The sequence below is a fragment of the Staurois parvus genome, unplaced genomic scaffold, assembly GCF_062004578.1.
Source record: "Staurois parvus isolate SC_StPar_1 unplaced genomic scaffold, SC_StPar_1.0 ptg000276l, whole genome shotgun sequence".
Lineage (NCBI taxonomy): Eukaryota > Metazoa > Chordata > Amphibia > Anura > Ranidae > Staurois > Staurois parvus.
In genome coordinates, this window is record NW_028318072.1 from 9185106 (window position 1) to 9473463 (window position 288358).

The 288358-nt window shown below is 42.1% G+C and overlaps 2 protein-coding genes across 3 annotated transcripts; both read right to left on the reverse strand.

The window, feature by feature from the left end:
* Window positions 1-15378: 15378 nt before the first annotated feature.
* On the reverse strand, window positions 15379-238743 carry SLC23A2 (solute carrier family 23 member 2). 2 transcript variants are annotated; one of them, XM_089681738.1, is made up of 17 exons: window positions 238613-238743; window positions 207436-207501; window positions 141670-141937; window positions 107125-107223; window positions 85255-85371; window positions 75527-75684; window positions 67528-67616; window positions 62102-62169; window positions 58276-58457; window positions 53095-53215; window positions 51816-51972; window positions 41064-41211; window positions 40559-40664; window positions 34963-35092; window positions 33982-34119; window positions 32091-32186; window positions 15379-26148 (listed from the first exon to the last, which is right to left on the reverse strand). In XM_089681738.1, exons 3-17 carry the CDS (start codon window positions 141772-141774, stop codon window positions 25916-25918), a joined length of 1947 nt encoding a protein of 648 aa, XP_089537864.1. In that variant the 5' UTR covers window positions 141775-141937; window positions 207436-207501; window positions 238613-238743; the 3' UTR covers window positions 15379-25915. The 2 variants fall into 2 exon arrangements, with proteins under 2 accessions (XP_089537864.1, XP_089537865.1); XM_089681739.1 differs by lacking the exons at window positions 207436-207501; window positions 238613-238743 and adding an exon at window positions 163517-163648.
* A 30319-nt stretch (window positions 238744-269062) lies between these two features.
* Window positions 269063-280284, reverse strand: TMEM230 (transmembrane protein 230). The gene is made up of 4 exons (XM_089681740.1): window positions 280206-280284; window positions 279096-279231; window positions 271404-271526; window positions 269063-270549 (listed from the first exon to the last, which is right to left on the reverse strand). The coding sequence occupies exons 2-4, from the start codon at window positions 279189-279191 to the stop codon at window positions 270409-270411; spliced, it is 360 nt and encodes a 119-aa protein (XP_089537866.1). The 5' UTR covers window positions 279192-279231; window positions 280206-280284; the 3' UTR covers window positions 269063-270408.
* Window positions 280285-288358: the final 8074 nt, after the last annotated feature.

The window sequence follows — 288358 nt, forward strand, 5'->3', positions numbered from 1 at the left end:
ATGGTTGGTAGCTCAGAGGAGAGGAAGAAGGGAAGCCAGGCAGCGAAGTCATCCAGGAAGCGGGGTATGGATCCGGGCGGCCTGTAGATCACTGCGATCCTTAGGGGGGTGGGGGTGAAGAGCCGGATACAGTGAGCCTCAAAGGAGGAGAAGGTTAGGGAGGGAGGATTAGGGAGGACCTGGAAGGTGCTCAGTGGTGATAGGAGCAGGCCGACCCCACCACCTTTGTGACCGCTCAGTCTTGGTGAATGGGACCAGACGAGACCTCCATAGGAGAGTGCCGCAGGGGAGGTGGAGTCAGTGGCCTGTACCCAGGTTTTGGTGATGGCTAGGAGGTTAAGGGAGCGGGAGATAAAGAGGTCATGGATGGCAGTAAGTTTGTTGCAGACCGAGCGGGCGTTCAGGAGTGCAACCGAGAGAGGGGGGATGGATGCGGGGAGAAGGGGCACAGATATGAGGTTGAGGGGGTTACGGCAGCTGGCGGGAGCAGGGGGGTCCCTAGAGGAGGGGTGAGCTGGCGAGGGGCCAGGGTTCGGGGAGATGTCCCCAGCAGATAGGAGAAGGAGAAGGGTGAGGAAGGTGGCATGGGGATGGGTAGTGTAGGAGCGTGTGGGTCTGATAGTGGTGGCACGTGGGTCGACGGGGGAGTGGAGTAGCAGGAGGAGGTGGTGAGTGCCGTAGTGGGGAGAGGGGAGAAGCGAAGGGGCAATGTAGAGCTGTTTTGGGGGGGGTAGGCGGGTAGAGGGAGGTGATTTTTGGGATGGTGGAGAGGAAAATGAGGAGGAGGAGTGCAGGAGGCATGTTGGGGTGGGTGGGGTGACAGTTGGGTCAGGGGAGGTGAAGGGATACAGGTCAGGGCAAGGTGGTGTGGGGAATCTGTATTCCCGTGGGAGAGTCATTTGAGTCCTTCTGTAGGGGTAGAGTGAGGGTGGAGGGCGGCAGCTGGTTGGCAGCAGTCTGTGGGTGCAGTAAGCTGGCGACCATGGGTGCTGTGGCATGTCTTCAGTGGGTACGGTGGTTCGGCTAGTGGAGGGGTCGTAGGGTGCGATGGCTGAGGGCGATGGTAGGCACGGCGACTGGTGATGCTGGCGGCTCGGTGACTGGGGTTGTTGAGGCCAGGTGTCGGGGTGCTGAGGGCTCGGCGTCGTGAGGCGCTGAAGGTGTTGAAGGATCGTCATCAGGGTCGAGCGGGGCGTTGCGGTAGCGATCGTTGGCCCTGCGTGGTTTGTGCTCAACCGTGATCTGTTGCGGCCGGCCGCCGGGGCATCGCCAGAGGGAATAGCGTGCCGGAAAGCAGGGTGATGGGCGAGCGGTCCCTGGTGTGGTGGCTGGCTGGTAGTCCCATGTGGGGTGGTGGGCAGGGGATCCCCGGTGGGATGGTGGCCGTGCTATCCCTGGTGGGGTAGTAGCGATCCCTGGAGGGATAGTGGCTTAGGGTCCCTGGTGGTTTGGGGTTTCAGGTGGATGGTGGGATCCCTGAGTGAGTCCCTGGAGGCTGGCGGTGTGATGGTGGTTGGGCTCCCTGGTGGGTAGTGGGCGCCCCTGGTGAAGTACCTGGTGTCCTGGAGCGTCGGGGTGGATCCCTCCTGGGTTAGCAGGACCGTTGGTGGTGGTGGTAGCTTCCCGGAGGAGCGGAGGCGTCCCGCCGCGATTCCAGCCACGGCTGGCAGGAAACACCGCGGCTTCGGGTGCCGTGGTAGGCCTCAAGCTGCTGCGAACCGCCGGAGCTCCGCTGGAGGGACGGAGTGACTGTGGGTGTTGGTGGGGTTCTTGGCAGCAGGCACAGGGGCCCGGATGGGCCCTGATGGCAGCGGTAGGGGAGCAGGGGTGCTTAAGCTGACCATCCAGTGGCTGCTCCGGGCGATCTGGTACCCGGTGGTCGGGGATGGACCCAGAGTCGGTGAGGGGGGCCCTGGGGAGGCTGGCTGATCGGCGGGGACCGAGGAGCAGAGCGGCAGTAGTCCGGGCTGATGTCCGGCGATCCTGGTCGGCCGCGCCAAAAATCGAGGCCACGGCTTCAGGTGCCAGGTAGGCCGCAAGTCCCGGAGCTCCGGGAGAAAGGTCCAGTGGCCTTCCCTGGCTGGCGAACAGGGACCGGAGGGTCGTGGGGCCCCCCGTCAGGGTCCGCTGCCGCCCAGATGGCAGCGGATTGGGGCCGGGGGAGCAGGAGCATTACCACCCCTTTCACCTGCTACATCTGACTCTGCTCTCCAATCTTCATTTTTGATGCACATCCTGGACTCTACTTCCTGATCCTATAGACATAGCTTGCTGCTGGACGGCTGGATGTCCCAACTGGATCCAATTAATTCCTCCCAATAACTCGGTTCCTCCCACTGACTAAAACAATGGGTTGCCAGTCTCCCCACTGACACCAAAAATGGGGCACGATCCCTCCCACTGATACCAAAGACGGGGCATTGTCTATTCTCACTGAGGTCGGGACGTTTTCTACTCCCAATGGCTACAGTTCTGCCTAAAGTCTGAAGGACAGTAAACTGGCACTTTGTTTAGAAAGTTTGGAGACCCCTGCACTAAAGCATTGCACCAGCGATCAGCAGATCGCCGGAGCCATACAGATCTCCTGCAGACCTGTCAGTATATCTGCTTGCCTGTATGGGATGTACAAGCAAGCAGATATACTGCCAGGAAAATTCAATGAACTACCACGGGGCTGCACAGCACCATAGTAGTTTATGGAAAACTATAAGCCCACAACCGCTAAGGCTATAGGGACTTGTAGTTTCTTATTCACAGAACACAGTGAATGAGTGACGGGCCGGGCAGGATTGCGGACCCCTGCTCGGCCGCGTTTTTTAAAAATTTGACAGCTAGCGAGGGGGAAAAGATCTGTCAAAGCGGGGGAGCAGGGGCTGGTGCATTCATAACATGTAACATGTTCCACCTTGAATATGGGTGTAACATGTAACATGTTATGAAAGTTGAACTTATCCTTTAAGGCCTGGTTCACACCTATGCGGTTTGCTTTTGATCTGTTTCTACAGTGCTTTTTGCGGTGTGTTTTGCGTTTTTGCACACATACAGTATTTTTCACGTGCTTTTTGATGAGTTATGTATTTTCTTTTTTTTTTTGTTTTTGTTGTTATGCAGGTTAATAACGCAGAAAGCATAAAAAATACACTACATGTGTTTCTGCCGCGTATCACCACCATCTTGGTAATAAATGAAGCAAAAGAAGATCTACCCAAAGGTAGCAGTGTCCAGCTTCTGATGTTTGTCTGCTCCCAGCACATGTGCAACCCACAGACACCTCTCCTCTCTACTCCTACATTACCACCAAGGTAATGCACCCCATATTATGTTATTGTTATATTGTGAAATCTTAGCCGTTATGTAAAGTGTCAGTATAAAATGGCATTTCAGACAAAAACACTATTTCCAGAAGAAGTATTTTTGTTGCCCATAGCAACCAGATGCATTCTTTTCAGAGCATTAGGAGAGAATGAAAAAGAGAACCTGATTGGTTGTCACACATTATAACAGCCTGATAAATTAGGGGATGATTTTTCTGATTCCTACACAATATCATTCATTATAATATGACTGGTGTCATTGTTTTTCCATGTCAAAAACTGTGTAAAACTCCTGCACGACGTACCTTTCCATCCAAATCTTTGTATTCTCTGTCTGCACCTATTGTATAAAAATTCAATAACTAAACTAAATTAAATTAAAGAATGGTAATAATGAAACAAACAAAATTAGACATTTGCGCAGCTTGTCCTGCTGAGCTGAACTGTGCATCTGACAAGACTGTATTGCCATCATTAAATCAGAGATTACATCTGACAAGCATGCTCACTTCACAATCATTTGTGCATGTGGTACTCCATGTTAGTGCCTGACTTGCTGTATAGAGCTTCTTCAGATTGGATTTCCTGCCACCTGTCTTGATCTCTTCTGCAGCCCCTCGCCCCCCTAAACATCAGTCTACTTCAACAGTATTTTAAATTCAGTGAACTGTATATGTGTCTGCAGCTGTTGGGAAATCCTGAAACATGGCCAGATGTTGGTATTTGAGAAACGGTGTATTAAAACTGAACTGTACAGATTGTCAGAGTTTGTCATGATGAACTGGGCCTGTGCAGTTTTCTGCATATTCAGTTATTATTGACCACTTCAAGTCTGGACACTTTTATCCCCTTCTAGCCCAGGCCAATTTTCAGCTTTCAGCGCTGTCCCACTTTGAGTGACAATTACTCAGTCATGCAACACTGTACCCATATGAAGTGATGTTTTTAGCATTTTGTTTGCGAAAGATAGAGATGTCTTTTGGTGGTATTTGATCACCACTGGGTTTTTTATTTATTTTTTTTATATAAATTAAAAAAACATCGGAAATTTTGCGGAAAAATAACTTTTGCGAAAAAAAAACTTTTGCTTTGTTTTTGTTCTACATTTTTGCAAATAAATACTTTTTCTTCTTAAATTTAGGCCAAAATGGTTTCTGCTACATTTTTAAGGTTTAAATAAACCCAAACCGTGTATATTATTTAGTCTGTGTGAAAGTTATTCAAACTTTGTGTCTACAAACTATGGGATATATATTTGAAAATTGATCAGTTGAGACCCTAAAATGCTGGACACTGGTATGACGTATGGCAGTGATCAGGATGCTGGTATGGCAGTGAGCAGCACTCTGGTATGGGGTATGGTAGTGATCAGGACGTTGGCATGAGGTATGACAGTGATCGGGACACTAGTATGGGGTATGGTGGTGATAAGGAAATTGGCATGAGGTATGACAGTGATCAGGACGCTGGTTTGGCGGTGAGCAGGACTCTGGTATGGGGTATGGTGGTGATCAGGACGTTGGCATGAGGTATGATGGTGATCAGGACGTTGGCATGAGGTATGATGGTGATCAGGACGTTGGTATGAGGTATGACAGTGATCAGGATGCTGGTATGGCGGTGAGCAGAACTCTATTATGTGGTATGGTGATATTTTGCTTCGTTTTTGTTATACATTTTTGCAAATAAATACTTTTTCTTCTTAAATTTAGGCCAAAATGGTTTCTGCTACATTTTTAACCCCTTGACGCCGAGGTAACACAAATATGCGGCCTCACGGACCTGGGCTTTTTTCCGTGGGGCCGCATATTTGCGTACCTATCTTTGTGTTGGGAGCGCACCCCTCAGCGCGCTCCCAGCACCAAGACCGCGGTGTCACTGAGAGCACCGGGTCCCGTTCTAACGATCGGGACCCGGGACTCCCGGTCCCGGGTCACATGATCGCTGTGATACCCTCTGATTGGCTATCACAGTGATCAGTCACTGTGCAGCCCGGCCCCCTTGTTTTTTTTTCTCTCTCTCTCTATGAATGGAGAAGAGAGATACATTGTATCTCTCGAACTCCTGTCAGAGAGAAGAAAAAAAAAGTTTGTAAAAAAAAAAAAAAAAGATAAATAAATAAATAAATATTAAAAAAATAAAAGAAAAAATAAAAAAAAATACCTAGATCAAGGTTTGATCTAGTTCAGTGCCAGGGTTAGTCTTTAGGTCAGGGTCAAGGTCAAAGGTCAGGGTCAAAGGTCAAGGTCAGGATTTAAAAAAAAATTGGTATCAGTGTCAGTTAGTGTTAATGTCAGTGTCAGTTAGTGTTAGTGTGTTTTAGGTAAAAAAAAAAAGACAAAAACAAAATGCGCACTATGGTTTCTGGGCTGTACTATGGGTACAAACAACAAATAACATACACATATATGGTATCGCTGCGATCGTCAAGAGCTGGAGAATTTATTTTGGGTTGCTCTTTGGTGGTAGGTTATGGTCATAACAAAAAACACATAGCTAAATAAAAAAAAAAGGATTTTTTTTACTATTTTTGGCCAGTTTTCCTTTGATAATAAAAAAAAATCAGGAGATATCCATTACCATTTACCACCAAATGAAAGCCCAATTTGTCCTGAAAAAATCAATGTATAATCCACCTGGATGTGCAAAGTAGTTGTGATGATATGTACGGTTTTGCTATCACATGTCAACGGTGCAGAATTGTGCTTAGGCCTTTAGATTTGTTTTACCCTTAGGCGTGAAGGGGTTAAGGTTTAAATAAACCCAAACCGTGTATATTATTTAGTCTGTGTGAAAGTTATTCAAACTTTGTGTCTACAAACTATGGGATATATATTTGAAAATTGATCAGTTGAGACCCTAAAATGCTGGACACTGGTATGACGTATGACAGTGATCAGGACGCTGGTTTGGCGGTGAGCAGGACTCTGGTATGGGGTATGGTGGTGATCAGGACGTTGGCATGAGGTATGATGGTGATCAGGACGTTGGCATGAGGTATGATGGTGATCAGGACGTTGGCATGAGGTATGACAGTGATCAGGATGCTGGTATGGCGGTGAGCAGAACTCTATTATGTGGTATGGTGATATTTTGCTTCGTTTTTGTTATACATTTTTGCAAATAAATACTTTTTCTTCTTAAATTTAGGCCAAAATAATTTCTGCTACATTTTTAAGGTTTAAATAAACCCAAACCGTGTATATGATTTAGTCTGTGTGAAAGTTATACAAACTATGTGTCTACAAACTATGGGATATATATTTGAAAATTGATCAGTTGAGACCCTAAAATGCTGGACACTGGTATGACGTATGGCAGTGATCAGGATGCTGGTATGTGGTATGGTGGTGATCAGGACGTTGGCATGAGGTATGACAGTGATCAGGACGCTGGTATGGCGGTGAGCAGGACTCTATTATGTGGTATGGTGGTGATCAGGATGTTGGCATGAGGTATGACAGTGATTAGGATGCTGGTATGGCGGTGAGCAGGACTCTGGTATGGGGTATGTTGGTTATCAAGACGCTGGTATGGTGTATGACTGTGATCAGGGTGTTGGTTTGGGGTATGGAGGGTGATCAGGACACTGGTATGGCGGTGTTTTTGTGCACACTAGGACAGGTGACAGGGGCTGGCTGCATGTTTTTGTGTCCATACACTGGGGCAGTGATCAGGAACACTGGGGCAGTGATCGGGGACACTGTGGCTGGCTGGCACTGCAGTCTGTGAGTGTACAAGCAGCCTGACAGGCTGCTGTACACTCACAGGCTGCAGGATCGCTCCTCTCTGCTTTCACACTGACCTGTTACCCGCCTACTCAGCTCAGCAGGGGATCACCGGACAGATCCTTTGCTAAGAACAGATCCAGCCCATGTGAAAGGGACCTAAGGCAGAGCTCAGAAGTCATTAGTATGTAATGCAGAGTTCAGGGGTTAGTAGTGTGTAACACAGAGTACGGGGAGCAATAGTCATCAATGCAGAGTGCAGGGGTCAGTAGTAAGTATAACAGAGTTTGGGGGTCAGGAATAGGTAGGACAGAGTTCAGAGGTTGGGAGTAATGCAGAGTTCAGGGGTCAGTAGTAACAGAGTTCAGTAGTATGTGATTCAAAGTGCAAGGGATCAGTAGTAGGTAGTGCAGAGTTCAGAGGTCAGGAATAAGTAAGGCAAGTGAGTTGACTGTTGGTGGCACTTGGCCACTTGAAACTGGAATCAGAGGAGGCCTAAACAATAAATGTGTAAACCTAAGATCAGGTGGCAACCTTGCATATCTGAGAAGATGCCCAATGCTGAAAAGCCCATGAAGCACTAAGGGATGTAGCAGTATGCTCCTTAAGAGAGAAGGGAGGAACCCTATCCTTTAGACTATAGGCTTGAATGAAGACGTGTCTAATTCACCTACCGATGGTGGAGTGAGGAGCAGAGAACCCCTGCAGGGTTCAGAACCTTCCTAAAGGACAAAAGAAATCAGAATGTTGAAAAGAGACTGTAGCCAAAAGGTAGACTCTCACAGAACGCACTACATAAACACAATGGAGAAAAATTTCCTTTGAATGTTTCAGAACAGGATTTAGTATATGGGAAGGCAATGCCCTAGGGGGTTGAGGCAGAAAGTTAAGGTCCCATAGAGTAATGAGGGAACATATAATGGGGAGGAAAGTGTATGTTGTGGAGCAGGATATAGGGGAGGGCAGTGCCCTGGTTGAGGTAGAAGTAGGAAACCACCTTAGTGAGTCTAAATTATAACTAAAGCCAAAACTTTTTTTTAGTTTTGGATAGAGTAGAGATGGATTAGAACACCTGTCAGGTTTTATTGATGTCTGTGCTCCCGTTAAGTAGATTCATCCTCTATATTTGACCTGTTTACCATTATCATCAAGAAGTGAAAGTTTAAAAAAAAAATCCCTAATTTTGGGTTGTCCCCAGAAGGGAAATCTTTCAATGGGGACACTAGTTATGGGGACTTCATTTGCAAGGATTTCCTCTCACTTCCTGTTTGGCTATAAGGCAGGAAGTGAAGGGAAATCTCCACAATGGCGAAAAAAAAAATCTAGCAGGGGTTATAACCCTCTCTTATTCTATCCAAAAAAGTTTTGCCTTTAGTTCTATTTTAGGCCTCAGGACAATCTTATTCTTTTGTAACACAAGGAAAGACTCAACAAAGGATCAGGCCATTAACTCAGACACCTCCCTGACAGAAGTGATAGCCATGAGAAGGGCTACCTTGTAAAAGTAGGCAAACAAAGGAATATCCATAATAAGTTTGAAGGGTGGCTTTTGAAGTGCCAAAAGAACAAGGTTAAGGTCCCACAGAGTCATGGGGGAATATAAAAGGGGAGAAATGTGTGATACCCTGCACAAAGGCATTAAAGCAGTATTAAACACAAAAGCAAAGATGTATTATATTACCAATTCTAACTAATTATTAAATGTGGCATCTCCCCACACAGCTACATTGATTTTTTTTTCCTAAGCTTTCTTTTCTTTATTTTCATCTGGCGATCCAGCCAGTAAGTCTGTTGTTTTTCAAAAGAACAAGCTCCCTGGGAGATTGTAAATTACAGGGATGAGACAAACCATTTAACAGTGACAGGGGTGCTTACAATGACCAGCTTTTAGTTATCTATTTAAAAATTTTATCCCAAAAGAAAAAAGTTTGCTCAGACTTCCTATAAGGTGTTATCCAGAGTTTGTCTTCAATTTGTTAGTGTATTTAAATATGCTAATTGACAGAGGTACGTGATGATGTCATGCCACTTCTGGGGGCCATCTTCGTTAGTGCACTTTCAAGCTCTATGCAGTTTAATGCTGGGTTATGGTTTTTTTTTTATGGTGTTAAATGCTTAATCCCATGTGTTTTTAACCTTCTTGTAATGAAGATATATCGTTTTTAATAAAATAGTACACTATATCCAAAGTATATTCTAGCTCCATGTGGTGAGCATTTCCCCCCACATAGCTACATTGGTGTGGTGAGTGCTCCCTGGTGATGAGGAATGGTATGGCTCTGTAATACCAGAAGATTAACAGAGTTTGGTGGTTCATCGATGTACATGCGATGTTTGCTGCTTTACATTTGCAGCTTGGTAGCTGGAGAGTGCATAGTGGTGGAAGCACACGTGGTGCATCCTATTCACGGTTGGTGGAAGAATAGCACACAGTTTTCTGGAATACACAAGTGGACTTTTTTTGTCTTTATGTCATTTTTATATAATTTGTATTAAAGTCATATTTGATTTATACCTTTCGTTCTTAAAAGGACCTTATGTTCTCTCTTTTTCTCACTAATATATATATATTACACACAGTGCCTTGAAAAAGTATTCATACTGCATTCATGTTACAACCAAAAACGTAAATGTATTTTATTGGGATTTTATGTGATAGACCAACACAAAGTGGCACATAATTGTGAAGTGGAAGGAAAATGATAAATGGTTTTCAACATTTTTTACAAATAAATATCTGAAAAGTCGGTGTGCATTTATATTCACCCTCTCTGAGTCAATACTTTGTAGAACCACCTTTCACTGCAATTACAGTTGCAAGTCTTTTTGGGGATGTCTCTACCAGCTTTGCACATCAAGTGACATTTTTGTCTATTCTTTGCAAAATAGCTCAAGCTCTGTCAGATTGGATGGAGAGAGTCTGTGAACAGCAATTTTCAAGTCTTGCCACAGATTCTCAATTGGATTTATGTCTGGACTTTGACTGGGCCATTCTAACACATGAATATATGGAAAAAGGAGTATAACGAGCGCTGGACAGTTTTTAGAGCGAAATAGAGAAGCAGCTGGCATGAAAGGCAAGCCTCCAAAACGCCTCGTGGTGGACAATCATATACAAAAACATGCAGCGCTAGAGTGAATAGATCTCTCATAATACGGAGTGACCACTTAATAAGATATAAACGCAGCTATCATAATAGTCTTATGCAACTAATATTATAACATTCTCATGGTTAAGAAGGTATAAATGGTGATAAAGGTGTCAAAGTCAATCTATCATCGGAGTGACGTAAATCTGTGACATCTGTGGTAGGAAATATGGCTGTGGAATGCACTAACCAGATAGCGCAAATAAAAGCGCATTGGAGTAAAATGACCTACTCCTGGTCACTGGATCAGGGAACCTGCCGGAATGGTGGTCGTCTCTACTATGGTCACCAGAGTCATCCGTGTCCTCTCCAGTAATGGAATTCCCAGGTATCCGGTGGAGTAAACGTTCATCCGGTATGCAGTAGAATCCTTGTGTCAGCGACCTCCCGGGGTGCGATGTGCGCTCAAGGACCAGGAATCACCTTCAGGGCTCAGAAATAACCCAAAAGAGAGGCTCCTGAAGTCAAAGGGCATGGTGGACCGCCTCCCACCGACACTCAGCTCTGATTTAAAGGGGCCGCCGCTGGAGCTCAGTCAGCTTGTGTCAGAGTTGTTCTTAAGAACAACTCTGACACAAGCTGACTGAGCTCCAGCGGCGGCCCCTTTAAATCAGAGCTGAGTGTCGGTGGGAGGCGGTCCACCATGCCCTTTGACTTCAGGAGCCTCTCTTTTGGGTTATTTCTGAGCCCTGAAGGTGATTCCTGGTCCTTGAGCGCACATCGCACCCCGGGAGGTCGCTGACACAAGGATTCTACTGCATACCGGATGAACGTTTACTCCACCGGATACCTGGGAATTCCATTACTGGAGAGGACACGGATGACTCTGGTGACCATAGTAGAGACGACCACCATTCCGGCAGGTTCCCTGATCCAGTGACCAGGAGTAGGTCATTTTACTCCAATGCGCTTTTATTTGCGCTATCTGGTTAGTGCATTCCACAGCCATATTTCCTACCACAGATGTCACAGATTTACGTCACTCCGATGATAGATTGACTTTGACACCTTTATCACCATTTATACCTTCTTAACCATGAGAATGTTATAATATTAGTTGCATAAGACTATTATGATAGCTGCGTTTATATCTTATTAAGTGGTCACTCCGTATTATGAGATAGATCTATTCACTCTAGCGCTGCATGTTTTTGTATATGATTGTAACACATGAATATGCTTTGATCTAAACCATTCCATTGTAGCTCTGGTTGTATGTTTAGGGTCATTGCCCTGCTGGAAGGTAAACCTCTGCCCGTCTCAAGTCTTTTGCAGACTCGAACAGGTTTTCTTCTAAGATTGCCCTGTATTTGGCTCCATCCATCTTCTCATCAACTCTGACCAGCTTCCCTGTCCCTGCTAAAGAAAAGCATCCCCAAAACATGATGCTTCCACCACCATGTTTCACGGTGGGGATGGTGTGTTCAGGGTGATGGGCAATGTTAGTTTTCCACCACACATAGCGTTTTGCTTTTAGGCCAAAAAGTAAAAATTTTGGTCTCATCCAACCAGAGCACCTTCTTCCACGTTTGCGGTGTCCCCCACATGGTTTCTCGCAAACTGCAAACAGGACTTCTTATGGCTTTCTTTCAACAATGGCTTTCTTCTTGCCACTCTTCCATAAAGGCCAGATTTGTGGAGTGCACAACTAATAGCGGTCGTGTGGACAGATTCTCCCACCTGAGCTGTGGATCTCTGCAGCTCCTCCAGAGTTAGCATGGACCTCTTGGCTGCTTCTCTGATTAATGCTCTCCTTGCCCGGCCTGTCAGTTTAGGAGGATGACCATGTCTTGGTAGGTTTGCACTAGCGCCATACTTTATCCATTTTCGGATGATGGATTGAACAGTGCTCCATAAAATGTTAAAAGCTTAGGATATTTTTTTTTTATAACCTAACCCTGCTTTAAACGTATCCACAACTTTATCACTTGCTTGTCTGGTGTGTTTCTTGGCCTTCACAATGCTGTTTGTTCACTAATGTTCTCTAACAAACCTCTGAGGGCTTCACAAAACAGCTGTATTTATACTAATTACAGATTAAATTACACACAGGTGGACTCTATTTACTAATTAGGCAACTTCTGAAGGCAACTAGACTTTAGTTATCGGTATTAGAGTAAAGGGGGCTGAATACAAATGCATGCCACACTTTCAGATATTGATTTGTAAATAATGTTGAAAACCATATATCATTTTCCTTCCACTTCACAATTATGTGCCACTTTGTGTTGGTCTATCACATAAAATCCCAATAAAATACATTTACGATTTTGGTTGTAACATGACAAAATGTGGAAAATTTCAAGGGGTTTGAATACTATATATATATATATATATATATATATATATATATATATATATATATATATATACACACACACACATATATACATATATACAGAGAGAGAGAGAGAGAGAGAGAGAGATCTAGGCACTGCATGTTTATATTAACATTAAAAAGGCTAGGTCCACCACAGGTACTGTACATTTCTGCAGGAAACCATTTTTAAATAGGACATTGCTGGACAAAAACATTAGGAGCAGCTTTTCTGGGTCAATCACTATGCAAGACAGGCTGCCACACCACTAAACATGGGCAACTTACAAGTAGAAATGGTATCCTTTAGCTAGATGAAATCTCAGCTGAGGTAGTCTTATAATGATCCAGTTCCGTAGAAGAAGGAATGATTTTCCTCATCCACCTCCTCCTCAGGCAGCATACCAGTCAGAGACTGGAGTCTGATCTAGAAAGGCCATCTGACCCCTTGCACCTGCACTTGTAATCGTCCTTGCAAAATGTCCACAAGGGGTACTCACAACCTTTGTTGCTGTGGAGAGGGAGAGGAGAGGTGAAGCCTTCTGTACCAGGCACTATAGGCTGCTGAACCCAGGAAAAGGTCTAAGGATAGCTATGCTGCACTGAGGGAGTCAGGAGACTTTGGGTGCTAACCGTGGCAGCATGCGAAGAGGAAGAAGATGGTACAAGCATGCACAGTGAAACCACTAATGTTTTATTCAGGTTTGTATGGCGCTCTGCAATTGTTATAAAGAAAATTATAATGTATTACGGTTATGAATTTACATTGTTGTTTGGTTTGGTATTATTATTGTGTATTTTTTAGATTAACCGCTTCCCGACCGCCCTATAGCAGAAATACTGCTACAGGGCAGCACGGGTGCGCAAAATCACATATATACAGGTGAAACTCGATAAATTAGCATATCGTGCAAAAGTTCATTTATTTATTTCAGTAATGCAACTTAAAAGGTGAAACTAATATATGAGATAGACTCATTACATGCAAAGCAAGATAGTTCAAGCCGTGATTTGTCATAATTGTGATGATTATCGCTTACAGCTCATGAAAACCCCAAATCCACAATCTCAGAAAATTAGAACATTACATGCAATCAATAAAACAAAGATTGTACATAGAACAATATCGGACCTCTGAAAAGTATAAGCATGCATACGTACTCAGTACTTGGTTTGGGCCCCTTTTGCAGCAATTACTGCCTCAATGCGGCGTGGCATGGAAGCTATCAGCCTGTGGCACTGCTGAGGTGTTATGGAAGACCAGGATGCTTCAATAGCGGCCTTCAGCTCTTCTGCATTGTTCGGTCTCATGTCTCTCATTTTTTTCTTGGCAATGCCTCATAGATTCTCTATGGGGTTCAGGTCAGGCGAGTTTGCTGGCCAATCAAGCACAGTCATCCCACGGTCATTGAACCAGGTTTTGGTGCTTTTGGCAGTGTGGGCAGGTGCCAAGTCCTGCTAGAAAATGAAGTCAGCATCCCCATAAAGCTCGTCTGTCATAAAGCTGCATCTACCAAAATCTCCTGGTAGATGGCTGCGTTGACCCTGGACTTAATGAAGCACAGTGGGCCAACACCAGCAGATGACATGGCTCCCCAAATCAACACAGACTGTGGAAACTTCACACTGGACTTCAAGCATCTTGCAGTGTGTGCCTCTCCATTCTTCCTCCATACTCGGGGTCCTTGGTTTCCAAATGAGATGCAAAAGTTGCTCTCATCAGAAAAGAGGACTTTGGACCACTGAGCAACAGACCAGGTCTGTTTTTCTTTAGCCCAGGTAAGACGCTTCTGACGTTGTTTGTTGTTCAGGAGCGGCTTGACAAGAGGAATACGACATTTGAAGCCCATGTCCAGGATCCGTCTGTGTGTGGTGGCTCTTGATGCACTAACTCCAGTCTCTGTCCACTACTTGTGAAAGTCCCCAACACTTTTGAATGGCCTTTTCCTGACAATCCTCTCCAGGCTGCGGTCATCCCTGCTACTTGTGCACCTTTTTCTTCCACACTTTTCCCTTCCACATAACTTTCTATTAATGTGCTTTGATACAGCACTTTGGGAACATCCAACTTCTTTTGCAATTACCTTTTGAGGCTTTCCCTCCTTATGGAGGGTGTCAATGATGGTTTTCTGCACAACTGTCAGGTCAGCAGTCTTTCCCATGATTGTGATTCCTACTGAACCAGACTGAGAGACCATTTAAAGGCTCAGGAACCCTTTGCAGGTGTTATGGCTTAATTAGCTGATTAGAGTGGGACACTTTGAGCCTAGAATATTGCACCTTTTCACAATATTCTCATTTTCTGAGATTGTGGATTTGGGGTTTTCTTGAGCTCTAAGCCATAATCATCACAATTATGACAAATCACGGCTTGAACTACCTTGCTTTGCATGTAATGAGTCTATCTCATATATTAGTTTCACCTTTTAAGCTGCATTACTGAAATAAATTAACTTTTGCACGATATTCTAATATATTGAGTTTCACCTGTATATACCTGATTTTGCTGTTCCAGGTAGGGGGTGCACGCTCCGTGTGCGCACCGCCATTCGTGGCCGCGGCTGTCAATCACCGGGTCCCAGCTGGTGATTACGGACAATCACCAACGGGGAGGAGGACTGCTTTGTTTACCAACAACCCTCCTCCCTGTCAGCTTGGGCACACTGCTCTTTCTGTACTTTACACCAACAAACACTAAGACAAAAATCCTGTTTTTAAGTTTAACTGAAGCCAATTTTTTTTTTAGTTTGGGGTATAAATGGAGATATGGGGGTTACATGTAACCCATAGATTAAAACCAAAGATCTTTTGCAGTGTACAATTAGGAAATCTTATTTTCCACAGCATTTTTGAAGAAACACTCCACGCTGTTTTTGGCAGGTATATCAATTTTTATTTATATTTAACAAGCTTTAAAAATACAGAATAAAATAGCTTTTTTTCTACTATTATTCACAACATCTGGTCCAATATTACATATTTCTTAAATATATTTCAATGATAAATGAAAGCCATGTTAGAAAAAAAACACTAAATATGAAATTTCTTTAAAAAATGTAACAAATTACATCTTGTGGAAAAAGTATGTTACAGTCAAAAACAAAAAATATCCAGCAATTAACCCATGAACTACTGAAAGACTATCAAAGAGCAGGATATTCTTCTCGGCAGTCTATGAGTTGAAAAATATGGATCACCTTCAACTAAAGAAAAATATTTTTCAACATAATAGATATAATTTATGTATTTTTTTTTTCAAATAACGCTAGATACATCAGCAGAATGCAGAACAAATATTAGTGCATGTACTCCGTCAGTTGTACTTAAAGTTGTCAACTGTGAAAAAAAGGAATGTCACTGATATGGTTATAATGGCACAGTTTCTTCAAGCTTTATTGATATCCCTTGCCAGAGGCACCAGCTGCATCACAAACTCGTATTATGTCTCATTACGTAAACTAATCCGTAATATCTGTGAACCATTAATAAATCTATCATACACGGGACCTGTGACTTGTTAAAGGAGTTTTTATAATTTGATCACCAGACCAAGAATTAAATAATATAGAACTGACCCAACTTCTCCACACTGTCCCTAGCAGGACTACTCTAATGAAATTGTTTAGCACTGTCCCCAACAGTGACTGTCTGGCAGGGCTGTGTGAACATCAAAATACAAATCCTTTAGCAGGAAAAACAGTTTAAATGCATGTATTTTACCTGTATATTTAGAGTTCAGTTTTAAAGCAGCGCTATGGCCAAACGTCCAGCCAAGCCTGCTCCCTTAACATTACAGATGACAAGAGACATGAAATAGCTTTGCTATAGAAACTCTGTTCCATGATCTCCCACTGGTTGCTTATGATACCAATAGCCTAGACTTTAGTCATTTGATCTCTGCTAAAAGGGAAGTGTCTGCCAACATGAAGGAATTCTCCTTGTTAGAAGAGCCTAGGCATTTCGTCAGGTGGCTGGTCACTGTAGGATTGCAAAGCAGCAATTTCTACAGCAAAGGAATTCATGGCATCATTCATCCTAAATGGATATGTGGCCATGGCTTAGGGAAAGACTGAGGGGTACCTATTTGATTACAGTTGCACTTCAAGATAATAGAATGCCTTAGTTATTGTATGGAACACTGGAAAAAAAAATCTAGTTGGAATATGACAGGTAAGGGGCAGTGTGGAGAAGACCAATTCAAGAAGAAATTGATAATTCTTTAACCCTGATGAGTAATTAAACTTAGGCAGAGCTCTACGCCCAAGAATAATTGCACACCCCATATTTCAGTCAATCCTGGATCAAAATAAAGCAAATTATTTTGTGTGAAGTTCTCAACTAAATGAGAAGATCCCATTCACACTTGCGTTAGTGATTACATGCAGGAGACCCAGCAGGGGTACCCAGAAATTAGCTGCAGGAGTAAACCCAATTGAAAGCAATGGAAGGCCGACAGCTCCCACAGCTAAACATTTAATTGATCAGGCAGCGATTACCTGCAAATGCTCAGCATCCAGGGCCAATCATTTTCAGGTAATCACTCCATGAGCATCTACATGCAAGCGGCCACAATTAGCTGCAGGAACTGTCAGCCTACCATTGCTTTCAATGGGGCATCCAGCTGCAGCATCTGCTGCATGTAATCACTAATGGTGCCTAAAAGTCCCAACAGGTCTGCATAATAAACTTCTGATCTGTAGAGGTTTTTACAAAGAAAAATGTCAATTTCCGCTGAAAACCAAAATACTGCGATTCTGCTCTAAGCTTTGCAGGTTAATACTGCATAGTGAGTTTGTTTTCCAGAAAGGTGAGGTTCACAAACTATAACAATACACTGGTGCTGGCTGAGAAAGGAGACATGTACTGAACCATGACCTGAATGAAGACAAGGATACGTCTCAGACCCACTTGTGCGTATAACATTATAATCTCAAAAGGTCAGGCCGTATCCGTTTTCTGACAGAGCTTGGCTCAGCAAATGAAAGTTTAATCAATGTGATTTTCAGGTTGATTAGGTAGTTACGTCTACATGATTCCTAAGGGCTGTCTTGGTTATATCCCCAAAGGAAAATCCAATTTGCCCAACTTGCGATTTAGTGAAAGAACTAGATAAACAATGGCGCCCGCTACTTAAAAGGAAATAAATCTATAGAGCTGTGGATGCAAAAAAAAAAAAAAGTGATGGCATAGTTTAAAAGGCAACAAATGTTGATATGGCAATGATGGATAGAGTAATTAATGGGGATTTAAAGGGGGCACATCACTTTCTGAACCAGAAATCGAAATGAGGCCAGTGCTAGGTTTTCTTTCAGGCACTGCGATTTTTGAATGCAATATTCCTAAAGTTGGGTCAGCAACCAGCACAAGCAACCCAGCTGCATACTCCTAATAAGCCCCCCGAAATCGTGGCTAGAGCCGATCACTACCAAAAAAAAATTTAGCAAGATTTATTACAGAGGTGGGTTAAGTGACTTAGTGACCCTATGCTGGTGGCTTCTGGGGTTTCAACCCGTAACCATGGGTGCAATTTAACTTTTTTTTTTAATAATCAAAAAATATGATGGTATGTGGACAAGTCGGGAACACAGAACTGTAAGTGAGCAGAAAACAATGCCTGGAAAGATAGTGCAGGCGTGTGTGCTTTGTTTCATGTGATGAGATCCCATTCAAAATGAATAAACTGCCTCAAAATAGAACTATCCAAACCAAAAAGAAAAAAGTTTTGCCTTTAGAGTGCAGATGTATTAAAACCTCTGTCAGGTGTTATTGCTGTCTGTGCCCCCGTTAAGGAGATTCACCCTCTCTATTTGTCCTGTTTACCATTATCATTGAAAGTGAAAGTTAAAGAAAATCCAAAATGTTGGGTTGTCCCCAGAAAATTAATAGAGGGGAAATTTTCCAAGAGGGACACTAGCTATGATGGCCTGGGTGTCCCCAAGGAATTCCCTTAACGTGCAGGGATTTCTTCTCACGTCCTGTTTAGCTTTGGGACAGGAAGTGAAGGTAAATCTCCCCAATGGGACACAGATGGCAAAAAAAAAAAATCTAACAGGGGTTATAACTCTCCTTTTCTATATACAAAATGAAAAAAAAAAAAAAGGTTTGCCTATAGTTCTACTTAAACAAAATGTACTTCAACGAACAAAAATGCAAGCAGGGCCTCATTAGATGCTTTGTCAAAGAAAGGCATGTGGTTCCTCAACTTGGACCTTTACACTGGTGATCATTTCTGAACTAAAGGTTTTTGCTTTTTTTTTCTTATTTGAAAATGATACATTTTTAGAGGTGTCCTACATTACGGACCATAAGAGTTACTGATTACAAAATGTTAGTTGTGGTAATATACAAGAATATAGGAGTGGCTCTTGATATGTTTAATACTACATTTCCAGCTGCTGTGTACTGCTCTTCAAACTACAGCTTGCTTTATACAGAAAACATCTGCTATAAGACCGATTTATTGATACGATCCCATCCACCTGTATATAGGAAAGAAAACCTAGTTCTTACAAACTAACAAAACATTTATGTATACTGTATATCGGATTACTAGTAATCCACTTATAATTTACAATTATTGCTTCCTTCACTAAAAGTGTATCTGGATATCGAAGTGTCATGAAAGAAGGCAATAATAAAAACAAAAAAATTAAATAAAAAGGTAGTGTACTAAAAGAAGCAAGCTTGACACCAGGCCAGTTAGATATGCTTCTCTCCAAAATGGGGACACAAAATCAGCTCAATGCAGTTTAGGTCAGATGCAGTAGCATCTTAAACTCATGTCAAATGCAGGTATAATACACCTCAAAGCGTGGGTATTTGCCCACGGACACAAACCCAAAGGCCCTTAAACTCAAAAGTAAAACAAAACCTTTCCATGTAAAGTAGACTTAATATAACTACATGTCCTGACATTGGTCTTGGTCTCTTCAAAAGCTATAGAATACTATTTACTTGACACTTCTGGGAGTGTCAGATACCAGGACCCCACTAAGCACTGTGTTTCTATCCACTGTGACCTGTAGTGACCTAGGGCTGGCAGAAAGAACCACAGTGCTCAGCAGAAGACTGGGCACTCATCACTCCCGGACATATGTTGGATAAAGAGGATTTTTCTGCTGTTGTAGCTCTTAAAGGTCATGGCACAAGTAAGTATATTATGCCTTCTTTACAGGGGGAACATTTGTTTTACTTTTCAGTTCAACAACAGTGTTTCCTTCTTTACTTGGCTGACATGACCATCAAAAAGCACAAAATTGGAAAAACTGCCGAAATCAATGTTTCGGATTCTGGCATTAATTGGCTTTGATCTTAAAGTGTTACTAAACCCAGGGCCCAGCATTCACTATATCCCACAGTACACACAACATGGAAATGCAAATAGTTTAGTAAATTTAAACTGCTAAATACCTTTTCTCATAAGCAGTTACAACAGTCTTGTGACTTCTTATCAGTGTCCAGCAGAGCACTGGTTAAAGCTCGTAGAAGGAGTTTTCATTCTTCTCTCACTGTCCTATGAAACTGCAGGACCCCTGACCCTGTCTGGACAGTGCTGATTGGCTCTGTGCTCTCTCAAGGATAAAAAAAAACTGCTCTAGCAATACACACCAAACTGAGCATGTGCAGCTCGCCCTCAAGGCTCTGTTCTATCAGGAGACGAGTCGGGGACAGTGAAAAAAAAAAGGCAGGATCAAACATCCTTACACAATGCAGAGGATTAACCCCTTATGCTCCACAGTGAGTAAAACAAGCATGCTTTACTGCATATACAGACTGATTTTACTGTTGTGGGGTAGTAACACTTTAAAGCTAACCTTGTCACAAGTGGACATAAGGCCTTCCATTATTGACCTCTTTCTGAAAAAGCTAGTTGGCTCACAGTCATGTTGCCCCTTTGGTTTCAGTTCTTTGAGATACTGCAAATAAGATCATTCTGATTTTTTTTGTTGTTTCCTGATCTACTTAAGGGAAAGCAATGACTACCAGGGTCAGCAATGGCAGCCAGAAGTTTAAGGCCAGTGTCAACAAGCTTTGGGCTGCAGATGCAGAGTGCTTCAGACATCAGATCAAGACACTTCTGAGATCATTCAGAATTCAATGCAGTGACCTATTTAGGCTGATTTTGCATTGTGATAGACTTGTTTGGGGGGGGGGGGGGGGGGAGTCGTTTTGTCATGAAAAGAAGCCGGTCAACATAAACCGTAATGGTGTAACCAAGACATCCATCAGTTGGGTGAGATGAGGGTTATGTTTGGAGACCCACAACTCTAGAGAGGGGATTTTCTGTTTTAAGAACTCCTTAACCACACTGGGTGTGAAAATTAGCCGTACACTGGACTGGCACATAAGGGACGACTTCTATTAAACCGTCCAGTCTGAATGGAGAGGTAATAAGTGGGCTATGTACACATTGCTCAAGGTGTGATGGTTAGATGTAATCTACAAACAAGGACATCATTACATTATCAGATTAACATTAATAGCGCCGTCTGAGTTGGGCTGGGCAGCCATAAAAAGGGACTGTACATTTTCATCCAACTACTGCTAGTAAACCTCCCACCTGTTCAGTTATGAGATTGTCCCTAAATTTACTGCCGAAAGTCAAAATCACCAATTAGATCTGTAAACATAAAGCTAGGCATACACATATAGATTACCTTTGTTCAGCCTACATGATGAACAAAAGATATCCAACAGATTCCTCCAGCCATGCTAAACAGCACAGAGGAATCTTGCCTGTCGGCTATTGTATTCTGACAGCTGGCACCCATAGCTAACTGGATCCTGATTTGACAAACGTCAACTGAACAATCAAGGTTTGTCAAGCCAGGTAGTGCTGGCAGGGGCTCCCACAGCTCAAATGGTGGCTGATTTAGCAGGAATTGGTAAACACTTTAGCTGTGCATGGCAGCCTCTAGGCTGAATTAAGGATAAGGACATCTGAGTGTCAGCAGGGATACGTTCCCAAGTTGCCCATAGTAGCCATATTCTTCCTTTCATCCTCCCAAGGAAGGATAAACAGAAGCTATGGACAACACAGACCACTCTCTCACATCCGACATAGAGACCAACACATAGCAGGTGGGCCTAACTAGCATCCCTAGTACAAGGGTGTACATTCCCCATATAGGGTGGTGCAGACTATTCTGCTCCAATTATTCCACAATAAAGGAATTTCATTTACATCTTTACACAAAGACTGTACACTCACACAGATATATGTATATGTGTTTATACATACATACGCAGGAGCGCCCTAGTCTAGTCACATGACATTGTCATGACATGATTATATCTCCCCCATCCTCTAAGTTAACTAGAGCGGGGGAGAGAAACACAAGTTCAGATTTCGATGAAGATACGCAGAAATGTAATAAACCGAAAAAAGGAAATGTACGCTTTTACTGCTGTTTCTGTGTCCAATCCTGTCACTGCTATGGGGTTGCATCACAGTGCCAGTTAACTGTACGCTGGGGACAAATCAATATGTAAAACGGTGCAAAGGACTGTGGATATCGCCAAGCCTCAATGATGTCACGTCTAGTGAGCATATAGATTTTAGGGAAAGTCCACATTAAATGGTCTACAATTCTGTATGCTAATAAAGTATACATATTTCTACAGCAGAGCATACAAATACATGAACTGAAATATATCTACAGGGTCCTCTCATAGCCCTCCAAATGGCATCCCTGACGTATTTTTTAATCTGGCATCCCAAATGTAGTACCGCTCATTTTCCTTTGCTTCTTTTCCCTCAAAACTCTATTGTGTTGAGATGATTTAACGCTTTCTAAACCGAATGTGTAGCACAACATAAAATTCTATGGGGTGTATTTATGAAAAATTTTCTGTTATTTGTCCTTTGAAACTGCGTATACTTTTGCTCTGTGCAAATACGGGCATGTTGTTAGGTTAAGGTCTCACCTGGTTTAATGTTAAGAGTCAATCAGGAAAATACCACATTATAGCCACTAGATGGAGCTGCTGATCACCGTAAATAAGTATTTTATTCTGTATGAATGCAGAACATTCGGCCTGGAGAGAGAATAGCCTAGTAACATTCAATATTGCCCCCATTTACAGAGAACAAAATGTATATGCAGTTTCAAAGAGAAAACGGTTTTTTTTTATAAACATACCGATAAGTGCCTTTCTGAGCAAAAACAAGATCTCATTTCTGAAAACTGACAGAACGAGTCTATGTTACTTGTGGTAAACAGATCACAACATATTAGAGAAACAAAGCGAATGGCTGCTTGAGTGATGAACACCATTCCCTCCAGTCTTCAGAAATGAGGCCTAGAGATTGGAGAATCTCTGATGTACACAATTTTTAAAGGTTAACACACTGATACATAAATGCACAGCTACTCAATGCAGAGAAATAATGAATTCAGGAACATTATTTTACATTATTTTGGAAATACAATTATTTTTTGGCATGTGGTAATGTCACAATCCAATCCGGTGTCTAACCTTCTTATAACAATGTAAAGCATATCAGATTTTTTTTCTCTTACAAGACAGGTTTCCATACACCAGGGTAGAAGCCTCTAGCAGTAGTACACCTTCACCTTTAATGTGGACTTCTAGTGTCTCTGCACTCAGTGAATGAAGCCATTTTGTTTTGTCAACTATAATTGGTTAATGTTTGCCTAACACTACCCAGGAATAAAACCAGCCAAATATGGTTCAAATCTCGGCTGGTTCAGTAGGGAACAGGCACGATTCTATGGGCAGGTGGATTAAACCCAATTCGATTGCTGTGCGACTTGGGTACAACCAGCCTGTTGGATTTTTCATGCAATTATTGCCAGCGGCTAGAGCTGCTAGCAATAATCACTGTGTTGTCACAGGAAGGACGGCTCCCCCCTGCCGGGGGAATACAATAGCTCCATGGGAGGGATTCCCCCATCAACACTGGATGTGTTGATGGGGGAATCGCGCAACCACGGGTTGCAGGAAATTGCATTGTCTATGACCTGCCTAAGGATTTTGGAGCTCTTATAGTTACACAAGAAGCAGCAGTGAAGATGGTGACTCCTATCTGGTTGTCAGGAATTTCAGAATACTGCTGCATCTATGGTTGAAGAACTACTCTACTTAACCTGTATAGTATGTAAATAATGCTAAAACCACCCTACTACAGAGCTGCCGGAACCACTATTTATAAATGTTTCTCGGTTTATTTGTAAAAGGAGTACAGATTAGCTGTCAGTCCAACACTTTCTGCTGTCTCAAATGATATGCTTAGACTGGCCAATATCAAGCTGAAAGTACAGCTCATGCAGCAGAAGAGCACAGAGAAAGCTCTAATTGAATCACAGAATCGGAGAAGGAAAATATGTCATACGAAAAAACCGCTGCTGATATAAAATGTACCATTTAGATGTGTACACGTACCTGCAGCAGCCTTCAAAATTTGAGGCTTAAGGCCAAAAGAGAAGTCATCCTAACAGGCAAATCTCCGGCAATACCTGATGGCTCCCAAACTTCCACCCCTTCCTGCCTTTTGCTTATTCCTATGGGGGAGTTAGGCAGCCTCATCATAGTGATTGGTTAATAGTTATAAGTGGGATGTCTGCACTTTATACCTGCAGCATTCGTTTTTCCAGACAGCTTCTATTTAAAGTAGTTGTAAAGGTATTTTTTTAATTATATAACAAACGTGTTCTACTTACCTGCCCTGTGCTGTGATTTTTCACACAGCGGTCCTGAACCTTTTCTTCTGGGGTCCCCCGCTGGAGCTCCAGGCTCCTCCTCTTCTCAGTGTGCCACCAAAGGAAGCCGCTTCCTATGGAAGGACAACCCGTGAGCTTGATCTAAATCCAGTCTTTGTGCATCTATTGACACACACAGCGTAGCTTAGCTCTGCCCTCCCCTCACAAGATTTAAGTGACAGAAGCAGGAGCCAATGGCTCGCGCTGCTGCCTCTGTAAGCAAAGAGAGAGAGGGGAGAGAGATGCTGCAGACAGGCACAGCACTGGATCAAGATAGGACTCAGGTAAGTATAAAGGAGGAGGGGGAGGGGTTGATACAAACACTGGGACATTTTATACTTTAATGGAGGTATTGCATCTAGGTAAAAAATGCCCAAGCTTTAGAACCATTCCAAAATTCTTCTACATGCACTTGACTGTTACAGGCTTGGAAACAAGGTAGGAAAAAAAAAAATCACTGGGTGTTTTGAGGAATTTATAAAAGGAGTGATTTAATTTGGCATCTATGGACATAAATTGTGGTGCTAGCTCAATTTACTTGATCAAACCTAGGTTCTATGTTGTTATTAACCACTGTCTTCTACTGAAGTACTGGGATGAATACTGGCTTATGAAACAAAATGGCTACCTTCACGGAGAGTAGTCCACTAGCACCTTACCTTCTGTCTGTACAGGACACATTCATATTTTTTCTTGTGGCTATCAAACAGTTTGACCTGGGGCCTCTAGTTGCCAGATGTGTGTTAAATATAATGACTATAGATTGAAAAGAAATGAGTTTGCCTAAAAAAAACATGTTAGAGAAAAAATATGGAAGGGTATATAAGTTGATCTTCTAAGCTGATGATCCATGACATGCATCAGTAAAACATCATTAAGGCAAAAGGGATATCCAATAAATACCAATGAAAACAAAAAATAAATATTAAATGTAAAGAATCGGTTGCATCGGTAAACCATAAAAATCTTATGTTAGGGATAATGGCTGTGCAAACAACAACATAAATAAATGTACATGTACTTTAGAAATCATCTCCATCGTTATGGCGGATGGTCAGAAGTGAGCACCACCTAGTGGATATACTGGCCTCCACACTTAGAAGGAAAACAAACCAGTCCCCCTCCCCTCCAGCTTCAATCTCCTTGTACAACTACAGGATGGAAAGAACAGGAGAATAGCTGATGGGCTACAAAGACACCACTGTACACTAGAAATCTCAAGGGGATTGGTGGAAACCAAGGGCCAAAACAATCACGTACGGCAGAGCTGAGACAGAGGGTGACAACCAGAATGTGCCTGCTAGTAGGCACTGTACCCGTTTAATCAGTCAGTGCTGAGTTCATTGCTACTGTGTGGGAAGAACCAGTCATGCAGTTTCCAAGAGCAAGAGGTTGTGACAGAGAGGATTATGGGAATCAGGCAGGACATATATTGCTTGTAAGAGTAGCAGTAGTAAAAGGAAAAAGGTGAAGGGGCAACACTGCATCAGAGGCACAATATTAACAAGGAGGTGACAAGGGTAAGTGAATAAGCCCACAGTACATCCTGTGTCTCAGCCCTGGAATCATTCCATGTAAGTCTACAGAAAATACTTAACAAAATGTCTGATTCAAGGCTTGGCAAACCTGGCAAGAGTTAGCAAAGACGTATTACAAGACGGGAGTTGAAATAGAGAGGCTGGTGCTATACTGTAGGCTCTGATTCTTCCTCTCCTGGCCGACTTTTGCCGTTCTTCCGTAGAGCCTTCCAATGATATCCCGCAAATGTGGGACTAATAGGAAGGTAACTGAAACACTTGTACTTGCGCAGAAAGTTCATACCAATAGGAAAGTCATACGACTCCATTCCTTCAATAGCAGCTCCACCTTTACCCACCCCACGCTTCCACTTCTTGATACCCCTTTCTTCTGGTGTACCTGGATGAATACAATGATCTGGTTATACAGGGGACTCAACAACAAGCAAGTTTACAGTTAAACTCTTTCCAATGATTCAAGAGGCGTAAAAAGTCTGCTCAGTGACTTAAAGAGAAGTATGGGATTTTTTTTCTTAAATCATACTTACCTATGATTGATGCTGCTTCTGTCCCCCACAGACTCAAAGACTGAGAACTGAGTGATGAGTGATCAGACATCGCTGATCACTCAGTTCTCTCCACCGCTCTGAGCAGAGAGCGGTGACTGGTCAGTTACCGCTGTCTGCTCTGCTCTCCCCCAAGGACTCACTAAAAGCACTGGGCTGTGGAGGGGGCAGGAGTGGCTGGCTCAGGCGAGCCAGATGCCAGTCCAGGCTCCTGGGTGGATCCTGACCATATGGTTGCAATCTTTCCCCAGCCTTAACCAGCTGTGTGACATTGAAAACAGATCACAGGAGTGCAGAACAAACTGCACTCCTGTGATCCACAGAAGAAGTACAGCTAATTGTGCTTTGTCCGTACTCTTCCTTTATACCAGTCAGCTCATTCATTTCTACAAGAGACCAACAGGGGAATTCAGTAAAGTAGTACAGACATATTTTTGCCAGTACTTTCCTTTAGAACTACCTGCGTCTTATTCAGGCATGATTTTTGCCACTTTCGGTAACATTACCATCAAGGGTGACAAGTTCTAAAATATTATACTCTCTGCGTACAATTCCCATAGAGCTGAATGTGTCTACAGGTAGATGTGTAGTCATCTCAGGGGTGAGCAGGAAAAGGTTGGCTACATTCACATACACAAGGGGAACATGGGGACTGAATGTATCCACCCTAGAACATGAAGTCTAACAGCAGAAAGAAGCTTGCATTCGAGAGATGAAACAAAGGAAAAGAGAGATAGAAGGTAGAATCTACTTATTTTTAAATATAGTTCTACTTATTTTTAAATATAGTGCATTTGATTTATAAAAATGTCAGATTGTCACTTTACAAAAGAACCACATTCCTAAAGAATTATCAACAGGTTACAGATTAGGAAACTGGCCATAATTAAGACCAGCTCTGATCTGACATACAGAGGTATTCCGGTGCTCAGAGTGGGGCAGGTCAGTTGGAAAGTTGTCATGATTGTGACAGTTTCCCGCACAACGTTCTATATCCGGCACCATTCAGCTGTCAGCCAGAAGATTTATTCTCTGAACAACATAGTCTGTCAGATAACAAGGCTTGTATGATATACCATATTTTCCGGCGTATAAGACGACCCCCTACTTTTCCTGTTAAAATATAGGGTTTGAGCTATACTCGCCGTATATTCCAATGATGGGGTGCTATTCCTCCCACTGACACCAATGATGAGGCACTATTCCTCCCACTGACACCAATGATGAGGCACTATTCCTCCCACTGATACCAATGATGGTGCCCCATCATTAGAGTCAGTGGGAGGAATAGCGCCCCATCGTTGGTGTCAGTGGGAGGAATAGCGCCCCATCGTTGGTGTCAGTGGGAGGAATAGCACCCCATCGTTGGTGTCAGTGGGAGGAATAGCACCCCATCGTTGGTGTCAGTGGGAGGAATAGCGCCCCATCGTTGGTGTCAGTGGGAGGAATAGCGCCCCATCGTTGGTGTCAGTGGGAGGAATAGCGCCCCATCGTTGGTGTCAGTGGGAGGAATAGCGCCCCATCGTTGGTGTCAGTGGGAGGAATAGCGCCCCATCGTTGGTGTCAGTGGGAGGAATAGCGCCCCATCGTTGGTGTCAGTGGGAGGAATAGCGCCCCATCGTTGGTGTCAGTGGGAGGAATAGCGCCCCATCGTTGGTGTCAGTGGGAGGAATAGCGCCCCATCGTTGGTGTCAGTGGGAGGAATAGCGCCCCATCGTTGGTGTCAGTGGGAGGAATAGCGCCCCATCGTTGGTGTCAGTGGGAGGAATAGCGCCCCATCGTTGGTGTCAGTGGGAGGAATAGCGCCCCATCGTTGGTGTCAGTGGGAGGAATAGCGCCCCATCGTTGGTGTCAGTGGGAGGAATAGCGCCCCATCGTTGGTGTCAGTGGGAGGAATAGCGCCCCATCGTTGGTGTCAGTGGGAGGAATAGCGCCCCATCGTTGGTGTCAGTGGGAGGAATAGCGCCCCATCGTTGGTGTCAGTGGGAGGAATAGCGCCCCATCGTTGGTGTCAGTGGGAGGAATTGCGCCCCATCGTTGGTGTCAGTGGGAGGAATTGCGCCCCATCGTTGGTGTCAGTGGGAGGAATTGCGCCCCATCGTTGGTGTCAGTGGGAGGAATTGCGCCCCATCGTTGGTGTCAGTGGGAGGAATTGCGCCCCATCGTTGGTGTCAGTGGGAGGAATTGCGCCCCATCGTTGGTGTCAGTGGGAGGAATTGCGCCCCATCGTTGGTGTCAGTGGGAGGAATTGCGCCCCATCGTTGGTGTCAGTGGGAGGAATTGCGCCCCATCGTTGGTGTCAGTGGGAGGAATTGCGCCCCATCGTTGGTGTCAGTGGGGAGAATAGTGCCCCATCGTTGGTGTCAGTGGGGAGAATAGTGCCCCATCGTTGGTATCAGTGGGGAGAATAGTGCCCCATCGTTGGTATCAGTGGGAGGAATAGTGCTCCATCATTGGTGTCAGTGGGAGGAATAGTGCCCCATCGTTGGTTTCAGTGGGAGGAATAGTGCCCCATCGTTGGTATCAGTGGGTGGAATAGTGCCCCATCGTTGGTGTCAATGGGGGATGAATAGTGCCCCATTATTGGTATCAGTGGGGAGAATAATGCCCCATAATTGGTGTCAGTGGTGAGGAGGAATAGTGCCCCATCATTGGTGTCAGTGGGGAGGAGGAATAGTGCCCCATCATTGGTGTCAGTGGGGAGGAGGAATAGTGCCCCATCATTGGTGTCAGTGGGGAGGAGGAATAGTGCCCCATCATTGGTATCAGTGGGGAGAATAGTGCCCCATCATTGGTGTCAGTGGGGAGGAGGAATAGTGCCCCATCATTGGTGTCAGTGGGGAGGAGGAATAGGGCCCCATCATTGGTATCAGTGGGGAGAACAGTGCCTCATCGTTGGTGTCAGTGGGGGAGGAACAGTGCCTCATCGTTGGTGTCAGTGGGGGAGGAACAGTGCCTCATCGTTGGTGTCAGTGGGGGAGGAACAGTGCCTCATCGTTGGTGTCAGTGGGGGAGGAACAGTGCCTCATCGTTGGTGTCAGTGGGGGAGGAACAGTGCCTCATCGTTGGTGTCAGTGGGGGAGGAACAGTGCCTCATCGTTGGTGTCAGTGGGGGAGGAACAGTGCCTCATCGTTGGTGTCAGTGTGGAGGAGGAATAGTGCCCCATCGTTAGTATCAGTGGGGGAGAGGAGCGGCTGCTCCTCCTTCCAGTGCGGCTGCTCGATTTTCGCGGGGCCGCTCGGCTCCGCCTCCTCGCCGGTGATTGGTCGCCTGTGTGCCTTTCCAGTGCTGGCGCCCAATCACCGGTGAGGAGGCGGAGCCGAGCGGCCGCGTGACCATCAAGCGGCCGAACTGAAAGAAGGAGCAGCCGCGCTTCCTGGACCAGATCGTCGTGGGACCGGAGCCAGGTAAGGTACAGCAGCCCCTCTGCCCACCCCTGTACTTAGTGTCTGTTGGAGGAGGAGGAGGGGGGGCGGCGCCGCCCCTCGAAAAAGTGCCGCCCTGACACCGGCTCGCACCGGCGTATAAGACGACCCCCGACTTTTCAGAAGATTTTCAGGGGTTGAAAAGTCGTCTTATACGCCGGAAAATACGGTATATTAACTCAGATGAGGGGTATAGACTGGACATCCCTGACCATAATAGCACATTTCCACTTTGCTCTCCCATATGCTGATTAGTTTAAAACTTTGCAGAAGAGCTTTAAAGCTGCTTTTACCACAATTATAGAAGAAGGCGTTGTAAAGAAAATGTAAAGAAAACACAATTGTAAAGTACAGTTCGAGATTATTTACCACCTTCTTTTTTGCAGAACTAGAGCTACCACTAGGATCTTCAACATCCAACACTTTCAAGTATTTCAGATTGCTGCAAATCATCTACCATGCTATGCCAGCGACATATCCATGCTGATCTGTACCTTACTGGTGCAGCCACAGCACACAATGTCCAGAAGTGTTGGATGCTAACGATCAAAATCATTGGATGGAGATGCTGGTATTATAATTGTAAATACTTATACTGTACCGCGCTCCAATGTTATCAACCTTTTGTGATTGACCTTTTTTGATTGTGTGAATTTCTTAATATACCACCTATAATCCAATCATTACTTACTTCTATGGTGCTTAAATATACAATTAACATAAATTAATTTATAAATGTGAATTAAAAAATTATATGTGATTATAACAAATATTAAAAAAATTAATGAAAAAATTGGAATGTCAATTCTATGTGAATAAAATTAATAAAAGAAAAAAAAATTAATAAAACATTAATAAAAAATGGGAATGTCAATTATTTTCTTTGAATTTGAGATGGTGTTGTTATTCAATTTAGTTTATGTGATAAGTCTGTGTGGGCAGCTTGAACCTCTCCCTCTTGTCTCCTCTCCTCTCTCCTCAGCTCAGCCTTCTCAATTGTGCTTTCTTCACTGGCTGCTTTGTTTATTCCTCCATATACGGAACATGCAGAGAAGGGAAAAGAAACATAGTGTCTTATCCGGGATATAAGTGATTTATTGCTCTTTGATCTCCCACTCGCATTGTGTAAATGTAAATAACGCTTTGCATACAATGTATCCAGATCATGCTTCAGACAGCCTGGCTGATGTGTTTGTTTTCAGTAAATATACTCGCCATTCCTCTGTGGATGCGTGATAACGTCATCGCCCCTCCCCTACGCGTTACGCTACAGGGACTCGTAGCTTCCTCTGGGGGATGTGGATTTTTGTAGCGTAACGCGTAGGGGAGGGGCGGTGACGTTATCACGCATCCACAGAGGAATGGCGAGTATATTTACTGAAAACAAACACATCAGCCAGGCTGTCTGAAGCATGATCTGGATACATTGTATGCAAAGCGTTATTTACATTTACACAATGCGAGTGGGAGATCAAAGAGCAATAAATCACTTATATCCCGGATAAGACACTATGTTTCTTTTCCCTTCTCTGCATGTTCCGTATATGGAGGAATAAACAAAGCAGCCAGTGAAGAAAGCACAATTGAGAAGGCTGAGCTGAGGAGAGAGGAGAGGAGACAAGAGGGAGAGGTTCAAGCTGCCCACACAGACTTATCACATAAACTAAATTGAATAACAACACCATCTCAAATTCAAAGAAAATAATTGACATTCCCATTTTTTATTAATGTTTTATTAATTTTTTTTTCTTTTATTAATTTTATTCACATAGAATTGACATTCCAATTTTTTCATTAATTTTTTTAATATTTGTTATAATCACATATCATTTTTTAATTCACATTTATAAATTAATTTATGTTAATTGTATATTTAAGCACCATAGAAGTAAGTAATGATTGGATTATAGGTGGTATATTAAGAAATTCACACAATCAAAAAAGGTCAATCACAAAAGGTTGATAACATTGGAGCGCGGTACAGTATAAGTATTTATAGTTTATATTTATACACCTAGAGAGGGTGTAATTAGTGCCTAGCAATCTAATATTTAATAAATATTCACTTAAGCACACAATTAACACTAATAATAGCGTAAGTTAACTCCTGGTGGCTCACAAAAAACTATTTTATTAAAATGGTATTATAATTGTACTTTACTACCTAGCATTGGCCCTATTAACAGGCTCTCTATCTAGTAGAACTGAATGTTGGGGAACCTGCCAATGTTCCTGATTTTTGTACTGAACCAGCCCTCGCAGGTCTTCCTTTTGCAACTTAAAAAATGACTGATAACTTTCTCTGCAGGTCACATTACTTTTTATTGATCTGGTCTCAGAATATACTTACCAGGAATAGTGTTATCTAAAATGAAAGCTGTACAGCCTCCCACAAACATGGCTGTTGTAAGCAGGACATTTAATACTTGATCAATGCCGGCAATGCCTAAAAGAAAGAAACTTGTCAAAAAAAAATTTTTTAATTACTGTAAACTTTAAATATATTGTTTGTGGACAGAAAACACATTTTTGCAACTGACAAAAAAGATGCCCTTTAAAGTTCCACCAATCATCTGCACCTTTCAGGGTAGTATCATGCAGATCCTTTCATTTTCTTTGGTACCCAAGGTAAAATGCAGGGCTTTGCCAACAGCACCACCTGCTGAATTATCTGATATTGTGGTATCTCTAGTCAGATACAACATTCTATAAACATACAGTATATTGTATTGCATATTGAAGGACTTTATTATTCTGGATGAAGACCCCTTTGTGGTATTACACACAGTTTTAAAAAAGGCAGACCAGGGATTTATATTTCAATTTGAAAATTGAAAAAAACGACTGTGGGTAATTGCATGCTTTCTTGTAGCCACATAAAAAATGCACAGCTGTTAGCAGATGCATGGGGAGTGCCAGTAAGAATTAATGGCACCACCACGCATTGGAAATGCAGTGTCCCTACTGCGATTATGAAAAAGGTGCAGGGATCTTTCCCGTGCATTTTCCGCAGGTACAGCAGCCCATTCAGTCGTAGTGAAACCGACACAGTGGGAACCCAGCTTAGGGTAGTAAGAGCATACACAGTAGGTTGTTTCCAGAACAGTTAAAAGGGAAAAACTGCTTAGTTTAATCAGTTTCCAACCAGCTTATTGTCAAATGATGGGCGGGTAGGACACTCGACGTTCTGGGTGGATGTCATATGACATCCTCTCCACAACGCACCAAGGGCCACACCGTAGCACGATCTGTGGATCCAGTGGATGACCAATCAGTGTACTGGATGCTGCCGGTACCACGTGATCGCTGTGACCAATCATAGCAGAACACAAGACAATTGTACACAATGGATGGTGATCATTCATGCCATCCATTGTGTACTATTGAACTTTGCGATTGGTCACATGGCATAGCCAGGGCCAGTCACAGCCTATCTGTACCATGTGATTAGCTATGGCCAATAACAGTTAACAACAGTCAATAATGAATGAATCGATTCAGTTCAGTAAAAATGATGGTTTAAAAGTGAAATTCATTGGAATAAGCAATCATATTGTGTAAAAAAAACAATCCTTATCACTTCCCCAGAATAGTGCTGTATTACTATGGTAACACTGTATTGCTCTGGTCACAGTATGTTGAAAAAAAAATGTAATAGACATATTAAAAAGTGAAAAAAAATTATTAAACATATTGCATATTGTTACCAGTCAGTGTCCCTGCACACCACCACATGAGTTATATGATGATGCTGCACTGCACCGATGACAAAAATATGTGACAAAAAATTACAACTTCAAAACTCGCCATGCCTCCTACTAATACCATGGACTGTCTACTTTCCAAAAAATTGTAACCTGGGGCATATTTGTACTGTCCTGGCTTTTTCAGGCCTCAAGAAATGAGATAGACCATCAGTACATCAGGATTAATAAATTTTCAGATATATATCCCATAGTTTGTGGACTCCATAACTTTCCTACAGACTAAATATTATACACTGATTTTTGTTATTTTCACCAATTAAATGTAGCAGTATACAATATGGCCTAAGTGTATGAAGAAAGATTATTTATTTGCAAAATTTTACAACAGAAACAAGGAAAAATTTGTTTTTTTCCGCAAAATGTTCAGTCTTTTTTCATTTATTTAGCAATAAATAAAAAACTCAGAGGTGATTATATACTAAGAAAGCTCTATTTGTGTGAAAAAAAAAATGATAATTTCATGTGAGTACATACCTGTGACCAATGGGTTTTGCTTCAAATAACTGGGCAGCATCAACCCAAAAAATATTGAAAATCCAAGGACAAAGAGATTGCGGGAAGAATTCAGGTCTACAAACTGAAGATTGGAAAGACCCACTGCAGTGATCATACCTGAAGAAACACAATTATATTAATTGAAACAGCAGGTGTCCATGAAGACAGCTTAGTAATCAGAAAGTTGGGATTTTTGAAGCAGATTTCTAGGCACAAAGAAAAAACAATGCAGAATAGTGCTCACCTTGCAGACTTTCATGCTTGTTACTATACTACTTAATTTTTGGGCTATGCGCTCTTTATATTAAGTAGCCCTGATGCCACTGAAGAGGCCCCTACATCCTTTCTAAAAGATCGGTCACCACTACCTGTAAGTAAAGTGACCTGCCACTTCACCACCCTTCTCTTCTATTCTCAAGCAGCACCAATGTCATCATGTCAGCACTGCCTGTAGGAAGAATGGTGGCTCAGTCTGCTCTGCATTTCCACATCAAGCACCACCCATCTTGTTCAACATTACCCCGACCTCCAGTTTCTCTACCCTGCCATTCACTTGCACATGGTTGCCATTGCAGTATGGTTGGGCACATCTGTGTGCAAAGGATGCCATGTAGGACACCCAGCCAACCACTGTTATTGGCTGGGGAAGACAAGAGATATTTTTCAGCCCTATGATGACATCACAGGGCTGAAAAAAGGCAAAACAAAAAAAATCAAGGGGCCACGTAAGTAGAAAGAAACTTTATTGCTCTCTTAAGGGGAAGATGAGTGGTTTGTGCTCTGTGATCTGCATGGATATATATAATCTTCCAAAAAGCAAGAGTGTGCAATAGTTCACAGCAACCAAAGATCAATTTTATTTTTTAACTATTCTAATCTACAACTAGCTGATGTCTAATGCTAGCAGATCATAGACCTTTTTATTAGGCATTAGTCTTTCGAAGAGAAACAATGACTTACCAAACAAGGTACAAAACAGAGCTCCAAGGACAGGATCTGGCAGAGAAGCAAACAATGCACTGAACTTTCCAATCATGCCTAGCAGCAGCATGAAGGCAGCACCATACTGGATGACCCTGCGACTGGCAACCTGGGAACAAAGGGGAATGATTGCACACAAACATCACATGTAGTTTATTTTATAAATATACAGCAGATATACAAACTACAGCATATGTCACTTGTATCTAAAGCTGCATACACTATATTGCCAAAAATAATGGGCCAGCCCTCCAAACCATTGGATTCAAGTGTTCCAATCACCTCCATGGCCACAGGTGTATAATATCAAGTACCTAGGCATGCAGACTGCTTCTACAAACATTTGTGAAAGAATGGGTCGCTCTCAGGAGCTCAGTGAATTCAAGTGTGATACTGTGATAGGTTGCCACCTGTACAATAAGTCCATCCATGAAATTTCCTTGCTACTAAATATTCCACGCTCAACTGTTAGTGGTATTATAACAAAGTGGAAGCAACTGGGAACAACAGCAGCTTGGCCACGAAGTGGTAGGCCACGTAAAATGACAGAGAGGGGTCAGCGCACAGTGCGCAGAAGTCGCCAACTATCTTCAGAGTCAGTAGCTATAGACCTCCAAACTTCATGTGGCCTTCAGATTAGCACAACAGTTTGTAGTGAGCATCATGAATGGGTTTCCATGGCCGAGCAGCTGAATCCAAGCCTTACATCACCAAGTGCAATAAAAAGCATCTGATGCAGTGGTGTAAAGCTCGCCGCCACTAGACTCTAGAGTAGTGGAGAAGTATTCTCTGGAGTGACGAATCACGCTTCTCTGTCTGGCAATCCAATGGATGTGTCTGGGTTTGGTGGTTGCCAGGAGACCGGTACTTGCCTGACTGCATTGTGCCAAGTGTAAAGTTTGGTGGAGGGGGGATTATGGTGGGGGGTTGTTTTTCAGGGGTTGGGCTTGGCCCCTTAGATCCATGGAAGGGAATTGTTAAGGTGTCAGAATACCAAAAAATTTTGGACAATTTCATACTCCCAACTTTGTGGAACAGTCTGGGAATGGCCCCTTCTTGTTCCAACATGATTGCGCATCGGTGCACAAAGCAAGGTCCATAAAGGCATGGATGAGCGAGTTTGGGGTGGAGGAACTTGACTGGCCTGCACAGAGTCCTGACCTCAACCCGATGAATTAGAGCAGAGATTGTGAGTCAGGCCTTCTTGTCTGACATCAGTGCCTGACCTCACAAATGCTCTTCTGGAAGAATGGTCAAATATTCCCATAGACACACTCCTAAACCTTGTGGACAGCCTTCCCAGAAGAGATGAAGCTGTTATAGCTGCAGAAGGTAGGCCAACTCAATATTGAACCCTACAGACTGTGTATACTTATAGGTGGCACTTGCAGTGCCTGGTTTTGCAGTAGCAGTTCTTTGTGCTTTCAGTAGATGGGGCCATTATCAGTAAAAAGCACATAAAATGAGCGACAGAAGTTCAACAACTGCCATCTGTTCCAATATCGATGCCCAGAATTTGCAGCACCAGAAAAGCTGTGAATATAGGGCAGGCCATGAAACTATATTTAACAACATTTGGGAGAAAGCTAACGTTATATAACTGCTGCTTCTAATGCAATCTGGACAGCAGCAAATGAAAAGTATAATGATATCTGGTCATTTTTATTTTAATCAAGTGATGTGTCACTTTTTTCATTTGCATAATTTGTTATGTCACAAATAACATTAAATAGAGTTTACAGCCATGGCACTCAGTTTGCAAAGTATGTATGGTTTAAATAAGAGAGCCCAGCACTGCTTGCTTACTTCTTGGTCGCTATGTCTAGCAAGTCTTTTCAGATAATCTTCCACCTCTGCTAGAGGGAGACATTCAGCTGTGTGTGGAATCTAATCTCTGCTATTCAGGTCACAATACAAGTACTTTATAACTGCTGTAAACCAACCAACATGAAGGCTGAAGCTCTACTAGAGCTTGCCCCTGCAGGCTGCAAGTTGTATATATTATTTGTTTATATGCAATGTTTAACCGCTTCCCCGCTGCCCTATAGCAGATATACTGCTACAGGGTGGTCGGGGTGCGCAAAATCAAGTATATATACATGATTTTGCATTTCTGGTGGTCTCACCTGTTGATCACCAGGTCCCGACCAGTGATTCCCCACCAGCACCCGGCGATCGCCATGGATCACTGATGAGGGAGAGACCTGTATGTAAACAACACAGATCTCTCCCCTGTCAGCTTCTGCACATTGCTTTGTATTGCTCTGCATAGCAGAGCAATACAAAGCAATGTGCTTACAAAGTAAAACACACACACAGCACAGTAAATTGCAATACAGCACACAGTTAACCCTTTGATCGCCCCAGATGTTAACCTCTTCCTGCTCAGTGTTATTAGTACAGTGTCAGTGCTTTTTATTAGCACTTATCACTGTATTGGTGTCACTGGGGATGTCAGTGACAGTCAGTTCCCCCCAGTGTCAGGATGCCCGCAGCAACCCCGCTATAAGTCACTACAATGCCATTACTAATATATATATATATATATATATATATATATATATATATATATATATATATATATACACACAAAAAATCCAGTATTTATACAGCCATTTGTAGATGCTATAAATTTCATGTAAACCAATTAATTTACACGTATTGGGATTATTGTTTTAGCAAGGACATCTAGCAGAATACATTTTGGCCTAAATTTATGACAAAATTTGATTTTTAAATTTTTTTTTTTACAGGACATGTTTAACCACTTGGCAACCGCGCTATAGCTGAATAACGGCTACAGTGTGGCTGTCCAGTCCTGGGAGGGCGTCATATGGCATCCTTTCAGAACGCACCATCCCGTGCGTCCCCAGCGGCGCGCACCCGGCAATCTCCGTGATCGATGTGTTCTTTGGACACAGCTGATCATGAGATGTGGTAAAAGGCCAATCACAGTGGCCTTTTACCACGTGATCAGCTGTGCCCAAGGACACAGCAGATCACCGGGTAAATACAATTACCGGTTATCGGCTGCACTTTCCTCACGCTGCCACAGTGTGAGGAAAGTACCGCTGATAACCAGCAATTGTCAGAGAACAGATAAGCACTGATGATCAGTGCCCAAGCAGTGCCATCCACCTGTGCCCATCAGTGCCTAGCAGTGCCCCCATCAGTGCTGCCTATCAGTGCCTATCAGTGCTGCCTTTCAGTGCAGCCTCATCAATGCACATCAGTGAATGAGAAAAAAAACTTGTTTGCAAAATGTTATAATAGAAACAAAGAAAACCTTTTTTTTTTTAATAGCGCAAAAAGAAAACACCCAGCGAGGATTAAATACCACCAAAAGAAAGCTCTATTGTGTGAAAAAAATTATATTAAAATTTTCATAAAATTTCATATGAGTACAATGTTGCATGACCATGCAATTGTCATTCAAAGTACGACAGTGCTGAAAGCTGAAAATTGGCCTGGGCAGGAAGGGGTATAAGAGCCCGGCAGGCAAGTGATTAATAGCAAAAAGTCAAAAATATTGTATTTTTTTCCCCCTCAAACTTGTATGTCTTTTTTTTTTGTATAGAACAAAAAATAAAAATGCAAAGGTGATCAAATATCACTGAAAGAACGCTCTATTTGTAGGCAAAAAAAGGACATAAATTTCATTTGGGTGCAGCATTGCATGACTGCACAACTGTCAGTTAAAGTAACACAGCACCGTATTGCAAAAAATGACCTGGTCAGGCAGGGAGGTAAATCCTCTGGAGGGCAAGTGGTTAATATTTAGTTTAGAGATAAAGAAAAATATTAAAAAAAGAAAATATTTGTTTTTTTTACTCCAGAACATAAAAACAAATATTAAACATTATTCATTTTTTTTAAACCTTTCGCTGCCAGAGCCGGTTTTGCATTTTTGACTCTTTTCATTTTAGGCCTGACAATTCATTTCATTTTAGGCCCAAAGATCAGTTAAAACCCCCAAATGTTACATATTTTCTGAAAGCAGACACACTGGAGATTAAAATGGTGGTAGTTCCAATTTTTTACATCACACAATATTTGCACAACGGTTTACCAAGCTCAAAATTTTAGCAAAAAATACACTTAAAAACCAAAAGGTAATGCAATATATCACACAATTTTTGGCAAAATATAAAAGATGAGGTAGCACCGAGTAAACAGATACCCAACATGTTAAGCTTTAAATTTGTGCTCACCCACAAAACAATGACCAATTCAGCACCCTATATTTTCCATAGGCGATGCTTAAAAACCCTTATAGGTCATCAGTTTAGTTAGAGTTAACCATGAATAATGAACCAAGAATTGTTGCACTCATTCTAGCAGGGGGCCTACTCTGGGGATCACAGAATGCAATCAGGCGACTGTATAGCTGACTGATCGCTTTCTTTCGAAAGCTGTCAGTTAGCTTGTGGAGTATACACACAAAGCCACCAGGAAATGTGTAAAAGAGGGGTGGGCTCCCTCCAGGCATACCTGCCCCTAACCTATCCATTACTATATACGTGCTCCAACTTGGGAGACCCCAAATCTATAGAGTTAGGACTGCAGTACACTGTGGTACTGTGACGTGGCCACAGAAGCTTACACATATATTTGCAAATGTGTGCAAACTAAACCCCTTGTTTTTTTTAGAGTGAACTGTTAGGGTCAAAAAGATTTGTTGCAGGCTGGCTGATAAGCGAGCTGGAAATTTTATTTTTTTGACATGCGCTGCCCTTCCCATATGCTCCTTGCTGCAAAGGCTAGTTATAAATTGGGGTGGTTCCCATTTGTTTGTGCAGTTGATGAATTGGTGTGGGGACACACTGGACACCTTTAGCTGCCACTGTGTTCTTGCTGGGTGTCCAGTGCATCCCTGTACCTTTAAGGAGGGGTGGGCTCTCTCCAGGCATACCTGTTCTTAATCTATCCATTACTATATATGTGCTCCAACTTGAGAGACTCTCAAAATTAGAGTTACCCCTGGTTTTTAGCATGAACTGTTAGACAGGGTCAATTTGTTTGTTGCAAACTGGCTGGTAAGTGAGCTGGGAATTTTTGTTTCAGTTTCTCTAATTTGCTTCATCAGAAACATACAGGAATACATATGTGCGATCATGTCTCAGCCACACATATGTCCCAATGAAGACTACAGGGAACAAATATTCATACCAATGAGGACTGCAGCCACATCGTATCTTGATAGGCTGAAGAGGTGTAGAGAGATGCCATGCTTAGCTAACTATTATAATCCAGTCAGTGACATAGTCCTCAGATTACAGAGATGTCATGACCAGGAGTCCTCATATTATAAAGATATCTTGACTGTGAGCCAGGCCACCTCCACCTCAGCCCAAAATGCCAAACCTGTATAAGCAAAGGTATATAAAAAACAAGTCCCACTGTTTATAGCCTGACTTACATTTGCTGACAAATCTCACATCTCTGCAGGAGTACAACTAGGACTTGGTCAAGATGATGTACTATAGACCTCAAATGTGCAGCAAACAAAAGGTGAGCCTACACAGCCACCCACACCCATGATGTCATGTGAAGTCTGGTCTAATTTAACACTTACCTTGGTTATCCCCAAAACTCCTATATTAGGGCTGGATGATGTGGAACCATTTCCAGTGCCAAACACCCCATCCAGGACACAAGAGAGGCCTTCAATGAAAATCCCCCTGTACACAGACAAAAGAATACATCAGTAACCAAAATCTACATGGGAAATATTCTGGAAGATTAATCTAGACTGAACATTTAAATTTGACCAATCACTAAAATGTGTAAACTAAAAAAAATATCAGTTTTTAATGCGTGTTGAACTGGTAAGGTAGCTCTCTTCGATATAAGACTGTGGCCTTCTGGTCATGTGATGTTAGCAATATCCCCTCCATAGGAAGGGCAGGGATACTCTGCAGCCCAGATTTTAGACAGTGGAAAACCACATTCTCTCCCTGATATCTGGGCAAGGGTGGAAAAACACTATGGCTAAAAATAACAAATATGAAAAGATGATAAAGACGTTTTTCCTACATTCTTGCAATATAAAAAGAATTCCAAGAAATAACCAAACTCACCTATTAATAGCATGAATAGGAGGAGGTGGGGCACACGAAAGGCGGGCACAAGCATAGTAATCTCCAATAGACTCAATGATGCTTGCTACTACAGCGCTTAGCATCCCGATGACCCCAGCAGCGGACACAGTGGGCAGACCCCACTGAACTGAAAGAGGAGAAACATCATAAGTCAACATCAGCACAAACCCTGTACTAAAACAGTCTAAAATGTTCAGTTTAAAGCGTATCTATAGCCACATTTTTTTAGGTTTGGAAAGAGTAGAGAAGGGTTAGAACAGAATGTTATTGCTGCCTGTGTACCCATTGGAGGTTCACCCTGTTCACCTGTCCCACTGTCACAGAACAGAAATGGATAGGAAATTCAAGATCTGAGTCGTAAAAAAAAAAAAAAAAGTCAGAGCTTCTAAACTTTCCACACTCTGCTCAAAACTATAAAAAAATGTTGCCTTAAGATACACCCATTAGGATCTTATGATCAAAAAAACAAAATACTTTTAATGGCATCACATTACTGCTACCAGAACACAATAACATGACATAATTAATGACACACTGCCTTCTGACTACAATAATTTTATAGTGATTCCAAAATATTCACTGCGACACCTTGTAATGATGACCAAGTCATACTCAAGACCTTAGATCTGCAGATGAATAAAGGGAATTTCCAATAGCATTCTCCATAATCAGTACAAATCAATGTCCATGGACTTGACAGACAAAGCATGATGCAGATATCATTTACAACTTTTAAGTGAAAGGCTTGCCTAATTTTCATTTGCAATTACTGTTACATTGTTGTCACCAGCTGTCTCAGGTCTGTTTGTGCCACCAATGCCAATTTCTATTACACAATGAAGTAGAAACTGATGCGGGTTCTGAAAAGAGGGAAATACATCAGTTTTAAATAGACGCAGCCCCAGCTCTCCATGCTGGGTCTGGTGCAGAGATGGCATAGAAGATGGAGCACATTGCTACTAATTAACAAAGGGGCCTGCCCCCCCCCCCTTTGTTAATTAGAAGTAGGATGTGCTTTATTCTTCCCTCTTAGATTGTAAGCTCCAAGGAGCAGGGCCCTCCTGACCCTCTTGTATTGAACTGTATTGTTGCTGTATTGTCTCCCTTTATATTGTAAAGCGCTGAGCAAACTGTTGGCGCTATATAAATCCTGTATAATAATAATGATATTCTCTCATTTTACAGGAGTGGTGCAGGCTTGGTTTATTGCCTGTGCCACTTTTTATTAACCCACCCAATAGCATTATCCTGTCTTAGCCAAGTTAAAGCAAACCTGTACTGAGAGAAATAAAGGTGCTACCAGTATACCCTCCTTCCATGAAAAACAGTTAACCTGGCTGTATTTATCTTCAATACTAATTGAGTCACTGGCCTACAACAAACTTGTAAATGATATCTAAGCGAAGTCATAACTATTGTTTTTCATACTTGTTCCTGGTCTGTGCCAGGCAAATAGAATTTGTCATAGAAACATATTTACAACAGGCATTTAAATAAGCCAGATTTTTAGTAGTTTTCTTCAAGCTCTTAAAGCATCCCTAGTGCTAGCAGTGCTGAATGCGAATTGTAATTGAAAATATCTGCAGCTGTAAGCAAGCTATTACACGGCTTCAATAGGCTCTCAGCCAGCTTTAAACACAACTTGAAGCTTGTTGCAGCCTTTTACCAGCTTGATTAAAAGCTATAGCCAACATTCAATATAGCGGCTAAATGCTTTGTAAATGTACACTCTTCCTCTTTACATGAGTGTGGAAGCCGTTGTGAACTACACAAAGGAAAAAAGTAGAGGTGCTGCCATATCATTCATCAGGATTATATGGGTTTACTGCAGTGCTTGTTAGAAAAATCACAAGTAAAAAATGACTGGTATGACAATAGCTCAGTGACTGGACTGGATCATTGCAAAAATACATGGCTTTAGTGATGGGCACTGTATGATGCATTATCTTTTATAGGTTATATTAAATAATAGTACAGTAAGGAACAGTAAATTTCTTTACATCTCGTATTGCTAATTTAAAAAAAATAATCTGTGCCACTATGTCAGTAAAATAGACAGGAGAAAGTCAGCCTCATAGTAGCATTAAAGTCTGCTGTAAGATCAAACAAAGATCAACCATTTTTCAGTACGGCTAACTTAAAAGAGAATTTCTAAGGATGGCAGGCTTAAAAAAAAAAAAAAAAAGTCATGCAAAGCATGAACTGTATGCATAGTCAAGGTGTATATAAGAGAGAAACACTGTGCAAATAGACATGTAAATTTAGTACAACTGCCACATAAAGAAAAAAACATGTCAGTAGCGTAAACAAACCCTGCAGGACACGCTGACAGGGCCCTGACCAGGCACAATGGCTGCCTGCACTTTTGCTTGGCTTAAAGAAAATGAAACAAGCTTAAAGCTTTTAGGTGTCAAGAACAAGGCAACAATTTCCTTCAGGCAGTGCGAAAAGAGTTAGTTGTAAATTATATAGCCAATCCTTAGTATAGGCCCACTTTGTTATCCATTTAGCAACACTGTAGCTGAAAGAATGCTGTCATATTAATGGAAGTGCATACTATCAGCAGCTGGGCTCCCTAGTGACATCATCGGTTTATTTCAGTAATCAGGAGTAGGTAGGGTATGCCTATCAAACTCCAGACAGGTGCTTGTGTGTGCCTAGATACTGCCACAGGTACACAGGTCCTCGATTGCTTCTAACTGGGAATTAAAGAAGAATTCCATGTATGAATATCGTATACATAGCTACAATCCAGCTTGGATCAAACAATGCGCATACCATACCTGACTGATGCCACTGCAAATCACTGAAAGAGACACTACTCCAGTGATCTCCACTTGCTTCCACATCCCACGCTGAGTGGCTGGCCTGCTGCTTATGCCAGCCATACATGGGTCGAAATTCTACCGATTTTTTGTCCGAAAATCGGACCTAAGAATAATCGGCCAACTTTCGCTCCGTTAGTGGGTCAGTGGCACTGGCCGATTTTAGTGGTTCCTCCCCTTTACGGTGATCGGGCATGTTGGAAAATTCTTGAAAACGACAGATTTTTGACTCAATGGTCAAATCGTACGATCTAAAGGAATAAAAAGTCAAAAAAATGTGGCGCTACTCATAAAACTTAAAATAAAAATACTAATCAAAAAAACTTCTAAATATATATAACACATATAATACACCCCGTGAGATGAATATAAATATAATAATCAAGTGGTCATAGTGATCAAAAAATATATATTAAAGCTAATATCATAAAAAACATAGTGTATAAACACAGTGTATTAACAATCTTGTTTTTCATGTGCAAGAATTTTTCACAAGATTGTTAATACACTGTGTTTATACACTATGTTTTTTATGATATTAGCTTTAATATATATTTTCTGATCACTATGACCACTTGATTATTATATTTATATTCATCTCACGGGGTGTATTATATGTGTTAAAATAAAAATACTAATCAAAAAAACTTCTAAATATATATAACACATATAATACACCCCGTGAGATGAATATAAATATAATAATCAAGTGGTCATAGTGATCAGAAAATATATATTAAAGCTAATATCATAAAAAACATAGTGTATAAACACAGTGTATTAACAATCTTGTGAAAAATTCTTGCACATGAAAAACAAGATTGTTAATACACTGTGTTTATACACTATGTTTTTTATGATATTAGCTTTAATATATATTTTCTGATCACTATGACCACTTGATTATTATATTTATATTCATCTCACGGGGTGTATTATATGTGTTATATATATTTAGAAATTTTTTTGATTAGTATTTTTATTTTAAGTTTTATGAGTAGCGCCACATTTTTTGACTTTTTATTTCTTTAGATCATGGGTATATGATGTAGTGTTGGCGGCTTCTCTCTTTAGTTCATTGAATACAATTTTTGGTGTATAGTAGTGTGAGAGGTTCACACCATCCCTGTTAGTTCATATTATTTTTTATATTTTATATTATTTTTTGGTTATTCAGTAGCGCAGGAGGTTCACACCATCCTTATTCAAATCGTACGATCGTTTTCCCGAAAAGAATGTGCGCATGAGCCGTGACCTGGAAGGAACAGAAGTTTCGCCTTTTATATGGGGTGAACTTTATGACTTGGTCGACCGATTTTCTAAATCATTGATGGCACCATCGGATTACTGAGCGAACGTTTTTGATTATCGGACGAAAAATCGTTCAGAATTTGACCCATGTATGGCTTGCATTACTGAACACAGGAAGCCGGCTCCTCAGCACGGGCACCATTCAGAGAATGCTTTGTAAGTGGAGATCACTGGAGTGGCAGTGTTTATTTCAGTGATTTCCAGTTTCTTTGGCTAAGTATGGCATATGCAGAGTTACATTGGCCCATGCTGGACCAATATAACTATGCATAAAATATACATACCTGAAATTCTTCTTTAAAAGGCTAAAAAGGTACTTTTTGTTTACTGACAGATATGTTAAATTAAACTGTACAATGAATCCCTGTTGGATGGCCACACTTTAGGAAAGTTCACACTGCTGATTGGACCAAGCCTGCTTTACAAATGTAAAGGGACATGCTTTCTGTATGTCATTTCATGATGCAAACACACCTCAGCATTTTCGCCAGATGTGTTTTAGATTTACAGCACCAGAAATGCAAAATACATGTGAACATAAATCGATGTGAAGTGCAAAGCACGTTCCTTTCTCACTTATTTCAATGGAAAGGGCAGGGGAGATATAAACTTACATGAACAGGTTTATTGGGCCCTTAGAGAAAATTCCTTTTCGTGTGAATACAGAACAGCAAATTGTTGCGCCTGCATTCACAGTGAAGATGAATCCTCTCCAAGACAACTGTAGCTTGCCCAGTGTGATACAATACAGTCCATTGTGCATGAACCTTAATGTTCCAATATTATAACACAATAGGAGATATGGAGAAAAGTTCTATTTCTATTCTGGACCTGCGTGGTTACAGTGCTGAAAAGTGCAAGCCTTAACACATTTCAGTAGGCGGTGAGCCACTTTGAAACAAGGCAAGCAGTAATCATTGCTTCCCTTCATTTTCAAAACCACAACGTTATAACCAGCCTTGCACACTTGTCAATCATTAAAGTAACTGCATCTATTTCTGGTGACCAAAAAAAGACAACATATCAAGTGAATGCACAATATTACCTTGGTCTCTACAAGAATCCTTTTCCTAGAACGATGCATCCTGAGACCAGCGTTCGATAAAACACAAGATATGCAAGTCCCTGTGTACACTGCTCTAATGGAGGGAAAGCCACAAGCGGGGGAATATTAGCACTGCAACGGCAAAAGTACAAGATGATTTCTATAGGGCCAAGCCTATCAGTTCTGCTCTTTAGCACAATCCCTGACCAGACAGAAGAGGGCAGCAACACACCATCATCATTCCATTTATTGCTGCCCCTTCTGGCATCAAGTGGTTTAAGCACACAGGTGAGTCAGAGCAGTGTACACAGAGAATGCAGCCCAATAGAGAGCCACATGTCTAGTAACTAGGGCTCAGCCAACAGGCTGGGCTAATTGTTCTAACCTCCATAATGTGTTTATATGCACTTATAGCTAGATTACACAAGTATGAATGGTATAAAAAGAACAGTGTCTTAAGCAAGGCAAGAAGAACGTGTAGGGTTAAAAGCAGAATGAAGAATGAAAATGTGTACAAGAAATGGGAACAAGGGTAAAGGAAGAACAAAGGAAATGAACAGCACAGCATGTCCATCTTGTTATGTGAGCTAAATAAGACATGCATAATTATTTCATGATGAAAGAAGGTAGAGGAGGTAAGCACTCCTCTTGGTTCTTCTAATTATAAATGGTTTTAGTGTATATAGGCTGTATTAGTTCAAGACTTACTCCAATCCTGCGTAATACTCCATAGCAGCACCAAGGTGATGTGCTATAAGAGTTACATTTGACAGACACGGCTGTTATTCTGCATCCCAAAGGATCATTTTGATCTAGTGACAAGCTCTCCTAACCTGCTTAAAGTCTAAAGCCCATCTTTTGAAAACAAAAAAATTTATAAAAAAAACCAAATAAATAAAAAATATATATATTAATATTACACCCATAACAATAACAAAGGATTTATTTTTTATTTTTTGTATAGGAGCCTGGGAGACATTGCAGCCACATTCAATGGTTTACAGGTGCAATGCTCTGGCTCCTGCAGACTATTCTTGCAGCTGTTGGTCCACCAAGGTAGAGACCTTCACCTACAGGGCTGAGGGTAGTGCCAAAATAGACTGCAAGTGCAGTGAGGTCACCATACTTATTATCCACTGAGAACGAAGAGTCCCTCTGGGTGGCAGGTCTCCTAGTTTTTTATTCGCAGCTGTGAAAGAGTGACACAGATGTGCGGTCAGAGCCACACACAGCTGTACTGATTTCATATTTGACAGGATCTGATGGGGAGAAGGACCCTAGCTTCTGGAAGCGGGGGGGGTGCTGTGCTCACTGACTATATTCCTAGAGTTCTGGTTTGCAGTGACTGTATTGCATTAGGTTGAGACTTGGATGTGCTCTTGGAGTAGCTTAGATTTGTCATTTGGTCCTTAGATTCGGGCCTCCACCAAAATCTACAAAAATATTCCTAACTGGAAATCCCATTGGCAATAACTTTCCTTCTCTCAGGTTCACAATGTTTTATTAGATACAAGGTGAAAAATGCATCGTTTTGGTAACATCTTTATTTCACCTCATTTCCTTTGCAATCTTTTAAAACTAAGATTAATACATCACCTCTTCTTTTTAGGTTTCTTTCTACAACGTTTGGACAAGTATTTACGTGTCCAAGCTGAGTAGTATATGGGTAATGGACAGAACACAAAACTGCACGCAATAGACACCATACACACCGTACAGGCAAGCTGCGCTGTATGTGCTGATGGCAGATTAGAACAGTCTGCTTGGACATACTCACTTGCAGTTAAATATGAAAGCTTAAAAAAACCTAGCAATGTAATCAGTAAAAGCAGCAGGAGGGGGCGTACGAGCGAAAAGATTAAAAAAAGATTAAAGTCATGTAGGGATGGAAAATTTCTATAAAAACAAGGGAAGACGCAAATAAGAAAAATAAAACAAAAGTGAAACATTAAAGGTGGTTCTAAAACCTACACATTTTTACCTCAATTCCCTACATTAAGGCAAAAATGTTTAGTTAAAAGTATTGCCCTCTCACCCTCCCCCTCAATCGATCAAGTGCTGTGCCTATCTGTAGCGTCTCTCTTCTCTACTCCCCGCTCTCACAGGCTTGGCTGAGGCAGTGGTTCTGCTGCTGTCAGTCAAATCCTGTGACGAGGAAGTGGGGGCGGGGCAGAGCTGCACTGCGTGTGTCTAAAGACGCAGGCAGTGCAGCTTGGGATCAAGCCCACAGGTGCGTCACAATAGGATGAGGCTTCAAATAGTGGCACATCAATAAGAGGAGAAACCAGAAGTACCAGCGGGGGAACCAAGAAGAGGAGGTTCAGGGCCACTCTGTGCAATTCCATTGCACAGTGCAGGTAAGTATAAATCTGCTTCTTATGTAAAAAAAATTGAATTTACAATCACTTTACAAGGAGCTTTGGTTCTAATGGGACTATTTGTAAGGGGGAAGTTGGGAAGAGTAAAAATGCAGATTTTTGTTTTAATCCTTCCTTTTCATCCTTCCTTTTTCCTGCTATTTCAGTGTTTATATTATTATGATCTCAACAAAGTTCATTTTTCTAATATTTTCAGCTATTAGTAACTACAGTTAAATCAAAACTCTAGATAAGCTGCTAAGTACACAGCAAAAGGGCTCATTGACATGGACACAGGGATCCATATAATCGTGCAGAGGGCCATGTTTATCCACATGGGGAGCACAGGTAGTCCTTGCAGCCAACCTGGTAAAAATCAATAACATGCTGCAATGATCCTCGAGCATATTCGCGCGGGACCGATGCACAGCTTTGAATGCGGTTTGTCTGTGTTCAGATCCGTGCATCAGTCCTGCACAGATGTACAATCAGAGGTGTGCGTTAAGATCAGTGTCAGCCTGTCAATGATTTTAATAGGCTGTCAAGATGTGGCTGTATGGACCACCTGTGTGTCCCGGGCAGATGAATATGGCAGTCTGCGAAGGTCTGAGTCTGCGTGTCCACATGAATGAGCCCTAAAAATGTTTAATAAAGTCCACCAGAGTTGGTAATGCTCCAGATGATTTAGAAATCACTGATTAGCCTTTGCTGCCCAGACTGTGGGCACACAGGAAGTGAGGAGATATAGCTCCAATTAGGATGCAGCCAGTATTAAATACCTAACCGGTTTTCTATCCTTTCCCTTCTCTCTACAAACCAAAAATAAAAGTTTTGGCTGAAGATACCACAGAGCCAAGTCGAGTGCTCTGTGGCCCTGTCAGGCCGAGTGTGGGCTGTATCATAGTGAATTAAAGATAAATCCAGACTAATGTCTTTAAACAAAAAGGAAATACTCTTTAAAATCAGGTGAACCAATAAGAAAAAGAAAATATGCTTTTCAGAAAAAAAGCATAGCTTGGTGAAATAATATTGCAGAAAGTGTTAAGTATGCTCAAGGAAGGAATGGTTATGTTTACTCTGCAGTGTGGAAAGCTGGATTTACATAAACAGCAAGCCAAAAATAAAGATGGGAGATGGGTTATGAATGTTCTTTTTTTTTTTTTTTACAGAAGGATATGAGTGTTTACTTTAGTGTAACTGGTGTAGTACATATAAAACACTTGGATAAAACAGGAAATATATAATATGACAGTTTTGGACACTTTGCTACAGATTTCACCTTTTTAAGAGTACCTGTCATCCCCACACAAACCACAGAGCAATGCTGTGAGATGGACCAGCATCATGCTCATGGTGCTTCATGCCACCAGTTCCTAATGAAGATGATGAACCAAAGCATAACTGCTTCCATCCTCTATGGGGGACAGGTAAACATTAATGCAATAAAGATTAAAAACTTAACACAGCACAAACAATAAAACCAGAGAAAAATTACAAACAATGAGAATTAATGAAAAAAAGCTGCAAAGACCATATCTAAGGACATGGGTTTGAGAAAGCTGCAGTGTGTTATCATTAACAGTCTACAGCATCAATATTGGATATGAAAGCAGCAATATAACAATCAAGGAATGGGTCTCATATGGCTAGATACAAATACTGTACCTTAGTCAAAGTGCATGAGGAAGACCAGTTCTTGCTGCATGTAACAACCAATCAAATTTTACTTTGCTATGCCAGGGAGAAAAGAGAAACAATTTGATTGGTGGCTAAAGGCAACCACAATGACTTCCTTCATAGGAAAAAAAAAAAAAATTGGTTAGCTGCACAACTAAAAACACCTTATGTAAAATCACTATCCACAAAGTAAAGGGCATAGGTAGAAAACAGCTAACACGTTTCATGCTGACTCTTAGCACTTAATTATAAATTTGCCAATTTACTCATAAGCACTGAGTAAGGGTGAAACACGTTAGTTGTTTTCTAATGATGCCCTCTACTTTGTTTGCGGATATGTGATTTTACTCATGCTCATTTCAATAAAGGAGCCTTTAGTTGTGTGGCCAACCGGATTTGTTTCTTTTTCCTATGAAGGAAGTCATTGTTACCTTTAGCCACCAATCAGATTGTTTCTCTTTCCTCTCCAGCATAGCAATCTGATTGGTAGCTAGAGGTGACAACAATGACTTCCTTCTTAGGAAAAAAAAAAAAAACAAATCCAGTTGTCCGCACAACTAAAAACTCCTTTAATGAAACTGCTTGAGCAAAATTACTTATCCACAACAAAGTAGAGGGCATCAGTAGAAAACAACAAACGTGTTTCGTCCTTACTTACTAGTGCTTATTTATAAATTTGTCAAATTTTACTCATTAAAGCGGAGTTACTGTGAAACGCGTTAGTAGTTTTCTACTGATGCCCTCTATTTTGTTTGTGGATAAATGTGAATTTATTCAAGCGGTTTCATTAAAGGAGTTTTTAGTTGTGCAGACAACTGGATTTGTTTCTTTTTCTTATGAAAACAGCCATGAGCTAGGCCAGCACCTATCAATGTGTGTGAGGTGTATCAGCAGACTGACTTGGAGCGGTGCTTGTTTTCTCAATGACTTCCTTCAGGTAGGTTTATGCAAAAGGCCTAGGAAGACTTATCATGCGCTAAAATATTTTAGCAATTTGCAACTTCCCGTGTAAAAATAACAGAAATGACTAAAGTAAACAATTCTTATATTCAAGTACCAGATCATGGAAGCTACTTTCATTATACCATATCTTTGCAGACTTTGTTTACTAAATCCCATGTTTGAGGGCAAACCTGTCATCAACTAAATCACCCATCTCAGAAGCCTCTAACGGAAGCAGTCATTATCTGATTTGCAGGCCCCTCGATACATCCTGGGCAGTGAGGCTGAACTTATTGAGCCTTACTGAAAGCCCCTGGTATGTTACCCATAAGGAAAATGGCTGCTTTCATCCAAGGTTTCACACTTGGGTATTTGCATTGTGACAGAATCTGGTAACAGAGCATAAAAGTAATGATGCCCAACACCATGCAACCATTCAGAAACCATCTTTTAACTAAACTGTGAAAAAAAGTGGCCTGTGATTGGTTGCTGGGGATTGCTGATCACCATTGAAATTCTACTACATAAGCTTTCAGAGCAATATTAGGCTTAATATTTATAGAATACTACTCACATGGGTAGGGAACTTTAAACCAAGGAGCTACAGCCAGAACTCCTTTCCTGGCATCAGTACGGGCATAAAACCCATATTTGGTATTGTCTGGTGGAAAAACATCCGTCACAGTAAAGATAAAGCACAGCAACCAGGACACAAGGATTGCCATAATAATCTAAAAAAAAATACAAATGTATGCAAATAATAAGTAATTAACAGCGATAAAGTAACAAGACAAAGCTATGGGCGCACTGTACAACGATTCAGCAGCCACTTATATTCTCCAGAAACAACAAAGTACATAATTATAGGTGGTAGCTGATCTTTCATAAAATACAATATACAAAAGTCCCACTTGATAAAAATAAAAGTTGATATATAGCCCTAAAAATTCCCGTGTCTTTGCCTTTAACCACTTCAATATCGGACACTCTTACCGCCCTTCCTGACCAGGCCAATTTTCAGCTTTCAGACTTTGAACAACAATCAAACTTTGAACAACAATTGCGCAGTCATGCAACACTGTACCCACAATGTTGCATGACTGTGCACAGCTGATCACATGGTAAAGGGCCGCTGTGATTGGTCCTTTACTGCAATCTGTGATCAGCTGTGTCCAAAGGACACAGCTGTCACAGAGTGCATCGATGCATGCCCCAGGTGGCGCGTTGGAGGCAGGGTTCTGGTAAGATGTCCAAGGACGCCCTCCCAGAACTGGAGAACCAAAATACGGCTACAGTTTGGTCAGCAAGTAGTTATTCTGTGAAATATTTCTTCCCATTCTCTTAATTCACCTTACAATGTGCAATCCCGCCATCATTATTTCAATGCTCTCACCCACGCTAATGACCTAACAAAGATATTAAGTCTTATGTGCTTTTCCCCTTTAAATTGAGTTTTTAATGTTAGGAGTTTTTAAAATAAAAAAATACTGGTGGATATACAGAAAGCACTATGTGAACTGCCTGGAGACCATTGAGGGAAACATCATTCCTGGTATAGGCATCCTGCCTTAAAGTAAAATAACAGTGGTGGGATAGCACAGAGTATGGTGAATTAACAAAACGGGGCAGAAAAATTTCACAGAATAGATATATAAATTAAAGGCACAGAGACAGGAATTTTGAGGACAACAGATGAACTTTTATTTTCATCAACTGGGACCTTGATATATTTTGTTAATAAGGAGCACATACAGTATATATCTATAAAATATATATATACATATAATTTTTTTTTATTGTTAAAGGATCCTTCCTATTAGGAGATGACATTGCTAGGTGACCTCTGAACTTACCGGGAACATTTTAAAGAGCTGAAACTTGTACGCAGTCCATCCTTTCTTGGACTTGTAGATGGGAAGGGGTAGTTTGACATTCCTGGCATATTGGGAGAAAAGCAGGACCAGAAAGATGGTGCTAATGGAGGAGAAAAACAAAGACATAAGTGATCCTCAACTTGTGTATAATAGACAGAGAAAGGAAGAGTCTGAAAGAGCTATACTGTATAGAATAAAGTGACAGTAAGTTAACAATATTGAATTAAACAAAAGTTCTTAAAACTTAGACAACAAAGGATTTAGAGTGTTGTTATACAGAAAGCTGAGATAATAAAAAAAAGAATCTGTATTTCTAGCCTACAAAGCGGCAAGACAAGGTGTGTGTAAGCCTGTGTATGTGTCTCTGTGTGTATCCCTGTGTGTATGTATGCCTGCGTGTATGCGCCAGTGTGTGTGTGCTTTCGGTGGGTGAGCTCTGAAATGAAATCTGTTAAGAAGAGAGCTTTGTACTTGTAAGGGGGGACTTCGATGTACACAGCACACCCCTGAACCCTGCACTCCGTACATAGGGCACCCCTCAACCCTGCACTCCGTACACAATGCACCCCTCAATCCTGCACTCTGTACATAGGGCACCCCTCAACCCTGCACTCCGTACACAGTGCAGCTCTCAATCCTGAACTCTGTACACAGCGCACCCCTTTATCCTGCACTCTGTACACAGCAAAACCTTCAATCCTGCACTCCGTGTGCACTGAGCCGTAAGGTGTGCTGTAACCTCTAGGAACCAGTCAGTGGGCAGTAATAATATGCTGTTACCTCTGGCAACCCAATGCTGCCTGATCGGCTGCACTAAACTGATTTTGAGTCTAGCTGCTATTTATGTATGTCTCGGAGTGGGAAGCTGGGGGGGATGGCTGCTAGGGGGGCCCAAGAAAATGTTTGCCCAGGGTCCAATCAGTATTAAAGACGGCCCTGGATCTGGGCTTTGATTAAAGTTTTAATTTACCATTCTATATATCCAAATGAGTTCAACAGTAAAAGAATTGAGTGGAGGGAGAAGGATGTGGTATTAATAAAAAAAAAACAAAAAAAACAAAAACAAAACAACAACATCAACTAGATAGGATGCTATGTCAAAAAAGTAACAGAACCCATCAAATATCTACCACTAGAAAGACACAACAGCATTGCTCTGGGCAGTTATAATAAAGAAGAATAAAGACAAAACAGGTCAGCAGTAATACAGTTTAACTGTTTTTCCTCTTTAAAAATTTGGAGGTCTGATCTTGTTTGTTGTAGAAGAGTTCTGACCCCTACAATCCCTTCACTAGAACAGTGGGTGCAATATGTGTCCTTTTTGTCACCTTCATAGATAAACATACATGCCTGCAAATAACATGACACTTTTCAATTAAAAAAAACCCTCAAGAAGAGCATGCATGAAGCTGATATCTATGATGTCTATCATTTATAACAAAAATTTAAGATTAAAAACAAGAAACTCAGGACAATGCCAAAATCTCCGTATCAGTCCCATACAAATGTTCTGAAATGTATGCTTATAGATGCAGCCCTACTCTGTGCTCATAGTTCAACACCCTCCCTCATGGTAATGGAACTTGTCCATCTGCTTCCTTAATCCACACAGCCTGTTCTCAAACCTGTGCTCATCCCTCCAATAATTTCAGTGCTCTGTCAAGCAACAGACCCCTGATTGGCTGAAAGCCTTAGCCCTCCCTCTCCCAATCTGAGCTCTGGCGTTTACACGTGTCAAAACACAAACATATCCATATACAAGTTGTAGGTAAAAATACATGTAATGACTTTCTAAAACACAGAATGCTCGTCTGTCAAATATTTGTTCAAGGTTCTGTTTTAATTAATCCGTTAATATTTGCATAGTGTTACCTGACATTCTGCTGAACTTCCCAGACAAATGACATTTACGTGGGATTAGGGAGATCTAATGGTCACAATGCCATATTTTTCAGGAAACGGTTATATGGTATATACACACACACACACACACACACACACACACACATTAACACAGTCAACGCATTTATCCAAAAAGCATACAGATCAGGACTAACACAGTTACGGTCAGGTCCAAAATATTGGGACATCGACACAATTCTAACATTTTTGGCTCTATACACCACCACAATGGATTTGAAATGAAACAAACAAGATGTGCTTTAACTGCAGACTGTCAGCTTTAATTTGAGGGTATTTACATCCAAATCAGGTGAACGGTGTAGGAATTACAACAGTTTGTATATGTGCCTCCCACTTGTTAAGGGACCAAAAGTAATGGGACAATTGGCTTCTCAGCTGTTCCATGGCCAGGGGTGTGTTATTCCCTCATTATCCCAATTACAATGAGCAGATAAAAGGTCCAGAGTTCATTTCAAGTGTGCTATTTGCATTTGGAATCTGTTGCGGTCAACTCTCAAGATGAGATCCAAAGAGCTGTCACTATCAGTGAAGCAAGCCATCATTAGGCTGAAAAAACAAAACAAACCCATCAGAGAGATAGCAAAAACATTAGGCGTGGCCAAAACAACTGTTTGGAACATTCTTAAAAAGAAGGAACGCACCGGTGAGCTCAGCAACACCAAAAGACCCGAAAGACCATGGAAAACAACTGTGGTGGATGACCGAAGAATTCTTTCCCTGGTGAAGAAAACACCCTTCACAACAGTTGGCCAGATCAAGAACACTCTCCAGGGAGGTAGGTGTATGTGTGTCAAAATCAACAATCAAGAGAAGACTTCACCAGAGTAAATACAGAGGGTTCACCACAAGATGTAAACCATTGGTGAGCCTCAAAAACAGGAAGGCCAGATTAGAGTTTGCCAAACGATATCTAAAAAAGCCTTCACAGTTCTGGAACAACATCCTATGGACAGATGAGACCAAGATCAACTTGTACCAGAGTGATGGGAAGAGAAGAGTATGGAGAAGGAAAGGAACTGCTCATGATCCTAAGCATACCACCTCATCAGTGAAGCATGGTGGTTGTAGTGTCATGGCATGGGCATGTATGGCTGCCAGTGGAACTGGTTCTCTTGTATTTATTGATGATGTGACTGCTGACAAAAGCAGCAGGATGAATTCTGAAGTGTTTCGGGCAATATCATCTGCTCATATTCAGCCAAATGCTTCAGAACTCATTGGACGCCGCTTCACAGTGCAGATGGACAATGACCCAAAACATACTGCAAAAGCAAGCAAAGAGTTTTTTAAGGGAAAGAAGTGGAATGTTATGCAATGGCCAAGTCAATCACCTGACCTCAATCCGATTGAGCATGCATTTCACTTGCTGAAGACAAAACTGAAGGGAAAATGCCCCAACAACAAGCAGGAACGGAAGACAGTTGCAGTAGAGGCCTGGCAGAGCATCACCAGGGATGAAACCCAGCGTCTGGTGATGTCTATGCGTTCCAGACTTCAGGCTGTAATTGACTGCAAAGGATCTGCAACCAAGTATTAAAAAGTGAAAGTTTGATTTATGATTATTATTCTGTCCCATTACTTTTGGTTCCTTAACAAGTGGGAGGCACATATGCAAACTGTTGTAATTCCTACACCGTTCACCTGATTTGGATGTAAATACCCTCAAATTAAAGCTGACAGTCTGTAGTTAAAGCACATCTTGTTCGTTTCATTTCAAATTCATTGTGGTGGTGTATAGAGCCAAAAATTTTAGAATTGTGTCAATGTCCCAATATTTATGGACCTGACTGTATTTAACTTCCTGATGATGGAGAGCAATATGTGTACATTTATCATACTCTGAAGCTTCCAAGAAGCCTATCTACTCTGCAAACTTAGCTGCATCATTTTAATTTGTTTTTGTAGTTAAAAATGAGGACCGATCAGGATACACGGACAGTTTGGGGCACACGTGACCAGGGCACTAATGCAAATTAGAGGGGGCACATCACACACAAATAAATCATTTCATTTTTATAAACAGCCACTAACCAGCCAAATACCTATATCTATTTTTCCCAGATGTGAGACTTTTTTGAGGCCTAAGATACCTCTAAAAATTTTAAGTCCACTTTGCTGAAAATGATTTTGTGTGAGAACATTGAAGCCACATCAGCATCCCAACCTGTTACCATGGAAGGAAATCAGGACACTATTCTTTCTGCTTTTTTCAGATTTCAGCAGCTAGGGCTAGCACTCATGTCTGCCTGATGACAATTCCAGCTTAAGTATTCTCTCATTTATCATAAATGTGAACAAATCTTTGTTACAGAGGAAGTAAACTCCCACTGGACACTTGTACCTACATATAATAATATTTATAATAAAGCTTACCTGTAGGTACAAGGAAGGTCTCCAAAAAATGCACCATTTAGGAGATATTCAGTGCCTCTGTAGCCAAAGACGTCACCAGCACGTGCTCTGAAGGAACAGAATACCTGTGCCATCGTTCAGAGCTCTGTGCTGCGGCTGGGAGTGACATCATCACATCTCGGCCAATCAAGCGGCCATAGCCCGCGGACCTGGAAGGAAGACCAAGTGAAGATGGAAGCCCTGTCAGCAGTGTCAGCGTGGCGCTGGAGGGCTTCATTCTATGGTAAGTCTTTTATAATGTGCTAGTATGCGTTGCATACTAGCACGTTATGACATTATATAGTAGGGGAATTTTTTTTTTTTGTGCCCTTGCAGGACACGTGCAGAAAAAACTCATGTCTCTACACATGATGTGAATAAGGCCTAAGTGGATTAAAGGCTGCCCCCATAAGATGAAATTTTAATTATATTCCTTTATCTCCATAATTACTTGCTCTCCTATAAACCTCAATCATTTTGAAATACCTTAACTTTCAGGCTACCCACAGAGAGGAAGATTGTTGGAAGCCATTGTATTGCTTGTGGGCTTGGCCCCAACACTTCCATCTACCTACTGGTCAACCTAAAGTAAAAAAGTAAGAGCTTTATATAATTTCATAATGGTCTGCACCATTTGGATTGTCAAGGTTTCTGATACGTTTATGCTAATAAATCACATTAACACTCCCACGCCAAGAAAATAAATGCAGCACATCAACACTTTTATGTCTGATCTACAAAGAGGGAAAAACAACTTTACAGTTCCACATGCCCATTACATCATTACATTGCACATTTCCCAGTTCAGTCACAACTATTGTTAAGGCAGAAAGCATTACTACTTACAGCATTGCAATACCCCAGTGTTTGCCCGCTCTTTCCCCAGCAGCCTGGAAACCAGACAGACCGATAAGAGACACTGTGGGGGTGATCGTTAGTGGTCCAATATATCTCAGGAGAGCTCCAGGTAAGCCGAGAAATCCAATAACCACTTCTATAAGTGAGGACATGATGATGGCTCCTTGGATCTATATTGAATTAAAAAATAATTAGGTCACCAAAATACTGTATCTGTTGAGTGTGCTCCAGTTAGTACATGTGCACTTCTGGTTAAATTAAATGCATATAGAAAGACACAAAATGTAAGATGAGACCATTCTATAGTATATAGCAGCCATTCCCAACTAGGGTTTCTCCAGAAGTAGCTACAGGTTCCTTGAGCTGTGGCTGATTGACCTCCCATTTGTGGGTGGCTGTGTAGTTCCAGGACCAAGGTCTCTTGGCAAAGCCAGCAGCATGACATCAATTATCTGTTTTGCTGTCTGGAAGGGTGGTATTGTGACCACCACTGTAATGATGGCATTTTTCTACAGACCACTAAAGTAAGGAGCATTTTTGCCATTTACCCCCAATGAACTGGCTTTGGTTAGGATTCCCTGAGACCTGAAAATTATTTTTGAGATCCCACTGGTTTAAAAGGTTATTTAACGTGGAAGAAGAGTCTACTTTTTAACTTGTACCTACAGGTAAGCCTATAATGAGGCTTACCTGTAGCTACAGTGAATATCTCTTAAACTTGCACGGGCAGCACAGTGGCTAAATGGTTAGCAGTTCTGCCTGGCAGTACTAGAGTCATTGGTTCGGATCCCAACCACAGCACCACCTGCCTGGAGTTTGCATGCTCTCCCTGTGCCTGCGTGGGTTTCCTCCAGGTACTCTGGTCTCCTCCCACACTCCAAAGACATGCTAGCAGGTTAATTGGATCCGGTCTAAATTGGTCAATGTACGTGTGAATCTAAGTTAGGGACCTTTGAGGGTTAGGGACTGATGTGAATGCAAAATATATATATGTAAAGCGATGCATAAATTGATGGCGCTATATAAGTACCTCAAATAAATAATATATATAAATAAAATATTCATACAGCAAGCAGCGGGTGACGTCATTGGTGCATGTGCTCTGAAGGGATGGCATACCTGTGCCGTACCTTCAAAGCTCCATGCTCCCGTACGTATGCATGGGAGTGACGTCATTGTGGCCTCGGCCATTCATACAGCCAGAGTCTGCAAACCCAGAAAGAAGACTGGGTGAAGATGGATGCGCCCAGGAACCATGACCGCACTATGCTGGAAGGCTCCATTTCCAAGTAAGTCTGTCATAATGTGCTTATGACTTAAACCTGCAGGGGCTGATTTCTTTTTTCTATTTTTTTTCCTTTTTTTTTGTGGTGATTTACTACAGCTTTAAGGCTGGTGTATAGCCATATATGAAAATGGAACTGCAAATAAAATGTAGGGTGCATGCATTACAATACATGAGGTACCCCACTCTCCCTGGAAACATGAATGCAAAAACACATAAAAGTAATGCTGCAAAGCATGTCAAAAACATTTGAAAAAATGGCATGCACTCTGAAACATGACAGCATAAATCAGCACATAGAAAGATGACAAATTACATAGGTGTGTCTGAAAAAATTTACACAGACTCTGCCTTCAAGCTCACAAAACTAGTTATATTCAGGGCAACATAAATCAAAATCTAAGTGGGAATGTCCATCATAATTTGTTGATAATCTAATTAGAACAGCTTGCAACTAAAAAATTTTAGGAAATGGGTGATTTGAAGCCAACAAGCAGCCTACTCTGCCAGCATAGTTAATCATTTTGCCATTACAATGGGAGAGAGTGCACAAGCCAAATGACTCCAATTGTGATTGAAATGGTCATATGACCACAAACTCTTTAATCCTTCTTAAAGCTAGCCTTTAGAAATGTGGGAGATGTCACAGATATTGAAACATTGATTGCTACATAGTTACATTCACAAAAGTGCTCTGGTTCCTAATGGGTAAAAAAAACAAGAGTGGTTAAAAAACAAGTGATCAATGGTAGGTATTCCCTTTAAAGAGAACAGTTTGCTGAAATAGACCCCTGGTCCATTTCTGCCACCATGCTCCAAATACTGAGTCCTTTATTGTTTAAATCGAATATATGTTTTTGATTATTATTGTTAAGCTGTCCTATTATTAAGATTTTATTATTGCTAATCTATTAAGAATGAAAGTAAAACAAATCTTGATGCCTGGATACTTTGGCATGTGTTAGTAAAACTGTACTTATAATCACAACTACTTAGTAAGTCCAGATGAAGTATAGCTTGTTCTTTTCAGGGAAAATTGGGCTTCCATCTGGAGGTAAATAATGGATATTCTCCTTCTCCTGACAATCTCAGTGATACTACATGTGTATATTTGCTGTTTTTACCCATAGTAGGGCCCAGAAACAATAGTGTGCATTTTGCTTTTTTTTTTTATCCTGACGCTAAAAAAGGTTTTTTTTTTTTTGTTTTTTTTTTTTGTAATTTTACCTAAAGAACACAGACCCTGCCCTTTGACCCTGACCTAGCTAGTCCCAGCTGAGAGCGTACACACAGAGGCAGCTCCATGGAATTCTACAAAGGAATGGAGCCTCCAGGGGCGTACTCACCACGAAGCGAACAAGGCCTTGGGTGGCATTATTCAGAAGGTGGCGCTGCCCCCGGAAAAAGGGACTCACGTGGCAGGTGACAGAAAAAGGGGACCAGGTGAGGCATTGCCTGAGCTCTGCCATGGGATATGAGAGAGGCTGCGGCTCTCTGGAGGGTGCAGGTAGAGGCCAAATCTCTTTCCCACACAAGGGCAACACTGGGGAAGGCTGGCTGCTTTAATTCCGGAGAGGTGCAGGAGACTGCTGGAAGAACGCATCTCTCTGTCTGTGGCTTCGGGGATGGCCGACTGCTTTTTCCCTCTCTCCCCCTTTTTTTGTTTTTTATTGGGGGGAGAGGGGCCTAATTTTTTGGTGTTGCCTAGGGTGGCAAAAAAACAGAATATACCACTGGAGCTCCCCAAAACAATGGGTAGAGAGTACACATTCCCAGATGAAATGCAAAGCAACTACAAGTTTTGCAAGAAAAATCCACAGCAAATCTGGTAGGTGTTGAGACCTGCAGCACTATAAGCTTTTTCAATATTAGAGTTTAATAACACATTAAGCAGTATTAAATCTTAAAGCAAATATTTATTATATTGCAGCTTACCAATTCTTGTATGTGATGGCTGTATTAGTTTCCTTTTTTAGGCTGTCTTTCTTTTTATTTTCATCTGGTGATCCAACCAGTAAGTCTGTTGTTTTTGAATAGAACAAGCTGTTTTGTAGTTACAGGGATGATTCAAATCATTTAACACTGGTAGGGGTGCTTAAAATGATCACCTTAAATTTATTTATATAAACCCTTTATCCCAAAAGGAAAACAAAAAAATGTTGTAACTGATTATAAAGTGTTAGCTGGAGTTATGCTTCAATCTTTTGGTATATGTAAATCTGTTAGTATATCTAACACACTCCCCTCCTCCCGCAGATTGATAATGCTGCTGTCCAAATTTGCCCCCTGTGCTCCTTTATGCAGCACTGTGTCTCTAATACAGGAGATGTGTTACTGGCCAGATCACCATGGGAAAACAGAGGGGCAAAAAATCCTAAAAAAAGAAAACTAATGCATCTACCACATCTAATGATTGTAAAGCTGCAAAATATTCCTTTTGTGGCTTTGGGTTTAATGCCCCTTTCAAATTCCATGACTCTGAACACCTATTAAAAAGCACTGCCATGTGAGTCAATTTGGATACTGTACCTCCCGTATCCTCGGGTACCATATGTGTTCTGTGTGAAGCAGCTCTGTTCCGTTAGAAATAAATATATCTGCAACAGAAGCAAAGCAAAGGTTAGCCCCTTTCCTAATTAGGAATGACCTTTAATCCTCCTACTGGATAATAAAAACTTCATTGGCCTAGTTTGAGAATACCCTTCCATCTATTGAATTAAATGCCTCGTTGACAAATGCAAAAGAGATTGTCAAAAGGAAACATAAAAGTCTTTTATTAACAAACTCCCATCAGATGGAATTGATTTTAGACGGAGAATTGTTCCAGCATAACCTTGTGAAAAGTGACCTTATAAATGTGCTGCTGCTCCTTGACAGTCCAGTCAGCAGAAGGGGGCCCAAAGGGTTAGAATCCCTGTCAGTGTCTTTTCTTTTATACGGTTATTGGGTCTCCATTATTAAGATTTAGCCCAACTTCCTGTTATGCTGATAATGTTTTACCAGACAGGAAGTGAGGAAAAACTCTTTAACAGTAACCCAGACCTATTTTTATTTATTTACTTTTTATTAGACTAGGGAAAGGCTAGAACTCATCAGGTTTCCATTTCTGAGTCCCTGTTTCATAATTTACCTGTTTGGTGGAACCATTGTCGGCAAGATGGGAAGTGAGGGTAAATCTCTCTAAAGTAGCCAAGATTGCAGCAAAAACCCAAAAGGGGTTCTAATCCTTTCCAATTCTAATCAAAACTAGAAAAAAATACTTTGGCATACACTTTAACTGCAGTGATGCTTGCAGGAAAGTTGAGGACCTGGCTTTGCTGTCTGGCAGGGCTGGCTGAATAACAGAATTGGCTGGTGAAAAATATATATATATTTAAGAGAACAAACAGCCAAGAATTGTGAAGAAAAAGTGAAATGAATGCATACGAGTCTGTACCAGTCCAACAATAATCTGCTTCTGTTATATACTGGTTCAGGAAGGTCAGTCCAGCTAATAGTGGATTACATTTCTATGGGTCTCAGAGCTGTTGCTTGTACTAACTTACTACCATGTTTTCATTCTACAGCTCACAAAAAGAATGAGTGGAATGAAGGAAATGAAAGCTAATGTATATACATTTGCTGATTCTATATTTAGCCCATCCTAGGGAGTATTGTGTAAGAGACCTCCAACTACGTGAGCATCCAAACAAAAAAATGAAAAATTAATTACTGGAATTTCCCACTGAAATGATTCCCAGGGTGGGTTCATAATAAGTCGTCCTGACCTCTGACCAGTTTCCATGAGCACATTATTTCCCCATTTCCATCCACAGGCCATAGTGAGAGAATATGTAGAATACACAAATAAAAGATAAAAGTCACACTGATTTATAAGTCCACACGGACATTAAAGACAATAATACTCAAGACGTTATGCTCAGTACTATTCATTGTTTAGTGATCTGGCCATAGCAAACTCAAATCTGTTCCCCAAGAATATCCGAAAAAACATTTAAAAGTCTAAACACTGTGAAAAACATCCAAGTTGTATGACCTGATGAAGTTATTAACCACTTCCAGTCCGGACAATTTTACCTCCTTCCTGTCCAGGCCAATTTTCAGCTTTCAGTGCTATCACACTTTGAATGACAATTGCGCGGTCATGCAACATTGTACCCATATGAATTTTTCAGCATTTTTTTAGACATATAAAGCTTTATTTTGGTGGTATTTATTCACCACTGGGATTTTTTTTTTTGCTATCTAAATTAAAAAGTCCAAAAATTTTGAAAACAAGTGTTTTTCTTATAACATTTTGCAAATAAATAGTATTTCATCATAAATCTTGGCTAAAATTTATTCCGTTATATTTTTAGTAAAAAAAATATCCCAAATTAGTTCATAACCAAAAATTATAATTTTTAAACTTTTTTTTTACTTTTCTTTTTATTATTTTTAATTTATTTTATTTTTTTTACATACTGTCACTCTAGCAGTTCACATGATCGGGACCTCGTACAGAGGTCCCGTCCGACGATCGGTGTTCCACTGTGTCCGGAGGACACAGCGGGCACCAGATCACGGTGCTGCGCGCTCCCAGGAAGCGCGCACAAGCAGGGTGTGGGGAGGCAGTTTATAAATGGCCACCCGACCCTGCACTGCCACCGTCTGGCTGTTTATATACAACGGCCGGACGGGAGGTGGTTAAAGTCAGGCCTGACTTTTGCAGGGACCATACTTCAGAACAAGCAGGCTAGAAGACAAAAAGGGCAATATTATGTTTACACCTACATCTACTTCATTCAATATATGGACATCATGTATCAATCTTACCACTAAGAACTATTAGAATTGCAACTCTTCAAAGCATGAACATGAAACACGTGCATTCATAAGATGCTTCAGTGAAAAAGAGTCCCTAAAGTAAATCTGGGTAACGCCCGTTATGATCAAAAAATGCACAAACAGAAAAAAAACACATTATAAATACTGACAGACCAAAAATATAAAGAGTTGTAGTTAAGTGCAAACCTCTAGAATTCCTGTAAATCCTCATGCCCACTGGACGTTTTCACAGCTGCTGTTTTTGGCTTTTGTTTTTTTTTTTGTTTTTCTTTACAGCCAGTAAACTCCCCAGCATTTTATCCTATGTGTCCATGCTCATGTAGGCTTTAATCAGCGTTTTTTGTCAGAGGTGTTTTTTTGGATGGAAAAAAACCCAGAACTAGTGGGTTTCTAGAGTTTTTTAGCTGTAAAAACGCTCTAACGCTGGAAAACATGGAAAAACGTAGTAAAACATGGAAAAACGTAGTAAAACACGGCAACCCGGCGTTTTTTTTCTAGTAAAAATTTTATTTGTGTTTTTTTGTGTAAATAACTCTAAAAACCACAAACGTGGAAAAAAGTGCCTAAACACTAATGCAAAAATGCTAAAAAATGCAGAAAAACATTTTTAATGTGACTTTATACAGCTAAGGCTACTGGCATTTTTAAAACACCCAGTGTGCATGAGGGCTAAAAGTCAAACTTGGCTTCTTTAAAGCAAAGGGTGGGCTCAATGACCATTTGTGAGGTTGGAGTTGTATACAGGGCAGTGTCAGGCTTTAAATACTGTATAAAGAAAAAGGTAAAGCCTAAGTACAAAAAAAAATAAAAAAATCAGCACTAGGGACATAATTTACAGTCAGTAGGACGTGTCCCTTGTGCTTATTCAACTTGAGTTCAAATCCTCCTCTGCCTGTGACCCACCCCACCGGAATCTGTGTGGCAGGGGTTATAACAACTAAGGGGCTGTCAACAAGACAGTCAAACTGTGCCTGTGCTTTTCATTCAGCTCTTCCATTCATAGAAGCCGTACTACAGCTTCTATTAATGAAATGTGGTCTATGAATGGAGGGAACCGACCTATCAATCATCCACCTGTTCCCCACCTCAAAGTTGTGGATGGGGAAATCGGTTCAGTATTTTCTTTTTTTTCAGCCTGCTGACTGAATGAAAAAACTGAACCATGTGTGACCAGCTTTACTCCAAGGTTTTAATCAGACAAACAGAGCCTTCAAAGTAAGCGGGGTCTTCCATACAGTATCTTTAATTAATATTCAGTGATCTGAGACTACACAGGTATATATTTATTATAAAAAGTGTTTAAAAACTTGAAAAAAATTAAAAAAGAATAAATCAAAAAGTAATCAAGTTTCTTTTTAAACCTCACGACCGTCTGGTAGACATACCATCTCCAAAATATGTGTATTAACCTGTATTGCTTGAGTGCAGCTATAGGCAGTGATGCCGACACTTCATGTTCTGCAAGTCAGATTGTGAACTTGTACGGAGTCAAGATCATTTACTGTAACTTTAATTCTTCTCTACTATCAAAATAGTGGTTAATAAAAAGTGCAAATGGACAGCTCTCTAGGGATAATTACCCTGCAGCACACAGCTAAAGCTGGCCATAGATGGAAGAATTTTAAACAATAATTTTTAGGAAAAATCATACATAAATTCTCAGAACTTTCACTTGTTTAAAAGATTTCCTTTGCTTTTGGAATGAAAGGACTTTACTGAATGAAAACCCCATACACTGTTTGAAATTCGTTCATTTGAGAAAAATTTTCTATCCTGCTCCTTCAAATTTTCTCATCACTGCGGTTGAGAATGAATGTCAGTTTGACCCCACTAATGATTAGGAAAAACTTCTAGAACATTCTTTCCCAAGACTTTCTACCAGTTTATGGCCAGCTCAACTCAACTTGTTTTGTGAGTCATAGTACTGCATAAACGTCTTGGGTGAGTTCTTGATGGCCCTACATGAATTGAAATTAGGCCGGTTAAGCAGGGACTGGCCGAATTTCAATACATGTATGGGCACCCTGGTTGTACAGAAAGTCGATCAGTATGCACAGACCATAAGTGGGTGGAAGGAAGAAAAATGCTGAAGTCCCTCCTGCAGAGTTATTGTGTTCTTCCAAGAGGAGCCTTCCCTGCTGACAGAACACAATCATTAGTGTTGCTGGCTATAGCTGGCAGCGCTAATTGCTCTGGAAAAAAAAATGACAGGTCGGTGATACACAAGTCGATCGATAAATCAACTTGTGTACAACCAGCTTGCCCATAAATGGATGAAAATTTCAATCCATGTATGGCCAGCTGAAGTCTTGTGATTCCTCCACCTGTCATGCACACACAGGATGCCTATAACTGATATGCTTACTATTAAAACCATGAAAAGAAAATAGCAATATATCTACAACACTGCAATCAGGGGCAACTAAATAGCCTAGTCAATGGGAACCCACATCTCCCTCAGCCTGACAGAGGGAAGTCTGTCTGCTAGTGGGACCCTGGGCCCATCCAGAAGATGTAGGTACACACATCCCTTACACATGAACAAACCTGTTCATCAGCTTTTACAACTCTACCAAACATCTTGCTGTGAAAAAGCTTAATCAAGATACATACATATGCAACTGTGTGGATGAGAAATCTCTAGTGTATGTCATCTAGACATTAAAAACAAATTTTAAAAAATCCAAAAGCTTCCAAACATGGGATATTGGTATTAAAACAACTAAGGTTATGGCCTTCTGCACCCATAACTTGAGCATTCAGGCCATGAAGCCACCTCTCCTTTGTAAATAATTGTACTTTTCCAAGCTTAAATCTTGAGAACCTGACCTCCTGCACTTCATTTCCCTGACACTGCGGTTTACAGTACAAATTCCTTTCCCCATCTGAATAAACCCAGCGGCTCCAGTGTTGGAGATTATATGCATTCTTCATTTCACAAAAGTGCCCCCACTTGCTGGGGAAAATGGATTAACTAGCTGCCAGCAAGGAAAATAATGCCAGGAGTATCACACGCCAGTACTTTCCCAGCTGGGTGCTGGTCTGCAAACATACAAAGCATGGTAGGAAGAACTCCGGTGTCACATGCCCCTGCTGTTTCCCATTCCTAAAATCACTGCCATACTTACCTGTAGTATTACATTTCCACTTCTCAAGAGATAAGATGGCACGAGCTGGGGCAAGGAAAGCAAAAGCACTTGCCTGGAACAAGGGTAACCTGGAGCAATGGCAGAACAAAGAAAGACAAGTGAAGTTCATTTCTGTTACTCAACATCACAAAAGCGACACTTCATTCTTAAAAGCCAACAAATAAAGAAGCGACAAAGGCTTTTTTAATGATTTCTCCACTTCCTATAAAGTTCACATACTACATAAATCTTAATTGACTTTCAGGCTTGAAAAAACAAAACATCGGTCTGGTATAGCCCCAACTCCATCCTACAGTACTTGCGCCACACACTTATAAAGCATGTTCTTTTAATAATGGGAAATGGGGGAGGGGGGGCGCAAAGGAGTGTCAGCGCTCGGACTAGAGTCACCATTTAAATAATACGCTCTCTGGGTTTTGGAGCTCTGTGGTCGATAGGATGAATAAAGAGGGATCTATACAAGCTCTAGGTGCCTGCTTTTAACTTTTCAAGACTTTGACTAGATGACAAATTTACTTTATAAACATATTTACACAATGTTATAAATTTTTCTCTAACGTTACCCGTATTTCTGAAGTCCTACATCAAAGTGAAATCAAACACACAGCAGTTCACTGCCATTGATTGGAATAAAACCATCAATGGCAGTGAACCGCTGCAAAAAAAAAAAAAACCCATGTAAATACTTTTTTCCTGTGTATTCTGCAGAGGTCACATGATCTTTCCCTGCTCATTTCTATCACCAATGTGAAAATGATGACGTAAGTAGATAATGCAGTATTTAATGTAACAGCATTTTTATACATCATGGGTTTCATGACACTTGAATGCACAAACTACCACTGCTGCAACCAGAAAGTACTGAGAAGAATAAAGTATGCTGGGGGTAGGGAGGAAAAGTGATGTCTATACTGCAATGATGCCCCCCACACTGGAAATTATGTCTAGTACACACGATGAGAAATTCTGCCAAAAAAAAAAAAAGTTTATGGAGTGATTATACGATAATGTGATTGTTAATACACAGCTCTCGAGGGCTGGTTACAACAGTTCATGTGAAATTATTAGAAAGGACAAGCATGAAAATGTTTCTCGAAGATAACAGAATGAACAATTTTCATGAAATTAGTATAGTATTTGTAGAAAAAAAAAAATGGAGTGGCCAAGACCTCAAAGGCTTGGAAACAAAAGTTACAAGAATTTTCGTAACTTTAGTAACCTATTAATTTTCGATATGAAACTAGCATGTGAAAAAAAAAAAATGACAACCATTTGTCCGATATTCTCATTGTGTGTCCTAGGCTTTAGGTTACACAGATGCCCCATAACTGCCATCCATGGTTCTTCTGACTCAAATAAATAGCTCTGTGGTTCTTCCAAGTACAGTTCCTGATTCCTGTGAATCCTAAGCCTAGTGAATAAATATTGGGAGTAAACAAAAAAGTGTCTGTGCTATTCATCACAAGACTCTAAATTCGTATCATCTAGATTCTACCAGAATACACAAGTTATAAAATTCAGAATATATCCTGGGACTTTACTGCATTAGAGGAATGTTTTTTCTATGCATCAACATCAACACTAAAACATTTTGGACTAAACAAATCTCCCTTAAAGGCTCTTGACCAAGGCTAGTGATAGGCTAGTGTTGTTCCTTAAGATGGACTTGTGCTTTACCCATTTAATGCAAAGCAACAGCTTCACTTTAATGCACCCCTTCCAAGTTGAACATATTCACGTTTCCTATCCACTGCTCTATTCAGCTGATAGGTGCAAAGGAAAAGCAAACCTTGTGCAAGCTCCAAGTCCCTCCATTTGAAGCTTACACAGAGCAAAGGACTCATTCCCCACCACCCACATGACAGTGCTGGACCATTCACCAGTGATGTGTAGCAAGTCACATGCTTGTCTATACATGGAAGTACCAATACTTGAACAGAAAGGCAGGGGGGCCAAAAGTGCCTGCACCCATGAAAAGGCAACAGACTTCGATGCCCCAAATTGTCCATGGGCGACGCTTCAAAAGCCTTTTGCAAGTCATAATTTTAGAGTTAACTTTGAACGATGGCCCTGGGATTATTGCTTTTACTCCAGAAAGCACAGCAATACTTAATATGTGAAACACATTTGTTATCCTGGATAGAGGCACTCAACTTGCATATTTCCGTTCATGTATTTATGTGGGGCATAGGACTTTTGGAATTTTTATTTAATTGATTATGCGCTACTTTAATTTTTTTAAAGTTTTTTTTCTTCTCAACTTTATTGTTATCACATAAGGGGCTGACGGGCACCCTGTGTTATGTGATAGCTCAATGGAAGTGAGTCTCCTTAAAGTGGTTGTAAAGGCAGAAGGTAAAAATCCTTTTGCATGCAGCTCCCCCCACAGCCCCCCCCCCCCCAAGTAGATACCTGAGTCCAGTCTTTATTCAGCAATGTGCATGAGTGCGGAGGCTCTCTCGCTTCTCTTTGGTTCAGATACAGCAGCGGGAGCCATTGGCTACCCCTGCTGTCAATTAGAGCCAGTGACGACGGAGTGGGGGTCAGGGCTGAGCCCCACTCTGTGTGGGGAGCAGGGCTCGGGAGCGAACCCACACGAGTGACCACCATAGGAAAAGGCTTCCTATAGTGGGTACTCTGAGGGGGGAGGAGCCAGGTGCAGGAGCGGGGGACCCGAAAAGAGGAGAATCGAGGCTGCAAAACCATTGCACAGAACAGGTAAATATACCATGGCCTAGCCAGTCTCCAGACCTAAATCCAATAGAACATCTTTGGAGGGAGCTGAAACTCCGTGTTGCTCAGCGACAGTCCCGAAACCTGACAGATCTAGAGGAGATCTGTGTGGAGGAGTGGGCCAAAATCCCTGTTGCAGTGTGTGCAAACCTGGTCAAGAACTACAGGAAACGTTTGACCTCTGTAATTGCAAACAAAGGCTTCTGTACCAAATATTAACACTGATTTTCTCAGGTGTTCAAATACTTATGTTCAGCAGTGCAAGACAAATAAATTCTTTAAAAATCATACAATGTGATTTCCTGAATTTTTTTTTTTATTCTGTATCTCAGAGTGGGAATGCACCTACAATGTGAATTTCAGACCACTCCATGATTTCTAAGTGGGAGAACTTGCAAAATCGCAGGGTGTTCAAATACTTCTGTTCCTCACTTTATATATACAGTTGTGTTCAAAATAATAGCAGTCAGACATCACTAACCTGATCAATCACTGTTTTTGGTAGAAATGATATTTCTACATGGCAAATAATTTACTAGCAGGTGTAGTAGAGTAATAGAAATCCAACAGACCCAACAGTCATGACATGCATGCTGCTGATTCTGTGTAATTGAATCACTAATTGAAAGGGGCATGTTCAAAATAATAGCAGTGTGGAGTTCTATTAGTGAGGTCATTTATTCTTTGAAAAACAGGTGGCAATTATTGCCCTTATTTAAGGAAGGAGGGCAGCAAATGTTGTACATGCTGGTTACAGTGCATTTCTCTCTGAAATTCTGAGGAAAATGGGTTGTTCCAGACACTGTTCAGAAGAACAGCATACCTTGATTAAAAAGTTGATTGGAGAGGGGAAAACATATAAAGAAGTGCAGAAAATGATAGGCTGCTCAGCTAAAATGATCACAAATGCTTTAAAATGGCAACCAAAACCTGAAAGACGTGGAAGAAAGCAAAAAACTACCATTGGAATGGATAGAAGAATAGCCAAAATGGCAAGGACTCAGCCAACAATCAACTCCAGGAAGATCAAAGAAGGTCTAAAGTTACCCGTGAGTACTGTTACAATTAGAAGACGCCTATGTGAAGCCAAGCTATCTGCAAGAAGCCCCCGCAAAGTCCCACTGTTGGAAAAAAAAAGACGTGCTGAAGATGTTACAATTTGCCAAAAAGCACATTGACTGGTCTAAAGAGAAATGGCGCAACATTTTGTGGACTGATGAAAGTAAGATTGTTCTTTTTGGGTCTAGTCGCCGGAGACAGTTTGTCAGACGACCCCCAAACACTGAATTCAAGCCACAGTACACTGGGAAGACAGTGAAGCATGGTTGCGCAAGCATCATGATATGGGGATGTTTCTCATACTACGGTGTTGGGCCTATTTATCGCATACCAGGGATCATGGATCAGTATGAATACATCAGAATACTTGAAGAGGTCATGCTGCCTTATGCTGAAGAGGAAATGCCCTTGAAATGGGTGTTCCAACAAGACGACCCCAAACACACCAGTAAACGTGCAACATCTTGGTTCCAGACCAACAAGATTGACGTTATGGAGTGGCCAGCCTAATCCCCGGATCTTAATCCAATAGAAAACTTGTGGGGTGACATCAAAAATGCAGTTTCTGAGGCAAAACCAAGAAATAGAGAAGAACTGTGGAATGTAGTCCAATCATCCTGGGCTGGAATACCTGTTCACAGGTGCCAGAAGTTGGTTGACTCCATGCAACACAGATGTACAGCAGTTCTCAGAAACAGTGCTTATACAACTAAATATTAATTAAGTGATTCAAAGGAAAGCAAAATCTTCAAACATTTTTCAGTTGATATAGTGAATGTTTGAGTTTGTAAAGAAGAATACAAACACTGCTATTTTTTTGAACAGTCTAATATTCACTTTTCTTAAATTTTTTTAGAGGAACGACACAAATTTGATATATTTTTCTTCATGTTTTGATTTGGAATAGAATGTGTAGTGTTCCCAATGCATTTGTGTGTATGGAAATAAAAGCTATTAAAAGGATTTTGAGCTTTATTCACTTTTTTCAACACACTGCTATTATTTTGAACACAACTGTATATATATATATATCTATATACACACACATACAGTATATTACATTCAAATCAGTCCCTAACCTTCAAGGAGCGTACAATCTAAGGTCCCTAAATCACATTCATACATACTAGGGCCAATTTAGACAGGAACCAATTAACCTACCAGCATGTCTTTGGAGTGTGGGAGGAAACCAGAGTACCCGAAGGAAACCCACGCAGGCACAGGGAGAACATGCAAACTCCAGGCAGGTGGTGCCATGGTTGGGATACGAACCAACGACCCTAGTGCTGTCAAGCAAAAGTGCTAACCATTCAGCCACTGTGCTGCCCATATATTGTGTTTGTGTGCATTAACTCATTAACTTTAGTGTATTTTTTACTGAAAATATGGGTTTGATGAACAGTTGTGCTAATATCATGTAACACTAAAAATGGTAACAGCATTATATTCTCCTGGACAATTTTATTCTCCATGGTTTCTGCTTTCAAAAAATATATAATGTTTTGGGGGTTTTACGTAATCTTCAGGCCTAAAATGTGCATTTAAACATGTGGAAACAAATGCAAAAACAACTATGGCAAAAGGTTTGCTTTAATGATGCCAAAATACAGGAGACACTGTAGAACAGTAAAGTTTCAGGACACATTCTATATTGCAATATGTTTATGCATTCTGGTTCCTGCACTGCCAAGTAAGCACCTGCAGAATGCTGACCATTAACGCTTTGACCCACGGTGATACAAGCTGTTACAAAAACATTTTCTGATTGAGCACTCAACTACACTACATATAGGAATAATAAAATACACAGTTAATATAGTGGCGGCATTAGCGATAACAACAATCATAACAATGTTTCTTGTCTCCTTGAACATTCAAGCCAAAAAATACTGACCCATAATTATTACTTGGCTATCAGTATTCCTTTTTTCATAGATAAGACAGAATTTCTTCACTACTCCTCTCATGTGCAATGACCTTGCTGTGTTTGCGGGGAAGAAACAGTCTAACATAATGGAGAACATCACTATTTGCCAAAGCCAACTCCCTGAAACAGTCCCAGGTCTGCACCTGGGTCTGCTATATTGCTATGCAATTTGTTTGGACTGCAGAACCAGCAAAGTCTGAGCTTTACTAAAGGGTAGTAAAGGTGAAAGCATTGTGGAGGTGTTCCATTCTAATATTTGTGACTGAAGTTTCCCTAAGTTTAACCTGTGAAAACAGAGATACGGAGTTGCCATTGTTAAATATTTTTTTCAAATGTCAGGGGCTATCGTGCTGAGCCACCGATTCAGAACATGAGTGCAGAAAAGGGGTTCAGACTTCACTGGCATGGCATGTTTGACTCCATGTCACAGGCTCCCTGGCTTAGTTTACATCCATATACCTCAGCTGCAATTTTATCAAATCTGACGTGTGGGAAGAAAAATCAGGTAATTGGAAAGTGCACCCAGACAAAAAGGAATAGAATTAATTAAAGTGGGTGTTAACATGGGGAGCCAGAGACTTAACCAGGTAAAAGCTGTAATTGGCTCTCCCAGCAGTTACAAAATTGGCAGCCTGCCCCACTAGCTCGGTGACAGCATGCTGGGAACATGCAGATCTTCAGATCCCCCACAGACACATGTGCAGTGGCTGGGCATCAAGGCTCACATGCCCTGTAGCCACATACATGCATTTCCATGTTTTTATGATCTTTTAGGCAGTTCATAGATAATTCCATTTCTTTCCTTTCCTCAGTCAATGTTGATGGGGGAATGCCTCCTGCAGTGCTATTGTGTACTGCTGGGGGGGGGGCTTTGCACGGGGAGCCTTCCCGGCTTGCAGAACACAATTATTACTGCTAGCGGCTATAGCCACTGGCAACAATCACATGTAAAAAAATCTGACAGGCTGGTTGCACCCAAGTCGATCCATCAGCCTGCCCATACATCGAAATTCGGCTGGTCCCTGCTGAATTGGCAGAATTTCGATCCATGTATGGCTATCTTTACACGGATCATGAAACTCTTGCTGACAATGCCTTTATCTTTTTCATTCCAGAAGGACAGAGCCTATTTTGTCAAGGCATCATATAAGGTCAGGATCTACTTTTTAGAAATAAAAAAATCATTATGGTATCAATATGGTACCTTTGCAGTTCTTGGCTGTGTTCACACATTTATGTTACAATATTATAGTCTGATCAGTGGAAGAGAGGAACCTGAGGAAATGCTTACTCCTGCCTGCAGCAGACTGATGACCGCACTTAAAGAAAAACTAGTCTACATTGCTGGCAGGCTGACTAGTTTTTTTATTTCTTCCATGAGTGCACATAGAAAGTGGCATATCCTCCAAGACTGGCCAATTAAGATGGCAAACAGAAAAAAAATGAGGGAAGAAGTCAGTAACGAGGAAAACTGCGGCGAGTTGCAGAGTCGGGGGGGGGAGGGGTCTGTGGCAGTTAAATGCTAAGTTCAGTTTTTTTTTTTTTTTAAATAATGAGATTTTTTTTCAGGTAAAAAAAAAAATGCCTTTATTATTATTATTTTTTTTTTTTCTTAGGTGTCTGAACAGCATTGAACATTCGATACGCAGATCGCAGATGCAAGGTCAGGCTCCTTCTGACACTCAGTACAGCTGTCTATCTGAACCTCCCATACAGGCAGGCAGATACTGCAGTGCAGGAAGAGTAACTATGAAGGCACTCATCAGCACCCTCACAGTTCATTGAGAACTACAAGCCATCTGCTGTGATGACAGATGTACTTGTGGTCCATTCATTCACATATCTGTGTGAATGAATGACAGCTGTGTGGGCAGTGTCCAACACAGCAGCGCTGTTTGTAAATTTTGACAAAGGTTGTGGGGAGAGGATCCCCTGCCCATTGTTACAATAGGGGATCGGGCGCTGAGCGGGGCTGCTGCGTTAGTAGCATGTTACATCCTAAATACAGGTGTAACATTTAACAAGTTACTAAAGGTGAACTTATCCTTTAAGTCTACTATAATGTGCATACTTGCCCACTATGGCAAAGCTCAGCAGCAGAGTTTAATTCCACTTTAATTAAGGGGCTGCCTTCTAATCAGATTAAACCATTTTTTGAAAACACAATACTTTTTCTGTATACAGTGACATGTCGTGTATTCATACAAACTTTTATGAGATTAAACACCAAAAAATATCAGCAAAAGCTTGTAGACTCACCGGCACCCAAATGTTGTCTGAAGTAAAGTAGTGATTCCTACACAGAAGAAAATGGTCCCAATGAGTTGACTAGTTGCCCACTGGTCAAAGCCAACACACATGGCTTCTGCGAGCAGGAACGGCACAGCCACCGTCCCACTGAAGCATGTCAGGTAGTGCTGCAAGAAATGAGAATTCTCCATTGGTTTACAGTTTGATTTTGTGCTTAGCAATACATTCAATAAAAGTGAGAAATAAAAAAATGATAGGTGTGTATGTGAAAAAACACTTGTAAGTCTGTAATATAATATTACATTCACAATTATAATAATAAGTACCTGTAATAAATAAATTATAATAATACAATTTATATTATGTAAAATTAAAGCCCAACTCCAGCAACATTTCTTATGTTTTGTACATGGAAGTAAGGGTTAGAAATGGTGTCAAATTTGTCTCTCTCTTTTGGGGAGATTTACTCTCGCCTGCTGTCCCAGTGACATAAATAGATATAGGATATCTTTCTGAAGTGAATGAAGACAGCTGCAAAAGTACATTTATTTAGCAGGGAGGGGCTAAAAAAAATCTGTCAGGTTTCAATTGCTCCATGACACCCGCACAATCATTTCTTGTCCTGGTGTCACCAGAACAGAAAGAAGGGAGAAAGCTCCCCAAGACACCTGACAGAAGTTTGGAATCTTAACTACTGAAAAGGTTTGGCTAGAGTGGGGATTCAATTTACCATACAAACTGGAGCTAGACCATCAGAACAGACATATATATTTGAAGCTGTGAAAGGAAGTACAAGCAATATAGCTCTAGAAGGGTCCACCTTTAAAATTGTATCTAGGCCACATACATCTAGGCCATGTCATTTTATGTAACATCAAAAACATGTTAATCTTATTAAGATTTATTATTGTAACTAAAAAAAAGTAACATTCTCTGAATGTTTTGCACAACTTCTGATCATCTGTCTGTTAAAAAGTAGTAAACTGCTTGGTAGTCTAAACATTAGAGTCCAGTAATGATAACATTAACTGGAAAGGATTGCCTGGCACATTATTTAGACAAATATCCCCTATTCTTACTTTTTATTTGTAATTTTTGAAAACTAAAAATCACATGGACGTATATAAGTGTACATCTGTGCGAAGAGCTGTGTTTGCCCATGATGTATAGGTATAGGAATGTATAGGTGTTCCGTGCATCCATGCGCAGGCAGTCCCATTCATTTATATTAGGAGGTAGCAGCTGCACAGACAGTCGTTTGACATCCATGAGGATGTGGGTGTATGTCCCCCAATTTGCATTGTTTGCATTTGGAGACACGCATCCACACCCAAACGGATGTCAAATTGGGAACCTCGGCTGCGTCTGTGCAGTCACTGTGCTCCAATAGACCATGTGAATGAGGCCAGAGAGGAACTTCCACATTCCAAAAAAATGACAGTCTTTATACTGTAATAATATACTTACAAGCCCAACAGGTCCAGCGTTGTACACAAAGTTGATTTTCCAGCGCATATACCAGTTGCATAACATTTGCATATATATGTGAATGCTGTACTGTCTCTTCAAGGCCCCACTGTACAGTGTGGTTGTAACTCTAGTGCAGGGTCTCCAAATTGTCTAAACAAAGGGTCAGTTTTTCCTTCCACTTCACAATTATGTGCCTTTGTGCTGGTCTATCACACAAAATCCCAATAAAATACATTTACGTTTTTGGATGTAACATTACAAAATGTGGAAAATTTCAAGGGGTATGCATACCTTTTCAAGGCACTGTAGCACCTGTGGTCAGATGGAATAGGAATAATACCCCATCATCTGTGTCAATTGGAGGAATAGCACCGCACCTTTGCTGTCAGTAGGAGGAGTGTTCTATTGTTATATCAGTGGGAGGAATTATGCCTTACTGTTGGTGTTGGTGTAAGGCATAGAGCTCCGCCATTGTTGTCAATGGAAGGAAATGCCCCATCACTGGTGTCAATAGGGTGAATAGTGCCCCAAGGCCAGATAAAACCAAGCAAAGGGCTGCAGTTTGGAGACCTTTGCTCTAGTCTATGAGAGTCTCTATGCTGGAGAACAAAGAGCAATTGATAAATTAAGGGCAGATATGCCTGGAGGAATCCTATTCCTCCTTAAAACTCCCCACTTTTGAAGTTGATGCTCCAATTGTCCAGTAACCAACAAGAGAAAACTAGCATCAATGTATCTAAATCTCTGATGGCTTGTTCACACCATCTGCAGTGAGTTGTGTGGATCTATATAGAGCAGTGGTTCTCAACCTGGGGGTCGAACGACCCTTTCACAGGGGTCCCCTAAGACCATCAGAAAACACATATTTCCGATGTGTAAAGAGCAGCTACTGTGTAGAAAGCAGCTGCTGTGTTGAAAGCAGCTACTCTGTTAAAAGCAGCTGCTGTGTTGAAAGCAGCTGCTGTGTTGAAAGCAGCTACTGTGTTGAAAGCAGCAGTATTGGAGGTAAAACGACACTTCATGAATTATAATTACTGGGTAAATAATTTTATGGTTGGGGGTCACCACAACATGAGGAACTGTATTAAAGGGTCACGGCATTAGGAAGGTTGAGAACCACTGATATAGAGGGATGTAGGCTCAGTGCTAAGATGCCCTGCCCAGTTCACACCACAATGTTGTGCATTTTTACGCAGCACAAGTCACTGTGTTTACCACATGGCGTAGCAACATGCTGCAATTAATCACTAAAAAAACCTGAATGAAATTTAATATTGTAACACTTCAATAAAGTTTTTAATAATGCAATGTATGACCCCTTAATAATGAACACCAGACTGTAGCATTTTAACATACAGGCTGGTGTGAAGGAGTCTCAACTTTGAGCTACTGACATCACTGCTGGTACCTGAAGATAACTTAGTGGAGTTCCACCCAAAACTGGAAGCTCTGCTTGTTTGCCTCCCCCCCACTGCTATATTTGGCACTTTTTTTTGGGGAGGGAGCGGATACCAAGTTTTGACAGGTACCCGCTCCCACTTCCAGCTCAGTTTGGGCCCCTTCCTCCTCCCGCAGTCTTCCGAGACACTTCACAGGTCCAAGGAGACTGCCAGACCAATCAGGATACGCATGCATAGTGGGCACCCGGATGTCACAGCCTGGTGCCCACAGTTGAGATGCTGGCCCCGGGGAGAGAAAAAAGGAGAGAACGGACAGCGCGGGTGAGCACATTGTTGGACCCTGGGACAGGTGAGTGTTTGTTTTTTTTTACAGTTTTTGTAGCTGCTGACTTTTAATAAATATAAAAATGAATGGAACTCTACTTTAACTTGTCTACTGGGCACTTATACCTCCTTCGTGCCCAGGCCAATTTTCAGCGCTGTCGCACTTTGAATGAAAATTGCGCGGTCATGTAACACCGTAACCATATGAAATTTTTATCATTTTTTCACACAAATAGAGCTTTCTTTTTGTGGTATTTAATCGCCACTGGGTGTTTTATTTTTTATGCTCTAAACAAAAAAAAAGAGCAAAAAATTTTAAGAAAAAAAAAAAGTTTTTCTTTGTTTCGATAAAAAATTTTGCAAACAGGTAATTTTTCTCCTTCACTGATGTGCGTTGATGAGGCTGCACTGGGAGGCAGCACTGATGGGCAGCACTGATGAAGTGACATGGATAGGCAGCACTGATGGGTACTGATAGGTGGCACTGATAATGCTGCACTGATATGCAGTAATGATGGGCACTAATGGGTGGCAATAACTGGCAGCACTGCTTGGAACTGATGGGTGGCACTGCTGGGCACTGATGATCAGTGCCAGTCTGCTTTCTGATAATTGCCGGTTATCGGCAGTACTTTCCTCACACTGTGACAGCGTGACGAAAGTGCAGCCGATAACCAGCAACTGCATTTACCTGGTGATCTGCTGTTTCATTGGACACAGCTGATCAAGTGGTAAAAGACCGCTGTGATTGGCCTTTTACGACATCACGTGATCAGCTGTGTCCGTAGGACAAAGCGATCATGGAGATCGCCGGGTGCGCACCGCTGGGGGCGCGCGGGAGGGCGCATTCTGGGAGGACTTCATATGATGCCCTCCCAGAACTGGACAACTGGACAACCACGCTGTAGCCATCACTCGGCTATAGTGCGGTCGCCAAGTGGTTAATGGTTGCTCTAAAGCTGTAAATTGAGCATCAAGAAAGTTTGATGAAGGTTACATTACTTAAAGTGGAACTACACTGCATCTGATCACCACAAACCAAAAATACTATATAATTCATTTTTAATATTAAGAGAAAAATCCCCCATCCATCCATATCTCCATGCTTTATTTTGCTGAGGAATCTCTTTGAAAAACACCCACTAGCATTTATATCCATGGTCATCTTGAATAAGGGCAAATGATTCATGTAGCATTTACTTCCTGGAATCCATCTGCCCTTAGCTGTGGAATGAGGGTGTGCTTAACTGAAACAGCCTCTTCTCCCCACCTGAAGGCTTCTGGAACGTATGACATGATTTGCCTAGGCTTGAAAACCAGAAAGAACATACAGAAATATAAAAAAAAAAAAGTTAACATTTTAAAATGTATTATTTTACACTTTCCTATTTACGAATACTAGCTACATAAGGATGAAAAATAGTCAAAATTGATTGAAAGAGCGAAGTTGCGCTTTAAATTTGAACTCTTGGCAACCAGGTAGACCTCTCTGGCAGTTGCTGCAGTTCAGTAATACTTTCAGGTCTTGTCCCTCCCCCCAGCCTGTGACTGGACAATGAAGGAGAAGCTGCAGCCTGATGAGCTCATCTCTCCATCACTCTTCTGTCTCCTCCTGTCAGCATGTACCTGGAACTGCAACACAGCAAATTGGTTTCTTGAGCTTCTCTCACCAACCCGACTGGTTACTTGTTGTGCTTCTCCTCCACCCCCCTGCACTTTGATGTACAGGGGGTTGAAGGGAGACGTAGGGAGGATTAGAACACCTGTCAAGTGCTGTCTCTTTAGAAAGATTCAGCCTCTCTATTTGTCCTCATGACCGCTATACCCAAAAGTGAAAGAGAAAAAAAAAGATAATCTAAAGTTTTGAGTGATCACCAGAAAAGGAATGGAGGCAGAAATCTTCTGGTTCAGGTGACCCTGATGACTACCAAAGATGTTCTTTATTTTGGAGGAATCATCACTTACTCTGTTGTGGCTATGAGACAGGAATTGAAATCTCCTCAATTCAGTTCAAGTAAATCAGTTGCTTACACTGCTTGCATTACAAATACATATAATACTGTATTAATGAATACAAAGTTGCACTCATTTGCACCTTTTATATCTGGAGTTAAGTTTCAATTGCTGGACTGCAGCATGTTTAGGTGTTCGTTGTAGGGAGGAAGTTTTAACCACAACCAGATCTGCATTTCCCATGCTGGAAATATTTCAATGAAATGTGAAGCAAACTATAAAATGAGAGCAGCTTGGTTGGTTCAGTGCAGTCAATTCAGGTAATAAATGATCATTGATTGTCTGCAATGAGTTACAAGTCCATATGAGATAAAGGCTGAGCGGGATAATTTTATGAGAAGATGTAGATGTAGTCATAACTGACATTCCGGGCTAAACAGTGATTACATTGTATGAAAGGACAGCGGAAAAGAACAGCGAAGCACAAATGCCACCTCCTATGAATGAAAGGACATCCAGTTCTCGCTCGTTATCAGCATTCTAACACACAGCAGTAAAGTTCAATATAACGTCATTCTTCACATTACTCTTACCCAACTCCACCCAGAAAAAAAAACAACAAAAAAAAAAACAAAAAAGAAACCGGACTTTAATGGCATCAATCTGATGAACAGGTTTCATTTGGGGCGGAAGTTGAAGCATTGAATATAGTGTGCTTTTAGGACCAGAGGATCTCTGGGTGTAGAGAAGCGGACTTCACTTCTACTAAAGGTTGTTGTAGGCATTTCATGGTCCACCTGTGGGAGGACCTGTCAGGTTTATAGAAGTAAATCTAACACCAAACATGGTTTCTTAGCAGTGTATAGAGCAGGGAATGCTTAGAACCTCCAGCAGGATTTTTCTTTTGGCTGTCTTTTTCCTGGAGATTTCCCTTGACCTCTTGTCCCAGCAACACAACAGGAAGAGAGAAAAAAAAATCTCTGCAAAGTGAAGGAATTCCTCACATTTGTAAATGTTTTGATGTGTTCATGTGCCATCAGATCAGTAGTTTCAGTCTTAAATGCTGTTAAAGGGAAAGGTCAGAATTGTATTGGGAACAGCTTCTTTGTCATCAGAATAAGTAAGCTGGGCATAGACTGGTTTTTTTTTTGTTCAGCTCGAAAAAAAAACTAACAGATTCCGTCATCCACAAAAGCAAGAAGGATGACGGAATTTCCCCCATCCTCAACCCCCCGCCCCCCACCAGGACATTGTATTCTGACAGCGACTCTCACTGCTGTCAAAATACACTGGTCAGTGGCTGCAGCCATTGATGGACAACGTTTTCCAGCTTAAAAGACCTGCTGTACAAGACAAATTTCAAAACATCTATGCCCAGCTGTAAAGTGTTACTAAACCTAGGAACCCACATTCACTATATCTGGTCTCTTACAGTGCACACAACATGGAAGTGCAATTATTTTAGTAAATATAAAACTGCTAACCTTCTCTCATCAGCAATATATAGCAGTCTTGTAACTTCTATCACTGTCTGATCGAGAACTGGTTAAAGCTTGTGCGAGGAGTTTCCATTCTCCTCTGACTGTCCTGCAAGACTGCATGACCCCTGAACCTCTGCCTGGACAGTGCTGATTGGCCCTGTGCTGATCACATGTACCCTCTCAGAGCATGTGTAGAGTGACTCCTAGAGCTCAGAAGATGGATTGGGGACAGTAAAGAAAGAGAGGATCAGAGAAGACAGAGTCAAACAGCCTATTTACACAATGCAGATGATTAACCCCTTAGATTCCACAGTGAGTATAACAAGCATGCTTTATTACATATACAAACTGATTTTACTATTGTGGGTAGTAACACTCTAAGGATTACTCTATCTGTAACAGAAAATCAAAATAGGTGGTTTCAGGGTTCATTCGCACCACAAAGCTGTATGCTGTAATGCAAGTAAAAACATGGCAGTCTGTACTTTATCTGACAGCTATGCAATGTGGGACACCATGCAATGTGCTGAGTGACGCTGCAGCACATATGCAAAAAAAACACACAAAATGCTGCGTTATGGTATTCAAACTACTGATACTTACAATATGAAATTTTCTAAAAGTTCAGTGCTTGAGTGGCCAAGTGAATGAGCACAGAACACTTAAAAATGAAGCCCCTTATATTTGTTACAAATATATTCCAAATACAAGCAATGATGACTATGCTACTGAAACAAACTTACAGGTAAAAGATGATGACGTGCTGAGTAAACAGAGTGCCAGGCAAGGTCTGAGGCACATTAATAGCTGTAAGGCCTCATTTGAAATGTTGCTTGAGAAAGCATGATTATACAGGGATAGATACAGACTAAACCCTGATATAATCTAAGCTGACTGGCTCACTTCTCCTAAGGGTGTATGACCACAGCAACAGACATTGAGATTTATCTCAGTCCTCATTCATCCTAAGAGACAGCCCTGTCACTAATGATTCCTTTGATAGCTTAGCTTAAATTGTTTCAGTTGGGAAGTTGGCACTGTCAGTTTCTGAAGAACTTGCCATAAATCCCAACACTTCCTAATGTTCTCCTGAGTCCATTGCATATATCTTCACAGCACTCAAGGAAAGCGTCAGTCCAACTAAAGTAGGCTAGTATATTATCTAGTAGTAATTGGACTGGCATATATACATTTTCATTTCTCAGGCTCATTTTTTTTCTCTCTTCCCCCCTTTCCTGACCTGCCGGGCTGCATACAATCCGTTGACATCTGTTCCGGGTTTTCTTCTGTTAAAAAAAAACAGATGTTAACGGATGCGGACATTACCGGATGTAAATGGATGATCATCCGTTTACATCCGCTAGTCCATAGAAATACATAGATGTCTGTTTTTCATCCGTAAACGGACAGATGAAAGACGGACGTACGGAACGCGAGTGTGAAAGAGGCCTTACAATACAGTTCGATACAGAAGGAATTGGAGGGCCCTGCTCATGGAGCTTACAATCTAAATTAACTAAATAGAAGGCGAGGGTAGTCCTATAAAAAGTTGATGTAAATTAAATCGAAAAGATGACCCTCCTATTTTAGGACTATCAATCTGACAATATGGACCAGTTACTGTATTGCTATATTATGTTTCAGATTAAAATAAATCCAAGGTTACTTTCACACTGCTCCTTGTTAAAACGCAGTAAAAAATGTGTTTTTACCACATTACAAAGGTAAACTGTATCCTATGATAAAACTCCAGTTGTTTATGATACACAGTATCAAATTAAGGGTTTAGAACAGCTTCTCACTAGAGGAACTCTTGAAAAAATGTTCTGGTCTTGGGAAACCTCTGCCAAAATTACTGAATTGGGATCAAACGAAGGAATGTCCCTTACAATGGTGATCAGTGGGAAAAATGCTCCCCTACATTCAGTGATGATCAGAAAGCAACCCGTACAGTCAGCTAAAAAAAGCAGTGGAGTCAACCTGCTGGCTGTGATAAGTGGCGTTGGACCTGGAATTTTCAGGCACCATCAGGTAAAAGATCAATTAGCCACATCTTGAGAAACCTCTGAGGGAACCATGAAGTTCCACGGACCCCTGGTTGAGAAGGTCTGGTTTAGATAAACCAAGTAAAAGAATTTTAATTGTGTAGTATAGTTTCCATTTTATTTGGCATTCCTGACATTTAAAGCTGGCTATACAGCTTGAATTTCAGCATTTTCCTGCTAAACAAGCTGAAATTCAAACCATAGGTGACTGTCATTACCAACTTACTCAGCAAAAGTCAACTTAAAAATCAGTTGAGCCAGGAGGAAAATTATTGAACAGTGACCTTGTTCTATCAGATGCAGTCATGGTTCAAATATTCAGGCAGCTCCAGCTGTCATGGCTGTGTGAATACAATAGCTGGCACTGGACGTTCTTCCATCCATGGTGTTTATTTTGGATGGGGGATTGACTATTTTTCTCTTGTTCAGCCAGCAAATCTGTGCATTAATGGCTAACCTAAGGCTGGTCAAAGATCCATGTAGGCAAGCAATACAAACCAGTTCATACATGGCCAAGTTACCCACAAGGCAAACTATAAATCACTACGTATATACCTGAAGCAAGTTTTTACTCTTAGGAGGTTAAGACGCAGTTTTACATGTTCACTGACCATATCAATTATGTGAATGCAGCCAAAGGACCCCGTAATGACACATGTGAGACTTGTGCCAGGGATATTATGCTGTCTCTGCTGCAGAGTTGTCTGGTGTTAGTTTGTTTCAAGGTCTGTGACAGTCTGCCTTCTCTCCAGCCTCTCAATGCCTCTGAAACTTGCAGCCTAATGCCTTCAGCAACTGTATCACGCATAATGATTGTCCTTATCTGACCATCATGCTGAACTTTGAGCTAACTGGAAAATTTACGACCCAGCTGATTCTCTGTTCTGTTTGGATCTTGTAAATACTGCCCAGCATGGAGAAGAAGTCAGGCTATTTTCAGCTATAAGAGGCCCACTTCGGGGGAAAATAATGAGCAAATGGAATACAGTTACATTATAGCGTTTATAAGAATTACAGCCATAAAGGTGGACAGTCTTGTTTATCAAATCTCAAAACCAACATACCTGTAAGCCCAGGAAGATGCAGAGATACCAAGGAGGTACATCCTCTACTGTATATATCATGTCCATCCGCTGCCGGTCTAAGCTGCTTGTGCTGTCCAGTGTCTCTGCCAGCGAGCTCTATATTAAATAAGGAGACAGTTTATTATTATTATACAGGGTTTATAAAGAGGCAACAATTTTCGCTGCACTTTAATAAATAAACCTTTTATGTCTTTATAGTTCAAAAGCTATTTCAGTTGATCAGATTCTTTTTTCCGAAAAAAGTCAAGAACATTTCAAGAGAAATATTGTTCTAAATTGTTACTAACAACATGCAGTACCCAATTATAACCCATAGGTGTCACCTACAGCAACACAGCCAAAGTGCTGGTAGGTTTCGAAAGTAAATGAGCATTATGGCAATTAAAGCAAGTGCTTCAAAAGGTTTGATGAGCAAAACAAAGCAAAAGCACCCAAATACATTTTCCTATGTTGAATTCTTTTTTAAAAATTCTAGAACCAATCTACACAAAGAAAAAAAGGTCACATACTGTGCTTATGCTTTTTTTTTTTAATAAACCAGATTTAAGTTTCTCTGGAGTTTACTAGGAAGTCCAAATAAATTAAAAAACAAGGGGTAATGTGGTGAAATACAAATAGGGAGTCCTATATTCCCAAGAATCATTCTCGGGTAATAATGAAGATCTAGAGCCAAAATGTTTTCTTCATTTTGGATAGAGTATGGATCTAAAACCTCTGATTGACCACTTATGTCCCACTGGAACGATTTCCCTATATTTCCAGTCCTGTAGAAACAAGAGAAAATGTTCCAAAGTGTCCCCAATGGACGATTTTCAAGCTCATCTGGTGACAGCTCAGAGATATGGCTTCTTATGTCTGTTCAGTCTTGATAATAGAACTCACTAGGACAAATAGATTAAATCTCCCCACAGACTGCAAAAAAACAAAAACCTGACATAGGTTTTAACCCTTTACCACTTTATCCAAACATTTTAAACTGGCTTTAAATCCACTGTTGCCACCTACATCAGTGTTTCTCAACCTTTTTCCAGTCAAGGCACACTTTAAAATTCTGCACAATCCCAAGGCACCCCATTCTAAAAAACTAAGCAAATAGTTTCACATAAAGCAGCAAAATACACACACATAAGACACCCAACGGTAGAGGTGATTTATTTTTCCAAAGCAAATACACCTTATACACTGGTACTGACTAGTATTCCAATGTTTCTCTTCCCCCTCAGTTTCTCCCTCAATCAGCTAATGTGCTGATGGAGAGGGGCAGTGGAGGGGAAAACAAGGATGCTGTGCAGGCACCTAACATCATCAACCAACCAATGATGTCATTGTTGGTTAGGACGCTGGCTACTGGAAGGTTGTAATGGTGCACGATAAAAACCTGTGGCTTTGTGTAACTGAAAAGCAGGCTTGATCCACCCACTGGCTTGTATACAATTTTTAGGCATTTTGACACTTGAAGGCACCCCTGGATTCCAGGGTACCCTGGTTGAAAAAGGATAACCTAGATTATGGTCTACTATGACTAATCTGTAAAATAAAATTACATTCTTCAAAGGTACCTCAATTGAATACCAGATACTAGCGGCACTGACTGGTGCAGAAAATATCTTAAATGTTTCTCCGCAGAGGAGTGTATTCTGGAACTGCCATAAAGGGTTAGCGCAGACTATATAGATAACAAACTCCTGATTGCTCATTCACTCACAGCTTCAGAAGTCTCTATAGACTTAGCAAGGTTTAATGCAGCATTGGGGGAATAAAGAAACATCCCATGCCCAGCACACCACACCAGAAGCTCTTAGCATGGCTCAAATCATGCTGCAAACAGCAATATGCAGCGAGCAGGGTCAAAAGCTTCTTTTCTAAACTTCCCTCCACTGGCTTCCGATTGCCCAACGGATCAAATTCAAAATGCTTACACTGGCGTACAAAGCTGTCCATAATACTACGCACTAACCAGAAGCGTATTGATAATACGTATGTATATAAATATCCTGAAGATTCCCTGGTTATTGCGCATTTCTATCATTTGCACTAGAAAAACAGCGAGCACCATTACAGGACTGCATTTCATTTGTGACTTTTTACTTCCAGTTTGTAACCATCATCCATATTTGCTAATATCATACAGCGCTGCATTTACATATCTGTATTTATATTAGGATTTTATATGCATTTACCTTGAATGTTCAGCTGCTGACACTTTTGGAGCGCTCACTGTAGCATTTCTTTCTATGTCCATAATACTGCCCCAAATTACATCACCGACCTGATATCCAAATACCACCCAACACGTACTCTTCGCTCCTCACAAGACCTCCTACTCTCCAGTTCCCTGGTCTCCTCCTCCCATGCCCGCCTCCAGGACTTCTCCAGGGCATCGCTCATCCTCTGGAACTCCCTACCCCAATCCATCAGACTATCACCCACTCTCCTCTCCTTTAGGCGCACCCTAAAAACCCACTTCTTCAGGGAAGCCTACCCCACCCTCTGCTAACTGCCGATCTCTTCCACTCTTCCTACCACTCCATCCCCCACAGCTTTTCCTCCCGTACCACTATCCCCTCCCTCCTAGATTGTAAGCTCCAAGGAGCAGGGCCCTCGAACCCCTCATGTATCGCACTGTATTGTTATTGTACTGTCTCATGTATTGTCTCCCATTGTAATGTACAGCGCTGAGCGAACTATTGGCACTTTATAAATACTGTATAATAATAATAAACCTTTTTCTTTACATCTTATTGACCTCAAACATGAAGGAGCCATGTTAATAACTTAATGCAAAGTCTGCTTTAACTCACTCCCTTCACTTTAGTGTGGCCTTTACAAAGCTGTGATTCATATTTTGTAGTATTCCATATCCAACCTAGTACAGAGGTGAGAAAGCAGATCACAGGTCAAAGTGTGGGTGAAATTACCCTGCCCTATGTTCTACACTAATCACCACAGGATGCAGGAGTATGACCCACTAAACAAACAAGTACAATGATTTTACAATCCCCACGTAATAGTGGCATTTAAACATACAGTTGTATTGCCTTGCTCAGTCTGACTGCTGATGCCCTTGACATTGGCACTTTCCAAATAACCTTGTCTGACAAGATTAAGACATTCTGTTCCGATAACATGATTTTCAGACTTTTTTTGGACTGTACATCTCCAATCAATTTATGAGAACTAAGAACAGAGGTCTAGATTCATCATACTAGACATATCAGGTCCTTCTCCATTTTCTGTTCACAAGTGCTCATTTAGGAAAAGAACAATTCTTTAACAAAGTTCATAATACAGCCTTCACACTGCAGAACTGGCCCAAATGAATTCACAAAGAGCAGCCAGAAACAAGACATAGAGGTTAACCCTAGGTTCACATCTGTGCGGGTGGTACTGCTACGGATCCGCACGAAAATCCGTGCAGCCGCACCACCTGCACAGAGAAATGTGGACCTGCGGGCAGGTGCCACTAGTTCTAATAGCACGCCGCCCGAACTGGAAATCACAACCGTACTGGGAACCGAGGTTCCCGAGCGGGCTGCGTTTTCGGAAGAAGTGCAGTGACTTCTTCCCTGCGTGTCACTGGCACAGGAGTCCATTCAAATGGGGGTTAAAGATCTGACCTCCAAAAGACTTTTCCTATGAAAAATCTTTCCATAAATTGGTTTGATCATTTCCCCTGGCCAATAGATCTTGAATGATTGAACGACCGCTACTGTTTAGGGCCCTTTTACACTCATCAGTTTTTTTGCACTTTTGATATTTAAAAAATGGAAACAAAATGCATGAAAAAGGTATCCCTTTAAATCATATGGAACTTTTCACACCAATGCACGGTGAGTGCGGTCCGTTTTTAAAAGTACTGCATGCTGAGCAAGCCGGCCGGAGCAGCGTCCACAATGTGAAGAGTCGTTTAATCTCCGCAAAGCATTCTCACCCCCCTGGTGACCCCGATCGTTCTGCCCGGCATTGTCTGACATATATTCCCAGTTCACGGGGATGAGCACTGACATTTTGGATATTTTGTTTCTTTTGCCCCCCAAAAAATCTACTTTTGGCCAAAGTGTGAATATATATATATATTATATTTTTTTCTTGATCTCTTGTAAATACCATTCTTCTAAATTGCGACTTTAAAAAAAAAAAAAAAAAAAAAAAAAGGACTGCATGCTGCATTTTTGGTGCATCTTTAACCGCTTGCCTACAGGGCGCTTATACACCCTTACTGCCCAGGCCAATTTCCAGCTCTCAGCGCTGTCACACTTTGAATGACAATTGCGCGGTCATGCAACACTGTACCCATATGAAATTTTTATCATTTTTTTGTGACAGATAGAGCTTTATTTTGGTGGTATTTTTTTTTCTCTTAAACCAAAAACCACTGAAAATTTTGAAAAAAAAAAAAGATTTTTCTTAGTTTTTGTTGTAAAATTTTGTAAATAAGTGATTTTTCTCCTTCACTGATGTGCACTAATGAGGCTGCAGTGATGGACACTGATGAGGAGGCACTGGTAGGTGGCACTGATGGGCATTGACAGGCATCACTGATGAGCACTGAAAGGCAGCACTGATATATGGCACTGATAGGCGGCATTGACTGGCACTGATAGGCGGCACTGATAGGTGGCACTTATTGGCATTGATAGGTGGCACTGACTGGCAATAATGGGTGACACTGAAAGGCAGCTCAGATGGGCACTGATATGTGGCATTGATGTGCACTGGTATGCACTGATATGTGGCACTGGCAAGTGGCACTGTTCAGCACTGGCAGCTGGCACTGATGGACACTGACAGGTGGCACTTCTGGGGCCAACCTGATGATCAGTGTACATGTCCCCTCCGCGGAATGGCGATTACTGGCTCTCCTCTCGAGCTGTCAGCGTGAGGAGAGAAATGCCGATAACCGGCATTTCCCTGTTTACATGCGGTCAGCTGTGATTGGACACAGCTGATCACATGACCGAGCCGACATCTTTGGCTCTTTCCGTAGATCAGTGATCCGCTGTGTCCGAGGGACACAGTGCACCGCCGATCGCCGCGCGCTCCCTGAGCCGCGCATGCACGGTGAGAATGGGAGGACATCATATGACGTCCTCCCAGAACAAGAGAACCACCTTGCGCCCGTCATTGGACTATATGGCGAGCGGGAGGTGGTTAAAGAGTGCACCAAAAACACACCTCCCCGTTGAAACAAATGGAAAATACATCAAAAACTTACACTGTATGTGTTTTTGTTGCACTTTTGCAGTCACACTGTCCATGTTTCACAGGTGCATGACTGCAGTCAGGCATCCAGAAAACACATTAAAAATGCACCAGTAATCTATATGTGTTTTTTCAACACCGCAGTGTGAAAGGGCCCTTGAGATAAGACTTAAAGAGGTTGTAAACCTCAACCATGAAATATGATAGTGTGTATAGTATAGAGTGTGTCATTTCTGTCTACTGCTTCATTCTTCTGCTATCTGTATGAATTACTTCTGACAAGTTTTATTTACGCCAAGTAAAAAATATATGGAGAAATTCTACACCTGGACTTTTGAGGTGCCCCAAGGAGTAACGCACAAGACACTGATATTAAAATTATAAGAGGGAGATTACCTCCCCAATAGCCTTTATTAATACAAAATTTATAGATTTTGAATATGTTTATATATATATATTTTTTTATCCTAGATCTATTTTGTTAAGTTTATGAATGTGGGGGTCCCACATTCAGCACCACCAAGGATTTATAACCAAGTAAAAAATGTGACAGAAGAGGGACCTCCAGCAGATTGACAGCCTCAGCTCTGTTCCTGTGAGCTGTGTGGAGGGGGGTAGGTCTCTTCCCTTCAATCAGCTCTCAGAGATCTCCACACTGAGCTCTGCAGAGTAACTTCAGCTCCCTGCCGTCTGTTTTTCTGAACTTTCAAACAAGCTTTAAAATTCAGCACTTTGAATGGATGTACTATATATAAAAGAAGACTGCAGATAGACAGGTACATGTTTTGTAGGAGGATTTGTTTCATCTCTGTTTATCACTTGAGGCCAGTCACTTCACTGGGTATATGTAGAGGTTTACAACCGTTTTAATTCAAGGTGTATGGTCTTGTCCATAAATTCATACAAATCATGTCAAAATGTGGATATCTATTGGTGGACTAAGAGTGGCCAGACATTGGCAGATTACAATGGATGGTGAGCGTTTAGCCTGTCTGATGCTGCAACGCTCAGATACATTGCGATCATCGACCCATAAATGTGTGCTGTTCATCCAGTAGGTTAAAGTGCATTTTGATTTCTCCAATGAAAATAAGAAAACTAGCAATAGGAAATATTAGGACGTTATTGAGAAATATACTCGGAAATACAAATTACAAACCTCAGGTTAAGGCTAGCCATAGACTATTGTTTGTTCGTTTATTTTTTAATCAGTCAGCGGGCTGATAAAGAAAAACAAAAACAACAACCGATTCCCTCATCCACACATGCAAGGTGGATGGGGGAATCCTCCCTGTTGTGCTATTGTATTCTGACAGCGGGGACTCCTCTAATTTCAGAATACAATGATCAGCACCTGCAACCAGCTGATCAAGAAAAAGTTTCCCGCATTCCCATTAGACCAACTTCTCTCGAACAGGAACAGCCATAGATGATCAAAATTCAGTTGGTCCTTGCTGAACCAGTCGAATTTTGAGCCATCTATGACCAGCCTTGTTCACAGCAGACACACAGAGAAACTGATGGAAACTGATGTGCAGATTTCACTTGCAGAGATATCAGTTTCCAATAGTTTTCATGTGCACTTCAATGAGTTTTATACATGTTGCAGATTCCTGCGCAGAAAAAACCTGAAGATGATACTAGTGTTGTGAACAAGGCAGATAGAGAACGGATTTTGTTGCGTCCTTGCACAACACATACAGAAAAACTGACGTCTCTGCACCATGGTGTGAACAAGGCTTAACTGTCACATGACATAATTATTAGTGATGCAGGAATAGGTCACACTTCTTTTATTTCATTGTGTGACAACAACCCAATATGTAGTTTAGCAGAACTTGAAAGAGAACTATGAAACTAGTGTGAAACTGACTGGATTACCACCCATCATGTGTGCCTGTTTAAAATGTATGATTTCTTTGTAGAAAGAACTTTCCCCATAACTGTATTGACGTTTGCTACCAGACACTTCAGTTTTTGGTACGTACTAGAGAGAGAGGCTAGCCATACACACATAAGATTTCTCTTGTTCAGCCTGTAGGTTAAACAAGAGAAATCGAATAGATTTCTTAATCCACGCTAAATGCAACACCCCATGGCTACTTGAATACCAGAACACTGGCTACATCTGACTGGATGCAGTCACTGCTCGGCCAACAATTTTCCACCAGCTCCTTAGATTTTTCAACTGAAGTTTGTTGAGCTGGGCGGCCCTGATAGCTTTGGCAGGAATTTCCTGAACTTTGCGCTGTGTATGGCCAGCTTTAAAGAGGTACCTTCCAATTTTTTTTCTGTTTCTTGGAGAATCTACTGATGAGATCTCTGCCCACCTGTTGTGGAAAGGCGCAGCATGTTCCCTGTAGACATGTGAAAAGTAACTTCGCTCAGAAGTGGTCTTTCAGTTGTGCGTGTCAGTGGATAGAAGAACACAACTTTTCCTAATAGACAAAACCAAGAGTTCTGCGCCATCACATTAAAGCACATGTCAAGGCAAAAAAGAAAAATAAATAAACACGTGTATTTAGTACACTCTGCAATACATCCACTGATTACAAGAAACACAGACCTCCCCTTATATCCATAACCCCTCCTTGTGTACAGAAAGAGAACACGAAGTTATCCGCTCACAAGATTTCTTGCAAAATCAACAGGTGCTTTTTACACTTATCTAAAAGATAGCACAGAACACTATGAATGGTATATTTAGCAGAGCAAAGGGACGCAAATAAAAGAAGTTCAAGGATGGGGTTTACATACACTATAAGTCTCCATGCACACTGAGGGTCTTGATAATGCTGGTAACGTTAGCTGTGTAATGTCACGTTAAAGCGGAGTTCCACTCACCTGTCAAAAAATAAAAGTCAGCAGCTAGAAAAACTTAGCTGTCCCTCGGTCCCGTGGTGTGTCCCCCGCAGCCAGTTTCACTGGCCGTCCTGTATTCCAGGAGATTGGCATCTTCAGTGTGGGCACCCGCTGTGCATGAATGGTCCTCTAGTCTTCTGGGACCTGTTACGTGTCCCAAAAAACTACAGGGAGGGAGGACACCTTCCGCTTTCAATCGCCTAGGGGATCAGACCGGAAGTGGGAGCGGGTACTTGTCAAATTCAGGTACCCATTCCTCACCCGCCACCCTAAGGTGCCAATCCTTAATGGGGAGCGGGGGAGCAGTCCTTAAAGCGGAACTTCCCCTTTTTGGGTGGAGCTCCGCTTTAAAACCATGGGTTTTTCAGCTTTTTGTGTTTTTGCATTAGCATTTAGCAGCGTTTTCCTGCATTTGCTTGGTCAAAAAAAAGTCTAAAAACACCGGTTTATTGTGCTTTTCAGCGTTAGAGTGTTTTTACAACTAAAAAACACCTCTAGAAACCCACTAGTCCTGGGTTATTTTCCAGCAAAAAAACGCTGATTACAGTCATGGACACATAGGGTAACATGCTGGGGGGTTTACTAGCTGTAGAAAAAGAAAATCAAAAGCCAAAACAGCCGCTGTAAAAACATCCAGTGTGCATGAGGGCTAACTCTAGATCCCATAACTATCCCTCTTGGCAGACACGCTATATAATGAATTCTGTTACAGGCAATAAACATACATGTACCAACAGTGTGCATTCCTATTTCTCAGTACACGATTACTGATGCCTGGTCCAGAAAGCCTCAATACACAGAAGAGCTCAGCACTGAGCTGCTTTCCTTGGTCACAAGGAATTGAACATATGCTGCAACGTCTGTCAGCATTGACCTTGCAGCCCTCACTCTATCGAATGACAGGTCTCTTATGAAAGAATATGACCTACGTATATTACAATTATTTAAACTACTAAAAATATGAGTTTGTTTTATTAGGGCACATACTGCTTTTTTTTTTTTTTAAACTGTTTTTAGTTAGTAAATAAAAAATTTTCAAGACATTCCTACCATATCTTTAATAGTACACATACCCACCCCACCCCACCCCACCAAAACACCCACCAAATTCTCGAGAGGGACTTTAGAACTATGTACATAAGCATTAGCAGTGGCTTTTCTATCTTGCACATGTCATTTATTAATCTACAAAGGTGTTTGGATACCTGCCCACCAAAGACAGTGACCTTAAACTTTGCAATCTGGCCAAAGTTTGTATGGCAGAAAACAACACACTGTCAAATTGACCACACTGCTGCCAGAAACAAAATGTGCACTGATTGGTATTAGGAGGATTGAATGAACCTAGGCATGGCATTAAAGTTTATAAACCTTTTGTATATATTGTATAATATACTATGCAACTCTATACCTCGGGGCCAGAAAAATAGAAATTGAGCCAGCTTTTTTTGATTTACGTATGTGGATCTACATGCAACAGCATCACTATTCTAGGTTTGCCTAAAGCAATGTTTCTCAACCTTTTTTCAGTCAAGGCACCCTATAAAGTTATGAACAATCTTTGGGCACACTTTAAAATGATCAGTCTCAAGGTACCCCATTCTAAAATGTAAAAAACTATTCTAACTGTTTTACCTAATACAGCAACACTCACACATGTAGGACACTCAGTGTTAGGGTGGATTTATTCTTTTAAGTACACTTTTGCACATTGATACTGGATAGTATTCCATTGTTTCTCTTCGTCCTCAGTTTCTCAAAGTAGGTTTGAACATTGGCCAGACCATACAATTGTTTAAGATAATTTATTTAAAAAAAACAAAAAAAACCCAAAAAGGTGTAAAATAAATGGATCAGAACACTAGATGTCATCAAAACATGTTTAAGTGGGAGAAAGGCCTTGTTGGGCACATGTGAGAGGCATCAAGTGGCTTAACGCACAAAGATAAATCCCCAGTCCATAATACAACAACTAACAAATAAAACAGTGATGTAAATGATCAATATCAGCACTCTTGGCTGTATGGAGAATAGCAGGATAAATCAACCAAAAGCCTGAAGGTTTGAATCTCTGCCAGTTCAGCAGGGACAGCCGAGATGTGAACCATGCATGGGTAGGCTGAATGTACCCAAGTAGACCGATTGATCAACTAGGGTACAACCAGCCTGTCAGATTTTACATGTGACACTGAGACACTTGTAACACTGAGAACACAGGAAGCTGTGACACCGAGAGCACAAACAAAGCCTATATTCAGACACATGGAAGTACCTGCACAGCAATCATGCTGTAAAATTAAGGGAAAGGTTCAATTTAAATAACCTTAGTTCATTATAAGTCAGGGAAACTCTCCAACCCAAGAAGATTTATCTTAGTTAACCAATTGCAGAAGAAACAGGTTTTGCAGGTTTTCCTAGACCAGTGTTTCTCAACCTTTTTTTAGTCACGGCACCCTTTAAAATTATGGACAATGTCAAGGCACCCTCTAAAATTATGGACAGTCCCAAGGCACCCTTTATGGACGGGTCTTGAGGAACCCCATTCTAAAAAACTATAATAATTATATTTATATTATAATATAAATTATATTAATTTATATTATAATAGTTTTATATAACACAGCAACATCCACACATGTAGGACACCCAACGTTAGAGGTAATTTATTCTTCCAAAGCAAATACACTTTTGCATGCTGGTGCTGACTAGCATCTCATTGTTTCTCTTCTCCCTCAGTTTTTCTCCATTACTGAGCTAATGTGACCCCAGTACTGATGGAGAGGGGTAGGGGAGAGTCAAACAAGGATGCTGTGCAGGTAATCAACATCCTCCTTAACTGATGTCATTGGTTGTCAGGATGCCAGTGGCTAGAAGGTTGTAATGGTGCACAATGAAAACATGTGGCTTTGTGTAACTAAAAGGCAGGCTTGTTTCACCTGCTGGTTTGTATACAAGTTTTGGGCAATTTGTAGATATTTTGCCAAGGCACCCCTGAAGAAACCTCAAGGCACCCTGGTTGAGAAAGGCTGTCCTAGACACTCATGATTGTTATACCTAGGTAAAGCTGGCTACCAGTGATGTGATATGAGCAGGCAAGTGTGTGCACTGCTCATCTGGGAGGTTAGACCTTGATCTCTCGGAACCTTAAGAAAATGGATGTTTGGAAAATACTGAAGTATGTAGACAGCTTCTGGTTTCTGCACACATTCCTTGCTGATCAATATCAGTGAAAAATTTAACGAAATTAACTTTACTCCACTAATAGGTAGTGCAGCTGTCAGACAGCCGAGACATTAATGCACTGAAACACTCACCAATGTGTGATGTCCAGCTTCAGGATGAGACTGTCATCCATAAACATTGGAGTCACCCATACTGTGAGGTTAGCCAATTTACAGCCTATCCATTCACAAAGCACTTCCACAGATATGAGTGATGTGCTCACTGAATTGGGCCTCCACTTTTCCCTGTACTTTTGGTGGTTAGCACATACCTTTCCATACTCTTCCAAAGCACAGGAATGCAAGTGAAATAATTCCAGGGGTGCAGCTTAAGTAGGTTCAATTCACCATGTCTCCTGTTATCTAACCAACAGGAAGCATTGTTTGAAATACAACAAATAACAATAAAGAGTTTACGGTTTGTGTGTGACTTGTGTACATCAGAGTTGTCTCTGAAAAAGGCCCTCAAACATTTTTCTTACCATTATAACTGTCAGAGACTAACAAAGATAAAAGACTGGAGTGTAAATTCTACATGACACTTATGCAAGTGACATTTTTAACCCCTTCACGCCTAACGGTAAAACAAATCTAAATGCCTAAGCACAATTTTGCAACATTGACGTGTTAGTAAAACTGTACATATCACAACTACTTTGTAAATCCAGGTGAATTATACCTTGGTTTTTTTTTCAGGACAAATTGGGCTTTCATTTGGTGGTAAATGGTAATGGATATCTACTGATTTTTTTTTTTAATTATCAAAGGAAACCTGGCCCAAAATAGTAAAAAAAAAAAAAATCATTTTTTTAAATTTAGCTCTGTATTTCTTGTTACTACCATAACCTACCACCAAAGAACAACCCAAAATAAATTCTCCAGCTCTTGATGATTGCAACGATACCATATATGTGTATGTTATTTGTTGTTTGTACCCGTAGTACAGCCCAGAAACAATAGTGCACTTTTTTTTTTTTTTTACCTAAAACACATGTACAACAATTTTTTTTTTAAAATCCTGACCTTTGACCTTGACTCAAACACTTACCCTGGCACTGAACTAGATCCACTTACCCTGGCACTGAACTAGATCCACTTACCCTGACACTGAACTAGATCACACCTTGATCTAGGTATTTTTTTCTTTATTTTTTCTTTTATTTTTTAATATTTATTTTAATTTTTTTTACAAACCTTTTTTTTCCCCTCTCTATGCCAGGAGTTAGAGAGATACAATGTATCTCTCTCCTCCATTCATAGAGAGAAAAAAAAACAAAAAAAACAGGGGGCCGAGCTGTACAGTGACTGATCACTGTCATAGCCAATCAGAGGCTATCACAGCGATCATGTGACCCGGAATCGGGAGACCCAGGTTCTGATCGTTAGAATGGGACCCGGTGCTCTCAATGACACTGCGGTCTTTGTGCTGGGAGCACGCCATGCTCCCAGCAGAAAGACAGCTATGCAAATATGCGGTCCCACGGAAAAAAGCCCAGTTCTGTGAGGCCGCATATTTGTGTTACATTGGTGTCAAGGGGTTAAACATCCCAATGAACATACATCTCAAGTTAACTATCAGTTTATGCAGTCTTCTCTTAAATCTCTTAACGATAGGGTACCGATCCCTTCCGGTAATCGAATCCAATCATCCTGGAATGTGTCAATGCAAATGCTAATGGTCAAAAAACATGATGGGGATGTGAAAAGATGTGAAACTACCTTGTTATAATTACATATTCCAATCCCCATGGTGTCATTAAGTGTGGGACAGGCAAGCTTTTGAGTTACATGGCTGAAGGGTTCAAACTGCTATTAAAATGCTGAGGTAAAGATGTTAAAAGGCAATTATAAGTAGATGAGAGATGGCCGGTGTCAAATGCTCCTTTATGTATTTGTATACAGTTATTCAGTTTGACATAGATGGCCTCTTTCACATCTCTTGCAAAACATTTGTATTCTTTATGTAAAATTCTTGTTTCCCTTTTCCTTAAAAAGTGTTAATAAACCCAGGGCCCGGCATTCACTGGTCTCCACAGTACACAGAACATGGAAATGCAATTATTTTAGTAAATATAAACTACCGTTTCTCATCAACAGTATATAGCAGTCTTGTGACTATCGGTGTCTGGCCAAAAATTTTTTAAAGTGTGTAGGAGGAGTTTTTATTCTCCTATAGCTGTCCTATGAGGCTGCATGACCCCTGACCCTCTGTCTGGACAGTGCCGATCACAGGTACTACAGCGAGAATAATAATCATGCTTTACTGCAATGGGTTTAGTAACACTTTAAAAGTGTAGGGCTGGCAATAGATGCCTTATTTTGTTTTTGATCAGCTCTCTACAGATTCCCCCCATCCACAAATGCGAGAACGATGGCAGAATCTTCCACATTGTGCCATTGTGTTCTGACACCGGGATTCCTCCACTGTCAGAATACACTGATTATGTGATCAATCGGCTGTAGCTGGCTGATTGAAAAAAAATTTCCAACAGTCCCATTTGACAGATTAGAATAAACTGTCAAGCAGGAACAGCCATAGATGCCACAAAATATGGCCAGCTCCAGCTGAACTGGATGAGTTTTGATGCATCTACAGAGCTGGTTCTCAACCTGTGGGTCGGGACCCCTTTGGGGGTCAAACAACCCTTTCACAGTGGTCACCTAAGACCATCGGAAAACACATTTCCAATGTGTAAAGAGCAGCTACTGTGTAGAAAGCAGCTACTGTGTAGAAAGCAGCTACTGTGTAGAAAGCAGCTACTGTGTAGAAAGCAGCTACTGTGTTGAAAGCAGCTACTGTGTTGAAAGCAGCTACTGTGTTGAAAGCAGCTACTGTGTTGAAAGCAGCAGTATTGGAGGTAAAATGACACTTCATGAATTATAATTACTGGGTAAATAATTTTATGGTTGGGGAACACCACAACATGAGGAACTGTATTAAAGGGTCGCGGCATTATGAAGGTTGAGAACCATTGATCTACAGGCAGCCTAATAGTATTTACCTTCAGATTTCACCCACCTATGGTGGGCCATCCATTCCGAATACTGCCTACTATACTTTCAGAAAACAAACACAGCATTCGGGCGTGGTCTCTTACAGGCCAGTAATTAATCAGTGGGGTGGCTACCTACTGCAATGTCTATATTCATGATAGAACTACAGTCTGGTGGCTGTTGCAGCCTGAAATCCATCACCAATTCTATTACTCTCAGAGACAAAATGGGGGCGATTTATTAAAGCTGGTTCACTCAGAATGTGGTGCACCTGTACATGGTAGCCAATCAGCTTCTAACCTCACCTTGTTCAATGAAGCTTTGGCAATAAAACCTGGAAGCTAATTGGTTTCTATGCGAAGTGCACCTGATTTTGCACTCTCCAGATTTAGTAAATAAACGCCAATATGTCTGGCTGACTCGCTCTCAAGAGTCTGCATTGATCACAGTTACATCAACCGTAAGCCATGCCAAATAAGTTTTTCAATTTGCATATTTTGTAAAACAATTCTCATCTTCCCATATTCATTTGGTATAAAGAATCAGAATCTATTACTACATCTGTACTATAATTATGGCTTGTATACATTTTTATTGCCTCCAGACAGCATATATTTTAATGGCTCACATGAAAACTGGTTAAACAAGCTTGCTTTAGAACATTTAATCATAAAGAAAATGAATGTGTACCCTTGGTATCCCAAACCACCACAAACTGTTACCTGGACTGTACATTTAGTACCCCCATGTTCCTGCACATTTACATTTAATTCTACAGTCCCAGGAGATTCCGAACCCAGGGCAAACAAGTTGCCAATTTTGAACAGAGACTGCGAGGCCTTGCTGTGGCACAATTTTGCCCGTCATGTTTCCATAAAAGCAATTTAAATTTATTAGCCAACAGGGATGTGCAGGGGAAACGCAAACAGGCCACACAACCATGCAAGTTAAAATCTGTGTAACAGAGTTCCACCTGTTTTGGGCCTTAATGGGGTCCTATGGAAATCCATTTTTACGATGTTTAAGAATACCATTTATATGAAAAATATGGCCAAAGCTTTTTAGGCCTTACTTCTCCTATGGATCACAAAATTGCAGGTTGTTCTGCACTCCTGTGGCCCACGTTCAATAACAGCGGGCTAAAGTCAACTGTTGGTTGACGTCACTCAGCTGGTCCAGGCTCTGGAAAGATCCTGACTTTACAATCAGGATCCACCCAGATGCCTGGACCAGCAGCTGCCTCAGCCTCTTAATGAGCTGAGAAGCTGACCCATCAGCTCCCGACCCTCCACTGCCTTGTGCTCCAATAAGCGCTTTCTGCTCACTAAAGGCTGAGAACCAATCAGTGGTCTTTCATCGCTCAGTTCTTAGTCTTAGAAGTGATGGGGGACTGGTGCAATGACCAATGACATAATTTTTTTTTTCAGAAACCCATACTTCTCTTAAGTTTTGCATATGCTTCCAGAGACAACTAATCTTTTTACAGTTACTAAAACCAACAATAAAAATTACAAAAACGAAAAGAAAAATTTAGGCATTTTTGGTGGAAGGCACTGAGCTATAAGGGATTTAGTTAAATTCTTGTGAGTTTGTTTTAGCTTCCTTAGAGGATAACAATGGGTTTGCACTGGAGTTTTATGAAGTATACAAGACAACAGATGGTTCAGTGCTGACCGACATGAGCTTTCCCAGCCTTGCCTCAGGCGTCCTGAGAGCCGAAATTGTATTTCATGCTGAGAGACCAAGAAGCACAGAATGGTCAAAGATTTAATATCTAACACTGGAAGAAATGTAATCACAGCAGCGTAAGGAGAAACCTCACAAACCAAAAAGAAGTGTTAGCAATAATGGATTAATGAGGAAGGATTCAAAACTGCCAGATATCTATGTCGGCCGGAGGCAGGAATGATGAAGTTCAGGTAAGAATGCTGACCCCCCCACACCCACCAAACCAATTTAACGCTTGCCGGGAGGACACAATCATATGCTGTGGCACTATGACCTCTAAACCAGAAGAGCTCAGCTACCTTGAAAGCTAATGTCACTGAGCTCGGGCAATAAAGATACATGAATGGTTCCAGCATGTTAGATCATGTAAAGCTGAGCATACAAGAGCAGATTTTTGAACGAACGTTCATGCGAATATTTGTGTGAAAATTCTCAGTACATTAGCTTGATGGATGTCATTCAAAAGTAGCTCCAAATTTCATTTGTACAAGGTAAATAATCCAGCGCAGGAGAGCCGTTCTGTTGCCGTATATGTAGGTTATACAGTCAGCAAGTGGTTAATGCTCAATTTCAGAATGAATGGACTTTACCAAATGACTTCTATATTCACTGTTAGAAATATGTTCATTAAAGAAAAAAAATATCTATCCTGCTCCTTTAAGTTCTTGTCATTGCAAAAGAAAAAAAATATCTATCCTGCTCCTTTAAGTTCTTGTCATTGCAATTGAAAAGCAAACATCAATTTGACTCCATTAACAACTAGAAAATTGAACAAATCTTCTCAAAACAAAAAATTCAAACAAAAGTCTACTAGTGTATACAGTGGTGTATTTTGGTTTTGTGCTGCCCTGGCAAGACTAAAACTGGGCACCCCCCACATCTAAATTTGTACCACCCTTTCATCTGCAAACTCCACCCCTTCATCTTCTTCCTCTTTAGGCTCCACCTCTTCCTATTAGAGCTCCACCCACAGACGATGGGGTGCTATTCCTCCCACTGACACCAATGATGGGGCGCTATTCCTCACACACTGACACCAATGATGGGGCACTATTGCTCACACACTGACACCAATGATGAGGCGCTATTCCTCCCACTGACACCAATGATGGGGCACTATTCCTCACACACTGACACCAATGATGGGGCGCTATTCCTCACACACTGACAATAATGATGGGGCGCTATTCCTCACACACTGACACCAATGATGGGACGCTATTCCTCCCACTGACACCAATGATGGGGCGCTATTCCTCCCACTGACACCAATGATGGGACGCTATTCCTCCCACTGACACCAATGATGGGGCACTATTCCTCCCACTGACGGGGTACTATTCCTCCCACTGACACCAATGATGGGGCACTATTCCTCCCACTGACACCAATGATGGGGTGCCCCATCATTGGTGTCAGTGGGAGGAATCCTGCCCCATCATTGGTGTCAGTGGGAGGAATCCTGCCCCATCATTGGTGTCAGTGGGAGGAATCCTGCCCCATCATTGGTGTCAGTGGGAGGAATCCTGCCCCATCATTGGTGTCAGTGGGAGGAATCCTGCCCCATCATTGGTGTCAGTGGGAGGAATCCTGCCCCATCATTGGTGTCAGTGGGAGGAATCCTGCCCCATCATTGGTGTCAGTGGGAGGAATCCTGCCCCATCATTGGTGTCAGTGGGAGGAATCCTGCCCCATCATTGGTGTCAGTGGGAGGAATCCTGCCCCATCATTGGTGTCAGTGGGAGGAATCCTGCCCCATCATTGGTGTCAGTGGGAGGAATCCTGCCCCATCATTGGTGTCAATGGGAGGAATCCTGCCCCATCATTGGTGTCAATGGGAGGAATCCTGCCCCATCATTGGTGTCAGTGGGAGGAATCCTGCCCCATCATTGGTGTCAGTGGGAGGAATCCTGCCCCATCATTGGTGTCAGTGGGAGGAATCCTGCCCCATCATTGGTGTCAGTGGGAGGAATCCTGCCCCATCATTGGTGTCAGTGGGAGGAATCCTGCCCCATCATTGGTGTCAGTGGGAGGAATCCTGCCCCATCATTGGTGTCAGTGGGAGGAATCCTGCCCCATCATTGGTGTCAGTGGGAGGAATCCTGCCCCATCATTGGTGTCAGTGGGAGGAATCCTGCCCCATCATTGGTGTCAGTGGGAGGAATCCTGCCCCATCATTGGTGTCAGTGGGAGGAATCCTGCCCCATCATTGGTGTCAGTGGGAGGAATCCTGCCCCATCATTGGTGTCAGTGGGAGGAATCCTGCCCCATCATTGGTGTCAGTGGGAGGAATCGTGCCCCATCTTTAGTGTCAGTGGGAGGAATAGTACCCCATCATTGGTGTCAGTGGGAGGAATCCTGCCCCATCATTGGTGTCAGTGGGAGGAATCCTGCCCTATCATTGGTGTCAGTGGGAGGAATCCTGCCCCATCATTGGTGTCAGTGGGAGGAATCGTGCCCCATCAATGGTATCAGTGGGAGGAATCGTGCCCCATCATTGGTGTCAGTGGGAGGAATCGTGCCCCATCATTGGTGTCAGTGGGAGGAATCGTGCCTCATCATTGGTATCAGTGGGAGGAATAGTGCCCCATCATTGGTGTCAGTGGGAGGAATAGTGCCCCATCTTTAGTGTCAGTGGGAGGAATAGTGCCCCATCTTTAGTGTCAGTGGGAGGAATAGTGCCCCATCTTTAGTGTCAGTGGGAGGAATAGTGCCCCATCATTGGTGTCAGATGGAGGAATAGTGCCCCATCATTGGTGTCAGAGGGAGGCATAGTGCCCCATCATTGGTGTCAGAGGGAGGCATAGTGCCCCATCATTGGTGTCAGAGGGAGGCATAGTGCCCCATCATTGGTGTCAGAGGGAGGCATAGTGCCCCATCATTGGTGTCAGAGGGAGGCATAGTGCCCCATCATTGGTGTCAGAGGGAGGCATAGTGCCCCATCATTGGTGTCAGAGGGAGGCATAGTGCCCCATCATTGGTGTCAGAGGGAGGCATAGTGCCCCATCATTGGTGTCAGAGGGAGGCATAGTGCCCCATCATTGGTGTCAGAGGGAGGCATAGTGCCCCATCATTGGTGTCAGAGGGAGGCATAGTGCCCCATCATTGGTGTCAGAGGGAGGCATAGTGCCCCATCATTGGTGTCAGAGGGAGGCATAGTGCCCCATCATTGGTGTCAGAGGGAGGCATAGTGCCCCATCATTGGTGTCAGAGGGAGGCATAGTGCCCCATCATTGGTGTCAGAGGGAGGCATAGTGCCCCATCATTGGTGTCAGAGGGAGGCATAGTGCCCCATCATTGGTGTCAGAGGGAGGCATAGTGCCCCATCATTGGTGTCAGAGGGAGGCATAGTGCCCCATCATTGGTGTCAGAGGGAGGCATAGTGCCCCATCATTGGTGTCAGAGGGAGGCATAGTGCCCCATCATTGGTGTCAGAGGGAGGAATAGTGCCCCATCATTGGTGTAAGAGGGAGGAATAGTGCCCCATCATTGGTGTCAGTGGGAGGAATAGTGCCCCATCATTGGTGTCAGTGGGAGGAAGTGCCCCATCATTGGTGTCAGTAGGAGGCATAGTGCCCCATCATTGGTGTCAGTAGGAGGCATAGTGCCCCATCATTGGTGTCAGTAGGAGGAATAGTGCCCCATCATTGGTGTCAGTAGGAGGAATAGTGCCCAATCATTGGTGTCAGAGGAGTGATTCCTCCCACACTGACACTAATGATGGGGCACTATTACTCCCACTGATACAATTATACTTACATCACGTGCTGACCCCTGCTCCAGCCCGAGCTTCCACCTTCAGGCCCATCAGCTGTCTTCCTCCAGCCGCTCTCCTCCTCTTCACCGGCTCCAGCTGCTCCCTCACTCGATCTTTAATCTTCGCGCTGCCACTCAGCAACTCCTTTCCAAGCTCCGCCTCCTCACCTGTGATTGGCCGCCTGTGTGCCTTTTCTGAGCTACAGATCTGGTGGCCAATCGCGATCAAGATCCAGGAAGATGAAGACACCGGACGGACACCCTCTGCACCCCTCCTCCAGCAACGCCTTGTGGACCAGATCGACGTGGGACACGGAGTCGCAGACCAGGTAAGACACAGCAGCCCCTGTCCCTTTCCCACGGAAGTGTCCCTTCCGTGAGAAGGGGGAGGGGGCGCTGCCGTCGTGCCGCCCCCCCCCTGAAAAGTGCCGCCCCCCTGAAAAGTGCCGCCCTAGGCAAATGCCTTGTTTGCCTCGCAGCAAATACGCCCCTGAGTGTATACCTAGCTTGACTTACACATTCCCCTGCCTAGGAAGTCTAAAGAGTGCGCCTGTGTTGGTATCAATAATAGACAATCAAATCAACATAGTATTGGCAGCCTCCCTCATTTGTATACAAAAAGCAGGACGAGCCGGCAACTCCAAAATGCTGTGATCAGTGCTACTTGCCGAAACCTGCTTTTATGCCACTCCTGTATCACTAATAAAGCTTCCATGTGGATTTTGGAGTTGCTGTCTCTTCCTGCTTTTTGTATCCTGTATCCAGTGTTTGGAGGACACTTTGGAGTCCCACTGCTGAATCAGGTGTGTTTCCTGTTCGAGCGCTGATTTTCTGCTATCATACGCCCTCATTTGTATATCTGGCACATACCAGTTTTAGAAGGGAAGCACAGAGAGGTTTTCCTTGGATTCTACACTACCTTTCACTGCTGTTACTGGAGCTTACAGGGTTACACTTCTGTTCTCATTTAGAACTGACCTTTTTCAGTAAAAAATATTTGATCAATGAATGCAAAACATTACCTGTGATATCTCTAAAATCCTGAAAAATGCTCCTTAAAACAATGCAAAAACGAATGATGTGCAACAAACTGTAGCAAACGTATTTCAACTTTTGCCATGTTCATTTTATTTGTTGCATTCACTGCCATCAGACTTGTGTGGTCAAAGCATGCGTCTTAAGTCAATTCTGCCTTCCATTACCATATGTTTCATTTCAAGAGAAATAAGGGAAGGTGAAGGCCCACTAATCTCAATAACCAAAATCTGTCACCAGCACACATGTACCAGACGTGCTTTCATGCACACAGTGGTATGCACCTATGCCAAGATCAAAATATATTATTCTACCAAACAACATTTCAAAATGTTTACTTGCAAACCAAAACTGCCAACGGAAGGGGAGATGATCTTCAAGGACAAGAAAGCGGTCAACTTACTAAAAACTAAACACTTCTGCCTCTGGAATGGCAGATGACTCGCTGTACCAGAACTCTAATGGGGAGGGCTTGCTGTCTCCTCCTCAGTGTGGGTGCTAAGCAAATACTAATTATCTGAGGCACTTTAGAGATGTAGTGCCAGCGCCCAGAAAAAATGTGGTAACTTCACTGTTTTAATAAAAATAAAGGGTAATGCCAAGGTGAGAAAAACTTTACACAGTCAGCAAAAAGCATTTGGGGTGGATAATAGAACAACTGAATACAGGTAATTAAGTCCACTCAAGCCTTGGCAGAAAGCAACGTCCACATGCCTCATGTTTTGGAAAGGTTAGCATCTGTGCTTTACACCAACCTGCTAGGTTAATATAACTGACATCTAAATATTTGGGTTTGGGGAGTAAAAGAGGAAAAAAATATGGAACAGCAGCAAAGTGATTTTCTTTCAGCATCAATTATTTTCCTGGTGACCATTGTCAAGGGGCTAGAAAATCCAAAATGTTACAGTTGTCCCCAGAACTGGAATAGAAGGGAAACGATACCCCTGTACACTTTGTGTAGTATTTTTCAATAGGAAGTGAATGGAAATCTCTCCAAAAGGAAAGACAGACATAAAAAAAACAAACAAAAAAAAAGGCATCACACACCAACCTTTTCTGCAATTCCACTTTCAGTTGTATAAATAGCCATTAATTCTGTGTCTTCCGTATCCTGGTCAACAGTGGACGCGGCACCTCCATTTATAACCACCTACACATTAAGAGAGGGATCAAAGAGGAATCAGTCAGAAAATATGTTTCATCATCACCAAAATTAGAATAAGTAAATAATTTCACTACAAAAATGTCCAGGTATATCAAAAAAGTTGCTAATTTTCTAAATGGATGAAGCACACACAAATTAAGCTTCACACACTAAACTTCTAAATGGACAAGACTTGCATACCCTCAAAGCAAGTAGATCCTTTATTAGACCTGGACTAGGAAGATGGTATTTTTTCTGTGGCTTGTTTCTACAGGCAGTGCAGACAAATGAAACTTAAAACCCTAATGTCAAACCAGAACTTTTTTTTTTATAGTTTTGGATAGAGTACAGAAGGAGTAGAACTTCTGTTTTTACTGCTATCCAGAGCTCTGTCAGGGAGATTTCCTCTGACTATGCATGAGCATGATCTTCAAACTGTTCAGACTAGGATCTGGACGCATGATCAAGAAGCATGTAAACCTGTAGCTGTGGGGTAGGGAACGCCCCGGTTTCAGATGACTGGACTGTACAAGCATCAGCCTCCATCTGGGTTCGCAAACTTGGGTTCAGATCCTAGTCTGAACATGGCCGAATTCTTCACTACTGCTGAATAAAGGTTTCACCAGAAACAAGTGAGGAAAAACCTTCAAAAGAGGTACCCAGAAACAGAAATATGAGAGAGGTTTTAAGTATCTCCAACTTTTAACAATAAATAAATAAATAAAAGCAGTAAAAGTCAGCAGGACGAGAAGAAGAAATCTCTCCAACAGAGCCCCAGATCGCAGTAAAAACAAACAGTGTGAACAAATTTACAGAAGAAGGAATGCGGGAAATACCTCATACCTGCTTGCGGTTCCTTCCGTTCAATCACAGACTGGTGGGAGAACAGATTTAGGTTGATGTCATACTTGTGACCCCACCACTGGTGAAAACCTTCTAGTAGCAGGACACTATGGAGGACACAGCTGGGGTGTGAAATACTCACCTGCTTGCATGTGTAGTTCTTGCTTGCTGGATGATCGAGGTAATGCTCTCTTGCCAGTGACTTGATTGTTAAAGTTTTCAACAATGAGGGAGCAACCTCTCACTGATCCAGCTGGAGATGAAGCAACACATACAAGCAAGAAGTGTTCTCACCAGCTACAGGATTGCTAAAAAATGATGGAAGCAGTGACCAGCAAATGGATTACTAAACTATGAAGAAAGGATCACAAGTATGACATTAATATTATACAGGTCTTATATAGTGCCATAAATGTGTGCAGCGCTGTACAACATAGCATGAACCCAAGAAAGTGGAACCATTTTCTTCCTATTGTCACCCATCCAATGATCTCACTATAGGAAGGGTGCTGAGGTATGGATATTATGTAATATTTGACTTTTAACTGGACCTGAGTAAGATTTTTGCCTGAAGTATAATTTCATTATTCAGTTTATTAGTTTCCAACTATATTTATTTAATCCACAGAAAGAAATGGCCCAAAACATGGAAAACATTTTCAGTATTACAGTGCACTTTAACACACTGTGTTGTACTGGAAGGTCTTATCATACTGGTAAACACTGCTGCACATAGATAACGCTTACTACAAGTAGAATTGTCTTTTTTTTTTAATGATTTTCAGCACGCTACAACTACAAATATTTCAATTTTCCTTGTACCGAAGGTTAAATGACAATGGCTGGCTGTAAACAGCTCAATAAAAGCAAGTCATTTTCAGTATCATTTGCTATTATCAGACCATACTGCAAGACGAGACAGTGAACACCTCAGCCAGTTGGAGCCTTTCATTACTGCATATGAGCAACATTCAATTCGGCAAAGTATTGACTATGCCACTTTAACTCTTGGATAACCGCGTGCCCCACTAAAGTCATGCAAACGGTTGCATACCTTTGGAGAAATGGTTATATCATATTTCCATAATTGATTAGTCAGCCTGCTTACAGAATCCATTATTTGTTTAAATATCAGGAAATACAGTGCAATACATACAGATCAGTACACCATAATACATACATGTCAGTAAATGCCTGAGAACTTGTGAATGTGTGAGGAGCAATGCCTTGTGGGACATGTAGTCCTGGGCAGGAGAAGGAATTGAGTGTTTTTAGAGGCAGAAGTTTTTTTTACCTTGCTATAGGGGAACTCTATACTTTGTGGCTTGTTATAGGGGTACTCTGAAGCAGGAGAAGGCCAGAGGTACTGGTGGGGGACCCCAAAAGAGGAGAATCAGGGCTCAACAAATCCCAGGTGCTAGGTTGCCATGGCAACTAGAAATTGCAACCTGATGCCTGAGTTCACACATTGCTTCCTATTGACTTCAATGCAAAAATCGCCTCCCATTGACTGCAATGCAAAATCGCCTACCATTGACTTCAATGCAAAATTGGAACAGTAAACTAAACTCGTATTAACCCACTAAAATCCATGTCAAACCATTGAAAACATTTTTATATAATTAGGCCACTGAGAATTGCTAAAAATTCAAAAAAGAACAATTAACATCCACTTCTATGTTGAGTCCTTTGGGGGCCATAGTTCCTAGCTGGTAAATCCATTGAGCTTCATTTTGGGATATGGCCTTTTTCATGTTGGTACTTTGCCAGTGTTTATCCACCTGATCTATTCCACAAAATTTTAATTGTATGGGGTACCTATTGTGATGAATTCTGACATGGTTGAATAGGCTTTGGTTGCAAAATCCCTTTTTTACATTATTAATATGCTCCCTTAGCCTAATCCTCAGTTCTCTGGTAGTTCTATCTACATATTGTAGGCCACACATACATTCTAATAAACAGGTAACGCATGTGCTACTATATGTGATGAACTTTCTTATTTGATGAGATTTTCCTGCAACATTAGATGGAAAGTGTGTAAATTTCTTGCCATCTTTCATACAAGTCTTACACGTTAAGCATTTGCCACAATTAAAAAAAAAAAAAAAAAAAAAAAAAAAACACTTGATCTGAAATGTCACCTTTTTTTTAGGTGTGTCTGGGACACTAATCTGTCCTTCAATATTGGAGGATGCCTGTAGACAAATTTTAGTCTCTAAGGGAGTACATTAATCAATGATCTCTTTATAGAATGGGCCAGTATTTATTAACAGCTTTTTCTACTTGTTTGTATTGCCTACTGAATTCTAAACTAAAGACAATATCATATTCATCATTTTTCTTTTGTTTTAGACGTTCGTCCCTGTTCATAGTCTTAACCTGATTCTTGATATGTTGTAAGCTCTGTCTTTTGAAGCCCTTTTCTACAAACCTCCTAACAACCTTTTCAGATTATTGGTCAAAGTCTTTATGATCACAATTCTGCCTAATCCACATTATTTGTCCCTTGGGTATTGCTCCCAATCATCTAGGGTGGTGGCCACTTCTGACCGGAATGTAACCATTCCGGTCCGTTTCTTTAAAATGAGTATGTGTACAGAGCCTGTTTTCTTCTAAATTTGTAGATTTCTAGGTCCAAATAATTAACCACTTCAGTGCTATAATTGGCTGTGTGATATCATACTTGTTTATATTAATTTCCCTCAAAAAGTTCTTTTAAGGAAGTTTCAGATCCCTCTCAGACTAGGAATACATTGTCTATATATCTTTTGTATGCCTCGAGCTCTTTTTTAGGTCTATGATATATGTCTTCCTATTTGATCACGAATATGTTAGCTGCCGTGGAGGCAAACTTAGCCCCAAGGCAACTCCCTTCTTTTGGATGTAAAATTGTTTGTCATAACAAGAATTAATTTTCATGGCTAATTCCAAAATATCTAGCATGAATTCAATCTGCTGGTCTTTTAACTTCGTTTTATTCTTCAAGGCCCATTTCTCTGCCTCTAGGGCATCTTTTTGATTAATATTGGTATACAGAGTGTTCACATCAATAATTGCTAGTATGCATTTATTACTAATTGGTATGGTTTTTAATATACTTATCAATTCCTTACTGTCTTTAACATACGAAGGATAATCTTGAAATTGCTTGAAGGCAGTGGTCTAGATCAGTGGTCGGCAAGCCGCGGCTCGCGAGCCACATGCGGCTCGTTACACAGTTTAATGCGGCTCTTCTGTGTGCCGGGTGCCCGCTCCCCTCCCTCCTCTCGGGCGGCCGCCCCAAAAGTCAGGCAAACTACGGCCCGCATACGGCCCGGCGGAACTTTTAATCCGGCCCGCGGAGCGTGGCAAACATTGGCTGTCAGGATGTAGGCGGGGCAGCGTGACGAACTCCTCTCCTCTCACAGTCCGCCCTGAAGACCGGAACGGCGCGGGAACACGGCGAGAGGAACGCGCGGAGCAAAGGTAAGTGAATTGACACAATATGGGGGATGAATTACTATGGGGGATGAATTACTATATGGGGGATGAATTACTATAGGGGGGATGAATTACTATATGGGGGATGAATTACTATATGGGGGGTGTATTTTCAGTTTTAAAAATGTGGCTCTCAAAATAAATTTCAATCGTGGTTTTGGCGAGATTTGGCTCAGTTGAAAAAAAAGGTTGCCCACCACTGGTCTAGATAATCTCCTACTTGAAGAAGTGAATCCACCCCATTTATATTGGGTCTGCCAAAAAGGTTTCTTGTATCTTTATGGATCTTGGGGACTTGGTAAATTATACGCATTTTTGGTGCTTCTCTTATTAGATATTTAGCTTCTCTGTTATTCAATATAACATCCTTTTGAACTTTTTTTTTTTTTTTTTACCAACCTTGTCAGTTTAGCTTTCAACTTGTTCTTTGGGTCCCCTTTAACCTCTCTAGCGGTCTGATAATGTCCATAGTTCGGTGCTCAAAGCGGTACTTTTTTTGCATGGAAATATGTATTCTTTTTATTGTAGGCCTGTAATTTTTAGGAATAACTCACTGAAATCTGTACAAGAGTCTAGTAAACATCCCGGGTATGTTACAATTTGAAACACAAAATCATAAATTATAATTTAAATAATCATAAAACATTATAATATAATAATTAGAGATGAGCGAATTATTCAAAAATTCGGTTCGGCTGATTCGCCGAATTCGCCGGAAAAATTCGATTCGATCCGAATATATTCGCCGCGAATTTAACTTATAAAAAGGGTGTTTCTAGGCTTCAGAGAGCCTTTATATTAGTGCAGAACACTGTACCTTTAATTTAAATGCCCTTGGAGTCTGCTGGGGAAGAGAAATAATACTGTCAGTCAGTATGACATGCAGATGAGTGCCGTCGATCTTAGAATCACCGCACACTTCACTCATTTGGGCAGTCACGGGGCCAAAACCAGAGTGTGGAGCCACAGTGTGGCGGTGGAGGCAGCAGCAATGGGAGGCCATACAGCACCCTATGACAAAATGGAACCCACCAGCAGTGTGAGGAGACCTGAAAGTGGCACATGGCAGAGTGTGGCGATGGAGACAGCAGCAATGGGAGGCCGTACAGGGACCCATGACACACTCTGGACCTGGCAGCAGCATGAGGAGGCGGTACAGGGGCCCATGACAGATTACGGGCCTGGCAGCAGCATGGGGAGTCGGTACGGGGGCCCATGGCAGATTACGGGCCTGGCAGCAGCATGAGGAGGCGGTACAGGGGCCTGTGGCAGAGCGTAAGCAGCTAAAATTGAAGGCCATACAGAGGCCTATGTTAAAAAGTCCCCCCAGCAGCAGCGTGGGGAGACGACTATCAAGAGTCCAATGGCAGAGTGGCGGAGCAGAAGCAGCTTCAATTGAAGGCCATACACAGGCCTAGGTTAAAAAGCGGAAGCCGTCAGCAGCGTGAGCAGACGACAGAGGCACATGGCGCAGGGTGGCGGTGGATGCAGCAGTATTCGGAAGCCATACACAGGCCTAGGTTAAAAAGCGGAAGCCGTCAGCAGCGTGAGCAGACGACAGAGACACATGGCGCAGGGTGGCGGTGGATGCAGCAGTATTCGGAAGCCAAACACAGGCCTCGGTTAAAAAGCGGAAGCCGTCAGCAGCGTGAGCAGACGACAGAGTCACATGGCGCAGGGTGGCGGTGGAGGCAGCAGCAATGGAAGGCCATACAGCACCCTATCACAAAATGGAACCCACCAACAGTGTAAGGAGACCTGAAAGTGGCACATGGCGCAGGGTGGCGGTGGAGGCAGCAGTATTCGGAAGACATACACAGGACTAGTTTAAAAAGCGGAAGCCGTCAGCAGCGTGAGCAGACGACAGAGGCACATGGCGCAGGGTGGCGGTGGAGGCAGCAGTATTCGGAAGCCATACACAGGCCTAGGTTAAAAAGCGGAAGCCGTCAACAGCGTGAGCAGACGACAGAGACACATGGCGCAGGGTGGCGGTGGAGGCAGCAGTATTCGGAAGCCATACACAGGCCTAGGTTTAAAACTGGAACCCAGCAGCGTGAGCAGACGACAGAGGCACATGGCGCAGGGTGGCGGTGGAGGCAGCAGCAATGGAAGGCCATACAGCACCCTATCACAAAATGGAACCCACCAACAGTGTAAGGAGACCTGAAAGTGGCACATGGCGCAGGGTGGCGGTGGAGGCAGCAGTATTCGGAAGCCAAACACAGGCCTCGGTTAAAAAGCGGAAGCCGTCAGCAGCGTGAGCAGACGACAGAGGCACATGGCGCAGGGTGGCGGTGGAGGCAGCAGCAATGGAAGGCCATACAGCACCCTATCACAAAATGGAACCCACCAACAGTGTAAGGAGACCTGAAAGTGGCACATGGCGCAGGGTGGCGGTGGAGGCAACAGTATTCGGAAGACATACACAGGACTAGTTTAAAAAGCGGAAGCCGTCAGCAGCGTGAGCAGACGACAGAGGCACATGGCGCAGGGTGGCGGTGGAGGCAGCAGTATTCGGAAGCCATACACAGGCCTAGGTTAAAAAGCGGAAGCCGTCAGCAGCGTGAGCAGACGACAGAGGCACATGGCGCAGGGTGGCGGTGGAGGCAGCAGTATTCGGAAGCCATACACAGGCCTAGGTTTAAAACTGGAACCCAGCAGCGTGAGCAGACGACAGAGGCACATGGCGCAGGGTGGCGGTGGAGGCAGCAGCAATGAAAGGCCATACAGCACCCTATCACAAAATGGAACCCACCAACAGTGTAAGGAGACCTGAAAGTGGCACATGGCGCAGGGTGGCGGTGGAGGCAGCAGTATTCGGAAGACATACACAGGACTAGTTTAAAAAGCGGAAGCCGTCAGCAGCGTGAGCAGACGACAGAGGCACATGGCGCAGGGTGGCGGTGGAGGCAGCAGCAATGGAAGGCCATACAGCACCCTATCACAAAATGGAACCCACCAACAGTGTAAGGAGACCTGAAAGTGGCACATTGCGCAGGGTGGCGGTGGAGGCAGCAGTATTTGGAAGACATACACAGGACTAGTTTAAAAAGCGGAAGCCGTCAGCAGCGTGAGCAGACGACAGAGGCACATGGCGCAGGGTGGCGGTGGAGGCAGCAGTATTCGGAAGCCATACACAGGCCTAGGTTAAAAAGCGGAAGCCGTCAGCAGCGTGAGCAGACGACAGAGGCACATGGCGCAGGGTGGCGGTGGAGGCAGCAGTATTCGGAAGCCATACACAGGCCTAGGTTTAAAACTGGAACCCAGCAGCGTGAGCAGACGACAGAGGTACATGGCGCAGGGTGGCGGTGGAGGCAGCAGCAATGGAAGGCCATACAGCACCCTATCACAAAATGGAACCCACCAACAGTGTAAGGAGACCTGAAAGTGGCACATGGCGCAGGGTGGCGGTGGAGGCAGCAGTATTCGGAAGACATACACAGGACTAGTTTAAAAAGCGGAAGCCGTCAGCAGCGTGAGCAGACGACAGAGGCACATGGCGCAGGGTGGCGGTGGAGGCAGCAGTATTCGGAAGCCATACACAGGCCTAGGTTAAAAAGCGGAAGCCGTCAGCAGCGTGAGCAGACGACAGAGACACATGGCGCAGGGTGGCGGTGGATGCAGCAGTATTCGGAAGCCAAACACAGGCCTCGGTTAAAAAGCGGAAGCCGTCAGCAGCGTGAGCAGACGACAGAGGCACATGGCGCAGGGTGGCGGTGGAGGCAGCAGTATTCGGAAGCCATACACAGGCCTAGGTTTAAAACTGTAACCCAGCAGCGTGAGCAGACGACACAGGCACATGGCGCAGGGTGGCGGTGGAGGCAGCAGCAATGGAAGGCCATACAGCACCCTATCACAAAATGGAACCCAACAACAGTGTAAGGAGACCTGAAAGTGGCACATGGCGCAGGGTGGCGGTGGAGGCAGCAGTATTCGGAAGACATACACAGGACTAGTTTAAAAAGCGGAAGCCGTCAGCAGCGTGAGCAGACGACAGAGACACATGGCGCAGGGTGGCGGTGGGTGGCGGTGGATGCAGCAGTATTCGGAAGCCAAACACAGGCCTCGGTTAAAAAGCGGAAGCCGTCAGCAGCGTGAGCAGACGACAGAGGCACATGGCGCAGGGTGGCGGTGGAGGCAGCAGCAATGGAAGGCCATACAGCACCCTATCACAAAATGGAACCCACCAACAGTGTAAGGAGACCTGAAAGTGGCACATGGCGCAGGGTGGCGGTGGAGGCAGCAGTATTCGGAAGACATACACGGGACTAGTTTAAAAAGCGGAAGCCGTCAGCAGCGTGAGCAGACGACAGAGGCACATGGCGCAGGGTGGCGGTGGAGGCAGCAGTATTCGGAAGCCATACAGAGGCCTAGGTTAAAAAGCGGAAGCCGTCAGCAGCGTGAGCAGACGACAGAGGCACATGGCGCAGGGTGGCGGTGGAGGCAGCAGTATTCGGAAGCCATACACAGGCCTAGGTTAAAAAGCGGAAGCCGTCAGCAGCGTGAGCAGACGACAGAGACACATGGCGCAGGGTGGCGGTGGATGCAGCAGTATTCGGAAGCCAAACACAGGCCTCGGTTAAAAAGCGGAAGCCGTCAGCAGCGTGAGCAGACGACAGAGGCACATGGCGCAGGGTGGCGGTGGAGGCAGCAGCAATGGAAGGCCATACAGCACCCTATCACAAAATGGAACCCACCAACAGTGTAAGGAGACCTGAACGTGGCACATGGCAGAGTCTGGCGATGAAGTCAGCAGCAATGGGAGGCCGTACAGGGACCCATGACACACTCTGGACCTGGCAGCAGCAAGAGGAGGCGGTACAGGGGCCCATGGCAGAGTGGCGAAGCGTAAGCAGCTTAAATTGAAGGCCATACAGAGGCCTATGTTAAAAATAATAACATGTTTGGGGCATGATTCATGGCGGATTTAGTCAGTTGTGTCAGGAACTGGTGGTCTGAAATCCAGACTAATCCACGCCCGATTTATTTTCACAAACGTGAGTCTCTCCACACTTTGGGTGGACAGTCGTGTCCTCCGCGGAGTTACAATACCTCTTGCCGCACTAAACACGCGCTCCGATGCCACGCTACTGGCCGGGCATGACAGCCTTTCAAGGTCAAATTCAGCTAGTTGGGGCCAAAGGTCAAGTTTCGTTGCCCAGTAGTCAAGGGGATTGTCTACCTCGGTTGGCAGGGTGCTGTCCAAGTAGGCCCAAGCCTGTTTGAGGTCCTGCTCCAGGTCCACCTGATGCTGCTGCTGCTGCGGCTGGTTAGTAGTTTCCTCACTGCGCTGGTGAAGAAAGCTACTCATCATCGACTGCAGACTGAGGCAGCCGCTGCTGGTGGAGCTGCCACTGCTCCTACCACCCCACCCCTCCCCTGCTGCCATGGCAGCGGAACGCGAGCGCACAGGGCCCACAGTGTATGAGGATGGACGTTGGCGCAGAAAGGCAGAGACCAACTGACTACATAGGTGGTTTTTATAGTACGTTATTTTGGCCTCCCTCTCAGCAGGTGTGAAAAAGGCCACCATTTTTGAACGGTAGCGAGGGTCCAACAAGGTGGACAGCCAAAAGTCATCCCTCTGTCTGATGGTTATTATTCGGCTGTCGCTACGCAAGCAACCGAGCATGCTATGGGCCATTTGTGCCAAGGAATGCGAGGGACTCCCTGCCTCCATCTCCACAGCATACTGCCACGGTGCGTCTGGGTCCTCTGTCTCCTCCTCCTCCTCTACCAGATGCTCCTGCTCCTCCACTCCTGTCCGCTGAGTGGAAAAACCACCCATTTCACTCAATAATTCCTGAGCACCAATGTCCTCCTCTACCTCCTCCTCTTCTTCCTGTCCTGCCCCCACAGGGGTCATGTGGCGTTGAGATCTGTGCGCCACGTCTACCGCACCCTGACCAGCCATTGTTAACAGCATTTGTTCCAGGACGTGCAACAGAGGAATGACGTCATTCATCCCATAGTCCTGCCGACTCACGAATAGCGTGGCCTCCTCAAAGGGCCTGAGCAAGCGGCAGGTGTCACGCATGAGCTGCCAATGGCTGACATCTAAGTTACACAGGGGAGTACCTTTATCCGCTTGTAACATCAGGAAATCGGTGATGGCCTTTCGCTGTTCGTAAAGGCGGTCTAACATATGTAGGGTTGAATTCCACCTTGTTGCAACGTCGCAGATCAGGCGATGCTGTGGAATTCCGTTCTGCCGCTGCAGCTCAAGGAGGGTGTGCTTTGCGGTGTAGGAATGGCTGAAATGCATGCAAAGTTTACGTGACATTTTAAGGATGTCTTGCAGTGGGATGGTGGATTTTAGGAACCGCTTGACAACCAGATTGAACACGTGAGCCATGCATGGCGCATGGCACAACCTTCTTTGACGCAGAGCAGACACCATGTTCTTTCCGTTGTCGGTCAACATGGTTCCGATTTTCAGTTTGCGCGGAGACAGCCATCTGTCGATTTCTCTGTTCATTACACTGAGAAGTTCCTCCCCTGTGTGACTACGTTCGCCAAGGCATACCAGGTGCAGCACAGCGTGACACCGTTGCGCCCTGCACATGTGATATGCCGGTCGGGTAATGGGACTTGGCACGGGGGTGGCGGCTGAGGACACGGCGGAAGAAGAGGTGGTAGAGGTGGACATCTTTGCTGGACCAAGGACGTGCAAACGTGGAGGCAAAAGCGGCGTGACCTGTCCAAGTTGCTGGTGCGGCTGTGCCGGCACCACGTTCACCCAGTGGGCCATAAATGACATGTACTGTCCCTGACCGTAGTTACAGCTCCACACGTCGGCGCTGCCGTGCACTTTGGCAGAGACCGACACGCTCAAAGACTGGCCCACCATCTCTTCTACATGTGAATGCAGGGCTGGCACTGCCTTTTTGGCGAAGAAATGCCGGCTTGGCACTCTCCACCGCGGCTCGGCACAAGCCATCATTTCTCGGAAAGGTGCTGAGTCCACCACTTGGAAAGGGAGGGACTGCAGCACCAGCAACTTGGACAGGAGGACGTTCAGCTTCTGCACCGTCGGGTGCGTGCTCGCAAACTGTTTTCTCTTGGAAACGGATTCCAAGAAAGACTGCACGGAATCCGTGAAGAGGAGTAGCAGGAGAAGGAGCATCTGAACGAGCGGAAGATGCCAACGAGCGACAACGCCCCTCAGCAGAGGTGTTGGAGCCTTGACTGGCTGATAGAGGGCGATTGACGTCGGGTGACGGAGCAAGTAACGGAGCGGGTGATGGAGCGAGGGCTGGGGCGGGCAGAACCGCCGTATCTTTATCACGGTTTTCCCAGGCCACCGAATGGCGACGCTGCATATGCTGACGCAACGCTGTAGTCCCAACATTGGCCCCCTGGCCACGCTTGACTTTCTGGCCACATAGTCGACATACGGCTACGTTTACTTCCTCTGGCGGCGTGACGAAAAATTGCCACACCGCCGAGTAGGAAACTTTGCCCCCGCTACTCCTCACTGGCTGACTGCTACTTCCTCCGTGCACACCGGCACCACTACTGGCCGTGGTGGTAGGCTGCAGTGGAGCTGGTGCTCTACTCCGTGGCCGTTTGGCTCCACTGACACTGCTGCGACCCTGCTGCCTCCTGGGCAACCCACCGACTGTTTTGCTCGCTGGCAAGCTGGCACCCTCTTCTCCTGATGATGCGGAAGCAATAGCCTGATGACGACGAGGCTGCCAAGTGCGATCAGCCTCATCATCATCAATTAGGGTCTCCGCGTCACTACTAGCCCCCTCGGCTGCGTGTGGGTCAGGAGACAGACCTGTCTCTAGATCGGCTACTGAGCCACTCTCCTCGCCAGTACTTCTTCGCCTGGCTGCTGAAGAGGCGGATGTCTCCCCCCGTTCCTGACCGCCCTCTGTTAGCTCTTCCTCACTGTACAGTGGGGCTGAGCCCACAGCATGCGATACTTCGCTTGGTGAGGGAACACCAAAGGACAGGGGCAGGTCGAGGACACGTGATTTCAGTGGGCTTGCTCCCGGGCCATGCCAACTAACGGTTGTGTCTGACGTACCCACCGACCGTTGGCTGTAGGTGTCAGAGGTGACCTGGGAAGAGGAAGACGACCGAGTCAACCAATCGATGACGGCAGGGTTGTCGGTGGAGACACGACCGCTGGATGACACCGGGAGCACTGGCCTCTGGCTGCGACTAGTGCTGCCTCGACCCCTTCCTCTGCTGCCACGTCTGCTCGCTCCTGAAACATTGCCTCCTCTGCCACTCCTCTGCGTGTTGTCTGACATACTCTTTAATTCAATAAGCACCCCAAAAATAAAAACGGATTTAACTCTTTGAACGTACAATAGTGGTTGTGAAGCAGAAAGTCAGTTTATTTAGCACAATCGGTCAATTGCAGCTTGCCGTTGGCTGGAAACTGTACGTTTATGTCACTGGAATGCACTAATCACCCAAAAAATATTACCGCCACCCGGCGTGTAAATGGATCTAACTCTTTGAACGTACAATAGTGGTTGTGAAGCAGAAAGTCAGTTTATTTAGCACAATCGGTCAATTGCAGCTTGCCGTTGGCTGTAAACTGTACGTTTCTGTCACTGGAATGCACTAATCACCCAAAAAATATTACCGCCACCCGGCGTGTATATGGATTTAACTCTTTGAACGTACAATAGTGGTTGTGAAGCAGAAAGTCAGTTTATTTAGCACAATCGGTCAATTGCAGCTTGCCGTTGGCTGGAAACTGTACGTTTATGTCACTGGAATGAACTAATCACCCAAAAAATATTACCGCCACCCGGCGTGTAAATGGATCTAACTCTTTGAACGTACAATAGTGGTTGTGAAGCAGAAAGTCAGTTTATTGTACACAACCGGTCAATTGCAGCTTGCCGTTGGCTGGAAACTGTACGTTTCTGTCACTGGAATGCACTAATCACCCAAAAAATATTACCGCCACCCGGCGTGTAAATGGATCTAACTCTTTGAACGTACAATAGTGGTTGTGAAGCAGAAAGTCAGTTTATTGTACACAACCGGTCAATTGCAGCTTGCCGTTGGCTGGAAACTGTACGTTTCTGTCACTGGAATGCACTAATCACCCAAAAAATATTACCGCCAGCCGGCGTGTAAATGGATCTAACTCTTTGAACGTACAATAGTGGTTGTGAAGCAGAAAGTCAGTTTATTTTGCACAATCGGCAAACTGCAGCACCAACTGTGCACGACAGCCACCAAAAAAAAAAAAGGGTGTATGTCACTTTAAATTTTCGATTCTTTGATAGCTGTGGCCCTAAGTAACGATTCTGTGGCCCTGAGTAGCGATTCTGTGGCCCTGAGTAACGATTCTGTGGCCCTGAGTAACGATTCTGTGGCCCTGAGTAACGATTCTGTGGCCCTGAGTAACGATTCTGTGGCCCTTAAGTCTCTGTGGCCCTAACTCTGTCCCTTCATACACACAGGTCTGTCTCTCTTGAATGACCGGAGGCTAATGGAGAATTCTAAGATGGCCGCGATTTATAGCTCCACCATTACACAGTGCTGGCTGGCTGGCTGCTGATTGGCTAATGCGATCACATGTCATGAATGAATGCATTATGGGTCAGCGCGCCTTGTCTGCGCGCCTTCCCAGAGATCCCCGCTCCGTCGCCACACATGTCGCCGCCATTTTTTGGAAAATTCGATTCGTGCATCCGAAGTGTTGCTAATCTTCGGATTCGGCGCGAATCGAATTTTTCCAAATCTTCGGAACGAATTCCACTTCGTCATGTTCGATTCGCTCATCTCTAATAATAATAAATTTAATTCCATAATATAATCAAACCAAAAACACTGAAATTTGAAATAGAGCGCCAAGTTCGCACATCACTGAGCAAAGTCGCAAAATCGTTTTCAGTGTCTGATGATGAATTTCCCCACAAATCATTATCCCTCAATCCTGCAAGTGGTTTACTAATCGCTGTTCTCTAGCTGGTCTAAAACCACTTTTGAGCTAAAGGGACGCTTTTTGGACGCCATGGACATTTCTCAGTATCCAGGCAGAAAGAACAGTAAAAATGCAGGCAGGGCGCAGGACAAAGCACTCGGGACAAAATGTATGTGAAATGGTTTGATACAGTAATATTTTACTATGTGATTTTAGTGTATTTAGTGAATGTCACTTTTTGTCGTTTCCAAATTTCCCGCTGTTCCGTCCTCCGTACGTCCCAACATCGCAGGGAACGGAACCCAGATGACAGATGCCGGCATCCGTCGGAGGAAATTACAGGGGACACTGCAGGAGGCACATCACTGGAGCGCAGGACAAGGTAAGTGAAGAACAGATTCCGGAGCAGCGCCGCATGGTAAGCCCGAGTGTAGCTCGGGGTTACCGCTTGTGGTACTGAAACTTTACCCCGAGCTACACTCGGGAATACCGCCAGGGAGGTTAAGTTTGTCATATTTTTCTTTGTCTGATATTAAGCGATTTAGTTCCCTCAAACAATCATCTTGATTAATAATTACAATTATTTTCAATGGCGCCTAAAAATTGGTGTGGTGAACTGCATTGAGTGAAGCTTGTTGCCCAAAAGTTTGCCTTGCTCCAGGTGCTGACAATCACGCTACGCTTAAAAAAAAAAAACAAAAAAAAAAACTGGCTCCAAACTTTTTTAGCTGGCTCCTAGCTTCAAAGAAAATTTTTTAAGCCCTAGTATAAGTTACATATTGTATATACAGTGGGGATCGAAAGTTTGGGCACCCCAGCTAAAAATTTGTATTAATGTGCATAAAGAAGCCAAGGAAAGATGGAAAAATCTCCAAAAGGCATCAAATTACAGATTAGACATTCTCATAATATATCAACAAATTAGATTTTATTTCCATCATTTACACTTTCAAAATAACAGAAAACAAAAAAATGGCGTCTGCAAAAGTTTGGGCACCCTGCAGAGTTAATATCTTGTACTGCCCCCTTTGGCAAGTATCACAGCTTGTAAACGCTTTTTGTAGCCAGCCAAGAGTCTTTCAATTCTTGTTTGAGGTATCTTTGCCCATTCTTCCTTACAAAAGTCTTCCAGTTCTTTGAGATTTCTGGGCTGTCTGTCACGCACTGCTCTTTTAAGGTCTATCCATAGATTTTCAATTATGTTGAGTTCAGGAGATTGTGAAGGCCATGGCAAAACCTTCAGTTTACGCCTCTTGATGTAATCCCCCGTGGATTTTGAGGTGTGTTTAGGATCATTATCCATTTGTAGAAGCCATCCTCTCTTTAACTTCAGCTTTTTCACAGATGGCATCAAGTTACCATCCAAAATTTGCTGAAATTTTATTTAATCCATTTTTCCTTCTACTCGTGAGATGTTCCCTGTGCCACTGGCTGCAACACAACCCCAAAGCATGATTGATAAAACCCCATGCTTAACAGTTGGACAGAGGTTCTTTTCATTAAATTCTGTGCCCCTTCTTCTCCAAACGTACCTTTGCTCATTCCAGCCAAAAAGTTCAATTTTAACCTCATTGGTCCACAGAACTTGTTTCCAAAATGCATCAGGCTTGTCTATATGTTCATTTGCAAAGTTCAAACGATGATTTTTGTGGTGAGGACGTAGAAGAGGTTTTCTTCTGATGACTCTTCCATGAAGACCATATTTGTACAAGTATCTCTTTATAGTGGAATAGTGTACCACAACTCCAGTGTCTGCCAGATCTTTCTGGAGGGATCGTGCAGTCAAACGTGGGTTTTGAATAGTTTTTCTCACAATCCTGCGAGCTGTTCTGTCTGATATGTTTCTTGGTCTTCCAGATCTTGCTTTAACTTCCACTGTTCCTGATGACTGCCATTTCTTAATTACATTCCGAACAGAGGATATTGACATCTGAAAACGCTTTGCTATCTTCTTATAGCCTTCTCCAGCTTTGTGAGCGTCAACTATTTTCAGTTTCAGTTTTCTAGGCAACTGCTTAGAAGAACCCATGGTGCTGATTGTTGGGGCAAGGTCAGATGAGTCTGGGCATTTAAAACCTTTGAGATTGACATCACCTGGTCTTCCCAGACGATGATTGAGAACAATCCATGACACTGGCAGCTCTCAGCTTGGCAAAGGGGGCAGTGCATGCTATAAATTCTGCAGGGTGCCCAAACTTTTGCAGACGCCATTTTTTTGTTTTCTGTTATCTTGAAAGTGTAAATGATGGAAATAAAATCTAACTTTTGTTGACATATTATAAGAATGTCTAATCTGTAATTTGATGCCTTTTGGAGATTTTTCCATCTTTCCATGGCTTCTTTATGCACATTAATACAAATTTTTAGCTGGGGTGCCCAAACGTTCGATCCCCACTGTATATATTACTTTCATAGTTTAACGGTATAAACCCCTTATGGTAGTGATTATCTGCTGCTTTTGTACTATAAAGGGCTAATTTTTTAACCTCACGACAGGTGATAAAAAAAAAAAAAAGCATGCTGCTGCCACTAAATGTCTTATGCTAGCCATAGATATACTGATTTTCAGACGTAAATATTAATACAAATATTCGTATGAAACGCAATTGTGCATTCAATGAATGAACGAATGTCGTTTGCAAAATTTCACTTATTTTTAACATTCAATTTTAAAATGGATGTAATTTCTGAACGAAAACCACAGACACTGTCCAAAAATGAGTTTGCTTGAGAAAAGGTTTCTATTCTTCTCCTTCAAATTTTCCTGTCAATGTGGTTGAAAACAAACATCGATTTGACCCCACTTACAATTAGAAAATCATACAAAAAACTTTAAAAAAAAATTTTTTTTTGAATGAAAAACGTGTTTGTGTATGGCCAGCATAAAGCTGGGTACACAAGGTCCGAATATCAGCCGGTTTAGCAGGAATCGGATGAAATTTGGACCATGTGTACATCTATCCTTCCAACAGAAGCCAGTCTAGAGACTGGCTTTTGTCAAAGGGACTAGTGGAAAAACAGCATCCAATCAGCGTTGTATCAGATTCAGCCTCTAAGGCCTGGATTACACTAGTGCAGGTCATGCGGCATGCGTGCAGCCACAGCCGCCTGTTCATTTGGCCATGTTTCATGCAACAAAAACGTGCACACACCTTTTAAAAAAGGTATCCGCAGGGAAAGCACATGGTATTACTGACTGTGCAGTTTCCTTGTGGTTCCCTCATCCGTGGTCATGCTGTGGGCTGAGATTTGTGAGCGTGCCATTCAGAATGAATGGCAGCCCCGCGTGCATGAGCAGTGCGATTCGGCTGCGGGATCAGATGCGATTGCCGCACCCACAACCAGCCCGCAGCTTGCAGGCTAGTGTGAACCTAGCCTAATAGCATTTACATCTCTTCTCTCTGTTATTCTCAGAGTGGATTAGATATTTTGTTCCCTAACCATATAGCTATTACTTATATTTACCACTGCATATAGATACTCAAATATATATAAATTACCTTTTTTTAAACTTTACATATTGACTAAATTATACATCACACTTTTTTGAGGGTTTAACCTGATTTTAAAAAAAATAATCGGCCAACTAATCGATTATGAAAATAATCATTAGTTGCAGCCCTAGTACCATTTTTAAAGAAAACATAAGCAAGCAGGCAAAACACATTTCTTATGGGATTTATATTCAACTGTAGGTCATAACAGAATGGCCAAATCATAAAACAAAACACTGTGCCACATAAACAAATGACATGATCTCTGTTCAAAAGTCTGCATACCCTTAGTTCTTAATATTATGTATTGCCCCCTTTAGAATCAATGACAGCAAGCCGTCTTTTGTAATAGTTGTCTATGAGGCCTGAATTCTTGCAGGTAGTATAGCTGCCCATTAGTCTTGGCAAAATGCCTACAGGTCATGCAAAGTCTTTGGTTGTCTTGCATGAACCACATGTTTGAAATCTCCCCAGAGTGGATTGATGATATTAAGGGCAGGAGACTGTGATGGCCACTCCAGAACCTTCACCTTTTTCTGCTGTAATCGCTGGATTGTTTGCTTGGCCTTGTGCTTAGGGTCATTGTCATGCTGGAAAGTCCAAGAGCATCCCATGCACCGCTTTTGTGAAGAAGAATGCAAATTGTCTGCCAATATTTTTTGACAACATGCTGCATTCATCTTGTCATCAATTTTCACAAGATTCTCCATGCTTTTAGAGCTCACACACTCCCAAAACATCAGTGAACCATCACCATGCTTCACAGTGGGTAAAGTATTCTTGTTACTATAGGCCTTGTTGACCCCTCTCCAAACATAGCGCTTATGGTTGCAACCATAGAGTTCTATATTGGTTTCATTTCTCCAGATTATAGGGTGCCAGAAGCTTTTTTTGTGCCATTGGCACAGTAAAGGCTTCTTTCTGGCAACCCGATCATGCAGGTCATTTTTGTTCAAGTATCATCGAACTGTGCTTTTTGAAACAACCACAATGTCTGTTTCCAGAGCAGCCTGTATTTGTCCTGAGGTTACCTGTGGGGTTTTCTTTGTATCCCGAACAATACTGGCAGGTGTGGCTGCAATCTTTTTTTGGTTTACTTGACCTTGGCTTGGTATCAAGAGATCCCAAAATTTCCCACTTATTAAAAAGTGATTTTACTGTGCTGACTGACATATTCAAGGCTTTGGATATCTTTTTATATCCTTTTCCATCTTTAAAAAGTTCCATTACCTCATTACACAGGTCTTTTGCCAGTTTTTCACTGCTCCCCATGGCTCAGTATCTAGTGTGCTCAGTGCATCCACGTGAGAAATAAAACCCATTGACTATTTATACACAGACACTAATTGCAATTTAAAAATCCACGGATGCGGGGAAAGTAACCTTTAATTGCCATTTTAACCTGTCTGTGTCACCTCGTGTGTTTGTACCAAGGCCAAACATTCCAGAGTAAAAGATCAGGGCCATTTGGGTCATTTCTGTTATTATGGATTAAAAAGGAGCCAAAACAACTATGTGATAATAAATGGCTTCATATGATCACTATCCCTAAATAAAAGACTTTTTTGGGCATGATCAGTCATATTTTCAAAATCAATGCCAAAATTTCAGAATTTCTGTCAGGGTATGCAAACTTTTGAGTACAACTGTATCTGTCCTTCTAATGTTGTGCCATAGAAGCAAAAAGACTGGACAGCTGTAGGGCATTTATTAAAATCTGGACTGACTTGACATAATCAATGCCCTGAATGATAAACTATGTCAGGTCCATAGAAACCGTAAGAGGTTTAAGATATCCACCTTTAGATTTCTCTTATTCAGCCTCCCAGACTGAGAGATATCATTTGATTCCCCCAGTCATGCTAAAAAGTGTGCATGATAGCATCTTCCCAGCCAACTATTGTATATGGACAGTTGCAGCACCAGCGGCTGTCTAAATAAACTGACAGTGACTGAACCTGATTGAGTATATAGTCCGTCACCATTTGGCTGAGAACTTTCCACACAGTTTCTGCGATTTCAAAGTTTATTGAGCTGGGTGGTACAGAAAGGGCCACCCACAGCTCGAATTTTGGCGGATTTGAGTTGTGTATGGACAGCTATAGAAAATCTGACTATTGCAAAGCCTCTACCACTTAGAAAGGATGCTGCTGCATCACATTTTCATATGACAGCTGGCAAACCGACAACCCTCATATCCCTATTGCCAGTGATACATTACATGTACTCAGAGACCCCAGTTTTAGGTCATCCATTTGGATTTTACTAAAAACAAGGAAATTAATCTTTGGAGATATACATATAACCACATATAATGAACACCACCTTCAAGACATGAAACAGTGGAAAAAGTCTTTCATTCTCACTCAAATGATCCTCCCAGCTGCGTAACAGTTAATCTATTTTTTTTTTCCTGCACTATCCTTTTTCGAAATGTAACATTTACATGGAACAGCTAATATTTGTACAGGAACAATATAAAAGTTCAGGACTTTCACATTACAAATTATTGCATTTTTACAGTTTTGTTTAGTCTTATCAGACACAAGGGAGAAGCTCAGAAGGGAGCAACTGATAAGCTAAAGAATGTCAGATGCACAAGAGAGATGGTGAGAATAAGTATTTTAATACACGGCACCCTTTTCTTTTGATAAAAAAGGACTTTTATTAAGGTCCATAATGAAGATCAGCCCACAGGCCCATGTATTGATATATAGGCCATAAAACCAACCTGATCTTTTTTGCCCATTTTATTTACATCCAGGTTCACCAACCTGTAGGTCCTACAGAGGTGGAGCAATGAATGAGGAGTTAATTCAGTAGTTAGACCAATCCACAAGCCAGCAAGTGTTTTATTTTTAAGGAGGTAAAGGAATGGTCTTTCCACTTAAGAACAAGGTAGGTGCCATCATAATTTGTGAGGCATGTTGGTGACTTGACAGCCTTATAACTTCCATAACAGGATTCCAATAGTCTCTGTTTCTACTGAAAGGCCCCTTGAGGGTAACCTCTTGTTTCTAGGACACTCTAATCAGTAAGCCTACATTCACACCTGATCAGAGCATATTCCTGGTGATTTTGGAGTTTTTCAAGAGTTTTTCAGGCCTTTTACAATTGATTTTGCACATGTATTAAAGAGGATCTCTAGCCTCCTGTACAAAAACTGTAGCTGTTGACTTTTAATAACTAGCCACTCACTGGTCCCATGATCCAGCGCTGTGCTCACCCCAGCAGTTTTCACCGCCTTACGTCTGTCACGGCATCTTAACTGTGGGCACCTGGCTGTGACAGTGTTCAGCTTTACAGATGGGTGCCCACTGCACATTTTGAAGGGTCCAACAGTCTCCTAGGGCTTGTCATATGTCCCAGAAGACTGCAGGAAGCGGGGGGGGGGGGGGGGTTGTGTAGGGGAGAACTTCTGCTCTGATTGTCTAGGTGGCTGGAACAGAAGCGGGTACCTATCAAAGTTAGGTACCCACCCTCTCCCAAAAGTCCCATTTCACAAACAGGAGTGGGGGAGGAGGCCTTAAAGCGGAATATCTCCTTCTGTGTGAAGCTCTGCTCTAAGTTTGTTTCCTGGGCTGGGCAATGAAAGGAGAGCAGTACTAAAGGAAGGGAATAGTTTTTCAGGTGCAAAACCATTTAGGTCGTGTATACAGGCTCTCTCCTACTAAAATCTATGGGACCAAAAGCCCTTAAAGACAACTGAGCATACAAGTATGAACAGGCAATCATTTGGTGTAGAGAAAGTCTAAGGGACATTACAGGTGTTTTACAAGTGTTTTGACACGTGTGTGAAGTTTGGGGAGTTTGTTTCCTGGACTGGCTATAGGAGGAGGAGTTCTTTAGACATGAAAATGCACATATTGTGAATTTACAGTTACAACCTGTGACAAACCCAACCGGGACAGGTGCTTTTGGGGGGGGGAACTAGGAGCTAGCCTTCTACCCACTGATTATGGCCCATGGAGGAGACCAGGGATTTTGTCTGCTTCTCCCAGATCAGAGCATAGAAAAGAGCTCAGTTCAGCCTCTGATCTCATGGAGACAGCAGATCATTCTCTAATGATGGACAACAACGTGATGACCACTGAGAGCGAGGCCTGGATTAATTCTCTGAATAAAGACAATAAAGCTTCCCTTCTTGAGTGGATGGAAAGCAAATATGGTGGCCCTCCTGCATATTTAGTTGGAGAAGCTCCTCCACTTGAAACAGAAATATGTATCAACAATCTCCATGAAGAAATCTCTTTGACGAGAAATGAATTCCACTTTTTTCAGACTGCTGGAATATTGTATAGGTTTTGTCTTATGATTACTTTTCTAGTGGACAGATTTCACAATTGAAAGGCAAACACCTGAAAGACAGCATGTGTAATGTACTTGGTGTATCCAGGGTCATGGATTTGTTGCCAGACTGCCTGGGGTGGGCTCCCTGACTAATCAAAGCTGGTCTGGGTGCCTGGCTATTGATTAGCCTACTGTTAATTAGGTTACTGTTAGCTGCTGGCTGTTTATTAGCTGTACTAATGATATTACTGTTTAAAGATTGCATTGTTTAGGATAATGTGACTAAGCTCCTATCCGGTTTTGTGTGGTAAAAATCTTTGTGAATTTCCTGTTTGAACTTAAGCTGGTGTTGTCTCATTCTTGGGTGCAATTCCCAGCTATAATACTTTGTTCCTGTGTGAAGCAGCGCTCTGACAGAGGCACCCAGGCAAGGTGCCTCCGTGGTCCATCACAACCAATGTAATCAATGGGCCAAAAAACATCTAGCTGACTGAAAAAACTCATACTTTTTTCACTGTAGGGCATACAGAGTGTAGGGTGACTGAGTGTAGACAAGCAGAGGGAATCTAGCAGAAAAATGCTCGGGTGTGAATGGGAGCTAAATCCCTGCACTGGCAAAAAGATAAATGATCTTTAACTATACTGGCTATAATCCCAAGCTTTAGTAATCTATTGAACAGAAACCCCTTCATTTTCCTTAGTATTATATTTGCAGCAGATAAGAGGTTTTAGATACTGACTGTATACTGAACTGTATTTCTGAGAAAATCTTACACAACCTTGAATCCTGCAGTATAGAATAGTCTACTTTTGTTCAGCAAACCCATCAAATTTAGAGTAAAGGGCCTGAATAAAAATCTGCAGTTATCTAATGTAAACCTATCTGGGTCACAGCGTCTTTCATTACTGTGTGATGACTAAAAGTGACTCAGCACCTTTTAGCTTGTTTCACAGTACAATACTGTCACTAATGCCTTGGGCAGCATGACAATGAGGAACAGCAAACATTCACATAAGTCCTTTAAATAAACACTCTCCTGTGATGTTGTTCCTAGGTATTGAAAAACGTCATATTTGCCCTATGTATTGCTGGAGGGGTGGATAAAGAATACGGTGACATAACCAAGCTTGCCCAGACCGCGCACTCCTATATTTAGCAACCCACAAGCTGAGAGTGTGTGTGCTCAATAAAGATACAATGCTTCTCTATGTTAAGCAGTGTTGGAACTGGTCATTGATCATTTTCTGACATCTGGATACACCTAAAAGACACTGCCCACGATCATGCAGACCCATCAAGATATCATGTCAGAGTTCTTAAATTTTACTATGAGAGTGCTGCTGCCCAAAGGATTTCAAAGGATGGCTCTAACCATCCATTTATTTGCATAAATACCATTACGCATCCAGAACTCCTGCAGACCTGGGTTATGATGAACTGCTTTGTGCCCTATAATAAACTTCTGTGACCTATTACTCAACCAGCTACAGTCAATGTGCTGAGATCACCACTGACCCTGATAGTAGCCAGTTCTGTACATTCCTACTTACTGGGCACAGTGCAGCTCATTAACCCTCTGCAGGGAAGCCACCGAGACCCACGGCTCATTTTCTAGACCATAGGTACGGTTTATTTCCTTCCTATTATATTATACCACACTGAACATGTGGGGCAACAATAAAGATTTAAAGAGCCTATAAAGGATGAATTTGTGTGAAAAAGGTCTAGACAGATTTTACACTTGGTAGCACATTACAATCTTTTGGTCAATTTGTCGTACATTTACACTGTAACATACCTTATTTCAGTCTTTCAATTTACACTCCGATTCTACAGTTTACTAAAAATCATGCATAGCCAGCATTAAAGGATATAAGCTGGTCATACACTATACAATCTCCTTTAGATTGATCACAACTATGTATAAAAAGGCAAACCTTAACCCCTGGTTCACATATATGCGGCTGTGCGGGCCGCATTTTGCACGGGCACGAGAGCCCATTCATTTGAATGGACTCCCATGCCCGTGATACGCAGGGAAGAAGTCACTGCACTTCTTTGGAAAACGCAGCCAGTACAGGAACCTCGGTTCCCAGTACGGTTGCTTTTTCCAGTGCGGGCAGCGTGCCATTTGGACTGCATTTCTCTGTGCGGATCGTGCAGATCCGCAGCGGCACCACCTGCACAGATGTGAACCTAGGGTAAAGAATAATTCCAGGCATCCGTATGTTATACATAGTGGTCCAGTTTGAACCACTGTAACTTTGTATATTGTATACCATACTTGGCCAATCGCCCTGGAAGCTGGAAATCATTGAAATAGTCACCACTACTCCAGTGATCTCCATTTGCTTCCAGGTCCCATGCTCTCCTGCATTGTGAACACAGATGCGAAGCACAGGACACAGAAGAAATTGGGGATCACTGGAGTAACAGTGTATACTCCAATGATTTCCATCAGAATCAGTCCGGAATGGTATTATAGTTACATTAGTTCAGCTTAGACTAATGTAAATATGTACAGTTGTGTTCAAAATAATAGCAGTGTGTTGAAAAAAGTGAATAAAGCTCAAAATCCTTCCAATAGCTTTTATTCCCATACACACAAATGCATTGGGAACACTACATATTCTATTTCAAATCAAAACATGAAGAAAAATATATCAAATTTGCATTGTTCCTCTAAAAGAAATTGAAGAAAAGTGAATATTAGACTGTTCAAAAAAATAGCATTGTTTGTATTCTTCTTTACAAACTCAAACATTCACTATATCAACTGAAAAATGTTTGAAGATTTTGCTTTCCTTTGAATCACTTAATTAATATTTAGTTGTATAAGCACTGTTTCTGAGAACTGCTGTACATCTGTGTTGCATGGAGTCAACCAACTTCTGGCACCTGTGAACAGGTATTCCAGCCCAGGACGATTGGACTACATTCCACAGTTCTTCTCTATTTCTTGGTTTTGCCTCAGAAACTGCATTTTTGATGTCACCCCACAAGTTTTCTATTGGATTAAGATCCGGAGATTGGGCTGGCCACTCCAGAACATCAATCTTGTTGGTCTGGAACCAAGATGTTGCACGTTTACTGGTGTGTTTGGGGTCGTTGTCTTGTTGGAACACCCATTTCAAGGGCATTTCCTCTTCAGCATAAGGCAGCATGACCTCTTCAAGTATTCTGATTTATTCAAACTGATCCATGATCCCTGGTATGCGATAAATAGGCCCAACACCGTAGTATGAGAAACATCCCCATATCATGATGCTTGCGCAACCATGCTTCACTGTCTTCACAGTGTACTGTGGCTTGAATTCAGTGTTTGGGGGGGTCGTCTGACAAACTGTCTCCGGCCACTAGACCCAAAAAGAACAATCTTACTTTCATCAGTCCACAAAATGTTGCGCCATTTCTCTTTAGGCCAGTCAATGTGCTCTTTGGCAAATTGTAACCTCTTCAGCACGTCTTTTTTTTTCCAACAGTGGGACTTTGCGGGGGCTTCTTGCAGATAGCTTGGCTTCACATAGGCGTCTTCTAATTGTAACAGTACTCACAGGTAACTTTAGACCTTTTTTGATCTTCCTGGAGCTGATTGTTGGCTGAGTCCTTGCCATTTATGCTATTCTTCTATCCATTCGAATGGTAGTTTTTCACTTTCTTCCACGTCTTTCAGGTTTTGGTTGCCATTTTAAAACATTTGCGATCAATTTTAGCTGAGAAGCCTATCATTTTCTGCACTTCTTTATATGTTTTCCACTCTCCAATCAACTTTTTAATCAAGGTACGCTTTTCTTCTGAACAATGTCTGGAACGACCCATTTTCCTCAGAATTTCAGAGAGAGATGCACTGTAACCAGCATGTACAACATTTGCTGCCCTCCTTCCTTAAATAAGGGCAATAATTGCCACCTGTTTTTCAAAGAATGAATGACCTCACTAATAGAACTCCACACTGCTATTATTTTGAACATGCCCCTTTCAATTAGTGATTTAATTACACAGAATCAGCAGCATGCATGTCATGACTGTTGGATTTCTATTACTCTACTACACCTGCTAGTAAATTATTTGCCATGTAGAAATATCATTTCTACCAAAAACAGTGATTGATCAGGTTAGTGATGTCTGACTGCTATTATTTTGAACACAACTGTATATACCTGACCGATGCCGCTAGAAATCAGCGATCTCCAAATGCTTCTGGGTCCTGTTCTGAGTAATGCAGAAGAGCCGACGCTTGGTGCAGGACCTGGAAGCATGAAGAGATCTCTAAAGTAGTTGTGTCTATTTCAGTGTTTTCCAGCTTTCAAGGGGATCGGCCAGGTAGGGTATATACAAAGTTACAGTTCAACTTGATCCAATGTAACTATGCATAACATGCTGATGTTGGAATTATTCTTTAAAAACGCATTCAGTTTGTATCAAATCAGACAGGTCCTTGCAATCTACAGTTGCCATAAATTTCACAGAAATGATCCGGGTGCAGTGCGATTTACCCCAATCATTTGAATGCGCTGAAATTAGGGATGCACTGATACCGGTATCAGTATCCGTGACAATACAGAGTACTCTCACTCGTGAAAATGCACCAGATACCCAAAACCGATTCTTTGCGGTGCGAGTTACAAAATGTATGGATGCAAACTGCACCGTAAAGAATAGCATGCAATTTGAACAGGAATGCTATTCCTGTCCAAATCGCATGGGGTTTGGGCACTGCTCCTGTGTGAACCCAGGCTTGTCATAGCCACAGGAAACCTCCCTGCATTGATCCCATGCTGAGTGGGAGAGAAGGATGTGTAGGGATGTATACACTGGTGTCGGCTATCAGGCGGAGGATGGAGGTAGATGCTCCGGATGCTCAGTTGTAGGAAAGGAGGTTCAGGATAGGAATGTTTTGATTGACAGCTGTGGAAAAATGCAAAATACGTTTAAACACGGTACTGCGAGTTTTTGCTGCATTGCAAATGACCACACAAGGCAGGGGAACAAAGCATGGTCAGTTTTGTGAGCTAATCCAATGATCAGGCTTATGCTGACATGCATTTTCCCCCCTACCCCCACCATTCACTGGGAAGATCAGTGTGATGGTGTTTCTCCTCCTCTAGCTCCTTATGCAGCTGTGAACAAAGAGTTTGTAATAACCTATGAAAAAGGGGGAAAAAGTATTTATAGTGTTTTAAAGAAGTATGAATACACAACTGTATTGCCTTTCATTTTGATTTTAAATAGTTTGTTTTACAGGGTGAGGGTTTACATATACTTTAAACACAGGAAAAAGTGATCTGGGAAGCATAAAGAGTTTGTGTCTACAAACTGATTTTGTACATTAATTTCTTGCTCCCTAAAACTGCAGTTTGTGCATGGTGACAACAGCTGTATAATGTAACAATTTGGTATATAAGTAGGTGGGACAGGGGCTGAGCTCGGAGTGGAGGAGTAAAGAATGTTCTCCTCAAACCATAAAGAATCTACTTTAATGAGCGGCAAGGAAGATGTTACCATGGCAACCAGACAGTTGGATAAAAGCGGCAGATCTAGGGCAAGTTGCAGATAATTAAGAGTTCTATTAAAATAGTTTTTCAGATATCAATATCTGCGTGTAATGAGCAGGCTTAGATAACCTTCTATCAGACGAAGGAAAAGGCCATGTACACAGTACAACGCGAGCTCATACACGGCCAGGAAAGGTTCCCTGCACGAATCAAAGCATTTCAGATTGAGAGACGAGTTCTGTACGCAGCAGTATACCTTGTAATAATGACTGATACTGGCCTGACACCGAGGTCTTCTCACTAATTTAAAACAAGCTACTTTTATTCATGTGAATGGTTGTCATCATTAGCAAGGCTTGAGGTACTGGCCAGGGACTAGACCTCCATGAAATGATAAGCAATTACAAGTGCAGGAGAAGTAACACTGGATAAGCGGCTTCCTATCGGCCTGCTGAGAGAACTCGCCTGAATGGAGTGTATTCTAGACAGGGCCATGCCAGATGTTGTATTTTTCCTATACATACAAAAGCTCTGCGCTGCCCACTCTATAGTATATAGATATGAAAACACAGAGGAAAGGGCAAAGGAGCTGGACCAGCACAGACAATTTTTAAATACTCTCAGAAGAGGAGAGGGCTATGATGTGCAAGGAGAGAAGAGGCTCTGCTGGGGAACTTCTTACAGAATTCAAATTTGCTAGTAAATGCAAGAGGCACACTGTAAGTGGTTCTAAAAGCTGAAGGAGCAGCCCCCATCCCCAACAATGCTTACCTGAGCCCAGTCTCGATCCAGCAATGTGCACAAGAGCAGTGGTTCTCCCTCCTCATTGGCTGAGACAGAGCAGCAAGGGCCATTGCTTCCACTGTTGTCAAGCATAGGACGCTCGGGGCAGGGTCAAACCTCGTTCTGTGTCTCTTATATACACAAAGAGGCAGCTTGGAAGTGAGCATGCTTGAGCGCCCCCAGAGAAAACCGCTTGCTCTGGGGGCACTCAGTGGGGGGGGGGGGGGGAGCCAGGAGGAGCGCTGGCGGGAAGAGGAGGATCGGGGCTACTCTATGCAAAACCATTAAACAGAGCAGGTAAGGATAGCATGTTTGTTATTAAAACTAAAAAGTTGGTGACATTGGCTCTTTAAACCAATACTTAAAGTGGAACTTCGCTATCTCAGACAACACTATTTTTAATCCTTATGCTGCTAGCATTAGTAAATAGATAGGAAAGTATATTATATTTACTTGTTTTAAATCTTTTTTTTTTTTTCTCATTTCTTCAGTTACTTCCTGGTTTCCAGGCCTTGGCAAACGATGTCATACAACCCAGAAATCTTCAGGAGGGGAAAAGGAGTTTTCTCAGCTAAGCACACCCTCCTGCCGGCATGCTTGAGCCAAGGGCAGATGGATTCCAGGAAGTAAATGCTACATGAATCATCTCCCCTTACTCAAAATGGCCACACCCATGAATTGTATGGTGGTGTTTTTAAAGTGATTTCTCATCAAAATAAAGCATGGAGACATGGATGGATAGGGGAGTTTGCTTTAACTATTAAAAATGAATTAAATTAAAAGCGTTTTTGTTTTGTGTTGCTCAGATACAGTTTAGTTCCACTTTAGCCAAGGTCATGTTATTTAATGATGGTTTTACTAGTAATAAGGAAGACACAATTCTAAGAATATGGCCTGATTAGGCTGTGGCTAACAAAAGGAAAGTGTGCGCAATACATTAGGAAATAGTGATAAAAAGGATAAACAGCAACAAATAAGAGCTTTCGTCTATTGTCACTTTTACATTTTGAGATAGACAACCACTGGCTCCTTAAAGCGGCCATGTTCCCTACAAACATATTCTGGGAAATAAACTAGACTTCCTGCTGTCAGTAGTGGCAGTTGCCACATTAACAGAGCAGATAGATCTGTTTCAGGATGGCAGAGGGATCAGAGCATGCAGCTCCAGCTCCCATGTTCACTGTGCTGCCTGTCACAAACACAGCAGAACAGATAATTTATCGCTCCCAATTAAAGCCCTGTACACACGGGCTGAATATTGGCCACAAATCAGCCGTTACAGTAGAAATCAGATGACTTTTGGGCTGTGTATAAAGCTGCTTCTCCAACAGAAGCCTATCTCACGACCAGCTTCTGTGCGAAAACATGGAGTAGACCGAATGGCTGCGATCACTGACCAGTGTGTTCTGGTGGGAAGGTGGTCCCCCTGTCAGAACACAATAGCACAGTGAGCAAGATAGCTGCACTAACATTGTGTTAATACAGCGATCTGTCAGGTTTTTTTTTTGTTCAGCCTGCTGGGTGGAACGAAAGAAAAAACTTTCTGTGTGTGCCAGGCTTAACAAAGGGGCTTACCTCTCTTTTTTTAATTAGGATCAACAAGAACTGTTTTTTCATGTTTTAGGGCTAGTTCACACTAGATGCAGTTCAGTGCACTTTTTTCTGCATTAAAAATGCATGCACAGTGTTTTCCATGTATTCCAATGGCCCTGGTTCACACTAGTGCAGTCAGTTTCCAATGCAGAAAAGAAAGTAGAGCATGCTGCATTTTTTTCTGCACACAGAACCATACTGGAACATAGCAAACTGCATCAAAACTGCACCAGAACTGTATGTGGTGTGAACTGTAAGCAAAAACATATCCGGAATGTATTCAGAGTGCGTTTTGGTAGTGTGAACTGGCTCTAAAAGAGTGGTGCAAGCTTGTCCTTCCATGGCTCTTTGTTAAATCCCCCTATTGATTGCTGATCTGTTATACAACATATTTCTGCTGAAACTGATCATGTCACAAAACGCACCTGTGTTTTTATGTACACAACAGGAAGGATTGTATTACATATTATTATATGTCCCAACAGTACTGATTGTGTAACATGCTGACATATCCTACCAACAGTATTGATGGTTTAACTTAAAGTGCAATGAAACATTACTAATGGGATCACACATTTGATATAGTGACGTCAGCTGACAGGGTGCATTACAGCAAACTGCACGCTAATCCTACGAAATTCCAGCTGGTGCTTACGTTCCTAAGCCTTTCCTACTGTCAACAGAAGCACATGCTCTGGTTTCTAGAGGACATATTAACACATGTCTGCATATAAACTGTAAAAAAATGTTTTATTGACATTCTGGATGAGAACAGGATATGATTGTAATAAATATATAGTAAAAAAAGAAAAAAAAAAAAAAAAAACACTTTCAAAACACAGCTGACTTCCAGCCCAGGCAAATAGTGGAAGCCCATCATAATGGACACTCTCTCACCCCGGGTTCACATCTCTGAGGCAGTGAGGGCCACGTTTTTCACGGGCACGAGAGCCCATTCATTTGAATAGACGCCTGTGACACGCAGGGAAGAAGTCCTTGCACTTCTTCCGAAAACTCAGCCCGCACGGGAACCTCGGTTCCCAGTACGGTTGCATTTTCCAGTGCGTGCGGCGTGCCATTAGAATTAATGGCACCCGGCCGCGGGTTCGCAATTCTCTGTGCGGGTGGTGCGGCTGCACAGATTTTCGTGGGGATCCGCAGCGGCACCACCCGCATAGATGTGAACCTAGGATACAACAGGGTTCAAAGCAAATTTACACACATGAAATGTTTCAATTTTAAAACATTTGTTGTTTTACATACAGAGGGAAGATTGTTAGTAGGTCTTTTACATAATGCAACACTATTTGCGGTAAGTTAATTCATCCTTTAACCCCTTCCTACCCGGCAGTCATGTGACCGCTGTGACTGGCTGTCACACTAGTAACATGGTCAGGAGTCGGTCCCACCAGCTAGTCATTACTAGTTCTGACAAAGAGCTGTCTTTAACAGCTTGATCTCTCTGCTGGGAGCGCGATCTCAGCACAGAAACATTTGCCAATCAGCAACACATATGTGCAGCATGTACGCATTAAAGACCATCCTTTTGCCATTGCCATGTTAGGATGGCAGCAAAAGGTTAGGGGTGCACTCACACTGGTAGTTATTACTGAGCCTGGGCATACCCTCCTTCCCACCATACACTAGTTGGTTTGTCTAGTATGAGTGCTCTGAACTGTGGGCACGACCACTTGGAAGAGGTTGTCCTGGGAGCGGTTCACTTGTGGTCTGATGCAGTTCGCCTCAGTGTGAGTGAGAACCATGCCTGAAAACAGAATTCTCCATAGAAAAAGGGATGATTGTGGTCAGATTGGCAGAGGTAATGACATAAGTGTGCCTGGGAACACTTGCCTATAGCCCAGGGTGAGTGCAGACTAGCAGGGAATTGGAGAGGAGGGAAAGTTGAACACTGTTAAACTGAACAGTGTTCGCACTCTTCTTCTCCTACTTCATCATCTGTCAGCACTCTCCGGTGTGTACCCAGAGGCACTGTGGGATTTGACTTCAATGACTTGCATGCATTCATTTAAAGTGATTCCTGGTTCACACCAATGTGTTTATGAGGTGCATTTTGCACAAACATTCACATCTATCCTTTTTTGAGCAGCTGCATTTTTTGAATGGGTCAGGAACTTTTTTTAAACGCAAAAAGCAATGTTTCTCTACAATAGAGTTCAATGGAGGCGCTGCAGAAAGTAGTGTGTTTTTGCCATGTCTTGTCTTGTGTTTTTATTTGGCAGAGCAACAAAAAAACTGAAAATACCCCACAAAACACAGTAAAAACGTGTGTACAAATGCAAAGCGAAATGCAAACAGCATTGCAAAAACTACATTGGTGTGAACCAGGCCTTAAGGTTTATTTTTTCTTTCTAAAATAACAAGTATTTCATACTTACCTGCTCTGTGCAATGGCTTTGCACAGAGTAACCCTGATCCTAATCTTCTGGGGTACCCCAATGGTGGTCTTGGTTCCTCCTACTCTCCGAGTACCCCCATTGCAAGCTGCTTGCTATAGGGGCACTTGTTCAGGCTCGATCCTGAGCTGCACTATGTATGTCTATTGACATACACATTGTGGTTCAGCCCTATCCCCCACTCTCTGCTCACAGCATTGACAGCAGCAGAAGCCAATTGCTCCCATTTCTGCCGAGCCTCCTATGAGAGGGAGGAAAGAAGATCGAGCACAGCACTAGATTGAGATCAAGCTCAGGGAAGGAATTCAGGGTGGGCTGGGGGGAGTTGACATGGAAAGGTTTTTTACCTTAATGCAGAGAATGCATAAAGGTAAAAACCTTTTTCTTTTACAACCACTTTAAATACAACAATGCACAAAGAGAAGGAAATTCCTCCATGCCCCAATGTGTATTTGGATCTTTACACTCTTTGGGGCACAAAGTCAGATGGGGCCCGATTCTGAGAACTGTGTGTATGGGAGAGAAATTTTTGCTGCCTCCTAGAATGGACTTTTTACATTTAACACTATAAGGCCTCATTCACATGGGTAAGAGAATACTCCTATGGATTCCTGCGACAAGTATACTCCGAATACCTGCGGCCGGGTTTGTAGATGTTTCTATCATTAGTAGTCACTAGGTCTATACAACTAAATGACAGGCTGAAAGGAGCTACAGTTACAGACAGATGCCTAACCCTGGAAGCATACTGATTGCATGAGGGACTCAGATGCCTGGGGGTAGTCATCAAATCACGCCCACACCTCCAAACTATTTATAGGTAGATTCATTAACCACTCTGTCAACTTCAAAAGCAAAACCAGTAACCTTTAACTCAATTGTACAGTAATAAAGGTCCTTATCAGTCAAGAATAATTCCTGGAGATAAGTCACAACGAACCTACAACTTGCAATATAGTAACTCTTTGTGTGGTGTTTAGAGGCCTCATTGCCTATAAAGAGTGATAATGGCTAGATAAATTAGTTATTTCCTGTGTCCTGATTAAGAAATCATTCCATGACCAGAAAGGGGGTGTGATCCTATACAATCCACCTGCCTGAACCAAACACAACACCATTCACTGGTTATATTTAGCAATATACAATTATAATCCCATTCAACATCCACATATAGATATGTCCAGACTGTGCAAAACTGATCAAGCACCCTCAGATCTTGCTTCAGATTTGATTATTTAGGACAACAAAACAAATTTAAAACAAAATCTAAAGCAAATCTATACTGTGTTTGGCTAACATAATGGTTATATTCTGGGACTCTTTTTACAAGTCAAGCTGAGTGACTACAGACAGTCCAATATCTCTAAATACAGAGGATGCTGGTCTGGTTGTACGTGTGCAGATGGTCCATACTAAATTTGTCAGTGCAGCACGTACGTTCAACCTCTTGGCGCCAGCCGCACGCAAATGTGCGGCCTCCCAGTGTCTGGGCCTTGACGCCAAGCGGCTAAACATTTGTGTGCAATTAAGAAAAAAATTATGTGCTGAGAGCAGGCGCCCTGCGCACTCCCAGCACACGTCAGGTACTCACAGAAAGGTCCCGATCTCCTCTTTCGATCGGGACCTTTTCCGATCATGTGACAGCCACGACAGCGAATCACGGCAGTCACGTGACCCTAAAACCCGCCCCGCCTCCCAGCTTCTGAAACCCTTAAAGGGCCGGGAGGCGCCGGTGCCAAGGGGTTAAATGTAATCATCACACCACAGACCTTTCTGCAAAATTGTGTTTTTTATAATTAAATTACAGTTTTGTTTGTGGTCTATAGCCTGCGCACTTTTTTTTATTAGCCTAAACAACTAGAATGTGTAACATCAGTATTACAAATATACAATGTCTAACGTACCACTTCAAATAAAATGTTTAGCCCAGGAAGGGCAATAGTTATATAAATCAGGCATAGGAGGAGACTTAATAAAACTGGGGCACCCAGAATCTGGTGCAGCTCTGCATGGTGCCAATCTGCTTCTAACTTCAACTTGTTCAATTAAGCTTTGACAATAAAACCTGGTAGTGGATTAATTTTTCTGCAGAGCTGCACCAGATTTTGCACCATGCAGTTTTAGTAAATAGCCGCCATAGTGGTTTTTGACTTACTGGTAGGGTGAAAAAGGTTGTATGCTTCGTCTCCTCCTCATACTTTCCATCGGATGAGTTTGTGGATTCCATAGCCTTAGATGAGGGGTTTCGACCAATGCCCATTGCTGGAAAACTGTCCACTTCTATTTAGCCTTGGCTGAGCCCAGCTGGAGGGATGAACACGGAACCTGGGTTAGGGAGATGAGGTTTCAGGGGTCAAAGAGGTGGGTCTGCCACCGTGAACATCCAGACTGACGAGTTTTGCACGGACGGCCTTCAAGGGTACCTGGAAGCATAATAAAGATGAAGGTAAATTACTTTCCCTCTGTGTAGTGTAGTATATCTTTAATGAGCCCATATGCTGAACTTGCATTGCAGTGTTTTTCTTAGATTTGCTATTGTGGGAGCATTCAATCGCTTTCATTTTCTCTCTCTCTCTCAACTATCAAGATATCAGCCACGTAGGGAGTGCATTGTTTTCAATGAGTTACTGGAATAATAGGCTAGAATTGTGAGAAAAACAACCACTATATAGCAAAGCAGAATCGACACTGACTAAATAGCAAATATTACTGGCATACATGATTAGAAAAATACTGAAGTGTATCTATAGTCAAAACTTTTTTGTTTTTGTAATTCTGGATAAAGTAGGAAATAGTTGGAACGTTCATTTTTTTACCTGCTGTCTAAATCATGTTGGACACATTTCTATTAACCTTCTCTTGTTCTGAAAGCAACTGTAACATTTTAGAAAATAAAGAAAGTGAATCTACCCAGAGGAAATATTAACACCAATAAAAACCTGACAGGGTTCTAACTGTTTCTGAGTCTATCCACAACCCAAGTAAATAAAAGGAGTTGGCTCTAGATATGCCAGAGATAGGAGTGATAGGATCCACTGACCACCAATGTAATTGGCATTCTTCCAACAAACCACCAGTTTAATGGGCCCTTCTTCCCATTCACCACCTGAGTAAGAGGGTCTTTGTCCCTAGTGGCCATTCTAGACTGTGTAGGGTGGCCAACAATTAAAAACAAAGATGATTTTTCTTCTCTGTCCACAAATGTAAGTGGGCACTTCACAACTGACCATCAACGTGAGGGAACACTGCTTGCATTTATTTTCTGGCTGTTAATATTAAATTAATTTTAATAAATACTGAAAAGAATTTTGTCATATAGAGCACCCCAGGTGTAAAATATGCTAATTTTGTCACATTCCTTACTCCTAGTTATTCTTATATCTCAGTTTACCGTTTACACTAGTGTATGAGCTGTAAATACATTAATAATTATTAGCAGGGATTCCCTGAGACAAGGGGTTCCATGAGAGTTAATTCAAGGTTTCCTCCAAATTAACAAGATTGAGAAGGACTGGTCTATGCAATCGAGAAGGAATGGAATGAATGTATCTATTGTCCAAATCTTTCCCACATCAAAAGGTTGAGTCACGTTATAATCTGCTCTACTACAGCAAAATTGCCCAACTCAAACTGCCAAGTCTGAGATGACTTGACCGCTTAGGAACCACGATGAAGCTTCGTTCACCATACCTCTCCAACCTTGGAATACAGGGAAGCAGCATCCACACTGCAACACAGTTAAAGTGCTTGTAAAGGTTAAAGGTTTTTAATCTTAATGCATATTCTGCATTAAGGAAAAAACTTTATGTGCAGCTCCTCCCTGCCCCTCATAAATACTTACCTGAGCCTGATCTTGATCATGCGTTGTGCCTGAGATTTGTGGCACTGCTCTGCTCTCCCTCCTCACTGGACTCAATGGGAGCCATTAGCTCAAATCCTGTGACAAGGGAGTGGGGGTGAGGCAGAGTCTCACTGTGTGTGTCAATAGACGCACACAGTGCACCCCTTGTACATGTTATGTCTCCTAGCTAGCTGCATTGCTGAACAGCCATGGAAGGAGGATTTTCATGTGGGACTGGTGGGCCAAGTCAACCTATGTATTTTTATAGGTCTTGGATATTCCAATAGTGAAAATTTCTGCTGTAATTTATTACAGGTACTTATATACTATCATCAATTAATATATATATATTGTACATTTGCCTAAGTCTCTGCCCTCAAGGAGCTTACAATCTAAGATCCATAACTCACATTCATTCATACACATACTAGGGCCAATTTACACAGGAGGCAATTTGGAGTGTGGGAGGAAACTGGAGTACCTGAAAAAAATGCCAAAAATACATGCATGTAGTCCTCCATAATTCCAGCCTCTGTTCCTGTTCACAACACTGGTTTAAAAAAAAACAGCAGGTAGAGTTGGAGGCTCTTTAGAATGGGCACAGCAGGTGCGCAGACTCTGGGAGACATGAGAAAGTGTCATAAAGGCCCATCTCTTCAACCTCTACCAGAAGCTGAAATACAAGTTTTGGGTGGACTGGTCCAATACATCCTCAACCCAACATATAAAGTACGGTATTCTAAACACTCCATTAATATTAGAAAAGTATTTTATTTGGATTGAAACTGCACAGCTGCATACAGCCAATATCAGTATAGTAAATATATAGCACATGGCTTTATAGGATGATGTTATACATCCACTGTTCCACATAGCAAGTTTGCATACCTTTAACGAGCCCTATAGCAAAGGAATAAAAAAACAAACACTTGAATATGCAGTTACATAGAAAACATTTACAGAGATCGTTGCCGATAGAGAATAGGAAATCTGCTGATGGCACCCTGCCATACAATTTAAAACATAATTTACACTGAATGGTGAAGATTATTAAAAATTGAAGCAAACAAAAGGTGTGGTGTCTGTTCTCAATTAGTCTGACATAGTCTGCAAATATAATAACCACTATGACCTCGCAACCTGTGGGTTTGGACTTCAAACATTATTATTATACAGGATTTATATAGTGCCAACAGTTTGCTCAGCGCTTTACAATATAACGAGAGACAATACAGTTCAATACAAGAGGGTTAGGACGGCCCTGCTCCTTGGAGCTTACAATCTAAGAGATTGTAACATAATGCATGCACACAAGAATCTGTGCGCATTATCAGGGGTCCTACGCACAGGTGCATGCATAGGCTGCAGTTGTAGGCTCCTTTTCTGTCTTCTGCTAGCACTATTCTAGGTCCAACAATCAAACACAACCAGATGCAGCAGGACACATTTGATTTTTCATGTGGGGCCATGTGATAAGCACTTGTTTGTATCAAGGCACCTACCTGAATGCATAGTTTCTGCCCCAGAAGTGACAGTGCATGTCACAGACAACAGAGAATACTATTATAATTCCTGTGTGTACAGAACCTCACTGCTGGCCATACACCTGGTATGAAAACTGGACAGAATAATAGCTTCTAAAAAAAAAAAAAAAAAAAAAAAAAAAAAAGGTGAGTGTCACTATTTCACCATACATGTGGATTGGCAACACAGTAGGTATGTAAACAGAACTTTATTCTTCTGTGCAGCAGGTATCAGAGGACAATGACCCTGACCAATGGTACATCATGTGATTATTTAAAAAAATTCTCTGCTCACATCGACAGAAGAAGCCAAAACAGGAAACACACAAGAAAAGCAGGAAAGAAAACTGGAACTATTATAAATGAAAAATAACTACAATATACAAAGGAATGGTTGATTCCCAGCTCTGCAGGGGCTATATGGGTTATTTTATTGTTTTGTTTGCAGTTCCTCTAAAAACTACTCAATGAAAAAATGTCATAGTGGACAGAAATAGAATGAGCAGCATATTCCAAAGTCATTTGCAATCTACGATTTGCTGTTTCCACAGGAAAGTTATATATGTGATGATAATGTACAGTGGATGAGGTCTACCTTCCCTGGACACCTCTGGAGCCGGACTTCTAAAATGTTCTTCAACTAGCTCAGACCACACAGACCGCTGCCTTGAAACCCCATTACAAGAAGCCAACAGTATTTTAAGTGCTCCATGGCTGCCTGAGTGCAATCCATCCAGCTAAAGGAGGACTCCACCTCTGCTTGTTACACCTGTGAGGAACAGTTCTCAGGGAAGTGAGAAAATTACGTTTTCCTAGTCAGGAAGTTCAATTCACAAAAAAAAAAAAACCCCACAAAAGCACTAGACAGGAAACGGGAAATTTTCATACATGAGACATGTGACTAAAATGCATTCTGTAACACCTTTGTAGAGTTACCTTTCCAGCAGACAAAAGATTTCCGCCAACACTACAATATTCCTTTACTACAGATCTAAAAACTGTGGCAAAAACCTGGAAGCGGATTGGTTTCTATGCAGAGCTGCACCACATTTTGCATTCTCCAGTTTTAGTAAAACAAAAATGTCACTTTGTCCTGACACTTTGTCACCTGACGACAAATGTCAGTTACTTCCTATCTGTAGTTTAAAGAGTAACTTCACCCCATATGTATTTTTTTTTTTTGTAGGTGAAAATGACATCCCCAGCAGCCCAAAGCCTCCCGTGATATTATGTCAAGCATCCCAGAAGGCTTTGGGGCAATCTAGTACAGACAGCAAAGGGGCAGTAGTGCGTCCTCAGGGGCCTGGTTATAAGAACCTGGAGGAGACCACCAACCCCTTAATAGCAGAAGTGGCAGCAGTAGCAGGACAGCATTGGATTTGCTGAACGTGGGTACATATTTTCAAGATAGGGAAAATGTCACCAGCACACCGAGGATCACCAATATAGGTCCAAAAGTTTTAATGAACGATCAACATAGTTACAGCAAGGCAACGTTTCGGAGTCTTGCAGGACCCCTTCATCAGGCACATGCCTGATGAAGGGGTCCTGCGGGTCTCCAAAACGTTGCCTTGCTGTAACTATGTGATCGTTCATTAAAACTTTTGGACCTATATTGGTGATCCTCGGTGTGCTGGTGAAATTTTCCCTTGCTGATTCTGTTCGGTTCTAGCCGATGGTCACTGCAGCGCCCAATTATACACAAAGCAATTTTTAACGCAGGAACGTGTGTGTTTGGATTGTACACTTATATTTTCAAGATAACCCTGAAAACCAGGTAGGTGGGAAAAGAAAAAAAAAGGGGATTTTACAAAAAGAAGAAAATATCTGTGATTTCGTCAAAGGATAGGGTAGAAGTTATATTCATTGAAGACGAAAAAGAGGGTTAAAGTCCACTTTTAAAGTGTTTGTATTTTTTAGTTTTGGATAAATTAAGGAAAAGATAAAAAATGGCCATCTAGCTAGCTATTGCGGTCTGAGTTCCCTCTGGGCATATTCAGCCTCGCTATATGTCCTGCTAACCACTGTCACTAGGGCCGAGGGGAAATCCTGTTTCAATGACAAACTGTCCAAGAGGGGAATTTCCCTCAAGTTGTAAAGATTTCCTCTCACTTTCTGTTGTGTTCCCATCCCTTTCCTATCCAAAGCTAAAATAAAGGTTCCAGCTATACATTATTACTCATGAAAGTATGTAGGAAACAATCAAGAATCCATTCATTTACACACACAGTACCTTTGTTCCCCAAAGTCCAACTTATACAGAGATGTGACAGTCAAAACTGGCTTAACCAAACTGCAGAACTGGGCACATAAATCTTATAGGAAATCTGTAGAGACTGAGAAATGAGAGTTGCCACTTTGCACTTGACTGTAAAAGCTGCATGTTCCAGAGCTGCCAAACTGATCTTTGCTTCATTGCTTTTTCACTTATGATCCTGCATAAAGCATAGCTCCCAACTGTCCCTGATTTCGAGGGACTGTCCCTCATTTGGAACAAAGTCCCTCTGTTCCTCCTTCCCCCTCATTTGCCCCTCCTTTTAGTTTGATCTATATAGTTATATACAAAATGCACTATTTATTAAAAAGTGTTTCTGAATTGATGCATTTGTAAATGCCAAAAGCCAATATAAAGAAATAATAGTGGTAAAAATAAAGCACTTGTGGGTTCAACCTATCATTGAAAAATTCTCTTTTAAGAGGGGCGTGGCAGGGGGTGTGTCCTATACTTACATACTTTTGCTAATAGGTGTCCCTCGTTCCCATCTCAGAACATTGGGAGGTATGATATAGCATGGAGTTACTAAAGTGTGAAAAGTCTCTTCTGCATGCATGTTCCAGAACAGTTACTCATTAGATTGCAAGGATTACAATGACCTGCATCTTTGAAAAACGTATCAGCAATGGCAGATTACACATTTTTACTCACAATTTTAAAGATAAATTGAACTCTGGAATTAGTGCCCAAAAATAAAGCAGACAGAGGACAAATGATTAGTCACAAGTATTGTCTGTGATCTTCCTGAAGCTGATCTTTTTCCTATTACTGACTTACCATGTCTTGTTTTGCACTTTCTATAATTTGAGGTGGCCATCTTGATCGAGGCAAGGCTTTGCTTCCTCATGTCAGAGCCTCTCCCAATGGGCACACTGAGCAGCAGAGTAGTGACCTCACCAACCCTCACTCTGAATATCCTGATACTAGCAGTGAGACAGCTGTGCCTTGGATTTGATAGCAATGAGGATGCAGAAGTGTGTAGACACCCTCACATACAAGGAAGGTACATCTGCTATTACAGTTTTCTTCATTCCCCTGCAAAATCCCTCAAATACTGATGATCCTACCAGGGAAATCCACCTAATGCATCTTCCTGTGATGAGGTGGTAAAGATGATACATTGCTGCCGAATTCAGAGCAGAGTTGTCCCTCTCATGTAGGCTGTGCCTGCTTGCTCTAAAGCAGGATGAGAAGATGATGTTGTAGAGGGTGTAGTTATTAGCATGGTCAATGCTGATTGACAAGCCTGTAACTTGTGAATCAACACCTAGCCACACCTAGGCTTTCCCACTGCTGCCTGGAGTGATTGCACAGCCTCTGCAGTCAGGGAGCAGGAGTGTGTGAGACGCAAATAAAGGAGGATTTGGCTTAATCTGGAAATAAAAAGGATTTTTTTTAAATTTACTTTATGAGACTTGTGCATCCCATTGTACCTGGATTTATTTTTGTTTAGACCATTCTTTTATATAGTTTAGATTCTTAACTAGTTCATCCAGGTTTTGCTAAGTGTTCCTTCAGCTGTGGTTAACTGACCTCCCACTTGGATTCTGCATAGTTCCGGGGCCAATGCCACATGGCAATCTGTCTGTCTGAAAGGGTAGTAGTCTGACCACTACTATAAAAAGGGACATGCCTCTTACTAGCCACCAATGTAAGGGGCCTTTTTCCCACTGACCCCCAATGACTTGGTTTTAGCAGGGCTTTCCCAAGACCTAAAAATCATTTTGAGGATTCCTCGGGGGTAAAAAGGTTGAGAAAGGCTGATTCGGAGATAAACAGGTTGAGAAAGGGTGGTTTAGACCAGTGTTTCTCAACAATTTTTCAGTCAAGGCACCCTTTAAAATTATGGAAAATCTCAAGGCACCGTTTAACATTCTGCACAATCTCAAGGCACCCCATTCTAAAATGTAAACTTACACTCTAATAGTTTTACATAACGCAGCAACATCCGTACGTGTAGGACACCCAACGTTAGAGGTGATTTATTCTTGAAAAGCAAATATTCCTTTGCACACTGGTACTGACTAGTATTCCAATGTTTCTTTCTTAGTTTCTCACCCTCACTCAGCTAAAGTGACCTCACTGCTAATATAGAGGGGCAGAGGAGGGGCAAACAAGGATGCTGTGCAGGCGCCCAATGTCCTCCTTATCAACTAATGATGTAATTGGTTTAGGATACCAGCAGCTGGCAGGTTGTAAAAGTGCACAATGGCAACATGTGGCTTTGTGTAACTAAAAGGTAGGCTTCATCCACCTGGCTTGTATACAATTTTTGAGCAGTTTTTAAGCATATTGTCAAGACACCCCTGAAAAAGCCTGAAGGCACCCTGGTTGAGAAAGGCTGGTTTAGACCATCATACAGGAGTTTTTATATTTGTGCTTTAAGCTGACCACAGATATCTCCCCAAGAACAGCATGTATGTATCTGCCCATCCTCCAACTTATGAATTTACAAATCTCTAAATGTAATACAATATTCACAATACAGTACAACAAGGTAGTAAAACCAGTCAAGTCATAATAAAAATAAATTTAAGGTAAACATTACAGTAGTAACTAAACTGTGTTCAGTGCAACTAATCTATAACGCCTCTTCAATCCTGACTCCCTTTCGGTAATTCAATGTCAATTGAGAGTTAAATGAGGCTTAGACAATGGTGATTCTACCACCACAGGTCATAGCATGCCCTTTAATTCTTCATATGCTTTACACAAGTGAAGGGCTTGCACGCTGCCTATTAAAGGGTTAACAGGCCAATCTCTCCCTACTAGTAGGAGGTGAAGTCTGGCAGTGAGAAAATGTCTGAACCCTGACTGATCCTCAGATTAGTATTGAGATCCTAATAAGCTTCTTGAGATGGATAACAGGACTTAAATCTCGAGTGCGTAAAGGTGCACAGAAACAAAATGAGACTCGGTTACAGCTATGACACAACTGCTGCTTCCATAGCAAAGACATCCAGCTTTGCTCTGTAAGAGGTGGCAATATCCTGTCTTTTGTGAAACCGCACAGAAGACAGTGTGTGACTCATCACTAGGATGAATCAGTGTCCTAAAAAATGCAATTTCCTATTTCACCAGCACAGCGACAGCAGTTTAACCATGCCATCCCTATTCACCTCACTATGGGGACAAGAATGCACAAAATAACTAACAGCATTTGAGCAATCAAAACAACTTAATGTAATGAGAACTCCTAATGATATCCAAGAAACAACAAAACAGGGGAGGGTTGTTAGATATAATCAGTACTACTGTTTACATTTGTGATTGCTCATCACAGTGATCACAAGGTACAGAGCCACTTTTACCGGCCCTGTACACTGCTCCCGTCAACAGAGCCATTCAATGACAGGTGCACAGGTCACCCAAGAGCTCTTTCAAGAGTGCATTCCAAAATGGACATTCATCTCCCCAATGTTGTTTACACAATACGGCAGTAGGGAGGTGGTTAAAAAAAAAAAAAGATTCTTCTGTACCCCTTTAATTTTGTTATACTTTGCTACTGATATCCAAGCCCCCATTCACAAATGAGCATTTTTTTCTGCTTGTTTCCTTATACCTAAATTTGTGTGAAACTTGTTTTGAGCAGAAGCTCCCTACAATAAAGAATGGTCACTGCTGTTCTTTCTACTTGTGCAGGATGATTGTGCTTATGATATGCTGGCTGCCTCTGTGCATCGAAGAACTACTACAAAGACCCTGTAATGTAAGGACAATATTTGAATCTGAAATCAAAATGCCACATTGGAATATCCTAGTCCAAAATAAGGCTTTATTCCAAACATTAATTTGGTACAGCTGCCAATGTGTTTCAGGTAGTAGTGAACGGAAATGAAAATTCTGATGCCGAAACCAAAAATTCAGGAAGCACTTGGCTGACAACCGAAACGGACAGTTTTTAAAAATGTATATATTTTTCAAACATAATTTATTTGGAAAAAAATACACTTTACCCGCTTCCGCGCCGCCCTATAGCAAAAATACTGCTACAGGGTGACACAGGTGCACAAAATTATGTGTGTGTGTATATGTATAACACGTGATTTTGCATTTCTGGGTAGGGGATGCGCATGCCGCCATTCGCAGCCTCGGTTGTCAATCACTAGGTCCTGCCCGGTGATTTCCCGCTGACATCCGGAGATTGCCGAGTATCTCTGATGGGGGAGAGAACTGTGTATAAACAACACAGATCTCTCCCGTTAGCTCCTGCACACTGCTTTGTATGGCTCTGCATAGCAGAGCCATACAAAGCAGCATGCTAACAGTGAAACACAGCCCACTTAATAAAACGCACACAGTTAACCCTTTGATCGCCCAAGATGGTAACCCCTTCCTGCACAGTGCCATTAATACAGTGTAAGTGCTTTTTATTACCATTTATCACTGTATTGGTGTCACTGGGGATGTCAGTGACAAGTCAGTTCCCCCCCAGTGTCAGAATGCCCGCCGCAGTCCCGCTATAAGTCGCTGATTGCCGCCATTACTAGTAAAAAAAAAATATTCCAGTATATATACTGCCATTTGTAAACGCTATAACTTTCACGTAAACCAATTAATTTACACATATTGAGATTTTTTTTTTTTTTTTTTTTAGCAGAGACATGTAGCAGAATATATTGTGGCCTAAATTTATCACGAAATTAGATTTTTTTATTTTTTTTTTACTGGACATGTTTAACAGCAAAAAAAGTCAAGAAAATTGTTTCTTATCAAAATTGTTGGTCTTTTTTTTTATAGCGCAAAAAACAAAGACAGCACCGGCGATCAAATACCACCAAAAGAAAGCTCTATTTGTGGGGAAAAGTGGACATTAATATCATTTGGGTGCAACGTTGTATGACTGTGCAATTGTCAGTTAAAGTGAAGTGCAGCTTCGTAACGAAAAAAGTGCAGGGTCAGGAAGGGGGAGTAAATCCTCAGGAGGGCAAGTGGTTAAAGTGTTACTAAACCAACAACAGTAAAATCCATCTGTATATGCAGTAAAGCATGCTTGTTATACTCACTGTCAAATCTAAGGGGTTAATCCAATGCATTGTGTAAAAATGCTGTTTGATCCTTTCTTCTCTGTTCCTCCCGTTTCAAGCGACCACAACTTATCTCCAGCTTTAGCTAGTGCTGGACACAGATAGAAGTCACAAGACTTCTAACTGCTGATGAGAAAAGGTATTTAGCAGTTTATATTTACTAAAATAATTGAACTTCTATGTTCTGTGTACTGTGGGAGACTAGATATAATGGATGCAAGGTTCTGGGTTTAGTAACACTTTAATGAATAAAAAAACAAAACACAATATATACCCCAATTTGTTTGTAAAATATGAAAGATGATGTTACGCCAAGTAAATAGATACCAAACATGTCATGCTTTAAAATTGCACACGTATCGCTGTGTGTAAAGCACTGCGTAAATTGACAGCGCTATATAAAGTACCTGTAATAAATAAATAAACTTTGGAAGCTGGGCAACTATCAATGCCAGCGTACAGATCTGTAAGCAATCAGTTGTTAGGAAAATCCCCTTAGATATTTCTCGGGAGACAATTTTTCCCTATACTTCCCAACTTGAGAACTCTGGACAGGGAGCCTAGAGGTTCATGTACTGCTCTGAATTACACTTCTCTCACCCCTGTTTAAAGACATTTGAACTTAAACTGGCTATACACTAGTAGATTTTCAAATGGACATTCTCACAGTACTTTTGAATGTTTTTCGAAACATTATAATTTTGTTTGCAGTTCAAATTCGATTGTTGAACTAATGAAATGTCTTAAATAAAACCTCATTCACAATTAGGAATTTCCATCCGCTCCGTGAGGATGTCAGGTGACGAAACGCATAGGGTGGGGCTTCTGGAGGTGACGTCACTACTTTCAGCGAGCTGCCGGCATCTGTGTATGCAGGAGCAGGCTGTGTGTATTTGGCTGTGTACGCTGTTTATGCTGGTGTCGACTCGGACACCAGTAAATGTGAGTGGAATGTCATGTTTTTATGAATAAACTTTTTGCTACATTGTTACGCTATGAGTCTTTCCTCTCTTGCTTTCGGAGTTCATTTCAAGCTTGAGAAGTGTGTGCCACTTTGAATTATCCCATATACGCTGGTATTCATCTGCAGATCGCTGCTCCCAGAGCAGAAGAGCTTGTGCTAGATTATAATCTGACCAGCATATTGCTCTGGTGAGTTTATTCAATCTATCTGGTGGTGGATTTGTGCACGGTGATTTGTGTTTTTTCACATGAAGGTTGAACATTGTAGATAAAGCACTTTTTATTGGTGTTGGACATTTTATATATAAATTTTTTTCACAACTTTGAGTATATTGAAAAAGCCATATAAGGACACTTTTTGTTGGGAATAATTTTTGAATATTTTCTGATTTATTTTATTTATATTGATTTTATTATATGATTGGTTAAACACTGTGGAAATATAGTAAGAAGGAGCATGGCCTTTTTTTGATTTATATGCACACCTGGTTAAGGGTTGGGTGAGCTGCTCTTTCAAAGTTGTATATTAATTTTCACTTTGGTTAGTTGATTGATTTTTTAGTGTTGCTGTCCATATTCTAATTATCTTAACAATTAGGAATTTGTCTGTTCAAAAGAAAATTTTCCATCCTACTCCTTTGAATTCTCTCTTTACTGTAGCAGAAATTGAACACTGAATTGACCCCACTAATGATTAAAAAAAATCGAACAGTTCTGAAACAAAAAACTTTTCCAACGAAATTCCAGCTTTAGAGTTCTTTACCTGGTCACATCGGGTGTGATTTGTATGAGATGTGACTTGCAAATCATATGCCAACTCGCACCCGATTGTCCACAATTACAGCGGTCCAATTAGTGCGGTTCCAACTTGGTATGATCTGCACCGATTTCTAAAGTAGTACATGTACTACTTCGGTGTCAGATGTCTTGCAAATCGCACCTGAAATTGGCATCTAACCCAGCTTTGAAATCGTACGACTTCACTGTAAGTCGCACATTTCAAAGTCGGGCTTGATTTGACCAGGGAGTAAGTTCAATCTCGGCACACCAGACTGACAGGAAGTGCTGCTCTGGCTACTGATAGGCGATTTTCAAAAATTATATGCAGTGCCTCCTATCTACATATGAAATTGTCACGTCATCTACTGGAAAGGAGTGGAAGGTGTTTTATAATATGTGGTTCATTTATAAACTGAAAAAGGAAATGTCACTGTACGCTCTCTGTTATGTCCACTCAACAATACACACATTTTATAGCCCATTCATTAAAGGCAGGCCGTAGTGTTTAGCCTTCAATCCAGCAAAAAGTTATCTCTGCTTCATGCAGCAGAGAGCTTTGTAATTGGAAGAGAGACAGTCATGTGATTTTGACAGGTCGTATAACCGGGCTCTCCTCGCGACTCCCCCCCCCCCCCCCTTACATACCTTCAAACTCCTGAAGCTGGAGAAGTACTAAGTACGTTGCTGTGCTATATTATTATTATTATACAGTATTTATAAAGCGCCAATAGTTCGCTCAGCGCTGTACATTACAATGGGGGACAGAACAATTACAATACAATGCAAAACATGAGGGGGATCGAGGGCCCTGCTCTTTCGAGCTTACAATCTAGGAGATTTGTTTTTCCCCCAATCTGCTTTTACATGGATTGATTTAATTGAGCCCCTATTAATTCAAGGAATGGTAAGGCATGTTTCATGAAACAGTGATAAACTATATCCTTGTTCTCTAAAGGTAATCCATACACTTCCGCTACTTAATGGCCCTATAATGTATTTTTCAAAAAATGGCTTCTTACGGTGCTTTTCATCCTTGTAACATCCTCTGTGAGCCTCTGACCCTCTCCTTTTCCCTCTCCATTTAATTTGATAGAAATGAGTAGTGCATGTTACTTGCAGTCATGTGCATTGTTCTATGCATGCTGCAAAACCCATATAGTCTCTAGAACAGGGGTGCTAAATCTTTTGAAGAGTGAGGGCCACTTAAGTGATTTGGTAAACAGCCATGGGCCACAATTAAATGAAATGGCCCAAAGTTTCAATTTTTTTTAAATTTTAATAGCATAATGAACATTTTTCTCCTTCAGCTACTGAATGTCAGTGGGAGGGAGAGGAGGAGAAGCCGGCTTTCAGTGGTTTCAGGAGGAAATTGGTTCCTCTATATGCTGCCCTTACTGTCCAAGTGTAAAACAGAGTGTGACAGGGAAGCTGCACAGAGCCCCCTGGAACATGCGGCAATCGACCCTTGATGTTACACCAGTGGTTGGAGGGGTGTGGTAAAAACACGCCTCAACTATGTGGTATTACCGCTCCCTCAAACGTAATGTAAATGAGCCCTTACTGTCCTGAGCCCTCTCTACAGCTGCTTTCAAACTGGTGCGCTGTGGTTTACCTGCTATGTGGGTGCATCATAGTGCACCAGCTGCTTTCCTGGGGGTTAGGTGTGCTTTGCCATAGACTTCTATTATATCTTGTCTGTGTGGTGCACTTTCTAAAAACGCACCATAACTCCTGCATTCAGGAGTTTTGGTGCGCTTTCAGAGAGCGTAGCAAACCCGCAGGATATAATAAAAAGTGTGCTTCCATGGTTTGAAGTCAAGGGCCACATCAGAGGGCTCTCAGGGCCACAGATTGAGGACCCCTGCTCTAGAACATCCCTGGAATGAATAATAGAGGATGATAATGTTCCTACATACAGAGAGATCATGGAGAACGCACAAAGCCACACTTTAACAAGAAAGTCGGTTTACAGCAGCAAATATATATACACTACATCGCCAAAAGTATTGTGACACCACTCCAAAATCACTGGATTTGGATGACAGGTGTTCCAATCACCTCCATGACCACAGGTGTATAAAATCATCACCTAGATATGCAGACTGCTTCTACAAACATTTATGAAAGAATGGGTCGCTCTCATGAGCTCAGTGAATTCAAGTGTGGTGCCGTGATAGATTGCCACCTGTGCAATAAGTCCATCCGTGAAATATCTTTGCTACTAAATATTCCACGGTCAACTGTTAGCGGTACTACAACAAGTATAACTGAGCACAACAGCAACTCGGCAACGTAAAATAACAGAGCTAGGGCAGCTCATGCTGAAGCGCAGAGTGTGCGGAAGTCGCCAACTGTCTGCAGAGTAAATAGCTAAAGACCTCCAAACTGTGGCCTTCAGATTTGCACAACAGTACATAGAGAGCTTCATGGAATGGTTTTAAATGGCCGAGCAGCTGCAGTGGTGTAAAGCACACTGCCACTGGACTCTAGAGCAGTGGAGACGTGTTCTCTGGAGTGACCAATCACAGTTCTCTGTCTTGCAATCTGATGGACGTGTCTGGGTTTGGCAGCTGCCAGGAGAACGGTACTTGCCTGACTACATTTTGCCAAGTGTAAAGTTTGGTGGAGGGGGATTATGATGTGGGGTTGTATCTCAGGGGTTGGGCTTGGCCGCTTAGTTCTAGTGAAGGAAACTCTTAAGGCGTCAACATACCAAGACATTTTGGACAATTTCATGCTCCCAACTTTGTGGAAACAGTTTGGAGATGGCCCCTTCCTGTTCCAACATGACTGACCACCAGTGCACAAAGCGAGGCATGGATGACTGGCCTGCACAGAGTCCTGACCTCAACCCGATAGAACACCTCTGGGATGATTCAGAGCAGAGACTGCGAGCCAGACCTTCTCATCTTACATCAGTGCCTGACCTCACAAATGTGCTTCTGGAAGAATGGTCAAACATTCCCATAGACACACTCCTAAACCTTGTGGACAGCCTGCAGAAAAGTTGAAGCTGTTATAGCTGCAAAGGATGGGCCAACTCAATATTGGACCCCACAGATTAAGACTGGGATGCCATTAAAGTGCACGTGCGTGTAAAGGCAGGCGTCCCAATGTTTTGGCAATATAGTGTATATAAAAAAAAGGAATTTCAAGATTTGGAGGAAGCTGTGAGCAATAAAAAAGGGACTTTGAGTTAAGAGTACATACGTTATATGTGAACAGAACTTTTTTTTTCAACCAGAATTTAGTGTTACTTTGAATACTGAGCTTCAGAGTTCAAGGTAAAAGCATATATTCTGAATGGAAAACACTGACAAACCTAAAGACATATTTGAACATGAAGTAAGCAGAAGCTATTATACAGTATTTCCTTAATTATTGTTAAAGTGTTCATAAATCAAACTTCCCTTATCGGTCCTCTTTGGTCTGTTAAATATACCACTGAAAGAATGTTGTCATGATGTCTGTTCACATTACCTATCATATATATATATATATATATATATATATATATATATATATATATATATATATATATATTTATTTATTACACACACATACAAACCTGTGCCCCAAACTCTAACTGGAGAAAAACTGTGCAGGTTGATGTTTTACACTAAGGCCCCATTCACACCAGGGAGTACTGGAATTGTGAGAGTAAGATTAATTACATAGTGGTCAGTGGGAGGAGGAGTTATGCCCCACTGTTGGTGTAAGTGAGAAGAATGATGCCCTATCATTGGTATCAGTAAAAGGAATTGTACTGCACCATTAGTGTCAATGGGAGAAATAATGCCTTGTACTAGTGGAAGTAATAGTGCCCTAAGGGCCAGATAAAGGCAAGCAAAGGCCCACATCCAGCTCAAAGACTGCAGTTTGGAGACCACTGAGTTAGACACTGAATGGATGATCTTTTATCTTGTTTGTTCTTTGTCATCATGAAAGTTAAAGTGGTTGTTGTGTTTTTTTTTAATATTAAACATGTTATACTTACCTGCTCTGTGCAATGGTTTTGTTCAAAGTGGCCCCAACCTCCAGTTCTGGGGTCCCCTGCTGGTGATCTTGGTTCCTCCTCTTCTCAGAGTGCACTCACGCGGGCTGATCCAGGACCAGGTTGTGTGTGTTCATAGACACACACACACAGCACGGACTGGCCCTGTCTCTTACTCCAGCCGCAGAGGAATTGACTGACAGCAGAGGGAGCCAATGGCATCCGTTGCTGCCCTTCTGTGAGAATAGAGAGTGGGGAGAAGAGCTGCTGCAGCACTGGATTGAGAACGGCCTCAGTTAACTGTTTCACAGGGACTGGGGGGAGCAGCTTCTGAAAGGTTTTTGTTTTTTAATGCACAGGGTATTATGTAATGCATTAGCGTAAAAAACATCTTGCCTTTTTAACCACTTTGATGGAAAGCAAAAAAAAATTGAGTTGTTGCTGAAAATAGCACTACACTTTAAGCATTTATGTACTTTGATTTCTATTTACAAGTCATACTATCATCCCCTCGACTGAAGCAAAAGCTTTGCAGAAGACTAAGCTGCATACTTCTTTCAAGTCAGCAACATATGTTAATAAGGCCAGAATAATGGCAGCCAGGCAACAAGCATTTTCAGTAGAGGGCTGCAATATTACATTTCTCCTGAAGATCTGAAATTGGCCCTTTTAGGATCAGTTACAGCGCAAGACATTAGCAGGAAGATCCTGGTCTTGTAGTGACAGACAAAACTGTTTCCATGCTAGACTGAGCTGAAGGATGCAACACACGCTGTGCCTTGCACGACTTGACACTGTCCGCTACTGTACATATGTTATTACATGGAAGCTCCAGACTCATCATTGCTGACAGCGGATTTCCATTTCATGATGCTTTAAAGGACAGAGTAAAGTACTGTGGTAGAGTACTGTCACGTGGTAGACATGCTGTCAGCAGAACTACATATACAAGAAGATGCAGGAGCCAGTGGGACGTATGGCTCAGAGGAAGTAAAAGTGAGTTATAAAAACTGCACCAGCTACATGGTAATGACCACAGACAAAGGTTTTAAATGAGGAGACCTGCTCAAAGAAAAGGATACTTTATTTATCAAGGGCTTTTGTGTGATTTGAGTTTCATGCCAAAAGATGTGACTGTTAAATTCCAGTATTTACACAAAGAATGGCCTTATTGTTGGCATATAAACAACAAGTGGGATCTATACATGAAAGCCTTAGTCATCTAACAGGTTGCTGGGAGACAAAGAAGAAACTGCAGACTACTGTGGGTCTTGTGATTTGGCAGGCAGGGTAATACTACAAGGTCCTGCCCCATAGCCTAGGCTGCAATACCTGTCAGTTGTTGGAGGGCTCACACCTGTCAACACCTGTCATGGCACGACTATGGTCTATGCACAATAGTAATGTGCAAGAAAAGTCAGACAATCAGCTGTTCTACCTGAACACAAATCCCTCCCTTTGGCATTGACAATGTGACCCACCATCTTGTCATCATGCCGGTTCAAAATAATAAGACCTTGGAAAGCCTGATAGGTAAGTATTAACCAAGAAAGTAAATTGTATAAATACTGTAAGCCATAGTTAGTATTACACATAAGGTTCAGGCAATTATTTTTTAGAAGACCTAAATGAAACTGACAAAAGCAATAGGCAACATAAGGTGCCAAGCAATTACCAGGGCCTTGAAAATCGCCAATACTGCATAAGCAAGACAGAAGAGTTATGCAAGAACGTTTGATGGACCGTCCCTTGTCCAACCATAAATTACATGGACAGATTCTACTTCTCTTCAATGTCATGAGTCTCAGGTCACATGACATGTTACTCAACACAACTCTGAAAAAAGGAACAAACTGGTCAAGACTTTCACATACGAGTCAGATCTTGAGATCAGCTGGACACTTGCATATGGTGGTATGGATGAACAGCACTTAAATCAGTTTCCTCCATCACCGCTTCTATCAGCTTAATTGTACTAGGGTAGTAATAGCAACATACCTTTGAAACATGACTGGGATCTGATTGACTCACATCTGTACTTCTCATTGAAGTAATGCTTTAACCTCACAAACCACCTTAAACACTTTGTTCATACCATGCTGGATGCAGAAAAGCATCTGGCAAAGTATGTTGTACAGGCAAATGTTCTACCCAAGGCTGGACCACTCTCCCAGTGGGCACACTATGGAGGCCAACAAGGAGCATCTGAATGATCTATAAAGTTCCAGTTGCCAATTTGCATCTCCCACTCCCCAACCACAACATCTGCACCATATGGGGCACACTTTTACAGCAAAACGTTGCAGGTTGTTTAGCAAAGATCATAACCATCTGCCAAATGGCCAGTAACATCCAGTGTAAAAGGGCCTTCATGGCTTTGATCCACCTTGCTGGGGTGAAGAGGAGAAATGCTGGAAGTGTTACTCACAGCAGGGAAACAGAGCTAAATCAAATTACTTACAGTCCAATCACATGACATGAACATGGCACTTGGGGTTTTACAAAAAGTCTCTTTAAAGAATGATTGATGAATGTATAGCTGAATACACTAAAATATATTTGTACTTATATGGCTGAAAGGATAAGATCATTTTTAAGGAGTAACATGTAGCATGTTCCAGCATTTGCATCCCCCCCAGCATGGTTGTGCGGGGCTTCGTCCCCACGGCTGTGTCACTCATTCAGTTTCCTGTGAATAAATAGCATACAAGTACCATAATTCATTGCGGTTGATAGCTTGTAGTTCTCAATGAACTACGAGGGCGCTGCTAAGCGGTTCTGGTAGTTCATCGATGCTTCCTGCTCTGAAGTAACTGATATCCTGAGAGTCTGCAGGAGCTCAATATTGCACCCGATATTGCAATGCTCTACAGGATACTTAAATGCACATTTTTTACTTGCAAAAAAAAAGTGCATTTATTTATTTTATTTTTTTAAAGTTGAACGGATCCTTGAAGCTCAACTCCAGCTTTCTAGAAAATATGATTGTTGAGGGAAAAAAAGAACTCAATTTAGAAATCATTTATTATTACAGGCTTTTAACATGCCCAATGTGAAAGGGAACACTGTTCTTTTTATTCTAAATACAAAAGAATTATAACGGAGTCAACATTTATTATACTTCATACTGCTACAACTGTTCCATAGATAGCTATTGACAGCGTTACTAACAGTTCCCCTACAGAAAAGAAAGTCAAGTAGAACTTGAACATTTCTGACTAGATGTCACAGGTAACTTAAAAGTTTACATGAGCATGGTGGAACTATTGTATGTTAATATTTAATTACACTTTCTTGCAGATCTAAATGAAGTAGTAATGCTCAGTTCCCTCAGCCTCTAGAGCTGCTCTTAAAAGAGAAGTATGGTATTTGGTTTTTTTTTACAAAACCACATTTACCTAGGTGGATGCAGCATCGCTCCAGCGCTGCATCTGTACCTCACCGGCTCAGAGATCACATGACCGCTGATCGCTGAGTTCTCACAGCAGTTCTGAGCAGAGAGTAGCGACTCTGAGCCACCCCTGTCTGCTAACCCCCAATGCAATGCTGGGCTGTGGAGGGAGAGGCTGAGCCAGGTGCCGCTACAGACTCTGGGGTCGATCTCCACTTCACAGTTGGGCTCTTTCTCCAGCCTGTGATCCACAGACGAAGTACAGCCAAAAGAGCTTTGACTGTACTTCTCCTTTAAGCTACAAATACTTACAGGACTAGCTCCATCCAGGTACCCACTAGATGAAGCTTCTGAATTGCTTCTAAGTCTGATTCACTGCTGGAGTCTGTGCAGAGAGGAGGCACCAACAGGCTTGCACTGCCAGCACAGGCAATAAGTGTTTGTGCCTCATACAGATCTTGTCCCCCCAACCACACTTCAGCCCCAGGAGCATCATCTGGTCATAGCTGGAGAGAGGCAATCCTGGCAAATATATCCATTGTTTCAAATTGGATTTATATTGTTGCCCGACTACAATTTTATAAATGGCATTGAAGCAGTATTAAGCTCTTGTACTTAGACATGTAAGCTTATAATAAGGCTCACCTGCAGGTACATTGACTATTCCAATTTATAGCATCCGGTGACGTCAATTGTAGCTCAGTCAAATGGTTGGAGCCCACGAATCTAGAAGAGTGCAGATGGAATCCCTGACAGCGGTGAAAGCACACCGCTGGAGTGATCTTTTTTTTTTTCTCTCTCTCTTTTTTACGCAAGTTGGTCATAAAGTGCTGGTACACTGTGCATACTAACACTAAAAGAAATGAGCCAACAGGGAGATGCCGATTTGTTTTTTCTTTACTACTGCTTTAAAGTAACTGACTTGTCTCTTCCCCTATATTATTGTATGAGTGTGTCTATAACTATAAAAAAAACACATGCCCATCTACATACAAATATAGGTGACATTTGTTAAAATTTTATATGTAAAAAAAAAAAGTACGTACACACCTGCCACTTTATTAGGTACACCTTGCTACCCAGTGTGGTCTTCTGCTGCTGTACCCATTTGCTTCAAGGTTCTACATGTTGTGCATTCAGAGATGCTATTCTGCAAAGTTTGGTTGTAACGCGAGGTTGATGGAGTTACTGTTGCCTTTCTATCATTTCTTCAGCCTTTACAACCACTTTAAACACCCTTTCTTTCCCATTCTGATGCTCAATTTTAACTTTAGCAAGTCATCGTCACCATGTCTAGATGCCTAAATGCATTGAGTTGCTGCCATGTGATTGGCTGATTAGCAATTTGTGTTACCAAGCAATTGAACAGGTGAACCTAATAAAGTGACTGGTAAGTGTATATTTATATACACACACACACACACACATACACAGTATACATACACCTCTCTCTCTCCTTCTCTTTATCTCTATATCATATATTTCTATCCTTCTCTTCATCTCTCTACCTCTCTCTCTCTCTTCATCTCTCTACCTCCCTCTCTCTTTCTTCATCTCTCTATCTCCCTATCTCTCTCTATTTCTCAAACTCTCTAATTTCTCTCACTAACATTCCCACTTCTATCTATCTATACATACAAACACATGTACTCCTTAAACTTTAAAAAAAAAGAAAAAAAAAAAGCATAAAGTGATAACAAAAATAAAATGTAAGCTAACGGAACATTACGACAAGATCAGTAGTTCATAAAATGCAGAGGAAACTTAACAGTCCGTGAAAATATACAAATAAAATGGGCATAAGAGACCAAGCCATCATTATATGAAAGAAAAATCAAAACAATTAACAGACATAAATACAAATGAATGATACATATCCAAGCACTACATACAAAACTGCACAGTCACATATAAGCAGCCAAAAATCTGGAGGGCATAATTAACCATTCCGAAGTGTCTTCATTCTTCAGCTCTCTCTCCGAAAAGCCTCCAGACATCAACTCCTTTACCTGCTGAACTCAGAACAAAGACTGTACCAGAGAGAACACAGCTCCGCACAACATGTGTCATTGCCACCACACCAAAAATTAAATCATACTGGAAAAGCTTACTGTTCCTAGATCTACTTCAGGGAAAAAGGTAACAATACTGAGAAAAGGGAAAGCCTGTGATCTGTACACTCTAAGAGCTGGGCACATGGCCTCTTACCTGGAATAGAGTTTCCAGCACAGGAGCAGCACATGTGACTCTGGTGAGGATCGCTCCCTGTCTGTTATCCCTTCCAGCATGTCTGTGTCATTATACAATAGCACAGCATGCCTATTTAGCATGCCGGAACACTATGCTGCATTGCATAAGAAGTGAAGAGTCCTGGTTGAGTAACGTCACTGCAGTCGGCTTGATTCACCAGACAGCACCATCTAATGGCTAGATTGACTAACTATACAATCAGCGAAAACCCATCCAACAAAAGGACTTTATATAGAAATATCTGTGTTGGCCAAAATATCCATAAGCAATCAGAAAACTCATTATGTTAGAAATTCATTGGTTGCTATGGGTAACACTTTTATGTGGATGCTTTTGGCAGCGAGTTCATTACACAGGAAAATAAAATACATCTATTAGAAAGTGTCTGACTTGTAAAAAAGTCTTGTAGTGTGTTAGCCATCAATTAATACAGTTTTAGCTTAAAAGTGACACTAAAGGTCCTCTTTTTTTCTGGTAGTCCCCTGTTGGTGCTGTCTGCTCCTCTCTCCTGTCGATATTTCCGTAGCAAGCTGGGCGGTAAGGAGGCACTTGTGCATTTGCACTACTGGGTGCGTCCATAAACAAACACGGTGCTGGTAAGATACAAAAACTGGAGCTACTGACTTTTAAAATACAGACACTTACCTGTCCCTCGGTCCAGCGGTGATCTCACCACGGCTGGTTTCACCGGCCGTCTTCTCTCTCCGGCATCTTCAGTGTGGGCTGTGACAGCTTGCGGCTTCACAGCCGGGTGCCCACTGCTCATGCGCGAGTAGCTCTGTGCTTTGTGAATGGTCCCGTAGTCTTCTGGAACCTGTCACGTGTCCCAGAAGACTACGGGGAGAAGTGGGAGGGCAACTTCCACTTCTGGTCACCTTAGCCGATCGCACCGGAAGTGGGAGCAGGTACCTGTCAAATTTGGGTAACCGCCCCCACAAGGTTCCAATCTTTAAAGGGAATCGGGGACAAAGACTTAAAGCGGAACTTCCCCTTTTGGGTGGAGCTGCGCTTTAAGTATGCAAGTATAGGAGTACCTTAGACAGGGGTGTCTTAGATCCCTTCATCCCATCACTGATGAAGGGATCTAAGGCTCCCTAAAAAGCTTACATCTAAAAAAAAAAAAACTGTGGCACCAAACCCAAATAGTCAAAAAAATAAGTATAATTCAATACCATAATCAGATTTAATTTTTTACCTTGTAATTATAGCATTTGGCAGCACACCCCGAAATCTGTTTTTCAAAGCTGCTGTGCTCTTCCTGCCGTAATGAGGGTGGCTCTCTTCATTTCCATGGTCCCCCTGTATGTGGGAAGGTAGACACCCTCCTCTGCTCACTCCTGAGATGGACTACAGTATAAAGATGCTGACGCAGCAGCATAGCAAACCTCCTCTTCCTATAATCACCACCCACAGGCTTCCAAATGACAGTAGGACCTGGAATGGAGCAACCTTGAACTCGTAGTACAGGAATGCACCTTGTTACGTGGTATTTGTAAGTAAGAGAGCACCGCCCTTGACTGCAATATACTGTATGTATGTTCACTGCTCATTACAAGAGACAAGGAGTAAAGTGAAGAGAGCAACCATCAAGAATGTTAAGACACTGTTACTCTGGTTAAAAATAATAGTAATAATAATGTGGTTTTTATGCATGATTCACTATAGTGGGGCTGTGTTGGGCAATCTGTAGGATTCCATCATTGTTTCTGTGCGGGAGGTTTAGTGACACTTAAGTTGACCAATAAAGGGAATGACAAACTCCAAACGTTCTGCAAAGTGTCTGACTTGTAATAGTAGGCTCTCTGAACATTTCATAATCAATACTACCAAAAAAATAAATGTGATATTAGGCTGCACATTAGCATATTTGCCTTGATGCAACATGAAAATCCACACCTAGACACTCATTTAAAGCCCTATAAAATCCCAACGATTACATACCAATAGTTACTAAAGAGTCATAGCAAACATTGCATAAACTGACCCTTTGCAGTGTCTGTCCTGGACTCTCCTACAAAAAACGACACAAAATCATGCAGATTAAACAGTATTATATTTGTTCTAGACAAGAATTTGGATGTCATTACAGATTGTATAAATACATTAAAAGGAAAAAAATGTTGAATGGCAGACATTTATTCAAGTCCTGTTACATAAAAATGTAGCAAAACCACATGACAATGTTTATTAAAAATAAGCTTGTGCATGTCACAGGAATCTACATGAAGTATATTTTTTACTTATCAATGTAAATTTATCAGAATGTTAAATTTGATTGAAGGTATTTTAATGTGTTTTGCAGATGTGATGATGCTGTGTTTACACGACCGAAGCTGTATGTCACATGTCAGACAGCAATCTGGCTGAAATAAATGCCAATGGCAACTCAATGTTCAGTGAACATATTGAGGGTTTCAGTTGACCTACAGCATTGCGAGCATTTGAGCAAGAGTACAATCGCTGTACAGCACCACTGAAGTAGGAAAGCAACAACAAATAAAATGCTAATTTGGCTGCTTTTCTATAATTAAATATTAAAATCTGGTTATAAGGGTTATCAGGTATCAATATAAAAATGTGTCATCATGTACTCATAGTATTACTTACAAAAATGTGATTTTATTAAACCAAAAGCTATGTGCATATAAAACGATTTTGTGTCCGCTTACCAATATGCAAACGCTTCCATATACAGTACACAAACGGTTAGAGGAACCCCATGAACAAAACAATTTTTTTTTTGTTTAAGGGTGATACCTCTTAAAGAAAACCTGTGAAATTAAAAATATGGGAGCTGCCAGGGCTTCAAAGTTAATTAAGGTAAAACTAAGGCAATACTTTTCCCCCATTTTGTATATGGTAAGGGAGGATGATATAACTCATGTCTTCTAGTCTTTTTTTTCTATAGGGGACATTTTCCTTTACTTCCTGACCCATAGCTAAAACAGGAAGTGAGAGGAAATCCTTCCAAAATCAGAGAATCCCTGTTGTCACTAGAACTAGTGTCCCCATTAGATGATTTCCCCCATATTACTGTTTTGGCTTGTTTAACCCCTTCGCGCCGGCACCTCCTGGCCCTTTAAGGGTTTCAGAAGCCAGGAGGCGGGGCAGGGTTTAGGGTCATGTGACTGCCGTGACACGCCGTCACATTATCGGGAAAGGTCCCGATCCAAAGAGGAGATCGGGACCTTTCCGTGAGTACCGGACATGTGTGCTGGGAGTGCGCAGGGTGCGCGCTCTCAGCACATATGTTCTTTTTTAATAGAAAGCAAAAGTATGGCCGCTCGGTGTCTAGGCCCAGACGCCGGCAGGCCACACATTTGCGTTCGGCCGGCGTGAAGAGATTAACTTTCACTCTCAGTGATAATTGTAAACAGAAAAAATAGAAAGGGTGAATCTCCCTAACATTACAGACAGCAAAAAAAAAAAAAAAAAAAAAAATTGTGTTGTAATCCATCTCCGCTCCATTCAATACAAGGAAAAAAAAACACAAAAAAACTTTTACCTTTAGTTATTCTTTAAAGCACTGCCTAGAATCAAGCTACTAGGGCATTAGGACATTCCCAGACTTCACTGGCTGCATGTGCTTGTTTCAGGCGAGTTACTCAAGGTCATTTCTGCAGTAGTCCGCGTTAAGAATGATTATGCATCTCCAGCCCAATTTAGCTGCCAGGTAAAAAATTTCATGGCTGACAACTGAAGGTAAACAAAGGGGCTGGGGGTCTGGCTGACGGCATTGTTGAAACATGGCCATTCTATATTTAGGTAATGACATGACTTATTGCACTGGGGCACCATTCAAAATGAAGGTCACCAAATCGGCATCTCAAAAGTGCATTGCTGCCCTAAAGATGTGAATACTTGTCTGGAGCTGGCTCTTTATGACTCTCCACTTTTTTTTTTTTTTACAGGTATAACAGCCAAAGGCTACAGTTTATAATTATCGGACACAACAGATGCCTGAAAGTGGTCTGACGACATCTGTGTATCTGACTTTGTGCTTACGTCTATTATCTTGCTATTTCACACAATTACTGTTCATTACCCAGTAATTTATGGAGTTTCATCATTGTACTGATTTGGAACAATCAGATGCATATCCTACTGTGTAATAAAATCAATGAACAAAGGCAAAATCAGTAGCCTGAAAATGGACCCATAAAATAAGTGTCATACACATAAATCACTAGGTCGTTTTACTGAGGTATGTAAACTATGCAGTCATGGCTACTGGGAAAAGGTGCACTTGTACAATGTTTTACAAACCAGTGCTGCTCATGTACGTATGATGAAAGAAAAGGAAAGTGTATGCTTTTCTGGTGAGAATTTTAATTCTCAACAGAATATGGAAACTTTATTCCCCTTGCAAAAATCAAAGCAGAAAACGTACAGCTTAACATCATTATACCATAGGTTTGGTCAATATGTAACCCTCTCCTGGGAAATATACCCCCAAAAATCTTCCTTGCATCTTCAAGCTTGTCAAATAAAAAAAAACAAAAAAAACAAAAAAACACACAAAAAAAAAAAAACTTTGTTGTGAAAACCAACATTCAGTCTTGTATTTGTCCTGTATGTTGATCACTGTAGTTGCCTTTGCACAAAATAAGTCACTCATGTCTGGTCTGATTTCAACACTTATACTTCATCCACAGTTACAAGGACACTAAACCTTACCCCACACCTTGCTTTCCCCTTATTTCATCATCTACTCCAGTTAGAAGGATCCCCTTTATGGTATCTCATTTCCAAGATTGCTTGCATTCCTCCACTAATGTCTCTATGGTTTACATTCCTCTACCAATGTCTGTGAATGCGCAGTTTGGTCCTAAAGACTTATGAGGCTGGTAGATGGTTAGCAGCCCATGTGTCTACTAGTCCCATAGAAGTCTATGTGGCCGAAATGTACATGCTCAGACATTGGATCAAGAAATGGGCAGAGGAATGTAAACAAAAAAGGTAAGGAAACTGTGGGAAAATGTCCTTACCCTTTAAGTGGACTTATCGTTGTGCCATAAATGGTTGAAACAGGTTCACTCGAAGGACTCTCTGGCAAAGCACTCGCTGGCAATAAGAAAGAATGGCAAAAACTGCTGAGGAAGGCAGTGATTCATTCTGGGCTGTAGCATCAATGAAGAGGGAGAGCAAAAGGTCAGCAAAGGTAATGATCACAAAATGTGCCATAAAATCCCATAATCTCTCTCTAATCTGTATTACTTCAACTTCACTACCAAGGATATATTTTATAATGTATTAATAACGAAGATTAGCAAAAAAAGCTTTGAAATGAATAAAACCACCAAGTCAACCGAGAAACTATTTTGGCACAATCAACGGACATCGCATCACAGTTTTGACAGTGCAGAAGATCAGGTGACTGTACGGCAAAACATCAGGGCACAAGAGAGTTTAGTCTCTCTTTCATCATTACTACAGATACGAACAAAATAAGAAGAGGAAAAGGTAAAAATGCACTTTGCAGCACTGCTTCATGCACAGCAAAAGAGGTCAGTAAACAAGCAGAAACTGGTAGATGTGGTGCAAGTTAGTGGCAAGTTCTCTTGAAAAAGCAACCCCCCATCTGCTGCCAATCAGTTTCCTCCATCAACTACCTTCCATTCTTCCTAAGATACATCGTTCAGGACTACGTGGTCTATTACCTGCACCAAACACTGTCGTGTGGGAGGGGGAAGTAATTGACCTTGTGTTGGCTTTAGCACAAACTTTACACTGAGATTGGAACTTACTAGAAGAACAAGCAGTGGGGCAGAACAGTGAATGTCAATATCAGCAGTTGGGTTCTGCCAAGGGACAGGTCATTATTAAGAGTCTGTCCAACCAAAACTGATAATTTCTTCTTTTGTAGATGTTAAGGAGTTAAACCACCTTATGGTTTTCATAGAATCTGTAGGTGAATTCTAAAGGAGCAATTCTGTACTCTTTGAATGGCCCAACCCCCCATCCGCTGCCACTCAATTTCCCCCATCAAAGTCCTCAGGAAACGCCCGATACTTCTAGGGGAGCATTCAACTACCTTCCATTCTTCCTAGGATACAGCGTTCAGACCTATGTGGTCTATCACCAGCCCCAAACACTGTTGTGTGGGAGAGGGAAGTAATTGACCTTGTGTTGGCTTTAGCACAAACCTTACACTGAGATTGGAACTCTACTAGAACAAGCAGTGGGGCAGAACAGTGAATGTCAATATCAGCAGTTGGGTTCTGTCAAGGGACAGGTCATTATTAAGAGTCTGTCCAACCAAAACTGATAATTTCTTCTTTTGTAGATGTTAAAACTTAAACCACCTTATGGTTTTCATAGAATCTGTAGGTTAAATCTCGGTGTTTGAGTTCTTGGGTCTACACTCTCCTTCAGGAGGTGCTCAATAATGCAAAGTTTGGTGGCAGAAGTATTTAGGGCCTACAAGAAATGAGGATTCACTAAAAAATGACTGTTAGATAGACTGATCCTTTAAGAGGGTGATCAACCAAGAGGCTACCAAATTCTGAAGGAGCAATTCTGTGTTCTTTGGCTGGCCCAAACCACACTGAGATCCTGCCAGAGGTGTGCTTGTTTGATTTAGCTAGCTTTATAAGACGATTTCTTATTTCTCATTGCAAAATGATCAGGCTCCAAAAAATGTTTTTGTAGCTGATGAGCTCATCTGTTAATCAGTGCATGCTGAATAAACTCCTATGAGGTTGTGAAATTCATAACGAAGTATTCTATGAAAGTGCAGAATTTTACAACCACTTTTTTAGGACACTTTTCAAAATGAAATACATAAATGATTGATTGCTATGAGCAACACTTTCACAGTTTCTTTCCTGCACTTTCATAGAAAGAATTTTCTTAGGAAGCCCTTTAAACTGGAGTCACCATGGCAAAGAAGAGGCATTTATACAATAACGTACTATCCCTTTATTTGTACTAGATGTGGCAAGTCTGGATGCTGACAAATGACCATTTTAGTGGAACAAAAAGAGATTAGGTAATAAAACTAAGAAAATAAACTGGGTGTGCCTGCTCAAACAGCCAATAATCCAAGGTGCTGCCATGTTTTTGGCATTAACAAGAAAATAAAATTACATGTACGATGACAGCTCGGCTTTCAAGAGCCAAGTATATAACTAGAGGATTGATAACTGAAAGCAGCATGCCCATCCGCCTGCACTGTACTGCGGACGGGCAGCAGCTACAGGCAAATCAACGTATGGGTCCGTCGTTCTGGCTGTACTAACACAGGGGGGGCGCTGCAGAATTAAGATCCCATTGACCGGGACCTGGTGATCATGTGATCGCTATGCAATCACATGATCACAATGTTAGCAAAGCTCTTATGAATCAATGCGATTCATAACAGCTCTGCTTCTCTCCCTGGTAAGCTGTGATTGGCTCACAGTTCTCACATGACATAAGGGGCCAATTACAGCACCCTGTACCATGCGACCAGCTCCAGCCAATCACAGATCACTATTATTTTGAACCGTCATGAACTTAACTCATTCATGACAGTTCAAAGCAAGCTTCAGTTTCGTGTCGGTATGTAAACAGATTGCACCATGCATGTGAGGTGTCACCGCAATTGTCAGATCGAGGGCAGTAATTCTAGCAGTAGACCTCCTGTGTAAATACAAAGTGGTGACCTATAAATTTATGTAGTTTGTCGCCATTGCACGGGCATGCGCAATTGTAAAGCATGTCATGTTTGGCATCTATTTACTCAGTGTAACATCATATTTTATCAAACAATTGGGCAATATATTGTGTTTTTGTGCAATAAGATTCAAAAATGTATTTTTACCAAAAAATTAGCATTTAAAAAATTACTGCGCAAATACTGTAAGACATAAAAAATTGCATCACCCACCATTTTATTCTTTAGAGCCATTGCTTAAAATATATATATATTTTGGTGGGGTTCAAAGTAATTTTCTAGCAAAAAAAAAAATTTTTGTTTTTTTGTTTTCATGTAAACAAAAAGTGTCAGAAAAGGCTTGTTTGTGGTTAGAATAGTGGGTGATGTGTGGCATAAGCTTCTAATTTTGGCTCTGAAATACCAGGATAGTGGAAGCACCCCCCCCACAATGATCCTTTTTTGGAAAGTAGATGTTCCGAGGTATTTGCTAAGAGGCATGGTGAGGATTTTGCAGATCTTTTCAAAACCCTGTGACAAAAATTATATCTGCAATACTCACTATGCTTCGTATCAAACTACTTACCAAAAAGGCATCATTTGGGGCGGGGGGAGATGGTGGTACTGCCCTGACATTTTAGCACCTCAAGAAATGTGATAGACAGAAAGTAAAAGCTATGTAAATTCCAGTATATATACCATAGTTTGTAGATGCTATAACTTTTCATAAAAATCAATTAATATACACATATTGGGATTTTTTTAACAAAAGACATGTAGCAGAATACATTTTGGTCTGAATTTATGACTAACTGAGTTTATTAAATATTTGTTATAACCAAAAATAGAAAATATCTTTTTTTTTTAATTTTCAGTCTTTTTCCGTTTATATCACAAAAAATAAAAAACCCAGAGGTGATAAAATACCACCAAAATAAAGCTCTATTTGGCTTAAAAAAAAAGACATGAATTTCATTTGGGTACAGCGTTGTATGACCACACAATTACCAGTTGAAATAGCTCAGTGCTGAACAGCAAAAAATGGCATGGTCAGGAAGGGGGGTATATCTTCCGGAGGGCAAGTGGTTAAATAGAATATATTTATCTGACTAGTGGCCAGGTATTTTCTCTGAAAAAGAAAATGTCATGTTCCAAATTACATAATGACTAAAATGTCATGCTCTACTAGTATTAGAATTAATAGCTGGCTCTGCTTGAACTGAAGTGTCGCGGGCGCCTTTCAGCAGTATTATATGACCTATGACTAGGCATTTGGTTTATGTAACCCAAACAAAAATATTACAAACTTACATGAATAAAATGTATATGGCAACAAAAAATTCTACAATACCTTTTTAGAGTATATAGCACATTCAAGTTCCCATAAGAGTGAATCAGAAACCAGTGCTCTATTCCTAAAACCAAAAATATACTATAAACCCTTTCCCAGGTATAATCAAATAGTCCTAAAGTCCGTGTAAACATGAACAACCAAAACACATAGTGCCCACAATAATGCAAAAAGGCTTACATTACTTATAAACATAGAGCTCCCAAAATAGTGCTACATGTGCCTATGCAAATCCACTTCACAACCACCATTGTGCTGGAAACTCCATGCAAATTATTATTATACAGGATTTATATAGCGCCAAGAGTAGGCTCAGCGCTTTACAATATAACGGCAAATGGATTCTCAACAGAATGTGTGTCCCCTGATTCTCATAGGGTCCAAACAGGCTCAATATATAGAGACACAGCCACCATTTCACCCCATATGTTCCAAAGACCGCTTAGATTATTCAAGAGAATAGCATGGGAAACCACAGCAGTACGATAATTAAGAATCTGCTTGCGCTCCTATGTAAAATACAATTGGTAAACGTGTGAAGCTGCTAACATCTGATCCAATACCCCAAGATCAAAACAATGCAGAAGAAATACAAATGATGTAGCGCTAAAACACCCAGTAAAAGCGTCAGTGCCTTAGGACATGCAGCATGATGTTAAAATCCTATATGAACATAATACATAAATGTGCGTGATGATACTGACAAAATGGAAAACAGATGTGTAACCCCTACACACAGTGCACATATATGAATATAAAGTCCAGTGATCCTGTATCAATATTTGCACTCAAACAGAGTCCTTGGACTGTATGTGGGCCCGCACACCACCACGTGCAATCCGAAATCAGCTGAAGTGGCCTCTCACCTCCTCCCTGCGACCCTGCAGGGCCACAGAGCTTTATCAGATCCCCACTGAGTCAAGGTATGCTTCTTCTTGAGTGGATGGTTGGTATATCCCCAGTATACAGCTTCCACCTCTCCTGTGGTATCCTCCGAGGTGAGCTGAGCAGGATGCACCCCAGCTCAAGCCCCCTGTGTTTGGGATCCAAAGAACAGAGGTGCCTTCTTTCAATTTCCTGTTGATCAGCCCCAGTGGGATGTGGATCAAAGTCAAGAGTATCTGTAAGTGGCCCCAGTTGAGTCTCCAATGGCACCAGCTAGGAATGTGTCAATGGTCCAGACCGCAGCAGAGCCTGCTAGGGTGGCAAAGGTGTAAACCCTCACAGAATGGGTTGCCCTTTCTTCAGAGCTTGTGCATCTCCATGAGCTGGCCTCAGAAGATGGAGGCCAGCTCATGGAGATGCACAAGCTCTGAAGAAAGGGCAACCCATTCTGTGAGGGTTTACACCTTTGCCACCCTAGCAGGCTCTGCTGCGGTCTGGACCATTGACACATTCCTAGCTGGTGCCATTGGAGACTCAACTGGGGCCACTTACAGATACTCTTGACTTTGATCCACATCCCACTGGGGCTGATCAACAGGAAATTGAAAGAAGGCACCTCTGTTCTTTGGATCCCAAACACAGGGGGCTTGAGCTGGGGTGCATCCTGCTCAGCTCACCTCGGAGGATACCACAGGAGAGGTGGAAGCTGTATACTGGGGATATACCAACCATCCACTCAAGAAGAAGCATACCTTGACTCAGTGGGGATCTGATAAAGCTCTGTGGCCCTGCAGGGTCGCAGGGAGGAGGTGAGAGGCCACTTCAGCTGATTTCGGATTGCACGTGGTGGTGTGCGGGCCCACATACAGTCCAAGGACTCTGTTTGAGTGCAAATATTGATACAGGATCACTGGACTTTATATTCATATATGTGCACTGTGTGTAGGGGTTACACATCTGTTTTCCATTTTGTCAGTATCATCACGCACATTTATGTATTATGTTCATATAGGATTTTAACATCATGCTGCATGTCCTAAGGCACTGACGCTTTTACTGGGTGTTTTAGCGCTACATCATTTGTATTTTTTCAAACCACAGCAGTACGTTTTCCCAGTAGGTTTAAAACCACACTTTATTTTTAAAAAAAATGCTTACATCAGTCCAAGAAAAAAACAAAAATTGTGAGCCTCCGACTTCTGGTTCCAGAATCCACTTCCTCTCAATGTTTTTCTTCATGTGACTCTTTCAAGAGGATGTTCCCAAAAGAGCTTAGAAGGTTATTTCCTTACCATAGGTACACCCACAAATGCCTATTTGAATGGAAGCCAAGTAACCTACCTGTATGTTTTAGTTCAAGCACCCCTTGAATCCCTGAAGAAGCCATCTGTGAAATGTGCTGGGATATCATCAAAAAAACCCTTTTCTTTGACTACACTGATTATTGTGTAATTATCCATACTATATAGTATTGATAATCATAATGATTTATTTGGGGGGATGACAGTGGGGGTTGCTGAGCTGCTAATGGCTTACTTCTATAATAATTAATAGTTTCTATGGGCGTGTACCCTGAGATATTTTAATTAAATTTTGTAATAAAATTTTGGTTTTATGAAAAGGTTCCAGAATCCAGAGCATTGCCCCATCCAAGATGGCTCCTTGAGCCACAGAGAAGCAGCCACGTCCAAACCACAATGATAACTAATGCCTAGTACATATGATACGAATATCAGTCGAATGACCATTACTTTTCTTCTTCATGCTAGTCTCATATCGAAAACAAACAGTTTACTAGAGATACGAAAATTCTCGTTAGAATACAACTTACCGCTATGATGTAATGTATTGTATTGTAATGTTTTCTTACATTTCTGAACATGCAGTCTTGGTCACTCGATTTTTTTATAGCTGAATACTGTACTGATTAAATTAAAATTGTTTGTTCTGTTATCGTACAGAAAAAAAATTTGTGCTTGTCCCTTAGGATAATTTCGCATAAACCGTCATGATCGGCTCTCGAAAGCTGAGTATAACAATCATACTAACGGACGATTGCTCCAAAATAATTTTTTTTTTTCGTCCGAATTTCTCTTTGTGTGTACTAGGCATTCTATGTCCCTACTTGACCACGTCACACGCAGTATGTCCAGAATAAAACACATTCTTCCATGAGGCAGATTTAAGTAAAGCCTTAGCCTTGCCAAGTACCAGTCTGAGTACAATAAGTGGTATACATTCCTCACTTTGTGAAACAAACTAAGTCGACCAAGGCGTTTTTTTTTTTGTTTTTTTTTAAAAAACAAACCACTAGTATGTACCCACAGATTGTGCGAACGCAGCTTTAGATCTAATATGTCGCAAGTTGCCAACTTTCTCTCTACCCTTTCTTTGAAAACTTCAATAAAACATTATTGGAAAAGAGAAAGAAACCACTAGAACATGAAAGTTGTAGAATTTACCCTTAACCCATATTCAGGGTCAAGTACTTTATAGTCCTTGATTGCATCGTAATCCAACACAGAGAAGCTCAAAGGGCAGGAATATGAAAATGTACTACAATAGCAGTTTGACAATACAGTGTGTGAAATGTTGGACCAGACCTGTACTGGAAATACAGAATATAAGTACTCTAGTGGAATTCTGCAACCAAGTAAAAGCACATAGAAGGGGTTAATATCTGCTGTAAGTCATCAATTACTCATAAACTTAATTACTTGAACCACATAAAAGCCCAGCTCATGAGATAATTACATTTAAACATGATGTTCACTGTTTAACTCCAGTCTCTGACGAAAGCTTGCTACGGGCAAGTGTGGTCTTTGCCACATCTTGCCTGTGTTTCATTTATTTATTTACACTCAATAAAAACCACCAGGCTTGTTCCAGGATATGATATTCTTACATATTCTGTAAGTTAGAATGACACTGACACCGTAACCCTAACAAACTGGTTTAGTTATTATAGAAAGGATGCTTTTTATTTCCCCCCCATGCTTCTTATAAATTCATTTTAGGGCAGAAGTTAAAATAATGCACATTGGATTGTTAACGAGCCAAATATTGGAGCAGTAAACTGTAATAGGTTGCAATGGACAACTGTTCTCATAAGTTCCTTGCCATTTTTTTCCTCCTGCTCCTGTTTAGATCAGCAGCAGAGTAGAATGATTATTAATCTACCACCCCTAATGGCTCCCATTTGCCTTTGATTTGCAAAAAAAAATGAGCCCTGGTTGCCATAAGGTATTACACAATAATCATTTTTCCCTTGCACTGAAAGTGACAATGCTGAAGTAAACTTCCTCAAAAGATACCTTGTAAAAAGACCTTTACTTATTGCATACTTGTGAAAATAAACTTGAACTATCCACTAGATTTCTGTTAAAGAGACATTTCAGTTAAAAAAAAAAAAACTTGCTCAGGGCAACATGGCATGCCTCATAAAAGCCCTATGGTAAGCTCCATGGGCAAATATAATCCCTTGCTGATCAATTTTAAGAACAATTTTGGTTCCAGGATCAATGTTTCTTTGTAAAATGTTTGAACCCCCACAAGTACTCTAATTTTCACACTGAAGTTGTAGTTATGTGATTGTTTTGTCACCCTCGAACATGCTCTGATGCCGCCGCAGTGGGGGTGGGAGCACACCGATCTGATGTCACTAAGCTATGCAGGCCATTAGAACTATATGTCCCATTATGTCCTGGAGCCATTCCATTGTACCTGGTTGCTTGTTTTTTGACACCTTTCCTGGAGAGAAAGCAGCTACATGGTGTTGGAGGCCAGGCAGCCTGTAAGAAGTTCATCATAGAAGGTTTCTGGGGACCAATGCATGGGGAAGGAGGTTTTCTGCGCAGAAGATGAAGATCTTAGAACATAATATCCTCCATTACCAAAGGCAAGTATAAAAAAAAAAAAAAAAGCAGGAGTGTTTTTTGTAATCAAGTTGCCTCATTGAGCTACAGCAGGGGTGTCCAACATTTTGACCTTCCTGGGCCACATTGGAAGAAGAGGAATTGTCTTGGTCTGCATTTGCACGGGCACGGCAGCCCATTCATATGAATGGGCTGCTGTGCCTCTGCATTTCATGCAGGAAAAAAGGTTCCTACACCGTTTTTGAACCGAAGTGGATGGGAAATCACATGATCCTTTTCCACTATGCAATTTCCCATCAGTTCCTGCACCTAAAAACACACTGCGTTTTTAGATGCCTGGGGGTACCATTAAGAAATACCGGCATTGCTGCATGTCTGTAAAGAGCAGCATGTTTGGGCTGCAGGTAGTTGTGGGTGCCGAAACAGCGGCAATTCCCGGACCCTCAAACACTCGCAGTAGTGTAAACCTAGCCCAAATTCACAGACAGTTTGTAAAATCTTTGATTTTGACATCTGTCTGTGAATATCCAGTATGGACATGCAGACTGCATGTCTGTAACAGACATTCATACACATATGTAAAAATCATGTATTTTAACAAGTGTCCTTGAACTTAAAGCGGAGTTCCACTCACGCTGTCAAAAAATAAAAGTCAACAGCTACAAAAACTGTAGCTGCTGACTTTTAAAAAAACAGCCACTTACCTGTCCATCGGTATGTGTCCCGCAGCCCGTTTCACCGGCCGTCCTGTATTCCAGGAGACCGGCTTCTTCAGTGTGGGCAACCGGCTGTGACAGCTTGTGGCTTCACAGCCGGGTACCCACTGCGCATGTGCGAGTAGCGCTGCATTAACGTTCCTGTAGTTTTCTGGGACCTGTTACGTGTCCCAAAAGACTACTTTAACCCCTTCACGCCTAAGGGTAAAACAAATCTAAATGCCTAAGCACAATTCTGCAACGTTGACGTGTTAGTAAAACCATACATATCGTCACAACTACTTTGTACATCCAGGTGTATTATACCTTGTTTTTTTCAGGACAAATTGGGCTTTCATTTGGTGGTAAATGGTCATGGATAGCTCCTAATTTTTTTTTATTATTAAAGGAAAACTGGGCCAAAATAGTAAAAAAAATCATTTTTTTAAATTTAACTGTGTGTTTCTTGTTACGACCATAACCTACCACCAAAGAACAACTCAAAATACATTCTCCAGTTCTTGACGATCGCAGCGATACCATATATGTGTATGTTATTTGTTGTTTGTACCCGTAGTACAGTCCAGAAACAACAGTGCGCATTTTGTTTTTGTCTTTTTTTTTTTATATAAAACACACTGTCACTGACATTAACACTAACTGACACTGATACCAATTTTTTTTTTAAATCCTGACCTTTGCCCTTGACCCTGACCTTTGACCCTGACCTTTGACCCAAACACTAACCCTGGTACTGAACTAGATCAAACCTTGATCTAGGTATTTTTCCTTTTATTTTTTAATATTTATTTATCTTTTTTTTTTTTTTTTACAAACTTTTTTTTCTCTCTCTGTGTCAGGAGTTCGAGAGATACAATGTATCTCTCTTCTCCATTCATAGAGAGAGAGAAAACAAGGGGGCCGGGCTGCACAGTGATTGATCACTGTGATAGCCAATCAGAGGCTATCACAGCGATCACGTGACCCGGAATCGGGAGTCCCGGGTCCCGATCGTTAGAACGGGACCCGGGGCTCTCAGTGACACCGCGGTCTTGGTGCTGGGAGCCGAGCGGCGCGCTCCCAGCACAAAGACAGGTACGCAAATATGCGGCCCCACGGAAAAAAGCCCAGGTCCGTGAGGCCGCATATTTGTGTTACGTCGGCGTCAAGGGGTTAAGGACTGCCCCCCCCCGCCCCCTAAAGGTGCCAATCCTTAATGGGGAGTGGGGGAGCAGTCCTTAAAGCGGAACTTTCCCTTTTGGGACGATTGGCAACTGTGTGGCGAGGTAGAGGGAGGTTTTGGGTGGGGGGCTTCGGGGGAGCAACTGAAATCAGGAAAGGCACAGCCCACCTCAAAGCTCCTCCTCCCTCATACAGCCAAGTGGCATTTACTTGCCTGGCACTATGTAGAATCGCTGCTTAATGCAGGCCATAGACGGTTCGTTTATCGGCCGATTTTTCAGCCGGAAAATTAAACATAGGTCGTTCTGTTGCCACCAATGATTGCGAAAATCGGCCGTTTTTCGCAAATTTTCCAGCATGACCAATAAAAGAAATGAGGAGGAACCGCGAAAATTAGCCGATGACATTGCCCCACTAACGGTGCGAAATTCGGCCAATTATTCTTTCGGATGAAAAATCGGCCAATAAACGAACCGTCTATGGCCTGCATTAGCTGTTGCCGATGCTTTTAAAAAGACAGCACCTCCCGGTGTCCCTTTAGCGATACTCATTCCTGCATTCTCTGTGCTGCAGTGGCTTCTATGCAAATAGGTATACACAGCATCCCCTGCCACCTTCCATACATACTAGCCGCCGTGGCTTTTCTTGCACAAAGTTCTTTCAGATATGCCCTGGTACGCATGCTGAACTCTCCCGGGCTACATGTGGCCCACGTGTTGGGCACCCCTAAGCTACAGTGACATAGATTTGTAGTAGTTCATTCATGCTGTTACCATTGCTAGTGATTATTTGATAGGTGGAGAAAATTCCTCTCTGTGAAGAAAGCCGTACAAGTAGGATGCAGTAGCATCTTGTAGAAATCAACTGCTATAATTATTGGTAATTTATCACTTCCTACTTCTACTGCACATTATTTGTGTAGCTTACTCCATAGGGAGCAATTTGTTCAGCTTACTCCATAGGGAGCAATTTGTTCAACCTGTTTAGCAACCTGCACCTGCCTGCTAACTAGCCCTGGTCACTCTGAACTAGCTCATTCAGAACCATGTGATGGAAGGCACATCAGCTCAGGAACACTGAGGAAAGCCTGATGAATTTAAAAACAGGACAAATATTAAACCAGTCCAGAAGGTAGGTTCTACAAATCAGTAGTGGATGGGGTGGAAAACTGAAGTGATGGTCACATGCAGCAACAGTTAGCGGACAAAAGCAACATACATTCCCACTGAAGAATATGAATTGACATGCAGCACAATATGCAACTATTATGACATAAAACACAACATGGTGCATGGAAAAATCAACAATAAATGCAAAAAAAAGAAAAATAAAAAAAAAGAAAAAAGAAAAAAGCAAAACCTATGTGTACAAAACCTAATGAAAAGTTTCCAACCTACACATAATTTGCTTCCCAAACAAAAATCCTTTTAAATGGATGTGTTCTGCCTTCACCTCCAATTAAATTCACAGAAAATAAAAGAAAATTGAAAATAGTCTGGTCAGATGTCAGATGACTCATTTCCTTATTTTGTAGGGATCACATCATTGCTCGGCAGATTTTGACAATGACTCAACACAATTTTGTTAAGAATAAATTACTAAAGAGGGCATAAAATTAAAAGATCGAGAAAATTCTGAACAGAAAAATAAGGTTCTACAAACTAAGTAGTACAAGTTATATTGAGAACAAAATATACAGAAGCTTGAATACAGTATAAAAGTGTATAACTACCTTGTCTAAATGCAAAATAAAGAAAAAAAAAAAGAAAAAAGAAAAACCTATGCGTACAAAACATAATGAAAACTTTCCAACCTACATATAATTTGCTTCCCAAACAAAAAATCCCTTTAAAAGGATGTGTTCTGCCTTCACCACCAATTAAATTCACAGAAAATAGAAAATTGAAAATAGTCTGGTCAGATGTCAGATGACTCATTTCCTTATTCTGTAGGGATCACATCATTGCTCAGCAGATTTTGACAATGACTCAACACAATTTTGTAAAGAATAAATTACTAAAGGAGGGCATAAAATGAAAATATCTAGAAAATTCTGAACAGAAAAATAAGGTTCTACAAACTAGGTAATACAAGTTATATTGAAAACAAAATATACAGAAGCTTGTATACAGTATAAAAGTTTATACCTACTTTGTCTCTGTGCAGGCTGGACCTTATGATACCGGAAACACAATAAAGAGGGGAAAGAAGTGTACCTTGTACAGTGGGTGGTCCTACCAGCCTCTCAAAATTTTCTCTCCCTCTCCCTACTGTTCACTAGTATCTCAAAACGCGTTTTCCATTCTATTGATTGGTTCTGTATCTAAGAGAAAATCTATCAATCTGCTAAGTGGATATGAAGCACCATGGCGTAACATGTACCAAGCACAAGAGATTCAAAGTAATCAAATATTAACTTGATGCAGACACTACATTAGCAAACACTGCATACAATGTGAGCCACAGACAGAGATATTTCTTAATTTTAATTAAAAGTTATCAGTAACCCTTACTTAAAAGTTCATCAACATCAGAAACAGTGTTTAACATACAGTCCCAGGACTAGTAGGAGACTGTAGACCTACTATCTTCTCTCAATTAGCTGGCTGTAGATATTCATCAATTGCAAAACACAAACTTAGTAAAAGAAACCTTGCAAATTCAAATTTTATCAGAACACAAAACGTGCCTTGTTCACTTTAAAAAAAATTGGTAATAAAACAAAAATGATATATTTGTATTCTTTAGGGACATAAATACAATCGTGCTCAAAAGTTTGCATACCCTGGCAGAAATTGTATAGTTTTGGCATGGATATTGAAAATATGATTGATCATACCACAAAAAAAACCTGTCATTTATTTAAGGATAGTGATCATATGAAGCCATTTATTATCACATTATTTCCAATATAAGTGCAGCACAACCCACAAAACAAACCTGGCGCTTCCTTTCCCTCTGCCTACCTAGGCAGGCAGAGGGAAAGGCAGTGCCTGGTTTGTTACAAGTCACCGCGGAACGGTGATTGGATTTTCAGAGAAGGTGCATGTGCTGGTTTGTCAGGCAGGACTAGGACACTTCCAAGAACAGAGGTTTCTGATTGCTTCAGGTGTAGAGCCATTCATATCCAAATCCAGACAAGAAGCAAAAATGAGATTCAAAAGGACTCTCCCACACCTCAGCCCTGTATTCCAGGTGACCTGTCCAGGCCTAGGAAGCAAGCCCTAAGACCAGACCAGTACTCCTGTTACCTACCACCCAGACGGAGGGACCACCTGAGGATCATTCTATCACCAGGCAGCAACTGATTAGGACCTCAGGCTAGTTGGGATTTCTATATGCGCATTAAGATTGCGCTTCCGGTGAGTGGGCGATCTTTCCATACCTTCACATCGGGATGCTAGAACAGTGCTCTTATTGATTAAAGTCACGATTTATCATTGTGGACCGTTCACCTATTTAGTATACCACATTGGACTTTACATCTTTTAGTAATTTTTGTACAAGATTTTATCATATTGTTACCATTTATCTTAGCACTGCACTTTCATTTTCCATTTATTGGGTTGAGCTGCACTTATATTGGAAATAATTTATTCACAGGGTGATGTGAAATTTACTTTTGGTGTTCAGCCAGCAACAGTGTTTATATGTATATTTATTTAGAGATGTTATTTAGTAAAGGGTTGCACTGATTGATATTATAGGTTTTATTTATTATCACATAATTGTTTGGCTCCTTTTCAGTTTCATAAAGATTTTATTGTACAAAAAAACAATACATACAGTGTACAAACAGTATGGTAGTCTGAGCAGATCATTAACATCCAAAAAAGAAAAAAAAATTATAATTATATATATACACCTGAGTCATATATTAAGCAAATTACATGCTAGACAAAGCGATTCAATTCAAAATGGAAAAAGCCGCATGGCTTGACAATAACAATCAAAAGAACAGATCCATAAGTAGAAATACTCAATTAGAATATCGTGCCAAAGTTCATTTATTTCAGTAATGCAATTTAAAAGGTGAAAATAATAAATGAGATAGACTCATTACATGCAAAGCAAGATAGTTCAAGATGTGATTTGTCATAATTGTGATGATTATGGTTTACAGCTCATGAAAACCCCAAATCCACAATCTCAGAAAATTAGAATATTGTGAAAAGGTGCAATATTCTTGGCTCAAAGTGTCCCACTCAGCTAATTAAGCCATAACACCTGCAAAGGGTTCCTGAGCCTTTAAATGGTCTCTCAGTCTGGTTCAGTAGGGATCACAATCATGGGAAAGACTGCTGACCTGGCAGTTGTGCAGAAAACCATCACTGACACCCTCCATAAGGAGGGAAAGGTAATTGCAAAAGAAGCTGGATGTTCCCAAAGTGCTGTATCAAAGCACATTAATAGAAAGTTATGTGGAAGGGAAAAGTGTGGAAGAAAAAGGTGAACAAGCAGCAGGGATGACCGCAGCCTGGAGAGGATTGTCAGGAAAAGGCCATTCAAAAGTGTTGGGGACTGTCACAAGGAGTGGACAGAGGCTGGAGTCAGTGTAGCAAGAGCCACCACACACAAACGGATCCTGGACATGGGCTTCAAATGTCGTATTCCTCGTCAAGCCGCTCCTGAACAACAAACAACGTCAGAAGCGTCTTACCTGGACTAAAGAAAAACAGACCTGGTCTGTTGCTCAGTGGTCCAAAGTCCTCTTTTCTGATGAGAGCAACTTTTGCATTTCATTTGGAAACCAAGGACCCAGAGTATGGAGGAAGAATGGAGAGGCACACACTGCAAGATGCTTGAAGTCCAGTGTGAAGTTTGCAGTGTCTGTGTTGATTTGGGGAGCCATGTCATCTGCTGGTGTTGGTCCACTGTGCTTCATTAAGTCCACGGTCAACGCAGCCGTCTACCAGGAGATTTTGGAGCACTTCATGCTTCCTTCTACAGACGAGCTTTATGGGGATGCTGACTTCATTTTCCAGCAGGACTTGGCACCTGCCCACACTGTCAAAAGCACCAAAACCTGGTTCAATGACCGTGGGATTACTGTGCTTGATTGGCCAGCAAACTCGCCTGACCTGAACCCCATAGAGAATCTATGGGACATTGCCAAGAGAAATATGAGAGACCAAACAATGCAGAAGAGCTTAAGGCCGCTATTGAAGCATCCTGGTCTTCCATAACACCTCAGCAGTGTCACAGGCTGATAGCTTCCATGCCACGCCGCAATGAGGCAGTAATTGCTGCAAAAGGGGCCCAAACCAAGTACTGAGTACATATGCATACTTATACTTTTCATAGGTCTGATATTGTTCTATGTACAATCCTTGTTTTATTGATTGCATGTATTATTCTAATTTTCTGAGATTGTGGATTTGGGGTTTTCACGAGCTGTAAACCATAATCATCACAATTATGACAAATCACGGCTTGAACTATTGCATGTAATGAGTCTCATATATTAGTTTCACTTTTTTAGTTGCATTCCTGAAATAAATGAACTTTTGCACAATATTCAAATTTTTCGAGTTTCACCTGTATATATCTATCATGTATACATGCACCTGAAAGATAACTTAGTGCAGGCTAACAGTTGTCAATTATAATAGCCACATGGATTAAAGACAAATCAGAAAACTCTATAATTTTAACCCTTCTCCATGTGGAGGTATCTCAGAGTCGATAAAGCCAGCAGCTGAAAGGAAAACAGCAAGATCAGTCAGGAGTGAGCAACCATAGAAAAACGAGGAAAAAAAAAAAAGGAAAGAAAAAAGAAAAACAAAAATAATAATAGGCATGAAGAAGAGAAAAGAGCAAAAAAAAAAAAAAAAAAAAAAAAAAAGAAGAGGCATGAAGGAGGAAAAAATAAAAGGGGGTGGGGGGGAGATTGGCTCCTTTTTAAATCATAATGATGACAGAAATCACCAAAATGGCCACGATTAAAAGTTTACATACAGTCATGGCCAAAAATATTGGCACACTTGCATATCTGTCAGATAATGCACCACTTCCCCCAGAAACCTGTTGCAATTACAAATGTTTAGGAATTCTCATCTTTATTACTTTTGTCTGTATTAGTATGACACAAAAAAGTGGAGAAACAAAAAGCCAAATCTGACACATTCCACGCAAAACTGCAAAAATGGATCAGACAAAATTATTGGAACATTCTCAAAAAAGCAAGAAATAATTGCATTCCAAATTTGTGATGCTCCTGTAATTTGTAATTAAGCTCACCTGTATCAAATTAGCAGATCTTAACTTTCCCCTGTCCACAACATTGTCAAGAAGTTAACAGCCCGTGGCGCTGTAGCTAATCTCCCTGGACGTTGACAAAACAGAAGAACTGTTGCAAGAAAAGATTGTTCGAATAGTGGATAAAGAACCTCTGTCAACTTCAAGACAAATTCAAGCTGACCTTCAGGCACAGGGTACAACTGTGTCAACTTGCACTATATCGCAATCTGAATGAAAAGGGACGCTATGGTAGGAGACCCAGGAGGACCCCATGGACAAGTATAAAACTTGACCGTGTACATGGCATTATGAAGTCTAAAGACTACCAAAGAATTCTAGGGTGCAATGTAGGGCCCAGTGTACGAAGGTTGGGTCTCCGCCAGATGTCATGGGTTTTACAGTAGAACAATGACCCAACACACATGTCAAAAAGCACCAGAAATGGTTTCAGACAAAGCACTGGAGAGTACTGAACTGACCAACAATGAGTCCAGATCTCAATCCTTTAGAGCACCTGTGGAGAGATCTCAAAACAGCAGTTGGGAAAAGGAATCCTTCCAATCTTAGAGACCTGGAGCAGTTGGTGAAAGAAGAGTGGTCCAAAATTCCATCAGAGAGGTGTAAGAAACTCATTGATGGTTACAGGAAGTGATTGATTTCAGTTATTTTTTTCCAAGGGGCGTGCTAGAAAATAATACATTGAGGGTGCCAAAAATTTTGCCCAGTCCATTTTTTTTTCAGTTTTTGCGCGGAATGTGTCAGATTTTGCTTTTTGTTTCTCTGCTTTTTTGTGTCATATCAATACAAACAAAACATACATTATTATAACAAAATAAAATGAGAATGCCTAAACATTTGTAATTGCAACAATTTTCTGGGCAAAATGGTGAATTGTCAGCCAAAAATATTAGCACCTCATTTTTGTCAATGACTGTACCCTGGAATGTTTGGCTTTGGTTCAGACACATAAGGTGACACACACAGGTTTAAATGGCAATTAAGGGTAATTTCCCACATCTGTGGCTTGTTAAATTGCAATTACAGTAGTGTCTGTGTATACATAGGCAATGAGTTTGTTAGCTCTCACATGGATGCAATGAGCAGGCTAGATATGGGACCATGGGGAACAGAAAAGAACTTTAAAAAGACCTGCATAAAAAGGTAATGGAACATTATAAAGACAGAAAAATATATGAAAAGATATCCAAATCCTTGAATATGTCAGTCAGTACTGTTCAATCACTTATTAAGAAGTGGAAAATCCAAATATCTCTTGATACCAAGCCAACGTCAGGTAGATCAAGAACGATTGCAGCCATAACTGCCAGAATTGTTCAGGCTACAAAGAAAAACCCACAGGTAACCTCAGGAGAAATACAGGCTGCTCTGGAAAAAGACAGTGTTGTTTCAAGGAGCACAATACAATGTTATATAAACAAAAATGAGCTGCATGGTCGAGTTGGCAGAAAAATACATTTACTGTGCCAAAGCCACAAAAAAGCATGGTTATAATATGCCCGATAACACCTTGACATGCTTCTGGCACACTGAAATCTGAAGTGACGAAACCAAAATAGAAATTTATTGTCACAACCAAAAGCGCTATGTTTGAAGAGGGGTCAACAAGGCCTATATTGACAAGAATACCATCCCCACTGTGATGCATGGTGGTGGCTCACTGATGTTTTGGGAGTGTTTGAGCTCTAAAGGCATGGGGAATGAATGCAGCATGTTATCAGAATGTACTGGCAGACAATTTGCATTCTTCTACACGAAAGATGCACATGGGACGCTCTTGCACTTCCCAGCATAACAAGGACCCTAAACACAAGGCCAAGTTGACCCTCCAGTGGTAACAGCAGAAAAAAGGTGAAGGTTCTGGAGAGGCCATTAGAGTCTCCCCTGACCCTAATATCACTGATCCACTCTGGGGAGATCTCAAATGTGCACTTCATGCAAGACCAAATATTCTGCATGACCTGGAGGCATTTTGCCAAAACAAATGGGAAGCTATACCACATGCAAAAATTTGGGGCCTCATAGACAACCATTACTAAAAGACTGCACGTGGTCATTGATGCTAAAAGAGGTCAATATACAGTATTAAAAACTAAGGGTATGCACACTTTTGAACAGGGCCCATTTCATTTGTTTACTTGTTGCTGTTTTGTTTTATGATTGTGCCATTTTGTTAGGACCTACTGTTGATAATGAATAACATAAGAAATAAAAGAAATGTGTTTTGCCTGCTCAATCTTGTTTTCTTTAACCACATGCCGCCCAGCCACTGTAGAAATACGGTGGCAGGGCGGCACGGCTGGGCAAAACCACGTTTTAAAACGTGTGTTTTTAAAACAGGTAGGGGGCGTGCATTAGGCGCGCCGCCGCCCTACCTGTCCCGCCCATCACAGCCACGGATGTCAGTCGCCGGGTCGCAGCCGCTGTCCCGGCGATCATCGCTGACAGAGAGCACAGCTGCAGTAGCTGTGCTTTCTGTCAGTTCCCTGACAGCTCCAGGAGACGCTGATCGGGACAGAAGAGTTTCTCTCTCTCGATCAGCAGTGTTCCCTGCAGTACACACCCCCGCCCCCTAGTAAAAACACTCCCCTCACACAGTTACCCTTTCCCTGAATAAACTTAACACCTTCCTCCCCAGTGCCATTAGTACAGTGTCAGTGTTTTTTTTTTTTTTGCACTGATCACTGTATTGGTGTCACTGGGGATGTCAGTGACCCCACGTCAGTACCCCCCAATGCCAGAATGTCCGCCGCAGTCCCGCCATAAGTTGCTGATTGCCGTCATTATTAGTATAATAAAAAAAACTAAAAATCCCAGTATCTTTCCCGCCATTTGTAAACGCTATAACTTTCACGTAAACCAATTAATTTACAGGTATTGTTTTTGTTTTTTTTAGCAAAGACATGTCGCAGAATGCATTTTGGCAGAAATTTATGACTAAATTTGATTTTTAAATTTTTTTTTACTGGACGTTTTATAGCAAAAAGTCCAAAATATTGTATTTGTTCCTCAAAATTGTCAGCTTTTTTTTTTTTTTTATAGTGCAAAAAATAAAAACCGCACAGGCGATCAAATACCACCGAAAGAAAGCTCAATTTGTAGGGAAAAAAAAAATGATGTAAATTTATGAACTGTTTTGCATGACCGCGCAATTGTCTGTTAAACTAGCGCAGCGCTGTATAGTAAAAAAAATGGCATAAATTGCAGTATTTATACCATAGTTTGTAGACGCTATAACTTTCACACAAAGCAATCAATATACACTTATTGGGATTTTTTTTACCAAAAACATGTAGCAGAATACATTTTGGCCTAAATTTATAACTAACTTTGAGTTTACTATATATTTTTTATAGCTGAATGTAAAAAATATCGTTTTTCTTCAACATTTTTGGCCTTTTTTTGTTTATAGCGTGAAAAATAAAAAGCGCACAGGTGATCAAATACCACCGAAAGAAAGCTCTATTTGTGTGAAAAAAAGGACATAAATTTTGTTTAGGTGCAGCATTGCATGACCGCGCAATTATCAGTTGAATTAGTGCAGCGCCGAGTAGCAAATAGAGGCCTGGTCATTAAGGGGGGTAAATCCTCTGGAGGTCAAGTGGTTAAAAATGGTACATATGGTATATTTCCAATTCTCCAAAGTTATGCAAAAGTTTGAGCACAACTGTATAAGATGTCCATCTCTTATACCACAGATACCTCAATTCTTAGGGTACCACTTTCAGACAGATGTTTCTATGGTCAGGATGGTAAAGGTAACACTGTGTTAAGCACACTAAGTTGGCCATAGATGGGTCGTTTATCAGCCGAATTGTCAGCCGATAAACGAAAAATCGGTCATTGCTGGCACCGATGCTGCAACCAATGTCCAATGTCCAGCATGACCGATAAAAATAAACGAGAAGATCCGCAAAAAACGTCCGACAGTATCGCCCCACTAACAGCGTGAATATCAGCCGATTTTTCGTGTGGACGAAAATTCTGCCGATAAACGACCCGTCTATGGCCTGCATGACATACAGGTAAAGATAAAAAGACAAACAAAACAATGATCAGCTTTATAAAGAACAATAGAAGTTAAAATTCAATTGACCGCAACACCAGTAACTAACGAAGTGTCTATAACAGCCTCTCTCAACCTTTCAGGTTTAAAAATGATTAAACTTACAGCTAATGGTATATTACAATCAGTAAGCTGTAGAAAGTTTTAAAGTGGAACTAAAGGCAAAACTTTTTTTTTCCTATTTTGGATAGAGTAAGGGAAAGTTATAACCCGTCACTTTATTTTTGCCATCTGTGTCCCATTGGGGAGATTTCCCGTCACTTCCTGTCCCATTGTAAAAACAGAGGTGACAGAAAATACCTGCAAACTAAAAGGAATTCCTTGAAGACCCTCAGGATTCCAGAACTAGTGTCCCCATTGGAAGTTTTCCTCCCTATTACTTTTCTGGGGACAAGCCAATATTTGAGGTTTCTTTTACTTTCACTTGAATAATGGTAAACAGGACAAATAGAGAGGGTAAATCTCCCTAACAGGGGCACAGACTGCAGTAAAAACTGACAGGGGTTCTAATCCCTCTCTACTCCATCCAAAACTAGAGAAAAGTTTTTCCTTTAGTTATACTTTATATAACGTGGCCTACATATGTATAGGACACTCAGGAAAGAGATATTTTAATTTTTCACCGCCACCTTGCTTTATACAGCAAAGTTTTCAGTAATGGTGGTGGTTGGTGGAAAATTGCCTCCTTGCATATGAGGTCAGTGTCTAAAGATCAACTTCTGTCGAACAGGGACGGCCTAGAATGGACTGAAAACTTGCCAGCCCCTGCTGAACAAGATGAATTCTGATCCATCTATGGCCACCTCAAGTGGGAGGTCATTGTTCTATGGCTCTAGGAATACCCTCAAACCCAACAACCTCAAGAGGAACCCTAGATGAGAAAGGCTGGTCTATGGGATAAGATGACATACACAGATTCAACAACCCTACAATGAAAACAGCTGTACGTGCCAATTGATCATACACTAACGTAATCAATTTACCACTTTTTGACCTGGCCAACCTCCAACCCAACTAGGTGTCAGTGGCATTCAGCACCTATAATGCAGATGCTTGTTTCTAGCGCTGGTTACAGGTAAAAATCACGCGCTCAAAATCAGTTTGTTTATACGAATGTAGTTTATGTAGTGCTTTCTTCCTGACAGTTCCACTATCTCACGACATGCAGAAAAACTCCCTAAGCAGCATTCCCCGTCACGGTAGAGTGCTTATGCTGCTACAATCCTGTGTATGACAAATGAATGCTAATTACCAGTATGTGGATATTTTATGGCTTCTCCAAAACACATGAAGACAAATCTATTGAAGAAACCCATTTAACTTTGTATAAACAGTTAAATACTGTACCTACCTGTAAGGCTACAACTGCATATTTTTGACATTTATATTGAGAGGTCCAGCAAAAAAAAAAAAAAAAAAAAAGGATGATTCTAAAGGAAACCTGTACTAATAGAAATAAAGAGGTTGCCATTGCTAACCTCCTCCAGAAACTACCAGTTCCTTGGCTGCCTCTGGTCACAATAGTGACTTGGAACAAGCATATACACTTGAAGATCCAGCCTTTTATGACACTTTTTGTTTACATTTAAAAATCAGCATTTTTTTGCTCGAAAATTAATTTGAACCCTCAAATATTTTATATATTTATTTTGTTTTTTTCCAGAGGCCCTAGAGAATAAAATGGTGGGTTTTGCAATTTATGTTGCACGGTATGTGCGCGGCGGTTTTTTGAACACAATTTCCTGGGAAAAAATACACTTTCATGAATTTTAATGCACACAAACACAGTAGAATACCTCCTGCTGCCTGTAAAAGTCATCCAGTGGCTAATCAGCTGCTCAGGTGTCCTTTACAAAAAAGCTGGCTGAGAGAGGGAAAAACAATACCTGGATGATGCCAGTATAACCACTTGAAGCCTGTAATGTAAATGTATGTTAATGGGTCTTCAAATGGATATAGATTGTTACCTGGCAAAATATCAGGACTGCTAATCTTCAAAAAAAAACCTTGCAGGTCTAGCGGGGATGTGTTCACACAACTTACTGTATATTCTTATACTGACATATCCCTGTTGCTAACAGCCTAAATTCCTACATTTTCTTCTACCTTTCCCGTAACTACTCCCCTTATACTCTCAAGCTCCTTCAAAGAAGGCCTCAACCCACACTAGGAAGCTGCTGCCTCCATGGCACTAGAAAGTGATGAAAGGGTGTCACGGCAAATGCACATACAAACCGGATGCCCTCTGGAAAATCAGCACTACAATCTTTGTGGGGATAAGTGGTTTCAATCTCAAAACATTCATAAAGTTGTTTTCCAGTGAATAACCATGGAGGCTGAGCTATACTAAAAAAGTAAGTAGTAAAATATGCAAAAAGTCAAGCCATCAGTAGGGTTTAGATGTACTTTAGTAACATAACATAATAGGGATACTTTAACTACTTCAATACTGGGTACTTTCACCCCCTTCCTGCCCAAGCAAGTTTCAACTTTCAGTGCTGTTGCACTTTGAATGACAATTGCATGGTCATGCAACACTGTACCCATAAGAAATTTAGATTTTTTTTTAAAGCAGTAGTAAATCACAAGAAAAGACAGAAAGAAAAAAAAAAAAAAAAAAAAAAAAAAAAGGTACCCTGTAAGGTAATGTCATAATGTATGCATCGCATACTAGAACATTATGAAAAACTTACCTTAAAACGAAGCACTCCAGCAGCACATTGTCGCCGCTGCAGAGGCTTCCATCTTCACCCAGTCCTTCTGGATTCGCGATATCCAGCCGTCTAACAAGCTGGACAGCGATGACGGCACTCCTTTATGCATCCCGGGCCGCAGCACACAGCCTGTTATGCCGTTCCTTCAGAGCGTGTGTGCCTGCTTTAGCAAAGAGAGAATATCTCCTAAAGGATGCATGATTAGGAGATATTCATTTTACCTATGGGTAAAATTAATTACAAGCTTACCTGTAGGTAAAATTAAAAAAACGAGTTAACTACCGCTTTAAGACAAAAAAGACTAAAGACGGAGCTTTATTTTGGCGTATTTAATCACCACTGGGTATTTACTTTTTGCTATACAAATGAAAAAAGCCAGAAAATTTTTTAAATAATTTTTTTTTTTACATTTCTGTTGTAAAATTTTGCAAATAAGTCATTTTTCTTCTAAACTAATGAGCACACAGCACAGATGGGTAATGATGAAGCTGAACCGTTAATCAGGGCACTAATGATCAGTGCCCTGATTATCAGTGTAAACAAAGTACTGACAGCCTTGCTGAGTATCGGCTGTCCTTTCCTCCAAAGGACACAGTTGTCACAGAGCGCAGCACCTGGGACGCACAGGGGGCAAGTTCTGAGAGGATGTCCATTTACGCCCTCCCAGAACCAGAGATCCGCACTGTAGCCGTCTTTCGGTCCCTCCTAACTGGCAGTTGTATATATTACTTTGCAAGTAATCAATATACTGTATATTTGATGTAACAGTATATAAGCAGTATGTAAATGTGATAAGTAATGTGTGAAGCATCAAATACTTTAAATCAGGGGTGTCCAACCTGTGGCCTAAGACGGTTGTGAATGTGACCCAACACAAAATTGTAAACTTAATTAAAAATGTTAATTTGTTTTTTTAATTTAAAAAAAATGCACTTACACTTAGTGAACATATGCAGCCGAGCAAAAATAAAACATGGTCTCTTTACTGAACTTTTATAAGTTTTATCTTCTCAAAGAAAAATATCCCAGTATTCACAATCATGCCTTATTCATGTCATCAGTTTCTGGTAGCTCCTATATTTGTGGGCCACTATTTTCAAGGATGAAGCACAGGAAGGGCAAAATTAGAAATAAAAAAAGTGATGAACACCTTGAGAATTCATTGAGAATTGCCACTTCATCCATCCAACCAGATATTGATGTGTTAGGTTTTTAAAAAAAAGTGTCAAATATCGCACTAGTTTTATGTTGCTCTCTTTTACTTTAATAACAATTAAATAAAAAAAAGTTTTATTATTCAGATAGATGATATATATCCGTAATCGTGATCTACCCGACATTTTCTGCTCATCAGCTATCCTTATTGATAGTGCATTGTATGTGTGGCCCAAGACAATTCCTCTTCTTCCATTATGGCCCAGGAAAGTCAAAAGGTTGGACGCTCCTGGTCTAAAAAGATATTTGTTCTAAAACAAGCAATAAGAAAAAGCTGTACATACAACAGGCTAAAACGCAGGGGAAGATTCCTATAGCATGGACAGGATTATGGCTCAGGGGTCCTGGGTCACATGGCACGAAGACCCAGAGCATGCTGCCGTTCACTGCCTACAGAGAGGCTGCTCAATGTACTGAAGGGAAATCTTCAAGTCGGATTAAAAAAGAAAAAATAATATTAATACACTCCAAAAAAGTCTGCTCATTCAAACATAAAAATTAAAATACCTCACAACAAGTAAATGTTATGATAAATGCTGTTGCCAGGAACAGTACTCTCTTTGGACTATTCATACAAATAAATATTTTATTAAAAGAGGAACCAAACTGGGAAGCTGTGCCCAAAAAAATGCAGGCAGAGTGCAAATGACTAGTCACCAGTATTGCCACTGAATAAAACGGCCACACTGAAATATCACTGGCAATTCCTTTATTTTCACAAGGTAAACATCTTTTCTATTTGCCTTCCTTTCCTCCCTAAGACCCATGATTTTATTCCGACATTATACAGTATTACAAATCTCAGAACCAATGTTCTACAGGTACAGTATATAGCAGATTTTGTATGTCATAGGTCTCTATGGTTAAAAATGATGCATCTTTTTTCCTATCAGAAATCAGAGAGCACGAGAGAGAGAGTGAGTGATAGCGAGAGAGCGAGCGATAGAGAGAGAGAGATGCATGAATGTGTTTTTTTCTATCCTTGCCCAATGACAAATTTTAGCTTCATTTTTTACATTGCAGCACTGATGAAGGGGGTGATGTGGCCCCGACACGTGTCGGCTTTTTTACCCAACTGATGTTTGGAATGAAATCTTACCTTGGACTCTAATATTTCAGTGTGACACTGATTCTAGATTCACTAGACAAAACTTAAATTATTCCTATACCATAGAAAATTTTTACTTTTGCAGACATGCTGTATTTTACCGCAGCACACCATGCCGAATCACAATATACAGCACCGCAGTGCATCGTGCTACTATACATTGCCATGAATGACATGTACATCCTCTCGAAGTCACAAAGTTTGTACAAAACAAAAAAAAAGGAGCCGTGTGATTCGCTGAATCGCACACTGTGCTGCCCACTACCACAGCCAAGAGGTCTGCCGGAGCAATATGGCGTTCCCATGTGCATTCAGCCTAAAGAAGAATTCCAGGCATGGTATTGCAATCCTATTTGCAAAAAATGTTGGGATGCTGTGTAAAATCTACATAAAAACAGAATGCAAAGATTTGCAAATCTCATAAATCCATATTGGAGGCCCAGTGTTCCTGTGGATTTTACCATACCAGGCAGACTGGACATTGCTGTTATTTATGATAAGCTTTTATAATATTGTCGTTTGTGAGTATATCACTATCTTCTACTTTTATCAATAAACGTAATTTACGTAATCCACTAGGCCGGTGCGCCATGTTTCTTTGTATCTAGTGTTCTGGACTTCCCCCGTCCTTTGTGGGCAGCAAGGCGTGCAAAATCCAGGACCTCCAATACGGATCCATAGTCACACCGACTTCACCTCCAAGCGCAGGAGTATTTTGTGTTTATGGTTTGAATCCAACAGATGTGTCTGGGTTTAGCAGTTGCCAGGAGAACATTTCTTGCCTGACTGCATTGTGCCAAGTGTAAAGTTTGGTGGAGGGGGGATGGTGTGGAGTTGTTTTTTCAGGGGTTGGGCTTGGCCTCTTAGTTCCAGTGAAGGGAGCTCTTAAAACGTCAACATACCAAGACATTTTGGACAATTTCATTCTCCCAACTTTTTGGGAACAGTTTGGGGATGGCTCCTTCCTGTTCCAACATGATTGCACACCAGTGCACAAACCAAGGTCAACTTGACTGTCCTGCACCTCAATCCAATAGAACACCTCTGGGATGAATTAGAGTGGAGGCTGCAAGCCAGGTTTTCTCATCCGACATCAGTGTCTGACCTCACAAATGCGCTTCTGGAAGAATGGTCAAATATTCCCATAGACACACTCCTAAACCTTGTGGACAGCCTTCCCAGGAGAGTTGAAGCTGTTATAGCTGCAAAGGGTGAGCCAACTCAATATTGAACCCTACAGACTAAGACTGGGATACCATTAAAGTTCATGTGTGTTTAAAGGCAGGTGTCCCAATATTTTTACGTTATCTGTGACAAAATGCATAGGAGGGAGACACGCACACACACTACTGCGCATGCGCCAATGGCCGGCAGCAATTTTGGAAATTTGAACATTTGGATTTTTTTGCCAATTAATGCCTAATGAGGTTTGCTTACATGTGAGTACAACCATACTTTAAATAAATGTTGTGATTATGGTTTTACACTATGTGGAGCATTCTTTCTTTGCATGTTTTCCACTAAGAGTCCAAGCCTTATCCTGAATGGTTTAGCTACCCTAAATAAAGTCTATTGTTTGAAAGATCCTTTTCTGATGTTTTGGTGATCTGGAAGAGGATTCGAGTGATCGGCTTTCTGGATTGTTTAACAAAGCGTGATTGACCACTCTTAACAGGGGGTCATGCCTTTCTGGTAAGCCTTCTGTAGTAGTGGTTGGTGACAGGACAACTGTCCTTGGTTTTCTTTTGTTTCATCACAGCCTCTCAGACTTTTCTTTTCTGATGGACTATTTGACACATTTTTCACAGTTTTCTTATGATTATTTGTAACTTTTTAAGCGCTGCACTTTTATGTATTTATAGTTGATTGTCTAGTATCAGGGTTTTTGTGTTCAGCTACTATGTTTTACACCGCATTTTTAATTATTATTGATCTATTGTGGTTCCCATTAGCGCAGGTTTATTTATATATATATATATTTATCTATCCTGATAATATACACGGTCTTAATGACACTGGCTTGGAAGGGGGTAACATCTAGTGGCAAGCAAAGGGTTTACTGTTTGCCTATCAATGTGTAAAGCGTGCTGCTTATACAAGAAGATTGACTGTTTTTACTCTACTTTGCAGGAAGAAAAAAAATCAGCCAATTCGCTACACTCATAGAGAGCCCTGTGTTGTTTACCAACACAGGGCTCTCTTCTGTTATTCGCCTGGCTGATCAACAGGCCCTGGCCATAAACTATTGGCTGTCTCTGGCTGATGAGCTTGTACTGAAGTGAATGACAGCACAGCAGGGGTAGCAGGAGGGTACGCACATGCTCCCTACCCTGAAATGGTGGATCACATACATGTATGTGATGCGGAGCAGAAGAGCTGCAGCATATATACTGTTGATTGGGCGGTTGGCAAGTAGTTAAACATTTGATTTGTTTTCAATTTTCTATTGAGCATTCTGTTTTTCTGTAGATTTCATACAACGTCCCAACTTTTTTTGGAATTGGGTTGTATTATATAGTTACATTGATCCATTTTGGACCATACCTTGTGATTATCCCTGCAGGATGGAAATCACTGAAGTAGACACAACTACTCCAGTGATCTTCACTTGATTCCATAAGCACCATTCATAGAATTGTATTGTTAACACAGGACATCAGCCGATCATCATGGGCACAATTTAGAGAATGCTTTGCATTCCCCAAATAAATACAGTGTTCTCTGATTGGAAAAGAAAGAAAGGTGGGGCCCGTGACATCACGCTGTAAACCTTGTCCAATCAAAGAATGCTTGCATTAATTCATTCATAAAAAGGCAAAGCATTCTCTGAATGGCGTCCATGCTGAGCAGCTGACCTCCAGTGTTCACAAAGCATCAGATCAGCCTCTTAGCACAGGACTTGGAAGCAAGTGCAGACCACTGGAGTAGTGGTGTCTACTTCAGTGATTTCAAGCTTCCTGGGGAATAACCAGGTATGGTATATACATAGCTACATTGGTCCAAGCCGAACCAATGTAACTATTGTACAGGACACTGGAAGTGTGCCCTGGATGTCAGGTATATCTCCCCATTATTTGGGTTGTGGTACCCCCCTTTAAGGGAGAGTTCAAGAGACACTGTCAATACTAAAGTGTTCAGAAAGTCTGGTCAGAGAGGAAAGGACTGATTTTCAGTACTCTGGATTGGTAAATCCTTATTAGGGAACCGGAATTCAGAGGTTCCAAAAAACCCTTGGGTGGGAAAAGCATCTCCAAACCCTGATTACGGGAACTCTGGTCCTGAAGGGGTTAAGCCACATGCAAGGGAGTTTTGAAAAGCAGCAGGAAAGAAGCAGTAGATATTCGTGAGGTAGCATAGAGTGGTTCACAGCTGTGAACAAGGGTGGACTCTGTTTAGACTGGGACTCTGGTTTTGCTGAGCTCCTGAGGCTGGTCTTGTACTGCTAAACAAGTAAACCTTAAATCCCAAGACTGGCAATGAGCAATGTTGTATGGTTTTCTATATTCCAGGGCTGTGAACTATTTGTTTTACTTGTTGAACAAAAAAACATTTGTGCTTACCTGTTTTGAGAGACCAATAAAAGACTATTTACTTTTACAAGCGGCTTGCTGGTGATCTTGGGCCCTCCATATCACACTATGTAATAATAAACCATAACTGGAATTTCTCTTAAAAACTGACAATAAAAGATTTGATTTTTGGTTGAGACAAAAGATGAAACATCAAATTACTAAATGATCCAATCTGTGTGAGCACCTTAACTGCTGAAACCAGTTGCTATAGAAGTGTGCAGACATGTCACTTTTTCTGTAGTCTTTGCAGCAGACCGAAGATGAGCTCAACTGTAGCTATGACAAGTCGATTGGATTTGTGATCTGTCTAGAACAAATTGGTAGTTGTGCATAAGTCTGGGCCTTATCTGGCATATGGATTCCTCTGGACCAACTGTGGTTATAGGATTATAACTTTTTTTTCTATGGTTGAACGGGATGGACTTTTGTCTTTTTTCAGCCAGACTATGTAACATACAAGAGATGGAATTGCTACGGTATGCACCAAGGGACTGGTTGATTCAGAAAGACCCGCTATCAGGCTGTCATTTTTCATCTATAAATCTATTGCTTACATAGTGAATATGAAAGATGAAAGCAGCATTCCAGAGTACAGATATGGAGCAAAGGTGCATGTAAGCAAGCATTCGTTAAAGCAGAACTTCACTCTCTCAACCAATACTGACTATTTTTAATCCTTGTGCAGCTATTAGTAATAGGAAAGTATATATTTACTTATTTTAAACTTTTTTACATTTCTTCAGTTAATTCCTGGTTTCTATGCCTAGGCAAATGATGTCATACATCCCAGCAGTCTTCAGGAGGGGAGGATGGGTTTTCTCAGCTAAGCACACCTTCCTACAGGCATGCTCGAGCTAAGGGCAGATGGATTTCAGTAAGTATATGCTACAGAAATCATCTGCCCTTACTCAGGATGGCCATGGGTAGAAATGCTGGGGGGCGGTTCAAAGTGATTTCTAATTAAGTCATGAAAAAAGAATTAAATAGCGTTTTTTTGTTTGTGGTGCTCAGATGCAGTATAGTTTCTCTTTAAACAAAATACCTTTAAAAGGGCATAAACATGACCCTAAGTATTGAATACCACCTCAAACCTTAATGGCATATCTACAAACCTATATTCAATATTTCTTCAAGATCATTTATCCTAAGTAAATTTGTAGAGAAAGCTGTAGATCCATCTGTGCACATGAGAGTATGGTTTGAGACCTGGTTATTAAAAGGTTAAGGAGCATGAAAATATTCCATATTCCAGCACTGTTCCAGAAAACCAGCAGCATCAGAAGGAACGGATTCATGGTGTGAGGATTAAATACTGCTCAGCTTCCCTGCTGTCAGAAAGAAAACAATGGCCATGGCTTTACAATGATAGAGATAGGATTGTTTACACAACATGAGCATTATATTCATATTTCAGTAGCTGTTCTCAGATTTCTAAAACCATCAGACATCTGTTGCAGGCATATACAAAGTATTAAATGGGATAGAAGGCTAAAATTATTTCTTTAGATGTGATCTCCAAACTGCAACCCTTTGCTTGCCTTTATCTGGCCCTTGGGGCACTATTCTTGCTACTGACACCAACAGTAGGGCACTATTCCTTCCACTGAAACCAATGATGGGGTACGCATCCTCCTACTGATACCAATGAGGGGATACTCTTCGTTCCACCGACACCAATGATGGGGCACTATTCCTCCCCACTGACACCAATGATGGGGCACTATTCCTCCCACTGACACCAATGATGGGGCACTATTCCTCCCACTGACACCAATGATGGGGCACTATTCCTCCCACTGACACCAATGATGGGGCACTATTCCTCCCACTGACACCAATGATGGGGCACTATTCCTCCCACTGACACCAATGATGGGGCACTATTCCTCCCACTGACACCAATGATGGGGCACTATTCCTCCCACTGACACCAACGATGGGGCACTATTCCTCCCACTGACACCAACGATGGGGCACTATTCCTCCCACTGACACCAATGATGGGGCACTATTTCTTCCACTTACAGCAACGATGGGGCATTGTTACTGATGCAAGGATATTTTCTACTCCTACTGGTCACAGTCCAGCCCCTTTAAAGCCTAAAAAGATAATAAGCTGGCCCTTTGTTAAGAAAGTTTGAAGACCCCTGCTTTAAATGGTGCAACTCCGACAAAAACGTAAATAAGTTATGAGTAACATAAGGAGCGGGTTAAACCTCTGTCCGCACTGTTTGTCTCTCCCTGGGGAAGATTAACTTCCACTTTATGTCCTATTGACCATTGTGAATAGGGAGAAAAGGAAGCTCTAGAGTTTTAGAGGTGTCATCAAAACAGTAGGGGAGAAGAAGTGGGAACATAGATAGCAATAAAACCTTCCCCTCTATCTAAAGTAGAATACAGTGTCATTTTAACTCTGCCCATCCAAAGAACACCTGGTCTGTGGGTGTGCATTAACCTGGACCACACACCATTCAAGAAATAGGTGACAAAGCTCCTGGTGGGATCGGCTGGTGCCAATCGATTTGAAAAGGAAAATGGAAATTATAAAGAAGGCATGCCAATAATAACATTGGCTGCAGATAGGTCCATTAATAATTTGACATACTATATACAGAGAATTTGCACAGTATATAAACTTGATTTCACCCTGTATGTAGATTCAAGATAAACTCAATATGATGACCCCCCACATTTTGCTTTATACATATGACACATTCAAATAGTCTGGCTGGTCCCACGACATCACAGATCCTTGTCCTGCTGTAGCAGCCCTTTTTCCTGGATAGAGGCACATATGTATCAACATGCTTCCTCCATTCAGTCTACAAGTACAACCAACAGTACTAGGCTTACAGGAAAAGGGATGAATGAAACTACCCATCATACAAACTGAAAGAAAGGGGACATCTAGTGGTAGAAAGAAAAAGTGCAGGGGCAGATTCTTACAGCTCTGGATTAAAGGAGAGAATTGTGTCTTTTTTTTTGTAATTGTTCCTGGGTCTTTTTTTAACTGCTTCCTGTCCGCCCATAGCCAATAAACAGTGGAAAGGGAACAGAGCCAAAGCGAGCTAACGTACCTGTACGTCAGCCCACATCGGCAGTTCCTGAATGGTTCACAGAGCATGCACCCGGGAGCCCGGCGATCCATGTGTCATCCGGACACAAATGATCACATTACTGCTGTGTCAGGGTGATTACATGGTCACATTACCGCTGTGTCAGGGTGATTACATGGTGTTTGCTATGATTGGACACAGCAATCACATGGTAAATCACATAGTAAACATTGCAAAGTGAAAGTAAGCATCGTTTTCTATGCTCTCACTGTGAGAGCAGACAGAACCGATGATGCAGAGTCAGGCTGCATGTAAACTCACAGACTGCAGTGCCAACCACAGTGTCCCTGATCATTGCCCCAGTGTAGTCATATTAAATAATGCACCCTGTCACCTATCCCACTGCTCACAATAACTAGTGGTGCACCGAAATAAAAATTCTGGTGCCAAAACAGAAAAATCAGGATGCACTTGGCCGAAAACCGAAATAGACAGTTTTTAAAAATTAATACATATAAAAAAAAATACACTTTAATAATAATAATAAAAAAATAAAAAAACAAATATATACCCAAATTTTTTTGTAAAATATGAAAGATGATGTTATGCTGAGTATATAGATACCTAACATGTCCCGCTTTAAAATTGCGCACGCTCGTGGAATGGCGTCAAACTACAGTACTTAAAAATCTCCATGAGTGAAGCTTTAAAAATATCTACAGGTTAACAGTGTAAAGTTACGGAGGTCTAGTGCTAGAATTATTGCTCTTGCGCTGACGTTCATGGCAATATCTCACATGTGGTATGAACACCGTTTACATATGTGGGCATTGCCTACGTATGCATTCACCACTAAGTGGTTCACCACGGGGGACGGGGCACCTTAAACTTTTTTTTTTTTATTATTATTATTTGATGTGTATTTATTTTTTTAAACCGTCCCTTTAAAAAAATGTAATCACTTTTATTCCTATCACAAGGAATACATGCATCCCTTGTGATAGAAATAATAATTAGTGACTGGTCCTCTGTATGGAGAGGTATGAGGTCAATAAGACCCCACATCTCTCCTCTATAATGTAAAGCATTAGATCAAAAAAAGCATTGATCTAGTGCTTTAAAAAAAAAAAAAAATTGGTATTTTTTCATTTATATGGCAAAAAATAAAAAAAAATCAAGTAGTGATGAAATAACACCAAAAGAAAGCTCTGCCTCAAAAAATGATAAAAATGTCATATTGGTACAGCGTTGCATGACTGAGTAATTGTCATTCAAAGTGTGACAGCTCTGATTGCTGAAAATTGGCCTGGACTAGAAGGGGGTGAAAGAACCATGAATGTGTATAAAGAAAACCACTGCCTTTTCCCATAAAAGAAACATTTCAAATCAATTGTTTAGGATCCTAAAAATCAAAATGATTCACGTTTCAGATATGCAATATAAATTGGCATGTAGAAAATGTGCATATCTTGTATAGACGTAAAGAACGACATGGGAGGGCTGCTGACATAACTGACAGTGATGAGTCATATTCTAAATGAATAAAAGACTATATTTTATATCACACAATGACTCCGACCAGGGGAGGAATATGTTTTATTAGAGCTTCAACAGTTCATTTATATATTTCAGCCAGTCTATTTCCTGGTATTCTAGGAAAAACATGTTCTCAATAATACTGAACAGGCACCCCAGCCAAAATTTCCTTAGGACAACATGCCTTCATTATTACCAATCTACAGTACATCTGCTTTTGAAATGCTCTCAGGAATTTACTTGTTGATCCTGTCAAACCTCCTATTGTGGCCTTATTTCCCCTGTCAGGCTGGCTGCTGAATTTGCAGCCTTGTCTGCCCTCAGATCTACCCGTACAACTCAACAGTGATATCGTCAAGTCACCATAGCCACTAGAATACAGGTGTTGTCAGTGATATATTATAAAAACGAAAACATACTCACAAAATTAGATGCATACAAAAGCCTGGCCAACCTCTCCACCAGTCGGATACTCTGCCATTTTGTTGGGTCATCTCAGTGGTTTTACAGGCTTTTATATGCACCTCATTTTGTGTGTGTGTTTTCGGTTTTATACTTCCAATAAACCTTGGATAATGCGCTAGGTGTTTGTGCCCCGTTTGCTTCCTTTTCCAGTTTGTGGTTTGATCCCCCAGTCAGAGGAGGGCTGCACCACCAAGACTTGGCTCCAAGGCTAGTAGCACTTCTAATTCCCTGGTCTGTTTTCTGGTATTGACCCCTTTGAAGTGCTGGAGAGGTGGGTCTTTCAGTCTTGTCAGTGACATAGTGCCAACTATACCCAAAGGTTTAAATTTACTCCCTGACTGGGTGTAATCTCACATTGGAAAGAGGAGACGTAGGAGCATCCTTCTAGCAGGCTAGAAGAGCTTGTAAGGGATTGATGGTCACATGACCAAAAATACCAAAATATTAGGGTATTCGCAAGTGATTTTTATGAAAGTGTGATGGATAATGGAGGCATGGACGTCATCACGTTCCGGGGAACAGAGCACTGATGCCAGCTTTGGATTGTTTACATGCACATGTTGTTTTTATTGAATGTGAGTACATTTTTACATAATTTATTCTCTGGAAGATTTTACACTAAGGAGAGGCTATTTTTCTTCTTTTTATATAACATCATCCGGGGAGTATTCATTTATTGTATATTGTTACCTCCGTATACCATTGAGGCTGCTATAGGAGCACTTCTATCATTATCAGGATCATTCATAGAGTGCTCTTTGACCACTCTGATTTGGTCAACACAAGCAGGTAAGCGTGCATCCCAAAGCCACTTTTGTGTGAAAGTGTTGGTCACAGTCACTTTATCAGTTGGATTGATTGAATTCCTCACATGGTCAATATTGGATGGGATTTTTTCATTCACATGGACTTTTTTGTTTCATAAGGACTTTTATTTAAAGTGTTACTAAACCCAGGACCCTACATTCACTCTATCTGGTCTCCCACATTACACAGAACATGGAAATGCAATTATTTTAGTAATAAACTACTAAATACCTTTATCAGAAATTAAAGCAGTCTTGTGACTTCTATCAGTGTCTAGCCGAGCACTGGTTAAAGCTGGTTAGGAGGAGTTTTCATTTTGCTCTAGGAGGATGCAGAACCCTTGATCTCTATCTGGACAGTGCTGATTGGCCTTGTGCTGATCACATGTACTCTCCAAAGAAAAAGAAAGGCTCTCTAGCAAAACACACTAAACTGAGCATGTGCAGAGTGTCTTACTAGGAAATAAGAGGGAGACACTGGAAGAAGGAGTATCAGAGAAGTCAAGATCAAACAGCATTTGTAAACAATTCAGAGCATTAACCCCTTAGGTTTTACAGTAAGTATAACAAGCATGCTTTACTGCATATACACACTGATTTTACTGTCGAGGGTTTAGCAACACTTTAACCGCTTCCTGACCGGGGCTGCGCAAAATCATGTATACATACACGTGAGTTTGTATTTCCGGGACGGGGCACCTACCCGCGCTATCATTGGCTGTTTCAGCTGTCAACCACCGGGTCCCAGCTGGAGATTCCCCGCATACACATAATGGGATGTTTTAGCAAAGACATGTAGCAGAAAACATTTTGGCCTAAATTTATGACGAAATTGAATTTTTTACTGGACATGCTTAATAGCAAAAAGTCAAAAATATGGGTTTTTTTCTCAAAATTTCAGTCTTGTTAAAAAAAAAAAAAAAAAAAAACACAAGCACAGACGATCAAATACCACCAAAAGAAAGCTCCATTTGTGGGAAAAAAGGACAAATTTCATTTGGGTGCAACGTTGCATGCCTATGCAATTATCAGTTAAAGTATCACAGCGCTGTATCGCAAGAAATGGCCTAGTCAGGAAGGGGGGTTAATCCTCTCGAGGGCAAGCGGTTAAATACACATATTGTGTTTTGCATTGTTCACATTGATTTATGATGTTTACATATTTTTAGCACGGATGTAAGCTTTTTTTTCAGAGCGGCACACACACATATTTTTATTTATATATATATATACATACATATATATACATATACACACACACACACACATATATATACATATACATACACACAGTTAAGTCCATATTTGGACACAGGCACAATTTTCATACTTTTGTCTCTGTATGTCAACAGAATAGAATTACAAGGAAACAATCCAAATGAATTTGAAGTGCAAACTTTCAGCTTTAATTCAAGGGGTTGAACACAAATATCAGGTACAAAGAACTGCAACCATTTTTATACACAGTCCCTCCATTTTCAGGGGTTCAAATGTAATTGGACAAATGAATATAATCATAAATAAAATGTTAATTTGTAATATTTTGTTGAGAATCCTTTACTGGCAATGACTGCCTGAAGTCTGGAACCCATGGACATTACCAAAGACTGGGTTTCCTCCTTTCTGATGCTTTGCCAGGCTCTAACTGCAGCTGTCTTCAGTTCTTTGTTTGTGGGTCTTTCTGCCTTTAGTATTGCCTTCAGCAAGTGAAATGCATGCTCAATTGGGTTGAGATCAGGTGATTGACTCAGCCAGTGAAGCATATTCCACTTTTTTTCCTTCAAAAACTCCTGGCTTTTGCAGTGTTTTGGATCATTGTCCATCTGTACTGTGAAGAACCGTCCAATCAACTTTGCTGAATTTGGCTGAATCTGGGCTGGCAGTATATCTCTAAACATTGCAGAATTCACCCGGCTGCTTCTGTCACATCATCAATAAACACCAATGACCCAGTGCCACTGGAAGCCATGCATGCTCATGTCATCACACTGCCTGCACCATGTTTTACAGATGACATTGTGTGCTTTGGATCATGAGCTGTTCCAAGCCTTCTCCACACTTTTTTCTTCCAGTCATTCTGGTACAGATTAATCTTAATTACATACATCCAAAGAATGCTTTTCCAGAACTGGTCTGGCTTTTTTAGATGTTTTTGGCAAAGTCTAATCTGGCTCTTCTATTCGTCAGGCTTATGAATGGTTTGCAGCTTGTGGTGAGCCCTCTGTATTTGCTCTCGTGAAGCCTTCTCTTATTGTAGACTTTCACAATGATACGCTCACCTCCTGGAGAGTTTCCTTCACTTGTCTGGATGTTGTGAATGGGTTTTTCTTTACCATAGACAGGATCCTGCGATCATCCACCACTTTTGTCTTCCGTGGATGTCCATGCCTTTTTATGTTGCTGAACTCACCAGTGCGTTCTGCTTTCCTCAGAATGTACCAAACTGTTGATTTGGCCACATGTTGCTGCTATCTCTCTGATAGATTTGTTCGTCTTTGAAGTCTTACAATGGCCTGTTTCACTTCCATGGACAGCAATGAACGCATGATGTAGATTCACAGCAATAGATTTCAAATGCAAATACCACACTTAGAATCAACTCCAGACCTTTTACCTACTTAATAACGAAGGAGTATCCCACACCTGGCCATGAAACAGCTTTTGATTCAATTGACCAATTACTTTTGGTCCCTGGAAAAAAGAGGGGATGGCTACTCTTAAGAGCTGCAATTCCTAAACCCTTCCTCCAATATGGATGGACATACCCTCAAATTAAACTTGAGAGTGTGCACTTTCAGCCCATATCCATTATATAACTATAGCTTGAATATGTTTTGGTAGATACCTGAAAAAATCTAAAATTGTGCCTGTGTCCAAATATAGTGAGTGTGTGTGTAAAATTTCTGAACTTATTTGGTTTCTTTGTATGTATGGATTGCATGGGTTGTAACTGACATGTGATGACAATTTCGTGTCAATAGCACCTTTAGAAATATAGTTATCGAGAAAAATACTGACGTGTTCAATACTTATGTTACCCGCTGTATATTACATTTTTGATTTGAGGGTTTAATACCGCTTTAGGATCCTTTTCTAAATCTTTAGGGAATGAAAAAATCATATTACAAGTACACTTGTTTTTAGTTTACCTACACTATTCTAGAACCTCTCAACTCTAATAATATTCGTATGCAGTTCCAACATAATTAGCAATGCTTGAAGGGCCGTTTGTGCCTTTTCCTGCATTAAAACATTCATTTTAGTAGCAATCTAGTTCTAGCCAATGCTTGTTCACATCTACAGTATGTTCTACTGTTTTTAAAGTGTAACTTTAAGATTTTTTTTTTTTTTAGTTGCTGCTTTGTAACTACTAGGTAACTACTAGGTATTCTTGTTCCCTTCACTGTGATAGACTTAAAGCATTTTGTAGTTTATATTTAGGAAAAAAAAGTCCTACCTTTCTCTGGGTCACCATTTGCATAATGCTAGCTGGACATCGTTCACTTCCCTCAAAAGAAAATTCCTAAAAAAAAAAAAATATTAATGTAAACAATGATACAAACAAGCTTATTAAAACAGCCAAAAGAAACAAGTAGCACCCTGTCGATTTCATCTTTTACCCACACCAGTTCAGTAAACTGAAAATCGATTAAGTTATTGAATCTTATACTGCCATGTAAGTGACCTAGGGGGTCTTTTACATACAATAAAAAAAATTATAAAGTAAAATCATTTAATGGAAAACTATAGGCGGCCAGCTGTGAAGACACCGGAAATGATGCCTTATGACTCTGTATATTACAAAAGCTGAAATCTTTGTACATGCATATTTGTCTGGTCAAGGATCCCAGCTTTCAGTTTCAAAAATGTACAGTACAAAAACCCTAACAGCTCAAGGTCACTTCCAATGTGTGTGTAAAAAAGTGTCTACACCAGTTTGATCCTGAAAATGACAGCCAATTTCCAGCCAATTTTTCTTAAACAAAACAAATGTAAAGCAGTCTTTACATCAGGATTTTTCCATGCAGAGGTTTCAGTTTCACACAGCAACACAGATCATGAATATCTCAAGCCACCTGACACCCTCTTCAGCAGCACTGCTGCTCTTTTCTCTGGTCCCTTAGAGCTTCACCCCCATCTTCCCTGGGTCACTTAACTTTTTAGTTGTAGCACCATGCTGCACATGCCCACTCCTTGGCCCCTTGAAAAGGGGTTCCCCTGACACCCTGGGCTCTCTCACTTCTCTAAGACATCAAGAATTCCTCAGGACATGACTTGCCTAGTGATCTCAGTTCTCCCAGACTTGATTAGCCACCTTGGTTCTCCCAGTCCTTTGGCAGAATCTCTCCTCTAGCATGAATTGCTGTCTCTTGAGTTGAGCACCTGTTTCCCAAGAACCTGTTCACACTGCATACGAATTAGAAGATTTCAAAGTCGCATGTCAATGTGACTTTGGGTTTGATTTGCAGGCATCTGTGCGACTTTATGCACAGATGTCTTTGCAAGTTGCACCCGAAATCGGCAAAAGTAGTACAGGAACTAATTTTCAAATTGATGCGACTCTGACAAAGTTGGATTAGAACAGTTCCATTGCCGATCACTGGATGTGAGCCTGAGCTATGGCCAGGCCTTGGTTTTAACGAGTGTGCACATCTGCTCATCCATCCAGCCTGCAGGTCTCCAATAAGGACAGGATTGAAGACTAATGTCCCACCCAAGACTCTTTGGAGCCTTCGGACTCCAGAATCTGATCCAGGATTACAAAACCCTGTCTTCTCTGCTCAGACACAACATTCCAGAGCCCTACTCTCTAAATTAGTGCAAACCGTGTCGCTTTTCTCTATACTCAGTGGCAGGGTCTAGCAATGTCACATTATAAATGGAGTGGGGTTCTGCGGGTGGGCAGTGTAAAAAGTAAGTATTATCATATCCTTGCTTGATATAATCTGTGTGTGTCAGGGTCCCTTTAAAGCAGCGGTTCTCAACCTGGGGGTCGAACGACCATTTCCCAGGGGTCGCTTAAGACCATCGGAAAACACATATTTCCGATGGTCTTAGGAACCGAGACACCGCTCCTGTCTCCGGCGATGTGTGGGCGGGATGATATGCTGACCCTGTCACCGCCTCCTCGCCGCTGATTGGCCACCGGAACTGTAGCTCAGGAGAGGCACACAGGCGGCCAATCACCGGCGAGGAGGTGGAGCTTGGAGAGGAGGAGCCGAGCGGCAGCGCGCGGAGATCGAAGAAGATTGAAGGAGCTGCAGGAGCGAGTGAAGAGAGAGGCCAGAGAAGGAAGACAGCTGACAGGTAAGTGCAAATTTTGCTGCTGCAGCCAGGTATGCAGGCTGTAGATGGGAGAGGGAGAGAGCCCAGGCTGGAGCAGGGGTCAGCAAGGTAAGTATCATTGGTGTCAGTGGGAGGGATAGTGCCCCATCATTTGTGTCACTAATACCAACGATGGGGCACTATTCCTCGCCCACTGACACCAACGATGAGACACTATTCCTCCCCCCACTGACACCAACGATGAGACACTATTCCTCCCCCCACTGACGCCAACGATGGGGCACTATTCCTCCCCCCACTGACACCAACGATGGGGCACTATTCCTCCCCCCACTGACACCAACGATGGGGCACTAGTCCTCCCCCCACTGACACCAACGATGGGGCACCATTCCTCCCCCCACTGACACAAACGATGGGGCAATATTCCTCCCCCCACTGACACCAACGATGAGACAGTATTCCTCCCCCCACTGACACCAACGATGGGGCACTATTCCTCCCCCCACTGACACCAACGATGGGGCACTATTCCTCCCCTCACTGACACCAACGATGGGGCAATATTCCTCCCCCCACTGACACCAACGATGAGACACTATTCCTCCCCTCACTGACACCAACGATGAGACACCATTCCTCCCCCCACTGACATCAACGATGAGACAGTATGCCTCCCCTCACTGACACCAACGATGGGGCACTATTCCTCCCCCCACTGACACCAACGATGGGGCACTATTCCTCCCCCCACTGACACCAACGATGGGGCACTATTCCTCCCCCCACTGACACCAACGATGGGGCACTATTCCTCCCCCCACTGACACCAACGATGGGGCACTATTCCTCCCCCCACTGACACCAACGATGGGGCACTATTCCTCCCCCCACTGACACCAACGATGGGGCACTATTCCTCCCACTGATACCAATGATGGGGCACTATTCCTCCCACTGACACCAATGATGGGGCACTATTCCTCCCACTGATACCAATGATGGGGCACTATTCCTCCCACTGACACCAATGATGGGACACTATTCCTCCCACTGACACCAATGATGGGGCACTATTCCTCCCACTGATACCAACGATGGGACACTATTCATCCCACTGACATCAGTGATGGGGCGCTAGTCCTCCCACTGCAAAATTACAGTTATGAAGTAGCAACAAAAATAATTTTATGGTTGGGGGTCACCACAACATGAGGAACTGTATTAAGGGGTCGCGGCATTAGAAAGGTTGAGAACCACTGCTTTAAAGCCTAATTGCAATTTTATTTAAAACTAAATAGAAACATTGAAGGGTGCAGTTCCTATGATGTCTAGTTATAAATCAAATAACATGCAATAGAATTACCCTGCTGGAAGCAGAGAACAGATTGCATAACTACTAAATTGTAAGATATTGTATAAACAGGAAAATGCCATTTAGTGTACATAGATGACAGACACACACACACCACTTTTTATTACCGTAACATAAAATATCATGTTAAAGTGATGTTCACCCTTAGTCACCCCAAATACCCAGAATAATTAAATATATTGGTATAGGCTGGACCAAACCAATCCACTGCTGCTCAATGGAAACTTCAGTTCAATAACATGTTACATTTGGAACTATGTATGTACGCCCATAGGAGCATCTCTAGAATATCTGAGAAGGCATGGATCGTATGACCACTGGGATGCTTTGCCCCCCAGAACTAATGACACTTTTTATGGATAAAAAAACCTTCTTGAGTCACAATTTTATTTGTATTGTACATGCCCTTTAATCGGTTAAAGGTCAACTCCCAAGATTTTAGCAATTCGGTTGGAGGTGACACTTCCAGTGGTCAGGTTCACTCTCAAACACTGCAAAGGCAGGAGAAACTCACAGGGATGGTAAGGGGACCAGTGCCCAAGAGGATAACAAGCACCCAGGGCAGGATGTTGGCTTTGGTCAGAGGAAATTGTGACTTTGCTCCATGACACTGCATGATGGCTTAGGAAGAGGCGTTTGGAATCAAGAGTAAGGAGTAAAGTATCTGATACACTATTTACATTTCATTTTTATTTTTTGAATGGATGTTTCCATAACAGTATACTCTTCATAAAGTGATACTATCTCCGTTAATTATTCACCGTTTTATATTATGCTGAACAAGTGAAAATTTGTCAAGCTATTCTAAGTCATACTGCATGTGAAAGTATGTATTGCTTGTTTGTTATGAAAATGTCAATAAAGCTTGATTTAAAAAATAATTGGGTATAGTGGTTACCAATAGTGAACATCATTAACCTATGATCCCTTGGTCAGACAGATAAAGAATCTTAAAACTCCAGCAGTGCTTTTTGGAGGGGATACTGCTAAAGTTACTCCATATCTATCTGAAGGTTCCCCAATCCTTCTCCAAAAAACAAGGTTAGTCACATATTCAGAGGCATCAACTGCAACAGGTCCAACAGCAGGAAGTGTTTTGGAAACTTAAAGAAGAACTCCGGGAAAGGCAAAAAAAAAACACCCATTAGTATACCTCCCTACACAAAACACTATACAGTTAATTCAATTTTGAAAATCCTTACCATTTATGAGACAAGTCAAAAAGAATGTTCACAACCTCATCTCTGTAATTCAAAAGAGAACAGCATCTGCTCTGCCAAGGAAGAGGTGTAACAGCAGGGATTACATCATATCCTCTACTCTCTCTTTGCAGTAAAAGGAAACTACAGTTTCCATCAACCACAGGGAATTGCAGCAAATGTGGGCTGGTACACTGGGCCTGTACATGTTGAATGTGTCTCAGTCCACCCACCACCGCAAGTCTGAATTACACTACTGCTTCCGGGAGAAACAACTACAGAAGGGAAGTGTCAAGGCTAGTGGCTGTGGGACTAGGAGGCATAGCAGCCCCCGGTCTCACAAACAGAAAACCAAAGAGAATGAATGGTTTGATCTGAAGATGAATAGGTTATTTCAGAGCTACTACTGCTACTGAGTGAACCAGAAGATGGATGCTAGATTCAGTGACGGTACGAAACCTGCAACAAGGACATGTAAAGACGTTTTTGCCCAAAGTTCTTCTTTAACAGAGGCAAATTTCCAGATATACATTATCCAAACTCACATGCAAAAGCAATCCACACATAGGCTTCACCCATCAGCATGAACTTGGCGATTTTTTATTTTTTTTAAATCTTGAGAACTGAGTAATATTTGGGGTTTTCACCCTTGTACTACTATACTAAAGGAAGGAAAAAGGCAAATATTAATCTATAACTAAAGGAGAGGTACAGCCAAAGCTCTTTCAGCCATGCTTCTATGGGTCACAGGTATGCACTTGGCCCTGAACTCCTATGACCCAGATTCAGCCAACAACTGGAGTCACAGAGCCGGTCCAGGCTCTGCGGGGATACCAACAACAATAACAACTTCTGATGCTGCAGCTGACCCTGCTGGTTCTACAAGGAGAACTGAGCGATCAAAGACTGCAGATTGTTCAGTTCTTGGGTCCACTCTGTGCTCTGCTTCTCCGGCACTCACTGGAGAGCAGGACTGTGAAGGGGGTGGGAGCAACTGGCTCAGCCTCTCAGCGTGGTGCGGAGTAGCTGAGCCAGTCACTCCCGCCCCCTCCACAGTTCTGCGCTCCAAGGAGTGCCAGAGAAGCAGAGCACAGAGTGGACCCAAGAACTGAACAATCAGCAGTCTTTGATCGCTCTCAGTGTAGAGCTAGCAGGGGACAGCTGCAGCATAAGATCAATACTGCATCTACGTAGGTAAATATGAATGTTTATTTTTTTTTAGAACCCCACACTTCTCTTTGAAATTGAAAAGTGAAGATTTGCTCTTTTATAGGGAATAACCTAGAATAAATTGTGCCTGTGGAAGCCTAATAGATTTATGTTTTGTCTGGAAATCCTCCTGAAATATAGCAGTGCACTTCCTGGTATGTGATTGTGCCTACACCCTCATAACTGTATATCTGCTGTGAGAGAAGCCCTACTGCCGCTGACTGTTGGTCTCACAAGATTTGGAGTGACAATTGGCGATGTAATACTGTGCTGATCACTGCTCTTCATAGAGAGAAAGCTGCAGTCTAATGGTCTCCCTACTTCTGCATCAATTCTCTGGTTTCTGTACCACTTTTGCAGCTTCTTGGATGTTCCCCCAACAGCAAACAGATCACCGGCCATCAGGGGGACAGTTTTGACATGAGAAAGCAAATCCCTGTCCGTCAAACAAGATGACAGTCTCCATACAGAGCCACAACACAAGGCAAGACATGGTAATTCAGGATAGCATTCATGAAACACCTGACTAACAAACTTTCACAAACACAGGATACTGGTATGGATGGAATTTTCTTTGATAAGCCTACTTATCACTACAGCTGTCTGCAATTAACAAACATGCACAGTCAGAGGATACAAGCAAGCTTGTTTAGGGAAGCACCCAAAGGAAGAAAGAGCTCTCAGTGAGTACAGCATACTGTATATGTGAATGTGCAAACAGACATCTGAATATTGGCATGCTGGCATCTGATATAAGACCTTAGAAAAACCTACCATTTATCAGACATGCACACACATGGACATAGGGGGCCCGATGAACATAGGATTTGTGTGTGTCTTGGGGGGGGGGGGGTTGTTCAGAAAGCTGGATTCTACACATGATCACTTTCATACAACATGCCAACTTTTAACAGACCAATACCCCAAAATGTCTAGCCTTTGAAAAAAGTGTGGTCTACATAAAAAAAAAATAATCAACAGGAATATGTTATGTTTCATAAAATGCATGCATGATGGTAAGCATAGTGTAGGAGCAGTGCTCAGTGTTTACCTTTCCCCTTTTTTTTTAACTTTATTAAAGCATCACAAAATGACACTTCAATCAACTTTCTGCATAACAATGTTTTGACAAGCTGTGGTGCTCTGACACGTGTTTTTGTGCGTTCAGAATTTTTACACAACGCACATACAGATGGCACATAGAAAACAATTATTTTCTTTGTGTCCTTGAGTTGAGCCTACTGAGTCAATGCTAATCAACACATTTCCTTTTCACATTTTCCAGGTACTCCTTACTTCCTGTTAAAGTGAAAGGGGGATTTGAAGCAGTGACTCCTTCCCTCATCTCTCCAGCCCATATGGCTCATTCCTGTATTTTAACAGTTGGCCAGATAAACTAGAATTATTGAGGAATGCAGATTGCTGCACATGACATCTTATTTTGGTGCATTGCATGTCAAAGTATTATGCTGCAGTGCATAATGTGTTGCAGTAAAGTGTTGATAAACAATACAATTCTATGGCGCAACCCTAGTCCACCTGGGACAAAGGAGCCAAATGAATAACAATTACATAAGTCCATCAAGTTCAAACTATTAAAATAGTCCATAAATAGATTATGCACCATGTAGACAGCTCCACCAAAAGGACTAGAATGGGTCCCTTCTGTATTAAGAGAAAGCACAAAGGGGCGCCTCTAAGTGCAGCATTAGAAACACTTTATTAAAAATCATCAGTAATGCACTCATATTCAAAGATGAACAGTGCATTTATGAAATGAAAAAGGCCTCAAAGTCAGATCCACTGGTGGTGGTGTGGGAGATAGAGACCGGGTCCAAGTGGTAGCAGACCGCGGTAACCACCGCTGTAGAAAGTCCTGACAGGCGTGAGACTGTAAGTGGCACTAAAACCACCATGGAACACGACCGGATGTGATGTCAGGAGGAGGAGGATCCAAGACCTGGGTTGCCAAGATGCCGAGTTTCAGAGCACCAATCAGCTCCTTTCTCAAACCTGATTGGCAGAGGGGGCTGTGTTCTAATATATCGGTATGAAGACTATTATGGGCGTGGCCATGGGACGTTCCCAATTAACATTCACAATCCAGATACGATATCTTTCCCAGACATGCGTGTAAAAGACAGGCACATCTAGGATCAAGTGAAGTCCGGGACCAACAGAGGTCAACACAATCTTCTTTCTAGGTCCATAGCTGGCTGGGTGATGTGAGAGGAACAGAACAAGGGCTGGAACGCAGGTGGAGTGCATATGGAACACAACGTTTGGCGTAATGACATCACCAGGCGTGATGCAATGGCATTTTTAAGCATGCACACAGCTGAATAACTAAAGTTTTGATATAAATTTACTAAAGTACACACTATGAAAGAAAAAAAAAAAAAAAAAAAAAATCGGGCAAACCATCTTGTCTACTATTTCTATGTTCATTGCCACCTTCTTGCGAGTCGTAATTTGATTCTAATCATGCGCATTTCATTCCGAAAATCAGACATTGTCTTCACGTACAATAAAAATTTGCATATTCAGGTTTTTTTTTTCCCCCAAACAGTTGGAATTGGCTGTTGTAAGCACTATACTAACGATCGGAGAACTGTTTGATCTTTCCCTTTACAAACATTTTTCTTTAAATTTTCTTATAGTGTGTACTCAGCTTAGGACTGGTGCAGACATAAATTGGAGCAGTTGTGCAAGGCAACCAATCAGCTTCTATCTTTCATTTTCAAAGCTTAAAAGTAAAAAACTAGACTTAGAAATTAAAAAACTGTGAGTGGGCAACTCTTTAGAGACATGCTATGTCCCTTCTGCAATAAGACACTCTTGCCTGCCTGGCATCTTCTATTGAATGTACTTCTATGTGCATGCATGGGATCACATCAGCCCCCGCTGGTTACTCAAGAGGCTGAAAATTTGGAACCTGGAAGCAGCCTGGGGAGAAGATGACAACGGCTGGGGAGGAATGTAGCCTGTCATATCCCTGGAGGTTGGAAGTGAGTATCCTGCAGAACTTATATCTGCTTTAGGCTCCATTTACACTTGTGCAACTCTAAAGTCGTGCAATTTCCATTGCAACTTTGATGCAACTCTGCATGGGTGTGACTTGGGCTGTTGACCGCTTCACAACTGTTGCATTGATAACAGGATGTGACTTTCATGCAACTTTTGAGAATTTACATTGCAGTCTGTCATGTTAAGTCGCATAGATTTGAACGGCTTCCATTGAAATATATGGACTGTGACTTTACATGCAACTTTAAGTCGCATGACAAGTAACACAAGTGTGAATGGAGTCTTAAGAGCTGATTTATTACTATGCACAGCTGTTTCAGATTTTCTTTAAGAAAATACCCCGAAAGTGCACGAGGAATCCTATTTCCATGTAGTAGCCATAGTTCACACTGGTGCGACATGCCATTTACAAACCGCACCTGAAGTCGCATCTAATGCATTTCTATGGCACGGTCTTAATCAGCACAATTTGAAGGAGCGTGATTTCAAAAATAGTTGCTGCACTACTTTTTTCCGATTTCACTGCAACTTGCATTGACTTTGTTAAATGAAGTCCCAAGCTGCAGTGAAATCAGGAGGTACAAATCGCACTGATCTGCAACTTTGAAACTGCGCTACTTCTGGTGAAGTAGCGTGATTTCAAAGTTGCATTCAGTGTTAACCAGGGCTAAAAATGACCCTGTCTCTCAAAAAAAAAAATTAATAATAATTTAAATTTTTATTATTTTAAAAGCCAATTTTCCGATTTGATATTGAAATATATTTTAATATAGAAGATAGGCAGAAGTATATTGATCAGGATATACCCATTAGTATGTTAAAAATATATATTCACTATATAAAAAAAAAAAAAAAAAAAAAAAGGATAATGAAGATTGTTAACTATTTGTCATGTATTAGAGGCAAACAATCCAAGACTAAATACATTAAATACATTACATAATGCACCTTTTACCTACTGCAATAATGTACTGATAGATTCCATATCTACTGACATTTTATGAGGTGGAATATGGAGTTCTTACTCCATTAAGACGGCTAGGCACTCACGCTTTACAGAATTCAAAGACAATGACAGCAACCAAGTGATGAACTAAAAAATAAAGTTCACTAGAGAAAAATGGAGGCAGTCTTTGTTAAATGATGATGCTAATTGACTGGCTGTCATGCTCACCCTCTGACTTCAGTACCAGTCACTAACCTTCAACTATGAGAACAGGACAGGATGCAATTTCTGATCTGCACACTAGTTTCAGGTCACTGAATCAGACCATACTTACAGTGGACCCTACATGAACATGCAAGGTTTAAAGGGTTACTCCGCTTTCACTGGGAAAAAATTGTGATACAAGCAACTTATTCGCTCCCTTGTTATATCTAGTCTTGACTATTGTAACTCCCTCCTCATTGGCCTACCTCATCGCAGGCTATCCCCTCTTCAGTCTATCATGAATATTGCTGCCCGACTCATCTGCCTTACCAGCCATTTCATATCTGCCATCCCTCTCTGCCAATCCCTCCACTGGCTTCCCATTGCCCAATGAATAAAATTCAAAACATTAACATATAAACATAACATATAAAGCCATTTAAAACTCTGCCCCAAACTACATCACAAATCTTGTCTCCAAATATCGCCCAAACTGTCCTCTCTGCTCCTCCCAAAACCTTTTGCTCTCTAGCTCCCTTGTCTCCTCCTCTCATGCTTGTCTCCAGGACTTCTCCAGAGCCTCTCCCATACTCTGGAACTCTCTACCCCAATCTGTCCGACTATCTCCTATTCTGTTCACTGTTAGGCGATCCCTGAAAACCTCTCTTCAGGGAAGCTGAACCTGCCTTCAAATAATAACCGAATCTTCTATTTCTCCCATCAGTCCATCCCCCACAGTTATTACCTTTTGTTCTACCAGCCCCCCTCTTTCAGATTGTAAGCTCCAAGGATCAGGGCCCAGCTAACCCTCTTGTATTGAACTATATTGTTGCTGTATTGTCTCCCATTACATTGTAATGCGCTGAACAAACTGCTGGCGTTATATAAATCCTGTATAATAATAATGTAATTGAATGGTATTAAAAATGACCTTTTCTCTTCAATCTGCAGCACTGTAATTTTCTGTAAATGGCAATGCAATATAGCATTCTGTAGGCGTTCTGTACACAGATGATGTACAAAACACCCCCCAAATATGTACTTTCCTGCACGCGTGATTGGCTTACTGAGCTCCCAGAAGTTTGCACCAAAATTCAAGTCAGATTCTAAGCATTCCCTGCAACAAGAATTGTCATTTTTGGTGAGACACTCCCAAAGGGAAATCACATCTAAGCCCTGGTTCACAACAGCGCGACTTGTCATGCGATTTGACAGTTCCAAATTCATCAATGGAACTGTCGAACTCACACCGATTTTGAAAATAGTTCCTGCACTATTTTCAGTGATTTCAGGTGTGACTTACAATGACATCTGTGCATGAAGTCACATAGATGTCAGACAAGACATCTGAAATCGCACCGGGTCTTTGACATTGCACTACTTCAAGTGAAGTAGCACGATTTCAATGTTGCATCTGGTGTGAATTGGTACTTAGTGCCCGGTCATTCTGGTGTGATTTCAGGTTAGATTAGGGAATTGAAATCGCATCTAAGGAATGTTAGTGTTTTAATATTTGCGATTTGCTGCAGCGTGATTTCTAAAGTAGTTCTTGCATTACTTTTTCTGCAGTCTTGTTACGGTTTCACATACATAGAATACAATGTAGCAGCTGATTGATAATTGTAAAACCACTCCCATACAAATTCACTTTTTACATGGACACATAGAAACAAACTAGATCTACAGAATAACAAAAGGCAGGAATATGCAACAAAGTATGTTAAAATCCTTCCAATGTACATAGATCACCCAGAGGGGAATGTTTTTTCCTCAACTAAAGTGGAGTTACTGTTTAACCGCTTCCCCTCCACCCTATAGCAGAAGTACTGCTACAGGGCGGCAGGGCTGTGCAAAATCATGTGTGTGTGTACACACACACACACACACACACACACACACACACACACACCTTGCATTTCTGGGTAGGGGGCGCACGCGCCAACCTACCCACACTGCCATTGGTGGCTACGGATGGCAATCGGCGAGTAACACTGACGGGAGAGACCTGTGTGTAAACACCACAAGTCTCTCTCTCTGCCAGCAATAACATGCTGCTGTGTATTTCTCTGCTGTGCTGTGCAGAGAAATACACCGCAGCATGTTTCCCCAGTAAAACACACACAGCACATCATGTAAAGCAGCACACAGTTAACCCTTTGATCGTCCCAGATGTTAACCCCTTCCTGCCCAGTGTCATTAGTACAGTGTCAGTGCTTTTTATTAGCACTGATCACTGTATTAGTGTCATTGGGATGTCAGTGGCAGTCAGTTCCCCCCCAGTGTCAGAATGCCCACCGCAAGAAAGTTGCTGATCGCTGCCATTACGCATAAAAAAAATGTAAATAAAAATTCCAGTATCAATACTGCCATTTGTAGATACTATAACTTTCACGTAAACCAATTAATTTATATGTATTGGGATTTTTTTTTTTAAGCAAAAAACGTAGCAGAATGCATTTTGGTCTAACTTTATGACGAAATTTGATTTTTAAAATTTTTTTACTGGATATGTTTTATAGCAAAAAGTAAAAAATATAGGGGTTTTTTTTTTTTCAAAATTGTCGGTCCTTTTTTGTTTAGAGCGCAAAAAATAAAAAAACCGCACAGGTGATCAAATACCACTGAAAGAAAGCTCTATTAGCCCTGGTTCACATATATGCAGACGTGCGGGCTGCGTTTTGCGCGGGCACAAGAGCCCATTCATTTGAATGGACTCCCGTGCCCTGTGACTTTGGAAACCATAGCCCGCATGGGAACTCGATTCCCAGTACAGTTGCGTTTTCCAGTACGGGCGGCGTGCCATTAGAACTAATGTCATCCGCCGGCGGGTCCACATTCCTCTGTGCGGGTGGTGCAGCTGCACGGATTTTCGTGCGGATCCACAGCGGCACCACCCGCACAGATGTGAGCCTAGCCTTAGTGGGGAAAAAAAGGACATACATTTCATTTATATACAGCGTTGCATGACCATGCAATTGTCAGTTAAATTAATGCAGCACCGTTTCACAAAAAAGATGGCCTGGTCAGGAAGGGGGGTAAATCCTCTGGAGGGCAAGTGGTGAATAACACCACACTATCTTCTCTAATACATTATATTAAAATAGCACCAAAAAGGTAGCTTTTCAACAAAGTTATTACTTGACTCTCACGTCCTGTCCTTGGAGGAGCCATTGACACCACCATCCCTTTCAGGACACATGGGTCTCAAGAACGTGCAGGAGTTCAGTGGTGATGTTACTGACTGTTCCTGGAAGTGAGGTACCCTGCTCAATCCAAAACTAATTGGTAACCCCACATTTGTTAATAAATAACAAAAAAAAGTGCAGCGCTAGATACTGTGAGAAACGATCAATTCATAAAAAAGTCCATCAGAAAAAAAGTCCAACAAGAACAGAAAAACCACATCCACATTCAACCCCACATTTCTTGCATTAAAAGTTTATTTTAAATACGATGTGATGGAAAAATATGCTCATGAGAATGCATTTCTCCAAAACGAGGAAGGTAGGATGCCCTCCCTGTCTATCTTGTATGCATACCTTAGTGCCTTGCCAGCTCTGCAATTAAAGACATCTCCTATAAGCTGCTCAATTATCTGAACTAACTATAAACCTTTTTTTCAGTCACCGCTCTATCACACATCACACTAAGCAGACTGGAAGCCTGAAAACACAGAAGGAAAGGTAGTTCTACAAATAACACTTGAGCTGTGATGCTCAACTTTCATCGTCATGGCAACAAGTGCTTGTTTGTATAAAGTGGTTTATCTTTATACACCCTTCTGGTGCCAGCTGACCCTTTTCTTCACTTGTTCTTGTTTGCCTGAAACCTTCTGTAGGCTGAAATCGCTGAAGACCTAGGACCTAGGCAACACATTTTAACATAAAACAAAACATGCATAGTAACACAATTCATGCCTTTAAACAGTACATACAACACTACAGGAAAGAAAAATAGGGGACCTGCAACATACAGATGGACAGGTAACCCCAAATCCTCCTCCCCCTTGTGTGTGGTTTCTCTGATCTGGTAAACAAAAGGAATATATATAGTTGTGAAAAGGATGCAAAGGGCTCAATCAGCACTTTAAAGGGTAACTCCACTTTCATGGGAATAAAAAAATAGTATAACATATACAACTGCAACTCAAGTCATATTGTAATTGAACGTTATTAAAAATTAAATTCCCTTTTTCAATCGGCATTTTCTGTAAAATGCAATACAGCTATCTGGAGGCATTCTGTACACAGACAGTGTATACCCCCCCCCCCCCCCCGCACATGTAATTTCCTGCTTGTGTGATTGGCTTACTGATTTTCCCCAGACGTTTGCACTTAGATGCAAGTCAGATTTTTTGCACCCTCTGCAACGTAAATGTCATTTTAGGTGAAGATCTCATCAAAAAGGAATTCAGACCTTGTCAATTTTCTCATTAGAGCCCTGCAGGTACAGCAGCTGACTGATAATTGTAAAACCACTCCCATACAGATTCACTTTGTACATGGACACAGACAAACTATATATTCAGAACAAAAAGGTAGGAATCTGCAACAAAGCTTTTTAAAATGCTTGCAATGTACATACAGTAGATCACCCAGAGGGGAATGTTTTTTTTTTCTTCCTCCACTTTCTCAAAAGTGGAGTTACTCTTTATTGCTGGCCGTACATAGAACAGTTGTGGGCTTTTTAATGCTAAACTGCCACATATTTCTGTACTGCCGCCATCTTTGTTTGTGCTGGGATCATGCTCACCTGGTGCTCCCAGCATGGTGACTGCGATGTCGCTGACATCTGCCGCTCAATTTGTGCGTTCAGGGGCCAAAAGGGTGAGCTTCCAACCACGTGACTACTGTAAAAGCCAACTAAAGTAATTACCTAAGCAGGAAACCCATGCAACGCCTCTGGGATTATGAACTGTAAAAAAGTAGGGCTTCCCCCCCCCCATTTATACTTACCTAGGTGGATGTAACATCAGACCAAAGCTGCATCTGTCCCCCACTGGCTCTAAGTGTGAGTACTCAGCGATCACATTATTATTATACAGGATTTATATAGCGCCAACAGTTTGCTCAGCGCTTTACATTATAGTGGGAGACAATACAATTCAATACAAGAGGGATAGGAGGGCCCTGCTCCTTGGAGCTTACAATCTAGGAGGGAGAGGTTAGTGGTACAAGACGTAATAACTGTGGGGGATGGAGTGGTTGGAAGAGTAGAGGATTCCAGTATTAGCAGAGGGCGGGATAGGCTTCCCTAAAGAGATAGGTTTTCAGTGATCGCCTAAAAGTGAGCAGAGTAGGTGATAGTCTGATAGATTGGGGTAGGGAGTCCCAGAGGATGGGGGAAGCCCTGGAGAAGTCTTGGAGGCGAGCATGGAAGGAGGAGACAAGGGAGCTAGAGGGCAGGAGGTCTTGCAAGGAGCGGAGAGTACGGTATGGGTGATATTTAGAGACCAGATCGGTGATGTAATTTGGGGCAGTGTTATGAATGGCTTCATACGTTATTTTTAGTGTTTTGAATTTTATCCGTTGGGCAATGGGAAGCCAGTGGAGGGATTGGCAGAGAGGAGTGGCAGATACAGAACGGTTAGTAAGGTGGATGAGTCTGGCAGCAGCATTCATGATAGACTGGAGTGGGGATATTCTGCGATGAGGTAGGCCAATGAGGCGGGAGTTACAATAGTCAAGGCAAGATATAACCAGGGAGTGAATGAGTTGCTTAGTAGTTTCCGAGGTTAAGAACGGGCGTATCTTGGAGATGTTGCGGAGGTGAAGTCTACACGATTTTGTCAGCGATTGGATCTGGGGCTGAAAGGACAGATGGGAGTCCAGGATTACATCTAGGACCCTGGCATGAGGGGAGGGACTGATGATTGTGTTATTGATCTTGATGGAGAAGTCAGGGGAGGGAATACTAAGAGCTCAGTTTTGGAAAGATTGAGTTTGAAGAAGTGGAGTGACATCCAAGCCGATATGTCACTTAGTAGGTTAGTAATGCAAGAGGAGACTGAAGGGGTGAGGTGCTGCTCACATGACTGGCTGATCACTGAGTTCTGACTGTTAGTCACTGCTGTCTGCTCTGCCGCCCCCCCCCCCCCCCCCCCACCCAGCACTCACTGGAGCGCTGGGCTGTGCAGGGGGAGGGAGCGACTGGCTCAGGCTCTCAGCGCTTCACTGAGAGGCTGAGCCAGGTGCCGCTCCAGACTCTTGGGTGGATCCCGACTATAACAATCGGGATCTTTCCTCAACCTGGACCGGCTGAGTGAGGTCAGCTGACAGCGGACTTCAGCGGAGAAATAGAGTCAAAAGAGCTTTGGCTGTACTTCTCCTTTAAGGCTTCTTGTGCACTGGCAAGGCATCTAGGGGAGGAAAGAGCAGCGTTAAAACACGCCTAAAGCCAATTCTGGCCATTGGAATAAAGGAATGAATGCTCAAATGCTAAACATGCCTAGAGCCTGTAACGGTAGTAAACTGCGAAAAAAAAAAAATCTTCTTCCTGCAAGCTAAGAGCACGCCGTCCATTGAGAGCGCAGTGCATATGCGCCGGAGACATCACCGCCACTTGTAGAGTGCATATCTCCTAAACGGTGCACATATAGGAGATATGTACAGTACCTACATGTAAGCCTTATTAATGGCTTACCTGTAGGTAAAATATGCAAAAAGGAGTTTATTTACATTTTAAGCACTTTTAGGTGCGTCAAATGTTTTTTCAGTGAAACACTCCTCTTCTGAACACACTGGGCCCTCGTTTTTTTTTTCTGTCTCTAAATACCTGCAAATGCCTGTGTGTGCATGGACACACATGCTAACATAGATAAGTGTTTAGAGGTGAAAAAACAAAACAAAAAAAAACAGTCAAACATCCTTAAAAGCAGCGTTTTTGACGCCTGTTGTGCATGAGGCCTTGGAGGGCCAATTCCAGCTGTCTGTAAAAAGCTTTAAGTATAAGAATCAGACATGTAACTCATTTTCAGATCTTATTGGACTCAGCTGAATATTATTCACTTTTAACAGCTTGCTGACCGTATAACTTAGTTATAAGGCAGCAGAGCTGCTCTCCTGCTCTGGATCACATACCTAGTATATGGTCCAGCTTCTCCGAGTAGGATTCATCAAGCCAGTCAATGGGATCTGGCCAATGACTGATGGCCAGGACCCATTGATCAGCAAAGAGGAAGACAGGATAGAGCTCTGTAAATGTAAACATAGAGCTCTGTCCTCTCATCAGAGATGTGCCGTTTTTTGTTTCCCTGATAAAAACCGGCTCATCCCTCAATAAAGTCAGCACACACAAACACTACCTAGGCACACAGTTAACCCTTTGATTGCCCCAGATGTTAACCCCTTCCCAGTCAATGTCATTAATAAAGTGTCATTGCACAATATTAGCACTGTTCACTCTATTAGAATCACTGGTGATATTCATGGCAGTTATGCTGGCCCCATTCAGTGTCAGCACCCACCGTACTATCACAGTCCCGCTATAAGTCTCTGATTGTGCCATTACTAGTAAATAAATAAAAAAATTCCAGTATATATAATGTCATTTGTAGACAGTATAACTTTCATGAGAACCAATTAATATACATTTATTGGGATTTTTGTTTTACCCAAGACATGTAGCAGAAATTTTTTTAAAAAATTTGATTTTTTTTATTTTCTATTGGATATGTTTTATAGTAAAGAGTACAAAATATTGGGAATTTTTGGCCTTTTTTCGTTTAGAAGATAAATTTTTTTTTAAAAAACCCAGTGGTGATCAAATACCACCAAAAGAAATAGCAAAAAATGGCATGGTCAGGAAGGGGGTAAATCTTCCAGAGGGCAAGAGGTTACAATAAAAAAGGATCCTTATAATCGTATTAAACCCCTTATAAGTGCATACATTTAAAAATGATTCTAAAATCTGGAAGTGTAATTTCAACCAATAATGGTGTTTCTGAAGCAAGTGTATACTGCTCTGCCATACACATACCTGCACAAATATACACAAGTGCCAGTCAAACACTTGTCAAGTCAACAGCAATAAAAAGCGCCAGGCTGCACTCTGTGTACAACAGTACCTCTACGATAAAGCCTAATCTGGGTGAAACGCATCAGCGGGTCGTGGCCAAAAGGCAGGGACTGTAGATGAAGCTTGTCCTTTCACTTTCAGATGTGGCTATTGTACACAGATTGTGGCCTGGGGCTTTGTGTTGCTGTAGACAGATGGCGTGGGACCTACTCCTTGAGAGACCAGCACCTGGAATGAAGAAATTTTAAAAGATTTGCTCCCCCTTGATTACTCGCAACTTCAATAATTCATTACGTACCATCTAACATTCAACTAGTTTGATGGGAGGGGGTGGTTTGGGGCATAGTGATTGTGACAAGAGTCACTTTGGGTGGGGGGCCCATGGAACCCAGCTCACTTTGGAGAGGTGGGGAGAACCCTGTCTCAGCTCCCCATATCCCTCTTATGTGTAAATCCTCCTGTGCCGTTAGGGGTACAAGGTGATCTGTCCTAATATTGTGTGGGCTGTCTCAGACTGTGTAGACATGTTTAGGAGATAGGTGGGGATTGTGGATTGTTTAATGTCATGTGTATTAGCTTAGTGGGGGGTCTCCAGCAGCCCTCCCTCCTGATGGGTATTTTAACTGAAGTACTCAAGCGCAGTCTGGGTCGTTTCCGTTACAGTGATGCTCTGATTGGTCTTACTCCTGCCTTTTACTTACCTCTACCCTGTCCCACCATTTCACCCCCCTCCCCTTTTCTCTCTCTTTTCTGATTTTAATTGCTCTTTCCCTCTTTTCTAATGCCCTGTAGTTAGGGCTGGAATAGTAGCAGAGGTTGACGACTGCAAACAACATACAACTTGCAAGAATATACAAGGCTCAGACTGAAGAGAAAAGGGATGGTGTATATGGAAGTCCCTATCTCTTGTGGACCTCATTGTAAGAATATGCTTTATAACTTTTGCCCTAAGATTGGATCTTTTTATATATGTAGGACAAATTTGTACCTCTGATTTTTTTTGTGTGTGTACATGTATTTTGCTGTCTTCAATATAAATGTATTGAAACTGAAAAATACACAAGTGGAAACAACTTACATACTTTCACATAAGCATTAACTTCTTTTTAAAAGTGGATGTGGGAAGAAAAAGCATTTTTCACTCAATACAATGCTGCAGCTTAATACAACAGAAAAATGCGTCAGTATGCACAGCGATAAATACAGTTCAATTACCAGTATATACGTAATTGTGCCTGAATTAGAAGTCTGATGACTGTACCAGAGCAATAAACTGAATCAGAAACAAGCAGGAGTTTCTTAAGCTGGCTATACTCTAGAAGAATTGCCTTCAAATATACTATTTGTCAATTGCCCATCAGTAGCTAAATTAGCGTTCCTGTCTGCATTCTAAGGGACAATTCACAGCAGGATGTGATGTGGGAAACAAACTGCACTGGCCATCTGCAGCAAGTGTCAGTGGTAAATTAACAACACCCCAAATGCAGGTATCAAACACAATGCATTTGCCTGCACTGGATCGCATGGTACAGCAGTTCCATGGGTTCCAGTTGCTGTGCATTTTTTTTTTGGTGTGATTTCAGCCCACTCAAATTAATGGCCTGATTTTGTACTGCACCCGGATTCCATGTGAATCACATAAGAACATGCAGTGCATTCCTGTGCAATTCATGAAACATTCGTTAACTGGCCTTCAAGCTGGAGTTTCGTTCCAAAACTTTTGTTTCAGGACCAAATGATTTTAGAATTATTAATGGGGTCAAATTGACATTCATTTTGGACCTCAGTGAAGAGAAAATTCTAAGAAGCTGGATGGAAATTTTCAAGAAGGAACAGGAAATTACATTCATTCCAATATTTTAAACGGCAAATAAAATTTTGGAGTACTTTTGAACAACATTCATCTAGTCATCAAATGTATAAAGAATTGTCCTATGAATGTCCATACAAACATTTAAAAGTTTTGTTCGAAATTCTACTAGCGTGTAGCCATCTTTACTACTTGACAAAGTGAACCAGCAAAACGTGCACCTAGCCAACATCTATATACACAGATGAACTACATACAGGGGATGGAAAATTTATGGCAACGCCAGGTAAAAGAACAAAATTGTTACTGAATATGGTGTTGGGTCACCTTTGGCATCCAAGACGGCCTGAATTCTCCTGGGAATTGACAAATATAAGTTGTGGATAATTGAATCTGATACCACTCTTCATGCAAAAATAATTCCGGTTCTTGCAGAGATGCCAGAGGCAGAAAACTAACCTGAACCTTGTTCTCCAGAATTGACCATAGTGACTCTATGATATTGAGGCCCGGTGACTGCAGTGCCCAGGGAAAGTGCGAGACTGCCTGCATGCTCGTCAAACTACGATTTGACAGCACCAGCTGTATCAGAGCATTATCATCTTGGTAAATGGTGCTTTCTTTGGGAAAACAATGTGTGAACCATGGGGTGCACATGGTCGGCCAAAATTTGTACATACTGTCTATCAGTGACTCTACTTTTCAAGGTGATAATGGAGCCTGCAGCATACCAAGATATGGCTGCTCAAACCATGACACTGTTGGCACAAGACAGTCCTGGCCGTAAGCTTGGGATGGTGTTCGGGCAGCTTGCCTGTGAATGTTTTGCTTATAGAGTTCCCTTTGCACAGTTTTTGTGTACATGGGCTTTGGAAGACTGAGATTGAGCTCTACAGTCACTTTTGCAGCAGTTGTTTTTTTATTCTGGCTCACAATCTAGCACAATGTCCTTTCATCTCTTTCGGTCAGTTGACCGTGTCAACCGCGCTTATGCTTATCAGACGGTTTCCTGGAAACTGTATATGCTGTCATAATCTGTGATATTGTACCTCATGATACAGCAAATAAATTGGCAACTTCAGTCACAGAGGCACCAGTTACTATAAGTGGGCACTACCAATTTACCCTCTTTGAAGCTCAAAAAATAGCTCTAACATGACTCTGTATTACTAGCAGTGCACGCAGTTAATGACAGTGAGGCCTCCCACCTGTTAGCTAGGTGTCTTATCACACAGCAGAAGCAAAAGAAAGTTACATCACTTCCGCATTCAACACAAAACATTTTATCACTTTCTCACCTGCACTCAGAGTTTTTCCATATTTTTGTCCAACCCCTGTATATGGGAGCGGTTTTGCCTGATAAAGGATTTGTATTTCAGTCAACAGAGTTCTAGGACCTATGCAACACAGCTCGGCGTTCTACACTAATGGCCCCCACTACGCACACTCAGCGCTGAAGCCAATTCATTTTCTGGCATCTTGGGACATGGATACAGCATCATTGTATTTGATGATTAATCATGCACACTGGCGTGCATATTGTTTGCTGTTATTCAGCATTTTTGCACAGGATTGAAGGAGTCATCTTAAGATACTTTTACTGAACATCCCTCAGTGTTGGCAAAATATTCACTGTAAATATGGAAGCTTTCTTGGAATTCAATTGGCAGGATAGTGTCTCAGAGTGTCCCCACCCTCAGATTTTTATTTCAGTTAGTGAGCTATGCAATATGTCATGAGATAGACACACCACATTCGTTAAAATTTTGCTAAACAGTTTAGAATTTTACAGATTTATCCTACGGCCTTGAGAATTCAGATATTCTAGCTTGAAAAGTATCTGAAACGTTTAAAGTGGCATTCCAGTCATAACCGAATGCTAAACCTACTCCCACCCCTATTCTATAGGGCCATTATATCAAACCCGGTAAAGAAAAGATCTGTATACGTACCTATTCCTATTCTGGAGGCACTCTGCTCTTCTGTGTGCAGGAGAGAGCCAACAACGGCTGGGAAATGCATGGGAGATGACGTCACCCATAGACTTACTATAGGGCATCTGTTGGCTGCTTCTCCCGCACACAGAAGCTGCCACTGACAGCTCAGCCTACAACTAGACCAGAGAAGCTTCAGGTAAGTACAGGAATCTTTTCTTTACAGGGTTACAAGAATATGTTTAAGGAGTAGGTTTAGCGTTTGTTAACTTATGACTGGACTTCTACCTTAAAAATAAAACGGGGTTGGGGAAATGTTGATTCATCTTTTCTTAGACCAAGATAAATCTTTTCCTAGCTCCATCAAGCCCAATATAATTGAATTGACCAAGGGGGTACAACAGTAGGAATCCCAGGTAGTAGCTCAAATGTTTTTGAACCAGTTCTGCATTATTTACACATGCTGTTGGGGAAGTGGTGGGGGGGTCTTAGTAAAAACACATTGTTGAGCTGTGTTTTTAAAAATGAGCGTACATATTCCGCAGTGCTTTCCTTTGTCACATTCAGCAAGCAAAACTGTCCACTGAACTTGACCCATTCAACTGAACAGCACACCTCCTCACTTTTCGGACAGACCTCCTCACTGTCTGTTAAATGTTCTCTGAAGAGCAATCCAACACGGATCGCTGTGGAATGGGCACTGCATCTGTAAATGAGGCCTTGGAAAGCGATTTGGAACAAAAAACAGAGAAGGATATCACTGATGGCAAGAAAGCCAAATTGGAGAAGGATAGATAGGTTAGTCAATGAAGAGTGCTAGAAGTGGTCACAAACATAAGGGCCTGTACTGAAGAGGGACACAGCAATCCCGACAAGGGTAGAAAACAATTGAATATCATTCATTCGGCAGATTTACCTTTGTCTGAAATTGAGCACAGGATATGATAAAAGAGCTTTATACTTTCACCTACCAATAGCATTTTTTAAAATGTTTACCAAGGATCTATACCCCTTTTTAGGAAGTCAATAATAAAAAAATGTGCTCTTTTGATCGAATTAAAACAGGACAAATGTTATCTGATTTGGACAGACATTTTTTCAGGAATTAATATGGTGGTAGTAAAGTCACTTGTTTAATTTGTACCTGCAGGTAAGTGTATAATAAAGCTTACCTGTACGTAAAATGAATATCTCCTGAACATTCACAGTTTAGGAAATAATCCACAGAGCAGTAGCCGGTGACATCACCGGCGCATGCGCTTTGAATGAGCGGCATACCTGTGCTGTTCCTTCAGAGCTGCGTGCTGTAGCAGACTTCTGTACGTATGCGCAGGAGTGACGTCATCGGCGGCTCGGCCATTCAAGCAACCGTAGCCCGTGAACCCGGAAGGAAGACCGGGTGAAGATAGAAGCCTCTGCAGGGGTGACAGTGCACCTCTGGAGGGATTCGTTCTAAGGTGTGATGCATACTAGCACGTTATATAGCAGCTGAATTTTTTTTTTTTTTTTTTTTTTTTTTTTTTTTTACACGAGTTTACTACCACTTTAAGGGCTGGTTCACACCAGATGCAGTCCAATGCATTTTTTTCTGCATCAAAAATGCATGCACAGTGTTTCCCATCTATTCCAATGGCCCTATCTCATACCAGTGCTGGCACAGAAAAAAATAGACAAAATACGATTCCTCCTGCACTCCAGGACCCAGGCCAGAGGTGAGTAGGTGAAATCAAACCCAAACGAAATGACCACCAGAGCATAGAAGGTCGTGCAGCTCCAAAACAAGGCTGGGGAAGCCCGAACAATACTGCAAAGTGAAAAAAACAAGAAGCGCACCAACCTTGCGCATTACCTCAGTAACCAAAATTTATTAGTAAAAGAATAGTACTTACAAACAGCGAATAAAAACAGGCATGTAAGTCCTCCAAGGGACTTCAGAGCTCTGAGGAAGAAGGTACATCCTTCGAAACGCGTCAGCTGTACTGAGTGTCTACCCCCATGATGGGATTCGCGCTGGCCTCTTGTTTCTGAAGTCCCTTGGAGGACTTACATGCCTGTTTTTATTCGCTGTTTGTGAGTACTATTCTTTTACTAATAAATTTTGGTTACTGAGGTAATGCGCAAGGTTGGCGCGCTTCTTGTTTTTTTCACTTTACAGAAAAAAATAGAACATGCTGCATTTTTTCTGCACGGACCTGTACTGCAACACAGCAAAATACATTGAAAATGCACCGGAATGGAGTGTGGTATAAACTGTAAGTAAAAACACATTCAGAATGACCTCAGAGTGTGTTTTTGTGGTGTGAACTGGCCCTTAATGTATATTCTGCAATTAAACAAATAGTTTATCTTGTAACTGAAGAAGTAAAATCCTTCTCTTATAAGAACATGGTGCGACATGATCTCATTTGGCTTATAACAAGAATAGATGATATCATTTCACAGCACGAGTTGGACTATTTACCAGTTCAGTATCCTATGATTACTACAATTTACACATTGCTGAATGCACACAATAATCAAACTACACCACCTGGATGACCTATTTTCAACCGAAAAAAATGTTCTTTTGTCAATGTCTCTTTACAGCCTCATGCTCTGAGCCTTTCTTCATATGTTAGGGATTCTATATCCGTTTCCGACAATTGGAGGAGTTGGCATTGCCACCAAAGACTTTTTTGGTCACGTGATGATGAGTCATTGTACACCAATATCTCTCATAAAGAAGTTAAAATATTTTTAATCATGGAGTCCCATTTAAGCTCCCAACTACACTAATTTATTGGGGAAGTCTAGGAGTTTGGATTGAAACACAACTATCTCATTTTTGATGGTATGTTAGTTAACAGATCCTCGGGGTTTGCTTCATTTTTCAGTATTTTAAACACTCCTCTTTTTCAGCCAAGGAAGCTGCCATCTTGGCTTCTGCTTGATCTGCAACTGCCATGATGATGCACATATGATCAGTTATGTGGTTTGATGGTTTGGTTGAGAGCACATACAAATGTGACAGTTAGCATTCCGAAACCAATACATTGATGGGTTAAGTTCTGCTTTAAAGTTCTCAATCATGTCTCCCCTTTCCTCAGGGTTTTACATTTTAACCACTTGCCCTGCGGAAGGTTTTACCCCCTTCATGACAGGGCATGTTTTTCTATTCAGCACTATGCTACTTTAACCGCTTCCCAGCCGCCCTATAATAGAACTACTATTACAGGACGGCAAGGCTGTGCAAAATCACGTATATACAGTGGATATAAAAAGTCTACACACCCCTGTTAAAATGTCAAGTTTCTGTGATGTAAAAAAATGAGACAAAGAAATAATTTCAGAACCTTTTCAACATTTAATGTGACCTATAAATTGTACAATTCAGTTGAACAAACTGAAATCTTTTAGGTGGAGGGAAGTAGAAATAAAAACTAAAATAATATGGTTGCATAAGTGTGCACACCCTCAAACTAATACTTTGTTGAACCACCTTTAGATTTGATTCCAGCACTCAGTATTTTTGGGTATGAATCTATCAGTATGGCACATCTTGACTTGGCAATATTTGCCCACTCTTCCTTGCAAAAACACTCCAAATCTGTCAGATTGCAAGAGCATCTCCTGTGCACAGCCCTCTTCAGATCACCCCACAGATTTTCGATTGGATCCAGGTCTGGACTCTGGCTGGGCCATTCCAAAACATTAATCTTCTGGTGAAGCCATTCCTTTGTTGATTTGGATGTATGCTTTGAGTCGTCATGCTGAAAGATGAAGTTACTCTTCATGTTCAGCTTTCTAGTAGAAGAGTGAAGGTTTTGTGCCAACATTGACTGGTATTTGGAACTGTTCATACTTCCCTCTACCTTGACTAAGGCCCCAGTTCCAGCTGAAGAAAAACAGCCCCAAAGCATGATGCTGCCACCACCATGCTTCACTGTGGGTATGGTGTTCTTTTGGTGATGTGCAGTGTTTTTTCGCCAATCATATCTTTTGGAATTATGGCCAAAAAGTTCAACCTTGGTTTCATCAGACCATAACACATTTTCCCACATGGTTTTGATAGACTTCAGATGTGTTTTTGCAAAATTTAGCCGGGCTTGGATGTTCGTCTTTGTAAGAAAAGGCTTTCGTCTTGCCACGCTACCCCATAGTCCAGACATATGAAGAATACCGGAGATTGTTGTCACATATAGCACACAGCCAGTACTTGCCAGATATTCCTGCAGCTCCTTTAATGTTGCTGTAGGCCTCTTAGCAGCCTCCTTGACCAGTTTTCTTCTTGTCTTTTCATCAATTTGGAGGGACGTCCAGTTCTTGGTAATGTCACTGTTGCGCCATATTTTCTCCACTTGATGATGACTGTCTTCACTGTGTTCCATGGTATATCTAATGCCTTGGAAATTCTTTTGTACCCTTCTCCTGACTGATACCTTTTAACAATGAGATCCCCCTGATGCTTTGGAAGCTCTCTGCAGACCATGGCTTTTGCTGTAGGATGCGACTAAGAAAATGTCAGGAAAGACCTACTTGAACAGCTGAACTTTATTTGGGGTTAATCAGAGGCACTTTCAATGATGGCAGGTGTGCACTGACTCCTATTTAACATGATTTTGAATGTGATTGCTTAATTCTGAACACAGCTACATCCCTAGTTATAAGACGATGTGCACACTTATGCAACCACATTATTTTAGTTTTTTATGTTTACTTCGCCCCCCTAAAAGCTTTCAGTTTGTTCTTCAATTGAGTTGTACAGTCCATAGGTCACATTAAAGATGGAAAAAGTTCTGAAATGATTTATCTTTGTCTCATTTTTACATCAGAAACCGGACATTGTAACAGGGGTGTGTAGACTTTTTATATCCAGTGTGTGTGTACATAATATATATATATATATATATAAACATACACATACATACACACGTGACTTGCATTTCCAGGTAGGGGGAGCGCGCACGCCACCCTACCCGCACTGCCATTGGCAACTACCGATGTCAATCACCAGGTTCCAGCTGGAGATTCCCTGCCGACACTCGGTGATTGCCGAGTAACACTGACGGGGAAAGACCTGTGTGTAAACAACTTTCTTGGAAAATTAATAAAATTAGTTTCTTTTTCAAACACATACTGTCACCAGTGTAGTACAGAATCATTATAGGACTGGAGTGACGGTGACCAGGGATACTGATTGGTGACAAAATATTTTTTTTTCTTTTTTTTCTATTCTGTCATCATATTAGCTCAGCGTCATCATAGTGACACTACGCTAACCTGAGGGTGATCAGATTTTTTTTTTCTACACTGTTATTGCTCATACGGTGATGAACAGTGGTCACTGGAGGGGCGCACCGCACACGCCTAACCCGGAACAGACAGAATCACATATATATATATATATATATATATATATATATATATATATATATATATATATATATATATATAAATATAAATGTGACTATGCCTGCAGCTGCCGCCCTGTCACAGTAAATATAATGAGGTGGGGCAGCAAGTGGTTAAAAGGTGATCTATGATCACAGCATACACTTTCAATCAGCATTGGAATAACAATACAAACAATAGTTATTTTTGCCAATCCAATACAAGCTTACTTGAAAAAAAATCTAATTTCATGTTGTGAGTTCTGCCTGTCTGCTGGTCAGATCTTTCCACAACTTCTAGCATGCTTTACAGCTTCTCCTCTGGCTGTTTCCTTTCCATTTCTAAGGACTACATATCCCATGGTGCCTAGCTGTCTGCAAGCCATGATTCCTGTACTGACTCCACCTCCAGAAACTCCCCATCTCTCAGCACTGTAGTTCAGAAGGCAGGCTCCATGAAATGTGTGACACAGCAGTGCCTACCCAAAGGACATACTGAATACATGTCCCTGAATTTAAGGAATTAAAAGTAAGTTTATAAACTTCTAGATCATTCAGATTAATAGGAGTGAACTAGGAATCATTTGAATTCAATGAGGAAATAAATGATTTTACATTTTGACCATAAATACACTTTAGGTTTCCGTAGTTTCTCTCCTGGTTTGTTTCATGCCTCAGACCTTGCACCATTTTGTTGCCTGTCTCTTAACTCATTCGATCTTACTTTTTTTTTCTTTTTAAACAGATCCTTAGCACTGGTCACAGCATTCTAAATGTCTAACTATACATAGAGGAATCAGGATCTCAATCCTCCTCGTTGTGACCTCTCCAGTGACGCACACCAGAATTCAGTTGGCCAGGCCGCACCATTTGCTCATTTTGCATTCATCTGAAATAAGCATGTTCAAATATTTCCCCTCCGTAATTCTAGCCAACACTGCATTCCCAATATCATGCTCTATTAGAGGATTCTTTTTCCCCAGGTGCATTATTTTACATTTAGAAACATTGAGCTGCAATTTCCATTACTTTGACCTATTTTCCAGCAATGTCAAATCATGTTTCATGTTACAAACTCTTCCAAGAATATCCACCCTACTGTACACCTTTTTGTCATCAGCTTACCGACACTCCACTTATATCACTTACATGTGCCCTACCACCACCGGTCCTCAGCTCATCCCCAGCACTGATACCTCACGTGTTCTTCCACCAGACCCTCAAATCACCCTCAGTACTGACAACTCACGTATGCTTCCACCAGTCCCCAAGCTCACCCCCAGAACTGATGCACCACATGTGTACCTGCACCACAATCCCCTCAGATTACCCCAGCACTGACATCTCATGTGTCCTTTCACCATTCCCTCAGCTCACCCCCAGCACTGATACTCCAGGTGTGTCCTTCAACCAATCCTCAGATCACCCCTAGCACCCATACCTCCTGTGTCCTTCCAGTCTCTCAGCTCACTCCCAACACCAATAGCTCATGTTTTTCTACCAGTCCCTCAACTCACACAACACAAGTCCTCAGACCACCCCCGAGCACTGATACCCCCGTGTGTCCTACACCCAGACCTCAGATCAGCTCCAGTACTTATACCCCACAAATCTGTGCTTCCACCAGTTCCCAAAATTACTGCCAGCACTGATACCACACAAGTATCTTTCCACCATTTCCTCAGAATACCCCGCAACACTCATACGTACTGTGTCCTTTCACCAGTACCTCCGCTTACACCACTCGCAGCACTGGTACCCCCACATGTCCTTCCACCACCAGTCCTCAGATCACCCCAGCACTCATACCTCACTTATCCTTCCACCAGACTTTCAGGCCAAGCCCAGTGCATCTGATACTCTACGTGTGCCCATTCAACAGTCTGTTTCTTACCCAGCACTGATATCTCATATGTCCTTTTACTATCTCTTAGTTCAACCCCAGCACTGATACCACACATGTGTTCTACCCCCATATTTCAGCTCAACACTGCACTGATACCACATGTGTGTCCTTCCAACACTACTCAGTTTATCCCTAGTACTGATACCCCACAAGTATTCTCACACCAGTCCCTCAACTCACCCTTAGTACTGATACCTCATATGTTCTTTCACCAACTCCTCAGCTCAAATGCAGCACTGATACTTCATGTGTATCCTTCCAACATTACTCAGCTCACCCCTAACAATGATACCCTACACATGTCTATACATCAGCCCCTCAACTCACTCCCAGCACTGGTACCCCACGTGTGTATGCTTGACCCTCCAGCGCTGGCGCCTTGCACCCGACACTCCAGCACTGGCGCCTAATGAATGCTTGACCCACCAGCAACAGTTCCTCGTGCACCCAACCCTCCAGCAGTGGTGCCGCACGCGCCCAACCATCCAGCACTGGTGCCACGTGCGCTCCAACCCTCCAGCAGCAGCACTGGTACCTAATGTATACATGACCCACCAGCACTGGTACCTTGCGCACCTGACCCTCCATCACCAGCACTGGTACAGCGCGTGCGTAACCCACCAGCACTGATACCTCGCGTGCATGCAACCCTCCATCATCAGCACTTGTACCTCACATGCGTGTGACCTACCAGAACTGGTATCGCGCATGCGTGACCTTCCATCATCAGTACTGGTACCACGCGCGCCCGTCCCTCCATCACAGCGCCCGTACCTTGTGTGCAACCAACCTTCCAGTGCCCGTACCACGTGCCCGTCTGACCCTCCAGTGCCCTTGCCTGGCACGTATGCATGCGCCTGACCATCCAGCGCCCCTGCCTCGGGCGCCTGACCCTGCAGCGCATGCCTGACCCTCCAGCTCCCCTGCCTCGGGCACCCGACCCTCCAGTGCCCCTGCCTTGTGTGTGTGCCCGACCCTCCAGCACCCCTACCTTGTGCGCTCAACCCTCCAGCACCCCTACCTTGTGCGCCCGACCCTCCAGCACCTCTACCTCGTGCACATGCGCCCGACCCTCCAGCACCTCTACCTGGTGCACATGCGCCCAACCCTCCAGCACCTCTACCTGGTGCACATGCGCCCGACCCTCCAGCACCTCTACCTCGTGCACATGCGCCCGACCCTCCAGCACCTCTACCTCGTGCACATGCGCCCGACCCTCCAGCACCTCTACCTCGTGCACATGCGCCCGACCCTCCAGCACCTCTACCTCGTGCACATGCGCCCGACCCTCCAGCACCTCTACCTCGTGCACATGCGCCCGACCCTCCAGCACCTCTACCTCGTGCACATGCGCCCGACTCTCCAGCATCTCTACTTCGTGCACATGCGCCCGACTCTCCAGCATCTCTACCTCGTGCACATGCGCCCGACTCTCCAGCATCTCTACCTCGTGCACATGCGCCCGACTCTCCAGCATCTCTACCTCGTGCACATGCGCCCAACTCTCCAGCATCTTTACCGCGTGCACATGCGCCCTACTCTCCAGCATCTCTACCTCGTGCACATGCGCCCGACTCTCCAGCATCTCTACCTCGTGCACATGCGCCCGACTCTCCAGCATCTCTACCTCGTGCACATGCGTCCGACCCTCCAGCACCTCTACCTCGTGCACATGCGCCCGACTCTCCAGCATCCCTACCTCGTGCACATGCGCCCGACTCTCCAGCATCTCTACCTCGTGCACATGCGCCCGACTCTCCAGCATCTCTACCTCGTGCACATGCGCCCGACTCTCCAGCATCTCTACCTCGTGCACATGCGCCCGACTCTCCAGCATCCCTACCTCACATGGCCAACCTTCCAGCACCCCTACCTTGCATGTGCGTTCACCTGACCCTCCAGCACCCCTACCTCATGTGCGTGCGCCCGACCCACCAGCACTGCAGAGGCTCTGTGATACATCAGCTTGCTATCCCCCTATCCCTCTAGTTAGTAGGCCCCTTTCCTATCACACACTGCTAAACTGGAGCAGACAGAATCTGGTACAGCTGTGCATACTAACCATTCAGCTTTTAGCTTCAATTAAGCATTGAAAATGAAAGCTAGAAGCTGATTGGCTGCCCCAGCCTCAGTACATCCCGTCTGTATTGGTGTCACAGGCTGCAGTCATTCACATGGCACCAAGGACATGTGGCAGGCCCCCCTTCAAATGCTCTGCCACCCTGCCCTTCATGTCAGCGGGCACACAGGACTCCCCCTCAGGTGCCTACTCACACTGTTATGAAATGACTTCTCCACCCCCAGGCAGTGGCTGATAGCCGGCGCACAGGCCCGGCCTCCTCCCCACAATTACCTGCCATCACCGGCATCCAATGGCGGCTCGTCTGCCCGTTGCCCGGGGCTTTGTCTGTGAAGCGGAGGGGGCGGATCCTGAACTATCACTCTCTACATTCCGTACGGCGGCACTGACAGCTCATACAAGGCCCCGCCCACTTCTGCGGATCACCGCAGGACGTCAAGCATTGGCAGGAAGGGCAAGCGGGCAACATCACTGCCCTCACTTTCTCACTTCCGGGTTGATGTAAACCACGTGGAAATATCGCACGATCTGACCCTTCACCTACATAGTAGCCGTGTCCCGTAAGATCACTTCCCAAACCCATTCTTCCACTTTGTCATGTTAGTAACACTGTACAATCAACACAACCTCTTCGTGCATCAGGTCTTGTTTTATTCAGGACAGCTCGGGTTGTCATCTGCTGGGAAATGTTAATGGATCGCTCCTGATTTTGTTTTATTGTGAAAGAAAAACTGGCCCAAAATAGAAAACAAAAATCTTCTATGCCACTACCATGACCCACCACAAAAAAACCCCTGCAAAATAAATTCTACTGCTGCGATCGTGGTAATACCACATGCGTGTGCGTTATTTGTTCTTTATTTCCGTAGCAGGGTCAAGAAATAATAATACACATTTTGGGGTGTTTGGTCCTACCTAAACACAAGGGGGGGATTTACTAAAACTGGAGCACTCAGAATCTGGTGCCGCTGTTCATGGTAGCCAATCAGCTTATAAGTTCAACTTGTTCTATTACGGTTTGACAATAAAACCTGGAAGCTGATTGGTTTCTATGCAGAGCTGCAGCAGGTTCTGCACCATCCCTGGAAAAGTCACGTATTATTGTGAAGCAACATGTCAGACTAGAGCGTGGTGATGTAATTACGCATGGACGGCAGCCATCTTTGGACTCCCTATGCAAGCACCCTGACTGTGGGTTATACAGTTCATGCCTGGTGGGTCTATGACCCGATTTTAATGGGTGAATAGGTCTTTGGCATTTGTGGATGGTATATTAAACTTTACTCTATTACACTATGGTGGCTTTCTCTCTGATTCCCTGTTTATAAGCCATTGGGAGAGTGGAGGAGTTTTGTAAAGGTGCCTTACCATTGTGATCGTTGATTAACCGTGGGCTGTGTGGAGGCTGATCCTGTGTCCATCCAGAGAGTGAGATTCATCCCACCTAGGACTTACTGGTGATTTGTTATGCCTTATGACTCCTTGAGGGTCAAAGAATGGAGGTAAGTGTGCACGCTAGACAGTAACAGATGGTCTGTTGCACTTGAGCACGTATTTATTTTTACGGTCGAAGATTGATTCATCACAGTTATACGTTTGGGACTGTGCTATATGATTTATGAATATTGTTCATTTATGATCACATGTATTTAGATTTGGTTAATATTTGTTTCTCTTTTATCACCTATCACTTATATTTAGTCACATTCTTGATGGCATGTTTTTGGGATACACATTAGGTGCAACACTGTACACCTATATATTCATATAATTTATGTATTCACCCATTTAATATCGAGTCCTTTATTTATATTTTGTATGTCTTTTATCACATGGTATTAGTGCTATACCACCTTATCTACTTAGGTATGCGATTTGTATGCCATGCGACTATAGGGTGCCTATTATAATAGGGTGCCTATTATCCGCAATTAGAGCAGTCAAATCGGTGCGGCGGTTCCAACTTGGTCAGAGCCACACCAATTTCTAAAGTAGTACATGCACTACTTTTCGTGCGATTTGCATAGGCATCTGTGTCAGATGTCTTGTATTGCAAATCGCACCTGAAATTGGCATGTCCCCCAACTTTGAAATTGTGCAACTTCACTGTACGTCGTACAATTTCAAAGTTGGGCTTGATGTGACTGGGGTTTAGGGCTACTTTCACACTACAGAGTTTTTCAAGCGTTTTTGCGTTAAGAAAAGCTCAAGAAAACTGCTTCCCTATGTATGTGAATGTACTGTATATCTATGTATGTTTTCACATCGAGGCGCTGTGCTTGCGGTGCGGTGTGTAAAAACTCCTACGTGCAGCATCCTTGGGGCATGTTTAGGGAGTTAAAAAAAAGCCCAAAAATGCCTCTTCCTATTGAAATCAATGAAAAACGCCTTAAAAACGCCACTGAGGAGTGTTTTTGGTGCCGTCTTAAGTCACGTGTCCTTTAAAAAATGCGGTAAAACGGCCTGTGTGTTTTTTTAGGTATGTTTTGCTGGCGGATCAGTGTGAAAGTTGCCTAAAGTGTTACTAAACCCAGTACTCTGCATTCACTATATCTAGTCTCCCACAGTACACAGAACATGGAAATGCAATTATTTTAGTAAATATAAACTTCTAAATACCTTTTCTCATCAGCAGTATATACAGTTAGGTCCATAAATATTTGGACACAGGCACAATTGTCATACCTTTGGCTCTGTATGCCCCCAGAATAAATTAAAATGAAACAATCCAAATGATTTTGAAGTGCAGACTTTCAGCTTTAATTCAAGGGGTTGAACATAAATATCAAGTACAAATTTGAGGAACTGCAACCATTTTTATACACAGTCCCTCCACTTTCAGGGGCTCAAATGTAATTGGATAAATTAATAAAATGTTAATTTTTAATATTTTGTTGAGAATCCTTTACTGGCAATGACTGCCTGAAGTCTGGAACCCATAGACATTACCACAGACTGGGTTTCCTCCTTTCTGATGCTTTGCCAGGCTCTAACTGCAGCGGTCTTCAGTTGTTCTTTGTGGGTCTTTCTGCCTTTAGTTTTGCCTTCAGCAAGTGAAATGCATGCTCAATTGGGTTGAGATCAGGTGATTGACTTGACCAGTGCAGAATATTCCACTTCTTTTCCTTCAAAAGCTCCTGGGTTGCTTTTGCAGTGTGTTTTGTATCATTGTCCATCTGTACTGTGAAGCGTCGTCCAATCAACTTTGCTGCATTTAGCTGAATCTGGGCTGACAGTATATCTGTAAACATTGCAGATTTCATCCGGCTGCTTCTGTCTTCTGTCAAATTATCAATAAACACCAATGACCCAGTGCTACTGGAAGCCATGCATGCCCATGCTATCACACTGCCTCTACCATGTTTTACAGAGGATGTTGTGTGCTTTGGATCATGAGCTGTTCCAAGCCTTCTCCACATTTTTTTCTTCCCGTCATTCTTTTACAGATTAATCTTAGTTTCATCCATCCAAAGAATGCTTTTCCAGAACTGGTCTGGCTTTTTTTAGATGTTTTTTGGCAAAGTCTAATTTGGCTTTTCTATTCTTCAGGCTAATGAATGGTTTGCACCTTGTGGTGAACCCTCTGTATTTCCTCTCGTGAAGTCTTCTCTTGATTGTAGACTTTGACAATGATACGCCCACCTCCTGGAGAGTGTCTTTCACTAGGATGTTGCAAATGGATTTTTCTTTACCATAGAGAGGATCCTGCGATCATCCACCACTATTGTCTTCCGGGAACGTCCATGCCTTTTTATGTTGCTGAGCTCACCAGTGCATTCTTCTTTCCTCAGAATGTACCAAACTGTTGATTTAGCCATGCCTAATGTTGCTGCTATCTCTCTGATGGATTTGTTTTGTTTTTGAAGCCTTACAATGGCCTGTTTCACTTGCATGGACAGTTCCTTTGAACGCATGATGTAGGTTCACAGCAATAGATTCCAAATACAAATACCACACTTAGAATCAACTCCAGACCTTTTACCTGTTTAATTAATGAAGAAATAATGAAGGAGTAGCCCACACCTGGCCATGAAACAGCTTTTGATTCAATTCCAATTACTTTTTGGTCCCTTGAAAAAGGGGGATGGCTACTCTTAAGAGCTGTAATTCCTAAACTCTTCCTCCAACTTGGATGTACATACCCTCAAATTAAACCTGTGAGCACACCTGACTGTGCACTTTCAGTAGACACAGATATAACACCTCCTGCCTCGGGGACCCAGATCAGTAGAGGACCGATGGACCAATGTAAAGTATGATATGTAGAAGAAGTTCCTCCAGGACCGATCAAAGGTTGTGCAGCTCTAATAAAAAGCTGGGGAAGCTTGATAAAAACTGTAGTAAAGAACAAAGAGCAGAGCACACCAACCTTGTGCATAGCTCAGTAAGCAATTAGTAGATGTATTGATATAGGAATTATACTCACAAGAGTAGCAATAAAACAGGCATATCAAATCCCAAAATGGTCGGGATGCGAATGGCAGCGCAGGTAAGGTGTGCGCGTGCCCCATACCCGGAAATGCGAAATCACGTATATATACACCGATCCTCCTCGCTGCTCGCGAGCAATACGTCACTTCCGGTGGGGGATGTAAGGTGGATGTCTCATTTCAGAGTACGTCGTTCGGCCCAACAATGACACGTGTTTCATCACCTGACTTTATCAAAAACACGTGTCAGGGTCACCTGACTTTATTAAAGTCAGGTGACGAAACACGTGTCAGGGTCAGGCCGCAACAAAGTACTCTGGAATGAGAAATCCACCTTGCATCCCCCTATAAGTGACGTATTGCTCGCGAGCAGCGAAGAGGATCGGGTGAGACGCTCGCTCCATGTGATATAGATACCCTTCATGGGTATTGTGGATATTTTGGCTTTCTTTTATTTTATGTGAGTGCAATACTTTCTATCCAATTAATTGTTTTTTAATGGATTCATGCTGGGTTTCTTTTCCCATCGTTCCCTGATAACAGAGTATAATAGTTTGGAGGATGTCCCGCCATCATATCGTCTCTAATCGATGAAGGGCTTGTTGATTGACGATCTGTACTACGCTGACACTCACCACAAGTGCTATTGCCTATCAGGTTTGGATGGGCCACGATATCTGGTGAGTGCCACTGAATTGGGGGAGGTTTTCCTCTGGAGCACGTGGTGATATCAGAGTGCACTTTATTCAATCAATTATCGGTATGTTGTTCACGTGGTGATCTCGGTGGATCAATAAGGACTTTGCACTTCATCACAATTTTCATTTTTCATTTGGTGGACTTACTGTATGTCACATGATTTCAATAGTTGTGTATATTTTTTGAAGTGTTATATTTTGTATCATATTCCCACTCTGCTATTGTGTTTCACATTTTTTTTGGGCTGCTTTTATTTGTCATTGATTATTGGATTATTTACTATTATTAGGGCAGCTGCATGTTTAAACGTTTTATGTACTCATTTATTTAGGTGAGTGATATATTGTGCACTTTTTCAGGTGTCAGATCTTATATATTTTCACATCACACTTGCACGGTGAATATATGGTTTATATATTTCTTATGATGTGCCCGTGATGTTTATCCCTTTGTGAATATATCACTTTTTATACAATAAACCAATTTTTTACCCCCTTCCTATCCAGGCCAATTTTCAGCTTTCAGTGCTATTACACTTTCAATGACAATTGCACGGTCATGCAAAACTGTACCCATATGAATTTATTCACCACTTTTTATTTTTTTTGCTATATAAATGAAAAAGTCCAAAACTTTTGAAAAAAAAGTGTTTTTCTTATACAATTTTGCAAATAATCTTTCTTCATAAATCTTGGCTAAAATTTATGTAGTTATCTTTTTAGTTAAAAAAAAAACCAAATTCGTTTATAACCAAAAATTATAATTTTTCAAAATGTTTTCATATTATTATTTATGTTTTTTTTTAACATACTGTCACCCTAGCAGTACAGTGTCACCATAGTGACACTGTACTACTTGTGGGGGGTGATGATTTTTTTTTTTATTTTACACTGATTGCTTTTACACCCATAAAAGCTGTAAAAGCAATCATGTCTCCTTCTCTCTGGCTGCATTCTTGCAGCCATTAAGAAATACTGTGTGAGTTGTGATTGGTCACAGCTTGTCACATGGTACAAGGCTGTTGTGAATAGCCTTGTACCATGTGACCTCTGTGATCATTCACAGATTTCACTAGTAGTAAGCAATTATGTCAGAAGTGACATCTTGCTTACTACTATTCATGTGATCACTGATTGGCCAATCAGTGATCACATGATCGGGACCTTACACAGAGGTCCCGTACAACGATCAGTGTTCCGCTGTGTCCGGCACCTGTCTGTGGTGCTGCGCACTCCCAGGGAGCGTGCACAGGCAGGGAGGCGGGGAGAACGTTTATAAACGGCCACCCACCACTGCACTGTTCCCGTCCGGCCGTTTATGTACATGGGCCAGACGGGAAGTGGTTAAGGTAATGTACTAGGCCCATACGCCCTCTGTTTGTTTCTTTGCATGCAGTTCCTTTGGATACCTCTGGTCCATTGAGGGCATCAAGGCATGCATTCCAGTTTATCGTCCAGCGCAGGAATCAAATGCATCTGCTCGTTTTTCTTCAAGTTAACCTCCCTGGCGGTATGATTATTTCATATTTTTGGTGCTGAAAACGGTACCATTATTTTGCATGGAAATTTGGTGTTGTATATTGTAGGCCTGTAATTCTTAGGAATAACTCACTGAAACCTGTCCGAACAAGAGTCTAGTAAACATCCTGGGTAGGATAAAACTTGAAACACGAAATCATAAATTATAATTTAATAATCATAAAAAATAATAATATAATAATAAATTGAATTCAATAATATAATCAAACCAAAAACACTGAAATTTGAAATATAACGCCAAGTTCGCACATCACTGAGCAAAGTCGCAAAATCATTTTCAGTGTCTGATGACAAATTTCCCCACGAATCATTATCACTCAATTCTGCAAGTGGTTCTAATTTACTATCGCTGTTCTCTAGCTGGTCTAAAACCGCTCTTGCCCTAAAGGGACGCTTTTTGGACGCCATGGACATTTCTCAGTTTCCAGGCAGAAAGAACAGTAAAAATGCAGGCAGGGCACAGGACAAAGCACTAGGGACAAAATGTATGTGAAATGGTTTGATACAGTAATGTTATACTATGTGATTTTAGTGAATGTCACTTTTTGTCATTTTCAAATTTCCTGCTGTTCCATCCCCCGTACGTCCCGACGCTCACAGGGGACGGAACCCAGATGACAGATGCCGGAATCCGCCGGATTACATTGCCGGGGACACTGCAGGAGGGACATCGCGGGAGCGCAGGACAAGGGAAGTGACCGAGGGATCGCGGAGCAGCGCCGCATGGTAAGCCCAAGTGTAGCTTGGGGTTACCACTTTTGGTACTGAAACTTTACCCCGAGCTACACTCGAGAATACCTCCAGGGAGGTTAAAGGAACCCTTTCCCAAGAGATATGGAGGCTGCCATTGCTACTTCTTATGCTGAAAATGCTAGCTTACCTTCCTTCTGCAATACTCACTGTCCCTTACATAACACAAGCATGCAAATAGGGACTTGACAGATATGCATGTGACATTCAGGAGGTTTCATGGCTATGCAAAGTATAGTTGATGCGAAGAAGTCACTTCTCATCTAAAACTTACACTGTCTTTTTACAATGTCTTTGTTGCTATAGCAACAAGTTAACATGCTCCACACTGATCACAGATAGTGACATGGATAAATATGGGTCTGCAGAGAATAATCAAGAATACCAAAGAAAAAGCCACACAACTGCCAAAAAAAGATCTCAGCCAATACCCTCAAAACCTATTGGCACTAAAAAAAAGTTTACCTTGACCCTTTGAGAAATCGCTCATTGCTACTTAAGCCCTGGTTCACACTGATGTGGTCTGTAAATCGCAGCGTTTTCAGTGCAAATTCCGCACCGCACTGCATCAGAATCGCACCCTGTTCATGAGAACCGATGCGGGTGTGTATGTTAAGTTAACAACACCCTGACATCAGTCCGCAAAACAAGGTGTGATGTGCAGAATCGGATTGCATAGGTGTGAATACCCATGCAATCTGATTCTAGTGAGAACCAAAAAATGGTCCTGCACGTTTTTGGTGCGGGTGTGGTGCGAATAGAGCCATACAAAATGTACGGCTCTAATCGCACCGCATACAAATCGCATGTGACTTGTACAGGAATGCGGTGCGGTTACTGTGCGAATCACATGGGATTTACCGCACCACTGTAGTGTGAACCTAGGCTAAAGCTGAAATCGAATCTGCTTACATTTTGCCTTCCCTGGTTCCCCTCTGCCCCCTTTATCAACATGCTGATGACATTTTTAAAGAAAACATTTCCGTTTTTAATACATGCCTTATTTTAGACCCTGTGATGGCACTACTGGGTCTCTGTTCTTCAAAGTGCAATGAAGGCAGATCATAGCTAGCAGGGACAGGCTGTTGCTGTACATAGCTTCCTCAGAACATCACAGCACCCCACTTCAGTAGCCCCTCTATCAATAGCCCTCAGCCCTGAAGTAGGCAGTGGTTTTAGGAGAAGTTTTGCAAATTTGCCTTCATGAGTGAATGTCAGTCTGGAGGAGTGGGGGTTCCAATGCGGACTGTATTTGCATGCAGGCTGCCCTGGGTTATGCTCACATGATTAAAGAACTGAAATTGAAGAAGTAGGACAGGCTGTGGAGAATAGGTTGGTGAGGAATGGGTTAGGTCAGGATTAGCCGACCATGGCAGCCCAGCTGTGGTGAAACTACAAAACCTCTCAAGCCTCTTGGAGTCATGATAGTGGTTATCATTCTTGGATTACCTACTAAGATTAGTAGTTTCACCGCAGCTAAAGTGCTAAGGTTCCCTACCCCTAGGACAGGTGATGCCAGAAAACAAAGCAGTCTGTATCCAATTTCATGCAGTTTCTAATACACACTGTCAGAAGCTCACAGTGTTCAGGGAAATCAGAGTAAGCAATTTCAATATAGAAAAAGAGTCTGTACAAGAGTGCATTGCTGAAGGTAAGTTTAGCTTCAGCACATATAAACAATGCATTTGGAAATGGTTTGAGGACATTGCTTTATAAAGAAAAGGCCCATCCAGCCAGTAAGTCTGTAGCTTTTCAAAAGAACATGCTCTCCTGCAGATGTATCAATATCAGTTACAGGGTTGAGACACACCATTTACCGCTGGTAGGGGTGTTTACAATGATCAGCTTTTAGTTATGTAAAACCTTCATCCCAAAAGGAACAAAGCTGTTGCTGTAACTGCTTATAAAAGGCTGATCTGGAGTTTGGCTTCATTGTGTTAGTGTATCTAAATGTGCTAGTACATCTAACACTCCCATTCCCCCCAAGATTGACAATGTTGTTGTCCAAAGGTGCAACGTGTGCTCCTTCATCCAGAGTGGGGAGCACGCTAATACAGGAGGTGTGTTACTGGCCAGATCACCAGGTGAAAATAGGAAAGAGAGCTGAAAAAAAGAAAACAAATGCAGTCACCACACCTAATGATTGGTAAGCTGTAATATATTACATTTTTGGTTTTGTGTTTAAGTCATCGGTCACACCACTGCAATTTAAAATTGCCTGATTTGAGCGCAATTTCAGCGCGATTTCTGAAGACTTTATTGCTTCAACGATTTCTTGCAATTTGCAGAGCGATTTCCATTATATTCTAGGTATGTGAAATTGCAACAAAACTGCACAAAAAGTAATGCAAGAACTACTTTAGAAATCGCGCTGTAGCAAATCACACATGTTAAGACACTGACATTCACTAGATGCGATTTCAATTCGCAAATCGCACCGGTATGACCAGGCACAAAGCGAAAAATGGACACCCATGTATTTCTATGGACTAGCGGATGTAAACGGATGATCATCTGTTTACATCCGTTAATGTCCGCCTCCGTTAACATCCGTTTTCTTTTTGCGGAAGAAAATCTGATTTTTCTTCCATTACAAAAAACGGAACAGGCAAAAAACAGATGTAAACGGATGAAAAACTGATGTAAACAGACAAAAGCCGAATGGAAACGAACAAAAAACAGATGTAAACTGATGTAAACTGATCCATTTTTTTCTTGGAAAAAATGTGACTGAACTGACAAAAAAAAACAAACGAATGCCCTTGTGAACTCATGTCACTATACTGTCACTATACATTTAATAGGTGTTAAATGATACACTTGGGCGTCATTGATTTTCTCACCTAAAGGGAATTAATCTGCATTTCTTAAAACAAGTCTGAGCATGAAATTTTAATCCCTGAAAAAAAGGCAAAACTGGAGATTTAACCTAAGAAGTATTCAACCAGAATACATTCTAGAGTGATCAAAAGGTCCCTGACAGAAAGTCTTAATCCCTTTATGCTTTTAGAATGCACATATAGAATATTCACAAACTGGTTCAGCTAGAAGGAAATTGTGTGCAGCCAATTTTAAATACAGGTTATATCACAAACCTAATCACTGAGGTTATTGGCATGAATACAAATCTCCCATGCATGGGACTTTTGGCTGTTTCATGACATTTACATTTTTTTGAACAACACCCAATGCTCCATGTCAGGCTGAGGGGAAGCTAATGGCAGCGTAATCCATTGAGGTTACCAACGGGTAGCTGATTAATCTGGTGACTGAACGTGTTCCATGGTTATAAACACTCATTTCTGAAAGGAAAAAATTAACCACTTGCCCTCCAGAGGATTTACCCCCCTTCCGGACCAAGCCATTTTTTTGCGATACGGCGCTGTGTTACTTTAATTGATAATTGCGCGGTGATGCAACTCTGCACCCAGATTAAATTTATGTCCTTTTTTTCCCACAAATACATCTTTATTTCGGGGGTATTTGATCACAAACTATATCATACAGACTCCGCATACAAAATGTGACATAAACAAAATATTTTAAATATATTAATAACCATAATGACCCATGCACAAATTAAAAAACTTTAGTGCAGTCCCAACATGTGCAAACCTGCCGATTCCTTGGTATTGAATTCCGTAATTAAAGTGATAAGTGCTTCATATTGCTCAGACTGGTGCCCTACATGATGTACACTCACCATCCTGCCATGACCACCTATCTCTAGGTAGGTCACTAGTGCTTTGTTCGGGACGGCCCAAAATGCCACGTATTAATGGTACCGATGCTTTTGCATTTACTCCGTAATGTTAGCAATGGTAGCCAATATATATTCACCAGGTCAGGTAACAGATGTTAGCCAGGGATCCTTATTGGGGATAGATACAACACTTGCACTGCTCCTTTCCTCCACAGATAATATGCAGGTGATCAGCATAAAGATAAAATAAAAAACCAACATGTAATACTGTTTAATTTAATGCTGGGAATAAAATAATATATATAAACTCACAAAATAAGTGCCTTTTCCTCGGCACTGAGTGTGTTCATCTCTATTTGTTAGTATTGGAAGAAAAAGATGGCCGCCGCATTCCAGCATGCGTTCCAAAGGGCGGAAATGATGTTGGCGGAAATTACGTCATCAAATCGCAACGCGTTTTGACCAATAGATTGTCATCAAGAAGGTATTTGATCGCTTCTGCGTCTTTGTTTTTTTTTTTGATTTGTAAACAAAAAAAGACCGACAATTTTGAAAAAAAAAACTGTATTTTTTGACTTTTTGCTATAAAACAAATCCAGTAAAAAAAATTGAAAAAAAAATGAAATTTCGTCATAAATTTAGGCAAAAATGTATTCTGCTTCATGTCTTTGCTAAAAAAAATCCCAATACATGTAAATTAATTGGTTTACGTGAAAGTTATAGTGTATAAAAATGGCGGTATATATACTGGAATTTTTATTTACATTTTTTTTATACTAGTAATGGCAGCAATCAGCGACTTAGGACTGCGGCGGGCATTCTGACACTGGGGGGGGGGAACTGACTAACTGTAACTGACATCCCCAGTGGCACTAATACAGTAATCAGTGCTAATAAAAAGCACTGACACTGTTCTAAATGACACTGGGCACGAAGGGGTTAACATCCCCCTTTGTTTATATTGTGTTGTTTATATACAGACCTCTCCCCTGTCAGTGTTCCTTGGCGATCGTCAGGTGCTGGCAGGGAATCTCCAGCCAGGACCCGGTGATCGACAGCTGTAGCCGCCAATGGTGGCACGGATATGGCGGCACGCATGTGCACAGCCTACCCTGAAATGCAAAATCACGTATACTGTATATACGTGATTTTGCGCAGCACTGCCAACCGGTAGCAGTAGTTCTGCTATGGGGCGGTCTGGAAGCAGTTAAAATATTAAACTAGTATTAATGTACAGAATAAAATGCACCCTTTCATGTTCCTATACTGCAAATTAAAATCTGACTGACTACTTGCTGCAAAGCAGTGATTTCCAACCTCAGTCATCCTGTACCCCCAAACAGGTCATGTTTTCAGGATGTGCCTGATTTCAGGAAGTGCTTTAATGTGTTTGTAAAGTATAATTTTTTTAAATAACATGTTATACTTACCTGTTCTGTGCAATAGAATTGCACAGAGCAGCCTCGACCCTCCTCTTCTCGAGTTCCCCGCCTTCTTGGTGTGCAACCACAGGAAGCTGCTTCCTATGGTGGCACACTTACAGGCTGGATCCCGAGCAGCGCTGCCTGCATCCTTAGACACAAACAGCACAGCTCAGCCCCACCCCTTGTGATATGATTTGATTGACATCAGCGGGAGTCAATGGCTCCTGCTGCCTCAGAAAAGCCTGGAAGAACGGGTATAGCTGCTAAAGATGGGCACAGCACTGGATCAATAAATATACACTGCTCAAAAAAATAAAGGAACACTTTTTAATCAGAGTATAGCATCATGTCCATTAAACTCCTTGGGATATTGATCTGGTCAGTTAAGTAGAAGAGGGGTTGTTAAGTAGTTTCAGCTGTGTTAGTGTTAATGACATGAACAACAGGTGCACTAGATGACCAAAAATGAGACGACCACCAAAACAGTAATGGTTTAACAGGTGGAGGCCACTGACATTTTTTACCTACTCATCTTTTCTGACTGTTTTTCACAAGTTTTGCATTTGGCTAGGGTCAGTGTTACTACTGGCAGCATGAGGTGATACCTGGACCCTACAGAGGTTGCACAGGCAGTCCAACTACTCCAGGATGCAACATCAATACATGCCATTGCCAGAAGGTGCTGTGTCTCTAGGCACAGTCTCAAGAGCATGGAAGAGATTCCAGGAGACAGGCACTCTAGGAGAGCTGGACAAGGCCCTAGAAGGTCCTTAACCCATCAGCAGGACCGGTATCTGCTCCTTTGTCCAAGGAGGAACAGGATGAGCACTGCTTGAGCCCTACAAAATGACCTCCAGCAGGCCACTGGTTTGAATGTCTCTGACCAAACAACCAGAAACAGACTTCATGAGGGTGGCCTGAGGGCCCAATGTCCTCTAGTGGGCCCTGTGCTCACTGCCCAGCACCATAGAGCTCGATTGGCATTTGCCATTGAACACCAAAATTGGCAGGTCTGCCACTGGCACCCTGTGCTTTTCACAGATGAGAGCAGGTTCACCCTAAGCACATGTAACAGACGTGAAAGGGTCTGGAGAAGCCATGGAGAACGTTATGCTGCCTGTAAAATTGTTCAGCATAACCATTTTGGTGGTGGGTCAGTGATGGTCTGAGGAGCCATATCCATGGAGGGACGCACAGACCTCTACAAGCTAGACAATGACACCCTGACTGCCACTAGGTATCGGGATGAAATCCTTGGATCCATGGTCAGACCCTATGCTGGTGCAGTGGATCCTGGGTTCCTCCTGCTTCACGAAAATTCCAGGCCTCATGTGGTGAGAGTATGCAGACAGTTCCTGGAGGATGAAGGAATTGATACAATTGAATGGCTCCCATGCTCGTCTGACCAAAAATCCAATAGAACACCTCTGGGATATCATGTTTCGGTCCATCCGACGCCGCCAGGTTGCACCTCAGACTGTTCAGGAGCTCAGTGATGCCCTGGTCCAGATCTGGGAAGAAATACCCCAGGACACCATCCATCGTCTCATTAGGAGCATGCCTCGAGGTTGTCAAGCATACATACAAGCATGTGGGGGCCATACAAACTACCTGCAATTAAATTTTAGCACAATGGACTAGCCTGCTACATCATTTTTTCACTTAGATTTTTGGGGTGTCTTTGAATTCAGCCCTTTTCATTTCCATCAAACAATGGGGCATCTCTATGTTCCTAACACATTACCCAGTCCATATCAGTATAGATATAGCATTATATTTTCCCCATTAAGATCTGATGTGTTTTCCTTAAATTTTTTTGAGCAGTGTATAATCAATTCATCAAGTAGGTGCAACTTCCAAGCTGAGAAAGTGCTAAAAGTGCAAACAGTTTACTTTCTCTTTAAATGCATGAAATATTTGCCTAATTCATCACCAAAATTCATATACATTAATGTGCTTACTGTGCTAATATATTGCAAAAAATAATCATGCAAAATAATGCTTAACCATTTCAATACCGGGCACTTTTACCCCCTTCCTGCCCAGGCCATTTTTCAGGTTTCAGCGCTCTCACACTTTGAATGACAATTGCGTGGTCATACAACATTGTACCCAAAATAAAATTTTATCATTTTCTTCACACAACTAGAGCTTTCTTTTGGTGGTATTTAATCACTACTGGGGTTTTTATTTTTTGCTAAATTAACAAAAAAAAAAAAAAAAAACATTTTTGAAAAAAAAACACGTTTTTCTTTGTTTCTGTTATAAAAGTGCAAAAAAATAATTGTTCTTCATAAATTTAGGCCAAGATGTATTCTGCTACATGTATTTGGTGAAAATAGCCCAAATTAGGATGTATTTTTTAGTTTGTAGGAAAGTTATAGATTTCACAAACTATGGTATAGATCTGAATATTGATCAATCCTGAAGTACTGACAGGCAATCTAATTTCTTGAGTTCCAAGAACGTCAGAACAGTACAGATAGCCCCCATATGCCCCCTTTTTGCAGACTAGACAGTCCGACGTATTTCTTAAGAGGCATGGCAAGTTTTTTGAAGTTGTATTTTTTTTGTCCTAATTTTTCGGAAAATGAAAAAATTTAAAAAATTATTTTCATTTTTTTTACATACTGTCACCAGTGCAGTACAGCACCATCATATAACTGGAATTGCGGTGATCAGGGACACTGACTGGGGACAGTATGAAAAAAATATATATATCTTTTTTTTACATTTTTTTATTATTTTTAATTTTTTATTAAATTTTTTTTCTTTAAGATTTGTTTTTCATATTTCACTATGACCAAAGTAGTATAATGTTACCATAGTAACATTGTATTACTTTGGGGAAGTGATCAGTATTTCTTTTTTACACAACTTGCTTATAGCAAAGAATTACTTTGCTATAAGCAAGCTTTTACCTGAATGACAGATTCATTCAGGGTTTTTTTTTTTTTTTTTGTGCTTACCTGTGATTTGGCCACGGCTAATCACATGACACAGCTGGGCTGTGATTGGCCCAGCTTGTGCATGTGATCGCTGTAACCATTCACAGCTAGACACTAGTATACAATGGATGGCATGAATGAAGCCATCCATTGTATACAACTGTGATCTGCTGTGATTGGTCACAGCAGGTTTTATGGTACCGGCAACGGGACCGGTACTCAGATCTGTCATCGGCTGTGTCCGAGGTACACGGCCGGTGACAGATCACGCCACTGCGCGGCTCTGCAGGCACGCAAACTGCGCATGCCCGGGAGGACGCCATATGGCGTCCACCCGGAACGCTGAAGGATTTTACCGGCCGCCAAACAGCCATTGGCCGGGTGGCTAATGGTTAAAGTGCAATTCATACACAAAAAAAAATTAAAAATATGAAGAATAAAAATAAAATTAAAAATAAAGTGTGAGGGGCGTGGCTAGGATGTGAGCGAGGAAGGACGCTTGCACAGGGAGCTCCGAGCCATCATGCCGATTATCCTGTTTTTTTGGAGGATCCTTTCATTCTATTGACTTTCCTTAACATCCACGATCTGTGCAGAGCATGCTGCTGCAGAATGTCACCGAAAAAGAGGAGTCCAGCAGCCTTTCCCTCTCGGCCCCAGAGATCGCAACACAGCCGGACAATGTGTGCCGCCTCCGCCATCTTGCTGTCTTGGGTGGCAGCCTCTCTCTCTACTGGTGGGACAGCGGCGAGGATGGAGACTCCGGTGTTGGCTGCAGGTGAGGATGTTGTCTCCTCACAGCCACTTACTCCTGCACCACCGATTCCAGGTGCCCTGGAAGGGGGGAACTCCTCGGTGGACATTACTAAGCTCATACTGGATGTCATAGCTGGCTGCAAGGCCCCGCTATGCTCAAGATAGATCACTTAGCAGCTGAGGGTACCTTGATCTGCCATGATCTTGACAAGATCAGGGGACAGCCGTCAAAAGTGGAGGACAGACTCTCTGAGGAAGAGGATGCCACAGGCTCGCACTTCAGTCTGGCTGGACTTGCAGACCCAGGTATCTGCTCTCATGGCTAAGCTAGAGGATGCTGAGAAAAGGCAGTGCTGCAACAACATGGGCATTGTGGGCCTTCCTGAGAAAGCGGAGGACAACGAGCTGGCTATATTTGCAGAGAAACATTTTAAAGATGTATTGCAACTGACCGTTAACTCGCCTACCTATGTGGCGGAGAGAGCACACCGGGTCCCAGTGGGCGACCTGCCTCCAGGAGCCCCTCCGAGGCCTTTCTTAGTCCGCTTCTTGATCTTCCGTGACAGGGACCGGATCCTGGCTGAGGCCTGTAGACGTCTTGAACTGGCCTACAAAAACGCGAAGCTTATGTTGTTCCCAGACTTCTCAGCTGAAACACAGAGGAAACGTTGTTCCTTTATCGAAGTCCACAAGAGGCTGTGCACCAAGGGTCTTTATCCTAGCAGGCTCCTATATCAACACCAAGGTACTGTAAAATTTTTTGATTCTCCTTTGGAGGCCAATGACTGGCTGGATGCCTTGTGAGGATGCCCTCCACTGCTGAGCTTAACAGTGTCCGTCATGTCACCAGTTACCCCTGTTCAGTGCTTTGCAGGCCTGCTGTGCGTGTTTTTTTTTTTTCATCTGCCCCACAGGAAACAGGCACCTGGGCGGAAGTGACAATAGATCCTGGCAGCAGCCCATAAGGAAGAATACAGCCCGAGCAGCCTGCAAAGCTGCGGGCTAAAGTGATGGCCAGCCCTCTCGCCTGGTACCTCTCTCACCCAGGAGACAGCACAGAGCTGCCCTGGCGAGCAGGAGGTGGCCATTTTGCTGAAGCCCAGAGTCCTGAGCAGCAGTAAATCTTTAGGCTGGCAGTAGGTCAGCCTCTACAAATTCGGCACGGTGCTTAAACATAGAGAGTAACTGAGCATGTGCAGAGCAAGCTCCTTTCCATTTAGGACTTTCAAATGGTGACCAGGGATTGGGATGCCAGAATGACTACATTTGGCTGTGATGTGTGCATTTGCTTTTTAGCCCTCTAAGTGCATAGAGGTGGCGAAGTTAGGGTTGCCGCCTCACCCCTTTAAGCCCGAACACATATCTGATGAAGTCACATGACGAAATGCGTAGGGGGGGGCCTGATAGCGCTACACTTGTCCTTTGAGAAGGAATTGCTTTGTGCTGGGATTTAAAGTGCCATACACGTTTTTTATGTAAGTGCAATTTTAAGTGTTTTTATTCAAAAAATATAGTATTACGCTATGGAAGTTTCCCTTTGATGTTTTTATGGAGGTGGAGGAGTACTGTGGATGTTCTGGAGTTTTCACAAGCAACTGATCTGGAGTCCGTTAACAGTGTAGAGGTATCAAGATCACACAGATGGCCAACTTACTGCAGGGGAGTGCTGCAACATCTAATGCGATATTTGACCCACCAGTCAAGGTGGTCAATTATTTGTGGGGAGTGGGGCTCTGGAGGGGGAGCACTAATAGGAGCACTACGCACAGAGGATTGCTATGGTTAGGAAGATTAACTATTGTATCACCTAGTATTCACAGTGGATGCGGATTTTTTTTCCCACATTGGAACGTTTAAATGTTTTCACATTGATTGGGACTTTTATACACATACATATTGTCTTTTGCATATTAGTTCACTGTACATATAGTTTGATGGTATTCTATATTTGCTATTATTCATTTTATAGCACAATTGTTGTTTGAGCACGTTGAGTATATATATTGGTTTCTTATTTATGATTTAGCTACTGGGCAGGAGGGATATATTTGTCAGCCCATAGGACATTGTAGTATGTGCACATTTGTGGGGACCCTATATGTAGTAGGGTAGTTTAATTATTAATGTTTCAGTAAAGGCAGCGCAGCACTTTTTATGTTTGTATTTACACATCTGTTCACAATTTCACATTTGTGGTTTTGCTAGCAGCAGCCAGTCTAATTGATTAGTCCTCTGTGCAGGCTACACTTACACATATTAATTACACAGGTTCTGTGGCTAATTGAGGTGGTAATTAAACTCACTTAGTGCCTTACCTGCATTCAATTAGCCTCAGAACCTCTGTAATTAAGTGTTTGGGTTCAAAAGGATGAGGTGGCAACCCTAGGCAGAGTGCACATTGTTGGTGGTACTGGAAGAAGATTTTTAGTCATCTTTCTTTTTACACTGCTTTGGACTTTATACGAGGTTGAATACACACTTTACTGATTGGACTTTTTCATTATATGGCGTTATCACTATTTATTGTATTTCAATTTATCACATTGTGCTATCACTTTCTATTTTTTGAGTATTGCTCCGTATGTGATGTATGGATTGACACTGGGGGTGATTTGGCTTGCACATATATTATTTATTGATAATTTTGATGTATTAGGTAATTTATGATTCAGCGCTGCACTATTTTTCTTGCTGGTTTTTTTTTTTTGACCTACAGACTGGCTCGTGGCTGCTGTCTATTCCTTCACCTGTTTGCTGAACTCTCTCATCAGGATCCTGTGAGCCATCGGACAGCAGGCGACAGACTTGTTTACTGACCGTCTATCCTGAATCCAGAACCCCTTAAAGTGTCAACAAGGGACAAGTGTGTGTTTAACTGTTTTTCATCTTTTCCCCCCTTTTTTTTGTATTCTTTTCCCATTTTTTCTTCGGAGTAGTTGCGTCCTAGGTCATTGGGGATTTTCTCAGGGTATAAGCTGAATACCAGGTTTTTGTTTAATTAGGTAGTACAGCAGGATATGTTATTTTTGGAGTTTTCCAGGTGCTCCCTCGGTAGGGTGCACGGTTTCTTACTTTTTGGGTAAACATGGCCCTGTCTTCCTCCCAGTGGAAGACGGTGCTGCAGTCTAGTTGCTCATGGCATCCGTTCCTATTGTCTTGGTTAATTTGTCTGCAATATGGCTAAGCTATTTAAAAGTCGATCCTGAATACGGCTGCCAGACTCATTCACCTTTCCTACTGCTCCATTTCCACCACCCCCCCCCTCTGCCAATCCCTCCACTGGTTTCCGATTGCGCAACGGATCAAATTCAAAATCCTAACACTGACGTACAAAGCTGTCCACCATACTGCCCCGTACTACATCACTGACCTAATATCCAAGTACCGCCCAGCACGCACACTCCGCTCCTCACAAGAGCTCCTTCTCTCTAGTTCCCTGGTCTCCTCCTCCCATGCCCGCCTCCAGGACTTCTCCAGGGTGTCACCCATCCTCTGGAACTCCCTGCCCCAACCCATCAGATTATCACCTACTCTCTCTCCTTTAGGTGCACCCTGAAAACCCACCTCTACAGGGAAGCCTACCCCACCCCCTGCTAACTTGCCGACCTCCTCCACTCTTCCTACCACTCCATCCCCCACAGCTATCTCCTCCTGTGCCACCATCCCCTCCCTCCTAGATTGTAAGCTCGAAAGAAGCAGGGCCCTCGATCCCCTCATGTTTTGCATTGTATTGGTATTGTTCTGTCACATGTTCTGTCCCCCTTTGTAATGTACAGCGCTGAGCAAACTATTGGCGCTTTATAAATACTGTATAATAATAATAATAATAATAATAATAATGTTAGGGGCCTGAATAATGCGATCAAACAGGCCACGGTATTCCAATATTTAAAGGGTGTTCGTTCTCAGATCGTACTTTTGCAGGAGAATCACCTGGATGTTAGTGAGACACTGGCCTTGCGAAAGCCATGGATGCGTGTATTTCATGCCTCTTATTCCTCCTATGTTAGAGGTGTATCCATCCTTGTCAGTAAGTCGGTTCCTTGCACCATCCATCGAGTGATCTCTGATCCTGGAGGGGACTATTTGGTTCTAGTCTTGGACATATTTCAAACCAAATTGGTCATTGTGTTTATGTACCTCCTCCGTTTTACTCACAGTTATTGTATTACATGCTTGTAGTTTTGGCACCCTTCCTGCATCTCCCTCTGGTCATGGCTGGGGACTATAATGCTATTTCGGATGGGCAGTTGGATACAACCAATCCACTTCACTCCTCCTCGGCAGAGCTGTGTGCTTGGTCCTCTGCAGCACAAGTTACAGAAGTGTGGCGTTGGAAAAACCCTGCCTTGAAGAGATTTTCCTGCTTGCCTGCTACTCGTACAACTGTGTCTAGGATTGACCTAGCTTTTTCCACTACCCCATTTCTAAATTTAGTACAGGCGGTTTCATATTTGGCTGCTGGTCTTTTGGACCATGACCCACTGCTTCTGTTCCTTTCCTTAGCCACTCGGGTTGGGGGAAAAGCGTGGAGGCTGTCACCAGGGTGGCTCCAAACAGACAGAGTAGTTGAGCAAGTTGAGGTTCCTATGACCACCTTTTGGGACATTAATCCCTCAGTTGCAGAGGAGCCAGTGGTCTGGGATGCGTTTAAGGCTGTTAAAAGGGAGAAGGGAGTAGAACTCCAGTTATGAGAATTTGCAGAAGGCGGAGAGGAGGTATGAGGAGGAGTATGTAGCTTTGTCTACTGATTCCACTTATGCAGCTTTGATGGGAGCCAAACGCAAGCTCTCTTTGCATGATGCCAATTTGGCTCACAGATCACTCCTCCATAAGGCCACATCTATTTTTAAGAGCGATAAAAAAATGGTTAACTGTTGGCTATGCTGGTTGCTGATCAGAGAACACAGGTCAATATCCCTCGTATCAGATCTCCGAAGAAAGATTCGGTCAGGGATCCCACTGACATTATGTCCATTTTCACAGAGTATTACTCTGCCCTGTATGCTCCGTTTTCTTCTTATGATATTACTCAGTTGGAGTCTCTACTATCCAGTCTCCCATTGCCTTCTTTGACAACTGACGAAAAGGAATGACTGCATGGGGATATCACTGTGAAGGAATAAATTCCTTTCCCCCAAAGAAGTCACCAAGGCCAGATGGGTTTCCCGTTGAATTGTATAAATTGTATTCTGATACCCTTGTCCCAAGACTACGGTCTTTGTATGCCTACTGTTTTACTCATGATAGCCTCCCCTCCTCCATGCTTGAGGGACATATGGTGCTCCTTCCTAAACCAAGTAAGGACCCCATGTCGTGCTTCTCTTACTGGCCAATTGCTCTGCTTAATGTGGATCTCAAAATCCTAACTAAAATCTTGGCCACTAAATTATCTACGGTTACCTCTGCCCTTGTTACCATCAATAAAAAAAAAAAGCTTTAAGCCAGGGAAGTCGGATACGAATCTCCACAGACTTTTTACACATTTGCAGGTTTCCCATGCCCAGAATTGCACCAGGGAGGTGCTGTCGCTGGACATTGCCAAAGCATTTGATTCGGTTGACTGGGAGTATATGAGCTTAGTATTGAGCAGGATGGGTATTGGCCCCAAGTATTTTAAGTGGATCTCCCTTCTTTATAGCAGACCCAGGATGGCCCTTAAGATAGGAACTTCCATCTCTTCCTCTTTTTCCGTAAGTAGGGGGACCAGGCAGGGGTGCCCCCTTTTTATTCTCCTTAATGATAGAGCCACTGGCTGTGGAGTTGAGGTCCTCTCCAGAGCAGGGAGCATTGGAGGTAGGATCCATAAAAGAACATGTGGCCTGATATGCAGACGATTCTTTGGTTTTTCGATGAGACAAAGGGCCCTTGCTTTAAGTGGTACTCCGTATCTTGGATGAATTTGCTACATACTCAGGCCTCCAGGTGAAATGGAGCAAATCCATAATTTTGCCCTTAGACCCCGGGTCTAGTGCTGCAGTGGATAGCTCTCTGCCACTTCAGTGGGTTACCCAATTCACTTATTTAGGGGTCCGTGTCTCGGCCAGAGTAGCTGTTTCCCTCAACTTACAACCACTGATTAAATATTTGAAAGGGAGGGTGGAAGAGTGGAAAAATTTCCCTTTGTCTCTTATGGGGCGCATTAATTTTCCTAAAAAGAAGATTCTTCCTGTTTTCCTATATTTTTGGTGTCACTCACCCACATAGGTTCCCCGTGCGTCTTTTCATAGGGCCCATGGTATATTCAGTTCATTTATTTTGGGCTCTGGGCTTTGCACACTCTAGGGGTCAAGGGATGGATTTAGCCCTTTCAGACCTGTTGTTCAAATACTATTTGGCTGGGCAGGATGTTTGCACGTCGGTGGCTTCTGGGAGATGATGGGGACTCGGCCACGGTTCTAAGCGGCCATATTGGCATCCTACAAGAGCTTGAGACTTCTATTTTATAGGGGTTCTGGGGCCAACTTTCCTCTTACCACTACAATGCAGACAACGATCAAGGCTTGGGACTCTATCCACATTATATTATCCCCTACCTCCTCTTCCTTCCCCTCTGTCTTCCCCACTGTAACCTCACTCTGGTGGAATTCCAAACTACCCCACTTTGCATCCATACTGCATCCCATCATATGGGCCAAGATAGGTATAAAGACATTGGGGGATATTACCCAGGGAGGTGGATTATTGGCCTTTGATAATTTCAAATCCAAATTTACCCTTACTAACCCCTATCTTTCTTAGGTATCTGCAACTTAGGCATGCATTTGTAGCCCAGTTTGTCTCCATGCGGATAGATATACAGCCATTTGCTCTAGAGAATACAGTTGTGTTCAAAAGATTGCATACTCTTGCAAAAATTGTGAAATTTTGGCATGGATATTGAAAATATGACTGATCATGCCAAAAAGTGCTCTTTTATTGAAGGATGATGATCATATGAAGCCATTTATTATCAGATAGTTGTTTGGCTCCTTTTTAAATCATAACAACAGAAATCACCCAAATGGCCATGATCAAAAGTTTACATACCCTGGAATGTTTGGCCTTGGTACAGACACACAAGGTGACACACACGGGTTAAAATGCCAATTAGAGGTTAATGTTCCACATCTGTGGCTTTCTAAATTGCAATTAGTGTTTAGTGTATAAATAATCAATGAGTTAGCTCTTACGTGGAAGCACTGACTAGGCTAGATACTGAGCCATGGGGATAAGAAAAGAACTGTCAAAAGTCCTGCCACTGTCTGAATTATATAAAGAACTGTTTCCGATTGCCCTGCCATTGGTCACTGCCAGAGGAGCAAAGTGGGTTAAGGATGTTCCGGACCTAAATAGTGAAGACTGGGATGATATGTGGCGCTTCCCCTTTGCTCGTTTGGTGTCAGATAGAGATTGTCTAATTCAGTTTAAGTTCTTAAGTAGAATTTACTTTATGCCAGCAAAATTGGACCAAATCTATCTGCAGGTGTCCGCAGAATGCTGGCACTGCTTGCATTTTGTTATTGTCCTGGGGCAAAGGATTTTTGGAAAGAGATTTTGTGGTTCATCACCAGTGTCCCAGCTCTACCTCTTACATTAACGCTTTTGGTATGTCTATTGGCAGAAGGTCTGGTACCTACCAGGACCCAATGTACTCGGCTTAGTTTATTATTTTATGCTCAAAAGGCTTTGATCTTGCACTGGATAAAAACCAATGGTGCCATCTCTGACGTTTTGGAAAGGGTTTGCCAATAAAGCTATGCCATTTTTTAAAGCTACTTATTTGCGTAGAGTTTATCCCAACAAGTTCCAAAAGGTAGGGCAGCTCTGGCTAGACAGTTCATCCACTAATGCCTGAGGGGTGGATTTATCCAGGTTTTTTTTTTTTACATCTACCTTTCGTTTGGTCCAATGTCCATGTACTATTCCTGGTTTACTGTATGGTCCTGACACTCTGTAAAATATGGCAGACTGGGTATATAAACTGGGTCAGTAATTATGCAGCAACCACAGCCTTAGGTGTTAACTCTCAGGGAAAATGAGGTCTTGTTACCCTTCTGGGGGTACATCATTCATATGTTATGTATCTCATGGGGATGTTGCCTGGATAGGGAGGGGAAATTTTGTTTTGCCCACAGGCCTCCGATTGTATTGTTGTCGGGGGTTTTTTTGTGGTTTTTTTGCCTGTACAAATGAAGCCTGCCTGGATATGCAGGGTTGTGTGTTTACTTTTTTGCTATTGTTTTTTTTTTTTTTACTTTTAACTACTGAACTAAAACTAATAAAAAGAAATTTACAAAAAAAAAAAAAAATTAAAGAGTGCAAAGTTAAATCAACTTCTTCAATAAATTATGTGGTGATAAATTCCACCAGGAAAATCTGATGAAGTATCCCACTACATGGAGATGCACTCCTTATCAGAATGATCAGACCTCTAAGGTATAGGAGGTTAATCTAGCATGAAGACATCTAACAGGCAAAGTATAAGGGGGTGATACTAATACCTAAACACTTTTTATCTTATTGCAGGGAATGCATTAAGGTAAAGAATGTTTAGGCTTTTGGACAACTTTAAAACAATGTCAATGGCTTAGAGCTTGACAGCTATTTTATCTAAGGGAAACTCACAGAACAGGGCAATTTGAGGACTGGGGTTGGAAAGTACTGCTGTATGGGTATGCAGGAAACCTATTGGAGCAATTTACTAAAAGCAAATATGCGGTTCACTTTGCAAGTGAAGTTGCACTTTGCAAGGGAATTTCCCCAGAGCACAGTGAATGAGATGAAGCTCTGCTGGACTTTAATCTTCCAATCATGTACAAAAAATGCCTTTTTAAAAAAAAATGTTCCTTGCACGTGGTTAAGTATTCTTTGCAAGGTAATTTTGTCTAGACCTCTGAATATGGTGAAATTATACTTTGCAAAGTGAACAGCCCATTTTACTTTAATAAATCAACCCCATTGTGTTTAAATGCAACTACTACTTCTCTGGGAGAAACCAGGTCAATCCCTGCTGCTTCATAGCAAATAATTCTGAAGGTGGCCATACACTGCTTAAATTCATCCAGTTTAGCAGTTGTCAATAATTAAACTACATCAAATAAGGAAAAATGTTAAAAGGAAATCTGTCAGGTTAAAAAAAAAAAAAAAAAAAAAAGAAGATTGCTCACTTGTGCTCCTGAAAATGCTAGCTGCCAGGTCATCATTCTGATCCACTGGCTTCAGTACTTTGAGCCAATGATCCATATCATGTATACAGATAATGGCATGTTCCAGCTTGACGACTCAGAATCTTCTGAAGCTAATAGATGACAATGGAAGCGAAGAAACTATCATTTTTAGAAGCAGGTTTGCAATGCCAGCATATGTAGTTATCCCATGACAGGCTTACATTAAAGAAACAGCAGAAAAAATTAAGGCTGAAATCTGGGTTTGATAAAAAGTTGCCCCTGCAGTGAACCCCCTCAATGCAAGAGTTAAACACTCATTTGGCAATTATGAATAAAGTGAAATACTTAACTTATTGCTCACTCCTACAGGCTCTCTCCTCTTCTTAAGATCGGTCACCCAACTGGTCGCAGCTCTCCTGAAGTCATTATATACAATGAAGAACCAGTGATCCTGCATTGTATGTGAGGACACTGAGAACCCACTCACATTTATTTTGTTTTTTACATTTTTTATTATTACAGGTACTTATATAGCACCGTCAATTTACTCAGCGCTTTTACATATTTATTGTACATTCATATTAGTCCCTAACCCTCAAGAAGTGTACAATCTAGGGTCCCTTACTCACATTCATACATACACATACTAGGGCCAATTTAGACAGGAGTCAATTAACCTACCAGCACAGCATGTCTTTGGGAGTGTGGGAGGAATCTGGAGTACCCAGAGGAAACCCACGCAGGCATAGGGAAAACATGCAAACTCTGCGCAGGTAGTGCCGTGGTTTGGATTCAAATCAAGGACCCTAGTGCTGCTATGTGGTAGTACCAACCATTTAGCCACTGTGCAGCCCAGGATAGTACTATCTACTAGGGAATAAGTTATGTAATTCACCTTATTTGACATCTAGAGAAAATTAGCATTTTACTCTTGCAGCACGGGGGGGGGGGACCCACTGCAAGAGTAACTTTTTCTGTAGCCCAGAGTTCAGCTTTGATAGACAAATGCTACATTTTGTAAAGATGTTCCCCTCAGGCCCTCTCTATCCTTGTGTGTGTAAAAGAGAAAAAAAAAAAAAAAAAAAACACCTACCCGAAATCTAGAGGTAAATATATGCAGTTCCAGCTGTGTAACACATGTGCTCTGTGACCCCAAAAACTATATTTGGTTCCATAACTCACTGCCCAGCCAGGGCGATGTGTGCAGCTGCTGCTGGAACTAAAAAAAAAGGCCTGTGGGAGCCTCTTTGATCTTTATAACAATCTTAAAAACTTATCCTTTAGCTAATCAGTCAAGTAGTGGAAGATAATTTTTGCTGTCTTGCATATCAGCATTCATAACAAACAATGATGACAATCTGAATGTGGCTTTTCTGCTGCCCTGGACATTCATATTCACTGGACCAGATGTTGTAGGATAAAGACTAAAGCAGCACAAAGAATAGCCCTTACACAGCACTACAGTCACCAGGATTAGTCTGCTTCCCCATTTCTAACTTGATGTGCTAACAAAGGAAAACATTTACAACAATAAAGTATCTGTTAAATCAAATCAGCAATACATTACTACATCTCCGGAATCTCACCACTGTTCACTGGAAGCAACATTACACATTCAAAAAAGAGAAATACGCATCCTTTCTTAACAGCATTTTATTTGCACTTAACCTAGCAGAATACATGATATAGTGAATACATGTAGGAGATCATGCATCCTTCCAAGCAAACATTTCCATACTTTGGTGCATGCTGGAAAAAATAACCATATACAGCAGTAGCAGCAGTGCCATGGTTTGCAATGAACACAGTGGCAATTGAACCAACATCACCATGAAAGAATGATTCACTCATTCATTTAGAAAACAGAGACTGGTCAGGTGGCCAATTCTAAGCTCCGCACAAAAGTGACTGCGAGGAGAATTGCTTGTGTTGCCACAGCCTCCAGCTAAATTCTTCCCTTCAATTTGTGATCTGTACTATAAAACTAAGTGGATGATACTGGCAGCACAGGAATCTGCCTTTCAAGAACCTGTAAATTACAAATTAGTACTGCGTGCATATATTGCTTTTTTAGTTTTTAAATAGCATTTACAGTAAAAAAAACAAAAACAAACCAGTAGTCAAGAAATACATGTGGTATATCTGGGGACAATATTTTACTGTTCATTGATGACTTCATGTCCTACAGACATGTTCAGTCCAGTGACATTTGCCACTAAAAGGCTAGAATATATATTTTTTAAAAATGCAGAATGAGTCGCACCACAAAGGGTAGCTAGAAAAAGATCTGACTTTTCTGTACAGCTAAGGGCAGTAAGTTATACATGTTGGAAAAAGGTTATTCTTAACTCTTTTCACATAGCCTTATACAGAGAGGCAATTAAAACAGAACTAAACCCATTGATTTAACAGTTTCAAAAGAACAGTTACAATCCTGACATGCCAGGAAAGCCAACGGTCTCATTTGCTTGTGCTTTCAACCAAACTGCCAAGCCATCAAAGAGCTGGTGTCATAATTGATCATGTGCAGCACAATGGCAGTTGCAGATCAAACAGGGATGGCAGCTTCTTTGGCTGAAAACGATAGGAGGGTTTAGTTCCACTTTAAGTGCATCATAAAAGGTGTAACAAACTAACTATAAGAAAAACTGGTTTTTAGTTTTGGATAAAGTAGGGAAAGGTTAGAGCTCCTTGTCTGGTTTCACAGCTTTCCGGGTCCCCTTTACAGAATATTTTTGTACTATGGAAATCTTTTACCAGACAGGATGTGAGTGAAAAGCTATAACAAGGGAAACAGAAAACAATACAAAGCTGACAAGGGTTCTGAGATTCCTATGCTTATCGTGAAAAAAAAACAAAAAAACAAAACAAAACAAAAAAAAGGTACTGTGTTGTCCTAAGGGCCGGTTCACATCAGAATTGCACAAGATCGAGGTCCATGTTCCTGTGTGTTCCCCTGCAGTGTAATTTATGCAGCCCATTCACTTTAATAGTGAAGAGCTGATTCACACGGAGCGGTGTGGTTTGAAGCTCAGGTTTCACAGCTAATCGATACAATAGTTGTTCAGCGGTTCATGTCAGGTTTATATTAGGTTCAGGACAGGATTAGCTCTCAGGATTATCCTGTTCACACATACGCAGTTTAGAAACAGTTGCCATAGAAGTCAACTGCCTGTAATCAGCATCTGAACCAGACCGCACTGCTCAGAAATCATACAGGACTCTTTTTTGAATCCGCACTGCCAGTGCACTGTACATAGGTGAACAGGCACCATAGGAAGCAATGTTTTTTCACAGGTCATGTGGATTGGATGCAGTTCAAACCACATATATGTGAACCGGCGCTAACACTGTATTGGCACAGCAGATCGCAATGGCAGTACATTTTGCTTGTGTACAGAATATGGCCTTTTCAGTGTTCTGGTTTTAACTAGCTCTAACCAAAGCCAAAGAAAAACAAAAATTGGGGTGAGGGGGTACAGATACAGAGGGGGGGGGGGAACTAAACCCTCCTATTCTTTACAGCCTAGAAATCTGCTGTTTGATCACCAGCTTCCATGGTGCTGCATATATGATCAAATATGGTTAGATAGTTCAGTGAGGGTACAAACAATTATTCACAGCATGCCTTAAAGCAGAACTAAACCCATTTGTTTGGCGCTTTCAAAAAACAGTTACATTTCAGGCTAGCTGAGAATGCCAACTGCCACATTTGCTGTGTTCTCAACCAAACTATGAAACCATCAAATGGCTGGTGTCATACAGTCATGGCCGAAATTGTTGGCACCCTTGATATTTTTCCTGAAAATCAAGTATTTCACACAAAAAAGGTATTGCATTAACACATGTTTTGCTATACACATGTTTATTCCCTTTGTATGTATTGGAACAAATATAAAACAGAGGCAGAAAAGCAAATATGACATAATGTCACACAAAACCCCAAAAATGGGCTGGACAAAAGTATTGGCACCCTTAACTTAATATTTGGTTGCACACCCTTTGGAAAACATAACTGAAATCAGTCGCTTCCTATAACCATCAATAAGCTTCTGACACCTCTCACCCGGAATTTTGGACCACTCTTCCTTTGCAAACAGCTCCAGGTCTCTCTTATTGGAAGGACACCTTTTCCCAACAGCAATTTTAAGATCTCTCCACAGGTGTTCAATGGGATTTAGATCTGGGCTCATTGCTGGCCACTTCAGAACTCTCCAGCGCTTCTTTGCCATCCATTTCTGAGTGCTTTTTGACGTATGTTTGGGGTCATTGTCCTGCTGGAAGACCCAGGATCTTGGACGCAAACCCAGCTTTCTGACACTGGGCCCTACAGTGCGACCCAAAATCCTTTGGTAATCCTCAGATTTCATGATGCCTTGCACACAGTCAAGGCACCCAGTGCCAGAGGCAGCAAAACAACCCCAAAACATCATTGAACCTCCACCATATTTTACCGTAGGTACTGTGTTTTGTTCTTTGTAGGCCTCATTCCGTTTTCGGTAAACAGTAGAATGATGTGCTTTACCGAAAAGCTCTATCTTGGTCTCATCTGTCCACAAGACGTTTTCCCAGAAGGCTTTTGGCTTACTCAAGTACATTTTGGCAAACTGTAGTCTTGCTTTTTTATGTCTCTGTGTCAGCAGTGGGGTCCTCCTGGGTCTCCTGCCATAGCGTTTCATTTCATTTAAATGTCGACGGATAGTTCGCGCTGACACTGATGCTCCCTGAGCCTGCAGGACAGCTTGAATGTCTTTGGAACATGTTTGGGGCTGCTTATCCACCATCCGGACTATTCTGCGTTGCAATCTTTCATCAATTTTCCTCATCCGTCCACGACCAGGGAGATTAGCTACAGTGCCATGGGTTGCAAACTTCTTGATAATGTTGCGCACTGTGGACAAAGGCAAATCTAGTTCTCTGGAGATGGACTTGTAACCTTGAGATTGTTGATATTTTGCCACAATTTTGGTTCTCAGGTCCTCAGACAGTTCTCGTCTCCTCTTTCTGTTGTCCATGCTTAGTGTGGCACAGACAGACACACAATGCAAAGGTTAAGTGAACGTCTCTCCTTTTTATCTGCTTTCAGGTGTGATTTCTATATTGCCCACACCTGTTACTTGCCCCAGGTGAGTTTACAGGAGCATCACATGCTTGTAACATTCTTATTTATCCGCAGTTGTGAAAGGGTGCCAATACTTTTGTCCAGCCCATTTTTGGAGGTTTGTGTGACATTATGTCGAATTTGCTTTCTTTCCTCCCTTTTTTTGTTTTGTCCCAATACACACAAAGGGAATAAACATGTGTATAGCAAAACATGTGTTAATGCAATACGTTTCGTGAGAAATACATGATTTCCTGGAGAAATATCAAGGGTGCCAACAATTTCGGCCATGACTGTAACTAATCACATGTGCAGAACCATTACAGCACTCAGCACATAAACAAGATAAAGCGTACACACTGGACAAGTCAGCACCAGGGATCACAATGTTTAGTCCTGGTAAGCTGGGTTGTCTACTTCAAAAAAGGACAGCGGTAGTACGCAATTATACTTACACTTCAACACCCTATCCTCCGGTATATATAATTAAATACTTCCCTTGGATGGTAAAATGAGATTGCCATGTCCACAGAATGTGCTCAGCACTGTGACATTCTTCAGTGGGCAAAGCCTCAGACATGCAGTCCATGGAAGTAGACAGGCTGCAATGACTTGAAATCTGTGGGAGGACATTATGGTAGGTGCCCAGTTGTGGGTGAGTGCAGATATGATGCACTTATTCACTGTCTGCACACGGCATGCATTTCAGATCTCCCATTTTACCTTAGCATGGTAAAATGGGTACTGTAACAATGTAATTATTTTTCTTACCTTTCTAGACCTGCTGTGATCTGTATTGCAAATTCATCTGAAGGGCAGCAACTTGCAAGCCATGTTGCATGGAGCTTAGAGTTGGAAAACTGTCAAATTCCAATTATGAATGAACCCATAAAACTTGCATAGATTATCGAAAACACTTGAATAAAAATATAAAGCATACCTCAAGTAAACTTCAGGTAACAGTGCCATTTTAACATTTTGTTTGTGCCTGCCCAATTAGAGTGATATGATCCTTTGGTAACATTTTTATCTACCTGTACCCCATGAAAAAAAAAAAATGTATATTTTAATGCATATTTATCTGAGCAGCCATAGTTTATTCTGCAGGTTTTAAATATAAAGCTATATGGCTTTTTTTTTTTAAACTAAATTAACTATGAAGGAACAGGGTGGTACTAAAACCACCAATCAAATGCCTGCTATCATTTTCCAAAGTGCTCTATTTAAGTAATAGTTAGAATGTGATTGGTGGTTAGGGCAAGACCTCGTTTTGCCACTGCTCAGGGATTGTTAATTCTTCATTTGCTCTCTCTGCTCTAAGGAAAATCGAACATGCTCTTTTCAGAAGGGAATGCTTTTACCCTACAAAACATTTAGCAGTACAAATCGGGTATTTGTTTTGTGACAAACTGATAAAACAGTCCACTGAATTATCACAACTGCCTGACTAAACTGAAGCCTCATTGTATATACACTGGTCTGCTGGGCATCTTTTCTTTCCCCTACTGTGACCTGACGGCTCCCAGTGAAGTCGAATAGTGTGTACTGTGCCTACTGCCACACATAGTGGTTCAGTCATCAAAGTCTGGAATGTCATCGTATGAGTAACCTCTGTATCCTTTAGAAGCATAATAAGCGATGCGGAGGTGGTAGAATCCAGGCAGAAAGACCAAAATTCCAATGATCAGCACAGGTATAGCCCGTTCATTGCCCTTCAAAAAAAAATATTAAAAAAAAAAAAAAAAAGTTAAAATGCAATTGTTTTTGTCTACAAACGGCTCATCCATAGTCACCAGTACCAAACAAACAATGAGCATTTTGTATATAAAAGCCACAGTCATTGATCAATTGAGTGAAAGATGCTACCAGAAACATCTTAAAGCAGCTGGTCATAAGGCAACTGGGCTCCGGACAGCCAAAGCAGCCTCAGAACAGCCATACTCATGGCTTAATGAATTCAAGCAGATTTAAGTAACAACGCTTTAACTGATGTAGAATCTACCTCTGTCTCACAAATATACTAAACTAAAAAGCAAAGCGAGGAATACCTTTAAGCATATGTAAACCCCAACAATACACTCTTATTTGCCTCTGAAATATACCATTAAAAGTATTTTGTTATATCCAAGTGCGAAAAATTACCTGCTGATCCTGCCAAAAGTCCTGTGTACTCTGCAGTGTTATCATGCAGTATTTTAGAACTACAGAACCCCCTTACCCTTTGGTATGCATAAGACGAGAGAAGACAGAACACCTAACAATTCTTGTCCTAGGATGACAACCCCTCTTCTCCACAGATGCAGTACAGTGTTTGAGTATCATCACCCTAGGACAAGAAGTGCACCACCTGTAAGATAATCAGGTGAAAACAAAGGGGGAAAAAAATTGAGAAAAGAAATCATATTCAGCTAGCAAGGCTGGTAAAGCTGCAATATATTTCATTTTGGGGTTTATATTTACTCAGAAAACTAAAATGAAAGGTAGAGAAGAGACTATTGATGACTGCATGTCTACCTTGACAAAACACAAATATGAATGAAAAGAAGATTTAAAAAAAACCTCTTACCCCATTGCTAATGTGTCCAGTTAAAAGGAGGGACCCGATCACAATCAGCAACGTGCCTATCAAAAACAGGATAGTGGCCAAAGCAATGGCTTTGTATGGTATTTTTGGAGGGCTCTTCTTAAACTAGATAGGAATCAGAAAGCATATTTATTTAAAACATTAACATTTGTTTTCCAACTAGAGATCAGTAAAGTGCAAATTAAAGTTGGCTAAAAAAAAAAAAAAAAGTTAATATAACATTTACAGAAATATTTTAAAGGTCTCGGGGCTTATCAGAAGCACAAATATACAAGATAATGCTGTGACTGTATACAACACAAAGCTTATTTCACTGTGCAGATTGTCCTTTTTAAAAGTTATTTCATTACTTTGTTACTTACAGTTACTGTACAAATCATTGTCCATTCAGAAAAGGAAGGGGCTGGTAAATGACATATTTACCAGCCCTTTACTTTGCTCTCCATCCTGACATCCCCTGTACTCGCAGCTGCTGGCGGGCACAGGGGATGTCAGCATCATTGCGGGAAGGTAGGGGGCACACAGGGGGAAATCAGAAGCAGGCAGAACAAGGAGGGGGGGGGGGGGGGGGGGATCAGTGCGGGGGAAGAAGCAATTACAGAAGGATGCCCTGTGTCTCTTCTGGCAGCAGCTGAAAGCAGGAGGCAAGGACAGTCTTTGAGCTGCTACAGAGAACCACACAGGGCATCCTTCTTTAGTTGCCCCTCCGTCTTGCTGCAATGAATCCCCCTGCTGTCTGGGCCCCTCTGTGTGCCTGGGGCCCCTACAGGAGGACTGGTCATTCCCTCCCATCAGCGTCCCGGCCCTCCCATGTGCACTGATTAAAGTATATGTAAACGCTAACAAATTTCTCTTATTTATTCCTTTTTGACTGTTAAATTCACCATTTAAAGTGTTTTATTATATCAGTTCAAAAAACGCAAAGAAAAACTAGTTCATCCAGCCAGAAATCTTGTGAGCTTCCAAGCGGACATGACCTCAAAGTAGCAGGAGGAAAGTTCAACACTCATCTTTGGAAGTATTATTTTGATGTGTGGAATAAACTTCCAGCAGAGATAGTAAGTTACAGTAAGTGGATTCAAACATGCTTGTGGTAAGCATAGATCTATACTCAGACAAAAAAAAGCTTGATTGACCACTTATTCCAGACTGTTATCAGGTAGCATTGTTCCCTGCTATCATCCTGGACTACAAAACACCTCCCCTGTTATGGAGAAGAGAGGGAGGTGTTATATAGTCAAAATACAATATTATGCAGTCACAACACCCTAGGACATGAGGCGAGTTAATGGAAGGATTACCAGATTAAATTAAAAGGAAAGAAAAAAGTGTGAACAAATAAAACTAATAATATATGGGCAGCACAGTGGCTAAATGGTTAGCACTTCTGCCTGGCAGTACTAGGGTCGTTGGTTCGAATTCCAGCCACGGCACCACCTGCCTGGAGTTTGCATGTTCTCCCTGTGCCTGCATGGGCTTCCTCCGGGTACTCCAGTTTCCTCCTACACTTCAAAGACATGCTGGTAGGTTAATTGGATCCTGTCTAAATTGGCCCTAATATGTGTATGAATGTAAGTTAGGGACCTTAGATTGTAAACTCCTTGAGGGTTAGGGACTGATGTGAATGTAAAATTTATTATTATTATTATTATTATACAGTATTTATAAAGCGCCAATAGTTCGCTCAGCGCTGTACATTACAAAAGGGAGACAGAACATGTGACAGAACAATACCAATACAATGCAAAACATGAGGGGATCAAGGGCCCTGCTCTTTTGAGCTTACAATCTAGGAGGGAGGGGGTGGTGGCACAGGAGGAGATAGCTGTGGGGGATGGAGTGGTAGGAAGAGTGGAGGAGGTCGGCAAGTTAGCAGGGGGTGGGGTAGGCTTCCCTGAAGAGATGGGTTTTCAGGGTGCGCCTAAAGGAGAGGAGAGTAGGTGATAATCTGATGGGTTGGGGCAGGGAGTTCCAGAGGATGGGTGACACCCTGGAGAAGTCCTGGAGGCGGGCATGGGAGGAGGAGACCAGGGAACTAGAGAGAAGGAGGTCTTGTGAGGAGCGGAGTGTGCGTGCTGGGCGGTACTTGGATATTAGGTCAGTGATGTAGTTCGGGGCAGTATGGTGGACAGCTTTGTACGTCAGCGTTAGGATTTTGAATTTGATCCGTTGCGCAATCGGAAGCCAGTGGAGGGATTGGCAGAGGGGGGTGGCGGAGACAGTGCGGTTGGAAAGGTGAATGAGTCTGGCAGCCGTGTTCAGGATGGACTGAAGAGGGGATAGCCAGCGGCGAGGCAGGCCAGTGAGGAGGGAGTTGCAGTAGTCGAGTCGTGATATGATGAGGGAGTAGATGAGCTGTTTAGTGGTTTCTGGGGTTAGGAACGTGCGGATTTTGGCGATGTTGCGGAGGTGGAGTCTGCACGAGTTTGTTAAAGATTGGACTTGGGGCTGGAAGGATAGGTTGGAGTCCAGAATGACACCCAGTACTCTGGCCTGCAGGGCGGGTTTGATGGTAGCGTTGTTGGATGTGATGGAGAAATCAATGGGGGGTGGTGTCCGGGCTGGGGGGAAGACAAGAAACTCGGTTTTGGAGAGGTTCAATTTAAGGAAGTGGAGCGACATCCAGTCTGATATGTCGCTCAGTAGGTGTGTGATTCGGGCTGAGACCAAGGGGGTGAGGTGGGGGGTTGAGAGATAGATTTGTGTGTCGTCGGCATAGAGGTGGTAGTTGAAACCGTGAGAGTGTATGAGTTGGCCAAGGGAGGAGGTATAGATGGAGAAGAGAAGGGGCCCGAGGACAGAGCCTTGAGGGACCCCAACAGAGAGGGGGAGTGAGGGGGAGGTGGTAGCATTATAGGTAACGCTGAAGGAGCGTTGTGACAGGTAGGATGAGAGCCAGGAGAGAGCAGAATCTCTGAGGCCGAGGGAGTGTAGTTTTTTGAGGAGAAGGGGGTGGTCGACTGTGTCGAAGGCCGCAGAGAGGTCAAGGAGTAGGAGCACTGAATAGTGGCCATTAGCTTTGGCGGTTAGCAGGTCGTTGGAGAGTTTGAGTAAGGCAGTTTCGGTGGAGTGTAGGGGACGGAAGCCGGACTGTAGGGGATCGAGGAGGTTGTTGTCGATGAGGTGAGAGCATAGGCGGGTGTAGACTAGGCGCTCGAAAAGTTTAGATGTAAATGGGAGCAGGGAGATGGGTCTGAGGTTGTTCGGGTCATTGGGGTCCAGGGAGGGCTTTTTAAGTATGGGGGTGATGTGTGCATGTTTCAGAGGGGAGGGGAAAGTGCCTGAGGAGAGGGAGAGATTGAAGATGTGGGTGAGGGAGCGTAGGATGGAGGAGGAGGAAGGTCGTAGGAGTTGTGAGGGGATAGGGTCGAGGGGGCAGGTGGTGAGGCGGGCATCAGAGAGGATCTTGGAGACTTCCTCGATGGTAGTAAGGTCAAAGGTGTGGAGTGTTGGGGGAGCTTCAGTATGAGGAATGTAGGGTGGGGTGGAAGAGGAGGTCAGAGCAGTGGTGGGGCTGTGGGAGAGGGGTGATGAGGGGGTAGCTGAGTGAGGGTGAAGGGGGTTGGAGAGAGTTTGAGCAGTGATGAAGTCCCTGCGGGTTATGTCGAGGGGGAGGGGGGATAAGGGGGTAACTGTGTGAGAGGGGACGGGTTGAGAGGGCGTGTGAGTTGCGGCAATGTCCTTGCGAATTGTGTCAATTTTGTTTTTGAAGTGATTGGCAATCTCAAGGGCAGTGAGTGAGGTGCTGGGTGGAGGTGGGGGTGGAGAGAGTAGAGAGTTGAAGGCAGAGAAGAGTCGGCAAGGATTGGAGGAGAGGGCCTTGATGAGGGTCAAGAAGTAGGCCTGTTTGGCAGCATGGAGGGAGGAGGTGTAGGTGCGGAAGGCAGATTTGTAGCGGGTGAAGGCTTGTTGGGATTTGGTTTTGCGCCATAGTCGCTCCAGGGCACGACTGTGTCGTTTGAGGGTTTTGGTGTGATCAGTCTGCCAGGGCTGGAGCGGTCGGGGTCTGATGTTGCGTGTGGTTAAAGGCGCTAGTGAGTCAAGGGCTGTTGAGAGCGCATTGTTGTAGGCGGTCAAAGCCAAGTCGGGGCAGGACAGGGGGAGGATGTGGTCGTGGAGTTGATCAGCTGCAGAGTGGAGGGAGGCAGGGTTAAGGTTGCGGAGGTTACGGCTGGTAGTAGTGTGACATTTGGAGGGGTAGGCGTTGGAGGACGAGGAGATAGAGAAGGTGATCAGGTTGTGGTCAGAGAGAGGGAAGGGGGTGTTAGTGAGGTTGTGGGGAGCGCAGCGGTTGGAGAAGACAAGGTCCAGGATATTTCCGTCGGAGTGGGTGGTGGATTGTATGCACTGTGCAAGTGCAAAGGAGGAGGTTAGGTGGAGGAGACGGGCTGTGTCCGGGTTGTCGAGGTTGACAGGGATGTTGAAATCCCCAAGCATGATGGTGGGTAGCTCAGAGGAGAGGAAGAAGGGTAGCCAGGAGGAGAAGTCATCCAGGAAGCGTGGTATGGATCCAGGAGGCCGGTATATCACAGCAATCTTCAGGGGGTTTGGGGAGAATAGTCGGAGGCAGTGGGCCTCGAAGGAGGAGAAGGATAGGGAGGGGGGGTTTGGGAGGACTTGGAAGGTGCTCTGCGGTGACAGGAGCAGACCAACCCCACCACCTTTACGACCGTTAGGCCTGGGTGAGTGGGTCCAGGTGAGACCTCCATAGGAGAGTGCAGCAGGGGAGGTAGAATCAGTGGGCTGGATCCAGGTTTCCGTGATCGCTAGGAGGTTGAGGGAGCGGGAAACAAAGAGGTCGTGGATGGCGGTAAGCTTGTTGCACACCGAACGGGCGTTCAGGAGTGCACATGAAAACGGGGGGGAGATTTTAGGGAGCAGGGGGACAGATACTAAGTTGTGGGGGTTGCAGTAGGACGTGGAGGCGGGAGGGTGTTGAGCGGGTGAGGGAGGTGGAGGGCCAGGATTCGGGGGGGTGTCCCCCGCGGCTAGGAGGAGGAGAAGGGTGAGAAAGGTGGCATGGGAGCGGGATGTGCAGGAGCGTGAGAAACTCCTAGTGGAGGTGTTGGGGTCAGTGGGAGAGCGGAGTAATAGGAGGAGGTGGTGGGGGCCATAGAGGGGTGAGGGAAGCAGTGAGGACACGATATACAAATGTTTGGGAGGGGCAGAGGGATATAATGAATGGATTTTGGGAACGGAGGAGAGGAAAATGAGAAGGAGGAGTGGAAGAGACATTTTGGGGAGGTGAAGAGAGCAGTAGTAGTAGTATATATATGTGTAAAGCGCTGCGTAAATTGACGCTATACAAGTACCCGAAATAAATAAAATAAATAATAGCTACCACATCAATTCTGTAACGCTTTACATATATATTGTACATTCACATCAGTCCCTAACCCTCAAGGGGTATACAATCTAAGGTCCCTAACTTACATTCATACATGCACATACTAGGGCCAATTTAGACAGGATCCAATTAACCTACCAGCATGTCTTTGGAGAGTGGGAGGAAACCCATGCAGGCACAGGGAGAACATTCAAACTCCAGGCAGGTGGTGCTGTGGTTGGGATTAACCAACCAACGGCCCTAGTACTGCCAGGCGGAAGCTTTAAAAGTAAAAGCTATGATCGGGGACATTATAGAACCTCTTGGCCACAGTTTTTGTTTTTTTTTTTGGCCACAGTTTTTGTTTTTTTAGGTTTTTACCATAGCGCAGATTTACTTTATTATGCCATCTAGCAGTGTATGTGCATTTTTGCAGCTAAATTTACTGAACACTTCAAATAATATTCAGTATTATTTAGGCAACGTAAAGTCAGTCAGACCTAGCCCATTTGAATTTATATTCTACTTTAGGAAAAGTCATGAATACATATAAACTAAAGGTCTACTACAAAATTAAATTCCCCAGACATTAAATGGCCCTTCACATCGATGCAGCGTGTTTTAAAGATCTGTATTTACTTAAGAGGATAACAGTTTTTTTCATGTTATATAGGCTGCTTTATCATGTATGTACATAAAAAAGTACCCTGTTCTCTTTGTATTGCTTCCTTTGTGTTCCTGACAGTCCCTCTACTTTCCTAATAACCAACCACACTAGGCAGGAGAGCACAGTGTGGTCAGTTCTCTAGCTACGCTGGGAACTCTGTGTGCTCTCCTCCAATGATCAGACTTTTGATGACAACACCCCCCTGAACAGTCATTCACTGGGAAGGTCAGTGTGCTGCTGTTTCTCCTCCCCTAGCTCTTATGCAGCTGAGAACAAAGGGTATGTGAACACTTATAAGAAGGGGAAAAGAAATGAGTATATTTGTTTTATATCTATATACAAATGTTTTGACTTTCATTTCTCTTTAGACTGAATGGGTTGTTTAAGAAGGTGAGGGTTTACAATCAGCGTAATCGGCTTTTCAGGTGACACACATCAACACAACAGGTGCTGTGTGAATGGGCCCTCAATCAGACTAACCATAGAATGTGGTCTAAGTAAAAAGATTTAAAGACTACCCTTACAATGTACCCCCTCCTCACACTGGGTTAAATGCTCATTTATTTCAGGGGAGGAGGAATAAGGCTTAGACTACTTTCACACTGATCAGCTGCAAAAACACAGCAAAAATGCATAGGCATTTTTACCGTTTTTTCTGGGCATTTTTTTAAAGGACACGTGACTTAAAAACTGCACAAAAACGACTTCTCAGAGGTGTTTAAGGCGCTTTTCAGATGTTTTCCATTGATTTTCCATTGGCGTTTTTGGGGATTTTTTTTTTAACTCCCCAAACATTCCCCAAAGATGACAAAAACAGGAGTTTTTACATCACACCGCAAGCACAACACCTCAGTCTGAAAACATACATAGATAAACATTCACATACACAGGAAAGCAGTTTTCTTGAGCTTTTCAGGCACTTTGTTTAATGCAAAAAAACGCTTGAAAAACTCCTCAGCGTGAAAGCAGCCTTATTACTTCTCCAACTCCTCACTCTGGTAGGCTTCCTCTGTGTGCCAGGGCTTGTAAAATTTGCTTTGACTTTAGGAGCCAGCTAAAAAAGTTAGGCGCCAGTTTTTTTTTTTTTTCGTGCCGTAGGTTGCCAGTGCCCAGGGTAAGGCAACTTTTGGGCGACAAGCTTCATGAAATGCAATTTGCCACGCGCAATCATGGCAAAACCACACCACATTTTAGGTGCCATTGAAAATAGTGGCAACTGAACCTGTATTTTGTAATCACAGCCACCCTGGTTCACATTAAATCACAGATTCGCATAACAGGCTAAATGTTATGTGTTCAATGGGGAATCAAAGGGCGCAATTTTGCATTGAAGTCAAAGGGAGGCAGTGTGTGAATCCAGGTGCCAGGATGCAATTTCTAGTGACCATGGCGATATGGCGCCTGGGATTTGTCGAGCCATGCTCCTGGCTCAAGAACAAAGCAGCACAGCACCAACACCCCTGCATTGTAAATGAGGATGGCAAGGACTCGCTCAAAAGCCAGATCGAGGAGTTACTCCTCATTCCCTAGAGATAACAAGCATTTAAACTTTCAGGAGTGTGTGTGTGTGTGTGTGGGGGGGGGGGGGGGTCTGCCACTGTAAACGGAGATTATTTGTAATTCTTGAAGTTGGGCTTTAACATTAAGACAATTTAATTCATTGGCAGCCAGTTATCCTCACCTGAAGATCAATGTATCCATCATCAGTATCAGATAGCTTAGAGTACTTCACTTTGCTGTTCGGAAGAGCAGCAGCATTATTCCGTGAGGGCATCATAGCACGTGAGGATTGCTACATACAGATGAAAACCTAAATCCTAAAAAGCAAAAATAGACAACACGCCAAATGTTAATGGCTTACTCTCCTGTATACACATCTAGAATAGGTATAAGACTTTGAAATGAAACTATAGATCACTATGTTGACTGCAGGATCCTGAACCAATTCTACAGTGCAGCCCAGCCAGTTACGCAAAAGACACTGGGACTACTTACCATAAATAACTGACCTGTATGGGGACTGCAGGATCCTGTATAAACTTCACTCTCTTTGTGATAGCATTTACTAAGACTGAAACAGCTTTGTATAGCAGCCAATCAGCTCCTAGGTTTCATTTTCAAAGCTTATCTTAAAGGGGAACTAAACCCTCCTCTCCTTTTCAGCCAAAAAAGCTGCCATCTTAGACTCTGTTTGATCTTCAACTGCCATGGTGCTGCACATGTGATCAGCTATGACTCCAGCCATCTGATGGTTTGACAGTTTGGCTGAGAGTACAAACAATCGTGACAGCATTCCCAGCATGTCAGGAATGTAACTGTTTGGTTTTTATTTAGATCTGATGGGTTTAGATCTACTTAAACAAGCTGAAGCTAGAAGCTGACCGGTTACTAAGCACAGCTGCTCCAGTTTTAGTAACGTCTCCTGTATGCTTTGTATACCAAACATACCCGCCAGCATCTACCTGCCCTCGCTGTAATGGAGCAACCATAGGCATGTGATGGCTGCTTTAGATCACCATTATAATGACAACACAGGCTGCTTCTGTTCATGTTAACAAGGCATTAAGAAAGGGAATTCTGCACAGGAGCCTCCACCCCCCATAGAGATCACTTATCTCCACACATTGATAAGTGACACAGTGTCTCCTGGTAAGTGACCCCGGTGCATTCTTAGGAGATCTGCCTCCCCAACAACAAATATCACACAGCACACGGTCACTCCAGCCCCGAGACAAAGACGTAATCCGAGCCAGGCCGCTGAGCTCGGGCCACACAGGATCACTCCATGTACCTGATGGACGTGTGCATACTACATACAACAACTTCCGCGTTTGGGCTCCACTAACAGGAACTGACGAGCCTCCTCAGAACGGCAAGCGACTTACAAGCGCCGCCCCACGAGAACGACAAAACGTAAAGGAGGAAAGAGGCGGAGCTGTACTGCTGCAGTGAGAGCTGCTTCACTGTGATAGGCTGAGGGGGAGGCTGGGTATATGGGGAATATGGCGGGAAGAGCGCGTCATAGGAAGTGTGAGAGAAATGAAAACTGCCGTGTATGATCCATGTGTGTTCCTGAGTCCCGGCTAGGGTTGCCACCTCATCTCTTTAAAACCGGAACACACATGAATTACACAGGTTCTGTGGCTGGTTAAGGTGATAATTCAACTCAGTGCCTTATCTGCATTCAATTAGCACCAGAACCTGTGTAATTCATAAGTGTTCAGGTTTAACCACTCGCTTACCGGGCACTTATACCCCCTTCCTGCCCGGGGTCATTTTCAATGCTGTCGCACTTTGACAATTGCGCAGTCATGGAACATTGTACCTATATTACATTTTTATCATTTTTTTCACACAAGTAGAGCTTTCTTTTGGTTGTATTTAACCATTTGATGCCCAGCCTATGGCCAAATGGTGTCCGCAAAAGTGCATTACCTTTCCGGGAGGACGCCATATGGCGTCCTCCAGCACATGCGCAGTTCGCTCGCTTGCAGAGGTACGATCTGTCACCGGCCGTGTACCTCAGACATGGCCGATGACAGGTCTGAGTATCGGCCCCGTTGCCGGTACCATGTGACCTGCTGTGACTAATCACAGCAGGTCACATGACAGTTGTATACATTGGATGGCTTCATTCATGCCATCCATTGTATACTACTGCCTAAATGTGAAGGGTCACAGCTAATCACATGCACATGTCATGTGATTAGCTGTGGCCAAATCACAGCTAAGCACAAAAAAACCCTGAATGAATCGATGTCATTCAGGTAAATGCTTGCTTATAGCAAAGTAATTCTTTGTTATAAGCAAATTGTGTAAAAAAAAAAAAATACTGATCACTTCCCCAAAGTAGTACAATGTTACTATGGTAACATTGTACTACTTTGGACATAGTGAAATATGAAAAAAAAATCCTTAAAAAAAGAAAAAAAATTTAAAATAAAAAAAAATATGTATATATATTTTTTTTCACACTGTCACCAGTCAGTGTCCCTGATCACCGCCATGCCAGTTATATGATGACGCTGTACTGCACTGGTGACAATATGTAAAAAAAAAATAGTGAAACTAATTTTTTTTCATTTGTTCATTTTCAATTATGACAAAACAAATACAACTTCAAAAAACTCGCCATGCCTCTTATGAAATACGTCGGACTGTCTACTTTGCAAAAAAGGGGTCATTTGGGGGATATCTGTACTGTTCTGACATTCTTGGACCTCAAGAAATTAGATTGGCTGTCAGTACTTCAGGATTGATCAATATTCAGATCTATACCATAGTTTGTGAACTCTATAACTTTCCTACAAACTAATACATCCTAATTTGGGTTATTTTCACCAAAGACATGTAGTAGAATACATCTTGGCCTAAATTTATGAAGAACAATTATTTATTTGCAAACTTTTATAACAGAAACAAAGAAAAACGTGTTTTTTTTTCAAAATGTTCGGACTTTTTTGTTAATTTAGCAAAAAATAAAAACCCCAGCGGTGATTAAATACCACCAAAAGAAAGCTCTAGTTGTGTGAAGAAAATGATAAAAGTTTAGTTTGGGTACAATGTTGTATGACCGCGCAATTGTCATTCAAAGTGTGTGAGCGCTGAAATCTGAAAAATGGCCTGGGCAGGATGGTGTAAAATTGCCCGCTATTGAATTGGTTAATCACCACTGAGTGTTCTATTTTTTGCGCTATAAACACAAAGCAAAAAATTTGAAAAAAAAGTTTTTCTTTATTTCTATTTTAATATTTTGCAAACGTAGTTTTTCTCCTTCACTGATGTGCGTTGATGAGGCTGCACTGATAGGTAGCACTGATGGGCAGTGATAGGCAGCACTGATGGGTGGCACTAACTGACGGCACTGATGGGCAGCACTGATAGGCACAGGTGGGCAGCACTGCTGTGCACTGATCATCAGTGCCCCAATGATCAATGCCGATCCCTTCACTGACAATTGCTGGTTCTCGGCAGTATGTTCCTCACACTGTGACAGCGTGAGCAAAGTGCAGCCGATAACTGGTAACTGCATTTACCTGGTGATCTGCTGTGTCCGCTGTGATTGGCCTTTTACCATATCGCGTGATCAGTTGTGTCCGTAGGACACAGCGATCAGCAGTGGCATGCCACTGGGTGTAGCAATCATGCACACAGAGATGGATGCGAACCTCCATTTTGGCAAAGGCCTCAATTTTCTATCATTTTCTACTCCCAAATCAGTTTTCCTCATCCCCCCTCCCTCTCTGTTGAGTGACCTGTGGTCTGCTTGATGCAGAGTTCAACAGGCAATAGGCCCCAGTGGGAGAGCTCCATGGCTATAAAACTCCAGCCGAGCTGGTGCCTAGATGTCTGTTAACTTCTCAATCTGAGATATCGTAAAGCCATAAACCAAGTCCTTCACTGAGCTCAAAGACATTCCAGATAAACAGTAAACCAGGCACCACATTCAACATCCATTTTCCCCTATGATTACATACCTTGGATTATGAAAGAATTGAGATCAACAGGAAAGCAGAAAATAATATCTCCTTAACCATCCCAGCAGGTATCTCATATTTCATATGTAGACGTTCAGCAGAAGATTCTGCACATTAATCTACTCGTGGATAGAATGTTATATGTATCCAGAGTAAGTTATGAACCATAATAAACTATGAGGGATTTTTGGTCATAGCTTGGGTCTCCACCTGCCACACCCACCCAAATGAGGCGATTGGTTCTCTGCTTCAGGGAGACACCCTGCTGAGTTCCTAGATAAATGCTGTGATGCTTGAATGTAAGCTAAGCTGAGTTGAAGTTGAAAATTCTCCCTTGTAACATCGGAACCAGCTCTGGGAGCCCTTTTGCTCTGAACTTGAAAACTGCTTACCCCAAGGCTTTTGGCAAGTATCTTATCTATCTAAATTCCTTTCTGTAATCTCTTTGCTGTGTTATTGCTCTCTGTATATATATATATATATATATATATCTATATATATATATATAGATATATATATATATATAGGCTACATCTTTTTCTGTAAATATTTTTATTGCACCCTTTTGACCTTTTAGTAATAAATCTTACTTTCTGAAAACTAAGTGCAAAAACTAAATGCAAACTAAGAATCCCTGCCTCTGAAAAGCGCTACTGTGTGTTTTAAATTTCGGTATATTTCTGTCTGCGGAGACAGTGGTATACCGACGATTGTTCAAACATCATAGTGTTATTGCTGATATTGCCGAGTTAAATCTTTCTCTGTACAAAACGGAGGTGGTGGCAGTGTGAAGGGTTAATTGCGTAATTAACCTGACCCAGTAACAATCGCTCCCAGGCTGCCGGTCCATTAGCTGGAAAATCTTTGTGCAGGGTGCAGCTGGGCGTGGCATTGTTACGCACGTGACAGCACGGTTTTAGATTGGCTAGTCCTTTGGTTACGAGTTTGGTGAGAAGGGCTGGGGTGTGACGCCATGATCGTCACACTGGGGTGCGCAGGGGGTGTGTTCTGGGAGGACGTCCAGAACTAGACAACCGCGCTGTAGCCGTCTTTCAGCTATAGCGGTGTTGAGAAGTGGTTAAAGGGATGAGGTGACAACCGTACCACCAATAGACAAGTTATATACCTACAACTGTGATCGTATACAGGGGTTAGACAAAAAAACAAACATGATTTGTAGGTGTGAAAGTAGGGCTGCCACTTCATCCCTTTATACCCCGGTCACTGGAAGTCCCATGATTTCAAAGTCAAATGCTATTCTGACTTGAGGTGCGACTTGCAAGACACAGATGTCTGTGCACCTAGAGTAGTGCATGCACTACTTTAGAAATCGGTGCGGCTCTGACCAAGTCAGAATCACACCGATATGACTGCTGCAATTGCAGACAATAGGGTGCGCTTGCCATGTGATTTGCAATTCGCATGGCAGGTCGCACCTGGTGTGACCGGGGTCTTAAAACTGAACACATTGACCACTTGCCCTCCAGGGGATTTACCCTGGAGGGCAACCCCCCCCCCCCCCCGACCAGGCCATTTTTTGCTATATGGCACTGCGTTACTTTAACTGACAATTGCGCGGTCATGCAACGCTGCACCTAAATGAAATTTATGTCATTTTTTCCCACAGATGGAGCTTTGTTTTGGTGGTATTTGATCGCCCTCTGTGGTTTTTATTTTTTGCGCTATAAACAAAATAAAAAAAAAAACAATATTTTTGACTTTGTGCTATAAAACATATCCAGTAAAAAAATAAAAAAAAATCAAATTTCATCATAACTTTAGATCAAAATGTATTCTACTACATGTAAATTAATTGGTGTATGTGAAAGTTATAGCATCTACAAATGGCAGTATATTATTAGAATTTTTATTTTTTTAATACTAGTAATGGCGGCAATCAGCAACTCTGCTATGCAGAGCAATACAAAGCAACATGTTGGTGCTGACGGGGGAGAGATCTGTGTTGTTTACATATAGACCTCTTCCCTGTCAGTGTTCCTCAGCGATTGCCGGGTGCCGGCGGGGAATCTCTGGTGATCGACAGCTGTAGCTGCCGATGGCATTCTATTCCTGAGAATATTCATTCTAAATTCTATCCATGTATAGCCAGTAGTGCATTTAGATTTTGTGCTGCCCTAGGCAATACAAAAATTTTGCGCCCCCCCCCTCCCCAATGAGAGAGCGAAAGAGTTCAATAAGTGTGTGTTTGTATATATGATTCTCCCCCTCTTTCTCACTCTCTCTCTCCCTTTCCCCTCCCTCTCTCGCTCTCTTTCCCCATCTCTCTCCCCCCTCTATCTCCCTTCCTCCCTCTCTCCCCCTTCTCTTCCCTCTCTCTCTTTCTCCCTCTCTCTCTCTTCCCTCTCCCTCTTCCCTCTCCATCTTCTCTCTTCCCTCTCCCTCTTTCTCTCCCTTTCTCTTCCCTTTGTTTTCTCTTTCCTCTCTCTCCCCCCCTCTTCCTCAGATCTATAGGACCACCCCCCCCTCCAAGGGCTGCTGATCTCCAGGCAGCAGGGGGGGAGGGGGAGGTGTGTGCAGTCCCATACCATGTCATGTAATCAGTGTCAGTGTAATGCATGCACTGGATGGATGACAGGAGGGAGAGCCCACAGAAGACAACACAGCTCACCTCTTCCGGGTCCGCTCCCTGCTCCAGGCTGTCCCCTGGTCCTGGCTCGTCAGCTGCTGGAGGGAGAGGTACAGGACCATATCTCTGCAACTGCCCTACCCCACCACATCGATCTTCCTGCTGTCCATCGCTGCTCAAAAGGTCCCTTCTTCTGGGGGGTGGTGCCGCCCCCCTAAAAATTGCCACCCTAGGCAAACGCCTTGTTTGCCTTACGGTAGATACGCCCCTGTGTATAGCCAATTTTAGGACCACACTTAGCAGAGGAGGCAATGCGGGTTCCACATATATTTGCAAATGTGTGCAACGAAACTCAGTTTTTAACATGAATTGCTAGATAGGGTGAGATTTTTTTTTTTCTATGCAGGCTAGCTGGTACGTATGCTGGAAAATCTTTTTTTGTTAGGAATGTGCACCTTACTTCAAAAGCTAGTTATAAAGTGGGGTGGCTGCCATTTTTGTCTAGATTGCTTGCTGGATTTGGTGTGGGGACACATCAGATGTCATCTGCCATTGAGCTTTTGCTGGTCTTCTGATCTGTCCCTGTGCCTTTACGGAGGAATGGGCTCGCACCAGGCATGCATGCCCTTAATTTATCCACTAGTGTATGTGTTCCACATATATGTTAGGACCGCACTTCGTAGCGGAGCCTTAGCATGTGCAGCTTCCACATATATTTGAAAATGTGTGCAACTAAACACTGTTTTTAACGTGAATTGATCCCCACTCCTTCAAACTGCACACATGCGTCTGAGGCCTACCAACCAGGACCTAGAGCCAATGTTAAACCTCCTCCCGCCCAGCTTGTAGTCAATGTACGGCCGAGCTGGGGCACTGCCTTCTTGTGTGTCTCCCAGGATCATAGGACGCACTGCATGGGTAACAGATCGGTGTACGGTTGCTGCCGTTACCATGTGATTGCTGTGACCAATCATTTCTTTTTGAAAGAAAAGAAAGAAAAATCCTGATCACCTCCCCAGAATAGTATAGCGTTACTATGTATTGTATTGCTCTTGTCACAGCATGTTAAAAAAAAAATCATAAAAAAAAGAAAAACATGCAAGAATATATAAAATATTTTAAAAATTTGTAAAAAAAAAAAAATTTTTTTTTTGTCTTACATACTGTCACTAGTCAGTGTCCCTGATCACCGCCATTTTCCAAAGAATTGTGACAAAAAAATTACAACTTCAAAAAACTAACCTTTCTCTTACTCTTGTACTGTCCTAGCATTTCTGGGCCTCAGAAACTGAAATAGGCCGTCAGTACATCAGGACTGATCAATTTTCAGATATATAGTTTTTGAATGCTTTAACTTTCCTACAGACTAATAATAAACACTGATTTGGGTTATTTTCCCCAAAGAAATGAAGTAGAATACATTTTCACCTAAATTTATGAAGAATGGTTATTTATTTGCAAAATGTTATAACAGAAACAAAGAAAAATGGGGGTTTTGTCAAAGTTTTCAGCTTTTTATTCCCTTTATTTAGCAACTAAATTAAAAACCCAGCGGTGATTAAATACCACCAAAAGAAAGCTTCCTTTGTGTGAAAAAAACAATAGAAAATGACCGCGCAATTGTCATTCAAAGTGTGACAGCACTGAAAGCTGAAAATTGGTCTGGGCAGGAAGGGGGTGAAAGTGTCCGGTATTGAACATTGAGAACACCCATGCCAAGGATATCAATGACGTCTGTATGGACTGCCAGCATTTCTCAGAGAACAGAAGACATTGAAAAAAGACACATACAGAAGTAGCCTCATCCCTACAAGTGGCCCACAACACTAACACTATCAGACAACGCAGTTTGGACTCCCTGTGGTTACGTCTAGATGGCCTTGGAAAAAAAGTCACCACACTGTGTAAACCAGAAGCTACTGGTCCAAATGATTTAGAGACCAAAGTCCAGCCATTTTCCCAGCCATGCTGAATTGACTGAAAGGTGACCTTTTATATTGGACCACACACATTGGACACTTGGCCCCAAAACACATCGATCCTGTGACGTGCTATGGAGAGTACTTTTTTTTTTTTTGAAAGAAAAGAAATCTGTTGATTTTGAAGGGGTGCAAATCTTACTTCTCTCAGATCTTTCTCTCCACACAATGTTAATGAGGCATGATGTATGCCCTGTTACCGAAGCTCTGTAAAATGCTGGTGTGCAATACCCCAGAGGTTATCCTTTTCATCTATGGGCAAGACAGGATGGGAGGTCCGCCATATTCAAATCTCTACCTGCAGCATTCCTTGGAGATCCTGCAACTACCTCTTGTACAGCTGTATGTGTGGCTGAACTTCACTCTTCTGTCTCCTCCACCAGTTACATTTGAGGAATTGCATGACCCCCTGTGATCCCTTTCTGGGAGTCGATCTCACCAGACAGCCAGACCTGCAATAACTAATAAAGGCTGAAAAGAAACCATTAGATTTCGCATTATCACTCTACTAAAGATCGTGGTTTTCATCGATGATTGTGGAAGCCCATAAGTGAGACTTCACTTTAAGAGTAGTTCCTTGTTTTCTATGCCGTTCTCGCCAGGACAATCTGTGATTCACTTCATATTTTGGTACATTTGTGTCCTGTTTCAATGTTCTCCTTCAATAAAGTGATACTAAACCTAAAAATGTTTTTTACATTAACCACCTGCCCTCCTGAGGATTTACCCTCCTTCCTGACCTTCCTTCCTTTTTGCATTACGTGGCTGTTAGGCTACGTTCACACTAGCCTTGTGTGCAGGCAGCAGAGAGGCGTTTGAGAAGCGTTTTTACCGCTTCCCAAACGCCTCTGCCAATTCTGCACATTAGAGCACATGGTGCTGTTCTAATGGGAGCGTTTGC

Bases quoted from the DNA above. Each gene is read 5' to 3' on its own strand.
- SLC23A2 (XM_089681738.1), bottom strand. From the start codon at position 141,774: ATGGGCATTGGTCGAAACCCCTCATCTAAGGCTATGGAATCCACAAAC. The intron at 85,372-107,124 runs GTTGGTGTGTGA...TATTTAATATAG, and splicing joins AAAGTGGAATTGCAGAAAAG to AGCTCGCTGGCAGAGACACT. The intron at 35,093-40,558 runs GTAAGTGTTAAA...CTTTGTTCCCAG, and splicing joins GAGTTTTGGGGATAACCAAG to GTTGCCAGTCGCAGGGTCAT.
- TMEM230 (XM_089681740.1), bottom strand. From the start codon at position 279,191: ATGATGCCCTCACGGAATAATGCTGCTGCTCTTCCGAACAGCAAAGTG. The intron at 271,527-279,095 runs GTGAGGATAACT...ATTCCTATCTAG, and splicing joins ATGGATACATTGATCTTCAG to TTTAAGAAGAGCCCTCCAAA. The intron at 270,550-271,403 runs GTAAGAGGTTTT...TTTTTTTTGAAG, and splicing joins CTGGACACATTAGCAATGGG to GGCAATGAACGGGCTATACC.